General features: G+C 43.2%; 3 protein-coding genes across 9 annotated transcripts; 1 reads left to right on the top strand and 2 right to left on the bottom strand.

Moving 5' to 3' along the window:
* Window positions 1-36,570: 36,570 nt before the first annotated feature.
* TIFA (TRAF interacting protein with forkhead associated domain) lies at window positions 36,571-37,155 on the bottom strand. Its single transcript, XM_044277298.1, has one exon. It carries the CDS (start codon window positions 37,153-37,155, stop codon window positions 36,571-36,573), a length of 585 nt encoding a protein of 194 aa, XP_044133233.1.
* A 36,243-nt stretch (window positions 37,156-73,398) lies between these two features.
* On the bottom strand, window positions 73,399-99,918 carry LOC122943788 (TRAF-interacting protein with FHA domain-containing protein A-like). 2 transcript variants are annotated; one of them, XM_044301827.1, is made up of 2 exons: window positions 99,824-99,918; window positions 73,399-74,859 (listed from the first exon to the last, which is right to left on the bottom strand). In XM_044301827.1, exon 2 carries the CDS (start codon window positions 74,855-74,857, stop codon window positions 74,291-74,293), a length of 567 nt encoding a protein of 188 aa, XP_044157762.1. In that variant the 5' UTR covers window positions 74,858-74,859; window positions 99,824-99,918; the 3' UTR covers window positions 73,399-74,290. The 2 variants fall into 2 exon arrangements, with proteins under 2 accessions (XP_044157762.1, XP_044157769.1); XM_044301834.1 differs by lacking the exon at window positions 99,824-99,918 and adding an exon at window positions 74,951-75,353.
* Window positions 82,278-277,491, top strand: ALPK1 (alpha kinase 1). Of its 6 annotated transcripts, XM_044301779.1 has the most exons (16): window positions 99,985-100,076; window positions 135,895-136,100; window positions 137,040-137,197; window positions 163,358-163,534; window positions 183,660-183,814; window positions 219,859-220,057; window positions 221,430-221,489; window positions 227,881-227,967; window positions 234,672-234,748; window positions 235,335-235,430; window positions 240,471-240,575; window positions 250,308-252,597; window positions 257,253-257,406; window positions 267,852-268,014; window positions 270,119-270,299; window positions 277,192-277,491. In XM_044301779.1, the coding sequence occupies exons 4-16, from the start codon at window positions 163,417-163,419 to the stop codon at window positions 277,428-277,430; spliced, it is 3,924 nt and encodes a 1,307-aa protein (XP_044157714.1). In that variant the 5' UTR covers window positions 99,985-100,076; window positions 135,895-136,100; window positions 137,040-137,197; window positions 163,358-163,416; the 3' UTR covers window positions 277,431-277,491. The 6 variants fall into 6 exon arrangements, with proteins under 6 accessions (XP_044157731.1, XP_044157714.1, XP_044157705.1 ...); XM_044301796.1 differs by lacking the exons at window positions 99,985-100,076; window positions 137,040-137,197 and adding an exon at window positions 82,278-83,328; XM_044301770.1 differs by lacking the exon at window positions 137,040-137,197.
* Window positions 277,492-288,358: the final 10,867 nt, after the last annotated feature.

Here is a 288,358-nt window from a genome sequence, read left to right as displayed (position 1 = left end):
ATTGGGCAGACTAGATGGGCCAAATGGTTCTTATCTGCTGCCGACACATTCTATGTAAAACATCCCAGATCTGGGGAGTGGGTCCCACACCCTCAAATCTCAACATTTTTATCTGTATGAGTTAACAAATCCTCCAGAAAAAAATTGAAAGCAGAATGTCCAAGACCTACCCTGCCTCAGAAAGTATCCTAAATTCCGGAACTAGATCCTATTATCACAAAATACTTAAAGGGAACCTGTCACCCAAAAATCGTCTATCAAGCTGTTTACAGTACCTTATAGTGCTGTGTCCTCGTTTCTCGATGCACTTTTTCTTCGTTTTGCCGCATGTCTGCTCATTCAGAAATCGTAGTTATATTCAGCTGCTGCCCCGTGCTGCAAGTCAGGCTTGAAGTCACGGGGGCAGCGGCCTCGGCGTCTTCCATGGCCCTCTCCCCGCCCCCTGCCTCTGTGACTGACACCCGAACATCCGAATCCGGGACCGCGCTCAACGGCCGCATGCGCAGTAAAGGGCGGCAGGAGCGCGGTCCCGGCTGCCGCGCGTACTACGCGCCGTCTTACTTTCCCCGCACTGCGCATGCGCCCGACATCCTGTATCAAACGCGCCCGCGCCCGGCATCTGGGCGCGGGCGCGTTTGATACAGGATGTCGGGCGCATGCGCAGTGCGGCGAAAGTAAGACGGCGCGTAGTACGCGCGGCAGCCGGGACCGCGCTCCTGCCGCCCTTTACTGCGCATGCGGCCGTTGAGCGCGGTCCCGGATTCGGATGTTCGGGTGTCAGTCACAGAGGCAGGGGGCGGGGAGAGGGCCATGGAAGACGCCGAGGCCGCTGCCCCCGTGACTTCAAGCCTGACTTGCAGCACGGGGCAGCAGCTGAATATAACTACGATTTCTGAATGAGCAGACATGCGGCAAAACGAAGAAAAAGTGCATCGAGAAACGAGGACACAGCACTATAAGGTACTGTAAACAGCTTGATAGACGATTTTTGGGTGACAGGTTCCCTTTAAAACGGGGGGGAAAGAAAAAAAAGAGGCCTTAATAGGTCATTCAAATTGTGTCAGGATAAACTCCTAGACATACTAGGGCAGGCATGTCCAAACTGCGGCCCTCCAGCTATTGCAAAACTACAACTCCCAGCATGCCTGGATAGATTACAGCTATTAGGGCATGTTGGGAGTTGTAGTTTTGCAACAGCTGGAGGGCCGCAGTTTGGCCATGCCTGTACTAGGGCCTCTCACAAAAATATTATACTTGTCCGAACAAGCTGCTTCTACTGGCCAACCCGTAGACACATCAGTACTCCACGGCTGGGCCCAAAGGGCCATATGTTTCTTTGGAAATAATCATTCTGCCCTCAGCGTGAAAATAAGAGGTAATGTCTTAATGAAACTGGACCCACACCTCACTCACCTGGCCAACTCAGAGCCTGATCCTTCTGCTGAGTGTCTTCTCTTCGGAGACACCCTCATTAAGGAAATGGGGAAGTTTGTTGGAGTGTTTACCTCTCTTGACAAAGCTAAAACATCTTAGGTCAACCAATTTTTTTTGGGCAGGGCTGGGGAAGGCAGGGGCCACTTTCCCAGCTGGGCCTCGCACATTCAGACCTATCACCTCTACATCATCTGCCATACCTACACCATTCTTCCCTACCAGAGGACGCCCATGGAGAGATCGAGGCTTCCCTAGATGGAGACGAACGTCAGGTAAGTCTGTCTACCCTAAACTATCCCCACATACCTTTAGGGGGAAGACTAAAACATTTTTTTCCAGACTTGGGCTACGCTAACCTCAGACTCATGGGTCCTAAATACTATCTTAGGTTATAAGATAGATTTCCTATCCCCTCCTTCACAAAACCACACCCGTCAACCAATACTCTTCTCTACTCTAGATCAGAACCTCATAGAGTCAGAGATAAAAGATCTCCTGTACAAAGGAGCCATCATCCAAGTCCCCCTCCTATCTTCAGGTTTTATCAGCAACATCTTCTTAGTAAAAAAAGAAAGATGGGGGTCACAGACCTGTCATAAATGTAAGAACCTTAAACGATTTTGTCACTTACCATCACTTCAAGATGGAGGGAATCCATCTTCTCAGGGACCTGTTACTCCCTCAAGATTGGCTCATAAAGATAGACCTCAAGGACGCCTATCTTACTGTACCTGTACACCCTTGCCATCAACCTTACCTACAATTATTCTGGAACAACCAAAAATGGCAATTTACTTGCCTTCCATTTGGCCTATCATTCGCCCCTTGGTGCTTCACCAAAGTAATGAAACCAGTAGTCTCATCCTTAAGATCCCGGGGTGTACGTCTAATCATCTATTTGGATGACATCCTAATTATGGCACAATCCCTTCCACTAATCTGACTTAATTTACAATGGACCTTATCCCTTCTGAGCAACCTTGGGTTTCTAATCGACTCCAAGAAATCCATTCTTTCCCCATTCAAGGAAATATAATTCCTAGGTTTTAATATCAATACTGTCTCAGCTCTCCTGAGTCTTCCTACCAGGAAACTCTCCCTGATTTGGAAGGAAATCCTATCGGTGTTAAAGGGGTTGTCCCATTTCATTAATTGCTGTTAATCAGTTTCCCCAAGTGTCCTTGAATAATCTTCTAAATAACTTCCATTTCCTAACTTGCACGGTTCTCCTGAAAAATGCCTTCATCTGCGCCTCTGTTGTCTACCTGTATCCCATGGATACGGCCAGATACTTGCGGGGCTTGTATGTGCCGCGCCTGCGCACAATGTCCTACCTTCTCCCCAGCCGGCCGCTCGAGAACGCGCACGCATGGCTGTTTTACAAGCTGGGGAGGCGTGTCCTGCATACTGGAGATAGTGCCGGGGAGAGAGACGGTCTGCCTGCCACGCTGATGTCCTGCAGATGCTAGAGGAGGGCCCTGGAAGATCACAGGGCAGAGGTTAGTGATTGATATGCTCCCCTGGGCCCTATTAGTCCCGGGCTGACTCCTGGGCGCCGGAGCACACGGCGTCCTCGGTTGCTATGACGCCGTGCGCTCCCTCCTGCCGCCGGAATACAGTGATACATCTTATAGATCATAGCAGTGTATTACTGTCTTCCGGCAGCAGGAGGGAGCGCACGGCGTCATAGCAACCGAGGACGCCGTGTGCTCCGGCGCCCAGAAGGAGTCCAGGCAGCAATCCACAGATGCCCCCACCCCATAAGTGCCCTTCACATATGCCCCCACCCCATAAGTGCCCTTCACAGATGCCCCCACCCCATAAGTGCACTCCACAGATGCCCCCACCCCATAAGTGCACTCCACAGATGCCCCCACCCCATAAGTGCACTCCACAGATGCCCCCACCCCATAAGTGCCCTTCACAGATGCCCCCACCCCATAAGTGCCCTTCACAGATGCCCCCACCCCATAAGTGCACTCCACAGATGCCCCCACCCCATAAGTGCTCTCCACAGATGCCCCCACCCCATAAGTGCCCTTCACAGATGCCCCCACCCCATAGGTGCCCTTCACAGATGCCCCCACCCCATAAGTGCCCTTCACAGATGCCCCCCCCACCCCATAAGTGCCCTTCACAGATGCCCCCCCCACCCCATAAGTGCCCTCCACAGATGCCCCCCCACCCCATAAGTGTCCTCCACAGATGCCCCCACCCCATAAGTGCCCTCCACAGATGCCCCCCCACCCCATAAGTGTCCCTCCACAGATGCCCCCACCCCATAAGTGCCCTCCACAGATGCCCCCCCCCATATAAGCTGGGTAATAGGTCAGTGATAATATCAGACACCGGGAAAGCTGGGTAATAAGTCTATAAGACTTATTACCCAGCTTTCCCCGTATCAGATATTATCACTGACTTATTACCCAGCTTTCCCCGTATCAGATATTATCACTGACTTATTACCCAGCTTTCCCGGTGTACAATATTATCACTGACTTATTACCCAGCTTTCCCGGTGAACAATATTATCACTGACTTATTACCCAGCTTTCCCGGTGAACAATATTATCACTGACTTATTACCCAGCTTTCCCGGTATCAGATATTATCACTGACTTATTACCCAGCTTTACCGGGAAAGCTGGGTAATAAGTCAGTGATAATATTGTACACCGGGAAAGCTGGGTAATAAGTCGGTGATAATATCTGATACCGGGAAAGCTGGGTAATAAGTCAGTGATAATATTGTTCACCGGGAAAGCTGGGTAATAAGTCAGTGATAATATTGTTCACCGGGAAAGCTGGGTAATAAGTCAGTGATAATATTGTACACCGGGAAAGCTGGGTAATAAGTCAGTGATAATATTGTTCACCGGGAAAGCTGGGTAATAAGTCAGTGATAATATTGTTCACCGGGAAAGCTGGGTAATAAGTCAGTGATAATATTGTTCACCGGGAAAGCTGGGTAATAAGTCAGTGAATATATCTATCTATATCTAGCACAGATCATATGGCCACTAGCTAACATGCATTTGGGCTGTAGTGATTTATTGTTTTTGCTGCACAGAATGGGTTTGTAACACAGGTTTTATGTGTAAAAGTGCATTAGAATGCAGGACAGCCACAAGTTACTCCATTAGTTCACTAGCATTGGTCAGTGGTCACTGAGTGATTCCCCAGCAGGGGGAGGGGCTTTACATACTCTGCAGGCTCCATGTGGATGACTCATCCACATGAACGAGCACGGACTGAGCTCTGAGGGTGAGTCATGAGGAGGCGTGGCCTTCACTCAACTGCCTGAGAACCAGGAAGTTATCAGGACATTTACTGCTGGTAAGATTGAAACAGCAAAGTGGAACAACCCCTTTAAACAAACCTCTAGTAGCCCTACGCACTATTGCGCGGATCGTGGGGCTGTTATTGGCTTCCATACAAGCCATCTTCCCCACCCCATTACACTACAGACCCCTCCAACGCCTCAAAGCACAACATCTACGGGAGGGCCTACAAAATTTTCGAACAAAATCCTCCTCTCTTCAGAAGCCAAGGAAGAACTACTTTGGTGGCTCCAACATATCCAGATCTGGAATGGAAAAATGATTTTCAATTCCTTACTAGATCTGGTCCTCAGTCAATCAGGCTGGGGCGCTTGTTGCAGCCCTAATTCCACAGGAGAGAAATGGTCAGAAACAGAATCTCTTACACATCAACTGTTTGGAGCTTCTGGTGGGTTCTTTCGCCCTGAAAAGTTTTGCGAAAGACAGATCACACTGCTGCATCCTACTGTGTATGGACAATATCGATGCAGTACAGTACATCAAGAGATTAGGGGGCACTACTTCCAAGATCTTAAACTATATTGCCAAGGAATTTTGGCATTTTTGCTTGGTCAGAGATATTACCCTGAGAGCAGAATACCTTCTGGGTTTTGTCAATTCAGTTGCCGACTGGAATTCCTGATACCTATCGGATTCCAGCGACTGGCAAGTGGATCCTCTCATCTTCCAACAAATCAACAGCTTATGGGGCCCCCTCCACATGGATCTTTTCACATCACGACTGAACAGCGAATTACCCATCTTCTTCATCTGGCATCTAGATGCTCTGACTCTGGATTCTCTTCACCAAATCTGGCCACAAAAACGTCTTTACACCTTCCCCTCCTTCGCCCTAATACCCAGAGTTCTACTTCAGACAATTTCCCAGAGATCGACATTAGTGATAATCACTCCTTGGTGGCCGTCTCAAACATGGTTCCCCACACTACTCAGTAGAAGTGGCCATAGATATCCCGAGAGTTCTCCCACTTTCCCAGGATCTAGATTCTTCAGGTCATCGTCACCCTCTGATCTTGTCGGGACTCCTATCATTAGTAGCCCGCTTGATCTCAGGCAATCGGAATTCGATCACGGCCTTTCACAATCTACTCTTGACATCCTCTCTGACGCATGTACCAGAAAGGCTTATAGATCAGCCTGGAAAATTTGGCTTCATTGGTGCTCTCGATGGCATTTGGATCCCGTTCATGCATCTATTACCCATATCTTAAACTTTTTATCTGCATCCTTTGAAATCGGGAAGACCTATAGGACCATAAACCTTTACCGCTCTGTGATATCAACAGATCATGCCCCCGTTAACTCCATTCCTGTTGATAAACACCCAATGATCTGCAGAATTATGAAGGGCATACGTTTTAGGAAACCTCCTGAACCTAGATACCACTCCACTTGGGATGTTACCCTCCTTCTAAACCTCTTCTCATCTTGGGAGGACAACGTCAGAGCTTTGGACATTACTCACAGATCCTTTACCCCTAATGGAGTAACCTTCCGTATTGTTAGACGAACCAAAACCAACCTACACACTGTCTTCTACCCAGCTTTCCCTTTCCATGATAAACTATGTGTTGTGTTGTCCGTTGTCTAAAGAAATATGAACTTATGACCCAATCTCTACGCGCCCCTCAATCTTTCCAACTTATTATCTCCTTTAGTAAACCACATCTTCCAGTATCTTCACCTACACTGGGTTAAACTTACCATGCAAATGGCCGGGTTTAAAACATCAATCTTTGGTGCCCATTCAGTGCGAGGTGCAGTATCCACTAAAGCCTTAAAAAAAAAAAAAGGAGGCTCTCTGATATTCTGAAGGCCGCAGACTGGTCTTCAGAGTCCACCTTTAAAACGTTTTATTTCAAACCTAACTCTCATGTCTCTATGTCCATTTTATAAACCAATATTATCATGTTTCTTACGTACTATTTAGCTTTAAACTTGCACAATGTAAGCCTCCTGTTGCAATAAAATTGAAGATTTTTCTAGCTATTGTAACGGAAAATATAGATTTTATTGAAGACAGGAGGCGAACATTGTCCCTCCCTATTAACCCAACCCTGACTGTATATATTCGGTCTCCACAGCATACTAGAACATCTTGGATACTTCATCATTTCATAAATCCTCAAAAGTTCCTGTTATTCCAGTCTTCCATCATCCAGACTTACTTTTATTCCATTGCTGCCATATTCCGATTACTTCAAGCCGGTTCCGAAAGGGGCCGGTTCTATGCTCTCCTCGCCTTATATCCACTGACATGCTCACTGATTGGTTACTTGTATTCCTCATTTACATACTGATCACCTGTTTTGAAAACACGTTTCATTCACCTGTTATAATAGTTTTTGCTGCTATGGGAGTAGTAAAAGAAAGTTCTGCACAATGTTCGCCTCCTGTCTTCAATAAAATCTATATTTTCCATTACAATAGCTAGGAAAATCTTCAGTCACTTAGTATGTTCGTTGCTTGATATTTCTTTCTGCAGTTATAGCACACTTCCCTACCCAGCCGGTGTTGTACTGCCTTCTGAAGATCTGGAAAAATATGGAACACTCATATGGTGGTTGCCCTTCAGTCTCTGTGACTTGATTTGAGTCCAGCTGCCACCGTTTTGGATCTAATCGTATGCCACCGTTTTTCATATTTTGTTGCCTCACAACCTGGAATTAACATGGATTGTTTGAGGATTTGCATAATTTAATTTTCAGAACATGCCCAAAACTTAGAAGATGTTTGTTGTTTTTTTTATTGTAACAAATAGGACAAAATAACAGAAAAAGTCAATGTGCTTAACTATTCACTCCCCTAAAGTCAATACTTTTGTAGAGCCACCTTTTGCGGCACTCACAGCTTCAAGTCGCTTTGGATAAGTCTCTATGAGCTTGCCCCATCTTACCACTGGGATTTTTGCCTATTCCTCCTTGCAAAACTGCTCCAGCTCCTTCACGTACTTGTGAACAGCAATCTTTAAGTCTGACCACAGATTTTCTATTGGATTGAGATCTGGGCTTTGACTAGGCCATTCCAACATATTTACATGTTTCCCTTACCCCCTTAAGGACACAGCCTTATTTCACCTTAAGGACCAGGCCATTTTTTGCAAATCTGACCAGTGTCACTTTAAGTGGTGATAACTTTAAAACGCTTTGACTTATTCAGGCCATTCTGAGATTGTTTTTTCGTCACATATTGTACTTCATGACACTGGTAAAATGAAGTAAAAAAATTATAATTTTTTTTGCATAAAAAAAAAAACCTAATTTACAAAACTTTTGAAAAATTTGCAAATTTCAAAGTTTCAGTTTCTCTACTTCTGTTCTACATAGTAATACCCCCAAAACTTGTGATGACTTAACATTCCCCATATGTCTACTTCATGTTTGAATTATTTTGGGAATGAAATTTTATTTTTTGGGGATGTTACAAGGCTTAGAAGTTTAGAAGCAAATCTTGAAATTTTTCAGAAATTTACAAAAACCCAATTTTTAGGGACCACTACAGCTCTGAAATCACTTTGCGAGGCTTACATAATAGAAACCACCCCAAAATGACCCCATTCTATAAACTACACCCCTCAAGGTATTCAAAACTGATTTGACAAACTTTGTTAACCCTTTAGGTGTTGCACAAGAGTTATTGGCAAATGGGGATAAAATTTGAGAATTTCTTTTTTTTTTGCCTAATTTTCCATTTTAACCCATTTTTCCCACTAACAAAGCAAGGGTTAACCGCCAAAGACTGTATGTTTATTGCCCTGACTCTGCCGTTTACAGAAATGCCCAATATGTGTCCGTAAACTACTGTACGGCCACACAGCGGGGCATAGAGTGAAAGGTGCGCCGTTTGGTTTTTGGAAGCCGGATTTTGCTGGACTGGTTTTTTGACACCATGTCCAATTTGAAGCCCCCTTATGCACCCCTAGAATAGAAACTCCATAAAAGTGACCCTATCTAAGAAACTACACCCCTCAAGGTATTCAAAACTGATTTTACAAACGTCGTTAACCCTTCAGGTGTTGCACAAGATTTAATGGAAAATAGAGATACAATTTCAAAATTTCACTTTTTTGGCAGATTTTCCATTTTAATATTTTTTTCCCAGTTACAAAGCAAGGGTTAACAGCCAAACAAAACTCTTTATTTATGGCCCTGATTCTGTAGTTTACAGAAACACCCCATATGTGATCGTAAAATGCTGTACGGGCACACGGCAGGACGCAGAAGGAAAGGAATGCCATATGGTTTTTGGAAGGCAGATTTTGTTGGACTGTTTTTTTTTTTAAACCATGTCCCATTTGAAGCCCCCCTGATGCACCCCTAGAGTAGAAACTCCAGAAAAGTGACCCCATTTTAGAAACTATGGGATAGGGTGGCAGTTTTGTTGGGACTAGTTTAGGGTACATATGATTTTTGGTTGCTCTATATTACACTTTTTGTGCTACAAGGTAACAAGAAATAGCTTTTTGGCACTTTTTTTTTTGTTATTTACAACATTCATCTGACAGGTTAGATCATGTGGTAATTTCATAGAGCAGGTTGTCACGGACACAGCGATACCTAATATGTATACAATTTTTTTAATTTATGGAAGTTTTACCCAATGATTTCATTTTTAAAACAAAAAAAAGTTTGTGTCTCCATAGTCTAAGAGCCATAGTTTTTTTCAGTTTTTGGGCGATTATCTTAAGTAGGGTCTCATTTTTTGCAGGACGAGATGACGGTTTGATTGGCACTATTTTGGGGTGCATATGACTTTTTATCGCTTGCTATTACACTTTTTGTGACGTAAGATGACAAAAAATTGTTTTTTTTTTACACAGTTTTTATTTTTATTTTATTACGGTGGTCACCTGAGGGGTTAGGTCATGTGATATTTTTATAGAGCCGGTCGATACGGACGCGGCGATACCTAATATGCATACTTTTTTTTTATTTATGTAAGTTTTACACAATGATTTCATTTTTGAAACAAAAAAAAATATGTTTTAGTGTTTCCATAGTCTAAGAACCATAGTTTTCAGTTTTTGGGCGTGTATCTTAAGTAGGGTCTCATTTTTTGCGGGATGAGATGACGGTTTTATTGTTACAATTTTGGCGTACATGCGACTTTTTTGATCACTTTTATTACCTTTTTTGGGAAGTAAGGTGGGCAAAATTTCAATTTAATCATAGTTTTTTATTTTTTATTTTTATTGCGTTCACCGTTCGGGTAAAGTAACATGACCGTTTTATAGATCAGGTCGTTACGAACGCGGCGATACAAAACATGTGTAGGGAATTTTATTTTTTTCATTTTTAATCAGTGATAAATTTGTTTTTTGATTTATTTATTTTTTTTACTTTTTTTTTTACTTTTTTTTTTTTTTTTTACCCAGACCCACTTGGTTCTTGAAGATCCAGTGGGTCTGATGTCTGTATAATACAGTACTGTACTCTATATAGGGTACTGCACTGTATTTTACTTACACTGAACAGATCTATGCCTTCAGCACAGATCTGTTCAGCACCATGGACAGCAGGACGCCTGAGAAGGCGTCCTGTTGCCATGGGAACCTTCCCCGTCTGCCACAACTTCGCAGACGGGGAAGGGTGCGGACGGGGCTTCGGGGGGCTGTCTGGGGGCTCTCTCCCTCTTCCATCGGGGGGCTGCAAAGGCACAGCAGCCCCCCGATTGGAGAAGGAGGGAGCTCCCTGAGCTGTTAACCTTTTCCATACAGCGGTCTGTACGGACCGCTGTATGGAAAGGGTTAAACGGCTGACATCGCATCACCGATGTCAGCCGTTTATACCAGGGTGTCAGCAATGTGCCGGGCTAAAATCATTTAGAGGTGCAGGGGGGTTGATAAATATATATTTTCGCCACACTAAAGTTGATCAGAAACTGCAGAAATCGCAACAAACCGCAGGTCTGAATTGACCGGCGGTTTGTTGCGATCGCGGACATGGGAGGGGGGGGGGGTCACGGGACCCCCCCGCGCATTTAGCCGAGGTGCCTGCTCAATAATTTGAGCAGGCACCTTGTTCCGATCACAGCCGGCCGGGCGGCAGTGATCGGAACAACACATGACGTACCGGTACGTCATATGTCCTTAAGGACTCGGGAAACATGCCGTACCGGTACGTCATGTGTCCTTAAGGGGTTAAAACCACTCAAGTGTTGCTTTAGCAGTGTGTTTGGGGTCATTGTCCTGCTGGAAGATGAACCTCCGTCTTAGCCACAAATCGTGCACAGAGTGGTACAGGGTTTGCTCAAGAATATCCCTGTATTTAGCACCATCCATCTTTCCCTCAACTCTGACCAGTTTCCCAGTCCCATCCCCACAGCCTGATGCTGCCACCACCATGTTTCACTGTGGGGATGGTGTTGTTCGGCTGATGTGTTGGGTTTGCGCCAGACATAGCGTTTTCTTTGGCCGAAAAGTTCAATTTTAGTCTCTTCAGACCAGAGCACCTTCCTCCATACATCTTGGGAGTCTCCTGCATGCCTTTTCGCAAAGTCACAATGTGCCTTTTTCCTATCGCCCATGACAGCACCACCAGAGAGAGGAGGATCCGCCCCCCGAGACAGGAAACCTGCAGAATAAAAAGGGCGGACACTCTCCTCCCCTTCAGTGTGGTTTCCTGTCTCCGGTGGGAAGCCTGCAGCATGGATGCTTCAGATCCCTCTCCCTGGTGGCGCTCCGCTACTGACCTGCGGTCCCTGTGAAATTGGCGGCATCGACACGCGCTGGGGGTCCGTTCAGAGGCACAGCTCAGCTCCGGAGGGAGTATTCAGTGTGCTGGAGCTGGAAGCCGGCGCCTCTGTGGAAGTCTTGTGCCGCGAAGACTGACGCCGGCTGCCTGGGGGTGGAAGAGGAGTGGCTTTGGCAGTGAGTGCCGGATAGCGCTCCTGCCGTCATGTGACCGGCGCAGGCGTCGGCGGTGACGTCATCAGTATGCGCCCTATGAGAGGAGCGCGATTTTCCAGTTGCCAGCGTCCGTTTGCGACCTGGCTGAGCCTGCATCATGGAGGAGGACAAGCCATCTGAGGCGCTTGCTGTCCCTCCTGCTTCGGTACCTCTGAAGGGGTGAGTGGGGTCTCTTATTACCTAGATTCCTTTTTTACTAATTGGCATTACTGTTTATTTACAGGTTAAGCCTAAAAAAGTGGTGACCAAAAAGAAAAAGAGTGTGCTCTGTGCAAAGTGGGGTTGCCCTCAGAGTGGGATAAAAAATTATGCCAGACCTGTATAGACAGAACAGTTGCGGAAGAATCCCCTTCCTTTTATAAGTGTCTGCAGGCGTTAGTTCGGTCGGAGGTTAACTCCTCTTTAACTGCTAAGAAGGATCAGAGGCCGGTTCGTAAAGAGACCCGGCGTAATCCCATTGTTTCAGAAGGAGAGGAAGATTTGCCTTCTTCAGTGATTGAATTTTCGGACGTCTCAGAGCAGTCCTCTCCTGATGAGGAAGAAGGTCAAGGGCGGAGACCATGTTTTCCTGTGGAAGATACGGAAAAGCTGTTAAAAGCGGTTCGTTCTACTATGGGCATAGAAGAGACCCGGGAGCCCCGTTCCTTTCAGGACATTATGTTTGAAGGGTTAGAAGCCAGACAACATGGTACTTTTCCAGTACACAAAAATGTAGCTGCGTTGATTAGAGGCGAGTGGAAGAAACCAAATAAAAGAGTATTTATCTCCAAGAACCTCAAACGCAAATACCCCTTTAAAGAAGAGGACTCTGCCTCCTGGGATAGGGCTCCCCGTATTGACGTAGCCATCTCCAAGGTCTCTAGGAAGACGGCCTTGCCTTTTGAGGATATGGGTATATTAAAAGACCCTCTAGATAAAAAAGCAGACGCCTTTCTTAAAGGTGCTTGGGAGGCATCTACCTCATCCTTTAGGCCCAGTATAGCCTCCACCTGTACGGCCCGTTCTTTAATTGTTTGGCTATCCGAATTAGAAGCTCAGCTTAAAAACAGAAGTCCCCGTGAGGAGATACTGGCCTCCCTCCCTACAATTCAAAAAGCAGCTGATTTTTTAGCGGACGCATCTGCCGACTCAGTCAGACTGGCCGCTAAGTCAGCAGCCTTATCCAACTCTGCTCGGAGAGCGCTGTGGATAAAGAATTGGAGTGGCGATACTGCCTCCAAGACTAAGCTTTGCGGAGTTCCATGTGAGGGGGAGTACCTCTTTGGTCCTAGTTTGGACGACCTCCTGGATAAGGCGGCTGACAGGAAGAGAAAGTTTCCCGGTTTTCAGAGCTCCTTCCCCAGTAAAAACAGGTTTAGCCGCTCCTTTCGTCCCTTTAAAAGCAACCAGGAACAGGATAGAAGACCTAGGGAAGACCGGTTTAGGGGTCAAAGAAAGAGCAGAAACTTTTTCTTTAACCAGTCCTCCTCAGACAAAAAGAAGCCTGACCAGCAATGACGCCAGCATTCTGGTAGGGGGCAGACTGAAGGCTTTCGCTTTGGAGTGGAGGAGAATTTCCTTGAGCCCTTGGGTACTCGATACCATTTCCAGAGGCCTAAATCTAGAATTCCTTCAGTCTCCTCCTGCCAGATTTCTACCCACCGTAGTTCTGGGTTCCGTGCAGGGAAGATCCATCATGGAAGAAGAGGTGGTGAAACTAGTAGGAAAGTCTGTTTTAATCCCGGTGTTAGAAGAGGAAAGAGGGAAAGGATTCTATTCCCCGCTTTTTCTGGTCAAGAAACCAGACTGTTCCTGGAGAACCATCATAAATCTAAAGAAACTAAATCTCTTTCTTCAGCCGAAGAAACTCAGGATGGAGACGATAAAATCAGCAATCAATCTCTTATACCCTCAGTGCTGTATGGCGGTTCTCGACCTAAAGGACGCGTATTACCACGTTCCCATTGCTGTAGAACATCAAAAGTTCGTAAGGGTAGCAGTATTTTTGGATGGTCATCTGCAACATTTTCAGTACCAGGCGCTCACCTTCGGGCTTTCCATGGCTCCGAGAGTCTTCACAAAGTTGGTAGCAGAGATGGCGGCCCACATAAGGGAAAGAGACATCCTTTTCATCCCTTACTTAGATGATTTCTTAATCGTAGCTCAGTCAGAAGAGGCTTGCAGTCTTGCTGTTCTAGAGGTCCGTTCCATCCTAGGCAAACTAGGTTGGATGATAAACGAGGAGAAGTCAAGATCCCGTCCGCTAATGAAACAGGTGTTCCTGGGCCTAATTTTGGACTCCTCTCTCCAGAAATGCTTTTTACCTGTGGAGAAGATACAGACCGTTCAGAGCAAGGTTGCGAGTCTAACCCAGAGACCAGTGACTTCCATAAGGAAAGCCATGTCAGTCCTGGGCTCCCTCACGTCCTGTATCCCTGCAGTGAGGTGGGCACAGCTTCATTCCAGGACCTTACAGTGGGAGATTCTGGCCAGTTGGGGGAAGAGCAGGTCACTGGATGCCAGTCTAGAAGTCTCCTCCCAGACTATCCAGGAACTAGCCTGGTGGCTAGTAAAAAGAAATCTAACACAGGGGTCCCCCTGGAAGATCGAGAATTTAGTTTGTCTGACTACGGACGCAAGCCCTTGGGGGTGGGGGGCTCACATTCAAGGTTCTTCCTATCAGGGCCGTTGGAATTCCCTTCAGAAAATTCAATCCTCAAATCTAAAGGAACTGATGGCAGTGGGCTTAGCTATGAGGAGTTCACTTCCAGAAATAAAAGGAAGGAATTTAAGAGTTCTTTCAGACAACAGGACAGTAGTGTCCTATTTAAACAGGCAGGGAGGAACAAGATGCAGAACCCTCATGAAAGAAGCCTTCTCTATTCTGCAGTTAGCAGAGAGAACGTGTTCCTCGATTTCAGCCGTTCACATAAAGGGTGTGGAGAACAAACAAGCCGATTTCCTGAGCCGTCATACCCTGTCTCAGGGGGAGTGGTCTTTGGACCCGGTAGTCTTCCAGAAGATTGTAGATCTTTGGGGCCTTCCGGAAATCGACTTGTTTGCTACCCATTCAAACAAAAAAGTTCCCAAATTCTTTTCTCTAGACCTGTCGGGGTCCCCTTGTGGGATGGATGCTTTGTCCCAGGAGTGGAAGTTTCATCTAGCTTACGCCTTCCCCCCCCCCCCTTTCCCCTGATTCCCCGAGTTCTGAGGAAGATTCGGGAAGAAAAGGCCAGGGTTATCCTGATAGCCCCCTTTTGGCCCAGGAGGGCCTGGTTCACGGGACTCAGAACCATGTCAGTGTCCGATCCTTGGGTTCTCCCTTCGGTCAAGGGGCTTCTAAGCCAGGGGCCGGTGTTACATCCAGCGGTGGAGAACCTACACTTAACGGCCTGGAATTTGAGAGGTGGTTGCTGAACAAGGAAGGGTTTTCTGACGCCCTAGTTTCTACCCTGCTAAAGAGTAAAAAAGAGGTCACGGTTGGGATTTATAGCAGGATTTGGCATAAATTTCTTGACTTCGCCCAGATCCAGTTAGGGAGCCTCCCGGCGGTAGCCCCTTTACATACTATCCTGGAGTTTCTCCAGAAGGGGCTAGAACTGGGTCTAGCAGTCAGCACTCTAAGAGTTCAGGTCTCAGCTCTTTCTACCTTGTTCAATCTAAACCTAGCAGGGAATCCGTGGGTTTCCAGATTTTTTAGGGCTGTGGATAGAACCTCCCTAGTGTCAGTTCCTAAGCCTCCTTTGTGGAGTTTAGAGGTAGTGCTGAAAGCCTTATCAGTATCCCCCTTTGAGCCTATTGAGTCCTCCTCTATCAAGCATCTTACCTTAAAATTAGCCTTGTTAATAGCCTTAACCTCCGCCCGCAGGATTAGTGAAATTCAGGCCATCTCCATAAATCCTCCGTATACTTTGATACTAGATGACAGTTATCATTCGCCCTGACCCGGCTTTCCTCCCGAAAGTCGTCTCTAAATTTCACCGTTCTCAGGAGATTGTTCTTCCTACCCTTTTTCAGAATCCTTCTACTAAGGAGGAAGAGTCTCTCCATTGTCTTGATGTCAGAAGAGCTCTCTTAGCATATCTATCGGCCACATCTACCTGGCGGAAGTCTTCTTCACTGTTTCTGCAGTATCAGGGAGTGAATAAGGGTTCGGCTGCCTCTAAAAATTCCATCGCCCGATGGATTGTTGCTGCTATTTCCTTATCCTATCTATCCTCTGGTCTGTCCCCTCCTGTTGGGTTAAGGGCTCACTCAACCAGAGCAGTGGCGGCATCTTGGGCAGACAGGTCTGCGGTTCCAATTGAGAGAATTTGCAAGGCTGCCACTTGGTCTTCACCCTCTACCTTTTTTAAACACTATAGGTTGGACTTGAACCTTTCGGGGGATGCTTCCTTTGGTGAGTGGGTCCTTCTTTCTACATCCCACCCTTAAGAGCTCCTCTAGTAAGTCTCTGGTGGTGCTGTCATGGGCGATAGGAAAAAATGGTATTACTTACCGGTAATTTTATTTTACGGAGCCCATGACAGCACCACGGCTTTCCCTCTCTATGTGTCCTTTTTTGCACGGGTGATATAAAAAAAAAAAAAAAAGGTGATATGTTTATAATATAAAAAAAAAAAGAGAGAATGTTCATTTACACGTCTAATATATATTGGCGGCCTTCCTCCGGTACTTGGAAAACTCACTGAAGGGGAGGAGAGTGTCCGCCCTTTTTATTCTGCAGGTTTCCTGTCTCGGGGGGCGGATCCTCCTCTCTCTGGTGGTGCTGTCATGGGCTCCGTAAAATAAAATTACCGGTAAGTAACACCATTTTTTGTTTTTAGCTAAAAGTAATGGCTTTCTTCTGGCCACTCTGCCATAAAGCCCAACTCTATGGAGCGTACGGCTTATTGTCGTCCTATGTACAGATACTCCAATCTCTGCTATGGAACTCTGCAACCTCCAGGGTTACCTTAGGTCTCTGTGCTGCCTCTCTGATTAATGCCCTCCTTGCCCGGTCCTTGAGTTTTGGTGGACGGCCATCTCTTGGCAGGTTTGCTGTTGTGCCATGTTCTTTCCATTTGGTTATGATCAGTGATGGTCGGTCAGCAGTGTTCGCAGCGAACATCTGTGTTCGCTGCCAGTTGAACACATGCGGGCTGCCATCTTTAGTAAGGTAGACTCACCTGTGTGAAGCCGTCCGGCAATGCACAGATGAGCCCTTAACTGTGCCTGTTCCGGGAGCCAGTCTGAAGACTGGCTGCCGGAACTCCGGCACCGCGTAGGCCACGATAGGCGCGTCATTCCGATGAAGGCCCCCGGCGGCTTTTCTCGGAACTGCCTGCTCCCCGTGACTGTATTTGATACCGTCTCGGGGATCAGGCAGCTACGTGGACAGCCACCGGGGGACCTTCATCAGGATGACTCGCCTAGAGACAGGTAAGCGGTGTGGCTCCACAGACAGCGAACGGCCCTTACTAGTTATAATAGATTTTATGGTTCTCCTGGGGATCATCAAAGATTTGGATATTTTTTTTATAACCTAACCCTGACTTATACTTCTCAACAACAGAGTTTCTTGGTCTTCATGGCAGTGTTTGGTTAGTGATGCCTCTTGCTTAGGTGTTGCAGCCTCTGGGGCCTTTCAAAAAAGGTGTGTACATGTAATGACAGATCATGTGACACTTACATTGCACACAGGTGGACATCATTTCATTAATTATGTGACTTCTCAAGGTAATTGGTTGCACCAGAGCTTTTTATGGCCTTCCTAACAAAGGGGGTGAATATATACGCACATGCCAATTTTCTGTTTTCTATTTCTAAACAATAGTTTTATTTATATATTTTTCTAATTTCACTTCACCAACTTGGGGTACTTTCACACTTGCGGGAGAGGATTCCGGCAGGCAGTTCCAAACTGTGCCGGATCCGGCAATCCGGACGCAAACGGATGGCATTTGTCAGACAGATCCGGATGCGGATCCGTCTGACAAATGCATTGAAATACCAGATCCGTGTCTCCATTGTCATCTGGAAAAACAAATCCGGTATTTATTTTTATTTTTTTGCATTTTTAAAGGTCTGCGCATGCACAGACCGGAAAGCCGGATCCGTTTTGTCGGAGCACTTAATGCCGGATCTGGCACTAATACACTTCAATATAAATTAATGCCGGATCCGGAATTCCAGCAAGTGGTCAGTGTTTTTGGCCGGAGAGAAAACTGCAGCATGCTGCAGTATTTTCTCCGTCCAAAAAAAACGTAAGAAGGACTGAACTGATGCATCCTGAACGGAATGCTCTCCATTAAGAATGCATTAGGATAAAACTGATCAGTTTTTTCCCGGTATTGAGCTCCTGTGACGGAACTCAATACCGGAAAACAAAAACGGTAGTGTGAAAGTACCCTTAGACTATTGTGTTCTGATCCATCACATAAAATTCAGATTAACAAAACATTGAACTTAAGGCTGTAATGTAACAAAATACGAAAAAAGTCAAGGGGTTTGAATACTTTTGCAAGCCACTGTAAAAGTGCCATCTGGGGCTATTTTAGTTGCATTTGATGTGATAAGCCTTTATATGTCAATCAATTATAAACATGGGTGAGTGTAAAAATAAAAAGCTTTGGCTCATTCAAATTTTTGGGGGATTTCTGTTAGGTTTGTTGGAAGTCACCATTTCATGTTCAGTAAGGAGGTTTGGATGAGTTTTTGTCCATTTTGAAGTCATTTGATACGGACATGGTTAACTTTGAGACATCTATACAATTTTTAAATGGTGGTATAAAGATTAACCCCTTCAGGACTGGGCAATGTACCATTTTGTACTCCCAGCTTTCCCAAGCAATAACTTTTTTATTTTTCCATGCTCATATCACATGTCAGTTCATTTACTGGCATAAATTAGCTGAATTCTGCTTCGTTAATGAGGCACAAAGCAGAGTTCAGCTTAGCATTTTGATACAGTAATTTATGGGAATACATGAAGTGACGTGATAGAGGCTAGATGAAGTCTTGTGATATTTACAGAAACCTTGGGAAAACCTCCGGGGAGGACATACATTTTACAGTAAGATGGAGCCCATATTATTAACAAAGTTTTTAAACTAATCCAGTTCAGATACAACAATCCACAACCGATTCGCTCAACCCTAGTTGCATACAATGTAGTGGGAAGCTAGAAAAAAATTCCAAATCGGGTGGAATTATCTTAAAGGGGTTCTGCACTTTCATTTAACTGATAATCTATCCTCTGGATAGATGATCGGCGGGGGTCCGTCACCAGGGACCCCCGCCGATCAGCTGTTTCAGAAGGCAGCGGCACTCCAGTAACGCCGCGGCCTTCTCACTGTTTACCGCCGGCCCACTGACGTCGCGATTAGTATCAACTAGCGTGGGCGTGGCTAAGCGCCATTCAAGTGAACAGAGCTTAGCCGCGCCCACACTAGTTGATACTAGTCGTGACGTCAGTGGCCCGGCGGTAAACAGTGAGAAGACCGCGGCACTGCTGGAGCGCCGCTGCCTTCTCAAACGGCTGATCGGCGGTGGTCCCGGGTGTCGGACCCCCGCCGATCGTTAAATGAAAGTGCAGAACCCCTTTAAAAAAAAAAAAAATACTATTCCACCACAGTTTTATGTGTTTTTGTTTTTTTGTAGCTTTTCCTATGTGGTAAAGCTGACCTGTTTCGTTCATTCTCTGAGGCAATACGATTATGATACCACATATGTATATTTTTTTCTTGCGTTTTAATACTGAAAAAAATCTAACTTTGCTTTTCTTTGCTTCGCCATATTCTGACCCCCCATAACTTAATTTTTATGTGTATGGAGCTCTGTGAGGGCTAATTTTTTGCAGAGTGATCTGTACTTTTCATATGCAGCATACTGTATGTTTAGCAATATTAGCAAATCATTTCAGAGCCATTTATTTGTTCGGTTACAGTAATATTTTTAGAGAAAACTCTTTTTACTTTAGTTTTTTTCCCCCTGCTTATTTGGGATAATTCCCTTTTACTGTGCAAGGGATGGAGTGGTTGCTTTCTGTTTAATCCGCTGTGCAGATGCGGACAGTTGTGTGGACGTCCTACTGCGCAGATGCGGACGTCAGGGGATTACAGTGCGGCTTCACCCCTGTGTATTGTTAATGTTTTAGACATGTTCAATGGATTTAGTCAGCTGCCGCAATGGTTGAATGGACATTGGCTTTACTTTTTTATCTGCTCCCAGTGAGTGTTTATTAGATGTTTTTAATGTACACTTCGCAATTATGATGAATGATACAAATTGTCGAGCTAAGGGTCCATTCACACGTCCGTAAGTGTTTTGCAGATCCGCAAATTGCGAATCCGCAAAACACGGACATCTGCAATCTGCAATTTGCGGACCACACAATACAGACACTATAATAGAAAATGCCTTTTCTGGTCCGCAATTGCGGACAAGAATAGGACATGTTCTATTTTTTTCAGGAACTGAATTGCGGATCCCGAAAAAACTGATCCAGGAAAAACGGATGCGGATCCCGAAAATGCAGATTCGCATCCGTTGCAGCCCCATTGAAAGTGAATGGGTCCGCAAACTGCGGAACGAATGAGAACCCAAAATACAGACGTGTACATGGACCCTAATTGTGGGCCAGAGAGACTTTATTATGCACTCGTCACTTTACTTGATTATACCCATTTAAGGTTTTATTTAATGAGATTAATGCATGAATTGGACAGACTAGATAAACTACTAGATACACATTGCTTGAAAATGGCTGCATGGGGCAGCTGAAATATTGCTTTGTGTACCCTGGGTGAATAAAACACCACTGGAATGATGTGTTTTGTGTCTGGATTTTGATCCCTAAGAGCTTGCACTTGTGTTTTTTGTGCTTTTTCACGGTGCCGCAACGACTTCTTTTGGGGTTTGTGTGCAGTTTATAGCACTGGTATCCTCTTATATGGCAGAGAAAAAGTGGACCAATTCTTAGAGGCAATAATGATATCCCACTGTGAAAATAAAGATGAAGTTACAGTCCTAGGACAGTAAACACAGAGGTGTAATAAAACCAGTTATGTCACCGAACAAAGATGAGATTATTGCACAGTGACAAATCTTCATACCAGAAGCATAAAGCGTGGTTACAGTAAGTCCTAGTACAAACAAACTAGTATTTCCTTATGGGGTTGTGCACTAACGCTGGGTTCACACCTGAGCGTTTTACAGCGCATTCAAAGGCGCTGTAAAACGCTCAACACATGAAAACCAATGCTTCCCTATGGCCCTGGTTCACACTTGAGCGTTTTACAGCGCGTTTGAACGTGCTGAAAAACGCCCTACGCTCAAAGTAGTTCTTGAGCTTCTTTGGGGCGTTTTGTCGCGCGTTCCCGTACATAGACTTTCGGGAACGCGCGACAATGGGCATTCGCTTGTCTCTGTATGCGCGATTGTAAACGCCGGTACAATCGCGCATACAGAGTGCTCCTTTCAGAACGCTCAGGTGTGAACCCAGGGTTAAGGTGCCCATACACCTTTAATAGCTCAGTCAGCTGACACCTCTCTCTCCTGGCTCCCCATACACAAGCACACTCGGGTCGGCTGAGCATGCATGTGTTTTCAATCATGTAAAAAAAGAAGAAAGCCGCTGCCAGCCACCTCTAGTGGGAGTATATCCCCCAGGAACCAAATCCCAGATCCTTCTCCCCCTACATAATCTGTTGGGAAACAACTAGGAGCTCCCCAAACACAGTACATCGTAGTCTCTGTCCCACTGAAAATGGCGTGCCTAGTGTGTATGAGGGCATTCAGACTGCTGCATCGGATAATCAGTGGTGAAAATCGCTAGGTGATGAGCAAAGGATTTTCTGGCATATGTAATGACAGGCCAGAAGATCAATTATGGATAGATTTATTTATTCTTAAGCAATTTTGCATAATTCTTTCAAATTTCTTTTTATTGAAAGCAAAAACAAATAATACAGCATCGAGGTAAAAAGTTCCATTTGTATGAACATTTCTGAATAACCGCCAACACAGGCGGTGCACATAAATGAGATATACATAGCAGTTCACACGTGCATTGAGACATGAAAACATACAATAACTATACAATACACATCAATAAGGCACGTTCATCATCTTTAATATGAAAGCCGTGTGGGGACACATGCCTCAAAAACTGTTGAAAATAAGGGGGGGGGGGGGGGGGGAGGAAGTAGGGAAAGGTAAGGCAATGCTGATGTTAAAAGGACAAAAGGTTGTGACTGTTTACACTACCGGCCAAGAGCATACAATTTAACTACGGACTCCAATGTACATGAATACGCTGCGTTAACCAGAAACAGAGAGCATCAGTAAAGGCAGACAAAAAACATAAAATCAATCTGGAGGGACTTGGGTCTTGTATTGTTTCCAAGGAGCCCAGAACTTCAGAAACCCCTGGTGTTTCCGCAACTCCCAACTCACGAGTTCCTCTAATCTGTAGATTTGGTCTACTTTGTCAATCCACATATCTAGTGTCGGGGGATTAGTGTCCATCCATTTAAGAGGAATAAGCAGTCTAGCTGCCTGGATTAACTGCGTCGCGAGATCCTTCTTGCCCGGGCACCAAGATTTTTAGGGAGCCAGAGCAAAACGGATTCAGGAGACAACAGCAATCATTTGCCTATGATCCTCTCAATTTCCGTAACCACTCTACGCCAGAACCCAGTAATTCTAGGACAGAACCAGAAAATATGGCTCAATGTGCCTGAGTCTTCCCCACATCGCCAACAGTTCCCCGACGAAGCAAGACCTATTGAATACAAATGCTGCAGGGTTTTGTACCAGCGTGTTAGGACCTTATAAGAATGTTCCGGGACTCTGACACAACGCGAGAACCCATGTGAACATGAATGCATCCGTACTACATCTCTTTCTGTGAATGTTCTACCTAACTCCTTAATTTAGCATAATTCAAAGAAAAAAAAAATAGCAACTATCACAAACGTTCAATATAATTCGTTAACTTTACACAAGTCTGCAGGAGCTGAGGATATCAAGTTTGAAGGCATTGGCCACTTTAATAGAATAAACCATAAAGAGGGGCACAGTCTATGCGGCTCCACAATAAAACATAGTATCCTATCGGCCCATTGGGCTGGTTGTCAGAAGGCCCCCCACTGTCTGCAGCCACCCTATCCATGTCCGCAGGATCGGGACAGAAGCTGAACTGATCCAGCACCTGCGCAGCGGGGGATGCACTCGTGCATAGTTAAGAAGGCAGGTTAATGAAGCCGCAGTTCCCGTATCAGGATTTCTTAGTGGAGATCCAGAAACAATCTACAACATTGTCAGATAAAATCGGCAGTATTATGGATGTGTCCGCTCTTGTCACGATCATACAAGCTTTGAGAAGTTGAAAACAGAATTCGGGTGTGTTAAGGGCGCATTTTTTGTGCTTTTTCACGGTGCCGCTCCGACTTCTTTTGGGGTTTGTGTGCAGTTTATAGCACTTGTATCCTCTTATATGGCAGAGAAATAGTGGACCAATTCCCAGAGGCAATAATGATATCCCACTGTGAAAATAAAGATGAAGTTACAGTCCTAGGACAGTAAACGCAGAGGTGTAATAAAACCAGTTATGTCACCGAACAAAGATAAGGAACAATGATGAGATTATTGCACAGTGACAAATCTTCATACCAGAAGCATAAAGCGTGGTTACAGTAAGTCCTAGTACAAACAAACTAGTATTTCCTTATGGGGTTGTGCACTTAAGGTGCCCATACACCTTTAATAGCTCAGTCAGCTGACAGCTCTCTCTCCTGGCTCCCCATACACAAGCACACTCGGGTCGGCTGAGCATGCATGTGTTTTCAATCAAAAAAAAAAAAAAAGAGGAAAACTGCTGCCAGCCACCTCTAGTGGGAGTATATCCCCCAGGAACCAAATCCCAGATCCTTCTCCCCCTACATAATCTGGTGGGAAAGAACTAGGAGCTCCCCAAACACAGTACATCGTAGTCTCTGTCCCACTGAAAATGGCGTGCCTAGTGCAGTGATGGTGAACCTTTTTCTGGCACCCGTGCCATAGGTTCGCCACCACTGGCCTAGTGTGTATGAGGGCATTCAGACTGCTGCATCGGATAATCAGTGGTGAAAATCTCTGCAAAGGATTTTCTGACATATGTAATGACAGGCCAGAAGATCAGTTAGGGGTAGATTTCTTTATTGTTAAGCAATTTTGCATAATTCGAAGAAAAAAAAATAGCAACTATCACAACTTTCAATATTTATCCACACGTGAATTAATTTGTTAACTTTACACAAGTCTGCAGGAGCTGAGGATATCAAGTTTGAAGGCATTGGCCACTTTAATAGAATAAACCATAAATAGGGGCACAGTCAATGCGGCTCCACAATAAAACATAGTATCCTATCGGCCCATTGGGCTGGTTGTCAGAAGGCCCCCCACTGTCTGCAGCCACCCTATCCATGTCCGCAGGATCGGGACAGAAGCTGAACTGATCCAGCACCTGCGCAGCGGGGGATGCACTCGTGCATGGTTAAGACAGGTTAATGAAGCCGCAGTTCCCGTATCAGGATTTCTTAGTGGAGATCCAGAAACAATGTACAACATTGTCAGATAATCGGCAGCATTATGGATGTGTGCGCTCTTGTCACGATCATACAAGCTTTGAGAAGTGTAAAACAGAATCAGGACTCATTCATGCGGCCGTAGAATCAGGACTCATTCATTGTGACAAAAAATAAAAACTTCCATGAACTCACTATGCCCATCACAAAATACCTTGGTGTGTCTTCTTTCCAAAATGGGGTCACTTGTGGGGTAGTTATACTGCCCTGGCATTCTAGGGGCCCAGATGTGCGAGAAGTAGTTTGCAATCAAAATCTGTAAAAAATGACCGGTGAAATCCGAAAGGTGCACTTTGGAATTTGTGCCCCTTTGCCCACCTTGGCTGCAAAAAAGTGTCACACATGTGGTATCGCCGTACTCAGGAGAAGTTGGGGAATGTGTTTTGGGGTGTCATTTTACATATACCCATGCTGGGTGAGAGAAATATCTTGGCAAAAGACAACTTTTACAATTTTTTTTATACAAAGTTGGCATTTGACCAAGATATTTATCTCACCCAGCATAGGTATATGTAAAATTGCACCCCAAAACACAGTCCCCAACTTCTCCTGAGTACGGCGATACCACATGTGACACTTTTTGGCAGCCTAGATGCGCAAAGCGGCCCAAATTCCTTTTAGGAGGGCATTTGGATCACAGACTTCTTCTCACGCTTTCGGGCCCCTAAAATGCCAGGGCAGTATAAATACCCCACATGTGACCCCATTTTGGAAAGAAGACACCAAAAAGGTATTCCGTGAGGGGCATGGCGAGTTCCTAGATTTTTTTTTTTTTGGGCACAAGTTAGCGGAAATTTTTTTTTTTTTTTTTTTTTTTTTTTTTTTTCTCAGTCTCCCTTTCCGCTAACTTAGGACAAAAATTTCAATCTTTCATGGACTCAATATGCCCCTCACGGAATACCTTGGGGTGTCTTCTTTCCGAAATGGGGTCACATGTGGGGTATTTATACTGCCCTGGCATTTTAGGGGCCCTAAAGCGTGAGAAGAAGTCTGGAATACAGGGAGTGCAGAATTATTAGGCAAGTTGTATTTTTGAGGATTAATTTTATTATTGAACAACAACCATGTTCTCAATGAACCCAAAAAACTCATTAATATCAAAGCTGAATATTTTTGGAAGTAGTTTTTAGTTTGTTTTTAGTTTTAGCTATTTTAGGGGGATATCTGTGTGTGCAGGTGACTATTACTGTGCATAATTATTAGGCAACTTAACAAAAAAACAAATATATACCCATTTCAATTATTTATTTTTAGCAGTGAAACCAATATAACATCTCAACATTCACAAATATACATTTCTGACATTCAAAAACAAAGCAAAAACAAATCAGTGACCAATATAGCCACCTTTCTTTGCAAGGACACTCAAAAGCCTGCCATCCATGGATTCTGTCAGTGTTTTGATCTGTTCACCATCAGGGAATGTATATGAAGTGATCAGGGGTTCATAAGGGGTTAATAAGTGACAGGGGGGGGGGTGTAGTGTAGTGGTGTTTGGTGCTACTTTGCACAGCTACCTGTGTCCTCTGGTGGTCGATCCAAACAAAAAGGACCACCAGAGGACCAGGTAGAAGGTATATTAGACGCTGTTATCAAAACAGCGTCTAATATACCTGTTAGGGGTTAAAAAAAAATCACATCTCCAGCCTGCCAGCGAGCGATCGCCGCTGGCAGGCTGGAGATCCACTCGCTTACCTTCCGATCCTGTGAACGCGCGCGCCTGTGTGCGCGTGTTCACAGGAAATCTCGCGTTTCGCGAGATGACGCGTATATGCGTGACTGTGTGCAGCGCTGCCACCTCCGGACCGCAGATCTGCGTAAGGCGGTCCGGAGGTGGTTAAACCACAAGCAGGGCGAAACGGAGACGGGCTTCCTGGTGATAAGTAGGTTTTACTCAGACGCTGTGGTGAAACCGTTTGATAACGGGCAGGGAACAAGGAGAAGAGTCATGGGGGCAGCTCTCCGCTGTTTCTCTTGCCCAGCTTGGGTTTCCCTGTAAACAAATAGGAAGGCACTTGTCGATCAAAAGTTGCTTGGCCAGTAAGAGCCAGAGGAGAGCCCTCGACTCTTCTCCTGGTCCCAGTCTCGTTTTTTAAACTGGGTTTTCTCCATGTACTGTTGCTCTCATAGGAATGCACAGAGACACTGGCATCAGGTCCACAGAGCAGACACTGTAGAACTTGGGTAGTGAATGTGGGGGGGCCACGTGGTATAAAGCCACTGGTAAGAGAATGCCCTGCAGTGCACTACCTATAACATTATGTACCTTACAAAACAGGGTAAACATTTTCTTGGAGTGCTTCTTTATTATATTGCAGATTAATCTTATATGTAGAAGTATAAATTCTTTGTGAATACAGGAGCCTCGAGAAACTGCCACTAACATTTCTGCATTTCATTAAAGGGGTTTCCCCATTACAACAGGATGGGGAGAAGTGTCTGACTGGCAGGGGTCGGACCACTGGGGCACTTGCCACACTAGACTGGGGGTCCATGTTCCCCCATTTGAATGGAAATGCAGACACGCATTCAACTCCATGGGACTGCAGCACAGAGTACAAGCACTTGGTTATCTCCAGCGGCCCCATAGAGTAATGCCTTAGGCCTCATGCACACGACTGTTGTTTGTTTCCATGTCCGTTCTGCCGATTTTAGCGTATCTAATGCGGACCCATTCATTTCTATGGAGCCATTGAAAATGCAAATAGTCCACCGTTTGTTGTCCGTGGTTCCAGTCCGTCAAAAAAATATAACCTGTCCTATTCTTGTCCGCGAAAAACGATTAGCGGACCTTTTCAAGTCAGTGGGACTACCAAAAATGCGGATGCACAACCGTCTGTCATCCGCGTCCGTTTTTGTAGAATCAGTTTCCTGGTGACCAGCATATATACCTGTATCCTGGGTGGGGATATTAAAATTACACTTTTTTTTTACTTTCCTTTTTTTGGGGGCGGTCCGCCAAAAACAACGAAAGACACACGGAAACAAAAACGTCAATGAACAACGGATCCCCAATTTGCAGGCCGCAGTGTTCAGTCGGTGATTTCCATCAGCGATTTTTAGCCAAAACCAAGTGCGGGTCTAAACACAGAACAGGTGCAGATCTTTCCCTTATGGCCTATTGCACACGACCATATGGTTTTGCGGTCCGTTTTAAACAGATCCTTTTTTGGTTTCAGTAGTGTTTCCGTTCTGTTTGTGATCTATTTTTTGTGGAACGGAAATGGAAGCATACAATAATGTTTAAACAGTAAGTACATAAAAAAATTGGGCTGGGCATAACATTTTCAATAGATGGTTCTGCAAAAACGGAACGGATACATAAAAAGACATACGAATGCATTCCGTTTTTTGTGGAAACTTTGACTTAAATGGAGCCACAGAACGTGATTTGCGGGCAATAATAGGACATGTTCTTACTTGTAACGGAAATACGGAAATGGAATGCATACAGAGTACCTTCCGTTGTTTTGGCGGACCCATTGAAGTAAATGGTTACGTATACGGACCGCAAAAAAAGGGAACTGAAAAAAAAAATACGGTCATGTGCAAGAGGCCTATGTCTGTGGAGGCTCCAATCCTGGTTTTGGCTCGCATTCACTGACCAAAACACTGACGTGTGAATGAGGCTTAAAATGGAGTGTGGACAGGAGATACGTTGTTGTAATGGGACAACCATTTTAAAATTGGAGTCGTTATAGGGGTGGCCGAGGTAGCAAAGTAGTGCACTCTATATTTCCATCCGCATAGGCAGATAAAAAGGTTGTACAATTATATCAATGCATATATAAATACACAGTAATATAATCCAGTTAGATGGTGCCATCTCACAGTACAAAGTAATATATTTAAATGGGTTATCCAATCAACAGTATTATTCAATGGAAATTTTTTAATTTATTATTGCAAAATACCGTATTTTTCGCTTTATAAGTTGCACGTGATGATAAAGACGCACCTAGGTTTTTGAGGAGGAAAATAAGAAAAAAAAATATTTAGAACCAAAAGGTGTGCTTTTGAACTAATGGTCTGTGGATGACACTATTATGGGGGATCTGTGGATAATGCACTGTTATGGGGGCATCTGGGGATGAAGCACTGTTATGGGGGCATCTGGGGATGAAGCACTGTTATGGGGGCATCTGGGGATGAAGCGCTGTTATGGGGGCATCTGGGGATGAAGCACTGTTATGGGGGCATCTGGGGATGAAGCACTGTTATGGGGGCATCTGGGGATGAAGCACTGTTATGGGGGCATCTGGGGATGATGCACTGTTATGGGGGCATCTGGGGATGACGCACTGTTATGGGGGGGAGAGGTGGATGACACACATGGGGGGGGGGGATCTGTGGATGACACTGTTATTGTGGGAGGGGGAATCACAGCAGTCTTCATATGTAAAGTCTTGTCATGTAAATCTCAACCAGTGGCTCTGCTTTGATAAACTACCGTGATCATCTTTAGTAGTACTCACTATCAAACTAGCAGGCCGGCAGCGTAACGTCACTCGGTCATGCTCCGGCTCTGCCAGCTTCATTAATGAAGTAAGAGGAGCATGACCGAGTGACGTTACGCTGCCGGCCGGCCTGCTAGTTTGATGGTGAATACTACTAAAGATGATCACGGTAGTTTATCAAAGCAGAGCCACTGGTTGAGAATTACATGACAAGACTTTACATACGAAGACTGCTGTAAGCGGGGCCCGATGTAATGGAGTACAGTGACTGCACCGGGCCTCGCCGCGAGTGCAACAGCAGTTGCCGGCCTCCAGCCCCTCCTCCCACCTCGCGTGATGGAGCTTAACTGTAACTAATACATCGCAGGCCGCGCTGTGTAGCATAGCGACCGACAATGTATCAGTGTCAGCAATGTAAAAATGGCACCGTTATCTTATAAGACGCACTGCAATTTCCCCCCCACTTTTTGGGGGGGGAAAGTGCGTCTTATAAAGCGAAAAATACGGTACATGCAGTCAAATACACTCACCTAAAGAATTATTAGGAACACCATACTAATACAGTGTTGGACCCCCTTTTGCCTTCAGAACTGCCTTAATTCTACGTGGCATTGATTCAACAAGGTGCTGATAGCATTCTTTAGAAATGTTGGCCCATATTGATAGGATAGCATCTTGCAGTTGATGGAGATTTGAGGGATGCACATCCAGGGCACGAATCTCCCGTTCCACCACATCCCAAAGATGCTCTATTGGGTTGAGGTCTGGTGACTATGGGGGCCATTTTAGTACAGTGAACTCATTGTCATGTTCAAGAAACCAATTTGAAATGATTCGAGCTTTGTCACATGGTGCATTATCCTGCTGGAAGTAGCCATCAGAGGATGGGTACATGGTGGTCATGAAGGGATGGACATGGTCAGAAACAATGCTCAGGTAGCCCGTGGCATTTAAACGATGGCCAATTGGCACTAGGGGGCCTAAAGTGTGCCCAGAAAACATCCCCCACACCATTACACCACCAGCCTGCACAGTGGTAACAAGGCATGATGGATACATGTTCTCATTCTGTTTACGCCAAATTCGGACTCTACCATTTGAATGTCTCAACAGAAATCGAGACTCATCAGACCAGGCAACATTTTTCTCGTCTTCAACAGTCCAATTTTGGTGAGCTCGTGCAAATTGTAGCCTCTTTTTCCTATTTGTAGTGGAGATAAGTGGTACCCGGTGGGGTCTTCTGCTGTTGTAGCCCAACTTTCTTTCTCATTCTGACATTTAGTTTGGAGTTCAGCAGATTGTCTTGACCAGGACCACAACCCTACATGCATTGAAGCAACTGCCATGTGATTGGTTGACTAGATAATCGCATTAATGAGAAATAGAACAGGTGTTCCTAATAATTCTTTAGGTGAGTGTATATTCTTTCCTATGTGCATTTGGGAATGGGTTAACAAGAGCTAATTGCAATGCATCGTGGGAGATGCAGATGCTCAATGAGCTGCGGGCCACCCACAGAAAGGAAAGAAAGTCCTCCAAACATGCAAGTGATAGTTTTTTTTTTAAAATTGTTTGTTTTATTAATTTTTATCAATAAAAAATAATACAGGTACAATGTCATATTGCATATCATCAATATCAAGAGTGTACATTGGGAAAGAAAACATGTATTTTGCATCAAATGCCAATGGCCACAGTGAGAGTTGGTACCTGAAAGACCTAGGATAATGACATAGACACGACACATAAGGGAAAAAGAGAAGAAAAAAAAAAAAATGATGCTCAGGGGACCCTTATTGTAAATGGTCAAAAGTATCATCCCATGTCTGCCAAACCTTTGTAAATCTATCAACTGAGTTAGTGACGCATGCAGTTAGGTATTCCATTTTCCTAATCTCCATCACACTTTGGATGAGGTCTAGTCGAGTAGGCGCATCTGTCCTCAACCAAAACCTCGCAATTAGGCGTCTAGCCGCCATCAGCACCTGAAGGACTAGAAGCAGGGATTGTTTCTTTAATGACATTTTTGGCATATTTAATAAGTAGAAAAAAGGTGTAAAAGGAAATTGGATTGTGAGGAGTTGAAAGAGGACCGACCCCACCATTCTCCAAAATGGCGCAATCAGTACATTCTCAAAAGATATGTATATGAGTTCCCTCACCTGTCATACATCTCCAACATCTACCTGAGATATCCGGGTTGAAGTGTTTTAGAAGCTGTGGTGTATGATACCAGAACATTAGCACTTTATATGTGTTTTCCCTATGCATAATACATGAAGACGACTTCGCTGCCCTTTCCCATATCTGTTTCCACTCCGTACGTGTTATAGGGTAGTCAAGAATTGTCTCCCATTTAGTCATATAGGAGTGAGTAACAGAGGAAGATGATGGGATAAGATAGATATCTGATATGAGACCCCACGTGGTAACTGTTAGCTTACACATTCTCTCAAATGGTGTAGGGGTTGACACTTTCATTGAGTGAAAGTGGTCTGAGAAAAAATGGCATATCTGCATATATTGGAACCTAGAGGACTCCGGTAGCTGATACAAAGATTGTATCTCATCAAATGACAAAAAACCCAAAGTCTTATAGTTTACAACATCTGCAAACCGGAACAGTTTTTTGGGAAACCATATTTTAAGAAAATATGTTTGCATTCCTATTGTAAATAACGGATTAGACAAAGGAGATCATCGAAGATTTCTCTGATGCAAGTGAAAATAGTCTGTTAAATCTCGACCAGATGTTACAGGTGAAGGACATGGGGCCTAATAGTTCCGGTCTAAGCGAAAGCTGCGGAGGATACCAGATGAGTGAGTTTGGATGAACAGGGGCTATCCACAACTTCTCTATTTCCATCCATCTGGAGTACGCATATATGTAAGACCAAGCTGGCAGTCTTCTAAGGTGTGTGGCCTAGTAATATTTTTTAATATCTGGGGCAGCTAACCCTCCTTGAGTTTTAGGTGACATTAAGATTGAGCAAGCTATGCGATGTCTCTTCCCATTCCAGATGAACTTAAGCATACATGACTGAAAATTGCGCAACTCCTTTTCCGGAACAGGGATTGGGAGGGTTTCAAATAAATACCAGTAGTTTAGGCAAAATATTCATCTTGATTGACGCTATACGGCCCAATAGGGAGATGGGAAGAGGCATCCATTTAATCAGCAGGGTTTTAAGTTCTCGAAACATAGATGGGAAATTTTGAGCATATAATGAGGAGTATGTAGGAGTTAGTTTACACCTAAATATCTTAACGACGTTTCCGTCCAACGAAAGTGAAAGTTGGATTTTAAGGTGGTCAAACTTTCAGGAGGAAGGTTAAGGGGGGGAGCTTCTGTTTTTGTGGTATTGATTTTGTAGCCAAATATTCTACCGTAGGTCTCTAACAATTTAAAAAGGTTGGGGAGCGTGGTGTGCAAGTCAGTTAGTGTTAGTAAAATGTAATCAGCAAATAGTGAGAGTTTAAATTCAACTGCATACACTTCAATCCCATGAATATCAGGATGAGAACGTATGGCCGCCGCCAAGGGTTCTATGCAAAGGGGATAGCGGACATCCTTGACGCGTACCGTTTTTTATAAGGAAAGGTAAGGAATGGGCATGCACCATTTTCACTATCGCTGTAGGTTGGGCATAAAGGACATGGAGGGCTGTAAGGAATGGGCCTCTCAAACCAAAGGCCTCCAAGGCAGAGAACATAAACGGCCAGCTTAAGCAGTCAAACGCTTTCTCCGCATCAAGACTTAGCAATAGAGCCGTGTCTAGGCGTCTGTGTATGATGTCAATCAGATCAATGGTCCGCCTTGTATTATCTCCGCCCTGTCGGTCTCGGACAAAGCCCACTTGATCTTTGTGGTCCAGTTGGGGTAGCCAGTCAGTCGGTTAGCCAGAGTTTTCGTGAAAAATTTTAAGTCTGAATTAAGAAGAGCAATGGGTCTGTAATTCTCACATTCTAGGGGGTCTTTGCCTGGTTTAGGTATCAGAGTTTTATAGGAGTGCGACATTGAAGTGGGTATTGGGGACCCCTGTAAGAAAGCGTTAAATAGCAGTGTCATATGTGGTAGTAGAATGTCGGAGAATGTTGTATAATATATGTATGGCAGACCATCCAGCCCGGGGGCCTTATTATTAGGCAACTGTTTTCAACACCTCCTGCAATTCCTCCACATTAATAGGAGTGTTCAGTGAGGCAAGAGCTTCTCCAGATAACTGAGGAAGATTGCATTTGGAAAGAAAGGAATCCAGGAGGAGCCGACTCTGCCCTGGGTCAGATGGAAGTTGTTGGGGAATGGAGTAAAGCGCCCTATAATAATCATGAAATAATTTAGAAATGATCTCCGGGTCATAAACTATTGCACCATCTCTCCGCCTCATAGCAGTCGGAGTATTTGCAGTGCTAGATTCCCGAAGCTGTCGAGCTAGAAGGGTGTGCGGTTTATTCCCCCACACATAGAATCTTTGTTGCGAGTACAGTAATTTTTTTTTCGGTTTTTATAGAACATTAGTTCCTTCAATCTGGCACGTAGAATAGAAATGCGTCTGAGCAGAGGTTGCGAGCATCGGGATTCTAACAATCGCTCTAAGTCTTTCACCTGTGAGGTAATGGTGTGTTGCTGCATAGTACGGTCTTTTTTTATTCGAGATCCCATAGCTATACAGGTGCCTCTAAAGACTGCCTTATGTGCTTCCCATATCATGGATATAAGGGGGCCAGAGGATTGGTTTAGGGTAAAATATTCTATGAGGTTATCACGAAGTTCTTGTCTGAGCGGCAGTTGATGCAAGAGGGACTCATTAAGCCGCCAATGGCATATCCTAGAGTGGTATCCTGCGGTTTTAATGGTAACTGAAACAGGGGCATGGTCAGACCATGATATAGGCCCTATGTCAGCATCCGCGAGCATCCTTAAAATTGGGATATTACCGAAAAAATAATCTATACGGGTATGCGTATTGTGCGGGTGGGAGAAAAATGAAAATGTTTTTGCAGTGGGATAGTTAATTCTCCACAGGTCGTACAGTTCGTATTTTCGAATGAGGCGTCTTAAGAGGCGCGAGTTTCGACATTGATCCCTAGTGGGCAGTCTATTCTGGAGAGTTAATCTATCCATGCGTTCAGAAAAAGAGAGATTGAAATCTCCCCCTACTAGTAACGCACCTGGGAGTAACCTAGATAGTTTCAAGAACACCTTGTTAAGGAAGGGAATTTGAGCGGTATTTGGGCCATACAGATTACACAGTACATGTGGACTGCCATTGAGTGTGGCCTCCAGTATAATATACCTGCCAGCAGGATCTATAATGGAGGCTTCCACTTGTAAGGGGCAATCGACTGATAAGAGGATGGCGACACGTGTCGACTTCCTCCCTGACGTAGCAGAATATATATGGGGGAATAGACGTTGTGCAAATTTGAAATAACCCTGGTGGTCAAAGTGAGTTTCCTGTAGGAAAACTATGTCAGCTCTCTGAGACTTGCACTCAGTAAGTGCCAAGCGTCTCTTCACATTGGAGTTAAGGCTTTTTACATTAAGCAAAACACACTTAATCATCATTAAAACATGGGATAAATATACTTGCTATGTGGCTGTCGTAGATCATTCTCAAGGAGGGTAACATGGATGAGAACACTTTATTGCGCTCAGTTACTTGCGGGTCGAACTCTGGAGACCTTAATATAAAAAAATACAGAAAAAGGACACAAGAAAGAGGGGGGAGAGACACAAGACCACACAAACATAGAAGATAAACCATGGATTATCAAAACCTTGGGTGCTAGCACCCAGATACAGATCAGTAAGTAACAACTAGCAATAATAATGTCAGCATACTGCTATCCCTTCATCTCAGCCAACAGGAGCGGGAGAGAGAGAGGGCGAGACTACTGGTCTGCTTAGTGGAAGCATGACTGGACTGGCACAGGAAGGGACAGTTTTCAGAGCCTATGAGAACTTGAAGGAACCAAAGAATTGAATGTAAAACCAACTCTACTATCATAGGTCCTTTAACAAAGAACTAAGAGGCCGCCGCCTCACGGCGAACAAAAACAACAGGAGACATAAATTTAGCAAATGACGTCCGTGCAGCAATCAGGGAGGATCATCTTGTGGCTCACGTGGGAGGGCCCCTCCAGCAGGGGACGATCTTCTTCTTTTTTGTCTGGCTGGTTGCCAGATTGGGTCCAGGGCGGGCTGCAGATCCGGTAACTCCCAGTCCGTGATGGGTGGAATCTCAATGCCCAAAGCTGCACAAAAGTCAGGGAGGTCTGCATGTTGGCGTAGTATGGAAGATCTGCCATTTTTTGTAACTATCAATGCAAATGGAAATCCTCATCTATAGGGCGTCTTCTTCTCTCTCAGCAGCTGCAGTAGAGGCTGTAAAATTCTCCTTTTCTGAAGTGTCCACCAGGAGAGATCCTGGTACAAGTGAACAGAAGTGCCATGAAAGTTAATGGAGCGCAATTCTCTGGCTTTAGACATGATGCACTCTTTCAACTGGAAATCATGCACACAACAGATGACATCTCTAGGCTGCGAGGAGGACTTAGGACGTAGTGCTCTATGGGCTCGATCCAGCTTGATACCAGACAGGCTGGGGTGGTTGGATGCCTAGTAGAGTGTTAAAAAGTTCAGACAATATATCCTGCAGATTTTCCTCAGCAGTGGGCTCAGGCAAACCCCGTATACGGATATTATTTCTGCGTCCTCTGTTGTCTAGGTCCTCTAAGTGACGCGCATTGTCCCTGATGACTTGGGACTGAGAAGCAATAACAGATTGCAGATGTGCAACACTTTTACGGGTGTCCTCATGATCTATTTCAATAGTGTCCATACGACCCGCTAAGTGCTTCAGATCCTGCCTCAAAGATGATATTTCAGATTTGCAGGCGTTTCTGACTTCTGCAACCAGCATTTTAAAATCCTCCTGTGTAGGTAGGTGTTGTAAAGTTTGCTGAAGAATCGCAGAGCCCTGGGTAGGTTGCAGGGAGTCCTCCTCTCACTCATCCATATAATCAGACCCCTGCTCCCAGGCAGCAGCATCTCCTTCCTCTGCTCTTTTATGGCGTGCTTGGCTAGGAGGGTCGTCAGAGGATTCGGCCCAGTCTCGTCGCCTCTGGGATGGAGTGGCCATTTGTTTGGTCTGCTTAGTGACTGATTTTGGCGGCATAATGGTGGCAGTGTCCCCTGCTAAATGCGGCTCTACTCCCGCCTCTGTGGATCGTAACATTGCCCCCTCTGTAGTGCTGGGTGTAAAGATCTCTTCCGATGGGGACAGGGAGGAGGAGGTATGCTCTAAAGTGGCACTGCGGCCTGTACCTTGCAGCCGTGGGTGCGCACGTGTCTCCTCACTCCTACACACGCTGGAGGCTTGAGGCGGGAGCAGGCCGCGGGCAGACTGAGCCGAGCGAAGCGGGCGATTCAGGTAGGAGTTGAGCGTTGTGCTCACCCAGGTGGGCACTCGAGAGATGCTGGAAGGCTTGATGGGCAATTTTTTCCCCATATGCTGCGCTGACGTGGCAGGAGAATCTCCTTCAGTGGTTATTAGCGGCGGAGCTCTGTCTTCACGCGGCCATTCCTGAAGACGTCCAGGCCACGCCCCCCCGCAAGTGATAGAGTTTTAAAGAGAATTTAGATTTGTGGGATCACCCCTTTAATCATGGATAGAGTGTCTTATAAGAATAACTTCATCCTGAGACACCGTATCATATGAAGTCTTTGGGAGCAAGATGGCCGCAGTGCGGCTTTTACACCAAGGCTACGGTGGCCTGTTATTTCATCTGTTCTTCCTGTATTTGTATATGAATGGTAATACACATGGATAATAACCTTTTTATACATAGTTTTCATCATCTTCCACTGGGGGAGGAGTTGGTGGGACACTAAGAGGCTGATAGTTTGACTCCTTTAATTGGCCGTTTTCAGGAATGGATTGCTTCACCGGATGGCCTGTTTCTTGTACAAGAGAAACACGCGATAATTCACAGTAGACTGCAAATTTGTCCTCTGACTCTCCGGCTTCAGTCTCCATCAGAATCTGAAATTCCCCAAAACGAACCATGCACTTTGGAGGAAGGTTGACCTTATTGAGGTAACTCAGTTCCCAACCATCAACATAGAGTTTGGTTTTCTTGCTTAGGTTTTTTATCTCAAAAGACAATGCTGAACTATTGAATGGTTTGAAGAACTGCAAAGCAAACTGCATGCGGGAGACTCTGTTATGTAGCAAGGTGAACCTACAGCAATTAACGTCCCGTCCAAAGGAAACCGCCTCCTCGGCTTTGATCTCGTGTTTTTTGCACAATTCAATGGCACTAAAAATTCTTCTGTCATCTTGGTGAGGATGGTACAGCTTCATTAGCAAACACGTGAGAGTCTGTTCTGTGTCCACATCATTGTCCCCGCCTGCGGAGGCCATTCCTAGAGGAAAGCGATAAAACCAATAAGAATATCATTTACATACTTATCACTGGTCACTAAACAAACTTTTTTTATGAAGTTGAATATTTACAAAATTGATAAGAGAACAAATCATAAATAGCAACTTTCCAAAAGGCTGATATTGCCATATCTTGGGTCATGGTTCACTCACATACACATTATGTAAATAAATAGTAAAATGTTTAAAAAAAAAAAGACAAAGACACGTGTCATGTGATATTATAGGAGGCTCAGCGGTCAACACTGGGATCAAATCCAACTAAGGGCAGAAGTGATGAGCGAGCTATCAGTGACAGGAGCGATCCCTGAGAAGGCACAGGCTTTGATGACCTATCTTCAGGAAGAACGGAAAATTATTTTATTAGATAATTATTAAAATAGAGAAGGAGAACCCAGTATAGATAGGCAGAGATGTTACTGTGGGCCTAGATAAAGCACCAGCAGAAATGTTCACAGTATTGTATGACATTGCTGGCTATACAAATCCTACATAGCTACATGTGATTGCCCCCAGGCTGAATAGAATTACCGCTGCTTTGTATCAGGTACTTGATACTAAGCGGTTCGAGGTCCACTATCAGATAGAGAGCATCTGATTAAGGTAATTGGGAAACTGATACTATGTGGAGCTATCAGACACAGTGTAACGGGTGAGGGGTAGGGACAGTGTGGAGAGGGGGTCCACAGAGCGAAGGCCCCGCTAGCAGAGATCCAGATGTGACAGGGGACCAGGCTCTCACTGTCCGAGGTCCGGTGTATCGTTTGGCGCCAGTATGCTGTGACCGTCCTTTGTGAATATATTGCTGCACACATAGCATTTTTCCTAGAAGATATACAATTACTGTGACTGACCACAGGTTAGGTGATTGCTGTGTCCCTATTGATTCCCCCACGCACCGCACAAACAGACATGGATTAGCTGTCCATTCCTCTCTGACCCCAATTCATCCACACACACCATTCAGTTTTGTCTATTCCTCAGCCAGACTGCTTAATGCTAATTATCACCATCACTGATGCTGGATGGGGATCTCACTGCTCATAGATAATGCCCATATGCTGTATGTGTTTCGCTGCTGTTTCGCTCATCAGGAGCAGGGCAGAGCGGTTTAAAGGGAACGATCACCGGGATTTGATGTATAGAGCTGAGGACATGGGTTGCTAGATGGCCGCTAGCACATCCGCAATACCCAGTCCCCATAGCTCTCTGTTCTTTTATTGTGTAAAAAAACTGATTTGATCCATATGCAAATTACCCTGAAATGTGTCCTGTACGTGAGATTAGTCCAACATGAAGGAGCCCAGCACCGCCCGCATTCTCAGAATCTCCTCCTTGCTCCCTGACGTCAGAAAGCCAGAGCGCCGTAATCTAGCGGTGCGCGAACTAGCGCATGCGCAGTTCCTTCCCTGAGGCTGATGCCAGCACAGGGAAGGAGCACTATGAGGACACTGCGCATGCGCTAGCTCACGTATTGCAAGATTACGGCGCTCTGGCTTTCTGACGTCTGGGAGCAAGGAGGAGATTCTGAGGATGCGGGTGGTGCTGGGCTCCTTCACGCTGGATTCATCTCAGGGACAGGACTCATCTCGGTAATTTGCATATGGATCAAATCGTTTTTTTTACACAATAAAAGCAGAGAGAGTTATGGGGACTGGATATTGCGGATGTGCTAGTGGCCATCTAGCAACCCATGTCCTCAGCTCTATACACAAAATCCCAGTGACAGGTTCCCTTTAACTAACTGAACGAAACAAAATGCCATCCATCTCTGATGCTGAAGTGGCGGCGTGACCACTGCTAGTGTGGCCTCAAGGTAGGTCATCAATACTAGATCTGGTGTCGGACCCCCACCTGTCAAGTATTTGAAGAGGCTGAGGGATTTACCAGAGCCCCCTTGCAGCTTACCAAGCACATCGCCATCCACTAGATAGCAGCTGTGCTTAGTACTGCACCTTGGTCCCAATCACTTGAATAGGAGTGAGCTGTGCCCAGGTCATGTGACTGATGCATGTGATGCCACTGTCCTCGGAAGAGGACACTCACCGCTGTGCCGCAGCCTCTGCAAACAGCTAATCAGCAGAGATTTGGGGAGTCAGACCCCACCGATCAGATACTGATGGCCTATCCTCAGGATAGAGATCTATTAGGGTGAACAGGATTGTCATATGCTCCCTGCAGCAGGGAGGCTACCATGGCAGCCATGGAAGGATTCACAAGCGTCCAGGCTGAGGGGTTAAATGACTCGGTTCAGCACGATCGCTGCTCGCAGTCATTGCGGCCAGGTGCCTGCTGTACGATACAGCCAGCACACGCAGTGTATTGAGCGGGCTCACTGCAGCAGCCTGCTCCATACATTACCTCGAGCACCGTGATGTATGGGTATGTCACGGTGGTGGAAGGGGTTAATGTAAGTCACGAGCTACATGAGACTCACCTGTGTTTTTACAGCCAAAGCACAGTTTTAAAATAGTTGCCGACAAGGCACACTTTTTTTTTTTTCTGTGACATGACACCATGTAGCATTAGCCTAAGGGGTTAAAAGCCACTGTTGTAAAAGAACTGCAACAGCTACAGAACAGCCCTGGTATAGAAATGGCTGGGTCAGGTTCCACAGCTTCTGACCTATAGTGCAGCACTGGGCCAATGATGTCAGTGCATGTAGTCTCTGCAAATAGGGTGTATGAGGGGTGGTGCCGCCCACCCTACAGACAGCTGCTGGGGAATTCCCACACATGATGCAACCATGTCCCCGACCCCCAGAAGCAGATTGTCAACACATGTTGCCTCTTTTTCTAAGTGTTAATGGTATGTTGCATTTTATGTTTTCTATAAACCGAATTTAAAGGAAAATAGAAAAAAGCCATCACCGAATTGAAGACGCTTTATATAGTCTAAACATATAAGGGAAAATGTATTAAAGAGCACCCAGCAGCAGGATCAACCCTATTAAACAAGGTATACTGACTGGAGGGGTCTATCCTGCTGATTAAAAGTCTTGTGAAAAAAGGTTGCATTGTTTGGCCTCTTGCACACAAACGTGAGCGCCCCGTAGCCGTGCTGCGGCTCGCAAATTGCAGGCTGCAATGCACGAACACACACCGTGGGGTAGCCACAGCAGATCGCGGACCCATTCACTTTAATGGGTCCGGACATGTTCTATCTTTTTGCGGAACGGAAGTACGGGACGAAACCCCACGGAAGCACCCCACGGTAGCCACTAGTCCTCCTCTGTCTAGCACCCAGTGCACACATGCCGGCTTCTCCCCCCCAGTCCCTTACCTGTGTTGTGATGCACTAGCAGCAAGTCACCTCTCCTTCACACCGTCCTTATCTGAGTTATGACTAGCCTCTGGCTGCGGTTCGGTATATTACACAGGCAGCAGCAGCCGCCCATTCCTGTCACACGCCTCCTTCCTCCACTGCTGTGTGGAAAGCAGCAACCCCCGGCCAGGAGGGACAGACAGGGCGCAGGTCTCCCAGCTAAGGGTATTTTGACACTAGCGTTAAAGTTTTCAGGTATTGAGTTCCGTCAGGTGCTCAATACCGGGAAAAAAAACGCATCAGTATTGTCCTAATGCATTCTTAATAGAAAGCAATCCATTCAGGATGTCTTCCGTTCAGTCCCTTTTACGGTATTTGGCCGGAGAAAATACTGCAGCATGCTACAGTATTTTCTCCGGACAAAATTCCGGAACACTTGCCGGATTGCCAGATCCGGCATTAATTTCCATTGAAATGTATTAATGCTGGATGCGGTACCAAGTGTTCAGAAAATTGCCGCATTAACGGATCCGGTTTTCCGGTCTGCGTATGCACAGACCTTTAAAAATGTGGAAAATATATATACCGGATCCATTTTTCAGGAGGACACCGGAGAGACGGATCCGGTATTTCAATGCATTTGTTAGACGGATCCAGATCCGGAAACAAATGATATCTGTTTGCATACGGATTTCAGGATCCAGCAACAGAACTGCCATCCGGAATCCAGCAACGCTAGCGTGAAATTACCCTAATAGTATGTACCTGTAACGCTTTACTGTCTGCCCTAGACTGGCACACACGTACGGCAGCCGCCCCTTCCCCCATTATCCCCTCACACTAGTTGTGGTTAGACTTCACTTCCTGATCCTTCCTGTTCCAGTCAGGAATTCCCCTCAGTGGGCGTGACGTCACCGGCGGAGCTCAGACACAGCGCTCACAATCTCTTCTAGGGATCAGTACTAGTGGAATTGTCATTGCAGATACCATGTATTATTACTACTAGCGTTACCACTACTTCTGGCATTTTACTATTATTAACCCTTTCTACTTTGGAGGTTTCCGTTCTGAGCTCCCTGCCCTCCCAAAGCCATATATTTTTTGGTTTCCTGTTCCCATCGCTTCACGAGGGCTTTTTTTTTTTGCAGGATGAGTTGTGCTTTCTAATGCCACCATTTAATATTGCATATGATGTAGGGGAAGCAGGAAAAAGAATCCAAATGGTGTGTAATTGAAAAAAAAATGAAAAAGATTCTGGCACAGTTTTACGTGTTTTTTTTAAATTTAAGACGTTGGATGTGCGATAAAACTGACCAGTTGCTTTCGTTTTCCCGAATCCAGTGATACCTTATATGTGTAGTTTTTATTTTTGCATTTTTTTTAAAAATAAATAAAAAATCTGTGAAAAAAAAAAAAAATCTGCTTTCTCGTCGCCGTACTCTGACCCCTATAATTTTTTGTACTTGTAAATATTTTTCAAGACTGGCCATTTTCGCATGTGACAAATGGCATGATGTGTTTTTTTTTTTTTTTTTTTTTTTTTTTTTTTTAGTTTTGCAAAATGCACCCGGAACGGTGCCAGTGTATTGCAGATCTGCAAATGCAGTCCGCAATACGACCACTGAGCGCACACGTTCGTGTGCAATAGGCCTTTCAGAGAAAGAAGAAAAAAAAAATACCTTTAGGGCTTGTTCACACGACTGTGCAGTTTTTTGCGGTTTACAAATTGCAGATCCGCAAAACACGGATAGCGCCCGTGTGCCTTCCGCAGTTTGTGGAACAGAACAGAAGGCCTATTATAGAAATGCCTATTCTTGTCCGCAAAACGGACCAGAATAGGACAAGACTCTAAGATAAGAGTCCACGGAACGGAGCAACGGATGCGGACAGCACACAGAGTGCTGTCCGCATCTTTTGCGGACCTGTTGAAATAAATAGTTCTGTAAACGGGCAGTATGCGGAGCGCAGAAAACGGCCCGTATACGGAACGCAAAATATGTTCGTGTAAACGTGCCCTTAGGCCCTTTTCACAAGAGTTTTCCGCACTGGTGCAATGCGTGAGGTGAACGCAAAGCTCCCGTACTAAATCCTGACCTATTCCTTTCAATGGGTCTGTGTACATAAGCGTTGTTTTTCACTCATTATCCCGCGCGGGGGAAAAACTGAAAGAATTAACGCAACTGCATACAAAACTGACTGAACTTGCTAGAGTGCATCTGATTAAAGCAATTTTATATCAGTGAAAAACACACTGCACCCAGATTACATTTTCTGCAAAAAAAAAAGGTTAAAAATGCAGTGCGAAACCACAGCGGCAGCTGCGTCATTTCTGTCTCCCATTCACTTCAATGGAGAAGACGGCGGGGCAGCTGCAGCTCGGATGTGTCCCTCTGCGGTCCTCAGCTCTGCCTCCCATTGAAATCAATGGGAGGCAAAAATCATGCACCACCAGTGAGGTTTCAGAGCAGGTGTCTGCGCCATAGTTCTACTGCAAAATACGCTGTGTGAATATAACCTAAGAGCTGTTTCACACGAGCAAGTCCATTGCGGGAATCACGCTCCGTGTGCGAGTGTGATCCGCCGCTCTGGACTTGCAGGAGCGCACGCCATTATCGTGATCTATAATGCTATGTGCCTCTGCATGGCCTTTTTTCCACAGAATTATGGTGAATAAAGCTGTCAGTATGATTCTGTAGAAATAAGGTCAAGCAGAGACACATAGCATTATAAATCATGATAATGCCGTGCGCTCCTGCAAGTCCAGAGCAGAGGATCACACTCGCACACGGAGCTCGTGTGAAACAGCCCTAAGAGTACGTCCGCACGCCACTTTTTTAAATTTATTTTTTAATTCACTTCTGGTTTTGGCTTCCAAAACTGCATCAGAAAACCTCCCGCATTTGGAGAGTCGGTCCCGGTCACCCTAATTCCGGGACAATGCAGTGTCTCGGAATGACCTGAGCCGCCGACCGCTGCTGTTGTGACAGTCACTTCTTTATACTATGCAATCGCCGAATCAGATCGGCATCGCATAGTACTGTCCTGTGTGTGTGTGGCTCCTCCCCTGCCTTGCTGCGCGGCCGAGTAGCGTGACCGCGACCGCGTGATGAGGTTAGACTCAAGTGACGTCGGCCTGGCCGGGATCTCTACTGTGCCTGTGACTGTGCGGCCGTTATCAGCATTAAAGAGGACAAGATGTAAGTTTAACTTTGCAATGAATAATGATGTCTGCCTCTTCTTTGGGTTTAGGGCAGCAAATATTTATTTCTTAGAAAGTTGGATCGGATGTTGTGTGACTTGGAAAACGTGTAGTATGTTAGTTACTACATGGAATTAGAGGCAGGAAATGGAATGTAAGTGCAAATTAAAAGATAAATGGAGAGAGGCTCAGGCAACATATAGGCAATGGATATGTAGATGTTAGGGCATGAAACAAGAGATGTCTAAGGAGCCAGTTAATGTGTGCAGAAATACTGAAAAATGCACAGGCAGATCTGTGTTTGCCAGTCTCAAGTATAAGTTTGACGAAATGCACTTGTGAAAGTATGTGTCCCTGAATGGCAGTTAGGAAATGTGGTCACCCTGTAACCAGGATGCTGGCAATCTGCTGGCTTTATATGGCAGACAAGCGACTCCATATCTCCTGCAAGGAACTAGCCACTAGTCCTCCTCTGTCTAGCACCCAGTGCACACATGCCGGCTTCTCCCCCCTGTCCCTTACCTGTGTTGTGATGCACTAGCAGCAAGTCACCGCTCCTTCACACCGTCCTTATCTGAGTTATGACTAGCCTCTGGCTGCGGTTCGGTATATTACACAGGCAGCAGCAGCCGCCCATTCCTGTCACACGCCTCCTCCCTCCACTGCTGTGTGGAAAGCAGCAACCCCCGGCCAGGAGGGACAGACAGGGCGCAGGTCTCCCAGGGTATTTTCACACTAGCAGAGTTTTCCGGTATTGAGTTCTGGCATTTTACTATTATTAACCCTTTCTACCTTGGAGGTTTCTGTTCTGAGCTCCCTGCCCTCCCAAAGCCATAACTTTTTTGGTTTCCTGTTCACATCGCTTCATGAGGGCTTTTTTGTTGTTGTTGCAGGATGAGTTGTGCTTTCTAATGCCACCATTTAATATTGCATATGATGTAGGGGAAGCAGGAAAAAAAAATACAAATGGGGTGGAATTGAAAAGAAAAAAAACAATTCTGACACAGTTTCACGCATTTTTTTTTATTTAACCACCTCCGAACCGCCTAACGCACGAATGCGTCCGGAAGGTGGTTGATTTACTCCTCCTGGACGCATCCGTGCGTCATCTCGCGATAGCCGAGATTTCCTGTGAACGCGCGCACACAGGCGCGCGCGTTCACAGGAACGGAAGGTAAGCGAGAGGATCTCCAGCCTGCCAGCAGCGATCGTTCGATGGCAGGCTGGAGATGTGATTTTTTTAACCCCTAACAGGTATATTAGACGCTGTTTTGATAACAGCGTCTAATATACCTGCTACCTGGTGCTCCCTTTTGTTTGGATCGACCACCAGAGGACACAGGCAGCTCAGTAAAGTAGCACCAAACACCACTACACCCCCCCTGTCACTTATTAACCCTTTATGAACCACTGATCACCCCTGATCACCCCATATAGACTCCCTGATCACCCCCTGTCATTGATCACCCCCCTGTAAGGCTCCATTCAGAGGTCCGTAGGATTTTTACGGATCCACGGATACATGGATCGGATCCGCAAAACGCATACGGACGTCTGAATGGAGCCTTACAGGGGGGTGATCACCCCCCTGTCATTGATCACCCCTCCTGTAAGGCTCCATTCAGACATTTTCTTGGCCCAAGTTAGCGGAAATAGTTTTATTTTTATTTATTTATTTATTTTTTTGTGTTACAAAGTCTCATATTCCACTAACTTGTGTCAAAAAATAAAATCTCACATGAACTCACCATACCCCTCACGGAATCCAAATGCGTAAAATTTTTTAGACATTTATATTCCAGATTTCTTCTCACGCTTTAGGGCCCCTAAAATGCCAGGGCAGTATAAATACCCCACATGTGACCCCATTTCGGAAAGAAGACACCCCAAGGTATTCCGTGAGGGGCATATTGAGTCCATGAAAGATTTACATTTTTGTCCCAAGTTAGCGGAAAGGGAGACTTTGTGAGAAAAAAAAATAAAAATAATCAATTTCCGCTAACTTGTGCCCAAAAAATTTTTTTTTATGAACTCGCCATGCCCCTCATTGAATACCTTGGGGTGTCTTCTTTCCAAAATAGGGTCACATGTGGGGTATTTATACTGCCCTGGCTTTTTAGGGGCCCTAAAGCGTGAGAAGAAGTCTGGGATCCAAATGTCTAAAAATGCCCTCCTAAAAGGAATTTGGGCCGCTTTGCGCATCTAGGCTGCAAAAAAGTGTCACACATGTGGTATCGCCGTACTATTTTTTTGTCACAAGTTAGCGGAAAATGATAAATTTTTTTTTTTTTTTTTTTTCTTACAAAGTCTCATATTCCACTAACTTGTGACAAAAAATAAAAAATTCTAGGAACTCGCCATGCCCCTCACGGAACACCCTGGGGTGTCTTCTTTCCAAAATGGGGTCACTTGTGGGGTAGTTATACTGCCCTGGCATTCTAGGGGCCCATATGCGTGAGAAGTAGTTTGCAATCAAAATCTGTAAAAAATGACCGGTGAAATCCGAAAGGTGCTCATTGGAATGTGTGCCCCTTTGCCCACCTAGGCTGCAAAAAAGTGTCACACATCTGGTATCGCCGTACTCGGGAGAAGTTGGGGAATGTGTTTTGGGGTGTCATTTTACATATACCCATGCTGGGTGAGAGAAATATCTTGGTATAAGACAACATTTCCCATTTTTTTATACAAAGTTGGCATTTGACCAAGATATTTCTCTCACCAAGCATGGGTATATGTAAAATGACACTTTTCTGCAGCCTAGGTGGGCAAAGGGGCACACATTCCAAAGAGCACCTTTCGGATTTCACTGGTCATTTTTTACAGATTTTGATTGCAAACTACTTCTCACGTATATGGACCCTAAAATGCCAGGGCAGTATAACTACCCCACAAGTGACCCCATTTTGGAAAGAAGACACCTCAGGGTATTCCGTGAGGGGCATGGCGAGTTCCTAGAATTTTTTATTTTTTGTCACAAGTTAGTGGAATATGTGACTTTGTAAGAAAAAAATAAAATAAAAAATAAATCATCATTTTCCGCTAACTTGTGACAAAAAATAAAAAGTTCTATGAACTCACTATGCCCATCAGTGAATACCTTAGGGTGTCTACTTTCTGAAATGGGGTCATTTGTGGGGTGTTTGTACTGTCTGGGCATTGTAGAACCTCAGGAAACATGACAGGTGCTCAGAAAGTCAGAGCTGCTTCAAAAAGTGGAAATTCACATTTTTGTACCATAGTTTGTAAACGCTATAACTTTTACCCAAACCATTTTTTTTTTTTATCAAAGACATGTACAACAATAAATTTAGTGAAAAATTTATATATAGATGTCGTTTTTTTTGCAAAATTTTACAACTGAAAGTGAAAAATGTCATTTTTTTGCTAAAAAATCGTTAAATTTCGATTAATAACAAAAAAAGTAAAAATGTCAGCAGCAATGAAATACCACCAAATGAAAGCTCTATTAGTGAGAAGAAAAGGAGGTAAAATTCATTTGTGTGGTAAGTTGCATGACCGAGCAATAAACGGTGAAAGTAGTGTAGTGCAGAAGTGTAAAAAGTGGCCTGGTCATTAAGGGGGTTTCAGCTAGCGGGGTTGAAGCACACTGAGTGCTGTCCGCATTTTTTACGGGGCCATTGAAATTAATGGTTCCGCATTTGAGGAACGGATGCAGATTATTAAATACTGACATGTGAATGGACCCTTATGCGGATTCGCAAAAAAAAATAGAGCTTGCCCTACTATTGCCTGCAAAATGCGGTCTGTGGTCCCATTGTAGTCAATTGTTCCGCAAAAATACGAATGACATGCGGAATGCATCAATATGTCACCCACATGTCATCCGCAGTTGCGGATCCGTTTCCAGGAAATAGAAAAAAAAAAATTTAGTACCCTAGATACATATATTTCTCCTGGGTTTTTTTGGGGCGGAAAAATGGAACGGATGCGGATGTACAATCAGTAACGGATCCGCAAAAAACGGAAATCTGAAAAATAAAAATACTGACGTGTGAATGGACCCTTAAATGGGTTGTGCAAGAATGTGGGGAACACCCCCCTCACTTGGCCAGATCTATAAAAGGAAGCTCAGGCTTTGTTCACATTTCCATCAAGATCCGTCAGGCCGTTCCGGCACAGAGCACATAAATACCAGGCTGGACAAAAAACGTTACATGTTTTTTTTGCCCGGACTGGCATTTGCACTGACTCCACAGCCGAGAATCAAACGTCTGACAAAGGGCAGTGCCGCTAATAAGATGGTATGTCATATGGTTTATGTATGACGGTACCCTGGTGCAGGAACTATGACCATGGTATTGGCATGAAAGAGAAACTCTCTCTTTATTCAGGGCTTATGCACGCAAACATATTTTCTTTCCGTGTCCATTCCTTTTTTTTTTTTGGGACTGTATGCTGTACTATTCATTTCAATGGGTCCGCAAAAAAAACTGAAGTTACTCGGTGTGAACTCCATTTCTGTATGTCCGCATGTCTGTTCCAGAAAAAAATAGAACAGTCTTATCCTTGTCCGCATAACGGACTGTTCTATTAGGGGCCTGCTGTTCCGCTCCTCAAAATACAGAATGCACATGGACGTCATTCTTATTTTTTGCGGACCTCAGAATACATACGGTCGTGTGCATAAGCCTTTAGGGTCCATTCACACGTCCGCAATTTCTTTCGGCATTTGGCGGAACGGAATTGCGGACCCATTCATTTTTATGGGGCAGCACGATGTGCTGCCCGGATCCGGAATTGCGGATCTGCACTTCCGGGTCCGCAGTTCCGATCCCCCAAAAAATAGAACATGTCCTATTCTTGTCCGCATTTTCTATTAAGTGCCGGCGATGTGCGGTCCGCAAAATACGAACGCACATCGCCGATGTCCGTGTTTTGCGGATCCACGGATCTGCGAAACACACATGGACGTGTGTGGGGATCCTTAGGCCTCATGCACATGATCGTGCCGTTTCTTGCGGTCCGCAAACCGCGGATCCGCAAAAAACGGAAGTCGCCCGTGTTGCCTTCCGCAATTTGCGGAACGGGGGCGCCGGCAATATAAATGCCTATTCTTGTCCGCAAATCGCGGACAAGATTAGGACAGGTTATATTTTTTTAGCGTGGCCGCAGAACGGAGCCGTCCGCATCTTTTGCGGCCCCATTGAAGTGAATAGGTCCGCATCCGAGATGCGGACCCAAACAACGGTCATATGCATGAGGCCTTAGGGTGTAAGAAGATGGAAAATGCCTAGCTGCTGGAGTGGAAAGAGAAGGCTCACTAAGCTTGCCTATACACGGTGCAGCCCAGCCACAGGATCCACAGATGGATTACCACTATTTGCCAGACTGTGCCTGTACTTGTCATTTGAAACAAACCTGACAATTAGTGGTAATCCACTTGTGGATCCTGTGGCTGGGCTGCATCGTGTATGTCCATCCTTAGGCCTCATGCAGACGGCCGTTATGCGGCCATTCCGTGCTTTGGGGACCGCAATTTGCAGTTCCCAATGCATGGGCAATGATCCGTCCGCACCACAGAAAAATAGAACATGTTCCATTTTATTGCGGTGTGGAGGCATGGACAGAAACAGCACGGAAGCACTTAAATATGTGTGATTCGTGTAAATATTGAGGGGTTGGTGGTAAAGGTGTGGGTTGTGTTCTCGAAGTGGTATATAACAGTATATAATGATCACACCATAATTGTTGCTATTTAAAAAATGTTAATTTATTGATAAAATTATAAAGATATATGTTAAATATGAAACAAAAATGAAGAAATGAAAAATTCTAAAAATATAGAAATTCGAAGAATATATAAAAATCAAAGAATCTAGAAAGAAATATAAAATAATGCAGAAGAGGCTTCCGGTTCCGGCGCTGGCATGAGGAGTCGCGCTTAGCGGAGCTCCGCCACTCTCCCTGACACCATTACCCTCCGTTCATCGCCCACAGGCTCCGATATCCACACAAAGTGTGGTAAGCGCTAATATAACACTCACCCTGCATGGAGAGGTACCTGCTTCGTGGCGGGAAGAAGACGGAGGACGGTGACGAGCCGCGGCCTGAACAGGTGAACCAAGCAGTCAAGATGGCGGCCGAACATGAGGTCGTGCCGCAAAACGCTTCTTCAAACCAGCCTCTGACCTCCTCGCAGGAGGATATGTTTAGCCCTACTCCGCTTTCAGCTGCGGATCTCAAGCGTTTGGCGATAGAAGTTGCCGCGCATTTGGCACCTGACCTCAAGACCACACTAGCGGCAACGATTGAAGAATCCCTTACAGAGCTGCAAGAAGCTTACAACCAACAAGGGTACCTCATAGAGGAGCTTGAGCAGTGGACGTCTTGTGTGGAAGAAGATTTAAACGGCACGCAATCGCGTGTGTCAAAACTGCTGCAGACGGTGAATGAGCTGAGGAATAAAGTAGATGACCTTGAAAACCGCTCCCGCCGCAGTAACCTCAGATTAGTGGGTCTCCCGGAGGAGATACCGGGCTCTGAACTTAAGCATATATGTGAATCGGACCTCCCCAGAGCGCTGGGACTGTCTGTTCCTCGCAAAGTAGAAAGAGCGCATAGATTGGGATCACTACAGAACCCTCCAGGGGGATCCAAGGAGTCTTCTGCCCGGTCTCAAAGGGGTAGGCAGGTCATTATGAAATACCTTGATTTCTCTGATAAAGAGGACATAATGCGTGCTTTTAGGGCTCGCAAGGAGCCAATGACCTATAGGGGTCAAAAGATTATGCTTTTCAATGACTACTCTGCGGTGGTCACAAAGAAAAGAAGAGGCTTCAGTGAAATTTGCACCCAGCAGTGTTGAAGGTGAAGTGTGCCGACGGCATTTACAGGAACTTTAATTCTGCTTCAGATGCTGCAGCTTTTTTTGCTCAAGGCCCGTACATCTCAGATCATGATGATCCGGTGGAGAAAGAAAGCCAGAGGCCACAAAGCACACAGCATACATTGCAAGGAACTTTCCGTGATAAGTCGTAGCGAAAACGGAGGACTTCACCTCATAGGCAAGTAACCAACAGCGACACCGAAAGTAAAAATCTTACAGAAGCAACGTGAGAACACTTTCAGAAAGCCAAAAATCAAAAGAGGTGCTGTATTGATGCAGTAGTTTCGCTCTCCTATGTCAACACAAAAGAGGGGAGTATGTGGACTTTACGATGATACCAGAAAAAAGAGAAGTCCACGATAGATGTTTTGTTTAATATCTTATATAGGATCTATAATGCTGTTCTTATACGTTCTTTACGCAAGTTACAGTTCTGTTAGAATTTTCCTGCTGACCTTTAATGCATTTCCATGTGACAGTCTGGTAGAGGAAGCTGTGATAATGCTGTTTAATGGTTAAAATAATTACCTGGAACGTCAAGGGCCTACATTCCCCGCAGAAACGCATAATGGTGCTACGTCACCTCAAGCACCTGGGGGCGGACATTGCGTTTCTGCAGGAAACACACCTTTTAGAGGAAGATTTTCCGAGAATGTCGAAGCTGTGGGTGGGGAAGGTCTATGGTTCTCAAGCAGTGCAAGGTAAAGCGGGCGTGATCGCTCTGGTGCATAGGAATTTAGTGCATAAGATCCAAGGGCATGCTGCAGATGATGAGGGCAGGGTGCTGGTATTGACAATGAAGGATATAAACAGAAGTCTCAGCCTTTACAATATTTATGCTCCCAATGTAGCACAGGGTCGTTTTTTTGCTTCCCTGAGAGATAGAATCTTAGCAGATGCAGTGGGAGATATAATTGTGGGAGGTGATTTCAATGCCACAATGGTCGAAGTAGAGGACCGTAAACACCTGGAAAAGTTGAGGTTAAAAGTGCAGGGGAGGAGAGGGGTTTTGTCTTCCTTTACGGATGACACCGCAATGGTGGATGTCTGGAGGATTTCACATCCTGATGACCGAGAGTTCACCCACTTCTCCCATGCACAAAACTCATGGTCCCACATAGACTACTGGTTTGCAAAACCGGAACTTTTACCCAGAATCAGAGACGTATCCATTGAGAATTTGGTGATTTCAGACCACTCACCAGTGGCTTTGACGTTGGCGGATGTAGAACCAAGGAGTGCGGAGCTACTGTGGAAGTTTCCCGTCCTTCATAGTGAATGACGAGACCTTTGTAGAACTGTTAAGGGGATGGTGGCTGGAATATAGCACTCTCAACCAGGAACATGAGACAGACCCTCTACTTTTCTGGGAAGCGGGCAAGGCAGTATTAAGGGGCAGGTTGATAGCGTATATATAACAGGATCAAAAGAGCTAAGACCCAATTCATTAAAAGCAGCCAAGAGGTCCATAGAAGGTACAGGGCTTTTGTGCAAACTCAAACAATAGAAAGCAAACAAAAATGGATAGAGGCCAGAAGGGATTTTGAAATCTGGGCAATGAGAAAAGAAGGTTTTCATAAAGCCCGATGGGAGTTAGAGCTTCACAAATTTGTTAACAAGGCCGGTAGACTCTTGGCTAATTTGGCTAAGGGATGCCGACAAACAGCCCCAATTAGCCATTTGCGGGACTCAACAGGGAAGTTAGTATCACAACCCCCAGAAATTCTGAAAATCTTCAGAAATTATTACTCTAACCTATATAGCAAACCATCAGGTCGGGTAGAGGGAGAATCCAGTTTCCTAGATGGTTTAAACCTTCCGAAAATCACTCAGGAAGATTTAGCCCAGCTTAATATGCCCATTACGGAAATGGAAATACTAAATACGATTTCCCAGTTGCCCGGGAATAAAGCGCCAGGGCCTGACTGTTATTCGGGGGATTTTTATAAAGCTCTAAAAGTGCAAATTTCACCTGTACTCTCTAAGTTGGGAAATTTTCTCCTACAGGGGGGAAGGTTGTCACCACAAATGAACATGGCACATATACGCATGCTCCTAAAAGGAGGGTAAGCCAGCTAAAGACCCCGCGTCGTATCGTTCGATTTCCCTCATTAACCCTGTTACCCAGCGAAAAATTGCAAAGACTTTGCACCTATTATCATCAACTGTGCATAACATCATCCGAAGATTCAGAGAATCTGGAACAATCTCTGTGCGTAAGGGTCAAGGCCATAAAACCATACTGGATGCCCGTGATCTCCGGGCCCTTAAACGACACTGCACCACAAACAGGAATGCTACTGTAAAGGAAATCACAGAATGGGCTCAGGAATACTTCCAGAAACCATTGTCAGTGAACACAATCCACCGTGCCATCCGCCGTTGCCAGCTGAAACTCTACAGTGCAAAGAAGAAGCCATTTCTAAGCAAGATCCACAAGCTCAGGCGTTTTCACTGGGCCAGGGATCATTTAAAATGGAGTGTGGCAAAATGGAAGACTGTTCTGTGGTCAGACGAGTCACGATTCAAAGTTCTTTTTGGAAATCTGTGACGCCATGTCATCCGGACCAAAGAGGACAAGGACAACCCAAGTTGTTATCAACGCTCAGTTCAGAAGCCTGCATCTCTGATGGTATGGGCAGCTTGCATGTCTGGAAAGGCACCATCAATGCAGAAAAATATATTCAGGTTCTAGAACAACATATGCTCCCATCCAGACGTCATCTCTTTCAGAGAAGACCCTGCATTTTTCAACAAGATAATGCCAGACCACATTCTGCATCAATCACAAGATCATAGCTGCGTAGGAGAAGGATCCGGGTACTGAAATGGCCAGTCTGCAGTCCAGATCTTTCACCTATAGAGAACATTTGGCGCATCATAAAGAGGAAGGTCCAACAAAGAAGGCCCAAGACGATTGAACAGTTAGAGGCCTGTATTAGACAAGAATGGGAGAGCATTCCTATTTCTAAACTTGAGAAACGGGTCTCCTCGGTCCCCAGACGTCTGTTGAGTGTTGTAAGAAGAAGGGGAGATGCCACACAGTGGTGAAAATGGCCTTGTCCCAACTTTTTGGGGATTTGTTGACACCATGAAATTCTGATTCAACATATTTTTCCCTTAAAATGGTACATTTTCTCAGTTTAAACTTTTGTTCTGCGATTTATGTTCGATTCTGAATAAAATATTAGAAGTTGGCACCTCCACATCATTGCATTCAGTTTTTATTCACGATTTGTATAGTGTCCCAACTTTTTTGGAATCCGGTTTGTAGGTTAGCTCGCATCCTTCCGGGCCTGATCAGTCCAATGCAGGTTGGTTTTATAAGAGAACGGTCGGTGGTTACCAATATACGAAAAAAAGAAAGATTGTAGCAGCACAACGAAAAAATAAAAATTGTTCCTTACTGTGGTGGTGCCCGCCGTGTCAGAAGCCAGTCTCAGACTTCCCCAACTTCAGATGCATATATAAAAGAAACCGCAGCACTCTCCAGTCTTGATTCTTTCAAAATGTATTCACCAACACTTTGCGACGTTTCGACCCGTGTGGTCTTTCTCAAGCAACAACAGTGTGAACAAAACCGGATACATATACCCTACTAAACAGGTCACATGACCCAATGAATTATGTTAATAAACACTTGCATAATCAAAAAGTGTACCACCCCCTTTCAGTGTTTCCCCTGTTATGGGGATTATATAACTTATAGTGTCAATCATCTCATATAATACATTCAAGAACTTACTCACTGCGATACACAATGTAGACCTGAGGAGGACATCACTCAGGGGACCCTAGGCAGAGAGGAACGCCGAATGGAACATGGATTCCAGCCGAATATACAGACAGTGTTTAGTCCCCTGAGTGATGTGCAAAAGACATGTGTCTTTCATGTAAGAATGTATTATATTGATATGATTTGTAACCTCCAAGATATGTTGTCATGAACCATGCATGTCTTTTCCCGAAATAAAATTTTGTTTAAAAAAAAGTTATGGAGAAAATTATCTTCGGTCCACTTAATTGTGTTAGGACAGAGTTCACATATAATGTTCCTTAAAGTCCTTGTTTTGTCATTTGTGTCCTGTAGGGGGAGCTAAAGATGGTTACAGCTGAGGTTGATTGCAGCCGGGAACGATGCAAGTGCCTGGTTCGCTGGGAGAAAAATGTAAGTGCACATGTAGCAGGATCGACATATGAATAGCCTCTAAATTCGTAGCTTTGTGTCGATACGGGTTAGGTATGTCGATATAATAAAATACATTGCAAATATGCGGCTAAAAAAAGGGGAGGAACATAGACAGGCAAATTTATAAGATTAGGCAGAGAGAGGCCAAACAAGTTATAAGAGCTTCTAAAGCACAGGCAGAAGAGAAATTAGCACAGTGAAAAAAGGCGATAAGACATTCTTCAGATACATAAATGAAAAAAGAAAACTAAATCAAGGAAATACCAAATTAAAAACAAAAGAAGGAAAGTATATGGAAGAAAAAGAACTAGCTGACTGCCTCAATGAATACTTCTGTTTAGTTTTTACAAAGGAAAAGGACCTCAGTTAGGAAGGAAGACTAATGTCTTTACAGAGGAAGAAGTTCTAAGTCAGCTGTCTAAAATTAATACAAATAAGTCACAGGGGCCTGATGGGATACACCCAAAGCTATTAAAAGAGCTTGGCGGTGAACTAGCAAAACCTTTAACAGATTTATTTAACCAATCACTGCTAACAGGAGTCGTCCCAGAAGATTGGAAATGAGCAAATGTTGTGCCCATTCACAAGAAAGGTAGTAGGGAGGAATCGGGCAAATATAGGCCAGTAAGCCTGACATCAATAGTGGGGAAATTAATGGAAACCATACTTAAGGAGAGGATTGTGGAACATCTAAAATCCCATGGATTGAAAGATGAAAAACAGCATGGGTTTACTTCAGGGAGATCATGTCAAACTAATCTTATACATTTTTTTTATTGGGCGACTAAAATAATAGATGGCGGAGGTGCAGTAGACATCGCTTATCTAGACTTTAGTAAGGCTTTTGATACTGTCCCACATAGAAGGCTTATCAATAAATTGCAGTCTTTGTGCTTGGACTCCCATATTGTTGAATGGATTAGGCAGTGGCTGAGGGACAGACAACAGAGGGTTGTAGTCAATGGAGTATATTCAGACCATGGTCTTGTTACTAGTGGGGTACCTCAGGGATCTGTTCTGGGACCCATATTGTTTAACCACCTCAGCTCTCCTAGCTTAAACCCCCTTAATGACCAGACCACTTTTTACAATTCTGCACTACACTACTTTCACGGTTTATTACTCGGTCATACAACTTACCACCCAAATAAATTTTACCTTCTTTTCTTCTCACTAATAGAGCTTTCATTTGGTGGTATTTCATTGCTGCTGAAATTTTTCCTTTTTTTGTTATTAATCGATATTGACCGAAATTTTTGCAAAAAAATGACATTTTTCACTTTCAGTTGTTCATTTCTATATAAATTTTTCTCTAAATGTATTGTTCTACATGTCTTTGATAAAAAAAATGCAATAAGCATATATTTATTGGTTTGCGCAAAAGTTATAGCGTTTACAAACTATGGTACAAAAATGTGAATTTCTGCATTTTGAAGCAGCTCTGACTTTCTGAGCACCTGTCATTTTTCCTGAGGTTCTACAATGCCCAGACAGTAGAAACACCCCACAAATGACCCCATTTCGGAAAGTAGACACCCTAAGGTATTCGCTGATGGGCATAGTGAGTTCATGGAAGTTTTTATTTTTTGTCACAAGTTAGCGGAAAATGATTGTAAGAAAAAAAAAATATATAAAGTCTCATATTCCACTAACTTGTGACAAAAAATAAAATTTTACATGAACTAACCATACCCCTCACGGAATACCTTGGGGTGTCTTTTTTCCAAAATGGGGTCACATGTTTGGTATTTATACTGCCCTAGCATTTTAGGGGCCCTAAAGCGTGAGAAGTAGTTTGGAATCCAAATGCGTAAAAATGCCCTGTGAAATCCTGAAAGTACTCATTGGAAATTGGGCCCCTTTGCGCATCTTGGCTTCAAAAAAGTGTCACGCATGTGGTATCGCGGTACTCAGGAGAAGTAGGGCAATGTGTTTTGGGGTGTATTTTTACATATACCTATGCTGGGTGAGAGAAATATCTCTCTAAAAGACAACTTTTCCCATTTTTTTAATACAAAGTTGTCATTTGACAGAGATATTTCTCTCACCCAGCATGGGTATATGTAAAAAGACACCCCAAAACACATTGCCCAGCTTCTCCTGAGTACGGCGATACCACATGTGTGACACTTTTTTGCAGCCTAGGTGGGCAAAGGGGCCCAAATTCTAAAGAGCACCTTTAGAATTTCACAGGGCATTTTTTACACATTTGTATTTCAAACTACTTCTCACGCATTAGGGCCCCTAAAATGCCAGGGCAGTATAAATACCCCACAAGTGACCCCATTTTGGAAAGAAGACACCACAAGGTATTCCGTGAGGGGCATGGCGAGTTCCTAGAATTTTTTTTTTTTGGCACAAGTTAGCGGAAAATGATTTTATTTTTATTTTTTTCTTACAAAGTCTCATATTCCACTAACTTGTGACAAAAAATAAAATTTTACATGAACTCGCCATGCCCCTCACGAAATACCTTGGAGTGTCTTCTTTCCAAAATGGGGTAACTTGTGGGGTATTTATACTGCCCTGGCATTTCAGGGGCCCTAATGCGTGAAAAGTCGTTTGAAATACAAATGTGTAAAAAATGCCCTGTGAAATCTTAACGGTGCTCTTTAGAATTTGGGCCCCTTTGCCCACCTAGGCTGCAAAAAAGTGTCACACATGTGGTATCGCCGTACTCAGAAGAAGTAGGGCAATGTGTTTTGGGGTGTCTTTTTACATATACCCATGCTGGGTGAGAGAAATATCTCTCTAAAAGTCAACTTTTCCAATTTTTAGTTGTCATTTTAGAGAGATATTTCTCTCACCCAGTATTGGTATATGTAAAAAGACACCCCAAAACACATTGCCCAACTTCTCCTGAGTACGGAGATACCACATGTGTGACACTTTTTTGCAGCCTAGGTGCGCAAAGGGGCCCAAATTCCTTTTAGGAGGGCATTTTTAGACATTTGGATTCCAGACTTCTTCTCACGTTTTATGGCCCCTAAAATGCCAGGGCAGTATAAATACCCCACATGTGACCCCATTTTGGAAAGAAGACACCCCAAGGTATTCCATGAGGGGCATAGCGAGTTCATAGAAGATTTTTTTTTTTGGCACAAGTTAGCGGAAATTGATTTTTTTTTCTCACAAAGTCTCCCTTTTCGCTAACTTGGGACAAAAAGTTCAATCTTTCATGGACTCAATATGCCCCTCAGCGAATACCTTGGGGTGTCCTCTTTCCAAAATGGGGTCATTTGTGGGGTGTTTGTACTGCCCTGGCATTTGAGGGTCTCCACAATCATTACATGTATGGCCAGCATTAGGAGTTTCTGCTATTCTCCTTATATTGAGCATACGGGTAATGAGATATTTTTTTACCGTTCAGCCTCTGGGCTGAAAGAAAAAATGAACGGCACAGATTTCTTCATTCGCATCGATCAATGTGGATGAAAAAATCTCTGCCAAAAAAAAAAAAAAAAAAAAAAAAAAAAAAAAGGAGGGGAAAGGCATCTGCCAGGACATAGGAGCTCCGCCCAACATCCAAACCCACTCAGCTTGTATGCCCTGGCAAACCTGATTTCTCCATTCACATCAATCGACGTGGATAAATAAATCATTGCCAGAATTTTTTTAAATTTTTTTTATATACAAAGTGTTTGCCAAAGCATATGAACACCGCCCCTCAGCTCATAAGCCTCGGAAAACTTATCTTTTTTACTGCAGAGGAGAAATCTCGTCTTGCAGCGCCGCATACACCGACTTTTGTGTAATCTGACAGCAGCGCAATGCTTCATTAGTGCTGCAGCTGGTCGATCGGTTGGTCCACCTAGAAGTTAAAAAAATAAATAAAAAATATTAAAAAAAAAAAAAAAAACAGGCCGCAACGCAATAAATTTATTAACATTAACTTTAGATAACATTTGAAACAGAACATTAACTTTGAAAAACTTTATGGAACTTTTGGAACATTAACTTTTTTGCTTACCTGTGATTTTTATTTAATTTTTTTACCTTTATAGGGCAAACCTCTCCTTCCCTATGGGACAATGTGCAAAGCGCAAATCGCCCAGAGATGTGGCGAAGTACATTATGCACTTTGTCCCAGGTGAAAGGAGAGGTTTGCAGCAGCTGTGAGTGAAAGGGCCCTAAGAGCCCTGTGTGCCTGTCCTGTGTGACGCAATCCCTATACTAATAGTGTACCTGTGTGTGGTACTTCCGGAAACACTCCCCTAAGCATAGGGCAGGGTGGTCAGGACAGAAATAACGGGTGTCACGCCTTATTCCACTCCTGCTACAGACACGACATATTTTTCGGGGTGGAGCTTGGTTTGAGGTACCAGCAACGACATTGGGGAAATGTCGCTCGTGTAGACGGCTCACTACACTGGTGGTTGGGGCCACGGAACCTCCTGGATACAAGAGGTTCTCAATGATCTCTTCCTGAAATTTGAGGAAGGATCTTGTTCTCCCAGCCTTACTGTAGAGAACAAAACTAATATACAGTGCCAATTGAATTAAATATACAGACACCTTCTTATACCAGCGTCTGGTCCTGCGGGAAAGTAAATAAGATGCCAACATCTGGTCATTGAAGTCCACCCCTCCCATGAGCAAATTATAGTTGTGGACACAGAGGGGCTTTTCAATGACACTGGTTGCTTGTTCAATTTGTATTGTTGTGTCTGTGTGAATGGAGGAGAGCATGTAAACGTCACGCTTGTCTCTCCATTTCACCCCGAGCAGTTCTTCGTTACACAAGGCAGCCCTCTCCCCCCCTTGCAAGACGGGTGGTAACGAGCCGTTGGGGGAAGCCCCGGCGACTAGGTCGCTCGGTGCCACAGCAGCCAATCTGTTCTAAAAACAAATGCCTGAAGAGGGGCACACTTGTGTAAAAATTGTCCACATAAAGATGGTACCCCTTGCCAAATAAGGGTGACACCAAGTCCCAGACTGTCTTCCCACTGCTCCCCAGGTAGTCAGGGCAACCAACCGGCTCCAGGGTCTGATCTTTACCCTCATAGACTCGAAATTTGTGCGTATAGCCTGTGGCCCTTTCACAGAGCTTATACAATTTGACCCCATACCGGGCGTGCTTGCTTGGGATGTACACTCACCTAAAGAATTATTTGGAACACCATACTAATACGGTGTTGGACCCCCTTTTGCCTTCAGAACTGCCTGAATTCTACGTGGCATTGATTCAACAAGGTGCTGATAGCATTCTTTAGAAAGGTTGGCCCATATTGATAGGATAGCATCTTGCAGTTGATGGAGATTTGAGGGATGCACATCCAGGGCACGAAGCTCCCTTTCCACCACATCCCAAAGATGCTCTATTGGGTTGAGATCTTGTGACTGTGGGGGCCATTTTAGTACAGTGAACTCATTGTCATGTTCAAGAAACCAATTTGAAATGATTCGAGCTTTGTGACATGGTGCATTATCCTGCTGGAAGTAGCCATCAGAGGATGGGTACATGGTGGTCATGAAGGGATGGACATGGTCAGAAACAATGCTCAGGTAGCCCATGGCATTTAAACAATGGCCAATAGGCACTAAGGAGCCTAAAGTGTGCCCAGAAAACATCCCCCACACCATTACACCACCACCACCAGCCTGCACAGTGGTAACAAGGCATGATAGATACATGTTCTCATTCTGTTTATGCCAAATTCGGACTCTACCATTTTAATGTCTCAACAGAAATCGAGACTCATCAGACCAGGCAACATTTTTCCAGTCTTCAACAGTCCAATTTTGGTGAGCTCGTGCAAATTGTAGCCTCTTTTTCCTATTTGTAGTGGAGATGAGTGGTACCCGGTGGGTTTTTCTGCTGTTGTAGCCCACCTTTCTTTCCTATTCTGACATTAAGTTTGGAGTCCAGGAGATTGTCTTGACCAGGACCATAACCCTACATGCATTGAAGCAACTGCCATGTGATTGGTTGACTAGATAATCACATTAATGAGAAATAGAACAGGTGTTCCTAATAATTCTTTAGGTGAGTGTATTGTTTGAAGCCAAGGCGCCCGGTAAAATGTATAAGGGACTCGTCTATGCAGATGTTTTGCTCAGGGGTATACAAATCTGCAAAGTGGTCTATGAGGGGCCGAATTTTGTGGAGCTGGGTGGCCTCTGGGACGACAGGTGCTGTTGTCACTAAAGTGCAGGAAACGCAGGATGGTCTCAAATCGTGTCCTGGACATGGCAGCAGAGAACATGGGCATGTGATGAATTGGGTTTGTGGACCAATATGACCGCAATTCATGCTTTTTTTGTCAGGCCCATGTTGAGGAGAAGGCCCAGAAAAGTTTTAAATTCGGAAACTTGGACGGGTTTCCACCGGAAAGACTGGGCATAAAAGCTTCCCGGGTTGGCGGCTATAAATTGAGTGGCATACCGGTTTGTTTCTGCCACGACTAAGTCCAAGAGCTCCGCAGTCAAGAACAGCTCAAAAAACCCCAGTGCCGATCCGATCTGTCTCAACCCGAACTCCAGACTGAGCGGTGAAAGGGGGAACTACTGGTGCGGCTGAAGTTGGGGGCTGCCAATCACGGTTTGCCAGCACCTCAGGGACTCTACGGGCCCGTCTGTGCGGTGGCTGCGATGGGGGAACTAATGCACGTGCCACCGTACCAGCTTCAACTGCCCTTCTGGTGCTTGCCACTTACCCATGTTGTACGGCAGTGCTGGTACTAGGTCCAGGATGGGCTGCGCTGCTGGTGTATGCCACACCACGTAATCCGACAGCGCCAGCCCCACTCTGCTGCCCTTGAAGCGGATCCTGTGCAACCTGTGGTCTAGCAACACGGGGCCGGGTACGCCTGGTGGTATAAGGGACCTCAACCTCCTCGTCCGAACTTTGGGTCAGACTGCCACTGCTTTCTACAGGTTCATATTCTGACCCGCTGGATTCGTCAGATGAGGGTTCCCAATCCTCATCCGACTGGGTCAGAAGCCTGTAGGCCTCTTCAGAAGAATACCCCTTACTTGCCATAGGGTCATTATTACAGAAGACTTAAAAGGTAGGCAGACACCCCGGGAATGTTGGAATAAAAGAGGTGACTATATATGCGCCCTGCCTTATCGGGAATGGGAGGGGGGTGGGTTATGGGTCTTTTTGTTCATGGAGAATATTAGTAATCGCGCTAGAAATGTTTTGATATCTGTGTTTCTTTGTAGATTCATGCCATGTCTTTTATGGATATGTGTAATATAATGTATATGGTATATATTATATGTGACAGATACTGTATAGCAGTGGTGTATCTTGGTTTTGTGCTGCCCTAGGCGAGACTAAACTCAGGCACCCCCCTAATATAAATTTGACCCACTCCTTCCTGTCAAGGCCAAACCCCTTCCTCTGTAAACCCCATCCGTTCCTCTTTAGGCTCCACCCTTTACTGTTAGAGCTAGCTATAGTACAGTATTAACTAGGGGTGCACCGAAATTTCGGCGGCCGAAAATATCGGCCGAGAATGCACCTAATCTGTTTCTGCCGATATTTTTACATATCGGCCGGAAATAGCGGGGAGGAGCTGGGGGCCGGTGCGTTCACTGTGCTCCGGCCCCCAGCTCCAGTAGTTATAAAATGTTGTACAATTAATAAGCATTCTATTCATTTGGCCCCCCTCTGCAGTATTACATTCAATACAGCCACATCCTACTCACAGGGCTGTGCTGGCCGGCCGGGCAGACGAGCGGCAGCATCACGACTGACGTCACATGCCTGCGCCGCCTCCTTCATTCAGAAAGTAGGCCGGGCACATGACGTCAGTTGTGACGCTGCCGCTCCTCTGCCCGGCCGGCCAGCATTAAGATGACAGCCCTGTGAGTATGATGTGGCTGTATTGAATGTAATACTGCAGAGGGGGGCCAAATGAATAGATTTCTTATTAATTGTACAACATTTTATAACTACTGGAGCTGGGGGCCGGAGAACAGTGAACGCACCGGCCCCCAGCTCCTCCTCCCAGTTCCTCCCCGCTATTTTCTATTAATCTATTAATTGTACAATGGGGGCTGTGGATGGCACTGTTATGGGGTGGGTGGGGGTCTGTGGATGGCACTGTTATGGGGTGGGTGGGGGTCTGTGGATGGCACTGTTATGGGGTGGGTGGGGGTCTGTGGATGGCACTGTTATGGGGTGGGTGGGGGTCTGTGGATGGCACTGTTATGAGGTGGGGGGGTCTGTGGATGGCACTGTTATGGGGTGGGTGGGGGTCTGTGGATGGCACTGTTATGGGGTGGGTGGGGGTCTGTGGATGGCACTGTTATGGGGTGGGTGGGGGTCTGTGGATGGCACTGTTATGGGGTGGGTGGGGGTCTGTGGATGGCACTGTTATGAGGTGGGGGGGTCTGTGGATGGCACTGTTATGGGGTGGGGGGTCTTTTAAAAGTATTTGGGCAAAAAGGCAGTTTCGGTTTCGGTTTCGGTCAAGGGGTATCCTGAATTTTCGGTTTCGGACCAGAATTTTCATTTCGGTGCACCCCTAGTATTAACCCCTCCCTAATTCTCCCCCCTCTAACCACGGTAACCGTGTGCAGGATCCGTTCTGCACTTGGAGGAGATAAGGCTCACCCTAGCGTTGCCGGCCCGTGACTCCACCTCCGTGTGACGTCACAACGGCAACGTGCGGACGCAAAAGGCAGGGGAGGTCGGGAGGAAGTCAGGAGGAGGAGGAAGTAAGTCTTTCAACTCCTTCACTATGCGGCGCCGGCGATGCCGCTCGCATAGTGAAGGATTGGATCCAACAAGGGGCAAAAAAAATATTTAGCATATTGTGTAACTATCGCTAAGCAAACAAGGCATTTTGCTGCCCCATTGGCAAGTGCCGCCCTAGGCAAATGCCTTGTTTGCCTTGTGATAGATACACCCCTGCTGTATAGGTCTGCGACCTGAAAGAAATGTCATGTTAATGTGATAGAATATGGCCAAAAATTGTTAATAAAGAAACATCTGATTTAAAAGGTAGGCAGACAATGTTATAGATCGTGGGACTGCCGCATACAGATATAGGACCTATTCTCTTTAACCCCTTAGGGACGCATGACGTACCGGTACGTCATGGGTTTAAAATGCAATTGCGGCGCAGCGGGGGTTAATCGGAACAGGATGCCCGCTGAGATCATTCAGCGGGCATCCTGTCAACGCCGGGGAAGGGGTCATGTGACCCCCCCGTATCGGCGATCGCAGCAAACCGCAGGTCAATTTAGACCTGCGGTTTGCTGCGTTTCCAGTCCATTCGGGTCTCTGGTGACCCGATGAACCCGAAAAAGGACTGTGATCGGTGGTGTGATTACACACCACAAATCACAGTCCGAGCATTTGGGAGAGGCGGTGCTGGCCGTGGTGCTGAATGCCGCTGTCCAGAATGCCGATTGGTGCAGGGAGAGAGGCGCGAGATTCAAACTTCCAGCGCTCCTCTCTCCCCTCCTCTTCCTGTTCAGCATCTGCACAGTCCAGCACCGTCCTCACCAGGCTCCTGCGATCCCCCCTATCGGCACCCATCACCCTCCAGGTAGGTGAGGGTCAGTGAAGGAAAGGCACCGTTAGGCAGGGATAGAAGGGAAAAGTTAGTTAGGAAAAAAAAAAAAAACATTATCTAAACTTATTATTTTCTAGCTTTGAGACCCTAGACCCCCACCTGCCACTCCCCACCACCACTTTTTTTGCGTACGCTGACTGGCCGGCACTCTTAGCGTCAGGCCACTGTTAGCGCATCGCCCGCCCCACCGCTGATCAGCAACTTTGAACTTTTTTTTTTTTCCTAACACTTGTCCATTTTTTTCATTTTTTTGTACGCGAACACCCGTGCCCCCACACACACGCGCACATACAATAAAGTTTTACACGCACGCACATACACACGCACACACACATACCCATGGCCCGCCGGATGTTCTCGGTGGAGGAGGCATACGCCCAGATTGCCTCAGACTTCGAGAGCCCCAGTGAGGATGAGGATGACCCCACGTTCCTCTTGTCATCCGCATCCTCCTCATCATCATCCGATGACGATTAGCCCCCAAGGTGGCGGAGACGCCGCCAGGCGGAGCCAGGGGCCCCACATGCTAGGGACCCTGTGGCCCACCCTAGTACAAGCCGCCCTGGGGCTCGTACTGGTTTCCCGGCCCACTAAATAAGCCCACCGGAGCCCCCTGCCGGTGAACTTAGCTGGTGTCCCCCAGTGGATTTTGAGCCCGAGATTCCGGATTTTGTTGGCTATCCAGGAATCCAGATTCCCACAGTGGGGTTTACTGAAATTGACTTTTTTTTTTTTTTTTCAGTGACCCATTTGTGAATCTGATGGTGGAGCAGACGAACCTGTACGCCCAACAGTTCGTTGCTCAGCACCCGGGCTCCTTTTTGGCTAGACCCGGTGGCTGGACGCCGGTCAGTGCAGCCGAGATGAGGACATTTTGGGGCCTCGTGCTGCACATGGGTCCAGTGCAAAAACCCAGTGTCAGGCAATACTGGAGTGGGGACATCCTCTACCAGACCCCACTCTACAGTATGGTCATGACACGTCCCCGGTTTGAGGCCATCCGGAAAGGTTGAGCCCCTACATTAGATAGTCACCCAACAAAACAACAAAAAAAAAAAAAAAACTGTAGCTCCCAGGCTACTAAAATAAATTTTTTGGGTTCCTAAAATGATAATATAGTGTAAAATCTAAATAAATTTTAAAATGTAGACATATTAGGTATCGCTGCATCCGTAAGAATCTGCCCTATAAAAATAACATTTGACCAAACCCCTCGGATGAACAGCGTTAAAAATATAAAATTAAAACGGTGCCAAAACACCAATTTTTTTGCAAAATTTCCATTTGAATCCTTTTTCCGGTAATAAAGCAAGGGTTAACAGCCAAACAAAACTAAATATTTATTGCCCTGATTCTGCAGTTTGCAGAAACACCCCATATGTGGTCGTAAATGGCTATATAGCCACACGGCAGGGCATAGAACGAAGGGAACGCCATATGGTTTCTGGACGGCAGATTTTGATGGACTGGTTTATTTGCACCATGTCCCATTAGAAGCCCCCCCCCCCCGATGTAGCCTAGACTAGAAACTCCAAAAAAGTGACCCCATCTAAGAAACTACACCCCTCAAGTTATTTAAAAGTTACTTTACAAACTTTGTTAACCCTTTAGGTGTTCCACAAAACTAAATAGCAAATGTAGAAACAATTTTAGAATTTAAATTTTTTGTTACCTTGCCTCAAAAAAGTGTAATATAGAGCAACCAAAAATCATATTTACCCTAAAATAGTCCCAAAACAACAACCACCTTATCCCATAGTTTCCTAGATGGGGTCACTTTTATGGAGTTTCTACTCTAGGGATGCTGCAGGGGGCTTGAAAGGGTACATAAGGGGTTAAATGTGGTCTGCGATACCTATCCGACTGTCCACATTTATAGAAAATAATTTTTCTGAAAAAAATAAAATAAAATTTGCAAAACCAAAAATAATATTTTGGAATATATTCTATTTTTATGAAACTAAAAAAAACTCTTTAAAAAAAAAAAACAACCTACATGTTATACTTTACAATATATTTAACCAAATATACATTAATAAAACATTAATTCTAGTAAAATAATGAAAACAATTTATGTTGATGAACATTTTTACATTCAACATTTTTAAAGGTTAAAAGATTTAAAAAAAAAAAAAAAAAAAAAAAAAAGGTAAAAAGAGAGTCTTCTGTTTAAGGTCAATGTTATAAGTGCAGGAAATATATATAACGTTCCCAACATGAGCATTGTCCTCACTGGAGTAAAAATGCACAATTTTTTGTGACTTAAATTGTCGCTGTAGTAAATCTGTCTAGAGATTGATTTTCATAAGAAAACACGCCCACTTTCAGAAAACTGGGGAGCATAGCGCAAAGCCAGAAAAAGTAGAAAATTTTTGCACAGTTTTACCGATTGCGCAAAAGTTGCACGCCATAAATTTGACTTTAGCTAATGATAAATCTGTCCCTATGTGTTTTGTGTCTGGACTTTGATCCCCAAGAGCTTGCACTTGTGTTTTTTGTGCTTTTTCACGGTGCCGCTCCGACTTCTTTTGGGATTTGTGTGCAGTTTATAGCACTGGTATCCTCTTATATGGCAGAGAAAAAGTGGACCAATTCTTAGAGGCAATAATGATATCCCACTGTGAAAATAAAGATGAAGTTACAGTCCTAGGACAGTAAACACAGAGGTGTAATAAAACCAGTTATGTCACCGAACAAAGATAAGGAACAATGATGAGATTATTGCACAGTGACAAATCTTCATACCAGAAGCATAAAGCGTGGTTACAGTAAGTCCTAGTACAAACAAACTAGTATTTCCTTATGGGGTTGTGCACTAACGCTGGGTTCACACCTGAGCGTTTTACAGCGCATTCAAACGTGCTGTAAAACGCTCAACACATGAAAACCAATGCTTCCCTATGGCCCTGGTTCACACTTGAGCGTTTTACAGCGCGTTTGAACGTGCTGAAAAACGCCCTACGCTCAAAAAAGTTCTTGAGCTTCTTTGGAGCGTTTTGTCGCGCGTTCCCGTACATAGACTTTCGGGAACACGCGACAATGGGCATTCGCTTGTCTCTGTATGCGCGATTGTAAACGCTGGTACAATCGCGCATACAGAGCGCTCCTTTCAGAACGCTCAGGTGTGAACCCAGGGTTAAGGTGCCCATACACCTTTAATAGCTCAGTCAGCTGACAGCTCTCTCTCCTGGCTCCCCATACACAAGCACACTCGGGTCGGCTGAGCATGCATGTGTTTTCAATCAGGTAAAAAAAAGAAGAAAGCCGCTGCCAGCCACCTCTAGTGGGAGTATATCCCCCAGGAACCAAATCCCAGATCCTTCTCCCCCTACATAATCTGTTGGGAAAGAACTAGGAGCTCCCCAAACACAGTACATCGTAGTCTCTGTCCCACTGAAAATGGCGTGCCTAGTGTGTATGAGGGCATTCAGACTAGGGATCGACCGATTATCGGATTTACCGATATTATCGGCCGATATTCAGGATTTTGAACGCTATCGGTATCAGCATTTATTTTGCCGATATTCCGATAGTGTATGGGAACACAGATCGCGCTGCTGACAACGCTCTCCGTGTTCCCTCAGCAGCAGCACAGGGGAGAAGGAGCAGTGTCTCCTCCCCCTGTGCTGCTGCTGCTGCAGCCAATGGAAGGACAGGGGACAAGAGGAGGGGAGGAGCTATGGCCACTGCGCCACCAATGAAGCTTAATCTCTCATTTATTTATATACAGGAGGCGGGAGCTGGCTGCAGGATCACATAGCCGGCTCCCGGCCTCTATGAGCTGTAGCTGCGATCTGCGGTAGTTAACTCCTCAGGTGCTGCGGATCGCAGCTACTTGTCATAGAGGCCGGGAGCCGGCTATGTGATCCTGCAGCCAGCTCCCGCCTCCTGTATATAAATAAATTAGAGATTAAGCTTCATTGGTGGCGCAGTGCGCCCCCCCAAGCCCCCCAGTATTAGACATTGGTGGCGCAGTGCGCCCCTCCCTCCCCCCCCAGTATTAAGCATTGGTGGCGCAGTGCGCCCCCCCTCCCCCCCAGTATTAAGCAGTGGTGGCGCATAGGGCCCCCCACCCCAGTCGCAGTGCCCCCCCACCCCAGTCGCAGTGCGCCCCTCCACCCCAGTCGCAGTGCGCCCCCCCACCCCAGTCGCAGTGCGCCCCCCCCACCCCAGTCGCAGTGCGCCCCCCCCACCCCAGTCGCAGTGCGCCCCCCCACAGGATCCCCTCCTCCCCTGCTCCTCCGATCGGAGCCCCAGCAGTGTAATGCTGGGGCTCCGATCGGTTACCATGGCAGCCAGGACGCTATTGAAGCCCCGGCTGCCATGGTAAGCTCCATGCTGCTGTTTGCACAAAGCACACAGCAGCAGGGACAGTGTGAGCTCCTATTCACCCTGATAGATCTCTATCAGGGTGAATAGGACAAGGGTTCTAGTCCCTAAGGGGGCTAAAAGTTAGTTAAAAAAAAAAAAAGTTACAAAAATAAAAACACCAAAATATTAAATATAAATGAAAAAGAAAGATTTACAAAAATAAAATAAAATAAATACACATTAACAATAAACATTAATTTTCAGCAGATTTGTGGGGTTTTTTGTTTTTTTTTTCAAAAATGAAAATTCCCAGAATATCGGTATAAATTATCGGCTATCGGCCTGAAAGCTCACAAATTATCGGTATCGGCCCTAAAAAAATCAATATCGGTCGATCCCTAATTCAGACTGCTGCATCGGATAATCAGTGGTGAAAATCTCTAGGTGATGAGCAAAGGATTTTCTGCCATATGTAATGACAGGCCAGAAGATCAATTATGGATAGATTTATTTATTCTTAAGCAATTTTGCATAATTCTTTCAAATTTCTTTTTATTGAAAGCAAAAACAAATAATACAGCATCGAGGTAAAAAGTTCCATTTGTATGAACATTTCTGAATAACCGCCGACACAGGCGGTGCACATAAATGAGATATACATAGCAGTTCACACGTGCATCGAGACATGAAAACATACAATAACTGTACAATATACATCAATAAGGCACGTTCATCATCTTTAATATGAAAGCCGTGTGGGGACGCATTCCTCAAAAACAGTTGAAAATAAGGGGGGAGGGGGAGAGGAAGCACATAGGAAAGAGGGGGGGGGGGCGAAAGGAAGTGGGGAAAGGTAAGGCAATGCTGATGTTAAAAGGACAAAGGTTGTGACTGTTTACACTACTACACTTATTTATTTTGGCACATAATATGTCTCCAAAGAGATCATTAAAAGTCCTGTGGAGGGGACGGGACACTGACACCTTTTTTTTTGCATTCTGAACCATTTCCACTGTAACTGGAGCATCCAAAGAAAATAAAGTCCACTATGGTGGCATTGTACACAGGCAGAGCTGACCAGAGTCTGCTAAGAACCTGCAGCTCTCCTATGTCCGAGACATCCAGGGATCACGTGAGCACTAGGTCCGATAGAGGAAGCGGCTATTCACTATAGCGCTCATTGAGCACTATGCATCTACGAAAGGAAATATACACCTCTTCTGTCTTCTTCTCAGGGTTTGCAGGAGCTTTAAAGGGGTTGTCCGTTTATTATGTTGGCTCGAAAAGCCAACATACTGTTATTCAATTGTTTCAGCTTATTATTATGTTGGCTTGGAAAAGATTGTGGTTCAGCTTATTATTATTCTTGGCGCCCCCTCTCTTTCTAAAACGCTCCTCCTCCTACAGTTTTGGGGGTACATACCCCAAACTTTCCACACTTCTTCGTCCTATAGCGAAGTTCATTGCTTGTGCTTTAATAACCGTTCCCACCTTCCGGGCCCCTGTGACGGGCCCCCAAATGCCACTTTTTTCCCATAGACTTTGACAGGGAAAATTTTAAGTCGCTCTCACTCGCACAGTTTTGAAGCTACATTCCCCAAACTCGGATCTCATATTGTTGGTGTCACCCCGAACAAAATTTTGGGGGGACACCCCAAAGTGGGCAGAGCTAGCAACGACCAATAAAAATTTAGCAATTTTCTATACGCTACTCCTTCCACAGTTTTAGGAGTACAATTGCCAAGAGCATACAATTTAACTACTGACTCCAATGTACATGAATACGCTGCGTTAACCAGAAACCGAGAGCATCAGTAAAGGCAGACAAAAAACATAAAATCAATCTGGAGGGACTTGGGTCTTGTATTGTTTCCAAGGAGCCCAGAACTTCAGAAACCCCTGGTGTTTCCGCAGCTCCCAACTCACGAGTTCCTCTAATCTGTAGATTTGGTCTACTTTGTCAATCCACATATCTAGTGTCGGGGGATTAACTGCGTCGCGAGATCCTTCTTGCCCGGGCACCAAGATTCATTAGGGAGCCAGAGCAAAACGGATTCAGGAGACAACAGCAATGATTTGCCTATGATCCTCTCAATTTCCGTAACCACTCTACGCCAGAACCCAGTAATTCTAGGACAGAACCAGAAAATATGGCTCAATGTGCCTGAGTCTTCCCCACATCGCCAACAGTTCCCCGACGAAGCAAGACCTATTGAATACAAATGCTGCAGGGTTTTGTACCAGCGTGTTAGGACCTTATAAGAATGTTCCTGGACTCTGACACAACGCGAGAACCCATGTGAACATGAATGCATCCGTACTACATCTCTTTCTGTGAATGTTCTACCCAACTCCTTAATTTTGCATAATTCAAAGAAAAAAAAAATAGCAACTATCACAAACTTTCAATATTTATCTACATGTGAATTAATTTGTTAACTTTACACAAGTCTGCAGGAGCTGAGGATATCAAGTTTGAAGGCATTGGCCACTTTAATAGAATAAACCATAAAGAGGGGCACAGTCTATGCGGCTCCACAATAAAACATAGTATCCTATCGGCCCATTGGGCTGGTTGTCAGAAGGCCCCCCACTGTCTGTAGCCACCCTATCCATGTCCGCAGGATCGGGACAGAAGCTGAACTGATCCAGCACCTGCGCAGCGGGGGATGCACTCGTGCATAGTTAAGAAGGCAGGTTAATGAAGCCGCAGTTCCCGTATCAGGATTTCTTAGTGGAGATCCAGAAACAATCTACAACATTGTCAGATAAATCGGCAGTATTATGGATGTGTCCGCTCTGGTCACGATCATACAAGCTTTGAGATTTTGAAAACAGAATTCGGGTGTGTTAAGGGCGCATTCACACAACAGTATGCATTTTGTGGTCCGCAAAAAATACAAATGACATGACGTCCATGTGATGTCCGGGTTGCATCCATTTTTTTTTTTAAGTATCCATTGTAACAATGCCTATCCTTGTCTGCAAAATGGACAAGAATAGGGTGTGTTCTCTCTTTTTTGCGGGGCTATGGAACTGACATACGGATGTGCAAAATGCTGTCTGCATTTTTTTGGACCCATTGAAATGAATGGATCTGTATCCTATCAGCAAAAAAAATATGCGGGTCGGGTGCAGACCAAAAATACGGTCGTGTGACTTGGGGCCTAAAGAGAATTTTTGCGGAGATTCATGCACCTTAAACCATGAGCAGCGTGAAACGGAGACGGGCTCCCTGGTGATAAGTAGGTGTTACTCAGACGCTGTGGTGATTTAGAGAAACCATTTGATAACAGGCATGGAACAAGGAGAAGAGTCATGGGGGCAGCTCTCCGCTGTTTCTCTTGCCCAGCTTGGGTTTCCCTATAAACAAATAGGAAGAGACTTTTCAATCAAGAGTTGCTTGGCCAGGAAGAGCCAGAGGAGAGCCCTTGACTCTTCTCCTGGTCCCAGTCTCGTTTTTTAAACTGGGTTTTCTCAATGTACTGTTGCTCTCATAGGAATGCACGGAGACACTGGCATCAGGTGAATGTGGGGGAGGGGGGGGGGGACATGGTATAAAGCCACTGGTAAGAGAATGCCCTGCACTACCTATAACATTATGTACCTTACAAAACAGGGTAAATATTTTCCTGGAGTGTTTCTTTATTATATTGCAGATTAATCTTATATGTAGAAGTATAAATTCTTTGTGAATACAGGAGCCTCGAGAAACTGCCACTAACATTTTTGAATTTCATTAAAGGGGTTTCCCCATTACAACAGGATGGGGAGAAGTGTCTGACTGGCAGGGGTCGGACCACTGGGGCACTTGCCACAGTAGACTAGGGGTCCATGTTCCCCCATTTGAATGGAAATGCAGACATGCATTCAACTCCATGGGACTGCAGCACATAGAGTACAAGAACTTGGTTATCTCCAGTAGCCCCATAGAGTAATGCCTCATTCACACGTCAATGTTTTCCATCAGTGATTTTTAGCCAAAACCAGGTGCGGGTCCAAACACAGAACAGGTGCAGATATTTTCCTTATGGCCTATTGCATACGACCATATGGTTTTGCGGTCCGTTTTAAACGGATCAGTTTTTTAGTTTCAGTAGTGTTTCAGTTCCGTTTGGGATCCGTTTTTTGTGGACTGGAAACAGAAGCATACTGTTTAAATAGTAAGTACATAAAAAAATGTGGCTGGGCATAAAACTTTCAATAGATGGTTCCGCAAAAACTGAACGAATACGGAAGACATACGGATGCATTCCGTATGTATTCCATTTTTTTTGTGGAACCATTGACTTGCATGGAGCCACAGAACGTGATTTGCGGGCAATAATAGGACATGTTCTATCTTTGAACGGAAATGGAATGCATACGGAGTACCTGCCGTTGTTTTTGTGGACCCATTAAAGTGAATGGTTCCGCATACGGACCGCAAAAAAACAGAACGAAAAAAAAAAAAATACGGTCGTCTGCAAGAGGCCTATGTCTGTGGAGGCTCCAATCCTGGTTTTGGCTTACATTCACTGACCAAAACACGTGTGAATGAGGCTTAAAATGGAGTGTGGACAGGAGATACGTTGTTGTAATGGGACAACCATTTTAAAATTGGAGTCGTTATAGGGGTGGGTAGCAAAGTAGTGCACTCTATATTTCCATCCGCATAAGCAGATTATAAGAAAATTGTACAATTATATCTTCTAAATACACAGAAACATAATCCAGTTAGATGGCACCATCTCACAGTACAAAGTAATATATTTAAAAGGGTTATCCAATCAACAGTATTATTCAATGAACAGGGTATTTCAAATTTAGTATTATTGCAAACTACCATATTTTTCGCTTTATAAGGACACACGTGATAAGACGTACCTAGGTTTTTGAGGAGGAAAATAAGAAAAAAAATTTTTTTACCCAAAAGGTGTGCTTTTGGTGGGTTTTGAACTAATGGTGGTCTGTGGACGACGCACTGTAATAGAGTACAGTGACTGCACCAGGCCCCACCGCGAGTGCAACAGCAGTTGCCGGCCTTCAGCAACACCTCCCACCCCGCTTGATAGAGCTTAACTGTAACTGATACATCGGAGGCCGCACTGTGCAGCATAGCTGCCGGCAATGTATCAGTGTCAGCGATGTAAAAATTGCACCATTCGCTTAATAAGACGCACTTGCTTCCCCCCCCCTAAAAAACAAACAAAAAACGGTGTCTTATAAAGCGAAAAATACGGTACATGCATTCAAATATATTATTTCCCATGTACATTTCCCTCTCTGGTAGCGTCCCCTGCTGTAGATTAACACGTGCAGTAGCTTCCCTTCCTCCTCTCAGACCTGGGGTAGTGGTCTCAGAGAAGCAGGTGAAGACGTCCACACACCTTTCTTTCATTCATTCCCATTCCTAAATTCATAGAAATATATGTGATGGACTATTTTGTATGCTAGGGAGGAAGGGGTTAACAATAGCTAATTGCAATGCATCTTGGGAGATGTAGATGCTCAGTGAGCTGCAGGCCGCCCGCAGAAAGGAAAGAAAGTCCTCCAAACATGCAAGTGAAAGAGTTTTAAAGAGAATTTACATTCGTGGGATCAGCCCTTTAATAATGGATAGAGTGTCTTATGAGAATAACTTCTTCATATGATACGGTGTCTCAGGATGAAGTCTTTGGAAACAAGATGGCCGCAGTGTGGCTTTTACACCAAGGCTACGGTGGCCTGTTATTTTATCTGTTCTTCATGTATTTGTATATAAATGGTAATACACATGGATAATAACCTTTTTATACATAGTTTTCATCATCTTCCACTGGGGGAGGAGTTGGTGGGACACTAAAAGGCTGATGGTTTGACTCAGCAATGGATTGCTTCACCGGATGGCCTGTTTCTTGTACAAGAGAAACACGCGATAATTCACAGTAGACTGCAAATTTGTCCTCTGACTCTCCGGCTTCAGTCTCCATCAGAATCTGAAATTCCCCAAAATGAACTATGCACTTTGGAGGAAGGTCGACCTTATTGAGGTAACTCAGTTCCCATCCATCAACATAAAGTTTGGTTTTCTTGCTTAGGTTTTTTATCTCAAAAGACAATGCTGAACTATTGAATGGTTTGAAGAACTGCAAAGCAAACTGCATGCGGGAGACTCTGTTATGTAGCAAGGTGAAGCTACAGCAATTAACGTCCCGTCCAAAGGAAACCACCTCCTCGGCTCTGATCTCGTATTTTCTGCACAATTCAATGGCACTAAAAATTCTTCTGTCATCTTGGTGAGGATGGTACAGCTTCATGAGCAAACACGTGAAAGTCTGCTCTGTGTCCACATTATTGTCCCCGCCTGTGGAGGCCATTCCTACAGGAAATCGATAAAACCAATAAGAATATCATTTACATACTTATCACTGGTCACTAAACAAACTTGTTTTATGAAGTTGAATACTTACCAAATTGATAAGAGAACAAACATAAATAGCAACTTTACAAAAGGCTGATATTGCCATATCTTGGGTCATAGTTCACTCACATACACGTTATGTAAATAAATAGTAAAATGTTAAAAAAATAAAAAGGACATGTCGTGTGATATTATAGGAGGCTCAGCGGTCAACACTGGGATGAAATCCAACTAAGGACAGGAGTGAGGAGCGAGCTATCAGTAACAGGAGCGATCCCTGAGAAGGCACAGGCATTGATGACCTATCTTCAGGATACTATCACTACCTGGAAGAACGGAAAATTATTTTATTAGATAATTATTAAATATAGGGAAGGAGAACCCGGTATAGATAGGCAGAGATGTTACTGTGGGCCTAGATAAAGCACCAGCAGAAAAGTTCACAGTATTGTATGACATTGCTGGGTATACAAATCCTACATAGCGTTGTGATTGCCCCCAGACTGAATAGAATTACCGCTGCCTTTTTAGAAGTGTAAACAGTTATATCTACTTATTCTAGTTATGATGGATATTCATTGCCTTTAAGAGCAATGTTGGTTTATAGTCACTATTTTTGTATGGACTTCTGGGAATGAGACTTCGTTCAGAGGAAGTTCTGTTTTTGTAACCAATAGTCAATTGTACATTTAGACAGAAGCTACACAACACCTGTGGTAGTAGAGGCTTCATTGTATTTCCTATCTTAACATAAATTCCACAACGTGAGAAGTATCAAGATGTTCCTCAGAGTCTATATTATAGTTGATTCATGTATCAAAGATTGTCCCTCAGCTCTGAGATAAGGCTTCCAGATTTCAGGTGTAGTGTTGAAGATGTCAGGCATGTATGAGTTAACCCTTAATGGTATGATGCTTATAGCTGATACAACAGTGCCCCCTAGGTATGAGTAGGTAATACACCAGTAGCAAAAGTAAATTTTGGTTAGTGTTATGATGTCACATTCCGTATCAATGTATACGCCTATCCGACATTGATTGGAAAGTTTCAAACTAGGAAGGTGTGTTTATCCGATACATTTTTGGTTATGAAACCACATACCGAAAAAAAAAAAGAAATAAGAGGAACAAAGAATGAGAGCTGGGAGAGGGATCTTGATTATCAGAAACTCTTGAGAGCTGACTTCCCCTAGACTCTGCCTATCACCTACATTCTCGGGTAACGTATGATTTTAATGCGTGTGTGGTAGTAATAAGTTATTTGGCTTGATATATAGCCACATCGCCGGTTATTGCTGTGGTATAGTGTTAAGGTGCTACATCAATATGGGAGCTGTTCTGTTATGATGCATATAACTGAATAAAGGTTCTAATATTGAATTCGGAGAAAAACTCTCCGATTGGAATATTTATTCCATAGTCTATATCAAGCCAAATAATTTATAAGCTTTATTGCAATGCTACTAATAAAATCCGAGATTGGTCATAGTTTTAGCAGAGCAAGGGTTTGTATCTGTCATGTTCTTGATTAAATTTCTGTGCATAATCAATTCATTGGTATATCTCTCAAAATTGAAAGCAGCATTGCATAATATTCTTGTGTTGGTTGAATAGTGTTTTGTTGGCACCATCTAGCTGAGAATTCTGGGTATTGCATATCATTGAAATTTACATTGATTAATTTTTGATTGTATAATTAATCATTTATATTTTTGCATAGACGCTTGTACCCTGTTCTTACTAATTGCACAAAATAATTAGGTTCTCGATGGAACTCTTTTTGAGGTGTCAATATGTCCACCTCGCGAATCAATATAATTTGAATGATTTTTCTTTTGATTAGTTTTTTTTTTATATATAAAGCATTTGCTTTATATTCCCGACATAAAATGGAGGTCCCACCAAGATTGAGTTAATTCTTTAAATATTTGTGCAAATAGTAAAACGTTCCATTCTTTTCTTGGCTAACCAGATTATTCATAGATCTGTGTTTAACTTTGTTGTAGGAAAAGGAGTGCAGCCGGTAGTGAAGCTGGTAGTGGTGATGCAACAGGAGATAGTCCATCTAGCCCAGAGCAGTTCATGATCCAAATGTGAATTTACATATTCAAGATGTGGCTGCATGGATAAGCGAGTTGCAGGCAGAAGCCAAGAGAATGTGTGGATGTATGGACGCCACCTGGCAGTCAGGAGACATCTAACTTATCTTCATGTGCCTAAAAATACCACCAGTAAAAAAATCAACACCTCTTAATAGATGTTGCCATCAATTCTGTATACGTTATTAGAGGTCAGCATTCTCTCAGAGAGTAGACATGTGCATATAACGAAAATGCAAGTACAGACGTGGACAAAATTGTTGGTACCCTTTGGTCAATGAAAGAAAAAGTCACAATGGTCACAGAAATAACTTTAATCTGACAAAAGTAATAATAAATTAAAATTCTATAAATGTTAACCAATGAAAGTCAGACATTGTTTTTCAACCATGCTTCAACAGAATTATGTAAAAAAATAAACTCATGAAACAGGCATGGACAAAAATGATGGTACCCCTAACTTAATATTTTGTTGCGCAACCTTTTGAGGCAATCACTGCAATCAAACGCTTCCTGTAACTGTCAATGAGACATCTGCACCTCTCAGCAGGTATTTTGGCCCACTCCTCATGAGCAAACTGCTCCAGTTGTGTCCGGTTTGAAGGGTGCCTTTTCCAGACTGCATGTTTCAGCTCCTTCCAAAGATGCTCAATAGGATTGAGGTCAGGGCTCATAGAAGGCCACTTTAGAATAGTCCAATTTTTTCCTCTTAGCCATTCTTGGGTGTTTTTAGCGGTGTGTTTTGGGTCATTGTCCTGTTGCAAGACCCATGACCTGCGACTGAGACCAAGCTTTCTGACACTGGCTAGTACATTTCTCTCTAGAATTCCTTGATAGTCTTGAGATTTCATTGTACCCTGCACAGATTCAAGACACCCTGTGCCAGACGCAGCAAAGCAGCCCCAGAACATAACAGAGCCTCCTCCATGTTTCACAGTAGGGACAGTGTTCTTTTCTTGATATGCTTCATTTTTTCGTCTGTGAACATACAGCTGATGTGCCTTGGCAAAAACTTCGATTTTTGTCTCATCTGTCCACAGGACATTCTCCCAGAAGCTTTGTGGCTTGTCAACATGTAGTTTGGCATATTCCAGTCTTGCTTTTTTATGATTCGTTTTCAACAATGGTGTCCTCCTTGGTCGTCTCCCATGTAGTCCACTTTGGCTCAAACAACGACGGATGGTGCGATCTGACACTGATGTTCCTTGAGCATGAAGTTCACCTTGAATCTCTTTAGAAGTCTTTCTAGGCTCTTTTGTTACCATTCGGATTATCCGTCTCTTAGATTTGTCATCAATTTTCCTCCTGCGGCCACGTCCAGGGAGGTTGGCTACAGTCCCATGGATCTTAAACTTATGAATAATATGTGCAACTGTACTCACAGGAACATCTAGTTGCTTGGAGATGGTCTTATAGCCTTTACCTTTAACATGCTTGTCTATAATTTTCTTTCTGATCTCTTGAGACAGCTCTTTCCTTTGCTTCCTCTGGTCCATGTCGAGTGTGGTACACACCATATCACCAAACAACACAGTGATTACCTGGAGCCATATATATAGGCCCAATGGCTGATTACAAGGTTGTAGACACCTGTGATGCTAATTAGTGGACACACCTTGAATTAACATGTCCCTTTGGTCACATTATGTTCTGTGTTTTCTAGGGGTACCATCATTTTTGTCCATGCCTGTTTCATGAGTTTATTTTTTTACATAATTCTGTTGAAGCATGGTTGAAAAACAATGTCTGACTTTCATTGGTTAACATTTATAGAATTTTAATTTATTATTACTTTTGTCAGATTAAAGTTATTTCTGTGACCATTGTGACTTTTTCTTTCATTGACCAAAGGGTACCAACAATTTTGTCCACGTCTGTATATGTATCCCATATGAAAGAGATATTAGAATCTGCAAAGGCATCGATCGAGGACTTAAAATGTGAGCTCGATCACAGCCAAATCACAAATTAAAAACAGTGAGACAGAGAAGCTGCACCTCCGTTATAGCAATCTGCAGCAAATTAACAAACCAAGCCACACTGTAGTCAATGTTGAAAGTGATCTCTCTGATCATGAGGGATCTCCAGACCCTCCAGTTCTCACACCCCAAAATGCAGATATGTCGTCACCACATGCTCTTAAAGCGGATTCCATCCGAGACCCTATGCCACCTGAGAGTGATGGCATGATTACACAGGAGGCCTTAACCCAATTAAGTCAGGTGTGTCAAGCTGTAACCGCCTTACAAGGCGCTAGCGACAAGAAGGGTCACAGAAATGTCCCCCCACACCTCCCTTAGGAGAGGAATGTTAGGGTTAAGTCACCTGTGCTAAGTGGGTCTGATGAAGTGATCGGAGCGTGAGGGATTGTGACCGTGATGTGGGAAAGCGCGTGGTTCATTCCCTACCGCGCAGGCATGAGTTTGCCCATAAGGGGGATGAGAGTTTCAGACAACCAACATATGCTGAGGTGGTCTCTAGAAAGAAAAATGCTCAGTGGGTTTGCGTATAGGTCCCCAAATTGGGAATCTGGGGAATTTAAACAGCTGTTTTATGGTGCAATGCCCATGCAAATTTAATTTAGCCTAGCTAGAGATCTTGATCTCAAAGCTCCCTTGGATAGGTTGGCAACGGCTGCCACTTCACTGTATAACATCAGTGAATGCCACGCTACAGGTGAGAGGAGAAATAAAAAGTCTCCAGAACAAAACGTAGCGGAAGCTAAAGTAAACCCTAGCTTGAAATTTGAAACGCAGCCACACAAGTACCCTCAGTCTACAGGACCTGTCCAACAAACCCAGCGACAACAGGTAGGACCCAAGCAAACAAAACCTCAGAGCCTGAATGGGTCAGAGGGGGATAATTCCGGTGCTGGTAGGTCCAACTACCATCCCCAATATTACAATAGGGGTCCCCAGGGATACAGGCGCTAAAACAGGCCCAGACAACAGAAGGAAAGTAGGCCTGAACCCCCTACTATACCTAGAAGTCGGTCACGCACCTCTAACAAGGGCACACCACAAGACCAAACTGTGCACAAATCAAACTATTGATTTGATCAGTTGGCAGATCAAGTGGCCAAATTAAGTGAGATTGGTAGTAAAATGTCCCAGATGTCTACTGGAAAACAGCCCGAGTCTTTTTTAGGGGCAACTGCAGGTCCCAGCCCAGCCCCATAATGCAGGCAGGGAGGGGTCAAAGCCCAGGCAGGTGCAAGGCTACTGAGATGGTTGTAGAATAATCTAATGTGATGCCTAATCCTATATTGCCTTGCAGCGTTCTTGACCCTAAAATTGAGGCCATGGAGGAGATATCTAACATTTTGTCTATCTTGCGGTCTAACCATGTCGATTCGTGCACTAGTGTGTCTTCTCCAGTGAGTGATCCTATCATCTCGGCGTCCAGTTGCGAGCTGCCATCTGTAAGCTGTGGTGTAATCCAGTTTTCCCCAAAGGTGGGGGCTGCTGCTCCTGCGTGCAGCAGAAATGTACAGGGTTCACCAGACGTCGCATCCCTGCAAAAGGATCAAGTCCTCAAAAAGCATCAAATAAGTAAACATACTAATTTTTTATGTGATTTATTTCAGGTTGAAGGACGATATTTTGTTGATTCTTATCTCAAAGATGAACTTATCGGGCCGATCAGAGGTTTACTTGCCACAGGATCACAAGCCACTATATTGTCATATAGTTATTTCCAACAGGTATTGTATGTGACAGCAAAGAATCAGAGATTGAAATCGTTTGATGGCTCTTTGATAAGTGTAGGCGGAGATGATTTGAAGGTAAGAGGTACATCATGGTTAAAATTTACAGTTGGTAAGAAAGTAATTAGACATCCCCCATTGATTGTGGGCCTTCCCTATGATCGGCTGATCATCGGAATCGACCTCCTGAAAAGATTGAGTTCCATAGTAGACTTAAATCAATTAAGTAGTCTGGACTCAGGTGAAGACACCCATTGCCAATGAGTACTCTTGTAATGCACAACCCCAACGTAGTTGTCATGTGATTGAAGAAAGGGTTAACGCTGTAGAAGTTCATTTTAGGAACAATTAAACGCCGGATGTCACAATCCTTAAAAATGGTGAACCAGAGGAAGCAGTCAACGGTGCCGCCCATACCATAACCATCCAAAAAGACAGATTTGAAAAGGTAACCTTGGATAGGGATACATTAACCATTTCTCTTAAAAGGAGGAAATTACGAAGTTGCGGACCTGACCAAGCATACTAAATCTATGGTACGGATTGAGAAGGTTAGAGATAACTTATTGATTCCCGTACAGGTGAACAATATGGCCCAGGTGAAATACGCCAAAGTCTCTTGAAACAGGTCGCTAACCCTAAAGTGATTAAGGTTTCCACTCCAGAGGACCAATGGGTTCATGATTTGGATGGAGATTCACAGAGTCATAATGTGATTGCAAGATGTCTATTGTCCATTTCCATAGGCGATAAGACTACGGAACATTTATTCATCATGTTTAATGAACCACAGTACCAGATGTATCTAGGTAATGATCTTCTACACCGATTTGCCGTGCAGATTGATCTGGTCAACAATACTCTATGGTTAAGATTACCTGGAGACCCGGAGGGATTCCAGGATGAAAGGCAAGCCTTGAAATAGGGACAACAGATGCCCTATGCCGTGAGTATCATGGTTGCTGATGAGGTTAAAATCCCTTAAGGATGCAAACCATTTCTTCTTCCCATTCAAGCAAAGAAGGGACAAAGACTGAATAATGCAGATGCAATGATCTGTTTGTCTAACCGGATGCAGCAACTCGGCCTGAAGGTAAGGCCCACTCCTATGATAAATATCCATCAGGATCCAATGCATATGGTAATTCATAATATGGCTTCCCATGGTATACATCTACAAAAAGACACCATAATTGGTCTGGCTATGGATTCAGAGTATTATACTTTTGGATTCCAAAATGATGTAATTGGACTTATTCCTCATAAATACTTGACAGAAGAACAGGTAGTGGAACAACATTTTTCCTCAACACCTGAGGGGTTATCCACTCTGCTTATCCTTTCAGTTCTGAAGAAGGTACATGCCACATAGAAGAATCATCACTGGTTTTCAACCATGAGATCAATGAGAAGGAGTACGAGTCATGCCAACAAGAAAAGGAGAAGGTACGCAATACTCAAAACGATTTAACTAGTGAGGTCGAAGAAGCTTATGAGTTAAGTCAACATGAAATCTTTCCAGAATTTCAGGAACGGGTGGAAGAGCAAATCTCTACAGCTGACGCATGTTCCGAGGAGTCAGAGCGTCAACGGAGCTCTTCGCAAGAATTCCAGGACTTGTTTGCTAAGGATTCTTATGGCTCTAGGGAAACTGACCTACACGTTGCAAGAATCCAGACGGATCCCAATGCACCCCCTGTATATGTCAAACAGTACCAACTTCCGCTGGCAGCTTACGAGTCGCTATCGGAAATCGTCAAGAACTTGGAGAAGCGAGGAATCATCCGTCCGGTGCACAGCTCGTTCAACCATCCTATACTTGGGATTCTCAAACCCAATGGTCAGTTTCGTCTCTGTTCGGACCTAAGGCAGTTAAAAATACGTGTATACATGTCCGGATGGCCCATGCCGTATATGGACCAGAGTTTGGCGCAAATACAGGGATCCAAAATTTTTACTGCTCTGGATTGTGCGCAAGGATATTGGATGATTAAAGTGGACGAGAGGGATCAATAAAAACTGACCTTTACATTTGAAAACAACAATATGCATGGACCCGATTACCTTTCGGGTACATAAATGCGGGTCATGAATTTGCTGTGTTCATGCATAAGGCGATGCCTGATGCCACTGAACGAGGTACCTTATGCTATGTGCACAACTTTTTAGAAACATATTGCGGAACTGAGGCATGTACTAACCCAACTGAGAAAAGCTGGTGTGAAACTTTCTTTACAGAAGGCTCAGTGGTGTCGTACCAAAGTTAATTTCCTAGGTCAAGAAATCACTGCTGATGGAACTATCCAAGGAGTTGAGATCCTTCCTGGGCATGATGAACTATTCACGTAAGTTCATAGACAACTATGCCAAGATTACAAAACCTCTTTTGCAGTTGCTGAAGAAAGGAGTGAAATGGGAATGGAGTGAGCGTCACGAGCAAGCTGTGAATGAGCTCTAAGCCAGACTTATCCAGGCCCCATGCCTTGCCTATCCAGAAGGTGGAAAACCCTTTTACATTAAAACAGGCTTCACTGGAAAAAGCATAAGTGCGGTCCTTTTCCAAAAACAGGACAACCTGAACAAGATCATCGCCTATGCCAGCAAGTCCTTGTCACCGGTTGAGGTACAGTTCAATGACTGAAAAAGCATTACTGTCAACTGTGTGGGCTTTGCAATATTTTAGGAGTTTTATCCAAGGCGAAGAGATCATTGTGGAAACTGCACACCAACCACTGCAATATTTGCAAAGTGATAGAATCAAGGATGGGAATTTATCAAACAGCAGGATAACCGCCTGGACGATGTCCTTAACCACTTTAACCCCGCTAGCTAAAACCCCCTTAATGACCAGGCCACTTTTTACACTTCTGCACTACACTACTGTCACGGTTTATTGCTCGGTCATGCAACTTACCACCCAAATGAAGTTTACCTCCTTTTCTTCTCACTAATAGAGCTTTCATTTGGTGGTATTTTATTGCTGCTGACATTTTTACTTTTTTTGTTATTAATCGAAATTTAACGATTTTTTTGCCCAAAAATGACATTTTTCACTTTCAGCTGTAAAATTTTGCAAAAAAAACAACATCCGTATATAAAATTTTCGCTAAATATATTGTTCTACATGTCTTTGATAAAAAAAAAAATGTTTGGGCAAAAAAAAATAATGGTTTGGGTAAAAGTTATAGCGTTTACAAACTATGGTACAAAAATGTGAATTTCCGCTTTTTGAAGCAGCTCTGACTTTCTGAGCACCTGTCATGTTTCCTGAGGTTCTACAATGCCCAAACAGTAGAAAAACCCCACAAATGACCCCATTTCGGAAAGTAGACACCCTAAGGTATTCGCTGATGGGCATAGTGAGTTCATAGAACTTTTTATTTTTTGTCACAAGTTAGCGGAAAATGATGATTTTTTTGTATTTATTTATTTTTCTTACAAAGTCTCATATTCCACTAACTTGCGACAAAAAATAAAAAAATTCTAGGAACTCGCCATGCCCCTCACGGAATACCTTGGGGTGTCTTCTTTCCAAAATGGGGTCACTTGTAGCGTAGTTATACTGCCCTGACAATTTAGGGGCCCATATGTGTGAGAAGTACTTTGCAATCAAAATGTGTAAAAAATGGCCTGTGAAATCCGAAAGGTGCACTTTGGAATGTGTGCCCCTTTGCCCACCTAGGCTGCAATAAAGTGTCACACATCTGGTATCGCCGTACTCAGGAGAAGTTGGGGAATGTGTTTTGGGGTGTCATTTTACATATACCCATGCTGGGTGAGAGAAATATCTTGGCAAAAGACAACTTTCCCAATTTTTTTATACAAAGTTGGCATTTGACCAAGATATTTATCTCACCCAGCATGGGTATATGTAAAATGACACCCCAAAACACATTCCCCAACTTCTCCTGAGTACGGCGATACCACATGTGTGACACTTTTTTGCAGCCTAGATGCGCAAAGCGGCCCAAATTCCTTTTAGGAGGGCATTTTTAGACATTTGGATCCCAGACTTCTTCTCACGCTTTCGGGCCCCTAACATGCCAGGGCAGTATAAATACCCCACATGTGACCCCATTTTGGAAAGAAGACACCCCAAGGTATTCCGTGAGGGGCATGGCGAGTTCCTAGAATTAATATTTTTTTTTGGCACAAGTTAGCGGAAATTGATTATTTTTGTATTTTCTCACAAAGTCTCCCTTTCCGCTAACTTGGGACAAATATTTCAATCTTTCATGGACTCAATATGCCCCTCACGGAATACCTTGGGGTGTCTTCTTTCCGAAATGGGGTCACATGTGGGGTATTCATACTGCCCTGGCATTTTAGGGGCCCTAAAGCGTGAGAAGAAGACTGGAATATAAATGTCTAAAAAATTTTACGCATTTGGATTCCGTGAGGGGTATGGTGAGTTCAAAGAAAAAAACAAACAAAAAATTTCCACTAACTTGTGCCAAAAAAATGTCTGAATGGAGCCTTACAGGGGGTGATCAATGACAGGGGGGTGATCAGGGAGTCTATATGGGGTGATCACCCCCCTGTCATTGATCACCCCCCTGTCATTGATCACCCCCCTGTCATTGATCACCCCCCTGTAAGGCTCCATTCAGACGTCCGTATGATTTTTTACGGATCCACGGATACATGGATCGGATCCGCAAAACGCATACGGACGTCTGAATGGAGCCTTACAGGGGGGTGATCAATGACAGGGTGGTGATCAATGACAGGGAAGTGATCAGGAAGTCTATATGCGTGATCACCCCCTTGTCATTGATCACCCCCCTGTAAGGCTCCATTCAGACGTCCGCATGTGTTTTGCGGATCCGATCCATGTATCAGTGGATCCGTAAAAATCGTACGGACGTCTGAATGGAGCCTTACAGGGGGGTGATCAATGACGGAGGTGATCAGGGAGTCTATATGGGTGATCACCCCTCTGTCATTGATCACCCCCCTGTAGGGCTCCATTCAGACGTCCGCATGTGTTTTGCGGATCCGATCCATGTATCAGTGGATCCGTAAAAATCATTCGGACGTCTGAATGGAGCCTTACAGGGGGGTGATCAATGACAGGGTGGTGATAAATGACAGGGAAGTGATCACGAAGTCTATATGCGTGATCACCCCCTTGTCATTGATCACCCCCCTGTAAGGCTCCATTCAGACGTCCGCATGTGTTTTGCGGATCCGATCCATGTATCAGTGGATCCGTAAAAATCATACGGACCTCTGAATGGAGCCTTACAGGGGGGTGATCAATGACAGGGGGGTGATCAGGGAGTCTATATGGGGTGATCAGGGGTGATCAGTGGTTCATAAAGGGTTAATAAGTGACAGGGGGGGGGTGTAGTGTAGTGTAGTGGTGTTTGGTGGTACTTTACACAGCTACCTGTGTCCTCTGGTGGTCGATCCAAACAAAAGGGGCCACCAGAGGACCAGGTCTAAACAGCGTCTAATATACCTGTTAGGGGTTAAAAAAAAAAAATCACATCTCCAGCCTGCCAGCGAGCGATCGCCGGAGATCCACTCGCTTACCTTCCGTTCACAGGAAACCACAGCTCTCGCGAGATGACGCATATATGCGTGACTCTGCGCAGAGCTGCCACCTCCGGACCGCACATCTGCGTTAGGCGGTCCGGAGGTGGTTAATGGGGTCATTGGAAATGTTAGAGATGGGCTTTATATCTCTATATAATGTGGTGTGAACATTCTGTAGTACACATTTTTGTCCACTAGATGGCTGCAAACCATATGTATGAGAAGGTCAATAAGGCAGGGGGGAAATGGGGATTACATTACAGTTTTCAAATATACCTATGAACTCAGTTGAAGATGCTGAAACCACTCCTATCAGGTTAAGGAGCCAATAGTCTTCTTAAGGAACACGCCTTTTGTGATGTCATGTCTGCTATTTAAGTCAATGTAATGTGAATAAAGGGCGCCTCTTCTACCATGGCTCAGGGAAGATGAGAAGATTACTAATAAATCGCGGACTGGCACTCTGTATGTGTGGTATAAACGATATATGGTGATCACACTCAATTTAATAACAAAATCAATATCAATAAAACACTATAAACTATTAAAAGATCATAAAACAATAATTCACACATGTATATGCTGGCACACATTGAATGTTGGAAAATGCAAATATACAAATAATTGCTAAACATAAAAATAACTTCCTAATAGGACTGGCTAAATTTTATGTTGGTTCGAAAGTCTGCATAAAATATATAATTATATCATTGTCACTTGCGGCTTATGAGCCGAAACGTCCTTAAATGGAAGGAACAGTCCTGAATACAGTTGCAAATTGTTTGCAATTCAATGTCCCGACCTTCGTTTCTGTCCACGATAGTGAAAAGAAATAGCAATATGTACTATGATGCCCGCCTATACAGGTCTTACCTGCTCCTAGGTGGGTTAGAATTTTCGTATCCCAAGATGCGACATTACATGCCCGACATAGAAGCTGCTGTTATATTTGTTTCTCCACGCTGTTCAGGCAGATGCCGGCATATCACGTGGTCTGTCAGAAAGCAAACTAGTATCTCGCAGCAAAGTATCGTGGGAACTTGATGTAGAAGATAGGATCCGAATTTTTTCTCTTATTTGAAGCGCTCCGATTATTCATTGGATTTTAATAAATCATCTGTATAGAGGCCTCTTGTTAGTCTGGTGGGAGTTATCAGCTGGTTACGCCAGACGTGTTTCGGGGACCTCTTACCCCTTCCTCAGTGGCAGCTGATCTCCCATTTTTGGACTAACTATTTTATAGACCGCCCATAATGACCCAAAGGTGTAGGGCGGGTTTGGTGATCAGAAATTCAGGAATTTAACCCTGTTGTTGGACATGCGGTTTTACTTGTGATTCAATTGCGTTTTTTTCGCTATTGATGCGTTTTTTGGTTACAATGTGTGTCATGTTGCGATCTATCTATCCCATAAAAAATAAATACTGCAGCAATATTACTATGCTTTAAATGCTTAAAAATGCTAATAAAATTAAATACAGCATAAAATCTAAGAATTAAAATACCATAATGGAACATAGATATTACAGTGGATATATATTTGTTTGCAACATCTTAATTTTTATTTTGCTTTTATTTTGCATGATGATGTAGGGGTGTGTATAGGCGGGCATCATAGTACATATTGCTATTTCTTTTCACTATCGTGGACAGAAACGAAGGTCGGGACATTGAATTGCAAACAATTTGCAACTGTATTCACGACTGTTCCTTCCATTTAAGGACGTTTCGGCTCATAAGCCGCAAGTGACAATGATATGAGTATATTTTATGCAGACTTTCGAACTAACATAAAATTTAGCCAGTCCTATTGGGAAGTTATTTTTATGTTTAGCAATTATTTTCATATTTGATAGTCATTGCGCATTTTCCAACATTCAATGTGTGCCAGCATATACATGTGTGATTGATTGTTTTATGATCTTTTAATAGTTTATAGTGTTTTTTTTATATTGATTTTGGTATTAAATTGAGTGTGATCACCATATATCGTTTATCTATTTGTAACCACACATACAGAGTGCCAGTCCGCGATTTATTAGTAATTTCCTATTTTTCTCTGTACGGGTGATACAGATTTTGGACTAGAGCACCTGTTCCCTGTCACATAAGAGTGAGCTATTCCAACCAGCCTTTTTCTCAAGATGAGAAGATGCTTTCATGAAACCACCTAGTGTGTCTGGTCTCGTTATAAAGCAGTATGGTGTACACATACTTATACTTCTAATTAATTTGGCACCACACCAACAAGATGAGAAGTGCATGAATTGCGCTGACAGAAATCAGATACAAACAAAATAATAAGAATCCAGTTGCTCAAGGTTTAGCTGAACTTCACGATTGTACCAATGCAGGACATAAAGGTGAATCACCAGAAAATGATTTCCTGGAAGAACAATCTTCATCTCCATACAAGTCTTATGAAGAAGAATACTGCAAATCATTACCATGTGTATATGTAGACGGCTGTTCTTTCCATACCAATATAGGAACTAAACGTACATTCGTTGCAGGTATACGAATCGTGTGGAATAACACATTCCCAGACGTGTCCGTCGGATACAAAATTGGTTCCAAAAGTAGTCAGGTTGCAGAGCTTACCGCTGTGTATAAAGCCGTACAAATGGCTATCGATTCTGGTCTTAAAGAGTTTGTTATAATCACAGATTCTAATGATATTCGCAACAGCTTTGTGGAGTACTTCCCTGGATGGAAAAGGTCTAACATGGTAAGAAGCAACAATAAGCCTGTTAAGCATGGTAAAATGTTTTAGAGGATCGACGAGATGGTTATCGCCCATCGTCTCACCATTTACTGGAAAAAGGTAAAAGGCCACTAAAAAAATCTAGGTGTGGATAAGGAAGGGAATGATTCTTGCAGACGAGCATGTCCGGATGCATTGCGTCTGCGATCAGGGAAAATTGTGCGAGTAGATACGCAATTGCAGTCAGTTTTGACTGGGATTGCGTTCCGATGTTCAGTTTTTATTGCGCAGGTGCAATGCGTTTTATCTTCATTCAGCAGGACCTGCGCTGACGTCAGTCCTTTTGCAGGTCCTGAAAGAAGAAGAAAGAAGATGATGCCGGCTGCACGAACAACAGGATGAGGAGAGTTAATTTTTTTAAAATCTTTTAACCCCTAAAGCCAAATTTTAGTAAGCATTCCGAATTAAGAATTCTATTATTTTCCCTTATAACCATGTTATAAGGGAAAGTAATGCAGTAAATTGACTTTTATCAATTTACTTACATCATCTCCAAGCAACCATGTGTGAAAATGGCACCGCATCCGCACTTGCTTGCGGATGCTTGCGATTTTCACGCAGACCCATTCATTTCTATGGGGCCTGTGTTGCGTGAAAAACTCAGAATATAGAACATGCTGCAATTCTCACGCAACGCACAAGTGATGCGTGAAAATCACTGCTCATCTGCACAGCCCCATTGAAGTGAATGGGTCTGGATTCAGTGCGGGTGCAATGCGTTCACTTCACGCATTGCACCCGCACGGAGTTCTCGCCCGTGTGAAAGGAGGCTTAATGGAGAAGTCTTGGACGTTAATGACCTCATGGGAACTCTCCAAGTGTATGCAACGACAAGGCAGGCCCAAAAGGAGGCTGAAACCAATGTGGTGCAATGGAGCCAAGATTCCCCTAGTGAGGATCTCATTGTGAGTCAAAAGGGGAAACCAGTTATTGGTATCTTTTACAAACACATTGAAGATCCGCAGAATTGCCCCGTGACTATGGAAGACTGTAGGAAAAGAAGAGTTACGGATTTTGATGAAGAGCAAGTCCCAATTCTTGTTACAGGATGGATTGTTGGTAACAACCTCGAAGAATGGCATCTCACAATGGGTGGTACCCGTGGCATTTCGAGGTTTGATGTTACAGCACGCCCATGACGCCCCAACGGCTGGTCATCGAGGTGAGAAGTTAACGTACAAATTATTACGGGATTACGCTTATTGGCCTCATGTTGCAAGACTTCGCACATATTGTCAAGGATGTTTAATTTGTCCTCAATCCCAGCCACAAGCACCCACTCATCGGGGCATCGCTGATGAAAAGGGGGGATGTCCATGCCATGGTCAGATATCCAAATTGACTTTATTGGACCAGTAACAACTTCATAAAAAGGCAACAGATACATGTTAACTGTGACTTGTTTGTTCACAAAAGGGGTGGAATGTTTCCCTTGCAAGACATGCAGTTCAAGTGTGTGCGCTTCTTCTCATTAACCATGTGTTTTCCAGGTTTGGTCTTCCCCAATGCATCAAGTCCGATCGCGGAAGTCATTTCACTAGTGAGGTGATGACGAAAATGTGGGAGATACTGGGGGTAAAAGGAAAGCTACATATAGCTTATCGGCCAGCCTCTAGTGGTGGAGTAGAACGCTACAACCAAACATTTGTCAACATTCTAAAGAAATTAGTCAATGAATCCGGTAAGGACTGGGATGTGAAGTTGCCTTTAGTTCTCATGGCCATCAGAGACACCCCAAACGCGGCAACCAACTTTCTCCCTTCGAAATGATCACAGGCAGAAAGATGGTGTTACCCCACCATTTACTCTACCCGACGACTGACCAAAATTTGATAAATGCTTCAACAGCTCATCAATATATGGAGAATCTATGCAAGCACCTTCGGCATGCTTTTGCGTTTGTCCAGAAAAATCTGGAGAAAGCAGCAGTAAGCGCAAAAACCTACTATGATCTGAAGACTACTCAAAAGGAGTACCAGATTTACAATCAGGTTTATCTCTATAACTTCGCCCGGGATCAGGTAAAGGAAAGGAAGTTCCTGCCTTCCTGGAAGGTACCCTATGTCGTCATTGACAAATTGTCACCTGTGGTCTACAAGATCAAAATTCCTAAAGGGGATGAATTTATAGAGAAGTGGGTTCATATTAATCAGTTACGCGTTTGTCATCCTAGGTCACAACTTTGCCAAATGGAAGGATTACCGGATGATGAGGAGTAAAGAGATATCAAGGTTCCAGCTAAAGACGGAAACCCAGGATTGGCATAGTATGAACATACAAATGTATTAACCTATCCTCATGTATATGTCCTCTGTAACTAATTATCTCTTAGCTCACTTTTGAATCGAGAACTTGCTCTGTTTAAGAAAATAAACTATGCCAAATTAAAGATGTATGGTAGTGTGAACTCTTTTCTTGCAGGAGTAATAAAAAGTGGAAGATGCATGTGCTTATTAGTGTTGAGCGAGCATGCTCGGCCAAATACCTGTTTGGCTCGAGCAACGCTATGCTCGGCACATGGCGGTACTCGGCCGAGTACCGCATATGCTCAAGCGCCATGCTCGAGTCTCCTCCCCGCACGTTTCGTGGCTACTAAGCAGCCAATAAACGTGCAGGTAAGTACTGCCATCACTGTAATGCCAGTTGGCTACTGGAATTACAGTGATTGGCTGGCTGCAACGTGTCAAGAGACTAGACTGAGCTGTGGCTCTCGCCACTCAACCTAGAACCAGGCATGGTTGTGACTTGGTGGCGTCTTTGGAGCTGGGCAACCTTAGACACATCCCATGCCTTGCCCACGTATTTAACCTTGTGGTTCAGCAGTTTCTAAAAACATACCCCAATTTGCCTGAGATACTGGTGAAGGCGCGCCGCGTGTATGTGCATTTCCGCAAGTCACCGACAGCTTCAGCCGGTCTGTCAACGCTGCAGCAGAGCTTGAAATTGCCAGCTCACCGGCTGTTGTGCGACGTGGGCACACGCTGGAACTCTACGTTCCACATGTTGGCTAGGCTTTGTGAGCAGCAGAGGGCAGTTGTGGAATACCAGCTGCAACCTGGTCTTCACCTTTCCAGTCAGCTTCCGCTATTCACAAGCGAGGAGTGGGCATGGATGTCTGACCTCTGTGAGGTTTTACGCAACTTTGAGAAATCAACACAGATGGTGAGCGGCGATAATGCTATTATCAGCGTCACCATCCCACTTCTGTGTCTTCTCAAATGCTCGCTGCTCACAATTAAGGACGATGCTGTGCATGTGAAAATGGGGGAGGACATTACACAGGTTGATGATGCCAGACCACCATCAGTTCGTCTTCTCAGCACGAACTGGAGGAGGAGGAGAAGAAGCAGGAGACGGTTGCCTCAGATACAGAGGGTAGTACCCATGGAAGTTTAATTTGATCTGTTCTGCGTGGGTGGGCAGAAGAGGAGGAAGAGAATGAGGAGATCGGGAGTGATCCTCCTGATGACGACAGCGAAGTCTCCCCTGTTGGTACTCTGGCACACATGGCTGACTTCATGTTAGGCTGCCTTTCCCGCGACCCGCGCGTTATACGCATTTTAAACAACACGGATTACTGGTTGTTCACCCTTCTTGACCCCCACTACAAAGAGAACTTCTCATCTCTCATTCCTCTGGTGGAGAGGACGAGCAAAATGGTGCAATACCAGAAGATCCTTGGTGGAAAATTGCTCCAACCAACAACACTGGTGGCAGAGTCCGTACTTCCTTGGCCAACCGAGGTGGGGAGACAAGGGGAACACACAGCAGTTCCAACAGAGGCAGGGCAACACTCTCCAAAGCCTGGGACAGTTTCATGACAACCCGCCAGCACCCTCTCACCCTGATGTGCGGCCTACTGCCACAAGAAGAGAAAAATTTGGGAAGATGGTGAAGGAGTACATAGCAGACCATGTCAGCGTCCTCAATGATCCCGCAGTGCCTTACAACTACTGGGTGTCCAAGCTGGACACGAGGCACAAACTTGCGCTTTACGCTTTGGAGGTGCTGGCCTGCCCTGCCACCAGCATTTTGCCTGAGCGTGTATTTAGTGCTGCTGTTGGCATTATAACAGATAAGCCTGACAGGATGACTCATAAAAATGAACAAGGCCTGGATTGACCATTACTTCTCGACTCCACCAGAGGAATGCTGATGAACATAAAGGCACTTTACATATGTTGTTTTTAATGTAGTTAATAGACTGTATTCCCATGCACCCCTTCCACCACAAAAAAAGGGTACCGTATTTTTCGCCCTATAAGATGCACTTTCCCCCCCTCAAAAGTGGGAGGAAAATGGCAGTGCGTCTTATGGGGCGAAGGCTGCCATTTTTACACTGATACACCGCCGACCGCAAGCTGCACAGCGCGGCCGGCGTGTGTATCAGCGAGGAGGGGCTGGGGGCCGGCCTTTAGTTTTGTAATGGCAGCGGGGCCCGGTGCAGTCACTGTATTCTATTGCACCGGGCCCTGCTCACTGTACTAATGCAGGCAGGCAATGGTTAACTATAGATATGTTGGATCCAGCACTGAGCAGCCTGTACTTACGATCATAGCAGGCTGGAGGCAGGACGGGCGGGCACTGGCAGCGTAACTTCCTACGTCACGTGCCTGCTCCACCCACTTTATGAATGAAGCAGGAGGCGCAGGCACGTGACGTAGGAAGTTACGCTGCCAGCGCCCGCCCGCCCTGCCTCCAGCCTGCTACGATCGTAAGTACAGGCTGCTCAGTGCTGGATCGAACATATCTATAGTTAACCATTGCCTGCCTGCAGTTACAGTAGATACCATTAGTACAGTGAGCGGGGCCCGGTGCAATGGAATACAATGACTGCACTGGGCCCCCGCTGCCATTTAAAAACTATTGTAGATGCCAGCCCCCACCCCCTGTATTTGGGGTCATTCACAGTGGCTGACACTGTTATGGATGTCAAATAGCATAAGATGCTATTTATCTGTAATCCACAGATCCCCCCCATAGCAGTGTCATGCCATCCACAGATGCCCCCATAACAGCGCCATCCACAGATCCCCTCCATAACAGTGCCATCCACAGACCCCCTCCATAACAGTGCCATCCACAGACCCCCTCCATAACAGTGCCATCCACAGTCCCCCATAACAGTGCCATCCACAGTCCCCCATAACAGTGCCATCCACAGACTATCATTAGTTCAAAGCCCTCCAAAAGCACACCTTTTGGTTCAAAATATTTTTTATTATTTTACTCCTCAAAAACCTAGGTGCGTCTTATGGGGCGAAAAATACGGTATATGGTTGAATATTCCTTTTCTCATCCTCCTCCTCTTCCCTCATATCAACATGCATTGCTTATTCGTCACATATAATGCCCTCGCATATATGGCCTTCGAATATAATTTTTTAGAGGGTCCGCACACCAGCAGGCCCTCACATCTAATTTTTTACACGTCAGCTCACCTGAAGGACCGCAACTTAATGTGAATGAGGCCCTCCTTTATGTGATATACAGGGTGTATCGGAGTGCCTCTTCCTTGTAATTTTTGGCAGCACTTGCATTTTATATTCAAGTAAATATACAGGAAAGAATGTTTTCAATCAATTTTTCCTATAAAATAGATTTTTTACTTTGGTTTTGTGCGTAAAACCTTAATTAGATTGTAAGCCTGGTGATCACTTTAAGGCCGTTTAAGCAGCAGCATGGTGATAAAAATGAGTGGCAAGGTGACATGGTGTGGAGATGGCAGCATGAGGAGGCCACATAGTGTCACAATGACTGAGTCTGGATAAAAGACTAAGGCTACTTTCACACTAGCGTTTTTCTTTTCCGGCGCTGAGTTCCGTCCTAGGGGCTCAAATCCGGAAAAGAACTGATCAGTTTTATCCTAATGCATTCTGAATGGAGAGTCCGTCCCTCAGGATGCATCAGGATGTCTTCTGTTCAGTCTTTTTGACTGATCAGGCTTTTCAGAAAAACGTAGCATGCAGTATTTTTACCTCTGGCCAAAAATCCTGAACACTTTGACTGAACGCCTGATCAGGCTTTTTTCCCATTGACTTGCATTAACGCCGGATCCGGCGCCGAGTGTTCAGTCAAAACGGATCCGGCTTTTGCATGTTAAACCCGAAAAATAGGAAAAAAAAGTTAAAGTCCATAAATGGCGGATCCGTTTTTTCCAATGCATTTTTCCATTGTGATCGAAAGCCTGATCAGGATTCAAATGTAATCAGTTTTCACACGTTTTTCCGGATCCGGCGGGCAGTTCCGGTGTCGGAATTGAACGCCGGATTCAAACAACGCTAGTGTGAAAGTAGCCTTAGGCCACAGATTGTTTAGAAAGAAGCTGTGGCAGCTCCATCACGGTCACCTGCAGAATAATACAGACCAGGGGCGTAGCTATAGGGGAATCAGGGGAAGCTGCAGCTTTGGGGTCCTGACCCAGAAGGGGCCCATCCAGGAGAAGGAGGACTAAAGGATTTGGTCAGGGCCCCCTCAACAGTATTACACAATGAAATTATATACAGTGACAGTATAGACAGTTTATAAAACGGATAGAACAGCTGCCGGCCCTGGTCTGAGAGAGCGATCTTTACTAGCCAAGGGGGTCGCTAGAAAATTACTGTGGGATGGCGCCCCATAAAAAAAATTTGCTGTGGAGCCCAGTCATTTCTAGATACGCCACTTATGCAGCCCACAAAAGCAAGTTGGGTTTATCGATTCAAAAACCTTAATGGGGTTGTCCCAGTTATATTTATTGATGACCTATCCTCGGGATAGGTCATTAATATCAGATCAACTGTGGTCCGACACCCGGCACCCCCGCCGAACAGCTGTTTGAAGAGAAGGCGCGTGCTGTGCCATCTTTTTTAGACCTAAAATCTTTTACTGGGTCAGCTCACCTGCAGGCCCTGACATATAATGTTTTACAGGGTCAGCTAACCTGCAGGCCCGCACCTAAAATCTTTTACAGGGTCATCTCACCTGCAGGCCCGCAACTCATGCTGCCTTGCTTTGAAGTAGTAGCTGTAGCCGTTTATCAGGCTCCCTCTCCGAAATTGAACAATGATTCCCCATTACCGGTGGTCACCATGTTAGGCGCATAAAAGAACATCGAAAGTTAATAGGGAAGATATCCCATTGGATCGTGGATGTCACGGGGACGTGCGATCAGGCAGAAGTTTTCTAGAGTCAACAAAGCGGCAGCACGGCCTCTCTTGTCTAACGTTTCCTAATCTAAAATACCGCAATGACATTCCCTGTAATTTTTTATTACTCATTCCAATAACAGGGCATCTTAAGAGCCCTGTATTGTTATTTATCGTCACTACCTCCCCGAGTCGGTAGTGTATGATTTGCGCGACACCTGCTTGCCTTCCTTGGATGTGGTAGCCGTTTCTCAGGCTTCCTCTCCGGAATCAAACACTGATTCCCCGTTACCCGTAGTTTACAATGGTTTTCAGCTGACAATTACATCGAAAGTTGATAGGCCAGACATCCGAATAGATCATTGCCGTCACGGGGACGTGCCATCGACCCTAGGTTAACTAGAGTCACCAAAGCGGCAGCAGGCCACCGCCCATAATGTTTTAGATGGCCAGATCAGCAAGCCCTTGCTCCTAATGTTTTTAAGGGTCACCAGCAGGCCATCAATCATAATTTTTAAAGGGTGTGTATGATGCCCTCCTTTATGTGTAACTAAGGGTGTATTGGAGTTCCGGTTCCTTGTAAAATATTCAGGAAAGAATGTTTTCTATAAGTTTTTCCTCTAAAATCGATTTTTCCCCCCTTGGTTTTGTGCGTATTATTGTCATTATGTAAAAGTGGTGTACTATTCGGATAACATAGTTTCCAGCAGCGACTAGCCAGTCCAAGATGCATCCAGACATCCTCCCCATGCTGTTACAGAACCATTTCAGTGGTGTTACCAACAATTTCTGACATTTTCTTATGAACCAGGCACCCTCCCCTCTTCAGAGCAGGGGGTACCTGGTTTAATGCTCGGGTTCTCCCATTGACTTCCATTATAATCGGGTGCTCGGTCGAGCACCCGAATATCACAATGTGTTCGGCCCAAGCCCCTGAGCACTACGGTGCTCGATCAACACTAGCTGTATGCGTTTCGCTGCTGTTTGGCTCATCAGGGCAGAGCAGTTTAACTAACTGAACAAAACAAAATGCCATCCATCTCTGATGTTGAAGTGGCGGCGTGACCACTGCTAGTGTGGCCTCAGGGTAGGTCATCACTACTAGATCTGGTGTCGGACCCCCACCAAGTATTTGAAGAGGCTGAGGGATTTACCAGAGCCCCCTTGCAGCTTACCAAGCACAGCGCCATCCACTAGATAGCTGCTGTGCTTAGAACTGCACCTTGGTCCCAATCACTTGAATAGGAGTGAGCTGTGCCCAGGTCATGTGACTGATGCATGTGATGCCACTGTCCTCGGAAGAGGACACTCACCGCTGTGCCGCAGCCTCTGCAAACAGCTAATCAGCAGAGATTTGGGGAGTCAGCCCCCACTGATCAGATACTGATGGCCTATCCTCAGGATAGAGATCTATTAGGGTGAACAGGATTGTCACATGCTCCCTGCAGCAGGGAGGCTACCATGGCAGCCATGGAAGGATTCACAAGCGTCCAGGCTGCCATGGTAACCAATCAAAGCACCGCTATTTCACTGCAGGGGTTCTGATCGGAAGGCAGAGGTAGCCGCATCCCTCTGCCTTGCCTCACAGATTCCGTGATCGGCGTTAATAGCGGCTTCTGAGGGGTTAAATTACGGGTATCAGCACGATCGCTGCTGCCTGTCTTTGCGGCCAGGTGCCTGCTGTACGATACAGCCAGCACACGCAGTGTATTGAGCGGGCTCACTGCAGCAGCCTGCTCCATACATTTCCTCAAGCACCGTGATGTATGGGTATGTCACTGTGGTTGAAGGGGTTAATGTAAGTCACGAGCTACATGAGACTCGCCTGTGTTTTTGCAGCCAAAGCACAGTTTTAAAATAGTTGCCAACAAGTCACACTTTTTTTGTCATGAGACTTTTCTGTGACGGCACCATGTAGCATTAGCCTAAGGGGTTAAAAGCCACTGTTGTAAAAGAACTGCAACAGCTACAGAACAGCCCTGGTTCCACAGCCTCTGACCTATAGTGCAGCACTGGGCCAATGATGTCAGTGCATGTAGTCTCTGCACATAGGGTGTATAAGGGGTGGTGCCGCCCACCCTACAGACAGCTGCTGGGGAATTCCCACACATGATGCAACCATGTCCCCGACCCCCAAAAGAAGATTGTTAACACATTTCACGTTTCCTCTTTTTCTAAGTGTTAGGATCCATTCACATGTCCGTAAATGGGTCCGCATTCATTCATTCTCTATGGGGACAGAAAAGATGCGGACAGCACACAGTGTGTGGTCCACATCCGCATTTCCGAGCCGCGGCCCCGAACTTCCGGCCCGCGGCTCCGCAAAAAATAGAAATGTCAAGACAAGAATAGGCAGCTCTATGGGGGTGCCGGCCGGGTGTATTGCGGATCCGCAATACACTACGGACGTGTAAATGGACCCTACATGGTATGTTGCATTTTATGTTTTCTATAAACCGAATTTAAAGAAAAATATTAAAAAAGCCATCACTGAATTGAAGACGCTTTAGAAAGTCTAAACATATAGGGGGAAATTTATTAAAGAGCGTCAGCAGGATCGACCCTATTAAACAAGGCATACTGACTGGTGGGGTTTATCCTGCTGATTAAAAGGTTACCTGTCTTGTGAAAAAAAGGTTGCAGTGTTTCAGAGAGAGAAAAAACAAAAACTTTAGGCCCCTTTCACATGAATTTTCCACACGGGTGCGCCACCAGTGAAGTTTCAGAGCAGGTGTCTGCGCCAAAGTTCCACGGCAAAAGACGTTGTGTGAATATACCCTAAGGGTCCATTCACACGTCCGTAAGTGTTCTGCGGATCTGCAAATTGTGGATCCGCAAAAAACGGACACCTGCAACTAGTGTTGAGCGAGCTTGTGTTTTAAGTTCGGCGTCTAAAGTTCGGGTTATCGGAGTATCCCGTTATGGATTCCGCTACCACAGACCATAACGGAATTTAGAATCCATAACAGGATACTTCGATAACCCGAACCTGAACTTTAGACGCCGAACTTAAAACACAAGTTCGCTCAACACTACCTGCAACGTTCGATCCGCAATTTGCGGACCGCACATCACAGACACTATAATAGAAAATGCCTTTTCTGGTCCGCAATTGCGGACAAGAATAGGACATGTTCTAATTTTTTCAGGAGCGGAATTGCGGATCCCGAAAAAACTGATCCCGAAAATGAGGATGCAGATCCCGTTAATGCGGACCCAAATTACAGATGTGTGAATAGACCCTAATAGAAAATGCCTTTTCTGGTCCACAATTGCGGACAAGAATAGGACATGTTCTATTTTTTTCAGGAACGGATTCCGGATCCCGAAAAAACAGATGCGGATCCCGAAAATGTGGATTCGCATTCGTTACAGCCCTATTGAAAGTGAATGGGTCCGCAAATTGCGGAACGAATGCGGACCCAAATTACGGACGTGTGAATGGACCCTAAGAGTACGACAGCACGCCACTTTTTTTCTTTTTTTTTAATTCACTTCTCGTTTTGGCTTCCATAACTGCATCATAAAACCTGTCAGTGTAGCCAGACCCTATAACCAGGATGCTGACAATCTGCTGGCTTTATATGGCACACAAGCGACTCCATATCTCCTGCAAGGAACTAGCCACTAGTCCTCCTCTGTCTAGCACCCAGTGCACACATGCCGGCTTCTCCCCCTGTCCCTTACCTGTGTTGTGATGCACTAGCAGCAAGTCACCTCTCCTTCACACCGTCCTTATCTGAGTTATGACTAGCCTCTGGCTGCGGTTCGGTATATTACACAGGCAGCAGCAGCAGCCCGCCCATTCCTGTCACACGCCTCCTCCCTCCCCTCCATTCCTGTCACACGCCTCCTCCCTCCCCTGCTGTGTGGAAAGCAGCATCAACCCCCGGCCAGGAGGGACGGACAGGGCGCAGGTCCCCCATGCCGCCAGCTAATAGTATGTACCTCACCTGTAACACTTTACTGTCTGCCCTAGACTGGCACACACGTACGGCAGTCGCCCCTTCCCCCATTATCCCCTCACACCAGTTGTGGTTAGACTTCACTTCCTGATCCTTCCTGTTCCAGTCAGGAATTCCCCTCAGTGGGCGTGACGTCACCGGCGGAGCTCAGACACAGTGCTCACAATCTCTTCTAGGGATCAGTACTAGATACCATGTATTATTACTACTAGCGTTATTATTACCACTACTTCTGGCACTTTACTATTATTAACCCTTTCTACCTTGGAGGTTTCCATTCTGCGCTCCCTGCCCTCCCAAAGCCATAACTTTTTTGATTTCCTCGCTTCATGAGGGCTTTTTTTTTTTTGCAGGATGAGTTGTGCTTTCTAATGCCACCATTTAATATTGCATATGATGTAGGGGAAGCAGGAAAAATAATCCAAATCGGGTGGAATTGAAAAAAAAACAAAAAAACAATTCTGCCACAGTTTTACGCGTTTTATTTATTTAAGACGTTGGATGTGCGATAAAACTGACCAGTTGCTTTAGTTTTCCCGGTCCGTACGAATCCAGCGATACCTTATATGTGTAGGTTTTTGATAGTGATAAAATAATAAAAACCTTGAAATAAAAGCAGCGTTATTTTCTCGTCGCCGCGTTCTGACCCCTTTTTGGACTTCTATGTATGGAGATCTGTGAAGGCTACTTCTTTGCAGGGTGATCTGTACTTTTCATTCATACCATTCTGGGGTGTGTACGAGTTTTTTAAAACAAACTGCATCAGAAAACCTGACAGTGTAGCCGGACCCTAATCAGGATGCTGACAATCTGCTGTTTTATATGTCACATATCACTTTTTATTAAAAAAAATTGTGGGAAATGAAGCGACCAAAAACGGAGAAATTGCCATTTTGATGGTTTTTTCCATTTCTCCAGTTGCCGTCTGGGGAGAATGTTTTTATAGAGCGGACGTTTTCACATGTGACAAATGGCATGATGTGTATTTTTTTTTTAGTGTTTTTCATTTTTATTTTGGGGAAAGGGTAGTGATTTGAATTTTTTTTATTTTTTAAACGTTAATTTTTTCCCCACACTTTTTTCTGGTTCCCTTAGGGCTCTTTCACACCTGCGTTATAGTCTTCCGGCATAGAGTTCCGTCGTCGGGGCTCTATGCCGGAAGAATACTGATCAGGATTTTCCTAATGCATTCTGAATGGACAGTCCGTCCTTCAGGATGCATCAGGATGTCTTCAGTTCCGGAACGGAACGTTTTTTGGCCGCAGCAAATAGCGCAGCATGCTGCGCTTTTGCTCCGGCCAAAAATCCGGAACACTTGCCGCAAGGCCGGATCCGGAATGAATGCCCATTGAAAGGCATTGATCCGGATCCGGCCTTAAGCTAAACGTCGTTTCGGCGCATTGCCGGATGCGACGTTTAGCTTTTTCTCAATGGTTACCATGGCTGCCGGGACGCTAAAGTCCTGGCAGCCATGGTAAACTGTAATGGGGAGCGGGGAGCAGCATACTTACCATCCGTGCGGCTCCCGGGGCGCTCCAGAGTGACGTCAGGGCGCCCCAGGCGCATGGATGACGTGATCGCATGGATCACATGATCCATGCGCATGGGGCGCTCTGACGTCATTCTGGAGCGCCCCGGGAGCCGCACGGATGGTAAGTATACCGCTCCCCCGCTCCCCACTACTACTATGGCACCCAGGACTTTAATAGCGTCCTGGGTGCCATAGTAACACTGAAAGCATTTTGAAGACGGATCCGTCTTCAAATGCTTTCAGTACACTTGCGTTTTTCCGGATCCGGCGTGTAATTCCGGCAAGTGGAGTACACGCCGGATCCGGACAACGCAAGTGTGAAAGAGGCCTTAGGAAACTATAACCAGCAATTATTAGATTGCTATTCTCATAGCCTCCAATGTGTTAGCACTGGAGTCTATGAGAAATGTAGCAAATAAAAAACGTCCAGCACGAACCGATTCTTTCAAGTCGCTTTGGTCTATATTCGTGTTCCTTAAGAATACAATCAGTGAACAATATCTCCACTTCCCCCTCTTGTTAATGCGTTTCGAACATGACATGAGAAATGTACTAGTTTCCTATGGATCCCTGCTGCAGACAAAGAAACACTATGCAGCAGCCTCCTGTCATTCTCTATGACAGGGGCTGCCGCATACAAGCTCCGGCTTCTCCGATCGCCGCTGGCGGGAGTCAGAGCATTACCGGAAGCGCGTGCTTCCGGGTTTTTGTGATCGTGGATGCCGTGGTCAAGATTGACCACCGCATCTGAAGTGTGCACGGTGATAAACATCTGCATCTTCAAAGACCAGGCCAGCACCGTACTAGTACAGTGCTGGTCGGGAAGGTGTTAATGGCATTAGTACACTACGTGCAGAATTATTAGGCAAATGAGTATTTTGACCACATCATCCTCTTTATGCATGTTGTCTTACTCCAAGCTGTATAGGCTCGAAAGCCTACTACCAATTAAGCATATTAGGTGATGTGCATCTCTGTAATGAGAAGGGGTGTGGTCTAATGACATCAACACCCTATATCAGTTCCTTTGGCAAAATGGGTCAAAAGAAGGACTTGACAGGCTCAGAAAAGTCAAAAATAGTGAGATATCTTGCAGAGGGATGCAGCACTCTTAAAATTGCAAAGCTTCTGAAGCGTGATCATCGAACAATCAAGCGTTTCATTCAAAATAGTCAACAGGGTCGCAAGAAGCGTGTGGAAAAACCAAAGCGCAAAATAACTGCCCATGAACTGAGAAAAGTCAAGCGTGCAGCTGCCAAGATGCCACTTGCCACCAGTTTGGCCATATTTCAGAGCTGCAACATCACTGGAGTGCCCAAAAGCACAAGGTGTGCAATACTCAGAGACATGGCCAAGGTAAGAAAGGCTGAAAGACGACCACCACTGAACAAGACACACAAGCTGAAACGTCAAGACTGGGCCAAGAAATATCTCAAGACTGATTTTTCTAAGGTTTTATGGACTGATGAAATGAGAGTGAGTCTTGATGGGCCCGTGGCTGGATTGGTAAAGGGCAGAGAGCTCCAGTCCGACTCAGACGCCAGCAAGGTGGAGGTGGAGTATTGGTTTGGGCTGGTATCATCAAAGATGAGCTTGTGGGGCCTTTTTGGGTTGAGGATGGAGTCAAGCTCAACTCCCAGTCCTACTGCCAGTTTCTGGAAGACACCTTCTTCAAGCAGTGGTACAGGAAGAAGTCTGCGTCCTTCAAGAAAAACATGATTTTCATGCAGGACAATGCTCCATCACACGCGTCCAAGTACTCCACAGCGTGGCTGGCAAGAAAGGGTATAAAAGAAGAAAATCTAATGACATGGCCTCCTTGTTCACCTGATCTGAACCCCATTGAGAACCTGTGGTCCATCATCAAATGTGAGATTTACAAGGAGGGAAAACAGTACACCTCTCTGAACAGTGTCTGGGAGGCTGTGGTTGCTGCTGCACGCAATGTTGATGGTGAACAGATCAAAACACTGACAGAATCCATGGATGGCAGGCTTTTGAGTGTCCTTGCAAAGAAAGGTGGCTATATTGGTCACTGATTTGTTTTTGTTTTGTTTTTGAATGTCAGAAATGTATATTTGTGAATGTTGAGATGTTATATTGGTTTCACTGGTAAAAATAAATAATTGAAATGGGTATATATTTGTTTTTTGTTAAGTTGCCTAATAATTATGTACAGTAATAGTCACCTGCACACACAGATATCCCCCTAAAATAGCTAAAACTAAAAACTACTTCCAAAAATATTCAGCGGATATTAATGAGTTTTTTGGGTTCATTGAGAACATGGTTGTTGTTCAATAATAAAATTAATCCTCAAAAATACAACTTGCCTAATAATTCTGCACTCCCTGTATTGTTTCTTGTTAGTATTATTTCTACTTTTAGTGGTATTATTATCTCTTGCTTTTGTTAGGCTGCCTGTACACGTTTTCGTTTTGATCAGGTAACGGAACGTACCAATGGATGCGGACAGCACACTGAGTGCTGTCCGCTTTTTTTGCGGGCCATTGAAATGAATGGGTCCGCATTTGCGGAACGGATGCAGATTACAAAATACTGACGTGTGAATGTACCCTAAGGGCTCATGCACACGACCGTATGTATTCTGAGGTCCGCAAAAAATACGGATGACATCTATGTGTATTCCGTATTTTGTTGAGCGGAACAGCAGGCCCCTAAAAGAACAGTACTATCCTTGTCCGTTATGTTCTATTTTTTTCCGGAACAGACATACGGAAATGGAATGTACACGGAGTAACTTCAATTTTTTTGCAGACCAATTGAAATGAATGGTACCACATACAGTTTGCAAAAAAAATAAACGGAACGGACACGGAAAGAAAATACGTTTGCGTGCATGAGCCCTAAATGAAGAGAAAGTTTCCCTTTGATGCCAATACCATGGTCATAGTTCCTGCACCAGGGTACCATCATACATAAACCATATGACATACCATCTTATTAGCGGCACTGCCCTATGTCAGACGTTTGATCCTGGGCTGTGGAGTCAGTCCAAATGCCAGTCCGGGCTAAAAAAACATGTAACGTTTTTTGTCCAGCCAAAACCTGGTATTTATGTGCTCTGTGCCGGCACGGCCTGACGGATCTTGACGGAAATGTGAACAAAGCCTGAGCTTCCTTTTATAGATCTGGCCAAGTGAGGGGGGTGTTCCCCACATTCTTGCACAACCTATTTAAGGCTAGGGCTGCAACGATTAATCGACTTTATCGATAATATTCGATAACTGGATTCGTTGTCGACGAATCCAGTTATAGAATATTTGCAGATTTGTTGCTATGCGGGTGGTTTACTTTAACCGCTCCAGGACTGCATAGTGCACGGATGCGTCCTGGAGGCGGTCGATTCATTCCTCCTGGACGCATCCGTGCGTCATCTCGCGAGAGGCGAGATTTCCTGTGAACGCGCGCACACAGGCGCGCGCGTTCACAGGATCGGCCGGTAAGAGACTGGATCTACAGCCTGCCAGCAGCGATCGTTCGCTGGCAGGCTGTAGATTCGATTTTTTTTAACCCCTAACAGGTATATTAGACGCTGTTTTGATAACAGCGTCTAATATACCTGCTACCTGGTCCTCTGGTGCTCCCTTTTGCTTGGATCGACCACCAGAGGACACAGGTAGCTCTGTAAAGTAGCACCAACCACCACTACACTACGCTACACCCCCCCACTGTCACTTATTAACCCCTTATGAACCCCTGATCACCCCATATAGACTCCCTGATCACCCCCCTGTAAGGCTCTATTCAATGTCCGTATGTGTTTTACGGATCCACGCATCCATGGATCGGATCCGCAAAACACATACTGACGTCTGAATGGAGCCTTACCAGGGGGGTGATCAATGACAGGGGGTGATCACCCCATATACACTCCCTGATCACCCCCTGTCATTGATCACCCCCCTGTAAGGCTCCATTCAGACGCCCGTATGTGTTTTACGGATCCACGCATCCATAGATTGGATCCGCAAAACACATACGGACGTCTGAATGGAGCCTTACAGGGGGGTGATCAATAACAGGGGGGTGATCACCCCATATACACTCCCTGATCACCCCCCTGTAAGGCTCCATTCAGACGCCTGTATGTGTTTTACGGATCCACGCATCAATGGATCGGATCCGCAAAACACATACAGACGTCTGAATGGAGCCTTACAGGGGGGTGATCAGGGAGTCTATATGGGATGATCACCCCCCTGTAAGGCTCCATTCAGACGTCCGTATGTGTTTTACGGATCCTTGCATCCATGGATCGGATCCGCAAAACACATACAGACGTCTGAATGGAGCCTTACAGGGGGGTGATCACCCCATATACACTCCCTGATCACCCCCCTGTCATTGATCACCCCCCTGTAAGGCTCCATTCAGACGTCTGTATGTGTTTTACGGATCCACGCATCCATGGGTCGGATCCGCAAAACACATACGGACGTCTGAATGGAGCCTTAAAGGGGGGTGATCAATGACAGGGTGGTGATCACCCCATATAGACTCCCTGATCACCCCCCTGTCATTGATCACCCCCCTGTAAGGCTCCATTCAGACATTTTTTATTTTTTTGGCACAAGTTAGCGGAAATTGATATTTATTTTTTTTGTTTTGTTTTTTCTTGCAAAGTCTCATATTCCACTAACTTGTGTCAAAAAATAAAATCTCACATGAACTCACCATACCCCTCACGGAATCCAAATGCGTAAAATGTTTTAGACATTTATATTCCAGACTTCTTCTCACGCATTTGGGCCCCTAAAATACCAGGGCAGTATAAATACCCCACATGTGACCCCATTTCGGAAAGAAGACACCCCAAGGTATTCCGTGAGGGGCATATTGAGTCCATGAAAGATTTAAAATTTTGTCCCAAGTTAGCGGAAAGGGAGACTTTGTGAGAAAAAAACTAAAAAAATCAATTTCCGCTAACTTGTGCCCAAAAAAAAAAATATTCTATGAACTCGCCATGCCCCTCATTGAATACCTTGCGGTGTCTTCTTTCCAAAATGGGGTCACATGTGGGGTATTTATGCCCTGACTTTTTAGGGGCCCTAAAGCGTGAGAAGAAGTCTGGGATCCAAATGTCTAAAAATGCCCCCCTAAAAGGAATTTGGGCCCCTTTGCGCATCTAGGCTGCAAAAAAGTGTCACATGTGGTATCGCCATACTCAGGAGAAGTTGGGGAATGTGTTTTGGGGTATCATTTTACATATATCCATGCTGGGTGAGATAAATATCTTGGTAAAATGCCAACTTTGTATAAAAAAAATGGGAAAAGTTGTCTTTTGCCGAGATATTTATCTCACCCAGCATGGGTATATGTAAAATGACACCCCAAAACACATTCCCCAACTTCTCCTGAGTACGGCGATACCACATGTGTGACACTTTTTTGCAGCCTAGGTGGGCAAAGGGGCCCACATTCCAAAGAGCACCTTTCGGATTTCACAGGGCATTTTTTACAGATTTTGATTTCAAACTACTTCTCACGCATTTGGGGCCCTAAAATGCCAGGGCAGTATAACTACCCCACAAGTGACCCCATTTTGGAAAGAAGACACCCCAAGGTATTTCATGATGGGCATAGTGAGTTCATGGAAGTTTTTATTTTTTGTCACAAGTTAGTGGAATATGAGACTTTGTAAGGAAAAAAGAAAAAGAAAAAAAAATTCATAATTTTCCGCTAACTTGTGACAAAAAATAAAAAGTTCTATGAACTCACTATGCCCATCAGCAAATACCTTAGGGTGTCTACTTTCCGAAATGGGGTTATTTGTGGGGGTTTTCTACTGTCTGGGCATTGTAAAACCCCAGGAAACATGACAGGTGCTCAGAAAGTCAGAGCTGCTTCAAAAAGCGGAAATTCACATTTTTGTACCATAGTTTGTAAACGCTATAACTTTTACCCAAACCATATTTTTTTTCACCCAAACATTTTTTTTTATCAAAGACATGTAGAACAATAAATTTAGCAAAAAATTTATATATGGATGTTGTTTTTTTTATTTTACAACTGAAAGTGAAAATGTCATTTTTTTTCAAAAATTTCGTTAAATTTCGATTAATAACAAAAAAAGTAAAAATGTCAGCAGCAATGAAATACCACCAAATGAAAGCTCTATTAGTGAGAAGAAAAGGAGGTAAAATTCATTTGGGTGGTAAGTTGCATGACCGAGCAATAAACGGTGAAAGTAGTGTAGTGCAGAAGTGTAAAAAGTGGTCTGGTCATTAAGGGTGTTTAAGCTAGGGGGGCTGAAGTGGTTAAATCAGCGCATCTTTATTTTACCTTACAATGAAGCTCCAGTAACAGGCAGAGCGGGCGGCGGCGTAACGTCACTTACTTACGTGATGCGCCTGCTCCGCCTGCTTCATTCATAAAGTGGGAGGAGCAGGCGCGTCATGTGAGTAAGTGACGTTACACCACCGCCCGCTCTGCCTGTTACTGGAGCTTCATTGTAAGGTAATAAAGATGCGCTGAGTAAAAGTTACTGCCAGAATAGTCTGCTGTGAGCAGCGGGGCCGGGGCTGTTATGGGGAGGGGGATCTGTGGATGGCACTGCTATGTGGAAGGGGATCTGTGGCACTGCTATGTGGAGGGGGATCTGTGGATGGCACTGCTATGTGGAGGGGGATCTGTGGATGGCACTGCTATGTGGAGGGGGATCTGTGCACTGTTATGGGGAGCGGGATCTGTGCACTGTTATGGGGAGGGGGATCTGTGCACTGTTATGGGGAGGGGGATCTGTGTATTGGTTTGGGGAGGGGGATCTGTGGATGACACATATAGCATAAGATGCTATATAGTGTCATCTTTAGATCCCCCATATCAGTGTCATCCACAGATCCCCTCTCCCCATAACAGTGCACAGATCCCCCTAACCATAACAGTGCCATCCACAGATCCCCCTCCCCATAACAGTGTGCAGATCCCCCTCCCCATAACAGTGCCATCCACATATCCCCCTCCCCATAACAGTGCCATCCACATATCCTCCTCCCCATAACAGTGCACAGATTCCCCTCCCCATAACAGTGCCATCCACAGATCCCCCTCCATAACAGTGCCATCCACAGATCCCCTCCATAACAGTGCCATCCACAGATCCCCTCCATAACAGTGCCACCCACATATCCCCTCCATAATAGTTCCATCCACAGATTCCCTCCATAACAGTGCCATCCACAGATCCCCTCCATAACAGTGCCATCCACAGACCCCCTCCATAACAGTGCCATCTACAGATCCCCTCCATAACAGTGCCATCCACAGATTCCCTCCATAACAGTGCCATCCACGGATCCCCTCCATAACAGTGCCATCCACAGATCCCCCATAACAGGTCAGCTTTACTGCATAGGGAATGCCTTAAAACTATGGTGGAATTGTGTTGTTTTTCCAATTTCACCCCATTTGGACTTGTTTTCAGCTTCCTACTACACTGGATGCAATATTAAATGGTGCCATTATAAAGTATAACTTGTCCCGCAAAAGACATGCTCTCATACAGCTGTGTGAACGGAAAACAAAAAAAGTTATGGCTCCGGGAAAACAGGGAGTTAAAGACGAAAAAGAAAGATGCCAGGGTCCTGAAGGGGTTAAAGTTAAAAGCTATGATTGTCATGCTAGCAGAAGGTTGGACCATTTGTATTGTTTTGTGGGGGAAGGTCTTGTGACGTGCATACCTTACAGGAGAGGGCTTGTTACAGTAAGTGGACTGGTATAATAACACAAACAGGTTTTATGTGTAATATTACATCATGCTCAGTGCTTTAGCATCACTGGGGTTTTCCTGGATATAAATATTTATTAGCTATACTCAGGATAGGTCGTCATTCTTAGGTCGGTGGAGGTTCCTTAAAGTGTACCTAAACTTAGAAAAAAAGGGACACATTTATTAAGACCGGTGTTTTAGACGCCGGTCTTAATAAAGCCCTGTACTGGTGGTGGATCCGCCGGAGTTCTGTAGAGGCGCCAGCCTCTACATAACTTCTGTGGATCCACCGCTGCTTCTAAATGTAAGACAGCTTCCTAGCTGTCTTACATTAGACCATTTTATAACTAGGTGTAGAAAATGGTAAATGAGACGGGCCTGCCAGCCCATCCCCTACCCCACCCCACCCACGTCACGGACACTTTTTTAGACCTGGCGTGAGCAGGGAGAAGTTTCAGATTGTGGCGCAAAGGACCTTCACACTGAAATCTGTGCCAGTAATACATCTAATATAGGCGTATTTCTGTTTAATAAATGACCCCCAAAGTTTATTAAAACCTACTGTAAATGCCCTATAATGATTTTTTCTATTTTGTTTGCTTTTCATGTGATATACACACCTAAAGTTCAGGTGCCTGTAGCGAGGGTTGCCAACCATCCAGACATTTCTGGATAGTCTGTAAGAATAGGTGGCTTTTTTCTGTGTCTGCGAAAAAAATTGATGTGTCTGTGATTTTTTGAGGCTGGTGGTTCTTGACTAGATTATTTTGGTGGTAGTTATCATCATTTTACAGCTCACAGTAAATGCTGGTAATTACTTTTTATTAGTATATTGAGCAATAGACATGTATTATTTATCATTAATTATGGCTTTCCAATTTGCCAGTAAAAATGTCTGTGTCTCTGTCTATTTAGGGATAAGTTATCCAAAAGAAAAAAAATAGAAAATTTCCCTTACCCTTGCTCTGTCTATTGGGTGAGGATGTCCTGTCTCAGAAGCTGGTTCTTCATCCTCAGGTGTCAAGTCTAAATCATTCAGCTTGGATCATGAGAGGGTAATTTTAAAGTCCAAGAGTCTTTCGGATTCCGTTTTATGTACCATGCTAGCCAGTAAGAAAAAGGTTACTTGTAGAATATACCAAAAGATCTGGAAAAAATATGTTTCCTGGTGTTCGGAACTATTCTGGTAGCGTTGGAGATGTTTGTTCTGTGCTAGGTTTCCTTCAACATGGTTTCAGCAAAGGACTTTGACCTAGCACTCTCAGAGTTCAGATATCTGCTTTCAGTTTATTTGTGGACGAGAAGCTAGCGTTACATCCTTGGATAGTACAATTTCGGAAGGGGGCAGATAGGTTAAGACCTAAAATTAGATCTTTTGTGGCTCCCTATAATTTGAACTTGGTGTTATCAGGTCGTACTTTGCCTCTTTTCGAGCCAATTGAGGAGGCTAGCATTAGACATTTGACACTCAAAGCTGTGTTTTTGGTTGCCACAACCACTGCTAAGAGGGTTAATGAGATCCAAGTTTTTCGATCAGAGAACCTTTCCTGATTGTGAAAGAAGATAGAATAATTTTAAGATTTAAAAATTATTTTCTTCCTAAAGTTGTATCGGAGTTTCACAGAATACAGGATGTTCTTCTTTCTTTCTGTGAAAACCATAAATCTGAAAAAGAAAAACTTTTTCACAAGTTGGATGTAGGAAGATGTATTCTCCAGTACTTGTCTCCACAGTAACAGTACTTGTCTGTTACTAAGTCCTGGAGAAATTCTGACAACCTGTTCAGTCAGTTCTTAGGGAATAGGAAAGGGTTCAAAGCCTCTAAAGCAAGCATGTCAAACTCAAAGGCTAACATGGGCCAAAAAAACAAAATTTAAGTTTATGTGGGCCGCATAAAAAAAAACGCCTGGCCGTGCGGAGGCGTGCGGATCCGTCCAGACTTACAATAGAAGTCAATGGGGACGGATCCGTTTGAAGATGACACAATATGGCTCAATCTTCAAACGGATCCGTCCCCCATTGACTTTCAATGTAAAAGTCTGGACGGATCCGTTCAGGCTACTTTCACAGTTAGAATTTTTTTTACAATATAATGCAGACGGATCCGTTCTGAACGGATCCACCGTCTGCATTATATGAGCGGATCCGTCTCAGACGGATCCGCTCTGAACGCAAGTGTGAAAGTAGCCTTAGGGGCGAGAACCTGGGATCTTTCATCCCTTGTCCTATTCAGCTCTATCAGGGTGAATAGGACTTCACACTGTCCCTGCTGCTCTGTGCCTTGTGCACACAGCATCAGGGATGTTACCATGGCAACCAGGGCTTCTGTAGCGTCCTGGCTGCCATGGTAACTGATCGGAGCCCCAGGCTTACACAGCTGGGGCTCCGATCAGAAGCTGCCACTGCACCACCAATGAGGGGGAGGGGAGAGGTCCCTGTGGCCACTGCCACCAATGATTTCAATACTGGGGGGTTGAGAGGGGCTGGCGCACTGTGCCACCAATGATTTTAATGGGATGGGGGGGTTGAGGGGGGGGGGCACACTGCACCACCAATGATAAATTACCCCTTTATACAGGAGGCGGGTACTAGCAGATCAGCAGTTAACCCCTCAGGTGCGGCACCTAAGGGGTTAACTGCCTCTGGTCGCAGCTCCCTGTCAGGGGCAGGGTGCCGGCAATGCGATTCTGCTGCCGGCACCCGCCTCCTGTATTGTGTTAAACTTCTTTCACTATCAGGCCACACAGAGCGGCGCCCAGCGATGTCTCAGCACTCACCATTAGTCTTGGGCGCCGCTCGTTCGACTGCAGTGCTCCATTACTGTCTCCTGCTCCAGATGCTGCTGATTACTATCGGAGCGATGGGAGGAGACATCAGCTTCACTAGTGGGCGTTCCTTCTTCCTGGCTGTAGCGCTGTCCAATCGCAGCGCAGGGAGAAGGAACGCCCACTAGTGAAGCTGATGTCTCCTCCCATCGCTCCGATAGTAAGCAGCATGTGGAGCAGGAGAGGAGACAGTAATGGGGCACTGTGGGCGAACGGAGCGGCGCCCAGGACTAATGGTGAGTGCTGGGCGCCGCTCTGTGTGGAAATAGTCCAATCATTGGTGGCGCAGTGCGCCCGTCCCTCCTCCCCCCCCCTCTATTCTCATTGGTGGCGCAGTGCGCCCGCCCCTCCTCCCCCCCTCTATTCTCATTGGTGGCGCAGTGCGCCCGCCCCTCCCCCCCCCCCCTCTCTTCTCATTGGTGGCAGCGGCAGCAGCACAGGGGGAGGGAGGACAGCTTCCTTCTCCCCGTGCTGCTGAGAGAACTTGAGCGCGCTGATAGCAGCGCGCTCATGTTCAGAAATACTTGCCGGGCCGCAAAGATATTCATTGCGGGCCGCATGCGGCCCGCGGGCCGCATGTTTGACACCCATGCTCTAAAGCTACCATTGCTAGGTGGCCGAGATCAGCTATTTGTAAGTTTTATAAGATTATGGGGAAAGATCCTCCTAGTCTTAAGGCTCAGCTTCCTTGGAACAGATATATCAGGCAGCGTCTAATCCTCACACCTTTGTCAAATATTATAGAATGGAGATTCTATTGTCCCACCCTAGTTATTGATTATCTGGTAGATCTCTATGTAAGGTGCCGTCATGGAGGTGAGGGGAAAAACTGAATCAGTCTTACCGGTAATTCCCTTTTCACAAAATCTCCATGATGGCACCTCACATAGAGGAAAAGCAGAAAGCTTTAGGTTCAACTGGGTGGAGTTATATATATATATATAACATATATATATATATATATATATATATATATATATAGTTTTAGTTTTGTTTATTAGGGTTATGTAAGGCTAGTTTCACACTAGCGTTAAAGTTTTTCAGTATTGAGTTCCATCTTGGGGGCGCAATACCGGAAAAAAATGCTTCAGTTTTGTCCCCATTCATTGTCAATGGGAATTAAAACGGAACTGAAGGGGAACGGAATGCTCCAAAATGCATTCTGTTCCGTTCCCAGACCGGAGAGAAAACCGCAGCATGACCCCCATTGCAAGTCAATGGGGATGGATCTGTTTTCTCTGCCACAATCTGCCACAATAGAAAACGGATCCGTCCTCCATTGACTTTTAATGGAATTCAAAACGGATCCGTCTTGGCAATGTTAAATAAATGTTAAAGATAATACAACCAGATCCGTTCAAACTGATGCAGATGGTTGTATTATCAGTAACTGAAGCTGATGCAGATGGTTGTATTATCAGTAACGGAACCTGATGCAGAAGGTTGTATTATCAGTAACTGAAGCTGATGCAGATCCGGCATTTTTTCCCATAGGAATGTATTAGCGCCGGATCCGGCATTCAGAATACCGGAATGCCGGATCCGTCGTTCCGGCATGCGCATGCGCAGATCGGTAAAAATGCGAAAAATTTACAAGACGGATCCGTCGGTCCGCATGACAAGCGGATAGACGGATCCGTCCTTGCAATGCATTTGTGAGACGGATCCGCATCCGGATCCGTCTCACAAATGCTTTCAGGCAGCAGCAGATCGGCGGATCCGGCGGCCAGTTCCGACGACGGAACTGCCCGCCGGATCACACTGCCGCAAGTGTGAAAGTAGCCTAAGGAAGTCTGTAGGTATGCATTATGAGTTTAGGACCTACCAACTGCGGGAGACACTGAAGTAAGCATGGAGGTGGTCCTTTTTGAAGTTTCCTGTCCCTGCCTAGTAGGAGGAGGATAATCTTTATGTAAGGTGCCGTCGTGGAGGTTTTGTGAAAAGGGAATTGCCGGTAAGACTAATTTGGTTTTCTCGATGGCAACCCTGACCCTGCAGTGTATGGGAGAACGGATTCCCTTGCTGCCGCACTGAATGCTTTAAACGCAGGAGCTCCTTAGCACATTGCTGCTTTTGTCTATTTTGCTTCTCATGTGCTATGCCAGGCTTTAGCAGAGTGGGCACAGGCAGAGGAGTGATGTTCTATGCTGAGTTTCTGCCCTGCGCCCTTTTGCCACGCTCTGCTAGACCCTGCAACATTTAAGGCTTTAGCAGAGCAGAACGAGCGGGCGCAGGGCAGGAGCTCAGCATAGCACAAAGCTCTTCTGCCTGTGCCAGCTCCACTAAAACCTTGCCATAGCACATCTATGCCATGTTTTAGGAGAGCAGCATAGGTTTTAATAAACTTTATAAGTTTAGGAACACTTTAAGGATCAGCTGTTTGAAAAGACTCAGCACTATGATGAGCTCTGTGGTCATTGCATTGATTACAATGATTCATACACTCATACACCCTAAATAAAGTAGGGGCTGTGCTGGGTATTGCCATTTTGTCCCACTCAAGTAAATGCGATAAAGCTGAAATATCCAGCTCAGCCACTTAAAGGAGTTTTCTGGGACTAGGATATCAGATTGGTTGCGTTCCAACACCCGGCACTCCCGTTTCAGGAAATAAAAAAGATGTTCAGAGCTGGAACACCACTGCTCCGTACACCATGTAGTGGTCTTTCTCGTGTACTGCAGCTCAGCTCCCATTCACTTGTACCTGAGAAGGAGAATATTCAAGGTGATAAATTATACAGGTATGTTTCATGCACATGGTGGAGAGTATTTCATTGTTGCATGCCACGTGTTAGTCATCACACAGGGATATAGTGCAATAGAATTCTATGGTTGACATATTTGGGATCTGTGAGCCAGAGCTTAAATACTGTACAGTAATACCACTTGCAGTTGATCATGGAATATCTAGGAGGAAAGACATTTCATAAACTGACAAAGACATTTCATAAACTGATTCAATGGTGTTATGGAAACCCTCTGTTCTGGAATTTGGGAGAGACTTCAAAGGACCTCCAAGTCTGTCATTGTGGTTCAAATTAAGTCCTTTACAGTGCATTGGAGAGAAAGAAAGACATATGTACAATGTTTCTAGGTATCTTTCTCTGGGGAACAATGCCCTACGGAGTATTTTATTATCTACTAACACAGAGGTTGCAATAACGCCCGTACAAGCGTCATAGATGCCTGTTCAGGCCTTTTTACTCCCTGGAAAAAGTCTAAGGCGTACCAATACTCCTTAGACTTTTCCCTGCCTTTCATCAGTGCTATGAGCTCTGTGAACAGCACGGGCAACGCAGCGATGCTGCCTGAAGCAACCAATAACAAAGCTCTTTACAGTAAGGAGCTTAGTGATTGGTCAGTTTGAGCGGGCTGCCGGAGCTTATGGCACACCGCTCTGAAATGAGAAAGGAGGCGCGCGATCCTCACTGCGGGGGTAAGTGGCCTTGCTGTGAAATTTAGTGGGGGTCCCGGATCTGAGTGCCTTGTTTCCCCCTATAATGATGAGTCTGAAGCGCTCAGCCGAGCGCTGTCTCTCCTCCCTGCTGAGCGCAGTACTGAAGACAGCCTCAATAGAAGGTCTAGGGGACCGTCTTCACTAGGGTGCTCAGCAGTGAGGAAAAGTGGCTGAGCTCTTCAGACTCCTGCTCATAGAGGTCAGCGAGGGTCTCAGCGCTGGACACGCCATCCGGAGACCTCCATGCAACCTCCATAAAGGACAGACCTGTCACCTGTAGGTCACTGTTGCTCTGAGGGGGTCGATACCACTGAAGTCACTGTTGCTCTGAGGGGTTGGCACCACTGAGGTCACTGTCCTAAGATCAATATTTTTCACCTGTCATTAAAGAGGACCCCTAACTGTTTTGGTAACTACTTGCACCCCCCATGTAATAACAATCCTGAAGCATCTATTCTTGTGACCTTATGTTGCACCATTCCTCTGTTATTCCTGTTATTAGTTATGAATGACTTGCTAGCAGTTTGCAGTGAAGGTCCAGATGGGGGTGTCCCTGGACAGCCTGACATTATTCAATCATTGCTGTCAACTGGACCTTTATTGCAGACTACTAGCAATTCATTCATAAGTTCTAGTAGATAAAAATAAAGAATTCTATGTGTAAAGTCGCAAACTAAACAACAGTCCTGAGAATAGGAGTCGATCCTCCCTCCTTATAACATGCAATCAACAAAACAAAAGTCCAGGTCCGCGCTTCTAAGGAGATAGAGTTGGAAACGCCTTGTAGAAGGAAAGCGCAATTAGTTCGTATCCCACGCTGAAACTTCCCCACAAGAACACGCCACACTGCGACCGAAACTTCACAGGGCAGAGGTAACCTTTCAAAAGATCAGCAGCATAGTGCAATATGCAAAATCAATAAGCGATTTTTTATCCTATATAAATAATAATAGCTGGAACATTGTTTTTACGGAAAACATTAGTAAGGAAAAAGTCCAGTTTTTAGATCTTGAAATTTCCTTGAACAGAGAGCAGATCCAAACCATCACATATTTTAAACCCACGGATAGAAACAGCTACATAGATAAAAGCAGCTGCCATTATGATCCATAGATTAATAACATTCCAAAGGGCCAATTTCAACGGATAAGGCGTAATTGTACTAATATAAATGATTATGAAGAGCAAAGTAACATAATATTGAATAGATTTAAAGAAAAGGGCTATGGTTCTGAGTTATTAGATAAACAAAGAGAAGAGGTCCGGGTTAATAATAGTATTAAAGATAAATGTGTTAGTAGGAAAGGAAACAAAACGAAGGTTAAGGAAGATAAGTATAAATTTGCTTTCATGACTACCTATTCAACATTCTGCCCACAAATAAAAAAAGTTATACAAAAAATTTGGGATATACTAAAAAAATGATCCAGTCATTGATGATTCTGTACCTAATCACCCCCTTTATATTCAAAAAAGCACCTAGTTTGAGGAATAAAATGGTGCACAGCTATATTGGAAAACAGTCCAAACCCAATGCTGAGACAGACCGATTCACATGGTGCGGTTTTTGCAGCGGGTGCAAGAATAGAATTAGTGCTGATAAAAAGATCAGGAATGCCGATAAAGTTATAGTGGGGACAGATAAAAAAGAATTCTGAATAAAAGGGAATATGTCCTGCGAAACAGCAGGGGTCATATATATTCTGGCGTGTCCCTGCTGTTTGTATTATGTAGGGAGGACCCTGCGCAAATTAAAAACTAGGATTGGTGAACACATTAGAAATATCAAAAAAGGCTTAGAAACACATAGTGTTTCAGCACATTTCAAAAGTGTTCACCAAAAGAATCTGACAGGTCTCAAATTTTTAGATGCAAGATTTTGGAGAGGAGGTGACCCAATCAAACAGATAAATAAAAAAAGAGGCCCAATGGATTTTTGATATTGATTGTCTCCAACCTAAGGGGCTTAATATAGAATGGGATATTAGGTTATTTTCCTGCGGTTCTTTTAGAATATATGCGGTTCTTTTATCTATATACAAGATATCCTGGTATTTTCTCCTATGCTTGTGAATATTGATTAGAAGATCTGTTTCTTGTTTTCTGCTTTATTAGGATACTCTATTTCCATCATGAACATGTGATTTTATATATTTCTGTGTTATTTATAGACATGATGAATTATTATGAATGTAATTGATGAAACTTTACATATAGTTTTTTTATATATATGATATGTATTTATAATTGATTGTTTTTTATGTAAAATATTTTAAAAAACATGGGATCACTGCCGATGTTAAGGACTGATAATGAGGCTTGCCGGACGTGTTAGGGTTAATACCTGACACGGAAGCATTCACCTGGATGTATAAATAGACACCGGCACATAGCTACGTAGAGCCCCTGACAAAGCCTTTGGGCGAAACCCGGGTCGGGCAGCGATATTTCAAATGGTTTTATATGCTGATTACTAGCGGTGCTTTTTGTGAGTATAATATAGCCTTTATTCTTTGACATATTCATAAGTACTACACTATGTTGCTGATCTTTTGAAAGGTTACCTCTGCCCTGTGAAGTTTCGGTCGGCAGTTTGGCGTGTTCTTGTGGGGAAGTTTCAGCGTAGAATACAAACTAACTGCGCTTTCCTTCTACAAGGCGTTTCCAACTCTATCTCCTTAGAAGCGCGGACCTGGACTTTTGTTTTGTTGATACGTTCTAGTAGGAATAATAGAGGAATGGTACAATATAGAGTCACAAGAATTGACTCCCCAGAATTGTTATTGCATGGGAAATGCAAGTCGTTACTAAAACAGACATGTCCGGGGGGCGTGGCCTGGTCGGGCATGTGAACGGACGTGCTTGAGGGGAGCTCCTGACCTGCCGTTGGTTATCCTGAGGAATCCTCCGTCTGCAGTAAGCGCTGTTGCTCCAGGCACTGTTGAGAGGCACCGGGAAGTGAGTGGAGCCTGCAAAAACCACTATGACCCGCACTGGCAAAAAGGATAGGGAGCTGAAAGAAGCCGGTACCTCCACACCGGTAAAACAAGATGGCGCCGCATCGGCGGTACGAGCTGCGGAAGTGGCGGTCCGCTTGGGTTAATACGCCCGCACTAATTCAACATTACCTTTTTCTGATGTGCCTGCTCCATCCCCTGCTACATCTGGGGAGACATCTGTGTGTCAGACAGCCTCGGCATCCTCGGTAATGGGGCCTACACATGATGGCGCACAGGCAGGGGAGATGGCTGACGTTGTGGCCTCTGTCCCTCTAGCTCCATCTAGTGGCCTTGCATCTACATGTACCCAGCATACCCAGTATGGACAGCCTGATGATAATACTGGTGAACCCACTTCTAAGGATATCTTTAAAGCGGTACAGCAATGTAATAGCTCGCTTGGTCTCCTTACTACTAACATGGGCAGCTTACAAGAAAACATGTCCTTTCTCCGTCAAGACCTTAAAAAAGTCTCTGATAGGATGGCTGAAGTTGAAGTCAGAGTGAGCACTCTGGAGGACCAACTGCCCCCTGTTAAAAGAGATCTGGGCAGGATTATTCACAATGTAACACTGTTGATGTCAAAAACAGATGATCTAGAGAACCGTTCCAGGAGGAACAACCTTCGTTTGGTGGGGGTCCCCGAGAAGGCAGAAGGTTCTGACCCAGTGTCTTTTTTGAAGACTGGCTTATACTTAAATTTGGCAAGGACATGTTATCCAAGATATTTGCTATTGAAAGGGCGCATAGAGTGCCATTCTGTGCTCCTCCACCAGGGGCCCAACCCCGTCCAGTTTTAATGAAGTTGCTGCACTTTAGAGACAGGGATGCTATTCTTAAAAAAGCAAGAGACCATCCTGAGCTACTGATTAATAGAAATAAAATTGCGGTTTATCCGGATTTCTCCGCTGAGGTGCAACGGAAGAGAGTCAAGTTCCTGGATGTGAAGAGACGTCTGAGAAATCTACAAATTCCGTACTCTATGCTGTATCCCGCCAAGCTTTGTGTAGTGGCGCATGGAGAAGTATTCTTCTTTGATTGATGCCAAGGAACCATCGCTTAAGAACTCGGCAACTGTGGGATGAGTGTCTCAGCGTTGGGTCACGTGAGATATGGTGAAGATATTACGGGACACGTTTGATATGTTATGCATATTAATGCCTTATGTATAGGATGTACCTCCTTTTTGCCTAATGCTCTTTTGACCTCTTGTTTACTCTACATGTGTTATATATGTCGGGTCTCTAGGCCCTTGTGTTATCTTGGTGACTAGTTGCGGGAGTCACCTATAGTAGCTTGTATATGTCTTAATAGTTTGATCATACATATTACGCTGCAGATTTACTTGCCTATAGTAAAAGTAACCTAATCTATGTTTGTACTCTTTCACGGGTTCTCCTGTGGCGGTTATTTCGCCATATATTAGCCCGACTGTAGGGAAACTTTTTTGCCCTTTTTGTGGGGGTTTTCAGGGTAGAGACCCTATCCTAGCCGGAAGTTGTTATGTTGTTGGGTTAGTTTTTGGGGATGGGAATGGGTGGGTTGAGCGATGGATCGGGATCCGAGATCTTTTGTGGTATGTAAGAAGTATGGAGGTAGCATGTATGACCGGAGCAGTGTGCTTGGCTATTAACTGTACTGTGAGTCCTTATGGCGATGGAATGTTAGAGGTTTAGGTGAAACAAACCGCGGTGTTTATGGCGCTGCAACGCTTTCACCCTGCTATAATTTGTCTGTCAGAGACTCATTTATCTTCTACTACTACCTCGGTCCTACGTAGGCCATGGATTGGTCATGCATATCATTCCATGTTCTCTTCACATTCCAGGGGTGTGAGCGTTCTGGTGCATAAATCATTGCCATCTATGTGTCATTCGTCTCATATAGACGATAGTGGACGCTATGTCTGTCTCCACTGTACTTGTTATCAGTGGTCTTTTATACTGGTAGCAGTGTACATTCCTCCTCCCTATAGTAGCGAGGTGATATAGGAAATTAAGAGATATGTTGAGGAACTACCCCATTGACCTATACTCAGTTGCAGAGGGACAGGTATTAAAATCACCTACTATCAGTATAGTATACTGATAGTAGGTGATTTTAATACCTGTCCCTCTGCAACGTTAGATAGGGGCGGGATGTCGGGAGCAAGTAGAGACTCCAATTTCGCCAGTGTGCTGCGGGAATTGGACCTGCATGACATATGGCGGGTGAGGAATCCTTCTTTGCGTCAGTTCTCATGTTTCTCTAGCTCTCACCATTTGTTGTCTCGGATTGATTTAGCTATAGGATCACCTGAAGTGCTGTCACTAGTGGCTGAGATCAAGTACTATCTGACCATTCCCCAATTTATGTAGAATTGCAATTGGGCACCAGGCGTCCCTCTGGGGTTGGTACTTGGATACTTAATCCATTCTGGTTGCAGCTGGTAGATGGGGAAAATGGCGTGGTGGAGGAATGGAGGGAGTTCTTTGTGAATAATGTGGGGTCGGCTCCTGTGGGGGTGGTGTGGGATACTTACAAAGCATACGTTAGAGGCCTATACATTCAAAGAATTAGTCGACACAAAACAAAAACCCGGGATGCCCAGAAACAGCTGCAGGCTTCAGTAGTGGAGGCTGAGGAAAAGTTTGTAAACTCATCCGACAGGGCAAGCGAGGAATCCCTTATAGCAGCACAGATGGGGTTCAAGCAACATCTCCTAAATACGGCACATAATCACAGGTTCTTTTTAAAACAAAAATATTTTGAGGCGGGGAAAAGTGCTGGGAAACTACCAGCAAGGGTTATCAGAGCTCAGGAGGGCCCGTCCAAAATCTTGTCTATACAGAGGACAGATGGTTCTCTTGCTACGACAGATAAGGAGATTTTAGCAGTATTTCACACTTATTATGAATCCTTATATAGGACCAAATTAGAGGTGGACTCTGCAATATAGCTACTTATCTTACAAAGATTGGGATTCCGCGACTATCGGCGGAAAGTGTGACGGGTCTAGATGGCCCTTTAACACTCACTGAGTTGGAATTGGGCTACAATCATTTCCCAACGAGAAAGCCCCGGGGATAGATAGACTATCGATGGAGTTTAAAAAAAAAAATATAGTAGTGTCCTGCTGCCCCATCTTCTGTTGGTTTTTAATAATGCCCTTCAAACAGGAAGCCTTCCCGCCTCTATGAAAAAGGCTATTGTAGTGGTCCTACCCAAACCCGGTAACGATCCCAGGTCCCCTTACTTCGTACAGACCAATTTCACTGTTGACCTCTAATATTAAGATTTTGGCGAAAGTTTTAGCGAACCGTCTTCAGTCCGTTATTTCCACTATTATTCATGCCTGACAAATGTACTTCGGTAAATCTTAGACGACTTTTTCTTAATATTCAGAGAAGGGTCGAGTCAACCGGAGGTCGAGCCATCCTTTCACTGGACGCGGCAAAGGCCTTTGATAGTGTTGAATGGAGTTATCTTTGGGAGGTGTTGCGAGTCATGGGATTTGGGAAAACCTTTATTTCCTGGGTCCACTTGTTGTACAATGGCCCCACGGCTAGGATACGGGCCAATGGGGGAACTTCAGTGTCGTTTAGATTGGGTAGAGGAACCCGTCAGGGATGCCCTTTATCCCTCCTTTTGTTCGCCATAGCAATTGAGCTGCTTGCCTGTGTGTTGCGCTCATCTGATAGGATCATAGGATTTCCTTGTGGGACCTGGGAGGAGAGGGTATCCCTGTATGCGGATGACATGTTAATCTATGTGGGTAATATGGAGAGGTCCTTAGGTCCTATCATGTCACTCATACAGGAGTTTGGAGATAGGTCTGGTCTTCGTATTAACTGGGATAAGTCCACTCTCCTACCGTTAGATGAATCTGCTATGATTCTCCTTCCACAGTCCAATCCATTACAGATTGCGCAACAGGTTAAGTATTTGGGGATCTTAGTTTCCGCTCTTGATTACAGTGTCGGCTGAGGTTAATTCTTGGTGCAAATTGCCGCTGTCTGTAACTTTATTAAAATGATTCTCATGCCCAAACTCATGTACGTCCTACATAATTCCCCGATATGGATACCTCGTAGGATATTTATCAAAATTAATAGATTATTTAAGGACCTGATTTGGCATCATAAAAGAGCTCGGATTAGACTAGACACTCTGCAGAGAGGGAAAGAGGTGTGAGGGCTTTCAATCCAGAACGTATGGCTCTATTACATCTCATCTCAATTGCAACAGTTGAGGGGATGGGGTAGGACTCCTGGAGATATTGCTTTAGCCAGATTGGTGGCACATATTATAGGTTATAACTCCCCGGTTATTTTATTGGAAAATAGTGGACTGGCTGGCAAGATGGCAGGGCATCCCACACTTTCCATGATACATAAGGTCTGGCAGAAATGTCGGGCGCTGCTGTCAGTGCAAGGGTTTACGCAGTTTTCCCCTTTATGGAGCAATCCGGACCTGCCCGAAATGTTCCATTTAGATGGCTTCTCGCCTTGGGAGCGTAAAGGAGTGAGATATTTATGTCAGCTGCAGAGTGCTGGCGTCTTTAAGTCCTTTGATCAGTTAAGAAATGAATTTGGTCTCTCACATATGGCCTTTTATCATTTACTGCAATTACGACATGCTTTTCAGACACAGGAAAAATCCGTATTGCTGAAATGTACTACGATCCCGCTGTTTCAGCAGCTTCTCACAAACAGTTCCTCGAGCGGGCTGATATCATCCATTTACAGGAACTTGTATGTGATATCACTGAAACAAGGTGTTTTAGCAGTCAAATTTAAATGGAAAGATGAGGTCGGGCCGATTGCAGAAGAGCAATGGAAGTCGCTTTTAGCACTCACTCCGCAATTGTCGGTTTGTGAGGGGCAACGTATGTCCCAATTGCTTTTGCTACACCGGGTATATAGGACTCCCGAATTTATATGCCGGATTGGTGTTCGGACAGGTGCGGATTGTCCTAGATGTGGTATGATTCCTGCATCCTTGTTACACATGTTTTGGGATTGTGCAGAGCTCCGGAGTTTCTGGACCACGGTCCTGGCCTCTATAAAAGATGCATATAATATTACGGTTCCGCCTGGGCCAAGAACATGTGTGGTAGGGATATTGGACATTTGAAAATCGCCACCATCGTCTGGGAGTACAGCGGTTGCTATTTCAAGCTAGGAAACTGATAGCCAAATACCGGCTTAGACCCCAGTCTCCATCTAGGGAAGAATTTCTAAATCGGATGTCAGATATATTGCGCCTAGAATATAGGTGTATATATTAAGAGAAATTGTGTAACGAAGTTCAATAAGATATGGGAGAATTGGGAAAAGTATAGGATACAATGTACGGATTAACCTCCTTTCCTAAATATACTGTGTTGTGGGAAGCAGCGTGGATAGTGTTTCTCCTTGCTTTATTTTTTTTCTCCTTTACCCCAAGTAACTTTGGCTCTGGGTTTACTTAAAATGAGACAAAAACACAGAAATATAGTGGCAAATCTGGGGGAGCTGCTCAACCCCTAACACTGTAGCGTGTTTTTCATTGGGGGAGCAGTCCCACCGCATGTGGACCGCAGCAAACAACTATCCCCAGCAAAAAATATTTTGCATACGGTGGAGGATGTCGGCGCGGTCCACATGCACCACAAAGGCATCCTACACAAAACGGAGCATTGTGCGGATGAAAATATAATCATAAATCACAGAAGAAATGCTCCAAACGGATATGCCACTGACTATACTGGCTAGTCAGAAAAAAGCAGATATTAAAAGCTGAGACTTTTGCCAATATATTCCTGTCAGGAAGATATCTTAAAATGAACAGAATGATATAAATTGGGTGTTGGGTGGTCTGTTAATCAGATATGAGAAGTACACCATATACTGCTCTCTGTAAGCTTAGATTATGTAACCGGTTGGATGCCGGGACCGTTCCATCGCTCAGGTGGGGGGTGGGGGGTGGGGGGGGACTGGGGTTTAGTTAGATAGGGTGGGGTCTTCTTTTATTTATAAATCAAAGTGGTGGGAAATTTGGTTTGTAGAATTGGCATTGTGTAACAGTAATGCTTGATCTCATGTACGTCTATTATTATGCTAGATGTTACATAGTGTGCTCACGCGATTAATAATGTGATTGTCCATGTGATTCTTTGATATATCCTTTATTGGCTATTACATGTATATTGTACAGACAATTTTCTTGCTTTTTATTTTTGCAATTTAGAGGAAATTGTTAATAAAAAGTATATGATTAAAAAAATAAACTGACATGTCCCCTTCAAGTACATGATCGCTGGGGGTCCCACCTTGGTTACCATGTTCTAGTGTTCTCTGGGTCAAGTATGGATAAGTAAATAGTGTTGATCTTGGGACAATCCCTTTAATTTTTGCTGCTGTTTCTGTGCTGCTGGCCACTGGGGGTTTGTCATCCATCACGTGGCCATTGCTGCCCACCAAAGTTACGTCTTTGTAGATGAGCTCTCAGGTGGGTATTTCGGGGCCACCGGGGCTGTTGGTAGATTCTGAAGAGACCTGAGGTACTGGCGGAGCAGGACACAGGCACAATAGATGGTGGTGCAGTGGTGCTGACCCCTCAGAGCAAAAGTAACCTCTGTGGTACCGACCACCTCAGAGCAACAGGGACCTCAGCTAAATTTAAAATTGTCTAAATTAGCTATTTATGCCTGGAAGACAGTTCTAGAGTACTAGTAATGGTTTCCCTGCATAAATAGCAACCCTGTAATGTTATGTAGACCTTCGTATTGACTATTTGAATGACTGTAACTTTCGTACTCCTCATCGGCTAAAAATACTCCTCAAAAATGGTAAGAGTCTTTTTACTCTTCCAGAAAAAAAATTGCGCGACCTCTGTACTAACATAATTAGGTGGGATTACGTTAATCAAATCAGTGTAAAGCACACCTACACATTTACCTATTACTGTAAAGACTAGACATGACTCAAATCACATTGGGTAAAGGAAACATTCTAGACGCGGACCCTATGGCTAGTTGCTGGATTTTATACACCTGTGGCAAAAGGAGTGAATAAAAACCCTTGAATTCAATGATTAAGAGGTGTGTCCTAATACGTTTCTCCATATGTTGGAGTTGCTGAAATACTATGTGGGGAGGATTTATTAATGCCCTTCGCCAGTTTTCTGGCATAGAAAAGGTGCAGGTTTTGGCACAGAATTGTGTCTTTTCCCCAGTTGATGCCATTCTTGTCATGTGTATTTAACGTAATTGACTCCAGAAAACTACATTACAGCGGAAATCTAAGCCAGCTGCTTTTTTAATAAATTGGCGCATCTTTCGAAAGCGGACTTTGTACTAAGACTGGCATATAACATGTCCCCCATGTTCCTTGCTGTGAACCAGTAAACAATTTATTTCCCGTTTCTGTTTTCCGTCTTCATGTATCGATATAACTATACATTTCTTTTGGTTCATGGTATGACAGTAAAGTGTTTTGTACGTATAGACATATGTCTCTAGCTAAACCTTAACACACAGAAATGTGATCTTGGTGGAAGTGAAAAGCTTTAAGAGCACAAGAGCAGAAACTGCTGAGATGAAAGCAGGAAACTCCGGGATGAAGCAATCCTTGGCCTTCTGCTCATGTGCCTTCCACGAAAGGAACTGAAAGCAAAACTTTGTCTGTTGCAATATGTAGTAACTCACTGCTATATGTCTGAGTTTAGTACTATGAGTCACCCAAGAAAAATGCTTATTGTGCTATCTGGACATGTCTGTTTTTAACCCCTTAAAAGGCTTTTGCGGTTTTCATCAACATCCATAGTTGCAGATTGTAGATTATACCCTGTGTAATCTGATTTCTTAGCCATATTGCTTGTCTCTTACCCTTGATAACATAACAACATATGGTTAGTCAGATGAAGTAGAGGCTGGCAGCAAGGGTGCGCGACTACAGAGACTAGCTTGCACACCGACGCTACTTTTTTTACCCACCAGTTAATCATGACTTCACCAATTATGTGTTAACAAAGCATGTGACCATTGCAGCCAGTCACAGGTCACAGTACAGCGGTCCCTCAAGTTACAATATTAATTGGTAACTGGACGACCATTGTGGAAACCAGTGTAACTTGAGTAATCGGTTCCAAAGCCCCAAAATGTCATCCAAGATGAGTGAAAGTTAAGGTTTAAGAAAAAACAAGCTGATAACTAAGACTGATTAACCAAGTCCTTACATAAAACAGTCAGGAATAGCTGCTAACTAGCAACTAATAGACCTATTTTACCAGAGAAGTGGATGAGACTGGTTGGATCTGAGTCTGAGACATTGTATGAATCTAGTTTCAACTTACGAAGAGTCAGAAAAGACCATTGTATGCTGAACATATTGTATCCTGAGGGATCACTGTATTGTCTTTAGTGGTGTCAATACGTCACGGCTACAGCTAGTGATTGGCTGCAGCAGTACATATCCACACATCTGGGAAACAGACCACCAGAAAATTGCTGGCATGGGGAGTGGGGATTGGTAGGATGATTATTAATCCTTTTGTTATTTTATATGATTGTAAGTGGATTGTAAAAAAATGTGTTTGGAAAGCCCCTTTAAATCATCTTAATGTACGGGTGCAATTCACTCTCGTTGTTGGGATCTGTTGATAATCAACAGCCAGTGACGGATTATAATTGGGGCGTTTGGGTCGGTAGCCCCGGGCCCAGGGTGAGTGAAGGGCCCATGCTGATTTGCCAACCCAAATGCCCCATTTTGCGCCACCATAACTAATACGCGATGCTGCAGACAGTAACAGCCGGGCGCCCCCCGTCAGCTCCGCGGTGGAAGGCTGGAACAAGGCGAAAGAGTGGAGATGACTCAGAGCACTGAGAGCGAGCACGTGACTCACTGCAGCTACTCCTCCGGCACTTATCCCTGCCAGCCGCCGGTGTGCCCGCCCACAGCCCCACGCCCCTATGCCCCCATCTGTGAGTGTGTCTGTGTGCTGTGACCTAATGCCCACCCCCAGTCTTCTCTGTGCTAGCCCAGCAGCCAGATTCATCAGACCGCGGGCTGGGTCTGTGGTGTGACAAGAAGTGGCACAACAAGCAGGGGAAGGAGGACCTGCTTCCAGCTCCAGCAGCAGGCAAAGCTCCAGCCTCTATCCGTAGTAAATTTTATTGAATGTTAATAATGGGCAGCAGGGCAGGGCAGTGGGCACTCAATCAGAGCAGCAGTGGCAGAGAGACTCCCAGAGGCCAGCAGCTGCCATTTTAGTCAGATTATAGCTACTCTGCAGCTTTGGCTCTAATCTGACCGAAATGGCTGCTGCTGGTCTCAGTCTCTGCCACTGCTGCTCTGCCTTTTTTTCACATGTGCCACTGCCCAGCACACCAAGTGTGTTTGACCATCAAAATGGTGGATTATTATTAATCCTTCTCTTCACAGGTGCCTAGCCCAGCACACCAAGTTTTTGAACATCAAAATTATTAATCCCTGTGTGATACAGGGTTTAATAATCCACCATTTTGATGTTCAAGCGCTCGGTGTGCTGGGCTGGGCTGGGCATGTGTGAGGAGAAGGATCAATAATAATCCACCATTTTGATATTCAAACACTTGGTGTGCGAATAATAATCCACCATTTTGATGGTCAAACACTCGGTGGGCTGGGCATGTGTTAGGAGAAGGATCAATAATCCACCATTTTGATGCTCAAAGTAACTCTTGGTATGCTGGGCAATAGGGATGAGCGAACTTCTGTTTTCAAGTTCGGCGTACAAAGTTCAGGTTATCTAAGAATTCCGTTATGGATTCCATTACCAGCGGAATGCACATGGCCGCAGGTGTATTGCGGGACGCAAACAGCATGTGGCTGCTGCAGCCAATCACTGTCACATCGGTCTAACGCAAATTGGCTGCAGCGGTAATGTTATATACACATGCATGTAACTGTGCACTTCACAATGTCGGTGACGTGCACATTATCCACTGGATAGGGGATAACTATCAGATCGCTTGGGGTTCTACTTCTGGAACCCCCACCGATCGTGAGAACGGGGACCTCATATCCTGTGGAGCTCCCCTGAAATGGACGGAGCAGCTGGTTGGAAATGCCCCTTCATTCATTTCTATGGGAGTGTCAGAAATAGCCGAGTACTACTTTATTTATTCATTTATTTTTTGCATCGTCCCATTCTGACACTGCATAGCCTTTCAATAAGAACCGTCTCAGCAGGGCATCCACTCACTAATTTTACTGTTCAGGCAAGGGTGAAGCAAGCACAAAGTATGTACTCTGAATGAAAAAGTAATGAAATCGGGGCACTCTCTTATCTGGTATTTTATATGGAAAAATGCTGTATATTTAAAAAAATGTTATATTAAAAAAATGACATGTATATACGACCCATAAAATAATAAAAATCCAATGTCAAATTAGAACCATGTATAAAAAGTTAAAAACAACAACGTGGATAATCCATCTCTCTATATCCTTATTATTAAGGCACTAGTACGGCCTGCTATAATATAGTTGCCGTCAGTTACTCCAAAATAGATTGAGTAATAATTTATAAGGGTATAGATAGGTTATGGCACTATTACAGTACACAAGATGTACAGTCGTGGCCAAAAGTTTTGAGAATGACACAAATATTAGTTTTCACAAAGTTTGCTGCTAAACTGCTTTTAGATCTTTGTTTCAGTTGTTTCTGTGATGTAGTGAAATATAATTACACGCACTTCATACGTTTCAAAGGCTTTTATCGACAATTACATGACATTTATGCAGAGTCAGTATTTGCAGTGTTGGCCCTTCTTTTGCAGGACCTCTGCAATTCGACTGGGCATGCTCTCAATCAACTTCTGGGCCAATTCCTGACTGATAGCAACTAGGGATCGACAGATTATCGGTTTTACCGATATTATCGGCCGATAGATTTTGACAGCTATCGGTATCGGCATCTATTTTGCCGATATTCCGATAGCATATGGGGAACACAGATCGCACTGCTGTCAGCGCTCTCCGTGTTCCCCTTAGCAGCACAGGGGAGAAGAAAGCAGTGTCTCCTCCCCCCTGTGCTGCTGCTGCTGCCGCCAATGATAGGACAGGGGACAAGAGAAGGGGAGGGGCTGTGGCCACTGCGCCACCAATGAAGATTAATCTCTCATTTATTCATATACAGGAGGCGGGAGCTGGCAGCAGAATTACATAGCCGGCTCCCGACCTCTATGAGCTGTAGCTCCGATCTGCGGTAGTTAACCCCTCAGGTGCCGCGGATCGCAGCTACTGCTCATAGAGGTCGGGAGCCGGCTATGTGATTCTGCAGCCAGCTCCCGCCTCCTGTATATGAATAATTGAGATTAATCTTCATTGGTGGCGCAGTGCGCCCCCCCCCAAGCCCAGTATTGGACATTGGTGGTGCAGTTCCCCCCCCCCAACCCCAGTATTAGACATTGGTGGTGCAGTGCGCCCCCCACCCCAGTATTAAAAACATTGGTGGCGCAGTGCGCCCCTCCACAGGATCCCCTCTCCCCTCCTCCTCCGATCGGAGCCCCAGCAGTGTAATGCTGGGGCTCCGATCGGTTACCATGGCAGCCAGGACACTATTGAAGCCCTGGCTGCCATGGTAAGCTCCATGCTGCTGTGTGCACAAAGCACAGAGCAGCAGGGACAGTGTGAGCTCCTATTCACCCTGATAGATCTCTATCAGGGTGAATAGGACAAGGGTTCTAGTCCCTAAGGGGGCTAAAAGTTAGTAAAAAAAACACCAAAATATTAAGTATAAATGAAAAAGAAAGATTTACAAAAAAAAATACACATTAACAATAAACATTAATTTTCAGCAGATATGTGTAGGATTTTATTTTTTATTTTTCAAAAATGAAAATTCCCAGAATATCGGTATAAATTAGCGGCTATCGGCCTGAAAGTTCACAAATTATCGGTATCGGCCCTAAAAAATCAATATCGGTCGATCCCTAATAGCAACCCATTCTTTCATAATCACTTCTTGGAGTTTGTCAGAATTAGTGGGTTTTTGTTTGTCCACCCACAAGTTTTCAATGGGATTAAGATCTGGGGAGTTTTCAGGCCATGGACCCAAAATGTCAACATTTTGGTCCCCGAGCCACTTAGTTATCACTTTTGCCTTATGGCACGGTGTTCCATCGTGCTGGAAAATGCATTGTTCTTCACCAAACTGTTGTTGGATTGTTGGAATAAGTTGCTGTTGGAGGTTGTTTTGGTACCATTCTTTATTCATGGCTGTGTTTTTGGGCAAAATTCTGAGTGAGCCCACTCCCTTGGATGAGAAGCAACCCCACACATGAATGGTCTCAGGATGCTTAACTGTTAGCATGACACAGGACTGATGGTAGCGCTCACCTCCGGACAAGCCTTTTTCCTGATGCCCCAAACAATCGGAAAGAGGCTTCATTGGAGAATATGAACTTTGCCCCAGTCCTCAGCAGTCCATTCACCATATTTTCTGCAGAAGATCAATCTGTCCCTGGTGTTTTTTTTGGAGAGAAGTGTTTTCTTTGCTGCCCTTCTTGACACCAGGCCATCTTCCAAAAGTCTTCGCCTCACTGTGCATGCAGATGTGCTCACACCTGTCTGCTGCCATTCCTGAGCAAGCTCTGCACTGGTGGCACTCCGATCCCGCAGCTGAATCCTCTTTAGGAGACGATCCTGGCGCTTGCTGGACTTTCTTGGACGCCCTGAAGCCTTCTTAACAAGAATTGAACCTCTTTCCTTGAAGTTCTTGATGATCCTATAAATTGTTGATTGAGGTACAATCTTAGTAGCCACAATATCCTTGCCTGTGAAGCCATTTTTATGCAACGCAATGATGGCTGCACCGTTTCTTTGCAGGTCACCTTTTAACCCAATCAGCCTGACATAATGATCTCCAGCCTTGTGCTCGTCAACATTCTCACCTGAGTTAACAAGAAGATTACTGAAATGATCTCAGCAGGTCCTTTAATGACAGCAATGAAATGCAGTGGAAAGTTTTTTGGGGGATTAAGTTAATTTTCATGGCAAAGAAGGACTATGCAATTCATCTGATCACTCTTCATAACATTCTGGAGTATATGCAAATTGCTATTATAAAAACTTAAGCAGCAACTTTTCCAATTTCCAATATTTATGTAATTCTCTAAACTTTTGGCCACGACTGTAGATATTCAGATATTTTGCTGGGTACATTTGTAAAATCAGGCATGTAAAATAAAGTTTTCTGCTGGGTACATATAATAACATTTGATGATATTATTCCACGTGATCCATATAGATGACTTGAAATAATGACTAGTGTCAATGTCTAAATCTGGCGCATATGAGGTTAATTGTTGCAGGAAAATCCTCAATGTGTCAATTATGAAAAACCTTAAAGGGATTATCCCACCTTCTGCTTTCCATGCCGTTGCTGCTCTGTCCTCTTCAAGAAACTGCTCAGTCAGGGGGCGTTGTCCTTTCTATTGATTGACAATGGGATTTTTTAAATATACAGCATTTTTCCATATAAAATAAGAGATAAGAGAGTGCCCCGATTTCATTACTTTTTCTATCACAATTATCTATTGGCGGGGGTGTTGCCATAGGAGAGTGCACCTAATCCTCTGTTTTTTTGTTGGTTGAGCCACCCGACCGATATATATTATTACTATGTACTCTGAATGCCTACCCGCCATGGACAAACTTGACTGCTGTCGGACCTGAGGGGTAGAAGGGCCCTTCGCTGCCCTCCTCAATTGCTTCTGAACATAAATCCACTGCATTTTCCTGCAATCCCCACTAGGAGGAGCTCATTGCAAACAGAGTTTTACAGCTGTCTTTGCATTTAATGGTAACTGTATAAATTCCTAGGTACTAAACTACCCTTAATAGTGGCTTCAGGCAGCCAGTTTATGATATATTGTATGAGGGCAAGCAGGATATCTAGCGTTGTTGAGATTTATCAATGTGTTTTTGCAAGTTGTCTGTGAAATACTGTGTCCAGAATGAGCACCAAATATTATTTAAAAAAAATAATATATATATATGAAAGGGACATTACTACTCAAATGGAGAAAAGAAGTTGAGAAAATCCAGCTCCACTTAAAAAGGAATAGGCGTTTATTCAGCTTGCGGTTAAAAACTCATCCGAGGATACAAAATAGCAGTCTTGTCTAAGCTTTTCGGGCTACTAGAAACAATTCCAGCCCTTCTCATGAAGAAGGGCTGGAATTGTTTCTAGTAGCCCGAAAAGCTTAGACAAGACTGCTATTTTGTATCCTCGGATGAGTTTTTAACCGCAAGCTGAATAAACGCCTATTCCTTTTTAAGTGGAGCTGGATTTTCTCAACTTCTTTTCTCCATTGCCGCCCGCACCTGACACGGGCTGTCCGTGCTCACAACTAAAGGAAGGGCAGGTGAGAGCTGCTACACTCCTCTTTTTCTATATTACTACTCAAATGTACTGTTACCAAGGTGCTACATGTATAGCAAATATGTACCCCTTAAATTGCATAAAATAAATACACATTGGCTAAGCAGTTATCCATAAACTAATAGCAGGGCTAAAAACTGAGAGTACCATTATGGTAAATACCAAGTATGCTGGCCCAGGCAACATGTATACACAGATATGCGCCAAAAACGTATTTCATATTCCCCTGCATCACATGCCATCTAACAAGAACCAGAAACATGGCCTCTCTTATGTGACACAATGACATTAATCACTGTAGTGCAATAGGGGTAAAAGAGAACCATAATAAATGGTGCCAATATTGTTGCTCTAGCCTAGGGGTCAGAAACCTCTGTGACTCCAGCTGTTCTGAAACTACAACTCCCAGCATGCTCCATTTACTTCTGTAGGAGTTCTGAGAACAGCCAAGCAAGTGTGCATGCTGGGAGTCATAGTTTTACGACACTTGGAGTGTTGAAAGTTGCTGATCCCTGCTCTAGGCGATGAAGCGTCCAATATATACTACTATAAATAAATCAATGCGCTCAGGGGATCATAAAACATATCATGATCAAAGTATATCACATGAATTTCAAAAAGGTGAAAATAATATCAAATAAACAAAGTGAAACCATAAGTGCACAGTGCGAATGACAAAGTGCAAAACCGCAAACCAACTGTATAAATGTGACCATACACTAATGCTTCATTACTATTAATGCCAACATACAGTGCATAATTAAGTAAAAAAAAAAACTCCTCATTGAAAATCAATACTTAAAATAACAATTAGATAGCAATTCATAAACTGTACACTTAACCTGCATAAGTGCTCAATATATTTAAAAAAACTAAGTTCCCACAAACACATAGAAACAACAGTTATTAATTTATTGCAAATAAACGCAGCAAAACGTGTAGACACAAAAATATCTCCAAGTATCATAAAGATAATACATCTATAAAATATCAACTCAATACAGATATGCCCAACAAAGTGTGTAAATACAAAAATACCCCAAAATGCATCATATAAAAGTGAATAAAAATCCATAGCAGATTTTATCACATGTATAATCTAGAACACCGAAATATCCCCACAGTGGCCAAAATAGTAATATACCAATACCACCAATTAAAAAAAAAAAGCAAAACATAAGAAATGTGATCAAATGCATATTTATATATACAGGTGAAACCCGAAAAATTAGAATATCTGCAAAAGTCCATTTATTTCAGTAATGAAAATTAAAAGGAATTGCATTAATGCAGCTTAAAATTCGAATTTTGTGAAAAGGTTTAATATTCTAGGCTCAAAGTGTCACACTCTAGTCAGCCAATTAATCCATATCCCCTGAGCAAAGGGTACCTCAAAATTGTGACTTTGGGGTTTCATAAGCGGTAAGCCATAATCATCCAAATTATAACAAATAAAGGCCTGAAATATCTCGCTTTGCATGTAATGAGTCTGTCTCATATGTTAGTTTCACCTTTTAAGTTACATTACTGAAATAAATGAACTTTGCACGATATTCTAATTTTTCGAGTTTCACCTGTATGTTCTCCGGAACCAAACTTCAGAACCATCTCATGGAACTTCTTAAGAAGATAAGCAAGATTACACAAAAAACATGCCATTGTGTCAACAATAATAGCAGATCTATAGGAATGCAAACATATATTACAAAGACATCTAGTAAAATAATAAAAACAACTAAAACTACAAGAGTTCAACTAAATATGGATAACAATTGTGCCTCTGCAGATGAACAGTCTTAAAAAATATTGACAAAATTATTCTGCTCATTCAGACCATGTAGGCATGTAGCATAATCAATAAAAGCTGGGGTGGTACAGGTGATATGATGGGTAATCATATATTCTTCAGTACCAGTAGAATCATAAAACTTACGGTAATTGTCTTGTCAGTATTCTTACAGGCCACACATTTTCCACAGGAACCCGAACCTCACTTTGGTTCTTTGCCTCCAAACAGCCCACATTTCTTGTTGGCACCCTGTTGATGACTTCACATTAATTAATCTTTCAAATTTTTTGTGCGATGATATGTAATAGCCAGTGTATTGCTAACAAATTAGGTAACTTGCTAACAAATGAACCATTTTAGGTTCAGATACTCTTTAAAGAGAGACAACTGACACCACTTTAAGAATAGTAAAATAATTAAGTGCATTTATTAAGGGAATAAGGATAATTAGGCAAATATACAGTATGTCCTTTTTAGCAAAATTTGGTAAATACACCAACACCAAATAGAAAACTTACATTAAGGGGTTAGACAAAAGACAACTACTAATTACATAATTGCAACCACACATCTCATAGATGAACTCCAGTGGCTTGCTGAAACAGTCCAGCTTTTATACAGTTTTAACCAAACAGCTTGAACCCTTAATGGCATGTAGCTAGATTACGCAATGCATAATTGTCACTGTGCATATCTTGGTTTTCTGGTATTATTATGAACCTTGGAGTGGCCATTTCTCAGATCCGCAATAAGTCGGAATCCCAAGACAAACTATGCAGACAATGCTAACTCTCTAGTACACACATTTACAACCAAGTCCTTGGTCTCAAATAGACAGTTAAGATAAATAACAAGGACACAGTTGAACTATTCAAGTACAAACATTGGCAAACAGTCTTCAATTCATTCAGAGGTGAGAATAATTTTATCAGATCCAATGGATTCCAAATGATCAGAGATATATTCATATTTGCACTTCAGCCATTCAAAAGTGCACCTGTTTCTCATCCTCCCTTGTAGTTCTTGTGGTAGATAACCATTGTCTCCTGTTCTGTTGCTTTGCCTATAGGTACCCCCATTTGATGGCTCAATGGATATTTGCTCTCTCCTCAAATAGTTTGGCTCAATCGTTGATAATCTCTCAGATGCCTCCTCAGTGGAGCAATTCCTTCTCAATCACAAAAGCTGTCCAAATGAAATACATTTAACAAGAGGCCACGGATGAGAAGAACTTGTGTGAAAAATAGCATTCACAGATGTCTTCTTCCTAAACAGGTCAGTAAGAATTTAGCCCTCATCATCTACATGAAACACAATATCAAGAAAATCCACGTCAGTTTTTCCAAACCAATATTTAATTTGATGATGTATTCATTCCTATTCAAGTCCGTTCTAGTCCTGTGCCCAGCCAGATGAATAGTACATCATTAATCAGGGGCGTAGCTATAGGGGAATCGGCTGCTTTGGGGCCCTGACCCAGAAGGGGCCCATCCAGGAGGAGGACTAGAAGATTTTGTCAAGGCCCCCTCAACAGTATTACACAATGAAATTATATACAGTGACAGTATAGATGGATGGAACAACTGCCGGGCCTGGTCTGAGAGAGTGATCTTCACTAGCCACAGGAATGGGGGCGGCATGAAAGGAAGGGGTTGCAAAAAAATTACTGGGAGAGGGGTGCCACATTCAAAAATTTGCTGTGTGGCCCAGTTATTTCTAGCTACGCCACTGTCATCATATCTGTGTTGTTTCTGATACTGGCCACACCTCGAACCTCCAAGTGTTGCTGTTGTGGTCATTTAACTTTCCTTATTTATAGTTGCTTCTCCCACACTGCTGTGCGGTTTATAGCTTCAGTGGTATCTGTGGTCTGCTGGTGTTTGGTTCTCGGCTGAGTTCCTGTTTCTGCAATAAGTACTGGAAAGTTAAGTGTTTCCTTTCCCTTTTGCATTTTGTTGTGGTTTATCTGTGTGTTGTTTTTCCCCTGCCCTTTGTTGTAGGTCTGAGTGAGACTCCTGGTCATCCTTTCTTTCTGAAGGAACAGGTAGTCTCATTCCTGTCACTATCGCCAGGGTCTTATAGGGTGAGATAGGACTCTAGGTACTCCTGCATATGAACTCACCTGCCTTTGGGGTCTGTTCATACTGATAGCCAGTCAGGACTGTGACTACGGATTTGACTAGGAGGTGTCCTTCTTTCTTCCCTTGCTTTCAGGCCTTGTTCCCTCTCCTTCTTCGTCCGGTGTGGTGTCTCCCTCTCCCACAGCCCAAGGCACAAATTAGCATATGAAGGCGTACATGATGCCCCCATAGCAGTTTCCTGGAGCTGTCGTTTAAGTATAGCCTTGAAATAGAAAACAGAAAAAATCATAGGTAAGACATAATTCCAGCAATTTCAAAACAAAATGACCAAAGTCATCTTCGAAGTACTACATCCTTAAAAATGCTCCCACCGCTGTGTGTCTTATCACGTAGAGTGACTTGACGTCACGTCACCAATTGCATATCGGAGCCATTGGCAATAAATAAAAAGAGAGAATGTGGGATCTTGAACATATATTCCAGTTGTTTTTGTTTAGTTTTTTATTAAACCAACCTATAAGAAAAAACTCACATATAATGTGTAAATAACACTGGGGTCTAGTATAATATACTGAGCCAACCCAAAAACAAAACCAATAACCCCAAAGAAAAGTGGGAGACACACATATAAAATATATGTAATTTATTAAGACATGATCACATAACAAACAATATATGAGACATAAGGCACAAGTGTACAGGAGGGGGGGAGACCTCATGTAAGGAGGTCAGATACAACCTCTCTCCCAAACACCCAACTGGCAGGGGAAAAAAATGTCACAGCCCTAGGTATACATCAGCATGAAAATTGTGAGAACTGTAGGTTCACTCAAAGTAACATGTACTGGTATGTATGTTGCATGCAGAGAAAGATAAATGAAAAAATGTACAAATAGCACAAAGCAAACTAGCCCACCCAAAGACCTGCGATGGCCGCATAAGGTATACACATAGCCATTGAACTGTACAATACAGACAGAGGCAAGTGTGCCAAGTGCAGGTGGTAATAGAAATATAAAACGAAATGTAACAACTAACTGAGCAGAACAACAAAACATGTATTACCCATGATATGCTGGACCCAGAGTCTCCCACTTCTCTTTGGGGTTATTGGTTTTGGGTTGGCTTGTTTTTATTAAACCCTCATCCACTGCTCTAGATACAGTTTGAGAATGTTCTTTTTGATATTGAATATGGGGATTATTGGTCCACCTCTTGGAACATGTTACATCACAAAGTTGACGTAATGCATACCCTTTGTACATCTCCATTGGCCATACAACGACATTCCGACCTTTATTAGAAGGCTTGATTATTATATCTTTAATCTGGCCCAACTCTTTAGTTCCCTTACTCTGAGCCTTGTGTATGGGATATTCTTCAACTTCTCACTGGCTTATTGAACAAATAGCTGAATATGTGGATACCTTAAGAAGGGTGGGAACTTCTCAGATGTGGGAAGAAGAGATTTAGGGAATTTACCTGGTTTTGAAGTGGTTCTACGTACACATATCCTGCCTTGTCTCCATTTGTATATTCTGTTCCATTGGGCATCCTGCTGATCCCTCTTGAATTTCTTTCTTTCAACTGTTTCTATCTATTTCCACCTCAAATTCTTTATTAAGATTTTCAATCTTAGATGTAGATAAAAACTGCCCAACTCCCCTTTCTTTTTCTTCTATTTCTTGTGCTAAACCTTCCATGGAATTCACATTAAACAATAATCAGAGGTGGGCTGGCAGCTAAGAGTGGCCCTGGAACAAACCTGAAAATTGCCCATCCAAGTAGGCAGAGCAAACACAAGTAGGTTGGAGTTAACAATACCATCTGCAGTGCAGGCCACAGTCCTCTTCCAGACCGAGGCCTGAGATGTTTGTGGCCCTATGTCGTCTGTATAAGCTTCTTACCTAGTGTCCTGTTTCCTATGGAGGTGAACAGTGGGGTAGGAAGCCATGGGCCACTTTCCCATTTTGTTTGGGTTCTGTGTGTTGCATTTCCCTATTGTTTGTATTAGGCCTGAAGGAGACTCCTGTTCGTCCTTCCGTTTGGAGGAACGGGTAGTCTTGTCCCTGTCATTAGTACTAGGGTCCTATAGGGCTAGATAGGACTCTAGGTATTCTTGCGTATGAACACACCCACCTCTAGGGTCTTTTCCTTCTTCCTTCCCTAGTACTCAGGCCTGATTCCCTCTCCCCCCCCCCCCCTTCTCTCTTATGCTTGGTGTGGTGTTTCCCTCCCACACCGAAGCTTGACAGCTAATTACGAGAAGATTTAGCAAGAAATGTCTTATTTGCGGTAGTTTCAATAAACCTTCCATGCAGTAATTTAATGGTTTTTCCACATGAGATGGAAATTCCCAGATTAATCTGTTAAAACATCTGTATGAGATACATGCAGATTTAGATGGGGTTAGTTTTAGATTTCACCCTATGCATTGCAAAGAGTGAAATCTGCATTGAAAATCCACAACATAAATTGACTTTCTACAGATTTAAAATCATCAATGCAGGTCACTTCAGAGAGAAAATCCATTGCGTATCTGCCCTATGTATGCCCCATTACTTTAGAGCTCTAGTTAGCGCTAGACTCAAGAGTATTGACTAATCATTTATTTTCAGAGCCAGACTATTAATGTCGATAGGGAAGCAGGTGAATCCCCGGTGGGCCCTGAGCCAGGGTAGACTCCTAGTCCCCACCCCCTGCAGAAGTGGCACATAACACAGTATACTAACTGAACTACATACAGAGAGGAAACATACAGCATCTCTACCAGCCTATACATCCATAAAAAAAACTGTGTAGCTTATTTAACAAACCCAATTTATTAGTATAGATGTATTGGGTGGCCGAGATGACTGCCAGGCAGGTCAACCAGTATCCATTTTCCCCAGGAACCCACCTTCTCGATATTGTCCCCATCATTAATTATCCTGCAGTGTCCGGCTGCTGCCTGCTGCTGAGTGAGTACGTATTCCTGGCTCACATAGCTATGAGAGCCCTAGTGCAAGGGAAGGGCATATCATCAGGATACTGACAGAAGTTCCAGGACAGATCAGTCTGAGGCTAGGCAGCAGGCTACTTGGTGTTATCAATGATTATCAAATATGGACAAGAAACAGCAACAGATTTCAAGAGTCCTTTTCAAGAGACAATTTATTTACAAGCACCTAGGTCTTGGAGGTAGTCAATATTAACCCTTTCCCAACATGTGACATAATAGTACATCACATGTCAGGTCTTTAAAGATGGCGCCCTCGCCGGAGTGGAGTTAGCACTATAGACGCCAGATGCCTGCTGTTTCACAGGGGGGCTATTGTCTGCGACTAGCGAAAATGCAGATCTCAGACGTTTATCCCCTCAGATGTCGGGGTCAAATAAGCACCTGAAGGGAGAAAATGCCAGATCTGCGCGCCTTCTTCCTTGTAACAGCCTCCCCATAGAGCCTTAGGGCTCATGCACATGACTGTATGTATTTTTCGGTCCGCAAAGCATGGATCCGCAAAACATACAGATGACGTCTGTGTACATTCCGTATTTTGCTGAACGGAACAGCTGACCCCTAATAGAACAGTCCTATTCTTGTCCGTTATGCGGACAATAATAGGACATGTTCTTTTTTTTTTGTTTGCTGAACGGACATACGGAAGCGGAATGAAATGAATGGTTCCACATATGGGCCGCAAAAAAACCGGAATGGACACAGAATGAAAATACGTTCGTATGCATGAGCCCTTACACTGAATAGGCTACAGTCTGCTTTCGGCTCTGAGGCCTGTTATTGTTATATCCTAGGGGCCTGCAGATGGCAGCACTGCATTGGAATATACTGAAATCTGTCTTGTAATGAATATAAATTCATATCAGAGGACAAATAGCATTCCAATGATTGCATGTTATAGTCACCTAGGGTGACTTAAAAAAGTAAAACAAGCTTTTAAAAAATATATATAAAAGTTCAAATCACCCATTTAAAAATAAAATAAAAGCATTTTTCATCTCTTTACCTATAAAGTATTTTTATTTAATAAAAAGTGATCAAAAAGTGGACACACCAGAGTATCACCCCACAAAAAAACGAGCCCTCACACAGCTCTGGAGATGTAACTGTAAAAAAAAGTTATGGGGGCCAGACTATTCCAGCTTCCCACTACATCTTATGCAATATTAATGGTGACGCAAATTGAATCAGCTCACTTCCATTCACTTTGTTGGTGCACGAACATGGGGCTGGCTACTGGTTGATATATGGAAAATAGAAGTTTGTTCAGCACTTCATCATACTTTAGTCTTGAAGTATATAGAAACATTTAAAATCATGACTGACTAAGGGTGGTTGTCCACCAGAAATGTGTAAGCGAAAATGAACATTTTTCTATATGTTTCAAGTCTAAATAAAATATGATGGATTTTATCTGAGCACTGAACAAACTTAGATTTTAAATATTATATGGTGCCATTAGAAATTAGCAACTTTTCCCGCAAAAAAAACAAGCCCTCATGCGGCCGGCCATGTGAATGAAAAATAAAAAAGTTATGGCTACAAAAAAGTCGGGAATAAAGAATGAAAATGCAAAAAAAGGAAAATCGCCCGGTATAGAAAGCGTTAAATCTAAGTATAGAATTATTTGTTTATTACAGCATTTAATGCATTCAAAGCATTTCTAGTATTATTCTTCTTTTAAATAATCCAGTATGAGGTTTCTTATTTCTAATATAGAATATTAAAGGTTGATTAGCTACTTTTTATCCACTGGGTGGCAGTATTACATTACTTCTTGCAATCAGCGGCACAGAGATAAGTGCTTTGTACTGTCTTCTATGTTTACATGTTTCTATATGTAATATGTTTAAAAAAAAATCAAAAATATTTTCTGCAGACTGAGATAACTGGTTAGCTTTTATAGGTATATCACAATTCCTACTAATCTTTGCATACCTCTTCCCTCCCATATATATTTGGATTTTATAGTTCATTACGATTATCTACAGTAAAGTTAACATTGCTTTTTTGTACGCCCCCTAACATATACAGTATAGACCAAAAGTTTGGACACACCTTCTCATTCAAAGAGTTTTCTTTATTTTCATGACTATGAAAATTGTAGATTCACACTGAAGGCATCAAAACTATGAATTAACACATGTGGAATTATATACATATCAAAAAAGTGTGAAACAACTGAAAATATGTCATATTCTAGGTTCTTCAAAGTAGCCACCTTTTGCTTTGATTACTGCTTTGCACACTCTTGGCATTCTCTTCATGAGCTTCAAGAGGTAGGAACACTTGAAATGGTGGTAAAACAGTCTTGAAGGACCGTCCCAGGAAAAGTCAGCAGATGGATCGGGATCCCACCCCGCCAAGAGGGACACCGAACCAAAGGGCCGCAGGTGTCGAAGGGGGACACTTCCATGAACCACTACGACATCAGCAGCCCGACTGCTCGCAATAATGTAGCCATAGAGGAATCATCCCTCTATATAATATAACAGCATCGCATCCAGGAAAATAAGTAAAAAATCTGAATCTGTAAAGAAATTACAAATCTGGATTTGCGCAAAGACGAGAGAACGATCATATCAACTCTGGTCTGTGTAGCTTCCAGAAGGGCATAATTCACGGATCTGTATCCAATACTGTGTGTATTAAAACCATCTAAAAGGCAAAGAGAAAATACATATATTAATGTTTATATATATATTAAACTACAATTAAATGTTGTTTTTCACAATTCTCTTGCACTATCATACATTGTGAGAAAGGTGTATAGTCATGAAAATAAAGAAAACTCTTTGAATGAGAAGGTGTGTCCAAACTTTTGGTCTGTACTGTGTATATATATATATATATATATATATATATTAAAGTGTTTTTTCAGCTTTAGGCAACTTTTCAACTATTTGGCCAATGCTGTGATGTCCCTAAAGAAAATAAATCCCCTTACCTGCTCCCTGCTGCTCAGGTTTAGCACAGAGGCTCCTCTCAGTGGTGCTTCTGGTCCCAGGCATGTACACATCTGGATGTGCACATGTGCACCTCTGTGGCAAATCACTAGCCACAGCGGTGCCGTGTCCCCAAGCACAAGACCCAGCAGTGACGTGCCGCTTGGGGACAGATCACTACGGAAGCCAGTGATTGGCCACAGCGGATGTGCCGTTTTTCTAATCCCCAGTTATCAGTCATTAACATGGAAAGCTCAACCACTCATTTATAGTGTCTGATGTAGGGGAATTTAGTATTACATGGCATCCATTCATATAGTACATAGTGTTGTGAAGTCTGAAGAACAAACTCTGTTGGGTACCCAAGGCAGAGGTTTCGGTTTATTTCCCTCACACCCAGTCCTTTAAATTCAAATAGAAAGCTATTGGATGGGCAGTCAGTACTTATGTTCTTATTCATATTGTTAGACACTGATTGGTTAAAAAAAATATAACTTTCAGAACATTTCTTTAAAAAAAGAGATAAATTGCACCCACCCTTCAGCCCACATATCCCTTGTTACCCTTCTTACTTCTGTGTGGATTATAATTCCAGACATGAGTGCTACAATGTTTTTCCATTAAAAAATGGCCTTTTGATTTTTAAATTAAGTGATACCTGCCTAATATTTGAAACTGACCCTCAACAACCATTCACTTTGACTCTTCAAGACATGGACTCCACAAGACCTCTGAACGTGTCTTGTGGTATCTTGCACCAAGACACCATCAGCAGATCCTTTAAATTTTGTAAGTTCCGAGGTGTGGACTCCATTGATAAGACTTGTTTTTCCAGTCCATCTCAAAAATGCTCAATTGCATTGACATCTGAGGAATTTAGAGTTGAAGTGAGCATCTTGAACGCTTTGATATGTTCCTCGAAACCATTCCTAAGCAAAGTGCACACAAGACCTGCTGCTTTAGAGATGCTCTCACCCAGTCATCTAGCCATCACAATTTGGCTGTTGTCAAAGTTGATTAGACCCTTACGCTCGCCTATTTTTCTTGCTTCTATTAGATCAGCTCTTCATGAGTGCTAAAGTCATAATGAGCTGCTTAGCTGTCCAATATGGCTGGATGATTCTATGCTTTAAGCACCCACTTTATTAAAGGAGTTCTTTGGGGCTTTAACTGAATTGTCTGTTTCAGCTAACCTGTGGAAGGAAGAGAGATTCAGCAGTACTTACTTTTTCGTCCATGATCTCTGCTGTTATCATGTGACCGCCTTATTGTCTACAGGCTCTGTTGCCGAAGTCCCAACTGGATGTGCTACTGTGTCTTCCTGTTCAGCTGCATAATATACTTACAGCTGAACAGTAATAAACAGGAGCACATCTGGACTTCACTGGACGATCACTCATAGTCTCTCACAGCAATGTTGGCAAACTGTCACCACCAGACATCTGAGAAGCTCTGTCGGAAGTTCTTCAGAACCTCCTGCTTGAGGTTCCTTTTGTTTTGCTTTCGTTTTCTCATCTCGTTAGCCTCTCTCAGCTGTCATGTAGTTGCACTGATTGCATCCCTTTAAATCCCTTCCCATACTGCATCACTTTGCGGTTTATACAACTTCCTGGAGTGTGTGCATGCTGGATGCTACTACTGAGTCTTCTACAGATAAGTTTTGTTCATTCATTTGTGTTTTCCTGTTTGCTGGATCCCAGGTGACCCTGACTCCCTCCGTATCAAGTGTAGGGAGCCGGTGGTCGTGGCCCCTCACTATTATAGGGTGTTCAGGTGTTATACAGTCGAGGAACGAGGATATGCGATCATCTACCATTGAGATTTTTGCTTAGGCTGAGCAGTTAGGGAGAGAGCTAGGTCTTGTGCAGGGCTTTCCCTTTGGTTCCTTAGTTTTGGATCCAGTCAGTCGGATCTTCATTTTGTGTCTTCTAGTTTTCTGTACACCTTCCGTGACACAAACACCATGTTTTGGAGAAGTGCCTGGAAGGTAATGTAACTGGACACTTTTAAATTATATTTTTTTATGTTTTATTTATTTTATATAATTTTTTGTTATTAGTATACGGTACCCTTCTGCAACACTCCTGTAATGTGATGTGTCTTCGTAGACGCTACCGAGCAAAGGGATTGAGATAATGCGCTGAACTATAGAGGATTCCCCTGAATGTCAAGAAGCGTGGGTTCTCATTATTTCCCAAAATTTGGGCGTAGGTTTAGGTCAGTCAGCTTTAGCTGTGTCTGTGTTTGTATGCTATACTTCACACGGGCCTGTCAATAAAGACTCCGAGCTGGCAATACATATTCATGAAAGAAGCTCTTCTGGGCTCTATTAACATTGACAAAGACCTAGTTGTTTCAGGCCTCCATCTGACTGGTATTGAGTATGACCAGATTAGTGCACACAGCAAGATTATTTCTTAAGTCGTTAAGGACTCGCCTTCCCAACTATTTGGCCCAGTTGTCTTCTATGACAAGTCTGTCATTAGGTGATGAGTTCTTCTAGACATCAGCAGATAATTTCCTTAAGTTCTATTTTATTTGACAACAGGCAGCTACAGACAGAGAGGAAGTGCTTTAGCAGTTTGTGGATTAAGGGTTTTTGTCACTTCAAAGATATCTTTGATCTATAAGATATTGCCGTACTAAATTCAGTAATGTCACTTGTCGTGTCCTTTTTTGGGGAAGGCCATAATTTATTGCCAGGAGGTATATATTTTTGCCTTAACATTGGAAACAACAGTTTAGATTTCTTTGTGACTGCATGGAAATAACAACAGGTGCTCAGTCTACGGTATTACAGCCAATGAATACCCCGACTTTGACATCCAGCTGAAACACTTCCAAACTGATTGACAGTCATCACTAATGAGAAGCATGTCATATCAAGAAAATAAAGCCGCTATTGTCTACAACAATACATACCGTATAACACTGTAGGGAGCTATGCACTGAAACTCCAGCCTTAGCGATTGCCATGGGACAAGATTTATCTTTGATTAGAGGTCAGCAAGCGTCCCGCTGTTGCCTTTATTGGAGGTGGGTGGATCAAATTTCTTTGCGCTGTGCACATGCCTGAGGAGTGAATAATTATATCATCACACTTAATAACATGACATGAACATTCATTGTGATTTTAATTCACGGCTTCCTAAAGGAAATTGTAAATGGCAAACATATTTGTAAAAGGGTGTTTGGTTGAAATACTTAGAATGGAAGCAGCATGTTTGTTGTGAATACTATGTGCATTGATTTTTAGATATTAATATAACCTATATAAATCCCATAATTTTAAGGGAAGTTCTTACAGAATGTTAAAACCCTAAAGAAAAATCAAGCGAGGCATGAATTATGACTAATTATTTTGTAATTGCTCCCACTATACATCTGTGTACACCTGACACCTATGTGGGGAAAGTCGATAAACATACAGTTGATGAATTTCGTGAAAGAAAAAAGTGTCATCATAGACAGCCAATAGATGCTACAAAGTTAAAAAAGAAATACAATTTTAAAAAATCACACGATTTTCACTGCGTACAGTAGACAAACACATAAAAACTGAAATAATTGGTTTTTCAATTAGTTTTCTTTTATCTGCCCAGAGTATCTCAGACACTTTTGTCCCATTTACCAGTTTTTCATTTAAGCACTTTCCTTCCTCTAATCCCAGCATCACTTAATTCTGGTAAGATGTTTACATGCAGAGCTTCCTGTTTTCATCAGGTTCCCACAAGGTTTGCTCTGTAATGTTCACAGGTCTTGCTGCACCTGCCAAATTGTTCTTTCAGCAGTACTCACACCCCTACACCTCCCCTCTCCATGTTAGGTGGAGCACGCCAATGAAAACAGGAAGTAAGCCATGTAAATATCCTCCATATAGTGTCACACAGGGGTAGGTATATCAGTGTTTTTAGGAATTTTATATATATATATATATATATCATTTTAATATATTACAGTATATATTAATATGTGTATATTAATTAAATAAAAATGAAATGTTATAATGGATTTGGGTAGAATAGGTGGGTTCGGCAGACTTAGGGCAAGTGGACATGAAAAGCAGGTATTTGGGGGCAAAAATGTGCAGTGCTTTGGGTACTCTTGGGAGATAAAAAAATATGATTATGGGGTCAGAGACCCCTTTTGCATCTTACTTACAAAGCCATTTTGCATTTGTTTGATTTTGTTTTTTTACTTTCTGCCATCCAGAAGCAATAACTTTTTTTTTTGTCTATTTACATAGCCAAATTAAGGCTTGTTCTTTTGTGGGACAAGATATACTTTCTGTTGGCACCACTTACTTTTCCATATGTTGTTGTGGAAAGCAAGAAAAAGTTGTGGCGGAGTTGGAAAAAAACCCTGCAATTCTGCCATTGTTTTAAAAGGTTAATTTTACAGTGTTCTGCGGGTCAGTATAATTACAGCAATGACTCTCTACATACAGTACAGACCAAAAGTTTGGACACACCTTCTCATTCAAAGAGTTTTCTTTATTTTTATGACTATGAAAATTGTAGATTCACACTGAAGGCATCAAAACTATGAATTAACACATGTGGAATTATGTACATAACAAAAAAGTGTGAAACAACTGAAAATATGTCATATTCTAGGTTCTTCAAAGTAGCCACCTTTTGCTTTGATTACTGCTTTGCACACTCTTGGCATTCTCTTGTTGAGCTTCAAGAGGTAGTCACCTGAAATGGTTTTCACTTCACAGGTGTGCCCTGTCAGGTTTAATAAGTTGGATTTCTTGCCTTATAAATGGGGTTGGGACCATCAGTTGCCTTGTGGAGAAGTCAGGTGGATGCACAGCTGATAGTCCTACTGAATAGACTGTTAGAATTTGTATTGTGGCAAGAAAAAAGCAGCTAAGTAAAGAAAAACGAGTGGCCATCATTACTTTAAGAAATTAAGGTCAGTCAGTCTGAAAAATTGGGAAAACTTTGAAAGTGTCCTCAAGTGCAATCACAAAAACCATCAAGTGCTACAAAGAAACTGGCTCACATGCGGACTGCCCCAGGAAAGGAAGACCAAGAGTCACCTCTGCTGCGGAGGATAAGTTCATCCGAGTCACCAGCCTCAGAAATCGCAGGTTAACAGCAGCTCAGATTAGAGACCAGGTCAATGCCACACAGAGTTCTAGCAGCAGACACATCTCTAGAACAACTGTTAAGAGGAGACTGTGTGATTCAGGCCTTCATGGTAGAATATCTGCTAGAAAACCACTGCTAAGGACAGGCAACAAGCGGAAGAGACTTGTTTGGGCTAAAGAACACAAGGAATTTGAGATCTTTGGTTCGAACCACCGTGTCTTTGTGCGACGCAGAAAAGGTGAACGGATGGACTCTACATGCCTGGTTCCCACCGTGAAGCATGGAGGAGGAGGTGTGATGGTGTGGGGGTGCTTTGCTGGTGACACTGTTGGGGATTTATTCAAAATTGAAGGCATACTGAACCAGCATGGCTACCACAGCATCTTGCAGCGGCATGCTATTCCATCCGGTTTGCGTTTAGTTGGACCATCATTTATTTCTCAACAGGACAATGACCCCAAACACACCTCCAGGCTGTGTAAGGGCTATTTGACCATGAAGGAGAGTGATGGGGTGCTGCGCCAGATGACCTGGCCTCCACAGTCACCGGACCTGAACCCAATCGAGATGGTTTGGGGTGAGCTGGACCGCAGAGTGAAGGCAAAAGGGCCAACAAGTGCTAAGCATCTCTGGGAACTCCTTCAAGACTGTTGGAAGACCATTTCAGGTGACTACCTCTTGAAGCTCATCAAGAGAATGCCAAGAGTGTGGAAAGCAGTAATCAAAGCAAAAGGTGGCTACTTTGAAGAACCTAGAATATGACATATTTTCAGTTGTTTCACACTTTTTTGTTATGTATCTAATTCCACATGTATTAATTCATAGTTTTGATGCCTTCAGTGTGAATCTTCAATTTTCATAGTCATGAAAATAAAGAAAACTCTTTGAATGAGAAGGTGTGTCCAAACTTTTGGTCTGGACTGTACATACTAACGCCGTGATCAAGGTCTAGTGTTGACCGAAACGTTTGCCAGTAACTTTGTATTCACCTTCTGGATGAATGCTTTAAAGGGAACCTGTCACCCAAAAATCGCCTATTAAGCTGTTTACAGTACCTTATAGTGCTGTATACTCGGTTCTTGATGCACTTTTTGTTCGTTTTCCCGCATGTCTGCTCATTCAGAAATCGTAGTTATATTCAGCTGCTGCCCCGTGCTGCAAGTCAGGCTTGAAGTCACGGGGGCAGCGGCCTCGGCGTCTTACATGGCCCTCTCCCCGCCCCCTGCCTCTGTTACTGACAGCCGAACTCCGAATCCGGGACCGCGCTCAACGGCCGCATGCGCAGTAAAGGGCGGCAGGAGCGCGGTCCCGGCTGCCGCGCGTACTACGCGCCGTCTTACTTTCGCCGCACTGCGCATGCGCCCGACATCCTGTATCAAACGCGCCCGCGCCCAGATGCCGGGCGCGGGCGCGTTTGATACAGGATGTCGGGCGCATGCGCAGTGCGGCGAAAGTAAGACGGCGAAAGTAAGACGGCGCGTAGTACGCGCGGCAGCCGGGACCGCGCTCCTGCTGCCCTTTACTGCGCATGCGGCCGTTGAGCGCGGTCCCGGATTCGGAGTTCGGCTGTCAGTAACAGAGGCAGGGGGCGGGGAGAGGGCCATGTAAGACGCCGAGGCCGCTGCCCCCGTGACTTCAAGCCTGACTTGCAGCACGGGGCAGCAGCTGAATATAACTACGATTTCTGAATGAGCAGACATGCGGGAAAACAAACAAAAAGTGCATCAAGAACCGAGTATACAGCACTATAAGGTACTGTAAACAGCTTAATAGGCGATTTTTGGGTGACAGGTTCCCTTTAATGATCAACTAATAAAAAATATATATTTGATGCATCAGCAAGAGGCACTCTCTTGCTGATGTGGTCTATCTTCTACCATATGAACGTTAAATACGTACCACTGAGCACCACTCACACAAAAAGAAGTGTGCTGTTCAATTTCTCCTTCTGCATCATTTCTAGGATAGACTGTGTCTTTTTGCCATTACTCTAACCTCAGGTGCATTTTTAACAGGGATATCTGTATGATATTCATGAAGTGGTAACAGTTGTTTATGGTGGTTTAATGAATAAGCAAAAATAACTATTATATATTAATGAAACTCTGTCACCAGCTTTATGGTGTCATAACTAAGGTCAACATAAACTAGTGACAAAATATGTAAAGAACTCGGGTTGAGTCTCTTACTGTGAGCGCTGTGAAGTGGGTTCAAGTCACACAGTCAAATAGAGATAAAGGGCAACCTGCCTATGTATTGATGTGCCTTGTTTTAATCACTTCTTGTGAGTAGAATAAATCCATCTTTTAACATTATATTACCTACTAGGGTTGTCACAATACCAAAATTTTGATTCGATTTCAATACCATAACGAAGTATTGCGTTACTCGATACCATTCGATACCATGTAAATAAATAAAACACCAAAAAGGCCAGGTGCATTCCACATTTTATGGAACGTCCGGCCCATAATCGAACAGTCCTATCCTATTTTTGGGGGGGACAAGGTGACTAAAAAAAGGCGAATCATGCGGTTTTTATTTTAATTTTAATAGGTTGGACTTTTCAGACGTGGCGATATGTAATATGTTTATTTATTTATTGTTTATATATTTTATATATAAAATTGGAAAAGGGGGTGATTTAAACTTAATATTTTGGTGTTTGTTTATTTTTTATCTTTTTTCTTTTCTTTTTATTTAATAACTATTTCCCCCATTAGGGTCTACAACCCTTATCCTATTCACCATAATAGAGCTCTATTAGGGTGAATAAGACTTCACACTTTCCCTGTGCTTTATGCAAACAGCAGCTGGGAGCTTACCATGGCAGCCAGGGGGTCAGTAGCGTCCGTGCTGCCATGATAACCGATCGGAGCCCCGTGATTTCTCAGAACTGCCACTGCACCACCAATGAAATGGGGAGGAGGGGAACGTGTGGTCACTGCCACCAATGACTTTAACACTGTGGGGTGTTGAGGGGGGCGCACTGCCCCACCAATGTTTTTAATACTGGGGTTGGGGGGGGGGCAAACTGCGCCACCAATGAAGATAATTAACCCATTAATACAAATACAGGCGGTGTGTGCGGGCTGTAGAATCACATAGCCGGCACCCTGGCCCCTATGACAGGGCCCTGCGATCCGCGGCAGTTAAGGGGATTCTGCCGCCAGTGCCTGCCGCCTATATTTGTATTAAACGTTAGTTATTTTCATTGGTATCGCAGTGCCCACAGTCCCTCCCCTCCTCCTCCCGTCTCTCTTCTTATTGGTAGTAGCGGCGGCACTGTGCTGCTGAGGAGAACATGGCACACACTGAGAGCACTGTGCAGTAGCGCAGCCTAGTATCGGTAAAAGGCAAATCCCAGTATCAAATTGATCTGCGTACAAAAGTATCGATAATTCGATACCCGGGCAACCCTATTGCCTACTGTGCTTTACTAGCTCTGCTCCTTGATCCTAAATTACATAGGTAGAAAGGACGTAGAGAATTTGAGAGAAGGTACCGCAAAGGCTATTCAAGCAGTGTTCAGCAGCATAAGGAAGGAATAACAGAGGGGAGGACCTGACACCTAATCTATCCACCCTGTTTGTGGAGTCTATCAGAGCAGCGCGGCCCGTTTTCTTTATCTCTAAGAAACTAGTGACAAATCCCTTTAGCATAGTTGCTAACTGTCCCTAATTTGCAGGGACTTTCCCTGATTTTCAGTGACAGTCCCAGCCAATTTGAGAAAATGGGCAGAGCTTACAATAACCTTTTATATGGAACCTTTTATATTTATATGAAAAAAACTGTCAATCAGAGGCAGGAGGGCGTGAGCTCATGAATATGGGCACTCAGTGGCATGTGCTGGAGCTGTTAGGATTTAAAATTGAGGACAAAGCTGTCATAGAGGTGCATGGGCCTTCTACTGTAACATGGCATCCTGCATTAGACTGTATTGTGTATGAGGGTATTCTTAGCTAGAAGCATTGCTTCTAAGGGTGGAATGTGCATGGGGGTGCACTGTGTACTGCTGTTTAGGCTCCGTGCACAAGGTTTTGCCATTTGCTTGAGCCCTTATAATGCAAGATGCAACCTGAGAAAGCATATTCTTTTATCCCATGAACATCTTGCAGCCATGTTTTGTTATTGGAAGGTGAAAAGGTGTAACCAATTCCTAAGCAGCATCTAGTTCCAAACAGGAGGTGAAGTCCCATTGAACAATATCAAGTGGACTTTTTAATATCTTGTGAAATCTCAGTGTGCCAAAATGATCATTTCTGACATTTGGAAGAACGTGTCATATCGACTCGTCAAAATTCTTGCTCATTAAGCGCATCCTGTGGAATTGACTCTATTTGCATTGGATGTTTTTGTTGTTTTTTTGCACTTGGCTAAACTTCCTTTTATGTAATCCCATTTACACAGTGCACAGAGCAGTCTAACTTTATCTAAACCACAGCATCCGATGAGCATCATTGGTTACCCTGGCATAGCACCATATACAGTACAGACCAAAAGTTCTCATTCAAAGAGTTTTCTTTATTTTCATGACTATGAAAATTGTAGATTCACACTGAAGGCATCAAAACTATGAATTAACACATGTGTAATTATATACATGACAAAAAAGTGTGAAACAACTGAAAATATGTAATATTCTAGGTTCTTCAAAGTAGCCACCTTTTGCTTTGATTACTGCTTTGCACACTCTTGGCATTCTCTTGATAGTCATGAAAATAAAGAAAACTATTTGAATGAGAAGGTGTGTCCAAACTGTTGGTCTTTACTGTATGTAGGTAGAGCGTCTCATAACAGCCTGGTTTCCTTCAAGTGTTACTGCCCTTTTCATGGTATTAGCCTGGATATTTACAGGCTAGGGCAGCACTAAAGCCCGCCCATTAGTGTCGGTGACATAACCGGGCTCACTGGTAGGTGGATGCCTCTGCCTAGCAGTCCCTATGAAGAACCCAGTACGTCACTGGATCTCCAAAGAATGCCTTTGCCCTGCGCGATTCAGCGCAGGGCAAAGGAGAGCATCGAAACATGAAATGCTCCGATGCTCATATCAGGGGGGCTGAAGGGTTGAAGATGGGGATATGTCTGGGTTCAACCAGATAACCCCTTTAACTGCTTAACCTGCATTTCTTATACTTTCATCCATAAATGTATATGCACGAAACCTGGAGTTTTGAAAGGCTGTGAACACATTGAGGGCATTTTCTTATTATTGCATTGCATTTATTTTGGTTTAAAAAGCAAGTCTCTAATTGATCTTTATTAATTTTTAGCTGTTTGCCCTCTACAGCTTTCATCTTTCGCTGACTCCTAACTGGAAACTACTCCTTTTCACTGAAATCTATCAGGAAGCTGCTGGGAGGGCTCGATCTGTAGCCCTTTTCCACACTTTCCTGACATCTCATCAACACTCCTTTAAAGGGGTTATCCCATGATCAATGTAAAAAATGAAAATCAGGCACTATATAGTACATGGCTATCTCTTTCTAAAAAACTCAGAACCAGCTCTGTACCTCACATGGATCTCCCCATTTACTGCTCCAGTTGCTCTCCTAGATTAATTTCAGGCTAGCAGCTCAGTGGGTGTGTCCCTTCTCAGGAGCCGTGCCCTTCTGCTGCACCTAGTGGCACTTGAAGAATGGAACTGAACATCTGCGTCCACCTCACTGAGGTGGACAGAGAAATTAGGGGGGAAAAAACAAGCAGCAGTTGGCCCTATACAGATGGATTTCATTGAATAACTCAGTAGCTACAATATATTTTTAATTACATGCAGTTACAAAAGTATTCAGATCCAGGTGCTGTTTTAAAAGATGTAGAATATTTTTATGTGACAACACCTTTAGGGTCCATTCACACGTCCTGTTTTTTTTCATCCTGAAAAACGGTCCGTTTTTTGCGGATCCGTTGTTCCTGAAAATGTTTCCGTATGTCATCCGTATGTCATCCGTTTTTTGCGGATCCGCAAAAAACGGGAACATGTATACATTTCAATTATCAAATAAAGTTGTTTGGATTTCTTTGAAAAAAAATTGAAAAAAAAAAAAAAAAAAAAAAAAAAAAAAAAAAAATTTGTTATGTGTTTCCAGGAACGGAATCCGCAAAAAACGGATGACATACGGAATGACATCCGAATGTCATCCGTTTTTTGCGGATCCATTGACTTTGTATTGTACCAGGATCCGATTTTTCAGGACAAGAATAGGACATGTTTTATATTTAAACGGACATGCGGAACGGAACAACGGAAACGGACAGCACACATTGTGCTGTCCGATTTTTTCCAGGACCCATTGAAAATGAATGGGTCCAGATCTGGTCCTGATCTGTTCCTGAAAAAACGGAACAGATCAGGAAAGAAAAAACGGACGTGTGAATGGACCCTTAAGCTGAACTCTTTATCAGTTTTATAATAATTTAGCTTAAACAAGTGTTTATGCGCTGTCAGGAGACCAGAAATAAAGGCTATAGATGGAGCTTCAGAGCAGCTCACTGGCGGATTTTCAGACGTAGAAGGAACAGTCTGCAGACGTAGAAGGAACAGTCTGCAGAGTTGGTGAAACTTGAAGGCTGTGGAAGACAAATGGTTGAAAAGTTTTAATACAGACCAATTGTAAAAATGCATTTCAGCCCAAAATAAGCATAATGTAATATTGAAAAAAGATGTCCATAGCCTTTAAAGGGAACCTGTCACCGGGATTTTGTGTATAGAGCTGAGGACCTGGGTTGCTAGATGGCTCCCGACACATCCACAATACCCAGTCCCCATAACTCTGTGTGCTTTTATTATTGTGTAAAAAAAAAACGATTTGATACATATGCAAATTACCTGAGATGAGTCCTGTACGTGAGATGAGTCAGGGACAGGACTCATCTCAGATTAATTTGCATATGTATCAAATCGTTTTTTTTACACAATAATAAAAGCACACAGAGCTATGGGGACTGGGTATTGCGGATGTGCTAGCGGCCATCTAGCAACCCATGTCCTCAGCTCTATACACTAAATACCGATGACAGGTTCCCTTTAAGCATACTTATTTAAAATCAATTTTTATATCACACCAGTGATATGCCCATGATAAATTATTACATATCGTTGTCTCACTGACCCTGGAGGTATTTATAATTTGTAGCTCAATAATTTTAATAGGCACAATTACTTTCCTTCTATACATTTACACAAAGATGTGACTTTTTATATATTATCTTTATTGTCCTCTTTGAGTAGTAGGACATCTGATTAATTTATGTTTATATTAATAAATACTGCTTGTGAAGCTAATAACAGGCATTTTCTTCTTCCCATAAAGTAGAGTCAATGGGATTGGGCACAACATAAGTATCATTTTCATGCAGATCTCCTGGTTAATGAATTGCTCCTTCAGAGTGATTTGTAAGCTCCGCTTGCATGCTCCTTATATACTCTCAAAGTCACTAAAGCTAAAAATAATGATATTAACCAAACCCACCAATGTGCCATTATCATTCTAACAAGTTCTCAGCTTAGGGTTCCTAACAGTGAAGTTGCTAAATACAAGCATTTCTTACGCTGGTTGGCCGGCTGTTCAGGAGTTGCCTGCTTATTCTTTAGCTTTTTTAATTGGCTGGGACCACCAGAATTCAGAGGACACAGATGTCACCGATAGTGTGTCTAGGGAACACATTCATGCCCATCTGTTGCTGTCTAGAGAACTGTTCATATATCCACAAGGCCTCCATTTAATTCTTGTCAAAAAGTAATGTAAATCCAGTTTACCCTCAGAAGTCACTGCAGAGATTTATGCCAATGAGCCCCCTGCAATTTGCACACACTGTAGCTGTGTAGGAAGAAAGGGCAGTCCTTTTCATGTCTGTGAATATTAACAAGAGCAGCCGGCCTTAAGAGGGTCCTTTTTGACTGAACGCACTCATTATTTTAATGCAGCCTGTGCTGCTCCTTCTCTATGAAAAGAAAACTAGATCGTAAAACGAAATATGGGGGCTGGGACAGGGACGTTGCATGACACAATGCTGTGTCCCGACACACTTTTATTGCCCCAGTTAAAGGATCTCTAGAGTAATACTAGTATCTTATAATCTGCTCTGATATGTTACGTGAATCTCATTTAACAGATGGTAACCGTTGTTCTCTTGCTTTAGACTGACCAAACATTGAATTCTACATATGCTGCCAATTTGGTCTACAGCTTGGTCAAAGGAAATAATATGTGCAAGCTGTCACAACTGCGCAGAGCTGTCACACCGGTTGAGTTTTGTGTACAAGTTCTCCAAATAATGCTAAATAACTGGTGCCAGTACAGGTTTTCTAATATGAAATGTTTGGAAACTGTATGGGTCATAGACAATTGCTATCATGTGCTTGTAGTAGGGGTCATGCCCAGAAGGGCAGGTGTTTTTTACTTTTTAATATACAGTATGTTATATGCCCTTATTATCTATAATAAATATATTTGCATAAATTAGTAGTACATATGGATATATAACCTATGTCTTAGGCTGCTTTCACATCTACGGCAGAAGCTCAGTTGGGAGCCTCCATCACAGAATTAGTTAAAAATAGCAGAGAGAAAAGTCTTTATGTAGGACTTTTCTCTACACTAAGAGAAAACATTCTCCTGAACGGAAACCTAACGGATGCCATTATAGTCAATCGGGCCTGTTAGACTCTGTTTGCTTCAGTGATGTGCCGCATCTGGCACATCTGTTATTTTTGTTCTTTTGCTCCTATAACGGAGAGGAAAAACGGAAATAATAAGCGCAGCGTTTTTTTCCACATTTTTGTGCCTACATGTTCTCTGTAAATGTTCACAAACCTCCTCAGTTCCCACAATATCTGAGTAATATAGAAAATAGTAGACAAGAAGGAGGGGGTGCAGCTGCAGCTTCTCTCTCCGTGTCAGTGAGACTGCAGGCTCTGGCACGGATGTAGACATAGGGAGACATTTGAATCTTATGCCCTTTCTTAGTCCCCAGGTACATTAACTCAAACTTAACTTAACTTACACTTACTTATGCTAACACTTGTTTATTCTCACTGCCAATCATGCCAATTGACTTTTACAGCAATTATAATAATTATCAGGGACAGCAAAATGTATGGCAGGATAGGCTGCCAAGATCAGATCTCTGGGGGTCCAACTGCCAGCCCCCACACTGATCAGCTGACTAAAGGGGTTGCAGTGCTCCGCTTTTGCTAGTAGCTGTCCTTAGTACTGTAGCTGAGCCCTGTTCACTTGAATTATGAATGAGCTTTAGCAAGCTTCAATGTTGGGCAGAACACCAACAGGGGTCCCAGGAGCTGGACCCCACCATATTGATGGCCTCTCTTACTAATGCCTACAATCACTTTTACTCACATTCACTGACTCACAATGGTTCACACTTAAATCGATTTTCCAAGTCAAGAAAAAAAAAAACATATTAACTGGGGAATGAGCAGAACACTTACCTGGCGACCTCCTTTTCATCTTTTTAGTTGCAGATCTGCTAATTCTCTTCTGCCATCCAATATAGCTGCCTGGATTCTCAGACTCACACTGTGCATTGGTAGCCCAAGACACTTCCCACTTGTCCAGTCCTGCTCACCTTTTTTTTTGACCAGGAAGTGTATATATAACATACAGTCCTGATCAAAAGTTTAAGACCACTTGAAAAATGGCAAAAAATCATATTTAGCATAGCTGGATCTTAACAAGGTTCCAAGTAGAGCTTCAACATGCAACAAGAAGAAATGGGAGTGAGACAAAACATTTTTTGAGCATTCAATTCAATTTAATGAAAACAACGAATAAACTGAAGCAGGCTGTTTTTCAGCTGATTAAAAGTCTAGGACCATGTGCCTTTAAAAGGCCAAATCTGTGCAAAGATGTGAATTCATTGTCATTTTCTGTTAGGTAGTCACACGTTGTGATGGCAAAGGCAAAAAAACTCTCCCTTTTTGAACGTGGTCGGGTTGTTGAACTGCATAAGCAGGGTCTCTCACAGCACGCCATTGCTGCTGAGGTGGGACGCAGTAAGACAGTCATTTGGAATTTCTTAAATGATCCTGAGGGTTATGGAACAAAAAAGTCAAGTGGAACACCCAAAAAAATCCTGCACTGAGCCGGAGGATCCAATTGGCTGTCCGTCAAGACACTGGACGATCTTCGACCCAAATTAAGGCCCTTACTGGTGCTGACTGCAGCCCCATAACCATCAGACGGCATCTGAGACTGAAGGGCTTTAAAAACAAAAAACGTCTTCAAAGACCTGGTCTCCTTGAACGCCACAGAACTGCTCGTTTGGACTTTGCAAGAGAACACCAAACATGGGACATTCGAAGGTGGAAGAAAGTTTTATTCTCTGATGATTTTTTTTTTTACCTTGATCGTCCTGATGGTTTCCAACGTTACTGGCATGACAAGCAGATCCCACCTGAGATGTTTTCTACGCGCCATAATGGTCTGGGGTGCTTTTTCCTTCAGTGGAACAATGGAGCTTCAGGAAGTGCAGGGGCGTCAAACGGCCGCTGGCTATGTCCAGATGTTGCAGAGAGCATTCCTCATGACTGAGGGCCCTCGTCCATGTGGTAACTGGGTTTTTTAACAGGACAACGCTACAGTACACAATGCCCGCAGGACAAGGGACTTCTTCCAGGAGAATAACATCACTCTGTTGGCCCATCCTGCGTGTTCCCCTGATCTAAATCCAATTGAGAACCTTTGGGGATGGATGGCAAGGGAAGTTTACAAAAATGGACAACAGTTCCAGACAGTAGATGACCTTCGTGCGGCCGTCTTCACCACTTGGAGAAATGTTCCCACTCACCTCATGAAAATGCTTGCATCAAGCATGCCGAAACAAATTTTTGAAGTAATAAACAATAACGGCGGAGCTACTCATTACTGAGTTCATGTTTGGAAGTTGGATTTCTGTTTTGGGGGGTTTAGTTTTTTTTTGCAGGTGTGGTCCTAAACTTTTGATCAGCTGAAAAAGAACCTGTTTCAGTTTATTCGTTGTTTTCATTAAATTGAATGCTCAAAAAATGTTTTGTCTCACTCCCATTTCTTGTTGCATGTTGAAGCTCTACTTGGAACCTTGTTAAGATCCAGCCATACGAAATATGATTTTTTTTGCCATTTTTCAAGTGGACTTAAACTTTTGATCAGGACTGTATATATAATCTTTTTTAAATTTTATCTTAGCTGTAAAGATTAGAGCTCTGTTTTCCTTATACAATCTGCCTGCTGCCCTTCACACAACTATAGTGTTAAATGATAAGATTCTGGATACCTGCTGCCACAACCTAGAGGGGGACCTTAAGAGTGAACGGCATACCACTATACACGATTCAATGATAAAACAGTATACAGTAAGCTCCTACACTTCCCCTAGTCATGCAGACTCTCAGGGATTTCTAGCTTTGTATCTGAAGAACAAAGCAGAGACCTCTGTCAAGATATGGTATACAATTAATGAGTAAAGAGTGTTAGCCCCAGAATCTGCATGGTGTTACAAGTTAGACACTTACTTTAAAGCAAAAACGTGCAGCCAGAGCGGGATAAACTTCTTGAACTCACACGATTGTCTTAGGGCTCTTTCACACCTGCGTTCTTGTCTTCCGGCATAGAGTTCCGTCGTCGGGGCTCTATGCCGGAAGAATCCTGATCAGGATTATCCCCATGCATTCTGAATGGAGTGAAATCCGTTCAGGATGCATCAGGATGTCTTCAGTTCCGGAACGGAACGTTTTTTGGCCGGAGAAAATACCGCAGCATGCTGCGCTTTTTGCTCCGGCCAAAAATCCTGAAGACTTGCCGCAAGGCCGGATCCGGAATGAATGCCCATTGAAAGGCATTGATCCGGATCCGGCCTTAAGCAAAACGTCGTTTCGGCGCATTGCCGGATCCGACGTTTACCTTTTTTTAGAGTGGTTACCATGGCTGCCGGGACGCTAAAGTCCTGGCAGCCATGGTAAAGTGTAGCGGGGAGCGGGGAGCAGCATACTTACCATCCGTGCGGCTCCCGGGGCGCTCCAGAGTGACGTCAGGGCGCCCCAGGCGCATGGATGGCGTGATCGCATGGCACTTCATCCATGCGCAGGGGGCGCTCTGACGTCATTCTGGAGCACCCGGGAGCCGCGCGGACTGTAAGTATACTGCTCCCCCGCTCCCCGCTCCTACTATGGCAACCAGGACTTTAATAGCGTCCTGGGTGCCATAGTAACACTGAAAGCATTTTGAAGACGGATCCGGCGTGTAAGTACGCTTTCAGTACACTTGCGTATTTCCGGATCCGGCGTGTAATTCCGGCAAGTGGAGTACACACCGGATCCGGACAACGCAAGTGTGAAAGAGGCCTTAATTTTACATTTATATATCTCCTTCTTAAATAGATAAAGGGTAATTGCCATTAAAACATTTATTACCTGTCCACAGGATAGGTGATGAATGTATGATTGCTGGGGATCTAATCGCTGGGACCTCTATCGATCACCGAAACAGGTGTCTATGAGTCCACTGTGTGAATTGATTGGTAGTGCACTTGCATGACCACTGAACCTCTTTCACTTCTATGGATCTGATGACTGTAGCTACAGTGGATATAAAAAGTCTACACACCCCTGTTAAAATGTCAAGTTTCTGTGATGTAAAAAAATGAGACAAAGATAAATCATTTCAGAACTTTTTCTACCTTTAGGGTCCATTCACACGTTTAAATCGGAACGTTTTTTCGGATCCATTAATTTCAATTGCCTCTGCAAAAATGCGGACACGAATCATAGTGGTGTCCGAATCACGGAATCCGTTCCGTTTTCCTGACGTGTGAATGGACCCTTAATGTGACCTATAAACTGCACCACTCAATTGAAAAACAAACTGAAATCTTTTAGGTAGAGGGAAGAAAAAATATAAAAATACAATTATATGGTTGCATAAGTGTGCACACCCTTAAACTAATACTTTGTTGAAGCATCTTTTGATTTTATTACAGCACTTAGTCTTTTTGGGTTCGAGTCTATCAGCATGGCTCATTTTGACTCTGCAAGATTTGCCCACTCTTCTTTGCAAAAACACTCCAAATCTGTCAGATTGCGAGGGCATCTCCTGTGCACAGCCCTCTTCAGATCACCCCACAGATTTTCAATCGGATTCAGGTCTGGGCTCTGGCTGGGCCATTCCAAAACTTTAATCTTCTTCTGGTGAAGCCATTCCTTTGTTGATTTGGATGTATGCTTTGGGTCGTTGTCATGCAGAAAGATGAAGTTCCTCTTCATGTTCAGCTTTCTAGCAGAAGTCTGAAGGTTTTGTGCCAATATTGACTGGTATTTGGAACTGTTCATAATTCCCTCTAGCTTAACTAAGGCCCCAGTTCCAGCGGAAGAAAAACAGCCCCAAAGCATGATGCTGCCACCATCATGCTTCACTGTGGGTATAGTGTTCTTTTGGTGATGTGCAGTGTTGTTTTTGCGCCAAACATATCTTTTGGAATTATGATGGCCAAAAAGTTCAACCTTGGTTCCATCAGACCATAACACCTTTTTCCACATGCTTTTGGAAGACTTCAGATGTGTTTTTGCAAAATGTAGCCTGGCTTGGATGTTTTTCTTCGTAAGAAAAGGCTTTAGTCTTGCCATTCTACCCCATAGCCCAGACATATGAAGAATACGGGAGATTGTTGTCACATGTACCACACAGCCAGTACTGGCCAGATATTCCTGCAGCTCCTTTAATGTTGCTGTAGGCCTCTTGGTAGCCTCCCAGAACAGTTTTCTTCTCGTCTTTTCATCAATTTTGGAGGGACGTCCAGTTCTTGGTAATGTCACTGTTGTGCCATATTTTCTCCACTTGATGATGACTGTCTTCACTGTGTTCCATGGTATATCTAATGCCTTGGAAATTCTTTTGCACCCTTCTCCTGACTGATACCTTTTAACAATGAGATCCCTCTGATGCTTTGGAAGCTCTCTGTGGACCATGGCTTTTGCTGTAGGATGCGACTAAGATAATTTTAGGAAAGACAGAGCATCTGAACTTTATTTGGGGTTAATCACAGGCACTTTAAATGATGGCAGGTGTATGCTGACTCCTATTTAACATGATTTTGAATGTGATTGCTTAATTCTGAATCACAGCTACATCCCCAGTTATATGCAACCACATTATTTTTTTGTTTTTGTTTTCTTCCCTCCACCTAAAAGATTTCAGTTTGTTTTTCAATTGAGTGGTTTATAGGTCACATTTTTTTTACATCACAGAAGCCAGACATTTTAACAGGGGTGTGTAGACTTTTTATATCCACTGTATATCCGTCAGTCCCATATAGGTGAATGGAGCACTGGTCACGTATGCTCACTACCTCAAAGAGGCCGGTGCCTTTTACTATAGTGTGCAAGGACGGCCGCTGCTGCTGGATTGCAGGGTGGTCCAATCCCCTGGATACGAGCAGTGTATAATGTGCTGAAAAACTTAATCCAGCCAGCAAAGGAGGCAATATGGACAAACACAATACATTAGTAAGTGCCTTGTATTAACTTTCTCTACATAATAAGGGTCCATTCACACGCAAAATGGATCCGCATCCGTTCCACAATTTTGCGGAACAGGTGCCAACCCATTCATTTTCAATAGGGCCGTAATGTGCTTTCCGCATTTGCGGATCTGCACTTACGTTTGCGGACAAGAAAAGGCATTTTCTATGAGAGTGCCGGCGATGTGCGGTCCGCAAAATGCAAAACGCACATTGCGGTGTCCGTGTTTTGCGGATCCGCAAAACACATACAGACGTGTGAATGGACCCTAAATGCCATTTGCTGAAGTGAGACAACCCCCAACCATTTATGTTTTGTGATATACAAGTTTTGAGAACTAAATCGGAGTGGGTGTACTCTAGACAAAGATGACTGTTTACATATGTATATATCATATCCATTTTATCATTTTTGCCACTCCAAAGATAGCTACAGACATAAAATTAACTAAATCACAGCGAGCTAATCGTTTTTCTGCAGCAATACTCTTTTGAAGATGCCATCAATGGCTATGTGTGTGCTTCCTTTAAGGGCAGGTGCTCCTGAAGTAACAGGCTGGAGTTCTTTATCAACCAGTTGCTTTCTAGTCCACCATGTCACCAGAAGCTGTCTTCTATAGAAGACAAGATTTCTGTATCTCTTTCATTCTCTTATCTAAGCTATGTGTTTCTTCCCCATGTGTGTCAGGCACCCTGCCGTAATTTCACAGACTTCTCCAATAAAGTGCTCAGATGCTGTCCTGTGTTTTCATGTACTTTTTCCCCCATTATCTCTCCGCAGCTTGAATCTTGCTTATAATTGATGATGCTTTAGTTAATCATCTCTTTTCCCCTTTTGTTCGGCAGGTACCTCAACCTTGAAAGATCTCTTTTATTCAGAATATGTGTCTTCTCTTAGGTCATTGATCATAGAGCACCCAGGGACACTCATTCACAGTCAAGTGGGAAACGGTCGTCATGAATAATCAGGAGGTTGTGGCTATGCTGCAGGAGTGCAGGCAAATGCTCCAAGTTCTCGTTTCAGAGGTGTCAGAGCCATCTGAAGAGGAAAAGAATGACTTCCAGCGGTGCGAAGGTGAGGACCTTATGTGACAGCACAGGACTGCCAGCAGGTTCCTCTCCGCCTCTGTGCAGCCACATGTACTCGCTCCTGCTCTATTTTTCTTCTTTTGGCAGGCGAGGCTGGCTGGGCTGTTGGGTTTGTGGGGCATGAATGGGATTTGGAAAGCAGGCGGAGAAGGAAGCTCATTTTGTTAGAGTGAATTGCTGTCACTTCTAATTTCAGGCTCGACTAAACCCAGGCGGAGCCACATTTATTTGTGGTAACAGAACAATGAGCAAAAGTTTGATGGCAGGTGACATAGTTTTTTGAATATTAGAAAATGATAGAGGACAAGCTTTTGCCGCAGTGTGCCACAAATGTTATTCACATTCAATGGGTTGGAGATTTGAATTTAATGACTTAACTTGCTAATTAGTTTTGCATGATTTATTCCAAAGAGAACCGATGAAAACATTTTTTTTTTATTCTGAGGATTAAACAAACCAGCAGTACTGGTAAATTGGTCTTAATGATATTTGTGACAGCTTTTGCCCCGTTGCACATCCCAGTTAATGAAGTCTTAGAATTAGCATAACTGAAATCTTTATTGAATTGAATATCAGTGCACTAATAATATATTGATTTTGTGGAAGCTGGTGGAATAAAAGTCAAAGTAAATGCTTCTACGATAAATACATTATTAACTTGTCCTCTTTAATACAACATTGTTTTAAAGATGGTAAAGTATGTATTAGGAAAAGAATATTAGCATTACATCATAATATCAGTTCTACTTCTAAATCATAACTGTTCAGAGGTACTCGCATTGACATCCACAAATAGAAGCATAAATAGAGAAAAGGAGTGCCCAAATACCACACCGCCACAATCAACTCTCCATACTTGTACAGGAAGGCTTAGTGTGTATCTTCTTCCCTCTGTTCCACCTTTCAACCCCTGTAGAAGTAGAGGGGGAAATAAAACCATAGGTGATTAATTTGTTCACCATATATAGATATTATCATTAGTGCTGCCATGTTGGAGACCTTACCCAAGTAGAAAAGGATTGTTGGCACTGGTAAACTGTACAGAGTGCACAGGTGGCAATGATCCTCTTCACTTTGGGGTAAAGGGCAGCATAAGCTTCAGCTAGTTGCCTCTTTTTTACTGTCTTGCATTGCAAATATCCTGCCCAGGTTTATACTGTCTACTGGAAGGGTCATATGGCCAGTCAGAGCTTAGGTCATCTTTTTGGGAAGTTGGTTCATCTTCTGTTTTCTAAACCAGGTTGGAAAACAAAAATGGCACCTGGATTCATTGCCACCTGCAACTTTTTAGCTCATCCTGATCTATCTCTTCTATTTTAAGCACACTTCAGCCTAAAAAGAGGTTGTCCAGTATCATAATTACAATCGCTAGGACAGCTTTATTTAAAAAAAGCTCTTATCTACATGTTCAGTAGCATGACCTGTTTGGAGACATTTTCTTTGCACTTCTTTTTTGTTCTACACGGAGAACTTGGTTTCATTAAAGGGATTCTGTCATGAGATTTTACCCCTATAACCTAAACATATGCCCATGTCCATACTAATAACATGAATCCTAAGCTGGCCTTATTAAACCTGCTTGTGGCTCTATTAGCCCAAAAATCAGGTTTTTATAACCTGTCAATCACTTGCCTAAGGTGCCCAAGGGGACGTCCGTTAATATAGGGTGCCCGGCCGCACCCATTGCCATCTGATGACCAGCGCCTCCTTCCCTGTCTTAATCGTCGCCCTCCCTGTCTACAGTGCCGCAATCCTCCCGTCCCTCTGCCAGATCCCGCGCATGTGCACTAGGCTTAGCCTGATGCGCCTGTGCGGACTCCTGGCAGCGGCTTCGTTGAGCGAAGTGCGCATGCGCTGGCCTCATGCACCTTAGGCAGGTGATTGATTTTTTGGGCTAATAGAGCCACAAGCAGGTTTAATAAGGCCAGCTTAGGATTCATGTTATTAGTATGGACATGGGCATATGTTTAGGTTATAGGGGTAAAATCTCATGACAGAATCCCTTTAAGTCTGTAAAAACCGTTGATGCTTTACTCGCTGTGAGTCCTAGAGTAGGAGCATCAGAGAGCTCTTTCGTAATATCCAATACACCTGGCAAGCAAAGCAACTGCTTGTGAATTGTTCCGAATAGACATTACTACCTTTCAAGTTTCAAAGGTGCTCATTCATATTATATGAACCTGTAGATTTTGACAGTAACAGTCAACTATCTCATGTGTATGTAGGCCTCTGGACTCTCTCAGATATCAGAAGAAACTGCCAGTGACTTATTCTTATTGGCTTGAGCATAAATCTTTATGGGACAGTCAGGAGAAGTAGCAGTCAATGAAACAAGAATGTGACCAACAATTATGTAAAGTGCATGTGCAGCTCAACTCGCCCCAGTTAGAAACTCAGGGTTTACAGAATGAAGTAAGATATTTTATACAAGTTTGAATTTCCAGGTCTCCTATAGGGAATGTCTTGCATATGGTATAGAATGGAATACACTACATTTTTATATTTAGACTGAATATAGAATAAACTATATAGCATAAGCTGACATAAGCTGCTCATTCAGGACCTTTTCCATACAGAAGCCGTTTGGGTCCCAAAATGTGCTGTTGTATGAGCCCTAACCTGACATGGTCTCAGTACCAGTCCACTGAGCTAGAACAAGTTGTAGCTCCATAATCACTAAATTAGACACAACATATGAAGTCAAATTCTCAGGAAGAGAGGAGTGATCAGAGCAAAGAAAGGATTAAGAATTCTCCAAGAAGATGTAGCCTCAGGGTAGCCAGTAGGAAAGCTCTACATTCACACAATAAGGGTCCATTCACACATCCGTATGTGTTTTGCGGATCCACGGATCCGCAAAACACAGACTCCGGCAATGTGCGTTTCCACATTTTGCGGACCACACATCGCTGGCACTATAATAGAAAATGCCTAATCTTATAGAATAGGACATGTTCTATTTTTTTCTGGAACGGAATTACGGACCCGGAAGTGCGGATCCTGGACAGCACATAGTGTGGCCCCAAAGAAATTAATGGGTCTGCAATTCCGTTCCGCAAAATGCAGAACAGAATTGCTGACGTGTGAATGGACCCTAATTTATATATTTGTCCCATAGACAGTACTCAGTAATATAGGACAAATAATTTCAACACAGCTTCTGTGACACAAGTTTGCACATTTCAATTGTGTGAGAATCTGACTTGCAATCTGATTGCTGTAGTAAGTGTGCAGAATTGGGGAATATTTATGGCGCACCATATGAGCAGTGCGTAAGTGTCCTTCCCAGTGCAGTATGAACCTGACTAATCAACCACCAGCATAATAAACCATGTTCTTCTTAGTTCTGAAACCTTGCTCACGTTTTCACACACATTCATATTTCTTATGCCAAGTGCCAAAAACAGTGATACTAGCCACATTGCCCGCACTGTTGTTGACAGTACGCTGTACTAATGAAAAGCAAAAACTCCCAAACCGTGCTGTCTGCAGATGGGTTAGGCTGATATCTTTGTCATATTGCAAGGCTCGTTAAAGGGATGGACATTAACCCACAGGTTGGTAGCCCATAAGTGACACATGAGAGAAAGTTTTCTTCCCTTTGAAGAACTAATTTTCATACTTTTTCAGGGGTGCATTCTTTGTAAGACTTCCTACACCAGCTGGATCTCTACAAGAAGAACCAGTGCCTTGCAACAGGAGTATGGAAGCACAAACTGATGAGGGCGCTGTTGTAGTTACTGCTGTCTAGAAGCGCTCTGTAAATTTCCTTCAGGGATGACATGACTTTGCAATATACTGGTTTCTATTCTAGATCTGTTTCTAGAACTCACTGTACTGTTTGGCTGTCAATTCCTTAAAGAGACTGTCTCCTTAAAGTGTCCTTGTACTTTGGGAAAAATATTTAATATGTCATAGCAATATATCAAAAGTTTTTGATCAGTGGGGGTTCAAGAGCTGCCTGAGACCCTCATCGATCGCTAGCCTGAGGAGAGAGAAGCACTCACATAGTGCGCTCTCTATCTCCACGCTGCAAGAGACAGAATTGTGATGGGCCCATAGACTTCTATTTAGTCTGGTTCCGTCTCTTGCAGTGAGGGGAGAGAGAGCGCTATCCTCGTTTTAGTGATCACAGGGTCTCAGCTCCCTGACCTGCACTTTTTGATAGACCATTATATCATATTTTTCCCAAGTAGGTAACCCTGCCTCCATGTCAAATGGCTGACCTCTGTGTGTTCAGCTTCTGAAACTCCTGTCGGCAGGACATACTGGCCATACACAATATATATATATTAATTTTTTTCCTGGCAAAATAAAATAATGGATCAGACACAGTGCAAAGAACCCAACTGTATCTGAGGAATTTATCAACCACTGCGCGCCAGTAAATTGGTGACAGAAAGTCACCATTTGCTGCAAGAATATTTGACTTTTTGGGAGTTTTATGCCGCATCACCATTATTCTGTAAAGGCAGGCGGTGTGACCTCCCACAGGCCAGCAAATTTACTATAATTTATGTCATTTAGGTAAATTATGGCTCGAAATCTACATCATGTCTGGCATAGATTTGACTTTCTGGCACACAGTCTACCAGATATGTGCTTGTTTGGCTGACTGTCTCTTCCAATCATCCCATACATGTGCATGCTAGGCCAAGCAACTCGGCCAAGCATATGTTTGCAATGAATGGAGAGAATGCCTTATCATTATACCCTTAGACATCTGCCTTGGGGTTGATAGTGTAGCGTGGATGCTATCAACCTTGGATGATCATCAGAACCCACTGAAATCGGTGGGTTTGGCAGACATACAGCTTAAGATTAGTTGTGATTAATGTTTGTATACAGTACTCTTTTACTCTTTTTTTACTTTCACATAGGCCTCTACTTATTTATTAACATCATCACTAATTTGCTTTATGCACACGGTTGTTGTTTGGGTCCGCATCCGAGCCGCCGTTCACTTCAATGGGGGCAGCAAAAGATGCTGACAGCACTCCGGGTGCTGTCTACATCCGTGGCTCCGTTCCGTGGGCCCGTTAAAAAAATATAACATGTCCTATTCTTGTCCACGCTTTGCAGACAAGAATAGGTATTTATATTGCTGGCGCCCGTTCCGCAAATTGCGGAAGGCAACACGGGCGGCTTCCGTTTTTTGCGGATCCGCGGTTCGCGGACCGCAAAAAACTGCACGACCGTGTGCATGAGGCCATAATGTGATATTTAGTTATTAATGCTTTAAGATATGAGTACATTTCAATTGAACATCACTTTGTCTTCTTGTATAACTAAGACATCCAGATTCTTGTGAATATTTAGAAAGGACTTCTGGGCTTATGATAACATGATCAGAATATTAGGTGTTCCTGCCTGGGGATTTTTTCCCCCCAGAAATGAACAGTTAAACTGGTGCACAGTTTGCTGTAGGATGAATGAATGTCTAGGAATATTCCGCTTCATGTGATTGATTTAAATCAGTTGCGTTGATGCTCATCTTTCACGAGCAGGTGTCCTGCCATAGCTGCACTAACGTCCAGATAACGGACTCGCAAAGACACTTGCATCATTGGTTTCAGTGCCCAGTCACAAACTGAAGGGCTTTTGTTTTAGACTGTATCATTAACCTCTTTTATTCTACTACTAATTTAATAACAACCGTTTTTCTTTGACTTTCTTAACGTCTGTTTTATTTTTAATATATGGATCCAACTCCTCCTGACCTCATATAAAGTACAATTAATTATATGAGCCCAAAATAGGGTATGTACCTTCAAATATCAGGCTGATCAAATCTACAGTAAAATATTGTAAATATTAATAAAATTAAAAGCAATCAGGATATTATAAATCACACAATTATGTCTCACACCACATTTATGAAAATCATATAAATCACACACAGAACATTTAATGCTTGCAACAAGTAAAAACAAACTTTATTTAACCACTTAAAGACAATTTTTTTTCCTTTTTGGTTTTTCCTCCCTGCTTTTCAAGAGTCATACATTTTTTTTTTACTTTTACATTTACATAGCCATGTGAGGACTTGTTTTTTACAGGACACGTTGTAATTTTTAATGGCACAGTTTATGGTAATCTACAACACTTTGTAATGATAAACAGAAAAAAAATTGAAATAAAGAAATGCAATTCCACCATCATTTGGGTTTTGTTTTTACAGCATTTACTCTTTGGTGAAATTGACATGTTGCCTATGTTGTGTGGATCAGTCTGATACCAAATGTATATAGTTTTTCTTTTGCTTTACTACTTAAAAAAACAACAGACCAACCATGCAGAATAAAGTCTTTTCTATTTTTTTTTAAATGGTGACACCAATTATGTTTATTTTTTTATTTTTTTTATTGTATATTTTTCTATGTAAAATTTTGTATACTTTTATTTTTAGTCCCCCCAGGTGACTTGAACATGCAATCAGTCAATCGCTTATACCATAGACCAGGGATCAGCAACCAGGGCCGGCCTTAGGTGTTCAGGCGCCCTGTGCGAGCTAACCTTGTGGCGCCCCCCCCCCCCCTCAAAAATAAATAAATAAATATTGTGTGGCACAGTGTATGCTATATGTGTATAACAAACATATTTCACATGAAAACTTACAGTTACTTGGCTTGGCCCTTGGGGATCTCGGACGCCACTTCCACACTTTGGCCGGGGGCTCGGTGGAGCTGATGTTGTGTTTTATCCTAATGAGAAAGATTTCATAATAAGTATTTGGAGAAGGGGCAGAGGGATAGCAGAGCAGGGAGAGGCTGGTGCTGCTACTAGGGGGTCATACCATGGGGGAGTAATAAAGCCCACCATAATGCCCCCCCCCCCCCAGTAGTAATAATTCTCCTTATAATGTGACAGTGCAAAAAATACCCCCTTGTAATGCCCCCATTTGAGCTAATGTCCTCATAGTGCCCCCATAATGTGCCAGTATAAAATACCCCTATATAGTGCCCCTAGTATATGACCCCATAGTGCTCCACACCCTCCTTACTCCTAGTGCCCCCCATAATGTACCAGTATAAAATGCTCCAGTAGATGCCCTCAGTGTCCCCCATAATTTGCAAGTATAAAATACCCCTTCTTAGTGCCCCCGTAGATGACCCCATAGTACTCCTCTCCCACCTTCCCCATAGTACCCACAATGTGTCCCAGTATAAAATTGTACTGTACAGAGAGCCCATATAAAATACCCCTTCTTTGTGGCCTCAGTAGATGCCCCTATAGTGCCCCCAATCATGTGCCAGTATTAACAGCCCCCCCCCTGTGCCAGTAATAATAGCCCCCTATGCCAGTAATAGCAGCCCCCCTGTACCAGTAATAGCAGCCCCCAGTAATAACAGGCCCCCTGTGACAGTAATAAGAGCCCCTCTGTGCTAGTAATAACAGCCCCCAGGAATAAGAGCCCCTCTGTGCCAGTAATAACAGCCCCCAGTAATAAGAGCCCCTCTGTGCCAGTAATAACAGCCCCCAGTAATAAGAGCCCCTCTGTGCCAGTAATAACAGCCCCCAGTAATAACAGCCCCTCTGTGCCAGTAATAACAGCCCCCCCTTTGCCAGTAATAACAGCCCCCACCAGTAATAACAGCCCCCCCTTTGCCAGTAATAACAGCCCCCCCTTTGCCATTAATAACAGCCCCCGCCAGTAATAACAAACAGCCCCCCCTTTGCCAGTAATAACAGCCCCCGCCAGTAAAAGTATTGTACATAATAAAAAAAAAAAAAAAAAAACACATACTTACCTCCATGTCAGTGATGCGATGCAGGCCTCTTCTGGCCTGTGTCCCACGCTGTATGGCTCAGGCCTGCGCCGGCAGCCTATCAGACGAAGGGAAAGGGACACGCCTCTCCCTCCCCTACCGCAGAACAGGCAGGCATCTGTATCGCTGTCCTGAGGACGGCGATACAGATGACTGGAGATGAGCGCTTGGAAGTGCTCATCTCCCTGTGCCCAGCCGCCGCTGCCAGCTCGGGGGGGGGGGGGGGCAACGGGGCAATTGCTGGATCCGCCACTGACACAGGGGAGGGGGAATCAGGTCAAACAGGGGAGGGGGCTGGGGGCCCGCCCCGAGGGAGGACACAAGTGCCGCCTCGCCTGCTGCATATTACACTGCGAGGCTATGGCGCCCTGTGCGGCCGCACAGCCCGCACACCCCAAAGGCCGGCCCTGTCAGCAACCTTCAGCACACAAGCTGCTGTGAAACTACAACTCCCAGCATGCAAACTTACTCGGCTGTTCTTATAATTCCTACAAAAGTGAAAGAAGGATTCTGGAAGTTGTAGTTTCAGAACAGATGGAGTGCCGGGGGTTGCTGATCCCTGCCATAGATTGTAATACTATCAGTATTCCAGTCTATGGTGGTTGCAACACCTGCAAAACGGGCTTAAAAACGAAGATTACAATGGCAGACCTGGGAGCCTTCACAAAGCACCAGACTACCATGACAACCGATAGACACCACACAATTATGCCGCAGGAGGGGATGATCAGAGGACAGAGGGAGCCACCTCCAACTGTCAAACTGCTAAGTTGTCGCTGTCCGAGTGGTTACTGGAATCAGAGTTATCCCTGATCGCAGTCATTGCGGAGGGTGTGAGCTGTGTAACACAGCAGACACCCGCTTGGTATGCCCACCACCATATGACATACAGTACATATACGTTACATTACATTATAAGGCATTGGCAATTATTGTATTGTGATTGTCCATATTGCCTCCTTTGCTGGCTTGATTAATTTTTCAATCATATTATACACAGCTTGTATCCAGGGGTTTTGGCCACCACTGCAGCGCACATACGGGGTGGCTGGGAGGGGAGCTGCTGCGCATGCGTGCCTATGCATGCTCCCACAATCCCGGTCACCAGAGAGGCCGGCACTTTTTCCTATAGTGTGCAAGCACAGCCACTGATGCTGGATTGCTGGGTGGTCATAACCCCTGGATACAAGCAATGTATCATGTTATGGAAAAATGGATCAAGCCAGAAAAGGAGTCAATATGGACAATCACAATACATTAGTAAGTGTCTTGTATTAACATTGTCTACATGATAAATGTCATTTGCTGAAGTGAGACAAACCCTTTAAAACCCCATACCTCTGGACATGCTTCAAAAATCTAACATGAGATGCATGTATTAGAATTTTATGGGTTTTAGGCTACTTTCACATTTGCGTTTGGTGCGGATCCGTCATGGATCTGCACAGACGGATCAGCACTGATAATACAACCGCATGCATCTGTTTGTATTATCTTTAACATTTCCAAAACGGATCCGTCTTGAACACCATTAAAAGTCAATGGGGGACGGATCCGTTTTCTATTGTGCCATATTGTGTCAGTGAAAACAGATCCGTCCCCATTGACTTACACTGTGTGTCAGGACGGATCCGTTTGCCTCCACATCGTCAAGCGGACACCAAAACACTGCAAGCAGCGTTTTGGTGTTCGCCTCCAGAGCGGAATGGAGGCGGAACGGAGGCAAACTAATGCATTCTGAACGGATCCTTATCCATTCTGAATGCATTAGGGCAAAACTGATCCGTTTTGGACCGCTTGTGAGAGCCTTGAACGGATCTCACAAACGGAAACTAAAACGCCAGTGTGAAAGTAGCCTTAATAAATTCATGCACATAGACTGTTCTCCAAACATTCTCTACTTGTTTAGTGAAATGTAAGATATGTAAATGTTTTATACAGATATGACACCAAGCAGTTAGGGTGCTGACACATGATCAGATTTTTTTATGCAGTTTTTTAATCCAAATTTAAAGGGATTCTGTCACCAGGTTTCACCCCTGTCAGCTAAACATATGCTGATGTTCAGGACCTCATCACGATTCCTAATGTGGGCTTCTAAATGTGATTTGTAGCCTTATTTTGCTTAAAAACAGCTTTTACTAAACTGTCATTCAAAGAAATAAGGTGCCCGAGGGGATGTCAATGGATCCAAGCTGCCGGTCGCACCCGCCGCCGTTCGTGCCCAGCGCCGCCTTTCCAGACTTCTGCGCCGCCTCCTAACCCTCTGTGCCGCCTCTCGCTCTCTCTCCCCCCTCCTCCTGCTGAAGGATCCCGCGCATCCAGGGGTTGAGCGAAGTGCCGGCGCATGCGCACTTCGCTGTAAGAAGCCAAATTGAGAAATCCGCACGGGCGCATCAGGCAGAACCCTGTGCACACGCGCGGACTTCTCCATTTGGCTTCTTACAGCGAAGTGCGCATGCGTCGGCACTTCGCTCAACCCCTGGATGCGCGAGATCTTACAGCAGGAGGAGGGGGGAGGGAGGGAGAGCGAGAGGCGGCACAGAGGGTTAGAAGGCGGCGCAGAAGTCTGGAAAGGCGGCGCTGGGTACGAACGGCGGCGGGTGCGGCCGGCAGCTTGGATCCATTGACATCCCCTTGGGCACCTTATTTCTTTGAATGACAGGTTAGTAAAAGCTGTTTTTTAGCAAAATAAGGCTACAGATCACATTTAGAAGCCCACATTGGGAATCGTGATGAGGCCCTGAACATCAGCATATGTTTAGCTGACAGGGGTGAAACCTGGTGACAGAATACCTTTAAGAATGGATCTGGAAGTAGAGAAGGTATAAAGTACAGATAGAGTTAGATAGTAATGATGCCAGCCAGAAGGAAGCTTAACAGGAACAGGAAGCACTGATATAAAGCCGAGCACCAGAGCAAAGAACTTTAAGGAAGCAAGGTCCCCCTTTAACCTCCCCTCCGCAATGCACTCTGCTGTTTGCTGGTGGCCCTATTGAGTATTGGAAACATTTAGGGGAGCCCCTTTAGCAGACATAGATATATGAAAACGTAGACAAAGTTAAAGGGGTTAGCCAATTTATAGAAAAACTTGCAGGCTAGCCAGTAGCATAGCCTTTAAAGCACTCTTTAAAGTTTGTGGTTCGTGGGAGCAGCCATGGACCCCATGAGAGCCTTGGGCCACCACCCAAACCCCTCTTATAAACCTACATGTGAGCAGACGTGTGGAGACGTGAGGGGAGACCTATTCCTGACTGCGGCTCTGTCTCTACAACCAAAAATCTTTGCCTGACTGCCGCCTCTCTTCATGAACTCTGGCTGCAGCTAAGTGCTCTCCGTGATCTTCCAATGGTGGCAAGTTACTCTAGTGTGTGTGCATTTAAGTAAAAGTGAACATGTGTGTAAAAAGAGTCAGATGTTTGGGGCATATTTACTGGATGTGTAACTTAGGCTAGACTCACTATCTTTTCAAATGTATCTAGGTACAGTTGAAACCAGAAGTTTACATACACTATATAAAAAGACACATATGCATATTTTTCTCAATATCTGACATGAAATCAGAATAAACCTTTCCTGTTTTTGGTCAATTAGGATTACCTGTCACGGACACTTCTGTGACAGGGGCCAGAAGATCAGAGAGACTGGCAACATGTGGGTTAATCTGAATGCTTCCTTGTGGATCATTTGTGTCTGTGTTGTTTTGGTAATGACCACACCTCTGGCAAGTGTTGTTGGTTTGGTAATTTAACTTCCCCTATTTATTACTGCTTACCCCTTCAAGGGGTGTGGTTTATAGCTCCAGTTTCTGGACTCTGGACTAGCTGGTTGTTGGTTCTCGGTTGAGCTCCTGGCACTGCCTTAGCTCCACGTGAAGTTAAGTGTCGTCTTTCCTATTTGTATTTTATTTGTTGTATTCCCCTGTCTGTTGTATCCAGGCCTGAGGGAGAATCCTGTTCATCCTGCTGGTGAAGGAATAGGTTGTCTCAAGTCCTGTAGCTATACCAGGGCCCTACAGGGTGTGTTAGGGCTCTAGGTTCCTGTGTATGAATTTTCCTACCATCAAGGTCGGTTCATACTGATAGTCAGGACTTGGATTAGGGTTGTTCTAGGAGATGACCTTCTCCTTTACCCTAGTTTCCAGGCCTCGTTCTTTTCCTCTTCCCTCCTGTGCTCGTTGTGGAGTTTTCCACCCACATCGCATCCGTGACATTACCATAATTATTATTATTTGCCAAATGCCAGAATAATAAGAGAGAGAATGTTTTAAGGCATTTTTATTATTTTTTGCAATGTCAAAAGTTTACATACACTAAAATGACTATGCCCATTCTGGACTGCCCATGTGATGATGCCATGTGTTTGGAAGGTTCTGTTAGGTTTGTTGGCAACATCTGCGTTAATTAGAGACACGCCTGTGGATGTATTTAAATGCACACCTGAAACACACTGCTTCTTTGTGTAGCATCATGGCAAAATGTAAAGAAATCAGCTGAGATATCAGGAAGAGAATTGTGGACAAGTCTGGCTCAACCTTGAGTGCAATTTCAAGATACCTGAAGGTGCCTTATTCATTTGTACAAACAATTATACGCAAGTACAAACAAGATGGGAATGTCCAGCCATCATACCGCTCAGGAAGTAGACGGGTTCTGTGTCCCAGAGATGAATGTGCTTTGGTCCGACATGTGCATATCAACCCAAGAACAAAAGCAAAAGACCTTGTAAAGATGATGGCGGAAGCTGGAAAGATTGTGTCAATATCCACAGTGAAACGAGTACTGTATCAACATGGGCTGAAAGGCCACTCTGCCAGGAAGAAGCCATTACTCCAAAAGAAACATAAAAAAGCCAGATTAATGTTTGCAAATGCACATAGGAACAAAGACCTACATTTTTGGAGACATGTGGTCTGACGAAACTAAAATGGAACTTTTTGGCCATAATGACCATCGTTACGTTTGGAGGAAAAAGGGAGAAGCTTGGAAGCCTAAGAACACCATCCCAACTGTGAAACACGGGGTTGGCAGCATCATGTTGTGGGGTTGTTTTGCTGCAGGAGGGACTGGTGCACTTCACAAAATAGATGGCACCATGAGGAAAGAAGATTATGTGGAAATACTGAAGCAACATCTCAAGACATCAGCCAGGAAGTTAAAGCTTGGGCGGAAATGGGTCTTCCAAATGGACAATGACCCGAAGCATACTGCGACACTGGTTACAAAGTGGCTTAAGGATAACAAAGTCAATGTTTTGGAGTGGCCATCGCAAAGGCCTTATCTCAATCCTATTGAAAATTTATGGGCAAAGCTGAAAAGGCTGGTGCGAGCAAGGCGACCAACAAACATGGCTCAGTTGCACCAGTTTTGTCAGGAGGAATGGGCCCAAATTCCGACCAACTATTGTGAGAAGCTTGTGGAAGGATATTCCAAACGTTTGACCCAAGTCTTACAATTTAAGGGCAATAGTACCAAATATTAATGAAATGTATGTAAACTTTTGACTTTGCAGAAAGTAATAAAAATGCCTTAAAATATTCTCTCTCTCTCTCTCTTTCTTTCTCTCTGATTATTCTGGCATTTGGCAAATAATAATAATTATGGTAATCCTAATTGACCAAAAACAGGAAAGGTTTATTCTGATTTCATGTCAGATATTGAGAAAAACATACATATGTGTCTTTTTATATAGTGTATGTAAACTTCTGTTTTAAACTGTATATACAGTATATTCTGTTTTTGATGGATCTTTTTTTGTTTTGCTTTATTTATGTTTTACAATGGTAGTGGAGAAATATTTGTTATATATGATACATTTACTCTGTATCTGACAGGGTCAAAACATGGCCTGGTACCATATCTATACAGTAAGCTTGGTTCACATACCAAATATATGTGATACAGTTGGTTCTGCTCTCTTATCTATGTAGTATGCTTGGTTCAAATTCTGTATCTATGTAGTAAGTTTTGTTCTAGTTTCATATCTATGTAATAAGCTTGGCTCTGGTTCTGTATCTATGATGTAAGTTGGTCCTTTTAAAACCTTAGACTGGTAGGAGAACTGCAATCTTCATACAACCATACAGCCTTAATCTGTAAAGGTTATGAGGTATTGAAGATAAAGTGGGCTGGCCAGTCAAGGGGTGAGGAGTTGTTGCACTATTACAGTTACTGAAGATATTAACATGAGGGTTCAAAAGGGGCAACATACTTATTATTAAAGATAAGGGGGATGTTAATGAGCTGCTCCATAACACTTATTGAAGATGTGGATTGAGGGGTAGACTGCAATGGAAGTTATGAGTTGCACCATAATCTTTATTGAACATATTAAAGGTGAAAGAGTAGGGCTTGGAGAGCTGGTACAATGTAAAGGCCTGTATTCTAGGAGAGTGTAGCTTTGGGAAAGTGCACTGTACTTTAAAATATGTTTTTTTGCATTATTATAACAGTTAAACAATAATTATTTTGTTTGAAAGTTGCAACAATGACTATTATATATTTATTTTACCATTCTTAAGCTATTTTGTAAACATTTAACTGATCACTTCTTTGGGGGTACTGGGAGGGAACTTTTTTGTCACTAGGGGGTACTTGGCATGAAAAGGTTGAGAAACACTGCTTTAAGGAATCTTCAAACTCACTGGTCCCTTGCTATATGTTCATGAGACAGATTTTGAAAATCTGCCTACAAAATTCAGTGCAGAATTTGTGCCTTTTTTTCCAGTGAATTTTTTTTAACTAGTGAGTGTTTACTTTGATACAAAAACTTCAATACAATAAAAAAAAGTTATGGGTCTTGGGATGTGACAATGCAATTGTGGAAAAGTAGTAAAACGCAAAAAAAAAAACTATATGTATTTATTATCACTATAATTGTACTGACCCAAAGAATAAAGTTATCATACTATTTATGCTGCAAAGTGAATGTCACAAAATTTACGTAAAAACTCTAACCATATTGATGGTTTTTCCCATCCCCTTAGAAAGAGTTAATAAAATGAGTTATGTGTACCCCAAAATGGTGCCACTATAAACTACAACTTGTCCTGCAAAAAACAAGCCTTAATGCAGCTACTGTACATTGACAGAAAAATAAAAAAGTTATACTATAGCTCTTAGAATGCGACAATGAAAAAAAAGACCCCAAATGCCTACAGGTCACGGCGACTTGGTGTCATTGTCATACTTTTGCTTTTGTGTATAATTGTCTTGAATAGCATATAGTATATACCAGTTATGGTGTTTTATCTTTACAATATGAATTCAGCTTTATGGTATCTATATAGAAAACATTCAAAAAGGATGAGGACTGTCTCTCTACGTACTTCACCCATAATGGGCACTTGTGTGTCACTTTTATTCTCTCTGCCTAGCCATGCAGAGACAGAACAGTTCATGGAGCTGTGTGCACAGGAAGAATTTCCTCTCATGTCTCTATTTTTCTTTTCAGACCTCAGGCCGGCCAGTAGACCTTCTTTGCCTTAGGCATTTTCATTTGGATTCTTGTCCTCAGTGAAAATTGCTCTTTAGGAAGCATATCTGTCATACTTCTTGTATCACTGCTCATTTTGGGTGGTCTGTTTGATAGCCTATGAAAAACAATCTGCTTATTCTCCTTTGATTGCATGAGTTGTTACAGGGCATCAGTGCCATAAATATTCAAGGAAAATCGGCATATGACTTTAAGGGCTAGAAAAAAGTTGTACCTTTTGAAGATATTGTGCATCATGTTACAAAGGAAAATCCATAAAGCTGTATCTATGAGATAGACATATCAATCAAGGATATAGACTGTGCCATTTAAGATTTGATAGTACAGCTGTTGTACTAGTTTTTGGTTTAGTTAACTTTTAGTAACGTGTGTACAGAGCCTCTTTGGTGACCTACAGAGTGCCTACAGCTGGCACTGTAGAGATATAGGCACACGTGTAGCACTGTTTGGCGCTTCTGTAGATAACCATATTAGTCCTTTTTCACACGTTCGGTATTTGACTAGTTTTTGTATCAGTATTTGTGAGTTCAAACCAGGAGTGGCATCTACAGAGAGAAAAAGGATAGTGGAACGATTTCTACATCTTCTTTGATTGAACCCACTCCTGGCTTTGGCTTGCAAATTGTACATAATAATACCAAATTATTTGATGGAGCATAGGGGGGCATATAGTATGGCTCCATATACTTCTGTAAGAGTGGCTTCACTAACAAAATCTTATATTTCACAGAATTTGCCTGCACATTAAAGTTCAAGGCTATATATATATATATATATGTGTGTGTAAGGTAGAAATGGCTTAGTTTCCCATAGCAACCAATCAGATTCCACTTTTCATTTTTCACAGCTCATTTGCAAAATGAAAGGTGGAATCTGATTGGGCAGCTACTAAGCCAGTTCTACTTTACACCAGTTTGATAAATCTCCCCCATGGACTTGGAAATCTGAAGGTCTCTAAGCTACAAGATGAAGGAACACAGTGATTTTAGTAGCCTAGGACCTCCACCTATACAGTCATCTATCTCCATGACATGTCATTAGAGGCATACAAAGATTCGGTAGTATTTTTAAAGTATTAATAGAGCCAGGTATTATAGGGATTGCTGAACACGTCACAGGACCTCAATGAAGAAGGTAGTTTCTCGGCCAGTGTTTCATATGATCCATCTTGCTGCAGATTGACAAAAGGATTCACCTTGGTGAGGGATTCAGTGATGGCGCAGATTGTGCGGGCAATTGCACCCAATATTTTTCCTGTATAATCTGGTTTAGTACTGCTTTTTTTTTTTTTTTGTGTAGAATGACATCTCAGTGTAATAGCATCTCAAGTTCTTCTAACTGTAGTTTAAATTCTAACATATGATTGGATTAAACAAAACCAAACTTGGACAAAATGACAGCCAGGTAAGTGCAAAGTGGGCTGCGTGGAACATATTAAGACAAACAAATGGATGGAGCTAATTCTACCTAAATGCATCATTTAAGGGTGTGCCAAATTGTGCTGCACCCTCTCCATTATGACACATTTATCATTTTTAAAACCAGCTAGAGGCTAATTGACCATTATAGTATTATGAATAATTTTATTTTTCTTGGTGAGTTATTTACTGAAGTGGACAAATGAGAGCCTCAAATGGTTGCAGACAGATTCTCTTACCTTATTTAACCTTGTCTTTCAATCTGTGCATTTCATGTGACACTGTATTCTATACTATATTCTACGATGTGCAGTTATTTTTCTTTCATGTGCATGCATATCTTGCTCATGTTTACTTCCATAATTAACCATCATTTTGCTATCATATGCTTGTACCCCATAAATTGTCCATTATGTCCATGCACAAGGAATCACCCACTTAGAGTAGCTACAATAGGTTACATCCTGGCGCTGTTTGCTCATGCATGGTGGCTATATAAGTGGATGTGTATCTTGCTGCCAAATTCACTAACAGGACCTTTATTTACTGTAACTTTACACGCCTAAATGGGTTTTCTGAAGTCACAATATTGATAGGAAGAACAGTCAACATCAGATTGAAGGGATTCCTTTTCATACCCCAGCCTGTTTGAAGGGCTCATTATTGAAAACTGTTGGAAAGCCTTTTTATTGATTATAGTGGTCCATAGACCAGAACGCTGCACCCTTAGTAAAGGCTGTTCTGTGCTTTGTAATGTTGTCCTATTCAAGTTTAATACCCAGAACAACCAGTACTAACTGTGACCAGTGCAGACTGGGCCCGGAGAGTTCTTAAAACAGCTGATTGGTGCGGGTTCTGAAAGCTGGACACCCTCCGATCTAATATTGTCATCTCAGAAATTTATTTAAACCTGAATAGCAATAAAAAAGCAGAAGGTGGAGAAAAGAATGGCGTTCATAGGGTTAGAATGTACAGACTTTATGCAGTATGCAAATCTAGATCAAGGAGGCTCACAAGTTGTGCAATGAAAATGTAGGTGGGTGAATGCAGCCAGTGCCCAAATCTCCTCGTCTTGAGTGCCAACCAACTTGGAGTGAGAAAGCAGTAACAGTATAGCAGTTTGTACCCAGAAACATGTATGGGAGACCTGGAATATTAAAGGATTGCTTGGATTTCTTCTTGCTGGGAATTATCCTTAATTATCCTGATGCCAAGTACCGTGTGACTGGTCTTTAAAGGGACACAGACAGACCCAATAATCATATTTAGGTGTATATATGAGAGTACAGGTCTTCTAAAGTGTATTAAAATCATATAAGTATCCCCCCTGTCCACTTTATAAATACAGTAAACTGAAGTTTTATAACCTGGTAGAAGCATCTTCATTCTGCCCAAGGGGCGGCGTTTCATCTCCACTTGCGCCCAGCCAGCCGCCCCCCAACTGCCGTTTTGAAGCGCCGCCCAGCTCATCAATATTCACTTCGCTGGGCGGCTACTACTGTCCCCGACTGCACAAGATCCGGCGCATGCCCAATACAATCCTATGGGCATCGGCCTCCGTCTTATCTTCAGCGCATGCGCCTGGCACCCTCACTGGCCAGGATCACATCGCGCCTGCGTTCAGTCAGCATCTTCGAGGCCGCTTTAGCCTCTTCGGTATGCGCATGCGCCGGGCACTGTTCAGAGCAGCGCCTCAGAGCGCTGCTCTCTTACACCTCAGAATGGGTTAATACTAGAGGCCGATGCCCATAGGATTGTATTGGGCATGCGCCGGATCTTGTGCAGTCGGGGACAGTAGTAGCCGCCCAGCAAAGTGAATATTGATGAGCTGGGCGGCTCTTCAAAACGGCAGTTGGGGGGCGGCTGGCTGGGCGCAAGTGGAGATGAAACGCCGCCCCTTGGGCAGAATGAAGACGCTTCTACCAGGTTATAAAACTTCAGTTTACTGTATTTATAAGGTGGACAGGGGGGATACTTATATGATTTTAATACACTTTAGAAGACCTGTACTGTCATATATATACCTAAATATGATTATTGGGCCTATCAGTGTCCCTTTAAAGTTGCTTTAAACATAGAGAAAAGTGCTACCATGAAATTAACTGTTACCCTATGAGGAAGTTACTTAGGTTGTGGATGTGATAGTAGCAGAGCCTAACTCGCCTATATTAGAATTCATAACTTACACTATCCAGACAGTTCAGCTGGGCTCCCTTAATGCAGTCTTCTCTGTTGTCCTGCATTTTGGCATCTGAGTTTTTGTTTGGGACATTAGTGCAAATATACTGTACAGTGCATGGTGTGAAAACTATGCTACTCAGGGGGCCAACCATCATAGTGCCACACAGGCTACACCTAACAAGCAGGTACTGTTGAGATATTTATCTCAGCTTCTAGAAGAATTCTGAATACATAAGAATCACAATACACAACTTAATACAACACATACAACTCATGCACAGCTTTTAGGTAAACGGGTAAATATTGTAGACTTGTATATGACCATAAATGTTAGGACATGAATATCATACCTTGAAGGGGTTGTCTAATATAATGAAAGCATGCCCAGCAACAGTAAATGTGATAAAATAACAAAATAAGTAATAGTTACCATTTTCTCCCCTGCTACCTTGTTATGGAGGTGGTCCGTGCCCACCACCGCATTTCTCTTGCTGGTGGTCATGACCGTCTCTGTGCTCACTCGCTCCAGGGCACTGTCCTGCTGGCAATGCCTCTCGCTGCCTGTAGGACATGCGTGTGCTCTCTACGGCTCTTAAAGGACCCTAACCTACCCCTGCCTATGCCTGGCTACCCTAGGATACTTAAGGCACTTTCCTCTATAGGAAAGTGCCTGAACAATAGATTCTAGAACGCTAGTTTCCTGCAAAGGTGTACCGTTAGCTACTTTGCCTGTCCATTTACCGACTTCTGCCTGACTTTTTTGTATTTGACCCTTCACTGCCTGACCTGACTGTTTTATTACATTTACTATTGCTGGGCATGTTTTCCTCTAACTTGGACAACCCCTTAAAGCTATACTGTGAAGTGCTACACTTGAAAACATTGTCGTTTTAGTAGGTGAAAATAGATTTTTCTTTCTCCTATTGATCACAGAGTAGATGGGTTTACTTCCTTTTGAAAGTATGTTTGTCTCCACTCACTCAGTTATCTCAATGCTTTACTTCCCATTAAAAACCTATTTAATGGCCGATTGCTCTAGCTTACCTTGAGGGCACAAGTAAATAGTCACTCAGTTGACAGACAATTTCTTATTATCAGTGTTGTGGTTGAAGGCAGCTATGTGTAGCAAGTGCACAAAGGTATATGGGAAAATGAGGTAGTTTCATATGGTGTGCATACCACAACATAACAGATGAGTCTTGTCATTACGTAAAGGAGATATCTTTACATGTGCTTTGACCTTTTCCAGCTTCGCTCCCAGTCGATCTGAAGACCCTTATCCAGGAGGCAAAGGAAATGAAGTGGCCATTTGTACCAGAAAGGTGGCAATACAAACAGGATGTGGGCCCAGAAGACAAAACAAACCTTCAAGACCTTATTAACCCAAGACTGCAAGACTTACTGGTATGGATGACATAGCCTGCTTATATCAATTTGACATGTATGCATGCGTGGCAAACCTCTTAAATCAATCTCAGGTAACACTTTGGCCCACATTTATTAATCCATTTGCGATATTCTTTTTTTATGTGTCTTACCTGTACCCCAAAATATTAACTCTTCACATTTCACTGAACATACACATCAATCATGGTGTGAATAGTGCATTAGATATGCAGTTTGCTGAATAGGTTAAAGTGGTTGGCCAAAAAATTAAAACGGAGCAGAGCCTGGAGGAGAGGTGTAAACCGATAAAAGAAAGCCACTTATCTTATGACGGTCCTGTGACCCAGCCCAGCAGCCCCCATTACCGCTAGACCACAAGTGATGGTGTGCAGTTCCTACTAATGTGGCCACTGCAGTCAATCATTGGTCTCAGCAGTCAAGTGTACCAGACCAGCACAGTTGGGGGCATGACATAAAGTTTCTCTATACCTATAGGCTGTTTAACGGGAATGTCAGCGACAAAATGCACTATAAACTGCAAGCATTACCTTGCAGATGTTGTCATCATGTTTCTAAAGATCTTTTTGCCTTAGATGTTGGATGCGCCTGATTGCTGAAAAAGGTTTCATTTTCCAGCAGACTGTATGTAAAACAGGTTCTTGAAGTCAAGGTGGCAGCGGCTTTCTTGCTTGAATTCAAGCTTGCCACTTCTGTTTCCCTTTGCATTAGATTGACGGCCTTTGGTATACTTTCAGGTATACTTTCATCCTCAGATCTTGTGCATGCTCTGTCTGATCATGTTTCCGGCGACTGCGCATTGATCCCCACTGCAGTCTACTTGACTTCTTGCTTGGCACAAGACTGAGATCTGTGGATAAAATTGTGCCTGAAAGTATACCAAACATTAGGGTAACTAGTGTTCCCTCTAAGCTGTGCATTCTGAAAAGGAAAGGGTTTAAGTTAAAATCACATGGGATTTAACAAGTCCAATAACAGTTTTACTTGCTGCATAGTTTGGAATATTTAACTCTTTCAGTTCTAAAGAACACAGCTTAGAGGGATTGGTAACTACTGAGCTTTTGAGTCTACCACTGGATGCAAGAGAAGGTGGACCACAGTTAAACAGCAGAGGGCGCTACTAGAGAGGAAAATAATGTACACAAAAAGCTGAACAGTATTTTTATTGCATGTACAGTACAGACCAAAAGTTTGGACACACCTTCTCATTCAAAGAGTTTTCTTTATTTTCATGACTATGAAAATTGTAGATTCACACTGAAGGCATCAAAACTATGAATTAACACATGTGAATTATATACATAACAAAAAAGTGTGAAACAACTGAAAATATGTCTTATTCTAGGTTCTTCAAAGTAGCCACCTTTTGCTTTGATTACTGCTTTGCACACTCTTGGCATTCTCATGATGAGCTTCAAGAATTAGTCACCTGAAATGGTCTTTCAACAGTCTTGAAGGAGTTCCCAGAGATGCTTAGCACTTGTTGGCCCTTGTGCCTTCACTCTGCGGTCCAGCTCACCCCAAACCATCTTGATTGGGTTCAGGTCCGGTGACTGTGGAGGCCAGGTCAAATAGCCCTTACACAGCCTGGAGGTGTGTTTGGGGTCATTGTCCTGTTGAAAAATAAATGATGGTCCAACTAAATGCAAACCGGATGGAATAGCATGCCGCTGCAAGATGCTGTGGTAGCCATGCTGGTTCAGTATGCCTTCAATTTTGAATAAATCCCCAACAGTGTCACCAGCAAAGCACCCCCACACCATCACACCTCTTCCTTCATGCTTCACGGTGGTAGCCAGGCATTTAGAGTCCATCCGTTCACCTTTTCTGCGTCGCACAAAGACACGGTGGTTGGAACCAAAGATTTCAAATTTGGACTCATCAGACCAAAGCACAGATTTCCACTGGTCTAATGTCCATTCCTTGTGTTCTTTCGCCCAAACAAGTCTCTTCTGCTTGTTGCCTGTACTTAGCAGTGGTTTCCTAGCAGATATTCTACCATGAAGGCCTGATTCACACAGTCTCCTCTTAACAGTTGTTCTAGAGATGTGTCTGCTGCTAGAACTCTGTGTGGCATTGACCTGGTCTCTAATCCGAGCTGCTGTTAACCTGCGATTTCTGAGGCTGGTGACTCGGATGAACTTATCCTCCGCAGCAGAGGTGACTCTTGGTCTTCCTTTCCTGGGGCGGTCTGCATGTGAGCCAGTTTCTTTGTAGCGCTTGATGGTTTTTGTGACTGCACTTGGGGACACTTTCAAAGTTTTCCCAATTTTTCAGACTGACTGACCTTCATTTCTTAAAGTAATGATGGCCACTCATTTTTCTTTACTTAGCTGCTTTTTTCTTGCCATAATACAAATTGTAACAGTCTATTCAGTAGGACTATCAGCTGTGTATCCACCTGACTTCTCCACAACGCAACTGATGGTCCCAACCCCATTTATAAGGCAAGAAATCCCACTTATTAAACCTGACAGGGCACACCTGTGAAGTGAAAACCATTTCAGGTGACTACCTCTTGAAGCTCATCAAGAGAATGCCAAGAGTGTGCAAAGCAGTAATCAAAGCAAAAGGTGGCTACTTTGAAGAACCTTGAATATGACATATTTTCAGTTGTTTCACACTTTTTTGTTATGTATATAATTCCACACATTCCTCATTCATAGTTTTGATGCCTTCAGTGTGAATCTACAATTTTCATAGTCATGAAAATAAAGAAAACTCTTTGAATGAGAAGGTGTGTCCAAACTTTTGGTCTGTACTGTATATTGCACTAAAACTTCATTTGCATTCTCCCTGGCTAAGAGCGGTGCGCTCTAATTGGATGCGCTCACAGCCAGGGAGAAGAGAACCGCCCCCAGCGAAACTGCGAGTCTCCGCCTAGTATAACTGAGTTGGCTCATTATAATAGAAGGCGCCAAAATCAACGGGGCCAACAGCGTCTTTGGGAAAAAAAAAAGTGCCATGGCATCAGTGGGGGCTGCCCTATAAGGTAAGACCATAATTAGACTAGGGCTAAACTGATGAAAGGTCCTCTTTAAGTATTGCATAATAATTTAAAGCTACGCTGACCTTCTTTAGTGTCTAGTTATACGCTTTAAACTAATGGTGGCCGAGCACAATGTGATCACTTTTATCTTTTGTGTATGTGTGTGCATGACGTGCTTTAAGAAGGAAGCCAAACCCTTATATTTGGCTGATTATGTTGCAACATTAGACTAATTCTGTATTGTCATTTTATTTTGGGGGGGGGGGGGGGGGATTTGTGACCTTAGACAGAAATTTATGGCTGATTTTGACCTTTCCTGTGACCCCTGCAAAGCTTCTTAACTTAAAAGAGTACAGTCCTGATTCTCTCACAATGAGCACCTGCAGGAAGCACCCCAAGAAACCTGGATAGATGAGAGATTAATGTGGCTAGAATAGCAAAGCAGTGTTTTCCGTATTATGCCCTCTCCACAGGTAGATGGGACTTTTCTGAGATGATACCAATTATTTATTGCCGAAACATCTGTTGATAACTGCAGCTGCCCCTGTTAGACAAAGCACATCACAGGGTCACAGACTATAAGGACCTGAAATCCTTGCCTCATGCTAGTTTAAGACTATTCACCAAATCTCCTGCCTGTGTTCTGCACCCTTCCCCCTCGGACACAAGACCATGGGAAGTGTAAACGTTTCCTAGATGATCAACAAGGAGCTGCCTTCTCCTTCTCATACACTTTGAAGTATCATTTCATCCTTTGAACCAATTTATAGCTCACAGTTATTAAAGCATGCAGGGCCAAAAAAAAAGACAAGCCGCTTCACTGCCATTCATTGCACCAGGGAAACGTTGCACCTTTGACCCATAGATAATATAAAGTGTCAATTTTGCATCTATTTCATTATCATTAGTCATAGCAAGTTTTATTATACATATCTGTATAATAAGCCTATGTCGTCGATGACAGCTTTAAAAGCGTGCAGATGTATCATTGTAATTCATAAAATGCTTACTGCTTAGACATTGTCTCAACGTTACAAAGGCAAGGGTGCACCGTGCTATCGAAGGCTTTCCACGTTCCAACCTTTCTTATGTACAACTATCATCCCTTATGTTAATGTAACCACACTCTTACTACAGACCAGGGTTTGCAGTCTCATCCATTGGACTGTGTGTGTTAATACGGCCTACAAGCTTCTACAATATATCCTGATGTCTGCGAGAATACATATTGCCTCCAGTTGGAGGTCTCCTTCACTTTCTATGTCAGCAGTTTTTTTTTAGGGTCAACAGAATCTCAATAACCCGGGGTCCTCCAGCCACAACTCGTTGTCGGGTTGTTACTCATTGACGTGCCGGCGCGTCGTCCCACAAGAGCCGGGATTTCGCGTGAACGCGCGTGCGCACGCGTTCACAGCGACGCGCGGCTCACACGTTAATCTACAGCCTGCCAGCGATGATCATTCGCTGGCAGGTTGTAGATGTTAAAATAATCGCATCAGAAAGGTATATTAGACGCTGTTTTGTTAACAGCGTCTAATATACCTGCTACCTGGTCCTCTGATGGTCCCTTTTCCTTGGATCGACCACCAGAGGACACAGGCAGCTCTGTAAGTAGCACCAAACACCACACACACATTACCCCCCTCTGTCACTTATTAACCCCTTATTAACCCCTGATCACCCCATATAGACTCCCTGATCACCCCCCTGTCATTGATCACCCCCCTGTAAGGCTCCATTCAGACGTCCGTATGTGTTTTGCGGATCCGCAAAACACGGACACCGCCAATGTGCTTTCCGCATTTTGCGGATCCGCACATTGCCAGAACTATATAGAAAATGCCTTTTCTTGTCCGCAATTTCTTGTTTTGTTTTGTGAAATGGTAAATGTAATGGTATAATAGGCTCTACAAAAAACACAGTGTTGCACCATCTTAGAATATGAACCACAGTCTCATTATTAAACAAATTTACTATTCTGGTGCATGGACCTTTGAGTATCGTAAATCTTGCGCCAGAAATGCGCCAAAAATGTGTCCATGCACCAAAAAAATGGTCTAGTCTAAGTTTACATTCTAACGTGAACTTACACAGTTTTATTTTAAAAAAATGTGCATGATTGCTGAAAAAGGACTTCCATTCCCCCCCCAGGTCGTATGTAAATTAGGTTCTTAAAGTTAAGGGGGCAGCGTTTTTTTTTTTTTGCTTGTAATCATGCTCAATGCCCCTTCCCTTTGCATTTTATTGACGGCCTTTGGTATACTTTCAGGCGCGATTCCATCCTGAGATCTCGTGCATGCACTGCATGATCGTGTGTCCGGCGCATGCGCATTGATCTCCACTGCAGTCTACTTGGCTTCATGCTGGGCGCAAGCGTGAGACCTGAGGATGGAATCGCTTCAGAAAGTATACCAAAGGCTAGGATAGCCAGTGTTCCCTCTAAAGGTGTTCATTCTGAAAAGGAAAGGGTTAAAGTCACATACTTAGGGCGCATTCACACGCTCACTGCTCCGTGTTTTGTGGTCCGCAAAGATGCCTCCTGTGTGCGTTTCGCAATTTACAGAACGGGCGGCCCATTATAGAAATGCCTATTCTTGCCTGTGATTGCGGACAAGAATAGGACCTGCTCTATATTTTTTATAGGGGCTGTAGAACGGAACAAGGGTGCGCTGTCCACACCTTTTTTAGCCCCATTGAAATAATGGGTCCACCCCGTTCCGCAAAATTTGCGGAATGGATGCGGACTCATTCATACAGTCATGTGAATGAGCCCTAAGAGGGATTAATAAGCCCAATGACAGCTTTACTTGCTGCCAAATTTTGGCGCACTGGGATGCATTTATGTCACACCCCTTTCACACAAAGCCACAAGGAAAAAAAAACTTGGTACAAAGCATATACACCAGCTTTTTGGTGCAAAATGCCCCATAAACTGGCACATTTTCAATAGTAAATCCGCCCCACTGGTCATCTTCCAGCACTTGCGTACTGAAACTCAGTTCCTATTCACTTGAATGGACGCTGAGCTGCAGTATCCTATCAAGGTCACTACACAGGAGGCTCCCTCATGAATAGGCCATCAATGTAAAAATCTGATAAACGCCTTTTAGATATCTTCTGACATATAACATTGGTAGCAGTCCAGGAGCTTAGACCCCCACTGATTCCCAGAATAAAAGGGTCACAGAACTCTATTTTGTCTGCAAACCCTCCTTGCACAGGTTGGAGATTTTTATAACTCACAATCTCTGGGAATACTCGTTGTGCATTGGTTGATTTCATTGTTCTGCATTTACATTTATAAATTAAGGGGCACGTTTTGTCCATACCATTATTTTCTTGTCCCCTGCTGAAAAATGACAGCTCTAATCTGATCGGCCCCTAAGAGAAAAATGATTTCAGATGTTGAATTAGACTTCACTGGCATGATTATAAAAAATAAAAAATCCAATGAGCAGGTGTTAAAAAAAAAACTGATTACTGGGCTGGAGTTTACATTCAGCCACTCAACGTCCATAGACTTTATTAGATTTTCAAACAACAGTGGGATCCTTCAGCTTTGTAGAGCACTTTTAATTAGAGTAGTAAGGGTTTTGTAGTAAAGAACCCCCATTTTTTTGCAAATTTCTAATAATACTGAAAAGCCAATTGACGTGAAGGTTACAATATTACTTTTTTTTCACACAAAGCCTACTCAGCGTGATTTAGTGATCTGGACTTCACATCCTTATTCCATATTGATATGAATATTCCTTGTGTTCATTTAAGCAAACAGCCGTTTACAAGACTTTTATTGGAAACATAATTTATTTAATTGATAAGTTTTGCGGCGCTGATATTTAGTTTCACCTGTCTTTTAGTTTAGAGCCTACCTTGTGATCATTTTATTAGTCTATGGTATGATAGATTTTTTTTATATTTTAAAATGTTCTAAAGAAGAGCAGGGAGCACCTTTTTAATGCAGATATCCCCCTTTGTGGTCCATTGTGGTCGCGCTCTGCGAGGAACATTGTTAGTGGAGATGTTTGCCCTTGTTATCACCAGCTGGAACCTCCCCCTGTGAAATCAGAAACTTTTTTTCCTTTTTGTGTTATGTCAACGGAAAATGTAGAGCAGAACTGCACAATAGGCTGATCGGCTCTGTCCCAACACTGTTGATATAATTGAGTTTGATCACGTGTGTAGATCTGGGACAGGGTGAAATGAGATTTGTCTCCACTCGGGATTGTTTGCCTGAGACTCACACAAAACGGTATTAGAAAGTGGCACACGTGGAAACACTAGTCTTTAATGTAGGGTTTGTAAGGATGCTTTTCTCTTTGTTTAATTCACGTGAAAAAAAGAAAATGTTTCTCCTACTTTTATAAATGTCACTGTTACCGTGGCCATGTATCTGTGATCATCAAATATATTCACTGTGTATGATATTCCAATAGCATTCACAAAAATGGTAAATTGCAAAACCCGAATTGTTGAGTGTAAACAGGAAAGAATATATAATTTTGCAGGATAAAAATCTATCCAACAAATGCATTAATTTTTTTTTTGTAGTAGCAGACTCCCTTGGCAACTGAGCAAATTAGGCTAGTTTCACACTAGCGGCAGGGGACTCCGGCAGTCTGTTTCGGCGGGTGAACAGCCTGTCGGATCCGTCCTGCCGCTAGTTCACGTGTGCCCCCGGACTGCCGCTCCATCCCCATTGTCTATAATGGGGGGCTCTGAGATAAGGAGGCTCGCCTCCTCAACACACCCTCAGTGCGCCTGCGCCAATGACGTCACCGAAAGAGAAGACGTCATCGGCGCAGGCGCACTGAGGGAGTGCTTAGGAGGCGAGCCTCCTTATCTCAGAGCGCCTGCGCCGAATCAACACAGGCGCGCGATTTTTGAAATGCTGACAGGGCCAGCCGGAGGAGGAGATCACGGCTGGCCCTGTCAATCAACAGGAGGAGGGGGCGTTTTTTTGCGGCTGCTACCAGCAAGTTGACGCCCCACTTGCTGGTAGACCGGTAATTAGCATATTATAAAAGTATGTTTTTTTTTACATATCTACAGAACGAAAATGATTAATAACATAATGTATAGCTATATCACAGGATAGGGATTATAAGTACCCCAAAAAAATACAAAATGAGTTTAGTGGGGTGACAGAAGCCCTTTAAGCCTTTGACCAAGAAAGGTAAAAATAATTATTCAAGAAGAGTATATGACAGTCAGAGCTACCGGACTTCGCTGGTTTGTAATATGCCTCCCAGTGAGTACCTTGCCTTTAGGGTACATTTACACTGTGTTTTGTGAACCGCAAGTTGCGGATATCGGCTGTGTGCATTCCATATTTTGCAGAACGCACACAGCCAGCCTTACGATAGAAATGCCTGTTCTTGTCCAAAAATATGACATGCTGTATCTTTTTGCGGGGTCGCAGTACGGAAGTGTGCTGTCCGCATCTTTTGCAGCCCCTTTGAAATGAATGGTCTGCATCCGTTCCGCAAAATTGACCCATAAATGCGGTTTGTGTGAATGTAGGCAGTATGCACTTTCATTCTATTCCAGATGGTGGCAGCACTGAATCCAATTTTGAAAACTGAAGTTTGATGTTTGTAATTTTCTTAAAATGATACATTCCAAGTTAGAAAGTCTAGCAGTATGTTTTAGCAGTATAGAAGGAGCTCCGAGTACGTAAGATAACTTCACATGATGATGAGGACTTCCACAAAGGTTTAAGAGGTTCTGCTCAGACCATGTGCTAAGTACTGGAAAGTAGACATTTTAACCATTGCCCTACTAAGGCTACTTTCACACCTGCGTTAGGTGCGGATCCGTCTTGTATCTGCACAGACGGATCCACACCTATAATGCAAAAGCTTGTATCCGTTCAGTACGGATCCGTTTGCATTACCATGAGCATTTTTTGTTCATGATAATGCAAACTAATCCGTTTTGACTTACACTGAAAGTCAATGGGAGGCGGATCTGTTTTCAGTTGCACCATATTGTGTCAGTGAAAACAGATCCGTCCCTATTGAATTACATTGTCAGGACGGATCCGTTTGGCTCTGCATCGTCAGGCGGACATCAAAACGCTGCAAGCAGCGTTTTGGTGTCCGCCTCCAGAGTGGAATGGTGACTGAACGGAGGCAAACTGATGCATTCTGAACGGATCCTTATCCATTCAGAATGTATTGGGGCTAAACTGATCAGTTTTGGGTCGTTTGTGAGAGCCCTAAAACGGATCTCACAAGCAGACCCTGAAACGTGTGAAAGTAGCCTAAGCTGTCTTAAAAATATGAAATAATTGAACATTGTTTAGTTTTACCTAATATGTAACCACAGCTACTGCTTATTTACCCTTTAAGGACTGGGCCAATTTTCATCTTCCTTTTTATTTTTAATGGAACCATTTATTTTATCATATCTTGTATTGAAAAACAAGAAAAAAATTCTTAGTAGCGTGAAATTGAAGAAAATGTAATTCTACCATAGAGACCAAAAATTATATGAAAATCTCACTCTGTGGCTCAGCGCAGTTAAAGTGATAGCACATTACATATATCATAATATTTTATATAATTTTTTTCCCAAAACAGCAAATTAACCATGTTTTTTTTTTCTGTTGCAGTGTTCATCATATATTAGAATCATTTAGAAATCTCTTATATCAGGCATGCTCAACCTGCAGCCCTCCAGCTGTTGCAAAACTACAACTCCCATCATCCCCGGTCAGCCTACAGAAGGGCATGTGAGAGTTGTTGTTTTGCAACAGCTGGAGGGCCGCAGGTTGAGCATCCCTGTCTTATATTATAAAAATGAGTTTCTGTCTGTCCCGACGTCTGTTCTGTCTGTTCTTTATGCGCGACCAAACGACTGTACCAATCTTTACCAAATTTGGCACACAGGTACATCAAGACCGGGTCTCAGCTTTTTAGGACGATCCGTTCCTGAGATATTCCCCAAAAATGATCTGCATTAGCCAATACAAGTCCCCAACTGCCATGCACATGGTCACATGTCCCTTATCAGCCAATAGAAGCTTGCAGGCCCTTAGTCTCCACATGCACACAGTTTTACTCTAGGTTTCCATAACAACCCAGCCATTTTTATTCACTTCTGTAAGTCAGCTTTAGGCTAATGCTACATGGCGACATGTACAGCTCAGCAGACAGTATCACACAATAGACTTAGATACACAGCAGACAGTATCACACAGGATAGGATTAGATACACAGCTCAGCAGACAGTATCACACAGGATAGGATTAGATACACAGCTCAGCAGGCAGTATCACACATGACAGGATTAGGTACACAGGTAACAGGCAGTATCACACAGGATAGGATATTAGATACACAGCTCAGCAGACAGTATCACACAGGATAGGATATTAGATACACAGCTCAGCAGACAGTATCACACAGGATATGATTAGATACATGGCTCAGCAAGCAGTATCACACAGGATAGGATTAGATACACAGCTCAGCAGACAGTATCACACAAGATATGATTAGATACATAACTCAGCAGATAGTATCACACAGGATATGATTAGATACACAGCTCAGCAGACAGTGGGGAGGGGTGCTGTAGAGGTCACTGTTATGGGGGATACTATCTTTTAACGACACACACAGAAACATTGAATTAAATATACCCGTGCTTAGACATTTTTAGGATGTGACGATATCAATTATGTTTATTTTTTATTGTTTTTTTTTACATGTAAAATTGGGAAAAGGGGTAAATAGATTTTTTTATGGTTTTGTGGCTGTTTTTTGTATTTATTAAAACTTTTTTTTTTACTTTTAGTCCCCAATATGAGATCTTTACAGGCATCCTACTAAATGATTTTTTGAGGGAGTAAAATATTGATTGGATAGGTCATCACCCATAGGTGTTTGACTCCCGTCACCCACACCAATGAGCTTTTTGAAGAGGCAGCAGCACTCTGGTGAGCGCTGCAGTCTCTTCCTAGTCAGTGACGATCATGTTCATTAGTCATTTGGTCTATGTGCAGCTTGCCCCTATTCAAATGAATGGGTCTGTGCTGCAATACCAAGCACAGGCACTATGCAATGTAAGGGGACCGTTCACATGATGGCTTTTACAGCAGAATTTTTCCCCAGAAAGCGACGCTGAGATAACCTCTGGTGCCTGCGTTCTTTCTGTGTGCTATACATCTGTATGGGAGGCGATGAGGATCGCGGAGTGGTAGCTTATAGCTGCAGCCGCGTGGGAAATGGAACATGTCCCTTCTCGGGACAATCTTGAAATGAACGGGAGGCAGGTTCTGACGGAATTTTGGCATTGCTTTTCGCTCCGAAATTTCTCTGTAAAGGCAGTCATGTGAACGGTCCCTAAGCCAGTTTTCTATGGCAGGCCTGGGAGCCTTCACAAAGGCCAAGGCTGCCATAATAACCAATCAAAATCCCTCGAATTTTGGGGGACATTGAGAGCCCCCTTCCTTTGGCTAATTGCTCAGATGTCATGGTCGCTATTGACTGCTGCATCTGAGGGGTTCAATGACTAGGATCGAATTCAATGCCATTTCAGGGAAATTCTAATTCCTTTTTGTAACTCACAGAAACTTTTTGTAGGGACAGATAAAGCATTCTGTATTCATTGTTCTATAAGATTGGTTTTCATTTTCACAGTGATTTAACCAGGGGTGCCCATATCTTTATATCCAGATGTATTCGAAAGAACATTTGGGAGAGATTTCTCATTAGGAAACGTTTAAAATTTTGAGGAGTGTGTTTTTTGCCAAATTTACCAAATGTCGCAAAATATTTGATAAATTTGGCAATTCTTTAAGTCTAAAGGGATTTAAAAAATCCATGGTGGCCATGGTTTTCAGTGGAAGGCAGTGCTGCCATTCATACGGCTGCAGTTTGTAGCCACGATTACACAAAGCGAGGAATCCAATTCCCATTGTTTTCAATAGCAGGTCACACAAATGTTTACGTGATCTGAGTTGGCATGGTTGTGGCTATAAACCAAGGTCACAGGAACAAAAACGTGGCCTCCCATTGAAATTGGAGGTGCCTTCCGTGCAGCAGTGGATTCTGCACCAAATTCCACTGCCAAAAGCCGCTGCCTAAATTGCCCCTAACATTTCCTTCTTGAGATGCTATTCCACATTCTATTTAGTTAATTTGCTGAAGAAGCATTGCAACAATTTCTGCAACTGAAAAGTCACAGATGATAAATTTGGCTTCAATCAGCTACACAGGCTAGCCACACCCATTTTTTAAAATTAAAGTGAAATGTCGCAAAAAATGTCCAAAAAGTTGTAAAGCCTTATAGATTGATTGTTATGATATTTTGAATCCATAATTCTGGAGTGCAGTGCTAGTTAAATTCCCCCCCTTTAACTTTTAAATGTAAGTTTCCTCTTGGAATTTTTACAGGCATTTTACACCCTTTTCTATACGGGAAAACACCACGACGAAAACTTTAGTGGTAAACCAGATTATACCAAAAAAAAAAAAAAACATAAAAACACAGGTGCCAAAAAATTATGCTCATTCTGGATTTTTTCTTTTGCATCTTATAGAAATACCCGAGCCACATTGATAACTGTGGTGACTCTTATTGGTATGCCATTTATGCTAGGAGGGTCTGTGGTTTACATTGTTGTAGGTGGTATCGTATTACTTTTGATTTGATTTTATATTTGTGTATTTTGAAGATCTCGATTATTTTAGTAGCAGAGCTGGTTGATTTTGTTCTTCCTTCTGGAAGGGAGTAGCTTAGGGACAGTACACATATAATGATGTTAGCCTCTTTATATGTATATACAGGTATAGGAAATCATGCTTTTCAAGTTACATAGTTAATACGGTTGAAAAAAAGACATCAGGTTTAGAGTTGAGCGAACACCTGGATGTTCGGGTTCGAGAAGTTCGGCCGAACATCCCGGAAATGTTCGGGTTCGGGATCCGAACCCGATCCGAACTTCGTCCCGAACCCGAACCCCATTGAAGTCAATGGGGACCCGAACTTTTCGGCACTAAAAAGGCTGTAAAACAGCCCAGGAAAGAGCTAGAGGGCTGCAAAAGGCAGCAACATGTAGGTAAATCCCCTGCAAACAAATGTGGATAGGGAAATGAATTAAAATAAAAATTAAATAAATAAAAATTAACCAAAATCAATTGGAGAGAGGTTCCATAGCAGAGAATCTGGCTTCCCGTCACCCACCACTGGAACAGTCCATTCTCAGATATTTAGGCCCCGGCACCCAGGCAGAGGAGAGAGGTCCCGTAACAGAGAATCTGTCTTCATGTCAGCAGAGAATTAGTCTGCATGTCATAGCAGAGAATGAGGCTTCACGTCAGCCACCACTGCAACAGTCCATTGGCATATATTTAGGCCCAGCACCCAGGCAGAGGAGGGAGGTCCCGTAACAGAGAATCTGTCTTCATGACAGCAGAGAATCAGTCTGCATGTCATAGCAGAGAATGAGGCTTCACGTCACCCACCACTGCAACAGTCCATTGGCATATATTTAGGCCTAGCACACAGGCAGAGCAGAGAGGTCCCGTAACAGACGATCTGGCTTCATGTCAGCAGAGAATCAGTCTGCATGTCATAGCAGAGAATGAGGCTTCACGTCAGCCACCACTGCAACAGTCCATTGGCATATATTTAGGCCCAGCACCCAGGCAGAGGAGGGAGGTCCCGTAACAGAGAATCTGTCTTCATGTCAGCAGAGAATTAGTCTGCATGTCATAGCAGAGAATGAGGCTTCACGTCAGCCACCACTGCAACAGTCCATTGGCATATATTTAGGCCCAGCACACACACAGGCAGAGGAGAGAGGTCCCGTAACAGACAATCTGGCTTCATGTCAGCAGAGAATTAGTCTGCATGTCATAGCAGAGAATGAGGCTTCACGTCAGCCACCACTGCAACAGTCCATTGGCATATATTTAGGCCCAGCACACACACAGGCAGAGGAGAGATCCCGTAACAGACAATCTGGCTTCATGTCAGCAGAGAATTAGTCTGCATGTCATAGCAGAGAATGAGGCTTCACGTCAGCCACCACTGCAACAGTCCATTGGCATATATTTAGGCCCAGCACACACACAGGCAGAGGAGAGAGGTCCCGTAACAGACAATCTGGCTTCATGTCAGCAGAGAATTAGTCTGCATGTCATAGCAGAGAATCAGGCTTCACGTCACCCACCACTGCAACAGTCCATTGGCATATATTCAGGCCCAGCACCCAGGCAGAGGAGGGAGGTCCCGTAACAGAGAATCTGTCTTCATGTCAGCAGAGAATTAGTCTGCATGTCATAGCAGAGAATGAGGCTTCACGTCAGCCACCACTGCAACAGTCCATTGGCATATATTTAGGCCCAGCACACACACAGGCAGAGGAGAGAGGTCCCGTAACAGACAATCTGGCTTCATGTCAGCAGAGAATTAGTCTGCATGTCATAGCAGAGAATGAGGCTTCACGTCAGCCACCACTGCAACAGTCCATTGGCATATATTTAGGCCCAGCACACACACAGGCAGAGGAGAGAGGTCCCGTAACAGACAATCTGGCTTCATGTCAGCAGAGAATTAGTCTGCATATCATAGCAGAGAATGAGGCTTCACGTCAGCCACCACTGCAACAGTCCATTGGCATATATTTAGGCCCAGCACACACACAGGCAGAGGAGAGAGGTCCCGTAACAGACAATCTGGCTTCATGTCAGCAGAGAATTAGTCTGCATGTCATAGCAGAGAATCAGGCTTCACGTCACCCACCACTGCAACAGTCCATTGGCATATATTCAGGCCCAGCACCCAGGCAGAGGAGGGAGGTCCCGTAACAGAGAATCTGTCTTCATGTCAGCAGAGAATTAGTCTGCATGTCATAGCAGAGAATGAGGCTTCACGTCAGCCACCACTGCAACAGTCCATTGGCATATATTTAGGCCCAGCACACACACAGGCAGAGGAGAGAGGTCCCGTAACAGACAATCTGGCTTCATGTCAGCAGAGAATTAGTCTGCATGTCATAGCAGAGAATGAGGCTTCACGTCACCCACCACTGCAACAGTCCATTGGCATATATTTAGGCCCAGCACCCAGGCAGAGGAGGGAGGTCCCGTAACAGAGAATCTGTCTTCATGTCAGCAGAGAATTAGTCTGCATGTCATAGCAGAGAATGAGGCTTCACGTCAGCCACCACTGCAACAGTCCATTGGCATATATTTAGGCCCAGCACACACACAGGCAGAGGAGAGAGGTCCCGTAACAGACAATCTGGCTTCATGTCAGCAGAGAATTAGTCTGCATGTCATAGCAGAGAATGAGGCTTCACGTCAGCCACCACTGCAACAGTCCATTGGCATATATTTAGGCCCAGCACCCAGGCAGAGGAGGGAGGTCCCGTAACAGAGAATCTGTCTTCATGTCAGCAGAGAATTAGTCTGCATGTCATAGCAGAGAATCAGGCTTCACGTCACCCACCACTGCAACAGTCCATTGGCATATATTCAGGCCCAGCACCCAGGCAGAGGAGGGAGGTCCCGTAACAGAGAATCTGGCTTCATGTCAGCAGAGAATCAGTCTTCATATCATAGCAGAGAATCAGGCTTCACGTCACCCACCACTGTAAGAGTCAATTTTCATAAATTTAGGCCCAGAACCCAGGCAGAGGAGAAAGGTCCCGTAACAGACAATCTGGCTTCATGTCAGCAGAGAATCAGTCTTCATATCATAGCAGAGAATCAGGCTTCACGTCACCCACCACTGCAACAGTCCATTGGCATATATTTAGGCCCAGCACCCAGGCAGAGGAGGGAGGTCCCGTAACAGAGAATCTGTCTTCATGTCAGCAGAGAATTAGTCTGCATGTCATAGCAGAGAATGAGGCTTCACGTCAGCCACCACTGCAACAGTCCATTGGCATATATTTAGGCCCAGCACACACACAGGCAGAGGAGAGAGGTCCCGTAACAGAGAATCTGGCTTCATGTCAGCAGAGAATCAGTCTGCATGTCATAGCAGAGAATCAGGCTTCACGTCAGCCACCACTGCAACAGTCCATTGGCATAAATTTAGGCCCAGCACCCAGGCAGAGGAGAGAGGTCCCGTAACAGACAATCTGGCTTCATGTCAGCAGAGAATTAGTCTGCATGTCATAGCAGAGAATCAGGCTTCATGTCAGCCACCACTGCAACAGTCCATTGGCATATATTTAGGCCTAGCACACAGGCAGAGGAGAGGTTCATTCAACTTTGGGTAGCATCGCAATATAATGGTAAAATGAAAATAAAAATAGGATTGAATGAGGAAGTGCCCTGGAGTCCAATAATATATGGTTATGGGGAGGTAGTTAATGTCTAATCTGGACAAGGGACGGACAGGTCCTGTGGGATCCATGCCTGGTTCATTTTTATGAACGTCAGCTTGTCCACATTGGCTGTAGACAGGCGGCTGCGTTTGTCTGTAATGACGCCCCCTGCCGTGCTGAATACACGTTCAGACAAAACGCTGGCTGCCGGGCAGGCCAGCACCTCCAAGGCATAAAAGGCTAGCTCTGGCCACGTGGACAATTTAGAGACCCAGAAGTTGAATGGGGCCGAACCATCAGTCAGTACGTGGAGGGGTGTGCACACGTACTGTTCCACCATGTTAGTGAAATGTTGCCTCCTGCTAACACGTTGCGTATCAGGTGGTGGTGCAGTTAGCTGTGGCGTGTTGACAAAAGTTTTCCACATCTCTGCCATGCTAACCCTGCCCTCAGAGGAGCTGGCCGTGACACAGCTGCCTTGGCGACCTCTTGCTCCTCCTCTGCCTTGGCCTTGGGCTTCCACTTGTTCCCCTGTGACATTTGGGAATGCTCTCAGTAGCGCGTCTACCAACGTGCGCTTGTACTCGCGCATCTTCCTATCACGCTCCAGTGCAGGAAGTAAGGTGGGCACATTGTCTTTGTAGCGTGGATCCAGCAGGGTGGCAACCCAGTAGTCCGCACAGGTTAAAATGTGGGCAACTCTGCTGTCGTTGCGCAGGCACTGCAGCATGTAGTCGCTCATGTGTGCCAGGCTGCCCAGGGGTAAGGACAAGCTGTCCTCTGTGGGAGGCGTATCGTCATCGTCCTGCCTTTCCCCCCAGCCACGCACCAGTGATGGACCCGAGCTGCGTTGGGTGCCACCCCGCTGTGACCATGCTTCATCCTCATCCTCCTCCACCTCCTCCTCATCCTCGTCCTCCTCGTCCTCCAGTAGTGGGCCCTGGCTGGCCACATTTGTACCTGGCCTCTGCTGTTGCCAAAAACCTCCCTCTGAGTCACTTCGAAGAGACTGGCCTGAAAGTGCTAAAAATGACCCCTCTTCCTCCTCCTCCTCCTCCTCCTCCTGGGCCACCTCCTCTTCCATCATCGCCCTAAGTGTTTTCTCAAGGAGACATAGAAGTGGTATTGTAACGCTGATAACGGTGTCATCGCCACTGGCCATGTTGGTGGAGTACTCGAAACAGCGCAACAGGGCACACAGGTCTCGCATGGAGGCCCAGTCATTGGTGGTGAAGTGGTGCTGTTCTGTAGTGCGACTGACCCGTGCGTGCTGCAGCTGAAACTCCACTATGGCCTGCTGCTGCTCGCACAGTCTGTCCAGCATGTGCAAGGTGGAGTTCCACCTGGTGGGCACGTCGCATATGAGGCGGTGAGCGGGAAGGCCGAAGTTACGCTGTAGCGCAGACAGGCGAGCAGCAGCAGGATGTGAACGCCGGAAGCGCGAACAGACGGCCCGCACTTTATGCAGCAGCTCTGACATGTCGGGGTAGTTGTGAATGAACTTCTGCACCACCAAATTCAGCACATGCGCCAAGCAAGGGATGTGCGTCAAATTGGCTAGTCCCAGAGCTGCAACGAGATTTCGCCCATTATCACACACCACCAGGCCGGGCTTGAGGCTCACCGGCAGCAACCACTCGTCGGTCTGTTGTTCTATACCCCGCCACAACTCCTGTGCGGTGTGGGGCCTGTCCCCCAAACATATGAGTTTCAGAATGGCCTGCTGACGTTTACCCCGGGCTGTGCTGAAGTTGGTGGTGAAGGTGTGTGGCTGACTGGATGAGCAGGTGGAAGAAGAGGAGGAGGAAGCCGAGAAGGAGGAGGTGGCAACAGGAGGCAAAGAATGTTGCCCTGCGATCCTTGGCGGCGGAAGGACGTGCGCCAAACAGCTCTCCGCCTGGGGCCCAGCTGCCACTACATTTACCCAGTGTGCAGTTAGGGAGATATAGCGTCCCTGGCCGTGCTTACTGGTCCACGTATCTGTGGTTAGGTGGACCTTGCTACAGATGGCGTTGCGCAGTGCACACTTGATTTTATCGGATACTTGGTTGTGCAGGGAAGGCACGGCTCTCTTGGAGAAGTAGTGCCGGCTGGGAACAACATACTGTGGGACAGCAAGCGACATGAGCTGTTTGAAGCTGTCTGTGTCCACCAGCCTAAATGACAGCATTTCATAGGCCAGTAGTTTAGAAATGCTGGCATTCAGGGCCAGGGATCGAGGGTGGCTAGGTGGGAATTTACGCTTTCTATCAAATGTTTGTGAGATGGAGAGCTGAACGCTGGCGTGTGACATGGTTGAGACGCTTGGTGACGGAGGTGGTGGTGGTGGTGGTGGTGGTGGTACATCCCCTGTTTGCTGGGCGGCAGGTGCCAACGTTCCTCCAGAGGCGGAGGAAGAGGCTGAGGCGGCAGCAGCAGAATAGGCCGAGGCGGCAGCAGCAGAAGAGGTAGCAGGGGGAGCCTGAGTGACTTCCTTGGTTTTAAGGTGTTTACTCCACTGCAGTTCATGCTTTGCATGCAGGTGCCTGGTCATGCAGGTTGTGCTCAGGTTCAGAACGTTAATGCCTCGCTTCAGGCTCTGATGGCACAGCGTGCAAACGACTCGGGTCTTGTCGTCAGCACATTGTTTGAAGAAGTGCCATGCCAGGGAACTCCTTGAAGCTGCCTTTGGGGTGCTCGGTCCCAGATGGCGGCGGTCAGTAGCAGGCGGAGTCTCTTGGCGGCGGGTGTTCTGCTTTTGCCCACTGCTCCCTCTTTTGCTACGCTGTTGGCTCGGTCTCACCACTGCCTCTTCCTCCGAACTGTGAAAGTCAGTGGCACGACCTTCATTCCATGTGGGGTCTAGGACCTCATCGTCCCCTGCATCGTCTTCCACCCAGTCTTGATCCCTGACCTCCTGTTCAGTCTGCACACTGCAGAAAGACGCAGCAGTTGGCACCTGTGTTTCGTCATCATCAGAGACATGCTGAGGTGGTATTCCCATGTCCTCATCATCAGGAAACATAAGTGGTTGTGCGTCAGTGCATTCTATGTCTTTCACCGCTGGGGAAGGGCTAGGTGGATGCCCTTGGGAAACCCTGCCAGCGGAGTCTTCAAACAGCATAAGAGACTGCTGCATAACTTGAGGCTGAGACAGTTTCCCTGGTATGCATGGGGGTGATGTGACAGACTGATGGGGTTGGTTTTTAGGCGCCATCTGTGCGCTTTCTGCAGAAGACTGGGTGGGAGATAATGTGAACGTGCTGGATCCACTGTCGGCCACCCAATTGACTAATGCCTGTACCTGCTCAGGCCTTACCATCCTTAGAACGGCATTGGGCCCCACCATATATCGCTGTAAATTCTGGCGGCTACTGGGACCTGAGGTAGTTGGTACACTAGGACGTGTGGATGTGGCAGAACGGCCACGTCCTCTCCCAGCACCAGAGGGTCCACTAACACCACCACGACCATGTCCACGTCCGCGTCCCTTACTAGATGTTTTTCTCATTGTTATGGTTCACCACAACAACAAATATATTATTTGGCCCAATGTATTGTATTCAAATTCAGCGGGATATAAATTTGAGGCCTAGTATTTAGGCGCTGGGTGACCGGTATGGATTTAGTGACAGAATTAGACTTGGAAATGCACAGAAGCGTGTGTGTGAAGTTATTCTGAATGACCCTATGTGCACCTTGAATATTATATACCCTTTTAGGGATAGATTTCAAATAGCTCTGATATAGCAGAAACCACTAAATTATGAAATTGCTAAATTGGGAATTGTACTTCAACCCAGAACAAAAAAGGTGCTTTGACGGACACTAAATAACTTTCCCAGCTACAACAGGACAGCGGTAACGAGAGATTTAGCGGGATATAAATTTGAGGCCTAGTATTTAGGCGCTGGGTGACAGGTATGAGTTTAGTGACAGAATTAGACTTGGAAATACACAGTAGCGGGTGTGTGTGAAGTTATTCTGAATGTCCCTATGTGCACCTTCAATATGATCTACCCTTTTAGGGATAGATTTCAAATAGCTCTGATATAGCAGAAACCACTAAATTATGAAATTGCTAAATTGGGAATTGTATTTCAACCCAGAACAAAAAATGTGCTTTGACGGACACTAAATATCTTGCCCAGCAACAACAGTACAGCGGTAACGAGAGATTTAGCGGGATATAAATTTGAGGCCTAGTATTTAGGCGCTGGGTGACAGGTATGGGTTTAGTGACAGAATTAGACTTGGAAATACACAGTAGCGGGTGTGTGTGAAGTTATTCTGAATGACCCAATGTGCACCTTGAATATTATATACCCTTTTAGGGATAGATTTCAAATAGCTCTGATATAGCAGAAACCACTAAATTATGAAATTGCTAAATTGGGAATTGTACTTCAACCCAGAACAAAAAATGTGCTTTGACGGACACTAAATAACTTTCCCAGCTACAACAGGACAGCGGTAACGAGAGATTTAGCGGGATATAAATTTGAGGCCTAGTATTTAGGCGCTGGGTGACAGGTATGGGTTTAGTGACAGAATTAGACTTGGAAATACACAGTAGCGGGTGTGTGTGAAGTTATTCTGAATGACCCAATGTGCACCTTGAATATTATATACCCTTTTAGGGATAGATTTCAAATAGCTCTGATATAGCAGAAACCACTAAATTATGAAATTGCTAAATTGGGAATTGTACTTCAACCCAGAACAAAAAATGTGCTTTGACGGACACTAAATAACTTTCCCAGCTACAACAGGACAGCGGTAACGAGAGATTTAGCGGGATATAAATTTGAGGCCTAGTATTTAGGCGCTGGGTGACCGGTATGGATTTAGTGACAGAATTAGACTTGGAAATGCACAGAAGCGTGTGTGTGAAGTTATTCTGAATGACCCTATGTGCACCTTGAATATTATATACCCTTTTTGGGATAGATTTCAAATAGCTCTGATATAGCAGTAACCACTAAATTATGAAATTGCTAAATTGGGAATTGTACTTCAACCCAGAACAAAAAATGTGCTTTGACGGACACTAAATAACTTTCCCAGCTACAACAGGACAGCGGTAACGAGAGATTTAGCGGGATATAAATTTGAGGCCTAGTATTTAGGCGCTGGGTGACCGGTATGGATTTAGTGACAGAATTAGACTTGGAAATGCACAGAAGCGTGTGTGTGAAGTTATTCTGAATGACCCTATGTGCACCTTGAATATTATATACCCTTTTTGGGATAGATTTCAAATAGCTCTGATATAGCAGGAACCACTAAATTATGAAATTGCTAAATTGGGAATTGTACTTCAACCCAGAACAAAAAATGTGCTTTGACGGACACTAAATAACTTTCCCAGCTACAACAGGACAGCGGTAACGAGAGATTTAGCAGGATATAAATTTGAGGCCTAGTATTTAGGCGCTGGGTGACAGGTATGGGTTTAGTGACAGAATTAGACTTGGAAATACACAGTAGCGGGTGTGTGTGAAGTTATTCTGAATGACCCTATGTGCACCTTGAATATTATATACCCTTTTAGGGATAGATTTCAAATAGCTCTGATATAGCAGAAACCACTAAATTATGAAATTGCTAAATTGGGAATTGTACTTCAACCCAGAACAAAAAATGTGCTTTGACGGACACTAAATAACTTTCCCAGCTACAACAGGACAGCGGTAACGAGAGATTTAGCAGGATATAAATTTGAGGCCTAGTATTTAGGCGCTGGGTGACAGGTATGGGTTTAGTGCCAGAATTAGACTTGGAAATACACAGTAGCGGGTGTGTGTGAAGTTATTCTGAATGACCCAATGTGCACCTTGAATATTATATACCCTTTTAGGGATAGATTTCAAATAGCTCTGATATAGCAGAAACCACTAAATTATGAAATTGCTAAATTGGGAATTGTATTTCAACCCAGAACAAGAAATGTGCTTTGACGGACACTAAATAACTTTCCCAGCCACAACAGGACAGCGGTAACGAGAGATTTAGCGGGATATAAATTTGAGGCCTAGTATTTAGGCGCTGGGTGACAGGTATGGGTTTAGTGCCAGAATTAGACTTGGAAATACACAGTAGCGGGTGTGTGTGAAGTTATTCTGAATGACCCAATGTGCACCTTGAATATTATATACCCTTTTAGGGATAGATTTCAAATAGCTCTGATATAGCAGAAACCACTAAATTATGAAATTGCTAAATTGGGAATTGTATTTCAACCCAGAACAAGAAATGTGCTTGAACGGACACTAAATAACTCGCCCAGCTACAGCACTAAGGACAGATTTAGCGGGATATAAATTTGAGGCCTAGTATTTAGGCGCTGGGTGACAGGTATGGGTTTAGTGCCAGAATTAGACTTGGAAATACACAGTAGCGGGTGTGTGTGAAGTTATTCTGAATGACCCAATGTGCACCTTGAATATTATATACCCTTTTAGGGATAGATTTCAAATAGCTCTGATATAGCAGAAACCACTAAATTATGAAATTGCTAAATTGGGAATTGTATTTCAACCCAGAACAAGAAATGTGCTTGAACGGACACTAAATAACTCGCCCAGCTACAGCACTAGGGACAGATTTAGCTGGATATAAATTTGAGGCCTAGTATTTAGGCGCTGCGTGACAGGTATGGGTTTAGTGACAGAATTAGACTTGGAAATACACAGTAGCGGGTGTGTGTGAAGTTATTCTGAATGACCCAATGTGCACCTTGAATATTATATACCCTTTTAGGGATAGATTTCAAATAGCTCTGATATAGCAGAAACCACTAAATTATGAAATTGCTAAATTGGGAATTGTATTTCAACCCAGAACAAGAAATGTGCTTGAACGGACACTAAATAACTCGCCCAGCTACAGCACTAGGGACAGATTTAGCTGGATATAAATTTGAGGCCTAGTATTTAGGCGCTGGGTGACCGGTATGGATTTAGTGACAGAATTAGACTGGGATATGGCCAAAAAATAAACAGACTATTGCTGGTTAAATGCACTTGGTGTGACAGCTTCACCCTGATGTAGGCTTTAGCCAAAAAACAACCACACCATTGAGGGTTAAATGCACTTGGTGACAGGCGCAGCTTGCCCCTGATTTAGTATATGGCCAAAAAATGAACAGACTATTGCTGGTTAAATGCACTTGGTGTGACAGCTTCACCCTGATGTAGGCTTTAGCCAAAAAACAACCACACCATTGAGGGTTAAATGCACTTGGTGACAGGCGCAGCTTGCCCCTGATTTAGTATATGGCCAAAAAATGAACAGACTATTGCTGGTTAAATGCACTTGGTGTGACAGCTTCACCCTGATGTAGGCTTTAGCCAAAAAACAACCACACCATTGAGGGTTAAATGCACTTGGTGACAGGCGCAGCTTGCCCCTGATTTTGTATATGGCCAAAAAATGAACAGACTATTGCTGGTTAAATGCACTTGGTGTGACAGCTTCACCCTGATGTAGGCTTTAGCCAAAAAACAACCACACCATTGAGGGTTAAATGCACTTGGTGACAGGCGCAGCTTGCCCCTGATTTTGTATATGGCCAAAAAATGAACAGACTATTGCTGGTTAAATGCACTTGGTGTGACAGCTTCACCCTGATGTAGGCTTTAGCCAAAAAACAACCACACCATTGAGGGTTAAATGCACTTGGTCGCAGCTTGTGCTGGCGCACCACAAGACACAAAATGGCCGCCGATCACCCCAGAAAAATGTGACTGACAAACGGTCTGTGCAGCCTAAAAACAGTGAGCAATTGAGGATCAGCAGCTCAATGATCCACAGCTGCAGATCGATCAGTTAATCAAGTCCTTTGAAGGAGTTAATCTGCCCAATCTCGCCCTACTGTCGCAGCCGCAACCTCTCCCTACGCTAATCAGAGCAGAGTGACGGGCGGCGCTATGTGACTCCAGCTTAAATAGAGGCTGGGTCACATGGTGCTCTGGCCAATCACAGCCATGCCAATAGTAGGCATGGCTGTGATGGCCTCTTGGGGCAAGTAGTATGACGCTTGTTGATTGGCTGCTTTGCAGCCTTTCAAAAAGCGCCAAGAAAGCGTCACAAAAGCGCGAAGAAAGCGACGAACACCGAACCCGAACCCGGACTTTTACGAAAATGTCCGGGTTCGGGTCCGTGTCACGGACACCCCAAAATTCGGTACGAACCCGAACTATACAGTTCGAGTTCGCTCATCCCTAATCAGGTTCAACCAAGGGATAGGTGGGGACGTGAATCCCAGAAGGAAGTGAGACTAAGATTTCTACACATTTTCATAAGCATTAATGTAATTTACTTTTAAGAATTCATCTAAACCCTTTTTAAAACGGTCCACTATTCCTGCTGTGACCGCGTCCTGAGGAAGTCTATTCCACAGATTCACAGTTCTTATAGTAAAGAAGCTTTGACGCTTCTGGAGACTGAACTTTTTCTTCTCCAGTCGGAGGCAGTGCCCCCTTGTCTTTTTCGGGCATTTGACATGGAACAGTTTTTCACTGTATTTTTTGTAGGGCCCATCTATATATTTGTACAGGTTAATCATGCCCCCCCCTTAGACGTCTCTTCTCAAGACTAAATAAATGTAATTCTTTTAATCTTTCTTCATAACTTAGACCCTCCATGTCCCTTATCAGTTTAGTCGCTCTCCTCTGTACTTTTTTCAGCTGCAGAGCGTCCTTTCTATGGACTGGTGCCCAGAACTAAACTGCATATTCCAGATGAGGCCGCACCAACGCCTTGTAAAGTGGTAATATTACATCCCTGCCCCGTGAGTCCATGCCTCGTTTAATGCATGACAATATCCTGGTGGCCTTAGAAGCAGCTGACCATTCTCCATACATAGACCATTCTCAAAGAAAATATATGCCTGTACATTAAGAATTGTGTGTAACTATGAGTTTTTTTTGTCCTTACTAACACAATGCGAGCGCTCCCTTAAAAGACTGTATACACGTGTAGTGTAAATTCAGTCATCTTTTAATGAAAAGTATATATTTAGTCATTGCAGTTATGCATGGACCATAAAGAGTAACATGACCATGACTGGGCTAGAAACCAAGTAAGCCATGTGGTTGTGGGTTGTGTTGGTAGGGCTCCCATCTTGTTTACTGCTAAACTATGTAAATGTAAAACTTCTTTTGTTAGCATTCCTTCACTGGTGCTTGTAATTTGCTTTGGTAAGTGACCAAGTTCAGCTCACTCTCATGATCTCTGAAGGACTACATTGATCTTGTAGAACTAAGAAAACATTGTCGCTCTAAATGTGGAAGTTTCACCCAAACACAAGATGTAAAGAGCAGAGAGGGCAAGACACCCAAGCAAAACACAAGAAACACATACAGGCTGGCCATTCTGTGCAGAAGGCTTGGCATCTTCAGCTGTTCTATAGAACATTAAAGGAGCCTTCATCATTACTAGAAAACATGTCCAATGGAGTGAGTCAGATAATGCTGCTTTACAGCCTTTAACACCTGGCACAGAATCCTAAACATGTGCCCTTTGTGCTGCCAGCTCAATGGCAGTTAGATATTTCCCACCAAGTGAATTAGGTGGCAGAATAAGTTAACATTGACATGCTGTGTACAGTGTCAGTATACTTAGCAGTTACATAATACTTGAGCTTTACTTTGGTCTTTCTTTTGCCCTAAACTGTATCTTTCAACTTCTTGATCATTCCTGATTTCAGTTCTGACACATGCCTCTAAATCTTACCCAAAGCCGTCTGCTGTTGGCATTCTGAACATGATCATTTTCCAGAGGGATTGGTTAGGTAAGGCAAATGCAAGACGCCAACTATGGAAGAGCTTGTAAACATTGTCACTGTGTCATCGGCCTGCCCTTTAACCATTCACAGCACTGAAGACTGGAGTTGATACCATAGCTTCTAAGGCATGATGCAGCTGCAGCCTGACATCTCTTCAGAATGAGACGCTTCCTTTAGATTTTCCACAATGCTATTCAAGTGCTTATTTTCCTCCTGAAGAAACACAAACAGATGCAAACTTCTGTAAACACTTTAGGAATGAATTCAGTGAGTTTGGCCTCTCAGCAGCATTCAATAGGTGACAGAAAAATGTCTAATTAGTGCAAGTGGAAATAATAGGGCCACTTGGATTCCATCCATCCTCCTTTAAGTCTTCTTTTCCGAGCAACTCAAAACCCTTTTGTTTGTTGGGTCACTCTCTTTCAGGCTTTTGTGTTCCAATCTACGAAGAGGAGTAGTAAGGAAGAAAATAGATTAGGTGGCAGTCTGCATTTAAATACACCCTATACTATATGTTATCAAAGCTATAATGTGCTAGTGCTGCTTGGAAACATTCATCTATTGTGTTCAGCCACAGGTATTCAGCATGAGCCAGGTGGAAGCATACTTATTGTCCTGACATTATAGTATGCTGCCTTTTTCATGTATCTCTAGCAGTATGATATGAAGCTTTCCAGCCTACTTAATTGGTCCTTTGAAATGTGAGACGTATGTATGAGAAATTCAGTATCCATGCATTTTTTCCCTAGGCAATCGGAAACTTTATGACTATTATTATTTATTTATTTTATAATGTATAGAGCCATTTAATAGAGCATGTATATTATTGACCTTTAATATATAAGCAATAGATACGCTATTTCTAATATATAAGCAATTAGCAGCAAGTATCCAAAAGAATATAGTTTTACCATATATTACCTCTTTTCATCATTGCTTCCTTTTCCATACTGTGCCCCATTGTGCATGTTCACCAGCTTTATTCGTGCTATATAAAATGTATTTAACATTCATCTCTGCAATAGTAGTCAGAAGGTCTGTTAAAGAGGACCTTTTATCTGTTTTACTTATAGGAGCTGAATACCTGTACTTACGGGGTACCCGTTTTTCTTTTGTTTTGTTTTTTAAATCGTCCCTACGCCCCACTGCGCCCGCCTGAAGTTCTCGCTCTCAGTATGTAAATACTAAGCATCGGAACAAGTAGGAGATGCCTGGGTTTCTCAATGGGCGTCTCCTTCTCCCTGGCTGTGACGTTTTCAGCTGTGATTGGACTGCGGCATAGCCAGGGAGAAGGAGACGCCCATTGAGAAACCCATCTCCTCCTCCCTGTTCCGATGCTCAGTATTTACATACTGGGCGAGAGAACTTCAGGCGGGTGGCAAGACGTAGAGGCGATGTTTAAAAAAAAAAATGGTTGGCAGCATCAGCGTTGGCAGTACAGGTATTTAGCTCCTATAAGTAAAACAGATAACAGGTCCTCTTTAAGATGAATTGCTCATGTACAAGGCAGTGACATCTGTATGACTCTTTTAACAGTGCCAACATTGGGCCCCAATGCAACATATATAACAGGGCCCCTACCTACTATTGTAGGTCCATGTATAAATCTAGTGTACTCATTGGCAGAGAGGCCAGCGTCTGAGTTTGACTGCTACCTCTGCACCACTAGAAAGATACTTTGCTGCATATATAGTCCATTTCCTGCTATACAGATTCCAATAGACCTGGATGTCATGACTCTATGGGAAAATACCAAAATACATGCAAAGTCCAATGCAGCATTCATAATTTTTTATGGAATTTAACAACATAAAAAACATTCTTATGAAATTGGAGGCATACAGTAGAGGGGACATGCACCTCATGGATGGCCCTTTAGGGCTATGTACAAAGTGGAACTGTCATACAGCTTACTTAGACCCATTTAGCAGTGTGAAAATCTGGGTGTGCTATAGTTTTGTGTAGTGGTCTTCTTTCTAAAGTAATTGATATATTACTCTTATAAGTCCCATTTGTGTTCTGCTTCTTAAACTACTACTCTGAGCAACGCTAGAGGACCTCATACATCCACAGCAGATCAAATACATCTGGTAAGGTTACCAATGGAAATGCATTAGGGTTCTGTTCACAGAAATGGTTTCATGCATAGTGCTAACATATTCCGCAGCACTGTACAGAAATTGTCACATTGCTCCAGTACTCCAAGTTCCCACTGTTCCCAGTTTTCCTTTGTTAGATGCACACACTAGTCGTTGATGACCTATCCTCATGATAGCTTCACACACCAAACCAGCAGCACAAACCCCAAGCTTCCTCACAGTTCAATATCGTAAATGGGTGCAAGCAACATATACATAAAGTCCCAAAAGATTCCAGAGATCGGACATAAGAATACTCCAGGCTTTATTTAGATAATCCTTAAAAACCAACATTCAAGTAACATTTACAGGAAAAAGTGTTGTTTTCCCGTATTTGTCACATGAATGTCGATTTTAAGGATTATCTAAATAAAGCCTGAAGTGTTCTTATCTCCAGTTTCTTGAATCTTTTGGGACTTTAGGTGGGTGATTGTGCACTTCGCATTTCTGTGCCCCAGATCTCCTGATTGAGCTGGAATTTTTTGTGGAGTTGCAAGCAACATATACAGTAGTCTCAGTTCACAAGACGAAATCAGTATTCAAGTAGATATTGCAGCACTCCAAGAGTTACACAAAATCATCCATCTTTATTCGCATGGACATCGCGGATGTTTCAACTCCACTTGGCGCTTGAAAAAGACCGCTGATGTTCACATGAATAACGGTGGATGATTTTGTGTAATTCTTGGAATGCTGCTATCCTTAGGACAGGTCATAATTATCAGATTGGTGGGAGTCTGACACCTAAACCCCTACTGATCAGCTGTTTTCACAAGCTCTGGTGCCAGAACCATGCACCAGAACTGCACAGCTTGATAAGCAGCTTGATCGGATGTGTAGTGGCTCTAGCTTGTTACTGCCGCACAGCTCCCATTATGAAACATTGGATCCCATCGGAGTGCAATTTATTTAAAATGAGTCTTCACCCAAACAATAGCAGCCACTGATATATTGTATAGAACATCTAATTAATGCTCTTATTTAACCCCTTAAGGACTCAGCCCTATTTCACCTTAAGGACTTGGCCATTTTTTGCAAATCTGACCAGTGTCACTTTAAGTGCTCATAACTTTAAAACGCTTTGACTTACCCAGGCCGTTCTGAGATTGTTTTTTCGTCACATATTGTACTTCATGACACTGCTAAAATTGGGTCCAAAAAGTTAATTTTTTTGCATAAAAAAATACAATTATTACAATTTTTTTAGAAAAATTAGCAAATTTCAAAGTTTCAGTTTCTATACTTCTGTAATACATAGTAATACCCCCAAAAATTGTGATGACTTTACATTCCCCATATGTCTAATTCATGTTTGTAGCATTTTGGGAATGATATTTTATTTTTTGGGGATGTTACAAGGCTTAGAAGTTTAGAAGCAAATTTTGAAATTTTTCAGAAATCTTCAAAATCCCACTTTTTATGGACCAGTTCAGGTTTGAAGTCATATTGTGAGGCTTAGATAATAGAAACCTCCCAAAAATGACCCCATTCTAGAAACTACACCCCTCAAGGTATTCAAAACTGTTTTTTCAAACTTTATTAACCCTTTAGATCTTCCACAAGAGTTAATGGCAGATTGAGAAACAATTTCAAAATTTCTATTTTTTTGAAAATTTTCCAATATAATCAATTTTTCCCAGGAGTAAAACAAGGGTTAACTGCCAAACAAAACACTAAATGGGTTGCCCTGATTCTGTAGTTTGCAGAAACACCCCATATGTGGTCGTAAACTACTGTTTGGCCGAACAGGAGCGCATAGAAGGAGGGGAACACCATATGGGTTTTGGAAGGCAGATTTTGCAGGACTGGTTTTGTTTATACCATGTCCCATTTGAAGCCCCCTGTTGCACCCCTTGAATAGAAATTCCAAAAAAGTGACTCCATCTAAGAAAGTACACCCCTCAAGGTATTCAAAACTGGGTTTACAAACTTTGTTAACCCTTTAGGTGTTCCACAAGAGTTAATGGCAGATGGAGAAACAATTTCGAAATTTCTATTTTTTGGAAAATTTTCCAATATAATAAATTTTTTCCAGGAGTAAAACAAGGGTTAACTGCCAAACAAAACACTAAATGGGTTGCCCTGATTCTGTAGTTTGCAGAAACACCCCATATGTGGTCGTAAACTACTGTTTGGCCGAACAGGAGCGCATAGAAGGAGGGGAACACCATATGGGTTTTGGAAGGCAGATTTTGCAGGACTGGTTTTGTTTATACCATGTCCCATTTGAAGCCCCCTGTTGCACCCCTTGAATAGAAATTCCAAAAAAGTGACTCCATCTAAGAAAGTACACCCCTCAAGGTATTTAAAACTGGGTTTACAAACTTTGTTAACCCTTTAGGTGTTCCACAAGAGTTAATGGCAGATGGAGAAACAATTTCGAAATTTCTATTTTTTGGAAAACTTTCCATTTTAACCCTTACTTTATTACTGGAAAAAATGGGTTAACAGACAAACAAAACTCAAAATGGGTTGCCCTGATTCTGTAGTTTGCAGAAACACCCCATATGTGGTCGTAAACTACTATTTGGCTAAGCGGCAGGACATAGAAGAAGGGGAACGCCATATGGTTTTTGGAAGGCAGATTTTGCAGGACTGGTTTATTTACACCATGTACCCTTTCAAGCCCCCTGATGCACCCCTAGAGTAGAAACTCCATAAAAGTGACCCCATCTAGGAAACTACGGGATAAGGTGGTTGTTGTTTTGGGACTATTTTAGGGGTAAATATGATTTTTGGTTGCTCTATATTACTCTTTTTTGAGGCAATGTAACAAAAAAATGTAATTCTAAAATTGTTTCTACATTCGCTATTTAGTTTTGTGGAACACCTAAAGGGTTAACATAGTTTGTAAAGTAACTTTTGAATACCTTGAGGGGTGTAGTTTCTTAGATGGGGTCACTTTTTTGGAGTTTCTAGTCTAGGCTACATCAGGGGGGCTTCTAATGGGACATGGTGTCCAAATAAAAACTGTCCATCAAAATCTGCCTTCCAGAAACCGTATGGCGTTCCCTTAGTTCTATGCCCTGCCGTGCGGCTATATAGCCATTTACGACCACATATGGGGTGTTTCTGCAAACTACAGAATCAGGGCCATAAATATTGAGTTTTGTTTGGCTGTTAACCCTTGCTTTATTACCGGCAAAAAGGATTCAAATGGAAATTTTGCCCAAAAATGGGTGTTTTGGCACCGTTTTTATTTTATATTTTTAACAACGTTCATCCGAGGCGTTTGGTCAAAAGTTATTTTTATAGCGACGACTTTTACGCACGCGACGATGCCCAATATGTATGGCTCTCAGACTTTGGAGACACTAAGCAGGCATCCTAAAACTGCGGCCCTCCAGATGTTGTAAAACTACAATTCCCACCATGCCCTGCTGATGGCTGTAGGTTGCCTGGCCATGCTGGGAGTTATAGTTTTACAACATCTGGAGGGCCGCAGTTTGAGGATGCCTGCACTAAAACTAATATTTTTTTGGGGAAAAAAAATTGTTTCCGTGTCTCCAAAGTCTGAGAGCCATAGTGTTTTATGTTCTCTAGTGAACTGTTGGGGATTATAAAAATTTAGTACTCCATGGAAGTGTGATACTCCCTGAAGCAATCGATAACGCAGAGGCCCGGATGATCGGGGCACGTGTCGCACTGAGTGGTGGTGTCCTTCCGTATCCCCCTCCTGCGACACACTCTGCACTTTTTTTGGGTTCGTCCCTTCTTTCCAGTATGGGGGACCACACCTGGAAAGTGTTGGCCAGGGACGATCCGGGCGCCTCCAGTTCCCGAGGTACTCCGGCCTGCTCTTTCCCGGTCCGAAAAGATCAGGGCCTTGAGGACTGCCTCATAGAATTGGAGGAATGTCCCTGTGCTGCCAGCGCTTCGGGATAGTACAAAAGAGTTGTACATGGCAACCTGTACCAAGTAGACCGCAACTTTTTTGTACCATGCCCGGGTTTTGCGCATGGCGTTATATGGCTTGAGGACTTGATCAGAGAGATCAACTCCTCCCATATACCGATTGTAGTCGACGATACAATCGGGCTTGAGGACCGTTGCCGTGGTACCTCGCACAGAGACTGGGGTGGTGCCGTTACCGTGGATTGTGGACAGCATAAGGACATCCCTCTTGTCCTTATACCTGACCAGCAACAGGTTTCCACTGGTAAGTGCACGGGTCTCACCCCTGGGGATAGGTACCTGGAGGGGGTAGGCAGGGAGGCCGCGTTGATTTTTCCGCACGGTCCCACAAGCGAACGTGGATCTGGCGGCAAGGGACCTGAACAAGGGAATGCTGGTATAAAAGTTATCCACGTACAAGTGGTAACCATTATCCAGCAGTGGGTACATAAGGTCCCACACGAGTTTCCCGCTAACACCCAGAGTGGGGGGACATTCTGGGGGTTGAATACGGGAATCTCGCCCCTCGTACACACGAAATTTGTAAGTGTACCCTGAGGTACTCTCACAAATTTTGTATAGCTTCACGCCATACCTCGCCCGCTTTGTGGGAATATATTGGCGGAAACTGAGTCTCCCCTTGAACGCAACGAGAGACTCATCAACCGCAACCTCCCTTCCAGGTACGTAGGCCTCCATGAATTTGGACCCAAAGTGATCGATGACCGGCCGTATCTTATACAGCCGGTCATAGGCAGGATCACCTCGGGGTGGACATGCTGCATTATCGGAATAATGCAGACATTTCCGGATGGCCTCAAACCGGGGACGTGTCATGACCATACTGTACAGTGGGGTCTGGTACAGGATGTCCCCACTCCAGTATTGCCTGACACTGGGTTTTTGGACTAGACCCATATGCAGCACGAGGCCCCAAAATGTCCTCATTTCGGCTGCACTGACCGGCGTCCAGCCACCGGGTCTAGCCAAAAATGAGCCTGGGTTTTGAGCGACGAACTGTTGGGCGTACAGATTCGTCTGCTCCACCATCAGATTCACCAGTGGGTTACTGAAAAAAAAACTAAAATAGTCTATTTCAGTAAACCCCACTGTGGGAATCTGGATTCCAGGATTGCCAGCAAAATCCGGAATCTCAGGCTCAAAGTCCACTGGGGGACACCAGCTAAGTTCATCAGCAGGGGGCTCCGGTGAACTTATTTGGTGGGCCGGGAAACCAGTACGAACCCCAGGGCGGCTCGTACTAGGGTGGGCCACAGGATCCCTAGCATGTGGGGCCCCTGGCTCCGCCTGGCGGCGTCTCCGCCGCCTTGGTGGCTCATCGTCATCCGATGATGATGAGGAGGATGCGGATGATAAAAGGAATGTGGGGTCATCCTCATCCTCACTGGGGCTCTCAGAGTCGGAGGCAATCTGGGCGTATGCCTCCTCGGCCGAGAACATCCGGCGGGCCATGGGTGTGTGTGCGTGTAGGTGTGCGTGTGTGGAAAACTTTATTATATGTGCGTGTGTGTGGGGGCAACGGGTGTTCGCGTACTAAAAAAAGGCAAAAAAAAAGTGTCAGGGGGGGGTCTGGGGTCGGATAGATGGATCAAAAAAAAATTGGAATAAAAGTGCTTTTTTTTTTTTTTCCTAACTAACTTTTTCCTTCTTTCCCTGCCTAACAGTGCCTCTCCCTCACTGACCCTAACCTACCTGGGTGGCGATGGGTGCAGGAGGGTGATGGATGCCGATTAGGGGGACACAGGAGCTGGTGCTGGACGATGCTGCCGGGTGCTCGTGCAGAACAGGAAGAGGAGGGGAGAGAGGAGCGCAGGAAGTTTGAATCTCGCGCCTCTCTCCCCTGCACCAATCAGCACCCTGGACAGCAGTGTTCAGCACCAGGGCCAGCACCGCCTCTGCAAATCTTCGCACTGTGATTGGTGGTGTGTAATCACGCCACCGATCACAGTGTTTTTCCGGTTCATCGGGTCACAGGACACCCGAATGGACCGGATACGCAGAAAACCGCAGGTCTGAATTGACCTGCGGTTTTCTGCGATCGCCGATACGGGGGGGGGTCAAATGACCCCCCCCAGCGTTGTTACGGGATGCCGGCTGAATGATTTCAGCCGGCATTCCGTTCCGATTAACCCCCGCGGCGCCGGAATCCCGATTTAAAGTTAGGACGTACCGGTACGCCCTGAGTCCTTAAGGACTCGGGAAATAGGGCGTACCGGTACGCCCTGCGTCCTGAAGGGGTTAAAGTATAACTGTAATTTCATTTTTTATTTTTTTTTTATACTTTATTAATAAATTATGTTGACTTTTATAAGAAAACTATTTCAAGTTTCCTATCAGAAACCCTCTAAATTAATGTCGCTAAGGAAATTCCATATTCAGTGTCTAACGCTGAAGAGTAATAATTGTAAGATGCAGAGGCAGGCATCTCAGCCTGCCTCTCCTCTCCCTGCCTTCACAAATGTGTATAATATATTTTACTATAGAACATAAATTTTACTTAAGGTATTTTTACACCGATAATCAGGACAATTATGAGGAATTAGCGTTTGTAGAACAGCTTGTTGCCAATAATTGGCCTGTGTAATAACATCTTTTCTGTCTAGGAACAATTATTTCCCATGGACACAAGTGATTGTTCTATCAGTCATTTGTCCCCATACACTGTTGCTCAGCAATTATTGGGAAGTTTGGTTTATTTCCGATAATTGCCAGAGACCTTGTTCCGTGTAACAGGACCTTAAAGAGGATCTTTCACCAGAATTAAACTTCTAAAGTAACTATACAGGCATGTAGAGCGGCGCCCAGGGACCCCCCTGCACTTACTGTTATACCTGGGCGCCGCTCCGTTCTCCCGTAATTGCCTCCGGTATCTTTACAGTTAGGCTCCACCCAGGGGAACCTGCCGTCTGCTAATTCTCCCATGCTGTAGCGCTGGCCAATCACAGCGCTCAGCTCATAGCCTGAGAGAGAGCTGAGCGCTGTGATTGGCCAGCGCTGCAGCATGGGAGAATTAGCAGACGGCAGGTTCCCCTGGGTGGAGCCTAACTGTAAAGATACCGGAGGCAATTACCGGAGAACGGAGCGGCGCCCAGGTATACCAGTAAGTGCAGGGGGGTCCCTGGGCGCCGCTCTACATACCTGTATAGTTACTTTAGAAGTTTAATGAAAGGTCCTCTTTAAGTTTCCCTGCCTATTTGATCTTTTGCAAACACTGATTGCTGGCAGCTCTGTCTTCCCAATGCATCCCTGGTTAGTTGGTACTAGGCAGATAGTGGAGAGCAATCAGGGCTGCCATTAAGTGTACAGGAACAAAATCAGAAGGCTTTATACCGCCTTACTGTTAGTGCTGATTACTGACAGCCCTGCTCTTCTCTATCTACCCAGTGCTTTCTAACTATCCAGGGAAGTGCTAGGCTGAGAGACAGGGGAGCAGAGCGGAAAACATATCTCATGTGGACCTCCTAAAATAGCCACACAGTGGTTCTCTATTTCTCTGGTTTCAACATATGACGCTTATTTATTTTTATACTTTGTGTACTAAGTGCTCATGGTTTTCAAGATCTCTGCATGCACTCATTGAATGTTTGCATCTTTCTTGTTCACTGCCAGAAGAAAAAAATCAGTCTTGGTCATGTGATGATCAAACAAGCGCAGGGCTTATTACAAGACATAAAAGCTTAGCATTGATCTGCCTGCAACACACATCCATGAACTCGCCCACATGCAGTAGCCAGTGGTGCCACACACCATGTGGTCCTACCCTAAGGGGTAAGCATGCAGCTCAGACCCACCTACCCATTGGCCAAAGCAGTAAGATCTTCTTAATCGCATGCAGCAGCTGGTAAATGTGGTTTCACTTTTTGATGTATCCGTTAATGAATTTTTTAAATCCCAGTGATATGATGAACATAGTTATTAATAATAATTTTCTTTGCTTTATAGGTATTTTTGAAGTCTTGTATCCTGGTCCATGATAGTTGTACAGCAGCTGCCATTGTATTTTTGATTGACCGATTTCTATACTGGGCAGATGCATCCAGAAGACTGCTCTCTGTTGCCAAAGCTTTGCATAAAATTTGGCCCTCCGCTCCAATAGCTCCACAGGTGGTTATTCGGCAAGCTCGTATCTCGGTAAATTCAGGTGACGTATCTCTTTGAGTTGATCTTTCTCTGTTTTCTCAGCTTAGTCCCAATTAGGAGCTACTTGACTTTCAAGAGGACACTCTGTGCCATTATAGGGATGACATTCCTCTGAACCCCGTGGCATCTTTTGAAACCTAGAGCCAGCCTTCCTTTTCTCCAACAAAGGAACCAGGATAGGAGTTTCTGAGCCAAAAGAGGTAGAGGGATTTGTGAAAGGGTGTGGAAAATACTAATTGGGGCTTTTGTTCCCTAACAAATATTCCCTGCTGGTTTCAAACAGGGGTATCTGAGCTGCCTTACTTCTGATCAAGCCTCTATAACACCAAACACAGAGTTTGGTCCTATATTCTTTTCAGTAGGACCACTTGACTAAACAAACAATACAATCAGCAAAGCACAGGTTCCTTCTTGTGCATCAGGTAATTGTCACCCAAAAGATCACCACCAATGGCCCTCCAGTCATGGACATACATATTCAGCTCAGCCGTATGCGCATAATAATGTGTATGGAAGTGAGCGGATTAATGGCTGGTAGATGTAACCAATTCTGCCTATAATAGATATCATCTTATTTAAAGGGGTTGTACCACGAAAAATATTCAGCAGTTTTCAGCACCTGGATCTGAATATTTTTGTAATTTCTTGTAATTAGAAATGTAGTCTAGCCACTGAGTTATTCAATAAAAATGTATCTGTATAGCGCCACCTGCAGTTTGTTATTTTTCTTATTTCTCTGTTGACCTCACTGAGGTGGATAAACATGCTCAGTTCCATCCTTCAACTGCCTCCTGAGCTCTGATAGGAGAGAGCTGCAGCAGAAAGGACACGTCCCTGAGCTGCAGCAGAAAGGACACGTCCCAAGCTGCTATCTCTCTGTGTGTGTGTGTGTATATATATATATATATATATATATACTGTATATATATCTAGCAGAGCAATTGGAGCAATAAATGGGGAGATCTCTGGATCCATGTGAGGTACAGGGCTGGTTCTAGCTTTGTTAGAAAGAGATTGTCATGTACTAGCTATGTCTGTGATGGCTAACCTCCGTCACTCCAGCTGTGGTAAAACTACGACTCCCAAAATGTATACTTGCTTGGCTGTTCTCAGAACTCCATAGAAATTAATGGAGCATGCTGGGAGTCATAGTTTTACCACTGTACTATGTGATGTCTGTAGTATCAGCCTGTGATGTTTTGGAGTCTATCAGAGTGTCCTTACATGTGATGAAGATGGCACAGATTTGTAAGGTGATGTTTTCTCTCCCATGTAAAAACATGTATAATGTGTACATTGGAAACTAAGATTATAAATTTACATTATCATGAAATAGTTGTTGGGATTAACAAGATTCATATTTACTTCTACAGGGAAACTTTTGAAAGCAGAATATATATTAAGCAGTTTGATAAGCAACAATGGAGCAACAGGTAAGTGGATCACAACACAACAAGCTGTTGATCAACATCTATTTCTCTTGAATGGTGAGATGGGGTAAGTGAGACAAGTCTGGCAGCAACTAAAGAATCAGCATGTGCTGTTGGGGAGTGTCTGGAGGCCTCCATACATATTTGATTGGAGGCCAGTCCTGTCAAAGTTGACAAGTTCAGCCAACGTTAATCTAAGGTGTATGGCCAACTTACTAGCTGTTGTCTGTTGAACATAAAAGAGCAAGAGTACTTTCGGCTCTGTCACCAGGATCAACCCTATTAAACCAGACACACTGGCTGGTAGGGCTCACCATGCTGATTAAAACTATACATTTTTTTGTGTGTATATGATAAACAGCTACAGAGAAATCAGAATTTGTATTCATATGCAAATGAGAATATAACCACCTCAGCTCCCCTAGCTTAAACACCCTTAATGACCAGACCACTTTTTACAATTCTGCACTACACTACTTTCACGGTTTATTGCTCGGTCATGCAACTTACCACCCAAATGAATTTTACCTCCTTTTCTTCTCACTAATAGAGCTTTCATTTGGTGGTATTTCATTGCTGCTGACATTTTTGCAAAAAAATGACATTTTTCACTTTCAGTTGTAATTTTTTATTTTTTTTAAACTACATTTCTATATACATTTTTCTCTAAATTTATTGTTCTACATGTCTTTGATAAAAAAAAAAGTTTGGGTAAAAAAAAAATAAATGGTTTGGGTAAAAGTTATAGCGTTTACAAACTATGGTACAAAAATGTGAATTTCCGCTTTTTGAAGCAGCTCTGACTTTCTGAGCACCTGTCATGTTTCCTGAGGTTCTACAATGCCCAGACAGTAGAAAAACCCCTACCCTAAGGTATTCGCTGATGGGCATAGTGAGTTCATAGAACTTTTTATTTTTTGTCACAAGTTAGCGGAAAATGATGATTTATTATTATTATTTTTTTTCCTTACAAAGTCTCATATTCCTCTAACTTGTGACAAAAAATAAAAACTTCCATGAACTCACTATGCCCATCACGAAATACCTTGGGGTGTCTTCTTTCCAAAATGGGGTCACTTGTGGGGTAGTTATACTGCCCTGGCATTTTAGGGGCCCTAATGCGTGAGAAGTAGTTTGAAATCAAAATCTGTAAAAAAATGCCCTGTGAAATCCGAAAGGTGCTCTTTGGAATGTGAGCCCCTTTGCCCACCTAAGCTGCAAAAAAGTGTCACACATGTGGTATCGCCGTACTCAGGAGAAGTCGGACAATGTGTTTTGGGGTGTCTTTTTACACATGCCCATGCTGGGTGAGATAAATATCTCTGTCAAATGACAACTTTGTATAAAAAAATTGGAAAAGTTGTCTTTTAGAGAGATATTTCTCTCACCCAGCATGGGTATATGTAAAAAGACACCCCAAAACACATTGCCCAACTTCTCCTGAGTACGGCGATACCACATGTGAAAAAATAAAAAATAATAATCATTTTCCGCTAACTTGTGACAAAAAATAAAAAATTCTAGGAACTCGCTGGGTGAGAGAAATATCTCTCTAAAAGTCAACTTTTCCCATTTTTTTTATACAAAGTTGTCATTATAGAGAGATATTTCTCTCACCCAGCATGAGTATATGTAAAAAGACACCCTAAAACACATTGCCCAACTTCTCCTGAGTACGGCGATACCACATGTGTGACACTTTTTTGCAGCCTAGATGCGCAAAGGGCTGCAAAAAAGAAGATATTATTTTTTAGGACAAATTAGCGGAAATTGATTTATTAATTTTTTTCTCACAAAGTCTCCCTTTCCGCTAACTTGAGACAAAAAGTGCAATCTTTCATGGACTCAATATACCCCTCAGCGAATACCTTGGGGTGTCTTCTTTCCGAAATGGGGTTACATGTGGGGTATTTATACTGCCCTGGCATTTTAGGGGCCCTAAAGCGTGAGAAGAAGTCTGGAATATAAATGTCTAAAAAATGTTACGCATTTGGATTCTGTGAGGGGTATGGTGAGTTCATGTGAGATTTTATTTTTTGTCACAAGTTAGTGGAATATGAGACTTTGTAAGAAAAAACTAAAAAAATCAATTTCTGCTAACTTGTGCCCCAAAAATGTCTGAATGGAGCCTTACAGGGGGGTGATCAATGACAGGGGGGTGATCAGGGAGTTTATATGGGGTGATCACCCCCCTGTCATTGATCACCCCCCTGTAAGGTTTCATTCAGAGGTCCGTATGTGTTTTGCGGATCCACGGATCCATGGATCGGATCCGCAAAACACATACGGACGTCTGAATGGAGCCTTACAGGGAGGTGATCAATGACAGGGGGGTGATCAGGGAGTCTATATGGGGTGATCACCCCCCTGTCATTGATCACCCCCCTGTAAGGCTCCATTCAGACGTCCGTATGTGTTTTGCGGATCCTCTCCGTGGATCCGTAAAACACATACGGACGTCTGAATGGAGCCTTACAGGGGGGTGATCAATGACAGGGGGGTGATCAGGGAGTCTATATGGGGTGATCACCCACCTGTCATTGATCACCCCCCTGTAAGGCTCCATTCAGACGTCCGTATGTGTTTTGCGGATCCGATCCATGGATCCGTGGATCCGTAAAACACATACGGACATCTGAATGGAGCCTTACAGGGGGGTGATCAATGACAGGGGGGTGATCAATGACAGGGCGGTGATTAGGGAGTCTATATTGGGTGATCACCCCCCTGTCATTGATCACCCCCCTGTAAGGCTCCATTCAGACGTCTGTATGTGTTTTGCGGATCCGTAAAACACATACGGACGTCTGAATGGAGCCTTACAGGGGGGTGATCAATGACAGGGGGGTGATCAGGGTGTCTATATGGGGTGATCAGGGGTTAATAAGGGGTTAATAAGTGACAGGGGGGGTGTAGTGTAGTGTGGTGCTTGGTGCTACTTACAGAGCTGCCTGTGTCCTCTGGTGGTTGATCCAAGCAAAAGGGACCACCAGAGGACCAGGTAGCAGGTATATTAGACGCTGTTATCAAAACAGCGTCTAATATACCTGTTAGGGGTTAAAAAAATCGCATCTACAGCCTGCCAGCGAACGATCGCCGCTGGCAGGCTGTAGATCCACTCGCTTACCTGCAGTTCCTGTGAACGCACGCGCCTGTGTGCACGCGTTCACAGGAAATATCACGTCTCGCGAGATGACGCATAGATGCGTGACTGTGCCTGAGTGAGCCGCCTCCGGAACGCAATCCTGCGTTAGGCGGTCTGGAGGCGGTTAAAGCACCAGGAGGCGGGCTTGAATCCTTTGAGCACTGTTTTGTAACACCCCCTGTACTCTGCACACGCCCCCTCCCGTTGATCCTCAGGGCTAGACATCAGGCTGAGAGCAGAGTCCTAGCATCTACATATCATATACTCTATGTACTATAGCTTCACCACACTGAGATCTTGCTCAAAAAGCTAATATACACATTAGTGCTTTATTCACAGACACAATATATGAATATACAGACACCAGTGATATGTATTAGCTTATAAGCATGGCAAAAACCTGCATGATTATGTGGTAATGCTATAGGTTAGTGGCTAAGTGATTGGTTTCATATGTAGAGATCCCAGGTTTGAATCTTGGGAGAGACGTAAACATTTTTTTATCCCTTACAGGGCTCCAGATGGCGACCAAAATGGTCGCCAATGCGACTCAGAATTTACATTTGCGACTAGACCCGCCGCCGCAGCTCTGCAGTTTAATACAGCGGCGGGGCACAGGAGATGATAGTTCTCTGCCCCGCCGCCGATGTTCTATTCAGCAGCGCAGTGGAGAAGGAGTCTCTCCCTCCCCCTGTGCTGCTGCCGCCGCTAATAAGAAGGGACGGGAGGAGGAGGAGGAGGGGCTGTGGCCACTGCGCCACCAATGAAGATAACTGACCTGTTAATACAAATCTAGGAGGCGGGTGCTGGAATCAAATAAGCTGCACCCGACCTCTATGACAGGGAGCTGCACGTGAGGGGTTAACTGCAGCGGATCGCAGCTCCCTGTCATAGAGGTCGGGTGCAGCTTATTTGATTCCGGCACCCGCCTCCTGTATTTGTATTAACAGGTCAGTTATCTTCATTGGTAGTGCAGTGCGCCCCCCCCCCCCCCCAGTATAATAAACATTGGTGGCGCAGTGCGCCCCAAACCCCCCCAACACCCCAGTATAATAAACATTGGTGGCACAGTGCGCCCCCCCCCAGTATAATAAACATTGGTGGCATAGTGCGTCCCCCCCTTCCCCCAACATAATAAACATTGGTGGGGCAGTGGGCAGTGGGCAGTGCCAATGAGGGTTAAAAAAAATAATAATATTAACTCACCTCCTCCAATTGATAGCGTAGCTGCCGGTCTCCTGTTCTTTCTTCAGGACCTGTGGTGACGTTACTGAGCTCCATCACATGGTCCATTACCATGGTGATGGATCATGTGATGGATCATGTGATAAGCACAGTGATGTCACCACAGGTCCTTTGACAGGTCCTGAAGAAAGAACAGGACCGGCAGCTGCGCGATCAATTGGAGGTGAGTTAATTTTTTTTTAACCCTCATTGGCACTGCCCACGGCGCCACCAATTTTTATTATACTGGGGTGTTGGGGGTGCACAGCGCCACCAATGTTTATTATACTGGGGTGTTGGGCGGGGGCGCACTGCGCCACCAATGTTTATTATAATGGGGTGTTGGGGGGGCGCACTGCGCCACCAATGTTTATTATACTGGGGTGTTGGGGGGCGCACTGCGCCACCAATGTTTATTATACTGGGGTGTTGGGGGGGCGCACTGTGCCACCAATGTTTATTATACTGGGGTGTTGGGGGGGGCGCACTGCTCCACCAATGTTTATTATACTGGGGTGTTGGGGGGGCGCACTGCGCTACCAATGTTTATTATACTGGGGTGTATATAATGTTTATTATATTGACCTTCTACTAAGCATTCTGTATTAAAGAATGCTATTATTTTCCCTTATAACCATGTTATAGAGGAAAATAATACAGTGAATAGACTTTCATCCTAGCAACCATGCGTGAAAATCGCACGGTTCAACCGGAAGGACGGATCCTGCATTCCGGTATTTTGAATGCCGGATCCGGCTCTAATACATTCCTATGGGGAAAAATGCCTGGATCCGGCATTTAGGCAAATCTTCTTTTTTTTTCCGCCGGAGATAAAACCGTAGCATGCTGGCGGTTTTAACTTTTGCTTGATCAGTCAAAATGACTGAACTGAAGACATCCTGATGCAAACTGAACGGATTACTCTCCATTCAGAATGCATGGGGATATACCTGATCAGTTATTTTCCGGTATAAAGCCCCTGTGACGGAACTCTATGCCTGAAATGAAAAACGCTAGTGTGAAAGTACCCTAATATATTACGTTTGAATCCCCCCTTTCCTAATTTTACATATAAAATATATAAACAATAAATAAATAAACATATTACATAGCGCTGTGTCCGAAAAGTCCAAACTATTAAATTATTAAAAAATATCTCCTATGTGGTGAGCATTCGCCATTTTTAGTTACCTTGTCACCCCAAAAAATAGGATAGGACTGTTCTATTATGGGCCGAACATTTCATAATAGAGTATCGCAATACTTTTTTATGGTGACGAAAGCGAATAAAAATTTTGGTATCGAAACAACCCTACGCCAATCTGATCGGCGTAGCGTTGTCACGATACCAAAATTTTGATTCGGTTTTGATTTGGCGACTAAAAATTTAATTTGGCTCCTAAATTTTTCAGTTCAGGAGCCAATGGCTACTAGGTATTTTTTTTAGTCTGGAGCACTGCCTTATCATATTCAGAATATTTTATATTTTTTTTAGAAAGCTCATAAATATTGCTGGTTTCTTTATAATCATATATTGTGTCTGTGAATAAACCAGTAATAGGTTTTAGCAAAAAAATATAATAAAATTTCAATATCTCATTGTGGTGAAGCTACAGTACATAGAGTATATGATATCTAGATGCTAGCACACAGCTCTGCCCTCAGCATGTCTAGCCCTGTCAGTCAAGGGGAGGAGGGAGTGTCCAGGGCACAGGGGGTGTTACAAGGCAGTACTCAAAGGGTTCAGTCCTGCATCCTGGTGCTCCAATTTCTTATTTGCATATGAATAAAAACGCAGATTTCTCTGCAGCTATTTATCGTATAAAAGAAAGGTATACTTTTCATCAACATTATGAGCCCTACCAGCCAGTATGTCTGGTTTAATAGAGTTGAACAAAATCACAGAAATATAGTGGCAAATATGGGGGAACTGCTCAAACCCCAAACACTGTAGCGTGTTTCACCATTGTTAATGGTTAATTGCTTACTTCATATTTTGCTTCTAATTTTACCTTCAATATACAGGTACCTGGAATTATTCTGAAGAGAGTGATAGACTTCTGGTTCAGTCTGTTTGTATACAGATACGAGGACAAATCCTGCAGAAATTAGGTGAAGAATTTTCAATATCAATAAATTATAAATTGATATACAGTAGCATGCATCTTGTTTAACTGCATACATTCAAAGCTGCACTCTAACTACCTAAGTTCTATTTTACTTACATACATTTATTCATCAAGGTAGAAAACGCTTTAAGATTTATTCAAAAATCTTAATTAAAATCTGTTTTAGGTCACAAAATATGAAATATTATTATACAGGTGAAATAGAATATTGTGCAAAAGTTCATTTATTTTAGTAATGCAACTTAAAATTCGAATTTTGTGAAAAGGTTGGATATTCTAGGCTCAAAGTGTCACACTCTAGTCAGCTAATTAATCCATACCCCCTGCGCAAAAGGGGACCTGAGATTGTGACTTTGGGGTTTCATAAGCTGTAAGCCATAATCATCCAAATTATAACAAATAAAGGCTTGAAATATCTCGCTTTGCATGTAATGAGTCTGTCTCATATGTTAGTTTCACCTTTTAAGTTGCATTACTGAAATAAATGAACTTTGCACGATATTCAAATTTTTAGAGTTTCACCTGTATGTGTTTTCAATCCTTTTCACAGCATATGTCAACATGGGAGGGAGAATCCATTTAAGACCACATTGGACCAATCCACAAACTGCATACCTTAAAGTAATACAAACATATAAATGCAAAATGTAAAGTGCACGATAAGATAATGAATACATGTGTAAAGGCTATATTACACTGGCCGATACTTTGGAAGATAATCACTAACGAGCGTTCATATGAACGCTTGTTAGCGATCATCTTGCAATGTAATACTGCCGCTGATTGCCTGATGAACGAGTAAAGCATGCTTAAAAATCAGTACTCGCCAGCAGCAGATCGTGCTGTCTAATAGTGATCTGCCGCCGGCAAACTACTAGACAGTATAGGGACGAGCGATGGCATAGTGATCGCCCCTCCCCATGCTGTGAAGGAGATCACTACATGTACCAGACGGCGCATGTGCACTTCGCTCAACGAAGCCGCTGCCAGGAGTCTGTGGCGCATCAGGCTGAGCATAGTGCGCAGGCGCCGGATCTGGCAGAGGGACGGCCGGATCTGGCGGAGGCGGCGCTGAGGTGAGGAGGGCGGCGATTAAGACTGGGAAGGAGGCGCTGGGCACCAGACGGCCGGGCACCCTGTATTAACTGATGTCCCCTTGGGCACCTTTGGTAGGCGATTGACCGGTTATAAAAATCTGTTTTTTGGGCTAATAGAGCCACAAGCAGGTTTAATAAGGCCAGCTTAGGATTCATGTTATTAGTACGGACATGGGCATATGTATATCTTATAGGGCTAAAATCTCATGACAGAATCCCTTTAAGTACTTGATGTTGTTATGTACCTGGTGCTCAGGCGGCCCCCTGGGCATTGGCCTGCCAGGAAATTTCCCTGTAGGGTCTATGGCCAGTCCACCTCTGGATTTGTCCAATCAATGGAAAACGCTTGCTGTTCAGTTGGTACATGTTATTTAATTTGATAATAATTGCTGATGACATACTTCACTAGTCATGTGACTAAGGAAAGATTTTCCATCAGATCCTTCATTAGATTTACATCAGTGGGAGTTGTGTATCTACTGACTTGCCAATGTGGTGTTCAATATGTGGGTAAAACCAGGCGCGAACTGCGGAGACATATCGGTGAACACCTACTCGATATAAAAAATGGACGCAACACTTCTGTGGCACACCAGGTGTTGAAGGTCCAAGGGATTGAACACATTGTGACATCCATTCGCGGAGGGGACATTGATGTCCCTCTGCTCCGTAAAGAAACCGAATGGATATTCAAGTTGGACACAGTATACCCTAAAGGATTAAATGAGGCAGTATCATTTTCCTGCTTCATTTAGGTGGCCATGGGTTAGCAGATTTGGTCCATCATCTTGCAATGCTAAGATGCTATGGGCATGACAACTGGTGAGATTGTCCTTGAATACGTAAGCATCTTGCAATTCCTACTAGACGGCATTCATATTCCACTCTAGTTCTCTTCCTCTTGTAATGCATGGCTGTCGGTATTTGTATCTGACACTTTTATTTATTTGTGTCAGTTCTCTTATTTCGGCCGCTTTCATATATCCTGTCCAGCTTTTCACAGCTATGTCACTTGTACTTAATTACCGCTTTATGATTGTCCCCCATACCATTGAGCAGATCGGTGCTCCTCCCCAGAGTGTATCATGCTGCAGTGTGCGACGGTTACATCAGGGAGCGCGTCAGAGGGACGCGCCTCTATCCCTGATTGGTGACTGAAGCCGGCACACACCCTCTGGGGGCGGGAGTTAGATTATTTATACCCGGCGTGTACATGGCCGCATACGGCCATCACAGCGCCGGAGTCTGCACGCTACAGTGCTTTAGTTTCATCTAATTCGATACTACTGTGTTCGCTCCTGATGACGCATGACAATTAAGAGTCATGCAGAAACGTGTAGAGCGAGTTTCTGTGTCTTGTACCGCTGTATGAGTGAGGCAGCTGTAAGACGTGCCAGTTCGTTTGCACCGGCTCCCTCATTCTGAGTGCATTGAAGCACTACACATCGCGTCTATCACTCGTCTATCAGGATAAGCGCTACCCTGGTGCACCAGAACCATGTTTAGTAGCTCTGACCATACTGACTATCCACTGTAGGACTCAAACATATGAGCCAATTAAAGTGGCAAGTGGATTAGTTCAGTATCGTTAGTTCCTGTATAGAGTGTGTTGTCATTCATACCCAGTGGGTACAGTCTATAAGCTGATCAGTGTGCTCCAATACTGAGCGATAGTCTGACCCACAATCAGGCTTTCAGAGTGACGAATAGTTTTTACCCGATCCCTCTCCGCACTTTTGATTCCCTGTATGCCTGATTTTATCTTAACCCCTGTTCTTTCATTGAATTTAATAAAGTAGTTTATTATTTTTCTATTTAACGTTCTTTCAGGCTGAGAATTTAATAATTGCTCAAATGCAAATGTTTATATGAAAATTCAAACACTAATCAAGTCCATTAAGTATCTAAACAAGCATATTGCAAGTGTGCAGGATAGTGGGCAAACTAGAGCATGCCCACTACATACTAGGCCAATTGCCTTTACCCAACTTTCTCCGCCTGACAGCTGTCTTTGTTTATTTTACACACTTATATAAATGTATCTTTAAATGTTTACAATCAACCTCAGATTGAGGCTCCATTCACACGTCCGCATTTCTGTTCCCCATTTTGCGGAACGGAATTGTGGACCCATTCATTTCTATGGGGCCACACTATGTGCTGCCCGGATCCGGAAATGCGGATCCGCACTTCCGGGATATGCAATTCTGTTCCCGAAAAAAATAGAACATGTCCTATTCCTTTCTGCAATTGCGGACATGATTAGGCATTTTCTATTATAGTGCCGGCGATGTGCGGTCCGCAAAATGCGGAACGCACATTGCCGGTGCCCGTGTTTTGCGGATCCTGTGGATTTGCAAAACACATACGGATGTGTGAATGGACCCTAATACAGGAAGTAATAAAGGTAAGATTAGAACATGAACAATTTTAATTCTATATGGCTACCAAGCAGTGGCGTAACTAGAGTGTTATAGACCCCATTGCAAGCTTTGGATCGCCCCCCCTTTCCTCCCTATTTTTACAAAGAGGCGGCAGAATTTCTTTACACTAGGGGCTCTTTTACACGAGCGGATGTTAATCCGCTGCATGAAAGAGGGCCAAGCCCCGTTCCGGACAGCAGAGACACAGAGCACTAACATGATTGATAATGCTCCGTGTCTCTCTGTGATCTTTTTACTACAAAATCACAGTGAGATAAAGTTGTCACCGTGATTTTGTAGTAAAAAGATCACAGAGAGGAACGGAGCATTATCAATCATGTTAGTTCTCTGTGTCTCTGCTGTCCGGAACGGGGCTTGGCTCGCCTTCACGCAGCGGATTACCCGCATAGGATCCGCTCGTGTTAAAGAACCCTAAGCCCAATGCATGGCTACACTCACCCAGTCCTAATAAAAGCTGGTCCTACCTCATCCAGGGCATCGCTGGCGTTGGCATGATGTCCGCTGGATCCAGAACAAGGTACCTGTGGTGATAGAGAAAAAAAGAATAATCGCATAAAGAAGGGATGGCCCCTGTGAAATCACCAGCAGGGGGGCGCTGTGCTGGCCTGTAAGACTGAGCCATGCCAATGTATAACCCGGCATTCTCACTGTACTTCATGCCAGGCCCCTTCAGAGCACTTCCATTACACGTGAGTGCAGCGTGCCCCTTCCCCTGCCGGGCTCGGTCGCGGTCGCACCCTCTGCGACCGCGATCGTTACGCCTCTGCTACCAAGTGAACAATAATCTTCTACAGATTAACCTGATAATGACCATGTACATGTACAGCTCTTGGTCCTGAGTGTTAAACCCAAAATGTTGTAAATGTATAGCGCCAGTTTACAGCTTTCTCCTCCAGCTCCTCCAGAGTATGAGGAGGAGCAATCGCTAATGCCATCGCTCTTCCCCATACAGACTCGTTGTTTCCGTAGATCGTGTTTACACAGCACAATCTGCCACCAAGAAACAAGGATTTATTGTGCTGCACAAACAATCCAATTACCTAATGAACAAGCATTTTGCACATTCATCAGGTAATCGGTGGTGCATTTACACCACCAGATCATCTCTAACGAGCGTTACTATGAACGATGATCTGTTCAGTTCTCGGCCCATGTAAAGGGCCCTTTAGGATGGCCCTTCTTATAAGACACCTGCTGTTAGCTGCTCATTCAGGCAACAGCTATCTCTCCGATTCTCCATACAAGTGCAAGCGTGCATTTGTTGTGAATTAGGAAAGGAGACTAAAGGTGCATTCCTTCCCGACAGTCAGCTGCTCGTTAACCTACACAATATGAGAACAAGCAATCGCTGCTGCTATCATTTGTCCCCAAACAAAATCATTGCTCCTGGGCAGCAGAGTGCCGTTTACATGATCTGCTGCCCAGAAACTATTGAGTTGTCCGCCCCTCAGATCATTTCACCCGATAAGCAAGCATTTTGCTTGTTCATCAGGTGATCTGCAGCAGCTTTCGACGGGCAGATTATCAGGAATTATTATTATTATTATTTATTATCAAAGCGCCATTCATTCCATAGCGCTGTACATATGAAAAGAGGTATACATACATAATACAGACAATTGCACCAATCATAAACAAGACGAGTTACAAACTGGTACAGAAGGAGAGAGGGCCCTGCCCGTGAGGGCTTACAATCTACATGGTATGGGAGAAGGACACAGTAGGTGCGGGTGAAGCTGGTCATTGCGGTATAGAGGCAGCAGGGTCACCGGTTGTAGGATTGTCTGAAGAGGTGGGTTTTCAGGTTTCTTTTGAAGAATTCCACTGTTGGTGAGAGTCTGATATGTTGGGGTAGCGAGTTCCACAGTATGGGGGATGCACGGAAGAAATCCTGGAGGCGATTGTGGGAAGAGGTGATAAGAGGAGAGGAGAGAAGGAGGTCTTGTGATGATCCAGTGCGTGTGGGGATGTATCGGGAAAGTAGCTCAGAGATGTAGGGAGGGGACAGGCTATGGACAGCCTTGTATGTATTTGTTAGTACTTTAAAGTAAATTTGTTGGGCAATGGGGAGCCAGTGAAGGGATTGGCAGAGGGGAGAGGCAGAGGAGTAACAGGGTGAGAGGTGGATTAGTCAGGCAGCAGAGTTGAGGATAGATTGGAGGGGTGCGAGAGTGCTAGATGGAAGGCCACAGAGGAGAGTGTTGCAGTAGTCCAAGCGGGAGATGATAAGGGAATGAGCGTTTGTAGTACGTTTGTTCCCAATAATTGGCGCAAATATTGGGCTGTATAAATCCAGCATTAGTCACTGCAGGCACCTTTGGTTTTGACTTAGCTCCCAGAAAAATAATCATCAGTTATGTTGAAATCCCCTTGTACATTAGATGGCTGGCCAGTCCTGCTGAAATCGGCAGGTCTGGCCATCATTTAACTGTATGACCGGTAGGTTTTAAATTGCTTACCCTTTGTTTATTTCGATCCTTTTCACTGACAGACCAGCGCTTCAATCCCGAAATTCTCTCCGATGGAGGGTCACGTCACCAGAACCATCCATCAGCAGTTTCCGTTGGCCAACAATGTGCACTTCACAGTGCATGTACTAGTTCCCCAGTTCGTCCATGTTGTTTGTCAATGGAGGCTGCTGATGAATGGATTTGATCACATGGGACTGTACCAGGGAATACTGTACATGAAGTAGAGGCTGTTCTGGGTACTGAATTGTCCCAATCAAGTGAACAGCTAATCGACAGAGTTGTCAGCTCTCTACAAACCATACTGAAGTATAATGGAGCCCACCAGGGTTTCATCAGGGTTTTCACCATTTTGAAGACAGGAATAGCAATGTATGCTGCACTATCCCTGCAGTCAAAAATGGACTGAGCTACCAACTGAGGATACAAACGGAGCCCAGAACTGCAGTGTAAACAATTTGGATACTATAGACACATTATCATAAACTGTCAAACGATGTGTCAGTATTTTTCATTTTTACAAGGAACATATGCCCATTCACTCTTTATGGGCATTGTATAGCTGTTTCATGCATGTTTTCCAATATTGCAAGTTCATCCTAAAGATTTTAAAATCTTTGTACTTGATTGTATTAATTGTACCTGGCTAATTAGAACACTGTTCCTTCTGGATTGCAGGCATGTGGTATGAAGCAGCTGAGCTGATCTGGGCCTCTATTGTTGGTTTTTATGAACTCCCCATTCCAGACAAAAAGGTAGATTTGACTGAATTGTAGTGAGCTATCCAGGCTAGTGGCGTTGTGACCGATGCTCTTGTAGACAGTTAATTCAGCCTTTCTTTCATTCTACAACATCAGAAAGGTGGGAGTAGCTTGGTGGGTTCTCTCCACCTATGTAATTCTTTACTATTTCTAAAAGCTAAAGTGATAGCTTTCAAGTTAGGCACAAAGGCAAACAATTTAATGACAGGGCAGTCTCAGGTGCAATCATACGGCTCTTTGCACTCTCTGATAATGAGATGCAAGGAGGAAGTTTTAGCTTGCTCAGTAATCTGTGCCACTAATTACTGTTTTAAGTAATTGATCAATTATTATAGTCCGAAAAAGATTAGGCAGGAGGAAAGCACAAGGAAAGTCTAATCCTTTCCAGTGTAAAACCCATCCCTTGCTCTAAGCCATATAAGCAGCGGCAATAATGTGCTCAGTGACCACATGTTCTTGCTGTTTTATGCAAACTACACATTGTTTTCATAATGTTATGACTTATTAGTCATAGGCAAATTATTAATCATTTATGTTCTTTAGTCCGCCTCTCAGTGTTAATTTTTTGCTTTATTTTAAGGGAATTGCAACATCTCTTGGTGCTTTAGCGGATATCTTTATATCTATGAATGAGAAGGACTACCAGAGGTTTAAGCAAAGTACCCATGTGGGATTGGTAAGTGTTATATTATACATTGACTTTTTCTCATTTCATTTGTCTTTTGAAACGTTTTACTTTGTTGCAGTGTTGCTATGACAACATTGTATTTTTATCTACCCAAAAAAATAAACTAAATCTGCTTAAAGGCTATGTACACCTTTGGGGGAATTTTGTATGATTGCATTTTACTGATTTTTGGCTAAAAATCATTTTTTCAATTGGTCTTTATTAAAACTATTGAGCTGTTCTGTCACAAAGAATGTACTGTTTTTCTATCTGTGTGAATGGTACTTTCACTTTGTGTTGGCCATCTAATAACCCTTATCTCTAAATTACTAAAAGGTCACAAACACTTATTATTATCAGTAAGATAAGAATTGAGCTTTATGAGTGTTTATAATGTCAGAGGTAACAAATAAGGAGCCCATCATTGTCCTGCCTGACAGAGCAGAGAGAAAATACAGATCCTGCTAATAGATAAACTCAAAGCTGTGCAAGGAAAAGGGCTCATCATTTTTAATAAAGACCAATTGAAAAAATGAGTTTTAGCTCAAAATAAGTACAATGCAATAATAATAAATAAATCACCAAAGGAGTACATAGCCTTTAAAGCTTATGGACACCTTTACATGAAATTGTTTTTGTTGTTTATTTGCTTTCTAAATGCAAAATATTCTAAATAGTTTTTTATTTTATTTCATATTATTATGGATCTGCAGGGTGCGTGTAAAGACCATCATAAACATGACTTGTCATGAAAAGACTGACAGTCTAATGCAGGGATCAGCAACCTCCGGCACTCCAGATGTTCTGAAACTACAACTCCCAGAGTGCTCCATTCACTTCTATGAGAGTTGTTAGAACAGCCGAGCATGTTTGCATCCTGGGAGTTGTAGTTTCACAGCAGCTGGAGTGCCGAAGGTTGCTGATCCCTGGTCTAATGTGTATAGGGAGCTCCTGACTCTCCCCTGAAAGATGATGTCAGGGGAAAGAATGGGTTCATATTGAGTTCATTCATTGAACCTCCTGTTCTCCCCCAAGATAAGCTACCTCTAGAGGTGTCTAGCAGCGGCTTTCTTCTCCCTCCCCACTGAAAACATATACACACTCAGGGGAACCAAGCATGTATGTATGTTGGGGAGTCGTTTGGGTGGCACTTGTAGAAGTTGTATGGGCACCTTAATTCCTTTACCTAGCTGTTGGTGCTGCTTAATCTGACATGAACTTTCTATCAGTATTAGAGACAACAGCAGGAGGTTGTACATGAAGATGTGTGTGGATAGAGGACCCAAGATAGACAGCTCACTCAGGCTGCAGATAGGGAGGAAAGCATACTCAAAACAGTTTGTAGATGAAGACAGGGAGCATCCTGGAGACACATATCCAGTATGTCTTATTGGTAGGAACACTTCCACATGAGAAAAGTCTGAAACAAGGAGCAGGTTGCAAATGGAATATTCGAAATCTAAAAATGAAAGGAAGATTGCAGACTGAAACTTCTTGCAACTTTTTTTTATTAGTCAAGGTAACCACAAACTTGTGAAAATCATTTTTCCATGTCAAAGGTGTCCACAACATTTAAAGAGCATATGTCAGCAGGATCAACCCCATTAAATCTGGCATATTGGCAGGTAGAGTTTATCCTGTTGAATAAAAGGATGCAGGTGTGTGATTACAGCCTGCCCCTGTCAAACAAGGGTATTGGAGGAAAGGCTCAAAGTACAGAGCAGAGGAGTTCTGCCAACCCCTTGATGCACCAAACACCTAATAACATGTAATAATGAGGCATTGTTTTACTGAGCAGGAGCCTACTGACAGATGCTCTTTAAACTTCATTAATATGTATTCACTACTCAATGGAATCCTGAAACATATAAGGTGCCAATACACATTAGTCTAAGTTAATCAAAATTGATGATTTCAACAAAAACAAACGATTTTAACAAATTTAACAATGAACGATTTCGACTGATGACAGACCTTTATCATCTGAAAAGAGGTTGGTTGTGTTTAATATTTTTGTCTGATAGTCGGACAAAATATATTTCTATGAAAGAACGTTCCCGGAAAGATTTTTCATCTATCTCCCAGTTTCATTGAACGGCCCAATATGTGTATGGCTGTGTCTGCGAACAGATCATGAACACAATGATGGTTTGTTCAATTGATGTTAAACTATCAACCAATTTCTATCTAATGTGTATGGCCACTGTTTCTTGTTAGGCCCTGTTCAGATTTTGTGGTAGTGGTGCAGCCTAGGATACTAAAAGGATTTGCTGCAAATCAGCTTCCCAGAGGTGAAAGCCCACCTTCAGACAACATAAATTTCAACTGCTAAAATACCACTATAATATTTACACTTAAAGACACTCTGTCACCAGGATCAACCCTATTAAACGTGATATACTGGCTGGTAGGGCTTACCATGCTGATTAAAATGATACCTTCCTTTTGTCTGTATGATAAATAGCTGCAGAGCAATATGCGTATGTATTCATATGCAAATGAGCAATTGGAGCACTAGGAGGCAGGGTTAAATTGTTTGCTTTGTAACACTCCTTGTGCTCTGCACACGCCCCCTCCCCTTGATTGACAGGGCTAGTCATGAGGCTGTGTGCTAGCAATATCATATCACTATATACTATGGCTTCACCACACTGAGATTTGCTCAGAAAGCTAATCTACATATTACTGCTTTATTCACAGGCAAAATGTATGATTATAAAGACTCCAGTAATATGTGTCAGCTTTTAAGCATATTTTTTAGGCATATCTAGGTGGTGATGCTATAGCTTAGTAATATAGTGGTTTACACTGCATATAGAGAACCTAGGTTCAAATCAAATCTTAGAAGAGATGTATATTTTCTTTCTGTTATTTTTTTTTCTCTTATTCAAAACCATATTAAACGGCTATACTACACTAAATAATATATAATCATTTTTGTTAGTTTTTTTTTGCTAAAACATATTGCCTATTTATTCACAGACACAATATATGATTATAAGAAAAACAGTAATATTTATTAGCTTTCTAAAAAACAGCAACTTTATTCTCACTATAATAAGAACATAGACTTTTGTTATAGGATAAATGTGTAAGAAAAAGAAATGTTGATATCTCTGCCAAGATTCAGTCCTGGGATCTCTTCATACAAAAGCAATCACTTAACCACCAAGCTATATCATAACTGCATAGAGATGTGTAGTTTTTCTATGCTTATAAGCTAGCACATATTACTGGTGTCTGTATAACAGCGGTGGACTGGGAACTAGAAGTGGCCCTGGAAAAAAAAAAACTAAAAGTGGCCCCATTTTGTAGGCAGGTCCAAATTATCAGAAGACGGGGCAACATAAGTAGGCGGGGTCTACAATACAATAGTGCAAAATACCATCCCAGCAATACCAAATAACACAGTGTAGCACAATATACTGCCCAAAAGCTGTCCATCTGTAGGTGGCCATCAATAGCTACCATCTTCTGTCCTCCTCCTTCAGTTGTCTATGGAGCAGGGGGCTTAGGCGGTGAGATGTGGGCCAAAGCAGTTGAATTCAGGAGAGCATGTGCGGTCACTGGTGGGGTACATGAGTTTCTGATTCTCATAGAGTTAATTACTGTTGAGAGCTCATTATGTACCCAGTCAGTGACAGAGAGGAGGACTTGGGAAATTTCCCTGTAGGGTCTATGGCCAATCCGCCTCTGCTGTATAATCATACATCGTGCCTGTGAATAAAGCAGTAATATGTAGATTAGCTTTCTGAGCAGATCTCAGTGTGGTGAAGCTATAGTACATAGTGATATGCTAGTGCTAGCACACAGCTCTAGGACAGGGCTCTGCCCTTAGCCTGATGGCTAGCCCTGTCAATCAAGGTTAGGGGGGCATGTGCATGGGGTGTTAGAAAGAGGTGCTCAGACGATTCAGCCCTGCCTCTGAGTGCCCGAAATTGTCATTTGCATATGAATAAAACACAGATTTCTCTGCAGCCGTTTATCATACAGACAAAAGAAAGGTGTAGTTTTAATCAGCCTGATGAACCATACCAGCCAGTATGTCTGATTTAATAGGGTTGATCCTGGTGACAGAGCCTCTTTAATATAAATTTCATAAACTTATATATAACAGTTTATTTATTTTATTTACATCTCAGTAGCCTATAGGCACAAATTGTGTGGTGTCTTAGATTTTGCCCACAAAGCCAGACATGTGTGGCTTTAAAATGTTTAAATGCTCTTACAAAATAAAGAAAATGATTGTGGTGCACAACATCTAGTACCCTCAGCAGCCTTCCCATTTGTCCTCCCTGGGTGTCCCCCTCTTATTCACACAGCACGCTAATGCTAAGTGTCTAATGCTAACTAAATTATGTGCATTGATTTATTCATAATACAGAGTGGCCCACAAAAAAGTAGCCCGCCTCCAGTCAGAAAAGTCCAGTAATTTACGCGTTTCGCTTTGTCAGATTCGGTTCCCGTACACACGTTATTCAGTGCAGTTTCAGGTTAAGAGATTTCAGCACTCACTGACACGTCATTCGTAACAGCAACTTGCTGAGATAATCTTCAAGTTGATTTTTAGGGGCTACTTGCTATCCGCTGCTGAATTTCATGCACAACTTTAGACGTCCTGATCTATGGAGGCTTCGGTTTCTTCATTTTTGCAACAGAGCTACCCTGTACTTGTATGTGCAATATGCAGATGGAATTTGCATCAATCTGTGTATTTATAGCATCATGTTAGTTACTATCCTAAATACATAGTTGTAGTGTTTTAACTGTTTCTTAATACTTATAGGGGGAATTTATGAAGCCTTGGCACACACCAGGTTTTCCTAAAAATGTTCAACTTTTATGTGATGTCACGCCATCACCACCTCCAGTAGGAGGTGATATAAAAACTGGAGTTACACCTCTAGAGATGTACCAGATCTATCCAACAACATGGAATGGTTCATAAATTTGCATATTAAATTGACTTAAAAAATTCCCCTCCTGATAAATCTCCCCATAGTGTGAGGTTTTACAGGCCTAACAGGTCTTGTATTTTTTCATTAACAGACTTTACTGGAAGAGTATGAACACAGATTACTGTCTGCAGCAGAAGCATGTAAACTGGCGGCAACCTTCAGTCTGTACACACCCCTTTTTGTCCTTACCAATCTGGTAACTAATTATATGTTAAATTAAAAATGTTACTTTGTTATTTTTCTGTAGCTTAAAGAGTAACAAAACCTTAGTATCAAATTTTAATAATGTCCTAATAAAACTTTTTCTAATATACTTTATTCATTAATTTAGTATTTTTATTAGACCTTTTCCTCCATAAAGCGCACTATTCCCTGTGCGCTTAAAATTCATGTACTGTGCCAGGATTAGGCTACTTTCACACTCGCATTTTGACTTTCCGTTTGTGAGATCCGTAATGGCTCTCACAGCGGTCCAAAACGGATCAGTTTTGCCCTAATGCATTCTAAAAGGATCTGCTCAGATTGCATCAGTTTGCCTCTGATCAGTTTCCATTCCGCTCTGGAGGCGGACACCAAAACGCTGCTTGCAGCGTTTTGCTGTCTGCTTGATGAAACTGAGCCAAACGGATCCGTCCTGGCACACAATGTAGGTCAATGGGGACGGATCCATTTTCTTTGACACAATCTGGCACAATAGAAAACGGATCCGTCTCCCATTGACTTTCAATGGAATTCATGACGTCTTGGCTATGTTACAGATAATACAAACGGATCCGTTCATGATGGATGCATGCAGTTGTATTATTGTAACGGATCCGTTTTTGCAAATCCATCACAGATCCGCCCAAAACACGAGTGTAAAAGTAGCCTTAGCTGAGTGGAACGGGCTCCTGCTCCGCTAAGCTAAGAGAACTGCATGTCAGCTCTTAGCTTAGCGGAGCAGGCAGAAGCAGGAGCCCGCTCTGTTGAGCTAATCCTGGCATAGTACATGGGTACAGGGTACCCATGTGCTATGCCAGGAGTTAGTAATCCTCCGGGGGGCATGGGTAGGAGCAGCAATATGCTCTCCTTGCCTGTACTAGCTGCTTATGCAGCCCTTTTCATAAACTTCACGGTCCTTACTCCATACACCGCTGAGCTGACAGTGAACTGAGTTTTAAGCGCACAGTGAATAGTGCGCTTTATGGAGGAAAAAAAAAGTCTAATAAAAATACAAAATTAATTAATAAAGTACAGTCCTGATCAAAAGTTTAAGACCACTTGGCAAAAAATCATATTTAGCATGGCTGGATCTTAACAAGGTTCCAAGTAGAGCTTCAACGTGCAACAAGAAGAAATGGGAGTGAGACAAAATATTTTTTGAGCTTTCAATTTAATGAAAACAACAAATAAACTGAAACAGGCTGTTTTTCAGCTGATCAAAAGTTTAGGACCACACCTCCAAAAAAAAACCTAAACAGAAATCCAACTTCCAAACATGAACTCAGTAACGAGTAGCTCCGCTGTTATTGTTTATCACTTCCAAAATTCGTTTCGGCATTCTTGATGCAAGCGTTTCCATGAGGTGAGTGGGAACATTTCTCCAAGTGGTTTAGATCAGGGGAACACGCAGGATGGGCCAAAAGAGTGATGTTATTCTCCTGGAAGAAGTCCCTTGTCCTGCGGGCATTGTGTACTGTAGCCTTGTCCTGTTGAAAAACCCAGTTGTTACCACAAAGATGAGGGCCCTCAGTCATGAGGAATGCTCTCTGCAACATCTGGACATAGCCAGCGGCCGTTTGACGCCCATGTACTTACTGAAGCTCCATTGTTCCACTGAAGGAAAAAGCACCCCAGACCATTATGGCGCCCCCTCCACTGTGGCAAGTAGAAAACTTCTCAGGTGGGATCTGCTTGTCATGCCAGTAACGTTGGAAACCATCAGGACCATCAAGGTTAAATTTTTTCTCATCAGAGAATAAAACTTTCTTCCACCTTTGAATGCCCCATATTTGGTGCTCTCTTGCAAAGTCCAAACGAGCAGTTCTGTGGCGTTCAAGGAGACGAGGTCTTTGAAGATGTTTTTTGTTTTTGAAGCCCTTCAGTCTCAGATGCCGTCTGATGGTTATGGGGCGGCAGTCAGCACCAGTAAGGGCCTTAATTTGGGTCGAGGATCGTCCAGTGTCTTGACGGACAGCCAATTGGACCCTCTGGCTCCGTGCTGATGAAATTTTTTTGGGTCTTCCTCTTGACTTTTTTGTTCCATAACCCTCAGGATCATTTAAGAAATTCCAAATGACTGTCTTACTGCGTCCCACCTTAGCAGCGATGGCACGCTGTGAGAGACCCCGCTTATGCAGTTCAACAACCCGACCACGTTCAAAAAGGGAGAGTTTTTTTTGCCTTTGCCATCACAACGTGTGACTACCTGACAGAAAATGACAATGAATCCACATCTTTGCACAGATTTGGCCTTTTAAAGGCATGTGGTCCTAAAATTTGGATCAGCGGAAAAACAGCCTGTTTCAGTTTAATCATTATTTTCAATTAATCGAATGCTCAAAAAATCTTTTGTCTCACTCTCATTTCTTCTTGTTGCATGTTGAAGCTCCTCTTGGAACCTTGTTAAGATCCAACAATGTAAAATATGATTTTTTGCCATTTTTCAAGTGGTCTTAAACTTTTGATCAGGACTGTATATTAGAAAAAGTTTTATTAGGGTATTAGGGACAACATATTAAAATTTGATACAAAGGTTTAGTTGCTCTTTAAATAAATATTTCCTGTTTGGTATAGTTGCTAGCAACATCCAGCAGTTCACCCAGTTGCTAGAATTACAGGAGTATCATTGCTGTTTGAGCCCCTTCCAACTCCTGTGAGCTGTTCTTACAGGGATCCAGTTGCCTGAGATCTTTGGTGCTGTGTTGCACCTCCCTCATTGATCAGGTCTGTAGGTATACAGAATTTACATGAACTTGCTGGTGGTGCTTACCAGTAAATATCTACCACTGATAAAACCTAGCCTGTGTAAAGTGAACCCTCGTTTTTGTCACCTCGTTTTAGGTTATAGTGATGCGGACATGCACGGCTAGATCGCCGCTAGCATGTCCGCAATATACCTGTCCTATAAAGCTGTGTGCATTTATTTAGTTTAAAAAATGATTTTAGAGATATGTATATGAGCCTGGTAAGGTGCCCAAGGGGCTGTACTAACCTTATTGGTGCCCAGCCACGCCCCCTGTGAAGGAGCCCAGCACCGCCTGCGTCCTCCGAATCTCCTCCTTTCTTCACAGTTAGATTGCCGTAATCTCGCGATGCGCAAGCTTGCGCATGCATAGTGTTCCTTCTCTGTGCTGGGATCAGCCTCAGGGAAGGAACTGCGCATGCGCGAGCTCGCGCATTGCGAGATTACGGCAATCTAACTGTGAAGAAAGGAGGGGATTCGGAGGACGCAGGCGGTGCTGGGCTCCTTCACAGGGGGCGTGGCTGGGCACCAAGAAGGTTAGTACAGCCCCTTGGGCACCTTATCAGGTTCATTTACATATCTCTAAAATCGTTTTTTAAACTAAATAAAAGCACACGGCCCTATAGGACAGGTATTTTGCGGACATGCTAGCGGCACTATAACCTAAAATGAGGTGACAGAATCCCTTTAATGACCACTTTTCTGTGATTTAGCACATGTTGTGGTTTAACAGTTGTAACTATTTGTTGGACTACCAAAATAACTTTTGTGAAATTTTTTCGTGACACATTTGTTTTTTTTATAAACATGTTTTTTAGCAATATGTTGTATTTTTTTGTTTTATTTGGGAAAACTGAACAAAATGTTTTTTTTAAAAAGACATATTTTTTCACACTATAGCGCCTTATTCTTTATTTGTGTTCGGTTTGCAGACTTAAATTATTCAAATAGGTTCCCTATTTTGTTTTAGTCATTTTCATATATAGAATATGTATAGTTTTACGATAATGGCAACAGTTTAATTTGGCCTGGGTGTTTTTATTTTTTGGATTTTATTTGTATGTTATATTTTTTACTTATTTTTTTATTTATTTTGGCACATAATATGTCCCCAAAGAGATCATTAACCGCCTCCGGACCGCCTAACGCAGGATCGCGTTCCGGAGGCGGCAGCGCTGCGCACAATCACGCATATACGCGTCATCTCGCGAGACGCGAGATTTCCTGTGAACGCACGCACACAGGCGCGCGCGTTCACAGGATCGGAAGGTAAGCAGCGTCTAATATACCTGCTACCTGGTCCTCTGGTGGTCCCTTTTGTTTGGATCGACCACCAGAGGACACAGGTAGCTGTGTAAAGTAGCACCAAACACCACTACACTACACTACACTCCACTCCCCCCCTGTCACTTATTAACCCCTTATGAACCCCTGATCACCCCATATAGACTCCCTGATCACCCCCCTGTCATTGATCACCCCCCTGTCATTGATCACCCCCCTGTAAGGCTCCATTCAGACGTCCGTATGATTTTTAGGAATCCACGGATACATGGATCGGATCCGCAAAACACATACGGACGTCTGAATGGAGCCTTACAGGGGGGTGATCAATGACAGGGGGGTGATCACCTCATATACACTCCCTGATCACCCTCTGTCATTGATCACCCCCCCTGTAAGGCTCCATTCAGAAATTTTTTTGGCCCAAGTTAGTGGAAATTTTTTATTTATTTTTTTTGTCTTACAAAGTCTCATATTCCACTAACTTGTGTCAAAAAATAAAATCTCACATGGACGCACCATACCCCTCACGGAATCCAAATGCGTAAAATTTTTTAGACATTTATATTCCAGACTTCTTCTCACGCTTTAGGGCCCCTAAAATGCCAGGGCAGTATAAATACCCCACATGTGACCCCATTTCGGAAAGAAGACACCCCAAGGTATTCTGTGAGGGGCATATTGAGTCCGTGAAAGATTGAAATTTTTGTCCCAAGTTAGCGGAAAGGGAGACTTTGTGAGAAAATACAAAAAAATAAAAAATTTCCGCTAACTTGTGCCAAAAAAAAAAATTCTATGAACTCGCCATTCCCCTCATTGAATACCTTGTGGTGTCTTCTTTCCAAAATGGGGTCACATGTGGGGTATTTATACTGCCCTGGCTTTTTAGGGGCCCGAAAGCGTGAGAAGAAGTCTGGGATCCAAATGTCTAAAAATGCCCTCCTAAAAGGAATTTGGGCCGCTTTGCGCATCTAGGCTGCAAAAAAGTGTCACACATCTGGTATCGCCGTACTCAGGAGAAGTTGGGGAATGTGTTTTGGGGTGTCATTTTACATATACCCATGCTGGGTGATATAAATATTTTGTTTAAATGCCAACTTTGTATAAAAAAATGGGTAAAGTTGTCTTTTGCCAAGATCTTTCTCTCACCCAGCATGGGTATATGTAAAATGACACCCCAAAACACATTCCCCAACTTCTCCTGAGTACGGCGATACCAGATGTGTGACACTTTTTTGCCGCCTAGGTGGGCAAAGGGGCACACATTCCAAAGAGCACCTTTCGGATTTCACAGGGCATTTTTTACACATTTTGATTTCAAACTACTTACCACACATTAGGGCCCCTAGAATGCCAGGCCAGTATAACTACCCCACAAGTGACCCCATTTTGGAAAGAAGATACCCCAAGGTATTCCGTGAGGGGCATGGTGAGTTCCTAGAATTTTTTATTTTCTGTCACAAGTTAGCGGAAAATTATGATTTTTTTTTTTTCTTACAAAGTCTCATATTCCACTAACTTGTGACAAAAAATAAAAAATTCTAGGAACTCCCCATGCCCCTCACGGAATACCTTGGGGTGTCTTCTTTCCAAAATGGGGTCACTTGTGGCGTAGTTATACTGCCCTGGCAATCTAGGGGGCCAAATGTGTGAGAAGTACTTTGCAATCAAAATGTGTAAAAAATGGCCGGCGAAATCCGAAAGGTGCACTTTGGAATATGTGCCCCTTTGCCCACCTTGGCTGCAAAAAAGTGTCACACATCTGGTATCGCCGTACTCAGGAGAAGTTGGGGAATGTTTTTTGGGGTGTCATTTTACATATACCCATGCTGGGTGAGATAAATATCTTGGTCAAATGCCAACTTTGTATAAAAAAATTTGAAAAGTTGTCTTTTGCCAAGATATTTCTCTCACCCAGCATGGGTATATGTAAAATGACACCCCAAAACACATTCCCCAACTTCTCCTGAGTACGGCGATACCACATGTGTGACACTTTTTTGCAGCCTAGGTGGGCAAAGGGACCCACATTCCAAAGTGCACCTTTCGGATTTCACCGGTCAATTTTTTACAGATTTTGATTGCAAACTACTTCTCAAACATATGGGCCCCTAAATTGCCAGGGCAGTATAACTACGCCACAAGTGACCCCATTTTGGAAAGAAGACACCCCAAGGTATTCCGTGAGGGGCATGGCAAGTTCCTAGAATTTTTTATTTTTTGTCACAAGTTAGTGGAATATGAGACTTTGTAAGAAAAAATAAATAAAAATCATCATTTTCCGCTAACTTGTGACAAAAAATAAAAAGTTCTATGAACTCACTATGCCCATCACCGAATACCTTAGGGTGTCTACTTTCCGAAATGGGGTCATTTGTGGGGTTTTTCTACTGTCTGGGCATTGTAGAACCTCAGGAAACATGACAGGTGCTCAGAAAGTCAGAGCTGCTTCAAAAAGCGGAAATTCACATTTTTGTACCATAGTTTTTAAACGCTATAACTTTTACCCAAACCATTTTTTTTTTTTGCCCAAACATTTTTTTTTTTATCAAAGACATGTAGAACAATAAATTTCGCGAAAAATGTATATATGGATGTCGTTTTCTTTGCAAAATTTTACAGCTGAAAGTGAAAAATTTCATTTTTTTGCAAAAAAATCGTTAAATTTCGATTAATAACAAAAAAAGTAAAAATGTCAGCAGCAATGAAATACCACCAAATGAAAGCTCTATTAGTGAGAAGAAAAGGAGGTAAAATTGATTTGGGTGGTAAGTTGCATGACCGAGCAATAAACAGTGAAAGTAGTGTAGTGCTGAAGTGTAAAAAGTGGTCTGGTCATTAAGGGGGTTTCAGCTAGCGGGGTTGAAGTGGTTAAACTTGGCACAGTTGGTCACTGGAGGACTGGGATTAAAATTCAAAAAAGTGGGTGGAGCCACCAACAGCCAATCAGATTTCAAGCCAACATCCTGTGGTTTCTTCAGAAACGACACCGTCTAGTTCCGTTTTATTACTCTTCTCAGCCCCCCCTTTTTCTATATGCTACTCCTCCTACAGTTTTGGCGTTACAAACACCAAACTTTCCACACTTCTTCGACCTATAGTGAGGTAAGTTGCTTGTGCTTTAATAAGCGATCCCACCCTCCAGGCCCCTGCGGCGAACCACCGAAGACCTCTTTTTTGGCATTGACTTTGACAGGGAAAATTTTCAAATCGCCTCCAATCACACAGTTTTGAAGCTACACTCCCCAAACTCGGACCACATATTGTTGGTGTCAACCCGAATAAAAGGATAAATTTTGAGGGGAGACCCAAAGTGGGTGATGCTAGCAACAGCCAATGAAAATTTAGCTATTTTCTATACGCTACTCCTCCCACAATTTTAGGAGTACAATTACCAAACTTTGCACATTTGTTCGGCACATACCCAAAATAAGGGGACTTTACCCATTTTGGGTACTCTAAAAAGTGGCCGAAGCCACAAACAACCAATCAGATTTTCTCTATTGACTTCAAGGAGAAAATGTTAATTGCTGTCATTCTCACAGTATTTAAGCCAGAATACCCAAACTTGGCACCGTGGGTCACTGGGTGACTGAGGTTAAGATTTATAAAAAGTGGGTGGAGTCTACAATGGCCAATCAAATTTCAGCCATTTGTTTAAATGGGAAAATTTAAAACTGCCGCTGCTCTTAGACTGTTAATGGCAGGGTCCTCAAACTTGCCACAGTTGGTCACTGGAGGACTTGGATTAAAATTCAGAAAATTGGGAGGGGCCAAAAACAACCAATCAGATTTATTTGATTGATTTAAATGGGAAAAACTTAAAATGCTGCCATTCTCACATTATTGATGTCATGGACCTCAAATATCACAAATGTGGTCATTGGGGGTGTTTCCAATTCAAAGTTAGAAAAAGTGGGCGGAGCCACCAACAACCAATCAAATTTCACTCATTGATTTTCAATAGAAAACAATAAAACTGATGTCATTTTTACATGTTAAATGCCATAATTCCCAAACCTTAAATTGTTAGTCACTGGGTGACTGTGGTTCACAATTAGGCAAAAAAAGGGCGGGGCAACAACAGCCAATCAGATTTCAGCCTTTGACCTTAATGAAAAGCAGATAAACTTCTGCTATTATCACAATTTAAATACCAAGTGACCCAAACTTAGCACAATTACTCACTGGGCGACTGCGGTCAACATTTAGGAAAAGTGGGTGGAGCCTAAACAGCCAATCAGTATTCACCTATTGACTTCAATGTAAAACTTTCAAATACTGCCATTCTCACAGTTTTAAAGCCAGAGGCCCCAATTTTGGCACAGACCATGGCTGGGTGACTGGGCTTAAAATTTGGAAAACTGGGCGGAGCTTAAAACAGCCAATCAAATATTACCTAGTGCTATTCAATGGTAATATTTAAATTGCTGCCATTCTTACACTGTTAATGGCAGGGTCTTCAAACTTTGTACATTCGGTTACTGGGTGACAGGAATTCAAATTTTAAAAGTGGGCTGAGCCACAACCAATCAGATTTTTCCTATTGACTTCAATGAGAAAATATAAAAAGCTGTTATTCTTACAATATGAAAGCCAGAGTCCCCAAACTGGCACCATGGGTCACTGGGTGAGTATTGTTAGAATTTAGGAAAAGTGGGTTGAGCCTTTAACAGCCAACATCACATTTCAGCCATTTGTTTTATATGGGAAATTTTAAATTACTGCCTCTCTTTGACTGTTAATGGCTGGGTCCTCAAATTTGGCACAGTCAGTCATTAGGTGACTTGGGTTCACATTTTAAAAAGTGGGTGGAGCCACAAACACCCAATCAGATTTCAAGCTTATATCCTGTGGTTTCTTCAGAAACTACACCATTTAGTTATTAATATTATGTCATAAGGACGTTTCGATAGTCATCCAATTAGCTTTCTCGATTTCTAAATGTACCAGTCAGATGACTAGCGAAATGTCTTCAAGAGACAATACAACAAATCGAGTTACTGTAACTTCTATACTACTCATATGTCATGACCTGGATGAATGAGAACCTTCACGGACAGCTTGCCCTATCCTTCTCTCTCCTGACATCTAATGTCAGCAGCCCCCACACGTATTAGTGGCTCGGCTGGTCCCATCAAAATTGTCGGGTTTGTCTGACATAAATCTAATGTATATGGGCAGTTACCTCTTTTAAAGAAAACGCCAGTGTCATTCACACATCTCATCTCAGTAGTTTTTAAATATATTCTATGTACATTTCATTTTATACAATTTTTAACCTGCAATCCATTTAGACAGCAAATTGAATAATGCAGCGGAATAGTAATATTTATGTAACCCAGCATCCAATAGTCATTGGTCTCAAAATCTGTAATCTGAACAATTATCAATCAACATCTTTAACTGCTTTTATACATTGTCAACTAGTATGGAAAGTCAACATTCAAGTCCATAGGTGAACGAAGGTGAAACTAGCACACATACTTAGTATAGCGGTTTTTGTATTTTTTCATACTGTACATCAGAAAATGCACAGCATGATAACCATCAATAACGGATCCTACAGTGGTCATTTTTATCACACAAATTGTCATGCAAGTTTATTTGAACCTGTCCTATTTAAACCTAGTAAATCTTATATGCATCACAGTACTGTGTCAATTACTAACATTTATATTGTGTCATTTTATTTCCCAGAACATCCGTGGTTCATGCTTATTATCGTACAGCTTGTCAAAAGAGTGTCCAAATGATAGAAAGTCTTATTATCTCTCCGAAGCTAAGGAATCATTCCAAATTGGTCTCCTCACCAAGAAGAAAGGAGACCGTGTGATAAGTAAGCAGGAGCTTCACAGCTTTGTCAAGGCAGCCTTTTGTCTTGTAAATGTACATAAGTGGATTAACGGCACAGAACCCATAAATGAAGATGTGAATCAACTTTGTAGAGAAGCCATGGAGAAACTTGCAAAGTATAACCTGTTACCGGATAAACAAGACAAAGTAGACTTATCTATTGATATCATGTCTCTTGTAAGCTCCATTAAAGATCATTTAGATGTACAGGCATTCCAGAACTCTGAGGATAATTGTTATGTTCCTGACACCTACAAGGACTGTCTGAAAAAAAATTTGTTTACTGGAAAAGTCAGTTTTGCAAAGCTATTGGATATGTATTCTCATCATCACAATTCCCTTTGTGAAGTGTTTGACATTACATGCAGGCAGCAGGTCACCACAGATGGGTTAAGATCAGGTGCTTGTGTCACCGCCTTGAAGACTACTGATACTATAAGTACAATGGACAGCACATCCAGCCACACAGATGAAAGAAGTGATCGATCAGACAAGAAATCAGTTAGAAGAAAAAAATTAATACGGTCTAATGCAATAAGTGCCTCTGATAGCAGTAGAAGGAAATTAAGTAGGTCCTCCAGTAGCAGTCATAGCTTAAGTTTGTCAAATTCCAATTTTAGTTGGGAATGCATCCCTGAACAAAATGAAATTCAAGATAGTGGTAAAGCAGAAAATGCTTCTAGCTATTCAGATAACCTTGGTGAGCATTTCAGTAGAGATGGCAAAAGCCTGGAAATAGACTTTCAGGAACTATCTGTTCAAGAAAATATGATCTCGGATAAGCAACCAGAAGAATTAATTTCCAATGATTCATGTCCAAGCTCAAGAACTGGAAATGTTGTCAGTACATTTTCAAAAGCAGCAGGTCTAAAAAATGTACCTGCTGTATCACATAGTGCGGATCAGTGTTCAGATGATGGAAGCTTTGAGTTTATTGGCGATTTTTCTGAGACAAAGTATTTACCTAGAATTAGTAAGACATCCAATGTAGCAGAAAAACATAGTGTGCCTCATAGTGGTTTTACTGAAGAAAAGCTTTCTAATATAAATGACTTTACTGCAACATGTGATAGTGAAGATTATATGTGCATTGGAATTGATAAAAGTTCATCAGTTGGTAATGCAAGGCTAACAGAAATTCATGGAATTGACATGCAAGCTGAAACAGCAGACACTACAAATGATGAATTGATATCTACAGGACAGTCAAAGGGTCTTGGAGGACATACACTGATTCAGGAAATTGATATAAAAGCTGAAAGAGAAGAGGGTACAGATGTAATCTCTAGAACACATGATAACTTTAAATATCTAGATCCATCAAGGTGTCATGTAGGACAAGCAGTAATTCATGAAACTGCCACTGAAACTGAAACGGATGATATTGCTGATAATAGAATGCATGATAGTCCACAATCCAGTCCTTATTTTCCAGATGGAAATGCCGAAGGACAGACTGGAACAGATGATAATATGAATGGTGTATTTGTTGCGTCATCTAAGAATATCCCAAAATCTGTAGTCCTAGCAGGTGGTACAGCTGAGAAAAGGTTGTTTCATGGAGTTGACATAGAAGCAAAAACAGCAGATACAGCAGATGACGCACCCATTGAAAGGAAAGCATCTGTGTTGATCCCTTCAGGTGCACCTACTGGTAGCCATCATACATCTGGCTCAGTTTCTGAAGAAGACAAATTAGAATTGCAATTCCTTCATCAGCAATGTTCTATAGAAACTTCAACTGATATACCTGCTTTAACTCACAAGGACAGTAGTTTAAATTTGTCTTCAAGAAATCGCAAAGCACCATTGGTAAACAATGGTGATCCATGTGAGAGCACAGAAGAAGGAGATGAAAGGTCAAGTCAGGGTCTCAGTAACAGCCATGGATCCAGCTCTTGGAGCAAAATAAGTCAGTTTTCTAGATCTTCTTCTGCATCCAATTCATTTTTCAGTTCAAGTGCAAGTTCCTTTGATATGCTACCAGGAATAAATAATGAGCAGATACAACAAGCTCGTTTTCTAGACAACACTGATTATGAAATGCTTCTTTCTGGAGTAAGTCATAATTGGCTGCTGAAGAGGCTAGAACATACAGGTCTTTTTAGCTTCACGGATTCAAAAGAGACACACAGTAAGTAATATGATATGTGTTTTACAATACTTTTTTGTACAGAAACTTGATGGTCATTGGGCCTAAAGCATCTGGTTTATATACATATTTTTCCCATGATACTGTTGTACTATTGCCACTACTAATAAATATAAAGCAATACATTTTTTTTTAAAGATGTTCTAACAAGTCAGCTTTGAGCAGGAGCATTAGTTCTAGGGAGATGGGATATTGTTCACGAGATGAGACAGTATAAATCTGCATATGTGCCCTAAAGGGCTTTTCCAGGTCCTATATACTGTTAATCTATCCTAAGGATAGGTCATCAGTTGGGTTTCCAGCTCCCAGCATCCAATCATCTGTTAAAAGAGGCTGCGTCACTCAGGTGCTCCAACTTCCTCCCAGGCCTGTGACACCACATCTATCAGTCACATGGCCTTTGTGCTGTTGAAGCGAATGTGATTAAAGGGGTTGTGGCATTTATCATGTAGAGAGCGTTAATACAAGCCACTTCCTAATATATTGTTATTATCCATATTGCTTCCTTTGCTGGGTGGATTCATTTTTCCATCACATTATACACTGCTCATTTTAATGGTTACGACCACCCAGCAATCCATTAATGGTGGTCGTGCTTGCACACTATAGGAAAAGGTGTTAGCCTCTCTTGTGGCCGGGACCATGGGAGAGCATATAGGCTTGTGTTTTTTCCTATATTGTGCAAGCACGACCACCACTGATAGATTGCAGGGTGGTCTGTAACCATGGAAATGAGCAGTGTATAATGTGATGGAAAAATGAATCCATCCAGCAAAGGAAGCAATATGGGAAATCACAATACATTAGTAAGTGGCATTGTATTAACTGTCTCTACATGATAAATGCCACTTACTGAAGTGAGACAATCCCTTTAAGCAGCAATGACAAGCTCAGCTGTTGTATATTTATACATATAACTGTTAGAATGACCATGTGCATGTGAATTGGATAGGCATAAGGCCATCCTTCATATAAGATAGGGCCAAGGGCTATTCATAGTATTCAGTATATTGGGCAGACTAGATGGACCAAATGGGTTCTTATCTGCCGACACATTCTATGTTTCTAACCCCTACATAATGAAGAGATTTTTTGGGTCTTAATTCACAGAGCAAAAAAAAAAAATCACCTTATTAATTACTGCATTCTGAAGATGATTTGTTTTTTCTAAATGGGTTGTGTTGTCTTACACATTGGTGGCATATCACTAGGATATGTCACCAAAGTCAGATACAGTTGCAAGAAAAAGTATGTGAACCCTTTGGAATGATATGGATTTCTGCACAAATTGGTCATAAAATGTGATCTGATCTTCATCTAAGTCACAACAATAGACAATCACAGTCTGCTTAAACTAATAACATACAAATAATTAAATGTTACCATGTTTTTATTGAACACACCATGTAAACATTCACAGTGCAGGTGGAAAAAGTATGTGAACCCCTAGACTAATGACCTCTCCAAGAGCTAATTTGAGTGAGGTGTCGGCCAACTGGAGTCCAATCAATGAGATAGATTAGAGGTGTTGGTTACAGCTGCCCTGCCCTATAAAAAACACACACCAGTTCTGGGTTTGCTTTTCACAAGAAGCATTGCCTGATGTGAATGATGCCTCACACAAAAGAGCTCTCAGAAGACCTACGATTAAGAATTGTTGACTTGCATAAAACTGGAAAGGGTTATAAAAGTATCTCCAAAAGCCTTGCTGTTCATCAGTCCACGGTAAGACAAATTGTCTATAAATGGAGAAAGTTCAGCACTGCTGCTACTCTCCCTAGGAGTGGCTGTCCTGTAAAGATGACTGCAAGAGGACAGTACAGACTGCTCAATGAGGTGAAGAAGAATCCTAGAGTGTCAGCTAAAGACTTACAAAAGTCTCTGGCATATGCTAACATCCCTGTTAGCGAATCTACGATACGTAAAACATTAAACAAGAATAGGTTTCATGGGAGGATACCACATAGGAAGCCACTGCTGTCCAAAAAAACACATTGCTGCACGTTTACAGTTTGCACAAGAGCACCTGGATGTTCCACAGCAGTACTGGCAAAATATTCTGTGGACAGATGAAACCAAAGTTGAGTTGTTTGGAAGAAACACACAACACTATGAGTGAAGAAAAAGAGGCACAGCACACCAACATCAAAACCTTATCCCAACTGTGAAGTCTGGTGGTGGGGGCATCATGGTTTGGGGCTGCTATGCTGCATCAGGGCCTGGACGGATTGCTATCATCGAAGGAAAAATGAAGCTTAACAGAAGCTGAAACTTAACAGAAGATGGGTGTTGCAACAGGACAACGACCCAAAGCATAGAAGTAAATCAACAACAGAATGGCTTAAACAGAAGAAAATACGCCTTCTGGAGTGGCCCAGTCAGAGTCCTGACCTCAACCAGATTGAGATGCTGTGGCATGACCTCATGAAAGCGATTCACACCAGACATCCCAAGAATATTGCTGAACTGAAACAGTTCTGTAAAGAGGAATGGTCAAGAATTACTCCTGCCCGTTGTGCACGTCTGATCTGCAACTACAGGAAAAGTTTGGTTGAAGTTATTGCTGCCAAAGGAGCAGGGCCGGTGCTACCATAGAGTCAAGGGGGGCAATTGCCCCCGGGCCCCCGACTCCTTAGGGGCCCCCAGCACCGGCCACAACTACTACTATATATATATAATTCTATTGTGTGCCATGTGGGGGGGGCCCCTTATTGTTTTCCGCCCTAGGGCCCCATTTCACCTAGAACCGGCCCTGCAAAGGAGGTTCAACCAGTTATTAAGTCCAAGGGTTCACATACTTTTTCCACCTGCACTGTGAATGTTTACATGGTGTGTTCAATAAAAACATGGTAACATTTAATTCTTTGTGTGTTATTAGTTTAAGCAGACTGTGATTGTCTATTGTTGTGACTTAGATGAAGATCAGATCACATTTTATGACCAATTTGTGCAGAAATCCATATCATTCCAAAGGGTTCACATACTTTTTCTTGCAACTGTAGGTGTGGGTGCACGATGTGCTCTCCATTCACGTTATTTTTGGAAGTCCCATAGAAACAAATGGAGGGGGGGCCACCGCGCCATTCACTTCTAGGCATCGCTGGAAATAGCTTGGCTATTTTAGGAACTCCCATAGAATGGAATAGAGAGAGGCCGCACTTGCATGGTGCGCTATCGTTCACTTTGGGGGCTCTGTTCTAGAGATAGGTGTGGGGTCCCAGAGGTGGTTCATACTCAGAAGACCATACTTTTTATGGTGACTGCTCTGAGTATTCAGCCTTTTCCTTTTCACTTGAAGGAACTGCTTATCAGTGGCAGGTATAGGTCGCCCACCGATTATTGATGACCTATCCTAGCCTAGCCCAGAAAACGTCTTTAATCTACTTTAGACAAAGACTCGCTATATTTTTACTGTCAGCAGGAAAAGTTCTCTAGTGATTTATATCAAACAATCTACAATAATAAAGTATGATTGATTTATATGTGACATTTGCATCTTTTGCTGTTATTACCAGTGGAAGTTAGGCCCCTTTAATACAAGCGATATGGTTTGCAGGGTCAGAATGGCCATAGACCCTACAGGGAAATCTCCTAGTTGGCTGATGTCCAGTGGGCCACCCAATTGGATGCGTAATTATTAATGGTAGGAGGCAGAGCATCAGGTACGTATGCACCCGGCTAACGGCCCAGGTGCCCTTCCATCCACTGGATGGTGTTTCAATAGAACACTGTGATGAGGGCAGCAGTATTTTGTGCTGAACTAAAGTGTTGCAGCCTAGGCTTTGCTTACTTCTGCCTACTTGTGTTGGCCCTGACTACTTGTTTTGCCCTGCCTTCTGTCAGTTTGGACCCACCTACAACATGGGGCCACTTTTAAAAAAAATTTCAGTGCCACTTTAAGTTCCCATTCCTCCCCTGACGGATTGTGTCAGGATCTGTTCATGAAAAAAACTGATGGTCTTGCATGCAAGTTCAATCATTTTTTTTTCTGCAATTGCATTTTTTCTGTCTGGATCGTATCCAGTATGTGTTTTTCATGTGCGTGAAGAAAAACTGAAGAATAACATCTATATCTCCTAGCCACAATCAGTAAAAAACGCATTGCATGCAGATGCCTTCTGTTTTTCACGCAAGCCCCATTCACTTCTATGGAGCCAGAGCTGTGTGAAAAATGCATGATATAGTACATGCTGAAATATTTCCTGAATGTGTGAAAAATGATACTCATGTGCACAAACCCATTGAAATGAATGGGTCAGGATTTAGTCCGAAGGCTATGCGTTCACAACACATATCACATCTGGACAGAAAACTCACTCGTGGAAGAGCCCTCAGAGTAGTCACATGCAACAGATTTGTTGCAGAAATTTCTGCAACTGAAATTCGTTTCATTCAGTTGAATGGGTCTTGCAAAAATACATATGTTTTCTGCCAAAGCAACCCTATTTAAAAGAAAGGAACTGATTTTCAGTTGCAGAAATGTCAAGATTTACTGTGTAAACTGTTCAAATTTGAGTTTTTCTTTGTTTTATTTATGCACTGAACTAAAGGAGGTTCAGTCAACTGTAAAATATATTATTTTTGTGATATTCTACTCCTCATGTGACAGTTGTGTCACCTCTTTGTATCATATGTAGATGCTCTGCTTCTCAAGTTTTCAAAAAAATCTGAGCTTTGGACAGCCCAGGAAACAGTTGTTCATATTGGAGATTATGTGGATGTTAAAAAGGAAGGCAAGCAAAGAATAGCTTTCTGGATCCACTTTCTACACCAGGATGAGACTCTGGGAAGGTATGTAACAGACCTTATCTTGTATATACATTACTGTAGCTAGACTTTCCTTCAGCAGGACCAGAAATGTGCTGCCCTTGTTGGCACCTGCCCTAGGCACCAAGCTTCTGAGTGCATGCTCTGCCAACCTATCCTGACGACATCCCTTAAAGGGAATCTGTCAGCTACGAAACACCTCTCAAACTTCAGTAAGTGGTGAATAGTGTAAGTGACGCTGCGTCCAGTAATGTCATTTTTATCTTCATACTCACTTGCACTCCAACGCTGCCCTCAAACAATCCAGCAGTAAAATGCATTGAGAGGACTCCGGAGCTTATTGGCTATGGACACCTTTGTAAAAAAAAAATAATTTTTTTTTTACACTAATTAATTTATTTTGTGGAGAAAGTCATTTCTCCAATTGGTTGTGTTTTTCATTATCTTTTTTCATTTTTGTTCTACAGCTGCATGTGCTTCCTATGCACTGCTATCAATTAATTTACATCTGACAGATTTTCTGTAACTCCTCCTGTCTCCACATGGGAGCACGCACTGTATCTCCCTCCCCAGCAGCAGTCCTCCCTCCACCATCTCCCCTCAACATGATGGCCGAGTGGTGCAGAGTGTCAGCTGTCACATACAGCTGACACTCTGCTTGAAATGGCAGACATAACCTCTTCCATGCCATGTTCCTTGTATGGAAGGTGATAACCATCGGGCCGCTGCTCTACCGTGGCAGCGTCCCGATGCTAGGAGGGTTACTAGAGGGAGGCATCCGGCTTGCCATGGTATATTTGAGCCCCTCCTTCTCCCCGTTCAGTATGTCCGAGCGCAGCAGAATGTCAGCCTGACAGCCTGCAGTGTATTGTAGAGCCATCATACCCACTAGAACTTCAAGAACCAAGTGGGTCCGGGTCAAAAAAGTGTAAAAAAAATAAAGTTAAAAAAAGTTAAAAGAAAATGTAATTTCTTCCTATATCCACACATATATTAGTTAAAGGGCTTCTGTCACCCCACAAAAGTCATTTTTTGGGGGGGGGGGGATAGTTACATTACTTATAGCGCGATATAGGAGAATATAATCTTGTCACTTACTTTCATGCGGCCGTTTCTTTAGAAAACGAAGTTTTATAATATGTAAATCCGGTCTCTACCAGCAAGTAGGGCGTCTACTTGCTGGTAGCCGCAGCAGAAAACCGCCCCCTCGCCGTGTTGATTGACAGGGCCAGCCGTGATCTCCTCCTCCGGCCGGCCCTGTCAGTATTTCAAAAATCGCGCGCCTCTGTTCATTCGGCGCAGGCGCTCTGAGATGAGGAGGCTCGTCTCCTCAGAACTCGCTCAGTGCGCCTGCGCCGATGACATCACCGAAAGAGAAGACGTCATCGGCGCAGCCTGCGCCGAATGAACAGAGGCGCGCGATTTTTGAAATACTGACAGGGCCGGCCGGAGGAGGAGATCACGGCTGGCCCTGTCAATCAACACGGCGAGGGGGCGGTTTTCTGCTGCGGCTACCAGCAAGTAGACGCCCTACTTGCTGGTAGAGACCGGATTTACATATTATAAAACTTCGTTTTCTAAAGAAACGGCCGCATGAAAGTAAGTGACAAGATTATATTCTCCTATATCGCGCTATAAGTAATGTAACTATCCCCAAAAAAAAAAAAAAGACTTTTGTGGGGTGACAGAAGCCCTTTAAACACTAAACATGTTTGGTATCGCCGCGTCCATAACAAACTGATCTATAAAAGGATCACGTTATTTTTACCGCACCGTGAACGCCATAAAAATAAATAAAAATATGATGGAATTGTAATTTTGCCCACCTCACTTCCCAAAAAATGGTATAAAAAGTAATAAAAAAACTCATATGTACCCCAAATTAGTAGCAATCAAACCGTCACCTCATCCTGCAAAAAATGATCCCCTATATAAGACAATCGCCCAAAAAATGAAAAAATATGGCTTTCAGAAAATGGAGACGCAAAAACATGATTTTCTTTTTCAGAAATGCTTTTATTGTGTTAAACCGAGATAACATTTTTAAAATAGACATATTTTACCTTACATCACAAAAAGTGCAATACTACGCAATCAAAAAGTCATATGTGCCCCAAAATGGTATCAATCAAACTGTCATCTCATCCTACAAAAAATGAGACCCTACCAGTGACAATCGTCAAAAAAATATGGCTTTCAGAAGGAGACATAAAACATATTTTTTTTAAATGCTTTTATTGTGTAAAATAAAATTTAAAAAAATCCACATATTCGGTATCGCCACGTCCATAACGACCTGCTCTATAAAAATAGCACTTGATTTAACCTGTCATATCAACGTTGTAAAAAATAAAAACTGTGCCATAACAGCCATTTTTTTGGTTACCTTGCCTCATAAAAAGCATAATATATATATATATATATATATATATATATATATATATTATATCTTAAAGGGTCAGTTATTGTGAAAGTCACTGGAAAGGGGAAGTCACTGTAAAAGTCACTGTTAAAGGGGAGGTCACTGTAAAAGTCACTGTTAAAGGGGCAGTCACTGTTAAAGGGGCAGTCACTGTGAAAGTCACTGTTAAAGGAGCGGTCACTGTGAAAGTCACTGTTAAAGGGAGTCTGTCATCAGCATTTAACATTTTTAACCTTTCCCATAGCTTTCTAGCATGCTTACAGTTAATAAAAACGTTACCTTTAGCATCAATCCTGGAATTATAAAACCGTCAAAAAACATCTTTGTAACATATGCAAATGAGGGCTCGCAAGTGCCCAGGGGCGGCGTTACCCTCGTAGGTGCCCTGCTAGCTCAGGCTTTTTTTTTTTGCTTCCCCGCCCCTTCCTTCCCTCCGCCCGCCCATCCTTTCCCTCTGACCACCTATCTACTAACTTGTTGTTTCGCCGAGATCCCGCGCCTGCGCACTCAGTCCGTCGACCGGCGCATGCGCACTGCGATGCCCATTCCTTGTACGGCATCACAGTAATTAATGCGCATGCATCGGCTTCGCGGCATTTGGCACCCTGTTTTTAAAGGGGCCAAAAGTAATTGGACAATTGACTCAAAGGCTGTTTCATGGGCAAGTGTGGGAAATTCCTTCATTATTTCATTCTCAATTAAGCACATAAAATGCCTGGAGTTGATTTGAGGTGCTGTGCTTGCATTTTGAATATTTTGCTGAGAAATAAAGATGCGGTCAAAGGAGCTCTCCATGCAGGTGAAACAAGCCCATCCGAGAAATTGCTACACTATTAGGAGTGCCCAAATCTACAGTTTGGTACATCCTGAGAAAGAACGAAAGCACTGGTGACCTCAACAATGCAAAAAGACCTGGACACCCACGGAAGACAACAGTGGTGGATGATCGCAGAATAATTACCATGGTGAAGAGAAAGCCCTTCACAACAGCCAACCAAGTGAACAACACTCTCCAGGATATAGTCATATCAATATCCAAATCTACCATAAAGAGAAGACTGCATGAAAGTAAATACAGAGGGTTCACTGCACGGTGCGAGCCACTCATAAGCCTCAAGAATAAGAAGGTTAGATTGGACTTTGCTAAAAAAAAAAAAACATCTTTAAAAAACAGCACACTTCTGGAAGAACATTTTTTGGACGGATGAAACCAAGATCAATCAACCTCTACCAGAATGATTGAAAGAAAAAAGTATGGCAGAGGCATGGTACAGCTCATAATCCAAAGCATACCACATCATCTGTAAAACCGCTGATAGTTACTACATGATTCTTTATTGAACAAATATAATGACATACATGATAAAAATCAAGAAATGCAGAGAAGTGTGGATAAAAGCCTCCAGAACCGAGTATAATGCAATAGTGGTATTGCAAAAAGTCACTGCTGTGCGTGTAATACACCAGAAGAAGGAAAATATGCTGAGTATAGCCCAACATGCAAGTGTATATTTGCGCCAATAAATGACGTAACCAAGTATTAGAAATTAACATTTTATTTACAGTTATTTAATTTGTCCAGTTACTTTTGAGCCCCTGTAATGAAAAAATAAGTTCAAGATCTGTTTTGGTTATTCCACATACTCTTTATGTTTTTTGGTGCGCTGAATCCAAAAATGACCTCCATTTTGTCATAGGACATCACGTTTCCTGACAATTTAGGTAGCTATGTTAAATAAGGCAATACCTCAAAATAAATGGAAATAGACTTATAAAATTAAAGTTTTATTACAATTTGTTTATGAAAATCTTTTTTTTTTACTGAAATGAGCTCACCTACACACACTAAACTGGATTCTTCTTCCCTGTGAGGCTTCTCTTGGTGCATTTACGCTTGTGAGTAGCATCTGGAATGTCTCTCTGAAGCATCCAATAGTAGTCTGCCATCATTGTAATGCTCCATTTTCCCTGGTATCTCCTTTCCATCTCTTTAATGTCTTGGTGAAATCGTTCACCTTGTTCCTCACTCACAGCTCCCAAATTTTCAGGAAAGTAGTCAAGGTGGGACTGCTGGAAATGCACTTTCAAACTCATCAGGCACCCTAAAGCTTGAAATGCTTTCAGCATTCATCCGATGTTTTTGTAGTGAGGATCTTTTGTTATTGCCTAAAAATTTCGGTACGACTTCTTTAAATGCAATCCACCCTTCTTTTTGAGGATCCTTCATGGCATTGACAAACTCTTGATCAACTATAAGCCTTCTAATGTCTGGTCCGACGAACACACCTTCCTTCAATTTTGCCTCCGACAGGCCTAGAAATTTGGTGACCAAGTATTTGAAGCATTCTCCATCTCTTGGAAGTGATTTTACGAATTACTTTATCAATCCCAATTTTATGTGGAGAGGTGGTCGAAGAACTTTATGGGAAGGTACCAAAGTTTCTCGGAGGACATTTTTTTCACCGACTGTTAGCACCCTCGGCTGCCAACTCTTCTTGTTCCAGTGATTTTGTCAGTCTCGACGGTCCCATAGACACAGAAAACAAGGGTATTTGGTATACCCAGCTTGTTGCCTGAGCAGCATGCACAAGACCTTCAAGTCTCCACACACTTGCCAACCATGGTCTTCATATTTATGTTTACGAAGAACTAATTACAAGTTCTCGTAGGTTTCCTTCAAGTGTACGGAATGACCTACAGGTATGGAAGCGTAAAAACCACCGTTGGAGTAAAACTGCTTTGAGACTTCTTTTTCAAGAATCTATAGAAAGACGCCATTGCTCTAAATCATATTGGATTTTAAATTGACCCATCAGACCTTCGACATCGATGCAATAAACCAACTTGTCTTTCTAGGCAAAGTAAGGAACGAACTCCTTTTCACAATGTCTGGACCATGAAGATGACACTCCTGGCAACAATAAATTCCTGCTTTTCAGCCTTGATCCGAGTAACTCAGCGGCATCTTTCGGAAGATTCAAGTCTCTTACCTAATCATTCATTTCCTCCTGAGAAAACAATTTTGGTCTTGTATCATCTTCAAAGTCAGAACTTGATTCGTCATCTGGTTCAGGTATGACTTCACCTTCATCGGAGCTAGGTATCTCTTCCAAGGTAGCAGGGGGCTTGGGTACTGGTATATCTGTGCCATAGGGGTGGGGCGAATTGCTGAGTGAAGATTGGGGTATGAAATGGAATGCTTTCATTTGGAATTAAACCCTTTCACATCGCCATACCATAGGAATCCCATAACAGAAAGATTTTTTCTTACCCTTGAACCAGTTTCGGAGGTCCTCAACACACCGTTTGCACACTTTATGAGGCGCCCAAACTTTATCTTGATCTCCAATTTTTTGTCCAAAGTATGTGAAGTATACTTTTTTCACAAAGTCTGTAATATTCTGCTGTTGCTTCAACACTGTATATTCACCACAGATGAAACAGAAACTGTCTGGCGAATAAATACACTTTCGCTGAGCCATAACATAATGTTTGAAGAATGATAAGCTAACACGAACTGCGATGAAAAAGTGTGAACAGACTAGAACCAAGAACCTGATGATGATTCGTGCACAAGTGTGGACTCCAGTAGAGAGCAGCTCTGTGTCTGTACACGAGACGTCACAGTGCTGGCCACGCCCCCTGCACTGACCGGAGCTGCTGCTATCTGCCCTGTGTCTCCCTCTCACTGGATTCTTCAGGAAAGATTAACCCCTTCTACCATTAGAAGCACAGACTTCAGGGCTGAGGCTTACACATACAGCATGCTGCTGAGTATCCCAGTAGTCAGACATGTCACTCAGAGCAGCACTTGCATTCACCCCCTTTGCAGGGGGGAGGGGCAGAGATTGTTTAGCTGCAAATAACAACAAAGGGCCAAGAAGAGAACTAGCGAAATGAGGAAATAGAATTGTTTTCCCCTAAAACTTGCTTAGCTTATGTATATATTGCTGACCATCAGATTTACAGTGCTATATTTTTTTTTACATAACTCGGACAACCCCTTTAAGTTTTTGGGGGCATTTTATATCTTAAATGCACTTATGTGAATTAATTAATAGTAATTTGGACTTAAAATTTTGTTAAAAACCCATAATATAAATAAATACCAAAAATTTACATTTTTTTTTATAAATTTGAAGACAATTTAGCATTTTGTGGCAAAACATGACGTCTAGGAGTTTTTTAAATATTTTATTTGTTTTCAGAACACCAAAATACATGGAAATTAGATGAAAATAATCAAACAGCTTTTTAGTCGCAGATCTGTGTTACTTTTGAGCCCCTTAAATGAAGGGATTGAGTTTAAAAAATGCTTTAGTTCCTCATGTGTTTATGCAATCATTTTGTTCAACCCACTGAATTAAAGCTGAAAGTCTGAACTTCAACTGCACCTGAATTGTTATATTGAAAATCCATTGTGGTAATGTACAGAACAAAATTTTTTTAAAATATTGTCTTTGTCCAAATATATATGGACCTAACTGTATATATATATATTTTGTAGGAAAGCTCAAGGGGCCGTCACTGAGGTTCCAGACCTCGGTGAGGTAAGAGCCGGTAATTGTAAGTGTCAGCCGCAGCTAGTCCTGACTGACATTATTGATTATTTAGTGTGGCTGTTCCCCACGTTCAGGGTGGGTGGCTGTTCCCCACGTTCCAGGCCAGGTTTTGGTTTGGGATAAAAACCCAGCCAGCAGTCTCAGCTGGGTGGATTATCCTCCATCTAATAGTTGAGCTTTGTCAGTCTGGGTGTTGGAGCCTGAGAGTTTGGGCTGGGATTAAGGCCTGCTATATTGTTTGGGAAAAAGCACGTGGACTTCTGCTTCACCCAAGGACTTATGTGCTGCAGCCTGGTGTGAACAAACACCAGACTTAAGGTAACTGTTTTTCCCTGAAACAGCTTTTTTTGTTGTTGTCCCTTTACGTATGTGTGAATAAAGCACTGCACTGTTTAAGTTAAAGACGTTGTCATTGCCTCTGTACTGCGTCCGCAAGCCTGTCTACCAGAGCAAATCCCCACAACATATATATACACTCACCTAAAGAATTATTAGGAACACCATACTAATACTGTGTTGGACCCCCTTTTGCCTTCAGAACTGCCTTAATTCTACGTGGCATTGATTCAACAAGGTGCTGATAGCATTCTTTAGAAATAGGATAGCATCTTGCAGTTGATGGAGATTTGAGGGATGCACATCCAGGGCACGAAGCTCCCGTTCCACCACATCCCAAAGATGCTCTATTGGGTTGAGATCTGGTGACTGTGGGGGCAATTTTAGTACAGTGAACTCATTGTCATGTTTAAGAAACCAATTTGAAATGATTCGAGCTTTGTCGCATGGTGCATTATCCTGCTGGAAGTAGCCATCAGAGGATGGGTACATGGTGGTCATGAAGGGATGGACATGGTCAGAAACAATGCTCAGGTAGCCCGTGGCATTTAAACGATGGCCAATTGGCACTAAGGGGCCTAAAGTGTGCCCAGAAAACATCCCCCACACCATTACACCACCACCACCAGCCTGCACAGTGATAACAAGGCATGATGGATACATGTTCTCATTCTGTTTACGCCAAATTCGGACTCTACCATTTGAATGTCTCAACAGAAATCGAGACTCATCAGACCAGGCAACATTTTTCCAGTCTTTAACAGTCCAATTTTGTTGAGCTCGTGCAAATTGTAGCCTCTTTTTCCTATTTGTAGTGGAGATGAGTGGTACCCGGTGGGGTCTTCTGCTGTTGTAGCCCACCTTTCTTTCCCATTCTGACATTCAGTTTGGAGTTCATGAGATTGTCTTGACCAGGACCACAACCCTACATGCATTGAAGCAACTGCCATGTGATTGGTTGACTAGATAATCACATTAATGAGAAATAGAACAGGTGTTCCTAATAATTCTTTAGGTGAGTGTATATATACACAATGGCAGCACAGCAGGCCAAATATAAATATGGAAGTGCATGCCAATGGATCCGGCAACAAATCCAGGACAATATAAGAATTTAAAAAAATAGCGGCACTCTCCCCAAAAATTTGTGAAAAGAAAAACATTTTGTTCAACCCTGGGGTCGCAACGTTTCAGCTCATAGCTTGAAAAAAGGCTCTATGAATGAGCTGAAAACATTGTGACCACAGGGGTGAATAAAGTGTTTGAGAGTGCTGTCATTTTTATACATATATATATATATATATATATATATATATATAATGTCATTTTTCTAACTGGTGTAAAGTAGAACTGGCTTAGTTGCCCATAGCATTGTGTGTCTTATTCACTCACTAAATGAAAGGAGGAATCTGATTGGTTGCTATGGGCAACTAAGCCAGTTTTCCTTTGCACTAGTTTTGATAAATCTCCCCCACTGTGTACTTATATGAGTACATAGCATTGTGTGTCTTAGGCTACTTTCACACTAGCGTTTTTGCTGGATCCCGCAGGGTTCAGCAAAAACGCTTCCGTTACTAATAATACAACAATCTGCATCCGTTATGAACGGATCAGCGCCACTTACGGTATACACCACTATTTAACATAGCCAAGACGGATCCATCATGAACTCCATTGAAATACAATGGAGGACAGATCTGTTTTCTATTGTGGCAGAGAAAAAGGATCAGTCCCCATTGACTTGCATTGCGTCTTGCTCCGCATCCCATAATGGAAAGAAATATAGAGAAAAAAAGACAATGCAACAGCACTCTGCAAACCAGATAAAGTACAATAATGCCATAGTCACAAAAAATACTTTTTATAAAGTGAGATGCTTGGCAAATGCATTTTGTACAAAACCATCTGAGCCCGTCTGCCGAACGTCAAGGCGATCTCTGTAAGACGGGAACCTAAGACTAAATACTACCTGCACCTGCGCATTGGGATGTGCTGACTAACCCCCTTTTCTTTGCAGATAACAGAAAGAAAACCGCAGCTTTCTGGTATGGTAACGCAAACAAACGGAACAGAATGCATTTTGGAGCATTCTGTTCTGTTCAGTTACGTTTTGACAATGATTGGGGACAAAACGGAAGCGTTTTTTTCTGGTATTGAGACCCTATTATGGATCTTAATACCGGAAAATAGAAACGCTAGTCTGAAAGTAGCCTTATTCACTCAGTAATCGTCACACTATACTAATCTGTGTGGGACTGCACACGAATACTGTATTCAGTAGAGAGTGCAGGTAGTGAGAGTAATGAGATCTATATCCTGCTTATAACACCATGGTTCTGACTGTAGATCGCTGCACTAACGTTATCAGCAGAGATATCTATTGCTAGCTACAAATAATGGACTTTCTACAGAATGGAAAGTGAGAAATAGATCTGCTGATTACAAGCTGTAGCATACAAGCAGTCTGTATGTAAGTGGCTGAGAGCTGTGGCGACATGGCTTTGTTATCTCAGAGAAGGGAGGGGAAGCAGAGCTGTTCTGGTGAATGTGAAATCAACAGACATGGGACAGGCCATGTGACCAGAGCAACTGGAAAGCCCACAGAGCCTTACAGGAGATGACAACAGTGAGTTAAAATCATATCAGAGCATTTCTGAGTGTGTGTGAAGCAAAGCTGATACCAATAAACAAATAAGTGCAATTTTATTATGTGCTGCATTACAGTGGGTTTATTGATTTTCAATGCACAATGGTTTCTATAGCCTTTAAAGGGGTTCTGCAGTTTGTTTAAACTGATGATCTATCCTCTGGATAGATCATCAGCATCTGATCAGCGGGGGTCCGAAACCATAATAGAGAGGACTCAATTTACTGCAGGTTTGTAGGTGCATAGTGTCTGAATGCAAGTGAGCATGGAGATACAAATTACATAACCAGACTCCGCGCCACTTACGGTATACACCGCTTACTCTAGTTTGGGGGTTGTTTTAGAGCTGACAGATTCCCTTAATTGCCGGACTACTGAAAAAAAGTGGTTCATAGAATAATCAGCGCACCTATGGTTACTCTGATATACTGCCCTGTTGGTTCATTTGCTTGTTCTATTTAATTTTTTGCTTGTCTTTGATTTATCTTTGTCCCTTTTCAAGGTACATCGGAAAAGCATACAAAAAAAACAAGGAACTGCTTTACCATTTCTGTGATGTTGAACGTCAGATGACTGCTCAGTTCTATGTCACAGAATTCAACAAAAGATTGTATGGATTAAATATCCCTACACAGATATTCTATGTCCCGTCTGCTGTTCTATTGGTAAGACTACTCTAGTAAACAACACTATTACTATGTTATAACACAAACCTATGGAGTTTTTAGTTTTTTTTTAGAAAGTCAATGATTAAGACAGCGATCTTTTAGAAATTGAAATGTTCCTTTTGTAATATGCCCGTACATGTGGCAGAATTGTGTTTTAAAAAAGTAAAAAAAATAAAATAATTTCCTTTTCTCATTGTAAAAAAATTCTATATAAAAAAATATATAGAATTTATTTCTATATAAAAAAATATATAGAATTTTTGTTCCCATGTCCTAAATTACTATGGATGTGTATTTTATGTAACACATAAAAAAATATACAATACAAACCCGTACTGTCCCGCAAAATAACATTAACATGTTCTTTTTATAGTGCCATGGACACAGTAAAAATGAAAACAAAACAGTGGCCTCCAAATGTAACCATCATGAGTGGCTTGGTCCTTAAAGGGCTATATGCTTTCTTATGTGCACTGCAAAACGATGCTACAAATATATCCTGTCTTGCAAAAAAATAAGACTTTATATAGCGATGTTGATTAGAAAATAATAAGCAAAAATAGGCAAAAATAAAAAAAAATCTTCAATAAGGCTCCAACCACGAAGCCAGAAGCAGTTATGAAAGATTAGAAAATGTGTTTTTTCAGCAGTGGGGTGACGCTGCGGGACTGAGAGCACCCTGTTTGGTGTACCAACCATCCTGTGCATCCTACTAATATACTATATCAGTTATGAAAGATTGTTTTCAATTTTGGGGTAAATTAGGAGGACGTGATTAAAGGCACACCAACAGGCCCAAAAAGCATATTTAGGTATATATATATGACAGTACAGGTCATATAAAGTGTATTAGAATCATCTAAGTATCCCCCCTGTCCACCTTATAAATACAGTAAAAAGAAGTTTTATAACCTGCTTTCATCGTGTTCAATCTGCCCAAGGGGCGGTGTTTAATCTCAACTTGCGCCCAGCCAGCCTCACCACAACTGCCGTTTGAAGCACCGCCCAGCTAATCAATATTCACTTCGCTTTGAGGTCCCAAAGTGGTGAATGGAGAAGTTGTTGCTCTTGTGCGGCTATGGGACTTCCCAAAATAGTCAAGTGTCCTTGCTTGGATATTTTTCTGAGATCTATACCAGTGAATAAAGAGGAAGCTGTTCATGTGTAGTGCACACACCATTCACTTCAGGGGCCTGTTCTAAGGATAGGAGCAGATCCCTGAGGTGGAACCAGCTGGTATTTGACATTTATAGCATATCCTAGCGATAAACCATAAATGTCACAGATGGAACAACCCCTTTAAAGGGACTCTGTCACCAGTTTCTGACCCCCACTTTTAAAAATATGGTTCTGTGCATGGAGCCCTTGTGATTCCTATTGTGGTCTTATAAGATAAATCTGCTGGCTCATTTAGTTAAAAAAACATTTTATCTAACCTGTCAGTTATCTTGTTAAGGTGCCCAGGGCGTTGCTCATGGCTTGAAGATGCCGCCCGCCGCCGCCGTTCGTGCCCAGCTCCTCCTCTGCTCTCATCAGCGCCGCCTGAAAATACTTAGATACGCTTCCGGCTCTCCCTCACTCCCCCCTCCTTCTTTTCTAAGATCCCGCGCGTGCGGCAGTGTTCGCGTTATCGGGAGGTTGAGCGAAGTGCCCGCACATGCGCACTTCGCTCAATGAGGCTGAACGGAAAAGTCCGCGCGGGCGCATCAGGCACAGGCCTGTGCGCACGCGCGGGATCTTAGAAAAGAAGGAGGGGGGAGTGAGGGAGAGCCGGAGGCGTATCTAAATATTTTCAGGCGGCGCTGATGAGAGCAGAGGAGGAGCTGGGCACGAACGGCGGCGGCGGGCGGCATCTTCAAGCCATGAGCAACGCCCTGGGCACCTTAACAAGATAACTGACAGGTTAGATAAAATGTTTTTTTAACTAAATGAGCCAGCAGATTTATCTTATAAGACCACAATAGGAATCACAAGGGCTCCATGCACAGAACCATATTTTTAAAAGTGGGGGTCAGAAACTGGTGACAGAGTCCCTTTAAGACTGTGACCCGTTTTAGTACATATGGAGCAGTTCTCATTGTATGTAATGTTACTGTTTCAGATCCTGGAAGGCAGACGCATAAAGGAATGTGTGAGTGCAGAGCCATACATTCTTGGGGAATTTGTGAAACTTACCAATAACACTGAAACTGTAAAAGCAGAGTATGAAGCTACAAAGTACGGTTTGGCCTTTGGACATTTTGCGTACGAATATTTTTCTGACATCGTGGTGGATTTACAGGGTGAGATATTATTTATTTTTTATTTCAAGCCTTTTTTCTAATCCAACTTATAAATAAGCTAAGCAACAGTGATATTACCCCTCTATAAGTCTCTAGAATATGGGATAAGGGCTCATGCACACGAACGTATTTTCTTTCCGTGTCCGTTCCGTTTTTTTTTGCAGACCGTCTGTGGAACCATTCATTTCAATAGGTCCGCCCAAAAAAAGGGAAGTTACTCAGTGTGCATTCTGTTTCCGTATGTCCGTTCCGCAAAATAATAGAACATGTTCTATTATTGTCCGCATGACGGACAAGGATAGGACTGTTCTCTTATGGGCCAGCTGTTCCATTCCGCAAAATACGGAATGCACACATGCACACAGACGTCATCCATATTTTTGGCGGATGGCAAAATACATAGGGTAGTGTGCATGAGCCCTAAGACCTTTTTCACACATCCATGTCAATGCTGAGATGATCTTTATGACAAGACGGTCAGTGTTTGATCAGTTAATATGTCCATGAAGGGTCCATGTTTGGTGCTTGTGTCCGTTTTTTTCCCTCCATGTTGCATCCATATTTAACGTGCTCTGCTAGGCTGAAAAGGCAACTTTTCTCCTACCAATTTTAAGTGAAAAACCACTGCCATCTGTGTTCTGTAAGTGGTTTTCATGTACTTCATTGGGCGTGTTTTGTCCACATCACTGACAAACAAAAGTAGCGCATATGTGCTTTGTTTTTCCACAGACCCACAGTCTGAATGAACACATTCAATTCAATGGTTCCGTGTTCTGCCCATGGAGAACACGGACAATGCACGTCTCTGATTCACTAATATAAAAGAAGCTTAAAAAGGACATTAGACTGCTAGAAAGGGTTCAGAATTGGGCAATCCGATTGTTGAATTGGGATGGAAGGTTTCTCATAAGAGGCTTGAAAATTTTGGCTTGTGTAACTTGGAAAAAAGACGCCTTAGTAGTGATGTCATTTACATGTATAAATAAATGTGTAGTCAATACAAAGAACAAGAACTCGATTTATAGAGAACTTGTCGTGTTGAAAATGCATTCTGAGCTGTAGGCACCATGTTGAGCAGATTGATATATAGTTCTACGTGAAACGAGTCAGTATAACCTGTATCTCATTCATTTAAATTCCTGCTCATTCTGTGCAAGGAGTCGGTCCTATCAGTGATTGACAGCTATCTCTGTATACACAGTCATAGAGGGAAGCCTGTCAGTCACTGATAGGACCGTCTGCTGGACTTCAAAGCCCAGAATGTTCAGGAATTTAATTGAATAAGATACAGGTTATACTGTCTCCTTTCCCATAAAACTATATATCAATCTGCTCAGCTCCTCCTGCTCTATAACATGCTGCCTGTAGCTTACATTACACTTTCATGGTGACAGGTTACCTTTAAGACTTTACAGAAGACATTTACACGGGTCAACTGAGAAGACTGGCAATTATTGCCAAGGTGAGACCAGGTGAGAGCTACAGCAATCGTTTGTCCCTGTATAGATTTATTATTTCTGGGCAGCAGAATCCTATTTATAGTGGAAATAATTTTGGCTGCCGCATCAACAATGCTTTCACCAAATTATGAGCATTTCCTTGTTCATAGTGTGATCATTGACAAATTTACACAGATCAAATAATGTGAACAAGCATTGGTATTTCCTGATGATCGTCCCATATAAAGGGACCTCTTTAATACAGGAAAGTATTCTTTACAGTTAGAGTAGCCAAACTATGAAATGCTCTGCCACAAGAGGTTGGGGTAGTGTAGTACTGCATATTTAATAGCAAGTGCCATTAAGGCCTCTTGCACACGAACGTATTTTATTTCTGTTCCGTTTTTGCAGTTTTCGTTTGTAGTCCGTATGCGGAACCATTTATTTCAATGGTGCCGCAAAAAAAGTAAGGTACTCTGTGTGCATTCCGTTTCCGTATTTCCGTATATCCGTTCCGCTAAAAGATAGAACTTGTCCTATTAGTACTGTTCTATTAGGGGCCAGCTGTTCCATTCCACAAAATACGGAATGCACACGGAGGTCATCTGTAATTTTTTGCAGACTGCAATATACATTCGGTCGTGTGCAAAAGGCCTAAGGCCTCTTGCACACGACCGTATGCCCTCCGAGACATACGGTCCCTGAGCGGGCCATATGTCAAGGAGCGGCATTGATGGTGCGCACGGGAGTACACAGCATCATAGATTACAATGATGCTGTGTGCATCGGGCCACCCGCGGGATCATATGAGTGCGGGACAATAGCGCCGCTGGCGGCCCGACGTGCACAGCATCATTGTAATCTATGATACTCTGTACTCCCATGCGCACGATTAAAGTCGCTCCGGGACATATGGCCCGCTCACGAACCGTATATCTCGGAGGGTATACTGTCATGTGCAAGAGGCCTAAGGGTTATAAGTAATCTGACAATAAATGTTATGTAATTGAACTGAGAGGTCTTTTTTTTCGATGTATGTAACTATGTAACACTACATGCAAACAAATGAGTGCATGTGTTAGAGTGCCACGCTCTTTCATGCCCTGGACCTCTGCATTTATTTGCCTATGTAACACTGCACATTAAAATATTTTTCTAAGGATATTTTTTATTGACATATTTTATGTATATAAAATGACGGGTGCTAGAAGAGGTGTTATTTTTGGTTTTTTTGATCTATATTTAAGTAATCACAGCTTAGACGATATACCGTCAGAGGGAGAATAAACACGGATGGTATGTATAAATTGTATAATCACAGGGTACCACCTGTCAAGTGGTACCCTGTGATTATTTGATATATAGACAGTTAATTCACAATATTATGACCACTTGCCTACTTTCGACATCGGCAGCGCGTAGCTCATGAAGGAAGTCACATGTCATGAGCTGGCTTGATTGGTATATAAGGTGTGTGATAGGCTGCGTGCACACATTACTCGTTGCTGTCATGGGTAACAAGAACAATTTATCCGAGTTGCAAAAAGGGATGATTACTGGCTTTTGGGTAAAGGGTGGCAGTATTTTTGACACTGCACAGTTTAACTACGTGTGCTGTTGTGGTGAAAATGTATGGTGAGTGGATAACTGGCACCATTGTAAATAATCGAAGTAAAAACTGCAGAGCACCACGTGCCACTGATGTGAGAGGTGAAAGTGGGCGATGAAGGTGCGCAAGGGCGGACCAACACATTACAGTGGAGTAGCTGTCCACCAAAAGGAACCAGCAGGCTACCAAACATGTTTAAAACACTGGTTCAGTGACACATATACCCATACACGCTGTTTGTCTTCCCTGGGGCAAGTGGGATCTTCTAGCAAAACAATTCAACATGTCACACTTCTAGAAATGTCCAACATTGGTTGGAATACTATCACCAAGGCATCCAAGTACTACCCTAACCCCCTAAGGCTAGTTTCACACTAGCGGCAAGGATCTCCGGCAGGCTGTTCTGGCGGGTGAACAGCCTGTCGGATCCGTTCTGCCACTAGTGCACGCGTGCCCCTGGACTACCGCTCCGGCTACATTGACTATAATGGGGGCGGGCTGGAGTTCCGGCAGCAGCACTGCAAACATGCCGAGAGGCGGCCGGTATAAAAGAACGATAGTCAATGGAGCCGGGGCGGTAGTCCGGTTGCACACGTGCACTAGCGGCAGCACGGATCCGACAGGCCGTTCACCCGCCGGAACAGCCTGCTGGAGATCCTTGCCGCTAGTGTGAAACTAGCCTAATTCCCCCAACTGCAACCCAGTTGAGCATCTATGGGACCACCTTCATTGTTGTGTCCGCTCTATAGATCCTCAGCATAGCTCAACATACGTGTGACAAACTACCAAGACCTTACTGAGTCACTCCCAGTCCATCTAGGGGCTGTCCCTGCTGTATGCAGCGTTCACTCTGGTTCTTAGCTGGTGGGCATAATAATGTGACTCAACTGTGTATAATCTTTTATTTCGAATGTGTCATTCTGTGTGAATTGTTTTAATTCCACTTCATTGTATACAGCATTCAATTCTGAGTATTGATATAAATAACTAAAGTAGTTTTACTCTTACCGAGGCTGTATTTCATTCAGGTTTGGCTACTTGCACATGACCGCACCATGTTTTGCAGACCCAAACGGTCATGTGAATGAGGTCTTATTGGTTGTCACAGAAGTTGTCACCCAGTTTTCTCCTGCTCCTCTGCTAAATTTGACTAGCTATGTATTGATACCTTCTCTGTTCCCTCATGTCTGCATAGGCAGATTTGCCTTTTAACCGCCTCCGGACCGCCTAACGCAGGATCGCGTTCCGGAGGCGGCTGTCTCAGACAGAGTCACGCATCGGCGCGTCATCTCGCGAGACGTGAGATTTCCTGTGAACGCGCGCACCCTGTCACTTATTAACCCCTTATTAACCCCTGATCACCCCATATAGACTCCCTGATCATGCCCCTGTCATTGATCACCCACCTGTCATTGATCACGCCCCTGTAAGGCTCCATTCAGATGTCCGTATGTGTTTTACGGATCCATGGATCGGAGCCGCAAAACACATACGGACGTCTGAATGGAGCCTTACAGGGGGGTGATCACCCCATATAAACTTCCTGATCACCCCCTGTCATTGATCACTCCCCTGTAAGACTCCATTCAGACGTCTGTATGTGTTTTGCGGAGCCACAAAACACATACGGAAGTCTGAATGGAGCCTTACAGGGGGGGTGATCAATGACAGGGGGGTGATCACCCCATATATACTCCCTGATCACCCCCCTGTCATTGATCACCCCCCTGTAAGGCTCCATTCAGACGTCCGTATGTGTTTTGCGGATTCGTGGATCTGCAAAACACGGACACCGCGGATCCGCAAAACACATACGGACGTCTGAATGGAGCCTTACAGGGGGGTGATCAATGACAGGGTGGTGATCACCCCATATAGACTCCCTGATCACCCCCCTGTCATTGATCACCCCCCTGTAAGGCTCCATTCAGACATTTTTTTTGGCACAAGTTAGCGGAAATTGATTTAAATTTTTTTTTGTTTTCTTACAAAGTCTCATATTCCTCTAACTTGTGTCAAAAAATAAAATCTCACATGAACTCACCATACCCCTCACGGAATCCAAATGCGTAATTTTTTTTTGACATTTATATTCCAGACTTCTTCTCACGCTTTAGGGCCCCTAAAATGCCTGGGCAGTATAAATGCCCCACATGTGACCCCACTTCGGAAAGAAGACACCCCAAGGTATTCCGTGAGGGGCATATTGAGTCCATGAAAGATTTAAATTTTTGTCCCAAGTTAGCGGAAAGGGAGACTTTGTGAGAAAAAAAAAATCAATTTCCGCTAACTTGTGCCCAAAAAAATAAAATTCTATGAACTCGCCATGCCCCTCATTGAATACCTTGGGGTGTCTTCTTTCCAAAATGGGGCCCTAAAGCGTGAGAAGAAGTCTGGGATCCAAATGTCTAAAAATGCCCTCCTAAAAGGAATTTGGGCCCCTTTGCGCATCTAGGCTGCAAAAAAGTGTCACACATGTGGTATCGCCGTACTCGGGAGAAGTTGGGCAATGTGTTTTGGGGTGTCATTTTACATATACCCATGCTGGGTGAGAGAAATATCTCGGCAAAAGACAACTTTTCCCATTTTTTTTATACAAAGTTGGCATTTGACCAAGATATTTATCTCACCCAGCATGGGTATATGTAAAATGACACCCCAAAACACATTGCCCAACTTCTCCTGAGTACGGCGATACCACATGTGTGACACTTTTTTGCAGCCTAGGTGGGCAAAGGGGCCCACATTCTAAAGAGCACCTTTAGGATTTCACAGGGCATTTTTTACACATTTTGATTTCAAACTACTTCTCACGCATTAGGGCCCCTAAATGCCAGGGCAGTATAACTACCCCACAAGTGACCCCATTTTGGAAAGAAGACACCCCAAGGTATTTCGTGATGGGCATAGTAAGTTCATGGAAGTTTTTATTTTTTGTCACAAGTTAGTGGAATATGAGACTTTGTACGGAAAAAAATAAAAATAAAAAAAATCATCATTTTCCGATAACTTGTGACAAAAAATAAAAAGTTCTATGAACTCACTATGCCCATCAGCGAATACCTTAGGGTGTTTACTTTCCGAAATGGGGTCATTTGTAGGTTTTTTCTACTGTCTGGGCATTGTAGAATCTCAGGAAACATGACAGGTGCTCAGAAAGTCAGAGCTGCTTCAAAAAGCGGAAATTCACATTTTTGTACCATAGTTTGTAAACGCTATAACTTTTACCCAAACCATTTTTTTTTTTTTTACCCAAACATTTTTTTTATCAAAGACATGTAGAACAATAAATTTAGAGAAAAATTTATATATAGATGTCGTTTTTTAAAAAAAAATTACAACTGAAAGTGAAAAATGTCTTTTTTTTTTTTTCTTCAAAAAAAATCAGTAAATTTCGACTAATAACAAAAAAAGTAAAAATGTCAGCAGCAATGAAATACCACCAAATGAAAGCTATATTAGTGAGAAGAAAAGGAGGTAAAATTTGGGTGGTAAGTTGTATGACCGAGCAATAAACGGTGAAAGTAGTGTAGTGCAGAATTGTAAAAAGTGGTCTGGTCATTAAGTGTGTTTAAGCTAGGGGGGCTGAGGTGGTTAAAGAAAATCTGTGTGGTAACCTCCATTGGACTTATAATGGTAGCCATATTGTCCAGTCATTCAAAATAACTTTGTATAGCTAGTTATTCAGTAAATTATTAAAATCTAGATCTGAATAAGATGTAAACATGTTATCTGTTACTTTTGTATGCTTATATTGCAATATATGTTTTTATAGTTTATCTGTAAAGGATTTTCTTTTTTGTGTCTCCAAATAACACAGCAATTTACTGTATTTTTTTTACAGGCTGGGTAACTGGAAGTGAGAAAGGTGAAGCAATCGTTTATCTAACAGACCCACAGATCCATTCAGCTGAAAAAACGCCAGGAGCCATGAATATCCATTTTGGAAATTACGGAATATATTTGTTTTTCACTTCTCAACATAAAGAATGCAATGAAATCTGTAAAAAACTTTCTCTAACAAGACCTAGTGCCGAAATTCTAGCAGAATTTGGTAAATCGCGGAAAAATAAGGGCAAATAAAGTGTACCTCTACCTTCCTCAGAATGTTAAATAAAGGCATAGGCTTGTGGTATACATGGTCCTCCTGTCTTAAAAAGGTGTTTTACTTGTCATACCTTTTTTTTGTCTGACAGCCCTGTTCATGCAGCATGCTCACTGAATTTACTATTCGGGCAGATTATCGGGAATGAATGTTACTGTGAACTCTCGTTCCCGTGAACTCTCGTTCCTAACAATCTGCCCCGTGTAAACATCCTGCTGATCACTCAATGAATGAGCAAAACGCTTGTTCATCAGGTGATCCTGTCGTTCGTGTAGGCACCTAAATTATCATTTCTGGGCAGCAGATTATGCTATCTATCTGGCAACTAAGCCTAGTAATAGGCACCACTTCTTGGTCTGTGCAGATCACTTTACTGCAGTTAATTTCTTATCTGTCATTCTAATCCTGCCTGTAATGATATCACCTCTGTGTATAGATAAGAGAGGATCCACCATTCACAATAGGTGATCGTCAAAGTTTATCTATTCTTTTCTTGTACAATGACCTCTGCACAGGTCACAGAGCATGCCTAGAAAACTCTCCCATAGAAGTCAATAAGGTCCTCTCCAGACCATTGGAGGGGACCTCATTGATGCACACTGATCGGACCAGCACAAAAAACTCTGCTCGCTCGATCAGCTGCAGGGGCCCAGCTGTTACTGATCGTGGTATATAGGAGGTTAACAGAGGGAGGTGGCTGCCTCTGTCTCTCCATTGGCCCCCACGCTGCGGTTACAGGGGGGCCGATGGTTGCCACGGCAGTCCAAGGCCTTGTCAATGCCTTGTGGCCTGCTAGCTACAGAGTCCTATGAGGTTCAGTCCCCAGGCTGGGTCTCATAGGAGAACTGCCAGTGTAATGCTGACAGTTCAGTGCATTAAAATACAGCATGTATGAAATAAAGTATTTTTATAAAAATATAAATAAAAAAGCACATGATCTACCCCATCAGGTGGACGCCATAAAAATAAAAATAAAAAACTGCTAGAAATGTGTAATATCAAGCGATCAAAAAGTAGTATGTGCACTAAAATGGTACCAATGAAATTAGCACCTCATCCCACAAAAAATTAGCCCCCACTCAAAATGGCGATACAAAAAACAGATTTTATTGTATAAAACGTAGCTTTTATACTGTAGATCTTAACAAAAGCTATCAAAAATATCACATGATCGACCCAAATGAACACCATGAACAATTAGAAATAAAAACGGTGCCAGAACAGCCATTTTTTTGTAATCCCCCTCACAAAAAGTGTAACACCAAGCGGTGCATTGCATCTCGGCACCAGCTGGGCACAACATCTTGGGGACTGAAATGCCATATCTGTGTGAAACTTGTGGGTCGCCTGCGCATTAATTTCTGCAAAATACCTGTAGTGTCAAAATACTTACTCCACTCCTTAATACCTTGATGAAAATGGGGACTCTTCTCAGAGGTTACATTTATTATTTCACCCCAGAGCCTCCACAGTTGTCAGCATAACACCAATAAATCACCACATTGGGCCTCAAATGCACATGGTGCTCTTTCTCTTCTGAGCCCTGCAGTGTGCCCATATAGCAGTGTACAGCCACTTATGGGGTATTGTCCTATTGAGGAGAAGGCAAAACAAGTAGGCTTCGTTCTCTCTTGTTACCCCTTGTAAAAATGAAAAATCTGGGGCTATAGCAACATTTTATTGGAAAAATTTTATTTTTAATTTAAAATGTTTCAAAATTCTGTGAAAAGCCTGTGGGGTCAAAGCACTGACTACATCCCTCAATAAATTCCTTGAGGGTGTATTTTCCTAAATGGGGGTCACTTTTTGGGGGTTTCCACTCTAGGGGTACTTCAGGGTCTCTTCAAATGTGACACAGTGAAAAACCATTCCAAATAAATCTGCCCTCTAAAAGCCATATGCTGCTGCTTCCCTTCTGAGCCCTGCGGTATGCCTATAGAGTAGTTTACATCCACATTTGCTGTATTCTGGAGAAAATTGGTAACTAATTATAGGGTGCTTTTTCTCCTCTTACCACTTGTGAAAATAAAAAATTTGGGGCTAAAGCAACATTTTGTTGAAAGAAATTAAATTTTTCATTTTCACAGCCAAGTGAATTCTAAATTCTGTGAAATGCCTGTGGAGTCAAAGCACTCAGTACACCTCTCAATAAATTCCATGGGGGATTTAGTTTCCAAAACGGGGTCACTTTTTCGGATTTTCCACTGTAGGGTTACCTCAGGGTCTCTTTAAATACAGCATTATAGAGTTAATCCACGGCACTCCAAAAGATTTGTGCAAAATACATTTTCACATTTAATTCTTTGTTTGCAGAATATCATTTGTGTACATCCAGAGCAATTCATTTATACATCATAAGTATTAAGCCATATCAGACAGAAATTCCCGGACGTTTCGGTCATTGCGACCTTCTTCAGCGGGGTCTTATGGCAAAGTAGAGAGGCAGCAGCTCTATAAACATATCACATGACCTAACCCCTCAGATGAACACCATAAAAAATAAAAACTGTGCTAAATAAACAGTTTTTTTGTCACCTTACATCACAAAAAGTACAACAGCAAGCGATCAAAAAGGTGTATGCCCACCAAAATAGTACTAATCTAACCGTCACCTCATCCCGCAAAAAATGAGCCCCTATCTGAGACAATTGCCCAAAAAATAAAAAAAACTTTGGCTCAGAATATGGAGACACTAAAACATCATTTTTTGTTGTTTTAAAAAAGCTGTTAATGTGTAAAACTTACATAAATATAAAAAAAGTATACATATTAGGTATCGCCGCGTCCGTATCGACCGGCTCTATAAAAATATCACATGACCTAACCCCTCAGATGAACACCGTAAAAAATAAAAACTGTGCTAAATAAACAGTTTTTTGTCACCTTACATCACATAAAGTGTAATAGCAAGCGATCAAAAAGTTATATGCACCCCAAAATAGTGCCAATCAAACCGTCATCTAATCCCGCAAAAAAATGAGACCCTACCTAAGATAATCGCCCAAAAACTGAAAAAAAACTATGGCTTTCAGAATATGGAGACACTAAAACATGATTTTTTTTTTGTTTCAAAAATGATGATATTGTGCTAAACTTACCTAAATAAAAAAAAAGTATACATATTAGGTATCGCCGCGTCCGTATCGACCGGCTCTATAAAAATATCACATGATATAACTCCTCTGGTGAATACCGTAAAAAATAAAAACTGTGCTAAATAAACAGTTTTTTGTCACCTTACATCACATAAAGTGTAATAGCAAGCGATCAAAAAGTTATACGCACCCTAAAATGGTGCCAATAAAACCGTCATCTCATCCCGCAAAAATCATACCCTACCCAAGGTAATCGTCCAAAAACTGAAAAAATTATGGCTCTCAGACTATGGAAACATTAAAACATTATTTTTTTTTTTGTTTCAAAAAAGAAATCATTGTGTAAAACTTACATAAATGATAAAAAAAAAAGTATACATATTAGGTATCGCCGCATCAGTGACAACCTGGTCTATAAAAATATCACATGATCTAACCTGTCAGATGAATGTTGTAAATAACAAAAAATAAAAACGGTGCCAAAACAGCTATTTCTTGTTACCTTGCCTCACAAAAAGTGTAATATAGAGCAACCAAAAATCATATGTACCCTAAACTAGTACCAACAATACTGCCACCCTATCCTGTAGTTTCTAAAATGCAGTAACTTTTTGGGAGTTTCTACTCTAGGGGTGCATCAGGGGGGCTTCAAATGGGACATGGTGTCAAAAAAACCAGTCCAGCAAAATCTGCCTTCCAAAAACCGTATGGCATTCCTTTCCTTCTGCGCCCTGCCGTGTGCCCGTACAGTAGTTTACGACCACATATGGGGTGTTTCTGTAAACTACATAATTAGGGCCATAACTATTGAGTTTGGTTTGGCTGTTAACCCTTCCTTTGTAACTGGAAAAAAATTATTAAAATAGAAAATCTGCCAAAAAAGTGAAATTTTTAAATTGTATCTCTATTTTCCATTAATTCTTGTGGAACACCTAAAGGGTTAACAACATTTGTAAAATCAGTTATGAATACCTTGAGGGGTGTAGTTTCTTAGATGGGGTCACTTTTATGGAGTTTCCACTCTAGGGGTTTCATCAGGGGGGCTTCAAATGGGACATGGTGTAAAAAAAAAACAGTCCAGCAAAACCTGCCTTCCAAAAACCGTTAGGCATTCCTTTCCTTCTGCGCCCTGTCGTGTGCCCTTACAGCGGTTTACAACCACATATGGGGTATTTCTGTAAACTACAGAATCAGGGCCATAAATATTGAGTTTGGTTTGGCTGTTAACCCTTACTTTGTAACTGGAAAAAAATTATTAAAATAGAAAATCTGCCCAAAAAGTTAAATTTCGAAATTGTATCTCTATTTTCCATTAATTCTTGTGGAACACCTAAAGGGTTAATGATGTTTGTAAAATCAGTTTTGAATACCTTGAGGGGTGTAGTTTATAGAATGGGGTCATTTTTAGGTGGTTTCTATTATGTAAGCCTTGCAAAGTGACTTCAGACCTGAACTGGTCCCTAAAAATTGGGTTTTTGAAAATTTCTGAAAAATTTCAAGATTTGCTTCTAAACTTCTAAGCCTTGTAACATCCCCAAAAAATAAAATATCATTCCCAAAATTATCCAAACATGAAGTAGACATATGGGGAATGTAAAGTAATAACTATTTTTGGAGGCATAACTATGTATTATAGAAGTAGAGAAATTGAAACTTGGAAATTTGCAATTTTTTACACATTTTTAGTAATTTTGGTATTTTTAATAAATAAAAATGATTTTTTTTTTACTCCATTTTACCAGTGTCATGAAGTACAATATGTGACGAGAATGGCCTGGATAAGTCAAAGCGTTTTAAAGTTATCACCACTTAAAGTGACACTGGTCAGATTTGCAAAAAATGGCCTGGTCCTTAAGGTGAAATAAGGCTGTGTCCTTAAGGAAAATCTTTACATTTCTACTTCATTTTCCTTTAATTCTTGTGGAACACAAAAATGGTTAACAAAGTTTGTAAAATCAGTTTAGAATAATGTGAGGGTTCTAGTTTCTAAAATGGGGGGATTTATGTGTGGTTTCTATTCTATAAGCCTATCAAAATCACGTTATAACTGAATTGATGCTTAAAAAATGTTTCCTGGAAAAATTGCTTCTAAAATTACATAAAATGATGCCAACATAAAGTAGGCATATGGTGAATGTTGATTATTTTATGGGGTATTACTTAACAGCAGAAAAGTTCAAATTTAGAACATTGTACATTTTTCCAAATTTTCTGTAAATTTTGGACCCAAATTTACTGTTAACATAAAGTACAATGTGTCACAAGAAAACAATCTCAAAATGGGTTAGAATCAGATATTTAAAAGTATTCCAAAGTTATTACCAAGTGATTGTCAAGTTTGAAAAATAGGCTTGAGCAGGAAGATGAAAACTGGCTTGGTCTAATAAATTTGTTTATTTTCTAAGCTCTTTACAATAATTATTAGGAATAATTATTTTAATGTATATTACTATTATAGATAGATAATTTCATCCCATGTTAATATACTTATTGTCTGGTATACAGGAAAAACAGCAGCAGAAGAAAAGAAGACATTTGTAAATGCAAATTTAGAAAACAAGAATGTCTTCTCTTGTTAGCAGAATAGAAATGGATGCCTCAGGGTTCCCAGGCTTCCTGTAGCACACTAGACACAGCCAAATGCTTTGCCTGAAGTTATCATATTGGCTTCTGCTGAATCTGAGATGTCTGTAAAGCTAGTGGAATTACCATCTATAGCTCAGAAGTCTTTAATTTATTGAATCTCCAAAGACAATCTAAGTGTAGATTGTGTAGATTAGCAAATGGATGACATGAAGATCATCAGGTCATCCGTGTACACTGTGTGAGGCATGGTGCACCCCAATGGGAATCAAGTCCATAGTCATGGCCTGCAGTAATCCAGTGTGCAGTAAGCCGGATTGGGTCTAATGCACACTGGCGCAATACTAAGTGCTGACTGGGTCAGGTGTAGACATAGTTAATAGTTTTTGTTCGTGACGCCAATTGCAATGTGCGCAGGCTATAGTCTCAGGACCCTTTAAGGTGTTGCAACTAACGTACCAGATGGGGAATGCCAGAGGGGGATAATGTCTCTGTGTAATGTCAACGGTGTCTCCTACCTTGGTACGGCTGGACTCCTGGATCCTGGCTCACTTGCAATAAATTGAGTGCTTTGCTAGTAGGAGTAATTGAGGAACTTGGGAGCAGTAAATGAGATCCAGACTTGTGATATAATCCAACTTGTCTTTACTTAATGCAGCTTAAATCCAAACGAGTTAAATCAGTAGTCATCTAGGTCCCAGCAGGTATTGGCAATATGTGGCAGGAATCAATATCTCTTCTGCTTCTTATCATATGCCTGAAGAATATGGCAGGAATCTATCTTCCGCTCTGTCTATATTCTGCTTGGTATGGGCCTGACTAGCTGAGGAGGTATTTGGGCTTCTCCTGGACTCTGGATATGTACTCACAGTTTGGCTCACAGGGAATGCTCCTTCCTGGAGGCTGGAGGTTACTGCTTTTCTTGTCAACCAGCTGAGGCTGATGGCTCAGGCTGGGAATGTCCTCTGGTCTTAACCGAGACAGGGTCCTGATTTGGGATCTCTATTTTCTAGGAGCTCCAACTAACACAACCTTCCCCTAGCTGGGGTGGCTGGTACACTCACACTAATTTCCTTTTCCTCCCCATGAGGCAGAACATGGGACCAGCCCACTTCTGCTCATAGAGAGGGAAAACTAAACCGGAATGTACTATTCCAGTCTAGCAATACTAAACTGGCTAAAGTCCTGCTACATACTGCTGCCACCTGCTGGTGCACATGGAATTTACAACATGATACATAAAACAGGCTTAGAAAATACATATAATGACAATAATGACAATATAATTACACTTAACATATGGTAGCAGGGAAAAAGAGTTTGGTAACATAACTCCGGGATGTTACAAGTGTGCTTCTTTATTGGAGGAATTCAAGTGCAAAACAATACAGGCAAGGCACTGAGCTTACCTCTCCAGTCTCTTCCTTGGCAGAAGAAGGTTTTGTGCTGAAGAAAGGCCTGAGCTAGCTGTCCTGCTCTCTCAGAAGGCTGGTACCCTGGACAAAGGGCTGGTGGCCCAGGGTTTGTGTCAGAGTATCCCCATCTCTACATTTTGTTCTGGTCACTCATGCAGTCTGGCAGAGTCTATTCTCCTAAACATTGGTCTTTATCTGCAGACAACTAGGGGCTCTGATGGGTCTCTTTTATACAGTTTACAACTGAACTAGAACCTTATAATGGGAGAGGTTGGTGGAGAAGCACAACCTAAACAGAAACATTGTTGCAATTTCAGTCTGCCATACACTTATATCGAATTTCAATACAAGTCTATGGGATTGACTGAGCAGTTTTTCCAGACATAAATAAGTCTTCAGATGTAAACAGAGCTAAACCAAGCAGTCAAAACATCAGTGTGTCTGTTTTTCCTTCGAAAACTTTGCATAGTCTCCTATAGTAAGTGTCGAAGATTTCTAACCTTTCAGTGCATACGTAGAAAGTCCCAAAGTCTCTAAATATTATCTGGCTGTGCATTAATCCGTTCCACAGTGTAGTGCAAATAACAGTACAATTGGACAAGATATATTACAATAAACATATAAAATGCAGTTCAACAATATAACACATTATAAGTGCACACAACAGCAAAAATCACAGTTAAAGGGGTTGTCCACTTTTTACTAATGATGACATATCCTCAGGATAGGTCATCAATAGACATGATCAAAGTTTTGAAAAATTCAATTTGTTACAAATTAATTTGTCACAAATTGCTATGTTAAAACTCCATTCAGTCTATCAATCAATGGGATTGTTTTTTACGGCAGCCTTTACAGAAGTGCAGCACTGTCAATCATCTCATCCACTTGCTTGCGCAGAGGCAGTCCGCTCCTCTATTGATTGAAAAAGACCTGCTGAATAACATCACCCCACGCTCCCAGCCCAATCACGTGGTGACAATTACATCACGTGGATGAGGTAAGTTGTTTTTTTCTGTTCTTTCTAGGACAACTCCAGCTGCCATTTTAGGAAAAATTACTAGTTACCACGAAGTGCAAGTAAATTCAGCTTAGTTTAGAATCCTTTTTTCCTAAAATTTGGACTGAATTCCACTTCGGATGCTTCACTTTGCTCAACCTAGTCATCAATATCAGATCGGCAGGAGTCCTGGGAATTGGATCAGCTGTTTAAAGAGAAAGCAGAGCTCATAGAAGTACTGCCTTCTCTGCTCTATTTACCTCCTTGCTTCAGCAATTGCAGTGGTGAGCAGAGTCAATGGGGATGCAATACTTGTAATTACACCTGCTCACCACTGAAATTACTATGGAGAGCAGGTAAACAGAGCAGAGAAGGTAGCAGTCATATGAGCTGATCAACTTAGGCGCCTGGAGTCTCCACCCCGCTGATCTGATATTGATGACTAGGGATGAGCGAATTGACTTTGGCTGCTTCATTGTAATACTGTACGGAGCAGTATTAGAATGTATTGGCTCCGTTGAGCCAAAGTTATTATTTTGTGAAGTCTCGCGAGACTTCATGTAATAACTTTGTAAATAAATTATAACTGTAAAAAACCTTGATACTGAGCTCTGGTTCGGTTCCAAGGTACCACTTGGAACGAAACCCAAGTTCGGTATCAAGGCTTTTTACAGTAATAATTAATTCACAAAGTTACTACACAAAGTCTCGTGAGACTTCACAAAGTAATAGCTTCGGCTCAACAGAGCCAACACATTCTAATTAAAAAAATATATAAAAAATTTAGGATAGTGCTTTTTCTATTTTTGAAACTTTATTAAACATACTAAAAAATATGAAATTTTTGCCCTCATATTTATTATACAGTTCATACACCACAGCCAATGAGTTATTTATTAAAAATGTATCTGTATAGTGTCACCTGCTGTTTATTTTTTTCCTCATTTGTCTGTCCACCTCAGTAACCTCCCTGAGATGGACGCACATACTCAGTTCCATCCTTTAACCAAAACACAAAAATTGACCGGGTACTTAAAGTTATCATGGGATAACCCCTTTAAACTGTTAGTGACCACCAATATGCTTTTTTACGGCAGTCACTTATGGCCTTTAGGCTAGGCGATCACCTTTTCATGGTGGCCTAGTCTAAGTGATGCACAGGTAACCCTGTTCTTGCTCTAATGACCTGGACCAGCAGAAGTTCTAACCCCTTAGAAGCTGTGATAAATAGTGACCGTGGCATCTAAGTGCTTTACAGGGAGGGGGCTCCTTCTGTCTCCCATCGGCAACTCACAAATCAAATCGCAGGATGCCTTTTTATTCGCATGGCATCCTGGGGCCTAATGAAGGCCCCAAGCCTGCCTGCAGCATATCTATATCAGGCTGCAGCTCTCTGATACAGCCTGCTTGTGACTGTAAGTAAAGCACTGACAACATAACACACTGTAATGCGTAATCAGTACAGAGTAGTATAGAAGTGATCAAAAGATTGCCTGTTAGGCTTCATGCACACTAACGTATTTTCATTCCGTGTCCATTCCGTTTTCTTTGCGGACCATATACCGAACCATTTTACTGGGTCTGCAGAAAAAAAAACGGAAGGTATACCATGTGCATTCCTTTCCGTATTTCCATTTCGCAAAAAAATAGAACATGTCCTATTACGGACAAGGATAGTACTGTTCTATTAGAGGCCAGCTGTTCCGTCCAGCAAAATACGAAATGCACACGGACGTTATCTGTATTTTTTGCGGATCTGTTTTTGTGGACCGCAAAATACATACTGTCGTGTGCATGAGGTCTTAAAGTCCTCTTGTTGAACTAGTAAATGGTTAAAAAAACCTTAAATAATGTTTTTATTTAATTAACAAAATCTCTAAGTTAAAAAAATATATAAAATTCTATTTAAAAACAAAAGTTTTTTCAATGGAAAAATTAAATTCCCACCACTTAATTTGTATCGCAATATCCGTAACAGCCCGCACTACACAATTATCATGTAATTAATCCCGCACGGTGGACACCGTAAAAAATAATTCCAGAATTGCTGTTTTTTGGCTTATTCACACAAAAAAAATGGAGTAAAAAAACTATCAAAAAGTGTTATGTACCCAAAAATTATATCAATGAAAACTACAAGTCATCCTGTAAAAATCAAGCCCTCCGTAGAGCAAAAAGTAAAAAAAAGTTATGGGATGCGGTGATGCAAAAACATTTTCATTTTTTTGTGCAAAAGTAGTAAAATGTAACTGAAAGAATTTGTTGTAGTTGTAATCGTATTGAAGAAGAAAATCCCTTTATTGTCCCTCAGTGGGGAAATTTTGGCATAACAGCAGCAATCACATTCACAACAGGAGCAAAAATAAGAGTAATTAGAAATTAAAGAGTAAAAATACAACAGAATTTACTTAAAAAATTCACTACTGGGTTTCTGGGAACAGTGGTGGTTATAAATCCTAACCACTGCTGGGAGAATGGACCTACGATAACGTTCCTTCATGCACCTAGGATACAGCAATCTGTCACTGAAGAAGCTCTCCAGCTCCACAACAGCTTCAAGCATGTGGTGGGAGACATTGTCTAACAGTGATGTTAATTTTGCTAGAGTTCTTCTGTCACCCACCTCCTGCACTGGATCAAGGGGACAACCTAGGACAGAGCTGGCCTTCTTAATGAGCTTATCTTATCTCTGTCTCTCAGCCACAGATAAGCTGCCCCCCCCCCCCAACAAACCACACCAAAGAATATGGCTGATGCCACCACTGAGTCAAAGAAGGTCTTTAGGAGCGTCCCCTGCACTCCAAAGGACCTCC

The sequence above is a fragment of the Bufo gargarizans genome, chromosome 1, assembly GCF_014858855.1.
Source record: "Bufo gargarizans isolate SCDJY-AF-19 chromosome 1, ASM1485885v1, whole genome shotgun sequence".
NCBI lineage: Eukaryota > Metazoa > Chordata > Amphibia > Anura > Bufonidae > Bufo > Bufo gargarizans.
This window is presented reverse-complemented; position numbering and strand designations above follow the sequence as displayed.

Coding starts and splice junctions, on each gene's coding strand:
- ALPK1 (XM_044301796.1), top strand. CDS start 163,417: ATGAATAATCAGGAGGTTGTGGCTATGCTGCAGGAGTGCAGGCAAATG. Junction 220,058..221,429: donor TCGTATCTCGGTAAATTCAG/GTGACGTATCTC, acceptor TTACTTCTACAG/GGAAACTTTTGAAAGCAGAA. Junction 268,015..270,118: donor TCCCGTCTGCTGTTCTATTG/GTAAGACTACTC, acceptor TTACTGTTTCAG/ATCCTGGAAGGCAGACGCAT.
- LOC122943788 (XM_044301827.1), bottom strand. CDS start 74,857: ATGGCCTCCACAGGCGGGGACAATAATGTGGACACAGAGCAGACTTTC.
- TIFA (XM_044277298.1), bottom strand. CDS start 37,155: ATGGCCTCCGCAGGCGGGGACAATGATGTGGACACAGAACAGACTCTC.